The sequence below is a fragment of the Engystomops pustulosus genome, chromosome 3 (genome assembly GCF_040894005.1).
Source record: "Engystomops pustulosus chromosome 3, aEngPut4.maternal, whole genome shotgun sequence".
NCBI classification, from domain to species: Eukaryota; Metazoa; Chordata; class Amphibia; order Anura; family Leptodactylidae; genus Engystomops; species Engystomops pustulosus.
In genome coordinates, this window is record NC_092413.1 from 110,612,917 (window position 1) to 110,824,602 (window position 211,686).

Consider the following 211,686-nt stretch of genomic DNA (forward strand, 5'->3'; position numbering starts at 1 on the left):
CGTGTAACCCTTAAGGGGTTAGGCAGAATAATATAAATACACTCTGAATGCATGAAAGGGTGCCCTCATGTCTCTAGCACTATTTATCAGTAAGAATGCACCATTCTTCCGGATATAAACATGACAGGAGGGCCTCTTTCATTCTGCGCAGAGGATTGTGCAGTACTTCAGAGTCACAACTAGGAGGCGCGCTATCATGGCGCGGACGTAATCCCCGTCTCCGCCGCAGAACAATGTGACGTTCGCGGTTTGAATCTGCCGCCCACACTTCCGGCTTTTTCCATGGGGCGCGGTGACGCGCGCTGCTGATGCGATTAGAGTGCGCGGTCACATGGATATGATGTCACTATCTGCTATGTAGAAGCTTTTCGCGTGCATCCGGGTGAGTTAACGGGATTTAGGACTGTCCCGTGGCTGTCGGTACAGCGCAGCGCACTTGCATGGGTTTAAGCGGTGCTTGTTAAAATCCCAGCCAAATTTCACTGTGTTATTCCGTCCAGTTACTTAACTGCTTATAAGTGAACGGGCGGGTTATGTGGCCAGTAGGGCGGTGGGGGTTACATCCCATATAGTACAGTAGGCTCCATAGAATGTTATCATTACACTAGTGTGTAGTGTGCTGGTGAGTCACGTGATGGGGTCACCTCCGTTCACATATGAAGCTTAACGTGACCTACCTAATGACAGCTGTATCTAAGCTGCGATGTCACAAATCTCATAGTGGCCTGTTGTCATTAGCAACCTAATTTTGCCAGCAGTGATTCGTATGAATGGTGAAGAATAATAAAATATGTAATAGACTAAAATGCCTTACTATACAAATGCTTGTGTTGTGGACTATGTACCGACCCATATGGCAGTTCTGTATACCTGTTGCCTATAGAAAAATAAAAAACATCCTTTAAGACAGGTCCATCTTATTTATCTTTTACGTGATGTGTCAGCTACAGCTTTTTTTGAATCCCACTCTGTCCATTTGTATAAATATTTTAACTAAAGATTACTGTTAAAGGTGTATTCACATAAAAACGAGATTCTTTAATATACTCAGGATAACAAAATAACACATTCTCTAATTCACTTTTATTAACAAAAATACAGCATTTCACAGATATAATTCCAACCTGTCGCTATCAGTCCTGATGTACACCATTTAGATTTCCCCAGGATCCAACCGTAAATTATCTGACTTGGGGGCGGGCAGAACAGATTCATCTCATAAATAGTTTCTGCAAGCAGCTCCCTGCAGTGTCTCTGCATCGCCCCTTCCCTGCATTCCAAAAAGGGCTCTTCCTGCAGGCAAGCAGCATAGTGAGGAGACTAACACACAGATAAGCTCTTTATAGCAGTGGAAGGAGTTGTAGCAGAGCTTACTGTGTGTGTAGCTGAGATGTTATAGTGATGACAGTGTGTATATCCATACCATGGATCTCATCATCTCTAATCTGTGATCTCTCATCTCTCTTTTTATGTGTCAGATACTAATGAATGTTCAGAAGGTAAATAGAAGTGTATATAAACCTTGTACCCTGATTATCTAACCACATTGTCAGCACACAACATCTCATAGCACAGCGGGATCATGAAGTGTCTTCTCAGTGAGACCCCACCCACACTCTGGAATTTTACACTGACCATCACTTATAGTTATAGGAGCTAAAACAGCAATAAAACTGTAAAATTGTAAAGTAATGGGTTGAAAATGATCTTTATTGTTTAAGCATCACTAGGGGATTAAATAGTTAAACCTCTAACTGAAAATTATCATCAGTAAAGTCTCTACACCAAAAGAAATGTTCTTCAGATGTTTACAGTCAGATAATGAAGTGATCCAATTCTTTTCATTTTTGTAGGATTTTCCTGAAACCATGGAAGACACAGTTCCCCAGGTAGAGTTGGAGACAGAAGTGCAGATCAGCATTCATTCGACTGCTCATACAGGAATTGTCCTCTCCAGTTTAGAGGAGCAGAGGAAAAGGAATTTTTTGTGTGACATTACACTGGTTGTTGGGAATGTGCAGTATCAGGCACATAAAGCTCTGCTAGCTGCTACAAGTGAATACTTTTCCATGATGTTCGCAGATGAGGGAACAATCGGACAGTCAATATATGTCATAGAAGGGGTAGTGGCTGAGGTTTTTGAGAAACTGCTGCAGTTTATTTACACTGGGAATGTACATGTGAATGAAAAGTTCCTGAAGCAAATAGTAGCCACTGCACAGGTCTTGAAAGTAGATACTTTGGTGAAAGGTTATACAGAGTATCTCGAGCAACTGAAACGTGATGCTGAGGCTGCTGAAAAAGAAGCAGCAGACGAAGCGTCAAAGCGGAAACGAGGAAGACCAAGGAAACCATGTGATCAAGATACGGCACAGGCGGATGACAAACCAGTGGACAAAGAGCCAGACCCTGGAGAAGTGGCAGCAAGTATGGAGGATGTCTGCTATTCCAATGGAAACATGTTACATGAGCATGAAGTTGCTGATTTTGCTGCAGAGGTGACGTGTGACCTAAATCCCAAGCCTCAGGAAGAACAGCTTATATTACAAAGACATAGCAAACGAAGATCACAGAGATCTGTTAAACTGCAAGATTATAGACTTGGTGTAGGTGATGAGGAAGCAACAAAGCATTCTGGTGGTAAAAAAAAGCAGCCTAGTTCAGAAGTGTGCAAAGACTGCGGAAAGGTGTTCAAGTACAAGCATTTCTTGGCAATTCACCGTAGAATTCATACAGGTAAAATTTTGGGTTCTTCTCTATTACGGTTTCTTTCATCTGCTCTTTTACTCCATTGTTGAGAGTTTGATAAGGGCTTCCAAGAGTCTAGCACCTGTGACTGTATTTGACTGCTTAACCCCTTTCGTCATTGGACGTCGTACTACATCATGAGCGGAAGGGATTTGCCGCAACGTGATGTAGTACAACGTCCCGCCTCTGGCACCGGCTGCCGAACGGAGATGGTGCCAGAAGCTGTGAGTTTCAGCTGTATATTACAGTTAACACCCACGATCAGAGGTAACCCCTTAAATGCCGCGTCAGGCAGAACCGCTGCATGTAAGGGGCATGTGTAGCTATTTGAACCCCCAGCAGCACTTACTGGAGGGGGGAGGGTCTGCTGCTCCTATGACATCCCCCGGGGTCTGCCAGTGCCCCAGGGCTGTGCAACGCACTTTGGGAGCCTCCTAGCAGGATCTGGCTGTAACACACTGAGCATACATCTGTATTATAAACTTCAGAACAAATGAGGTCGGCACTTTTTGATTCACCGGAAACCTTGAATCCTTTATTCATACATGGTGACACAGCAAGTTACAGTTCGCTTGTTCAAGCCAACCTTTAAAAGTAGAAAAAAAAATTAATTTCCATATATACCCGTATATACAAGCCATTTTTTCAGCACAAAAAAAATGTGCTGAATAACCCATACTCTGCTTAAAAAAAGGAAAATTAAAAACTTTCTGGCACCCCCAGTAGGTCTTTTGTGCAATCCGTCTGGCATCGGCAGGTCCGTTCGACGTCGTAGGCTCTGATGCCCACTGCCGTCCCTGCAGTTGTATTGTGTGTGACGGCAGCCGTCTCTCTTATCTCAGTGGCAGAACACGCTGCACACTTTGTGGAAGTCTATGGGGTATAGTTTCAGTGATACAGTCAGTCCCCGAGGTTGTAGATAAAGACAAAAAAAATTTTGGCCACAGTGACAATTGGAGTTTAAACATTTTTTGCTGTAATGTGACCAAGGATTATCAATAAAGCCTCATTACAGACACCTTACAGCTGATCATTGCAATCGGGGACTATAGTAAAGCATTCAGAAAGCTTAACCACAAGTCAGAGTGGTCTGTAACTATGGGTTGTCTGTAAGTTGGGTGTCCTTAAGTAGGGGACCGCCTGTACTTATCAAAAATGACTGTGCAAAGTAAAAATATACATTCCACAAGCTCTCAAGTGTCTGTGACTTTTAACAACAGGTTTGGCACAGCATGTTAAGTACTAAGATGTGTTTATGGAAAAATTCCAATTTTCATTTATTGTTTTTGAGTTCTGCATTTCTGGATAATAAATGAATGCAAGACCTTTGGGGTGGTGGTGGTGGGGACATCAAAATGCTCACAATGTGAAGAGTGTGTTCACATGTACAGTTTTTCAGATCCACACCAGCTTTTGGCTTCAAAAACAGTGGCTTCAGGATGTAGTTTCCAAGCTGGGGACATGTCTAAGTGGATTCCACTATACAGGAATATTGGAAGCTCTGCATCCACGGACCACAGATAAAGGGCCATTGCACATTTTCAACATTTTGTGCTGTCATGGGAACAAGCATTACAAATAAAACTTTGTCACAGACACTTTACAGCTGATCATTACAGCCTGGGACTACAGTAAAGCATCTATAGAGCATCAATACAGGTCATCTGTAAGTCGGGTGTTCTTGTGCAGGGTACCGCCTGTGTATATGTGTCTGTATACATATGTGTGAGATATATTTATATTATATTTTTTTTTTATTTATTTCACTTGGTCTAAAAAGTAAGGCACCTCAAATGGACATCTCCAAAAAGAGAAAATAGTCTCTCAAAAAACAAGCCCTGAACCAGTGATTTACATGGGGAGGATGCTACAGCTTTTGGAATGGGAAAAATAAATAGTAGTTCCTGAAGGGTACAACTAGCGATGTTCCCTGTGGGGTATGGGGTTTCCACGGAAAAGCTTTTTAATATGAGTGGGCTGGTGGGGATTTGTATGCGTAGATTGTGTGGTGGCCACGTCATCTACTTTTTAGGCTCTATTCACCGTGTAATACCAGTAGCCTGAAGCCCTGCTAACATTGCACCCCCATCTTCATGTTGATGACCTATTCCATTAAGGAACATTACTATGTTATAGCCTGAAAAAGCACTTTTAGTCCTGCCAATGTTTCTTTTCACCAATAGGATTATTTGTGCTAAATCTTTCATTTTTCTGAAGATAGATGTAAAACAGGTTTCATCTGTATAATTTTTTTAACCTGTGAGCAGAAATTGACCTACACCTGCCAGATCATGTTTCTTTCATGGGCTGGTGTGGTCACAAAATATCAACTGTAAGTATGTTGTATACATTCATGCCAGCCCAGAATGTCCTCTCTGCTGTGATGTGTAAGACTCCAGGAGAGCCAGTTGGTGATGACCCTGGATGCAGAAAGGGTTGCACCAATACCAGAATTTTCAGTGCCACATGATATCTCAAAGTATACAATATTTTCAAGAAAAGAAAAAAGTATTATCTGAATGTAATTTAGAAATGCAATGCAACTGTTTGGGGGCAGGGCTCAATTGATTTTTGTGTTTCCATTGAAACGCATGAAATCAGTAACAATCAACCAGTATTTTGTGAGGACAGCTTTATTTATTTTTTTTATGACCTTTTATTATTCTGTATTGTGAAAGTTTTCCTTGTAATTCTAATATAAAATGTATAATTTAGGGCTATTTTGTTTGTATGCTATCCATTATTTATTTATTTATTTTTTTTTGCGGTTGTCATGCAGAGCTATTGATTCCGTGGGGTCTGTTCACATGTCAGATGCAGAGACAATATGGACTGAACACTGACATCACACGTCCACATTTTTTTGCGGGTGTGCAGCTGACATGCCCATCTGTGTCCTTATTTTGTGTCTTTTACATTTTTATTCAATGGAGAAGTTCCATTGAGCTTGTGTAACAGTGTAACTCTAGGGAAGGTCTTAGTCCCTGCTCTTCTTCTGGGCCCTGTTTTCTGAGGATTTCCCTGCAGACAGCTAATGGCATAAGTCGTTCAGTACCAAAAATGACAGAAACCTGATATTGAGGTTTCAATGCATCGTGCAACCCTAGATGCAGAGACATTGATTACAGCCAAGGTGCTTGGGAGATCTTCAGTACTTAGAGGGGTATTCCAGGAATAAGGATAATTCATATACAAATGGTTCCTTAAAATATAAGCTAATATGTAATTAGTTGTTAATTAAAATTTTGCTCCCCTTAGCAGAAATCATAAACTATAATGAAGAATTAAAATGCTACTGGCCCTTTAATCAGTCCGTTAATTTCCTTTGCACGGTCCGTTGCGGAGCAGACACAGGACAGAAGATGGTCGCTGGTCACATGTCCTGCACCTGCCTGGGCAGGTCATGTGATCACCACTATGTTTGGCTGTAGTTGGTAGGTTGCAGTGCATCCAGTATGGACAGTGTTGTGGTGATGACAGTTACACATCATTACTATGGTAACAGAGCAAGAAAACCTGTTACATCATCACTGGGAGCAGAGCATAAGAGGGAGGAGGAGTTACTGAGAACTAAAGGATCATGGGTCTTGTTGTTTCAAGTGGTAGCCATCTTGGTGATAACTCCACCTACTTTAGAGAGGCCATAAAGTTTTGTGAATTATAAAATCAAACTATTTAAGCTCCGTTTTGTGACTAATGACATTGAGATATGTTGTATTAATTTATTTATATCATCATGGGTTTTCGTATTAGACGTTCATATTCCTGGAATACCCCTTTAAGTCCTCCACCTCCATGACTTTATACAACTAATTTCCATCTCGCTTCATAGATTTTTTTTTTTTTTTTTTTTTTTTTTTTTTTTTTGGAACCATGATCTGATCTGGAATTGTTAGATCAATTTCTGCTGACAGATTCCCTTCAAGAAAATTGATCCTGCTAACATTGTGAGAGTTTGTTTGTGGGTATTTTCACTGGCAAAACGTTTGTTAATGTTTGTTATCTAATTTTGTTTATGTTCAGGGGAGCGTCCCTTCAAATGTTGCCAATGTGGACAAGATTTTGCTCAGAAACATTCTCTACGGGTTCATGAGCGCATACACACTGGAGAAAGACCTTTTAGTTGTACTGTATGCAGTAAATCTCTATCAACCAAAAATTCCCTAATGGAACATATGCGTATACATACAGGTATATATGTACCAGTAATGTTTCACTTATTGTATTGTTTATATTTTTAACAAATGCTTGTATTTCCAGAATGTTAAAATTCTGATCTATCTTTCATTAACCCCTTAAGGATGCAGCCAGAATATAGCTTAAGGCTCAGCCCCAGTTTTTGGATTCTGACTTGTGTCGCTTTATTTGGTTAGAACTATTGAACATTGTTGATTATTAAAACGATTCTGAGATTAGTTTTTTTTCCTCACATATTGTACTTTATTTCAGTGGTAAATGTTCGCTGATAAGTTTGGCTTTTTTTTTTTTGTTTGTTTTACAAAAAATGATGAATTTTTTGAAAAATTAGCCATTTTCAAAATCACCACGTTTTCAAGCAGATAGATTTACCACCTAAATAAGTTGCTGAATAACATTTCCCATTTGTCTACTTTACATTTTCATAACTTTTAAAATGTCTGGGTAATGTATTTTGCTGTAACGCGGCTTACAAATCGAATATAGGTTTTCCGTATTTTCAGAAACCGCTTTTAGGAGGATTGTTAACCCCTTGAGATCTTCATAGTAATTACATTAAAAAGGAGGTGAAATTTAAGTCAAATTTTGTCTGTTATACGTTCATTTAACCCTAAAATTTACACATACAAAATACAAGAAAAGGTAGTCGGCTCACCTGGATGTAGTGGAACATGCGGTAACAGCGTGAAGGTTCATGAGCACGGAATACTGCGGCTCTGAAGTTACATACAAACGAAGGAAGAGAAAAATCAAGCTTCAACGATTGGCATGATTAAGGAGATGTATCTCTGAAACGCGTAGGCGATTGTTGGTCTCCCCACTACCCTGGACATACATCTATTGAGCGTTTTTTTTGTATGCCGATTTTCACTTTTTTAACCCCATAGCGCAATAAGACGTACCCTTACGTCTTGCTGCGCATGGGGGAGTATGAAGAGGGCTCACGGGCTGAGCCCTCTTCATACTCACCGGGCATTTGCTTGATGATGAAGCAAATGCCCGTCGCTAACACCCGCGATCGGTGCGATCACGGGTGTTAACCCTTTGATTGCCGCCGGCAAAGCTGCCGGCGGCATTAAAGAGCCGGCGGCGCGTGGGCTCCGCCATCTTGGCTCCGATCGTCACTCCCCGTGACGTCACCGGGGAGTGACGATCCGTTGTCATGACAGCCTCGGATCACATAAAGATCCGAGGCTATCATGATCTCGGCTATCTATTACAATGTGCGATCTGCACATTGTAATAGATGGTATGCAAAATCCCCATATACTGCCATACTGCAGTATGGCAGTATGTGATAGGATCAATCAGACAACCTAGGGTTAAAGTACCCTAGGGAGTCTGAAAAATAGTAAAAAAAAAAAATTAAAAAAAGTTAAAAAAAAATTATATTAAAAAAACATAAAAATTCAAATCACCCCCCTTTCCCTAGAACTGATATAAATATGAATAAACAGTAAAAATCCTAAACACATTAGGTATCGCCGTGTCCGAAAATGCCCGATCTATCAAAATATAATAACCGTTTTTCACTGCGTTTTACCCCGTAGCGGAAAATAGCGCCCGAAGTCGCAAATTGCATTTTTTTGCCATTTTGAAAAATAGAAAAAATTCTATAAAAAGTGATCAAAAGGTCGCACAGTCCTAAAAATAAAAGCGTTGAAAATGTTATCAGAAGTCGCAAAAAATGACACCACCCACAGCTCTGTACACTAAAGTATGAAAAAGTTATTAGCGCAAGAACACTGTAAAATGAAGAATTTTTTTTCTGTACAGGAGGTTTTAATTTTTGTAAATGTATGAAAACATTATAAAACCAATACAAATTTGGTATCCCCGTGATCGTATTGACCCAATGAATGAAGTAGACATGTCATTTGGGGCGCTTAGTGAAAGCTGTACAAACCAAGCCTACAAGAAATGGCGCAAATGTGTTTTTTCATAATTTTCACTGCATTTAGAATTTTTTTTCCGCTTCCCAGTACATGGCATGGAATATTTAATACCATCACTACGAAGTGCAATTTGTTACGCAGAAAATAAGACATCACACAGCTCTGTACATGGAAAAATAAAAAAGTTATAGATTTTTGAAGGTGGGGAGTGAAAAATAAAAACGCAAAAACGAAAAAGTCTAAATCATAACACAAACCTCACATACATAGTATCACCATGTCCGTAACAACGCGCATGATGAACACCGGTAAAAAAAATCCACTACAGAGTTGATGCTTTTTCTACTCCTGCCCTCAAAAAAAGTTCCTACATTTTCAACAATAGGTGATAGCAACCCCAATATGGTAACACTGGAAAAAGCATCTCATCTCTCAAAAAAAAAAAAAATAAATAAATTAAAAAAAAAATGCCCCAATAACTGAAAAGCTAACATTTTATAGCCTGCAAAAAGGGCCAATGAGGAAACTAAAATCCTGACAGCTACAGGGCGCTCCTTCACCTCGCTGTGCAACCATAAAACAAGTAACAGCCACATGTGTGTGTGTGTGGGGGGGGGGGGTGCTGTACTCAGGAGAAACTCCATAACAAATTGTATGGTGGGTTTTATCTTTTGGAAGTGTGTAAATTTTAAACGAAGGAAGAGAAAAATACAGCTTCAAAAGGAACCCACGTGAGTATAAAATGTTCAAATTTATTCAGAAACCTCTTTAACCCCTTAAGGACCAGGCCCTTTTTTGTGTTATGTCTCTTTATATGTTATGGGGATTATGGGCATTTTTATTGATTTATTGCTTTATTTTTTATTGAATGATTTTTTTTTTTACTATTTCCACCATGGGACATGAACAAGCAATCATCTGTTTGCTTGTTCATGGTAATACTCTGCATTACTGATGTATTGCAGGTTGTTAGCTGTGTCAGCCTATGCACTTGCATTGCATAGGCTGACACTGTGCCTTTTAAGATGATGTCAGGAAGCCAACTTGCAGGCACTGCCAGCGGGCAGCCTTGAGGTCTTGATCGGACCATGGGGCTGCCGGGGAAACGATCGGTGTTTATTGTGGACATTGCTCAGTATGTTATCCTTGGAAATCACGGATGACATATGGAGAAAAATGTGTGAGTAGCCAAGATATTGCATGTGCAAATTTGTGTTGCTGATTATATTCTTTCTTTACTTTGGCAGAACAAAAAGCATTTGCCTGTGACAGATGTGATAAGGTCTTCACTCAGAAAAGACAACTGAGAAGTCATTATCGTATACATTTAGGTATGTAAAGTTTTTGGTTATTTCTCTACCTGTAAATAGAGTGTGCTACCATTTAGATTGTTGCTAATTATTCATTTAAAGCTTTCTACCACTTTGCGCCGCACTCATCGCTAGGGATTAGTAAACTGGTTAAATAGATTTCCCTTACTAATAAATATATGATGATGATAATGCTGTAATGCAAATACAGACATTGGTATGTAGCAGCTTATGTACCAACTTACTCTAAAGCCTATTCTCTTAGTAATTAAAATATTTATACACACATCTATCAATAACCAAACAGTGCGATAGCCTGCAGCATAATACAATTATTTGGTTACACCCATTAACAGACTCTAGTATTGTAATATTCCTTAGTCAAAATGTTGATGGTTAATGTTACTCTTTTGGCCCTTAGCCTAGCCTTTCTCCAAATTTTATTAAAATATTAATATATATATAATACCCTGGGAGCAAAATTTAAACCCTTGCAGGCATTTTATTACTTTTGTGTTTGTCTTTTTAAAAAGTTGAAATGTGGCTTATTGACACATTAAAGAATAACTAATACATACTTGTGTACTTGTGTTTTTTGTCCATCAATATAAGGTGGTGGGTTACCAGAGTGTATAATCTGCCAGCGAAAGTTCATGGACTCAGCTCAATTAAAAAAACATCTAAGATCCCATACAGGTACAGCTGTTTTCCTATATCAATCTATGTACAACATTTAGTAAAACATTATTTTAGAACAAAAAAACTTTTATCAAGCTTAGTGGCATATGTAAACAGGAATGCACACAGTAGCTTTTGCAGTGGCACTTCCACTCTAAGTTAACCTGTAGTAAAAATGTAATGGACCTATGAACATTTCCTTTTTGGGAACATGGGCTTGGGTTGACCATAGTGGGGAAACTACTTTCAAGTGTCTTGGAACACATTCTTCTATTGTTGACATCATTTCCAATTAGCATTATCCCGTTCCTGTACAATTGTACAGTTCAAGCCGAAAGTTTACACACACTATATCAAAAGACACCTATGCATGTTTTCTCACTGACGTGAGATCAAGATAAGCCTTTCCTGTGTTACTTTAAATTTCAAAATGGTCATTCTGACTTGAACATAACTTTACATAGGAGTAGGTGAGCTGATGCGGGTGGTGGTCTTGTTAAGGCACAGAAATCCGCAGTTTTGTAAAAAAAAAAAAAATATATATATAGATTTTTACAATAGGCAAATGACCCATTCAGCACTTCTGGGCCCCCGAAATCGAGCACACGGTGCTTGGTCACTAGCATAACAATGCACGCGTCTAGCGTACTTGAAACTTCTCAGTCCACCCTCCCTCCCGAGAGGCGGTCACGTCACTGAGGTCTCGGAAGCAATGGTGCATACACACTGTATCTTCATTAAGAAGATACAAACGAAATGAAGGTACAGTGCGCATGCGCCAGGAGAAAAGGAGACCGTGCGCATGCGCCAGTACTTCCGAGAGTTCAGTTCTTGGGAAAGAGGGTGGGCTGAGAAGTTTCAAGCACGCTAGGCGCGTGCATTGTTATGTTATTGAGGGAGCGCCCTGTGTCGGGGGCCCAAAATGGGTAATTTGACTAGTGTATAAAGCAATTTAAAAAAAAAAAAAATTTGGTACGAAACTGCGGATTTATGTGCCTTATCAAGCCCACCTCCAGCATCAGCTTACCTACCCCTGTGTAAAGGTATGTTCGGTTCAGAATCACCATTTTGAAATGGTAGATTTCCTTTAAGATAACCACAATTATTTAAATTTGCCAAATGCCAGAATAATAATGGAGAGATGCTCTTTAAGTCAAGGGAAGGAATTAGATGAGAAAGGTATGTAAGGCAGGCTATTCCACTGACTGACAGTTCTCACAGCCCTGTCGCCCTGTTTTCTCCAGATGCAAATAGCGCCCCCTTGTGTTTTGATTTGATTAAACCTGGAACAACTTTCCACCATATTTTTTTGTATGGAAAGATAGTTTAAAGTTCTCCTGAAACAAACTGCTTCTTTGTAACATCATGGGAAAGTCTAAAGAAATCAGTTAAGATCTGTTTCATCATTGGGTGCAAAATAATAACAATAATTTATGATTTATTACACCTTGATACAACATATTAATGCTTCCGATTGCCTGCGCAATAAATGTTTATTGCTGGATCTGCACTTTACTTGCGTATATATTATTCTAAAAGAACTCTTCAACCACATCAAAAGAGAGTGATTTTGGTTGCTAGCAATCTTTTTAAACCTACCAACATCTCTTCTACTTACAACCCAGTCCTAGGCTCTAATTGAGCTCGCCCTTTTTAGAAATCTATCCACCTTAAGCCTGTTCTAAACCCCTACGGGACTCGGCCTCTTTTGGCCTTTTAGGACTCGGCCCCATTCACTATGTGTCACTTATAGCTTTGGAACAATATAAAATATCCAGGGGATTTTGAGATTTGTTTTCTCTTGACACATTGCACTTCAAATTAGTTTAAAAATTTGGAAGATATCTTTTGTGTTTTAGTTATAAAAAAAAAAACTGGCAACAATTTTGAAAAATTGTTTATTTTTCAAAGTTCTAAATTCACCCAAATAAATTCATAACTTACATTTCCTAAATGTCTGCTTTATGTTGGATGGTTTTTTAAGATTCTACATATTTTACTAGAATGTTATGAAGCTCAGAATTTGGGTGCCATTTTTCAAATTTTTGGGAAAATGACCAAAACTCATAATTAGATGGACCTACTCAACTTCTAATTGACACTAATTGCCTAAATAATAGCTAGACTCGTAAATTACCCCATTATGGAAACTACACCCCTCAACGTACGCAAAAGCACTTTTAAGAAGTTTGTTAACTCTTTAGGTGCTTTATAGGGGTTAAAACAAAATGGAGGTGCGGTCTACAAATTGTTGTATTTTTTGGGTGGAAAATTAAACATTTGTAATGGATAAAATGAAAAAAAGACTCCACAAAGTTTGATACCCAATTTCTCCCAAGTGCACTGATACCCTATATGTGGTGGTAACCTGCTGTATGGGTGCACGGCCGGGCATAGAAGGGAAGGAGGCGCCATCCAGAGCAGATTTGCTATGTCATATTGTACAGGCTATAATTTTTTGTTTTTTGTTTTTTTTCTTATGGACCTATATAGGCTCATTTTTTTGCCACCTAAGATGCAATTTTCTGGTACATTATTTTGGGGCATCTATAGCTAAGATAGTGAGATTTTATTAAGGTAATTCTTTGTTGGTGGAGGAAATTAAAATCATCAATTTTTAGGAACATTTTTTCCTTTGGACGTTTACCATACCATAAAAATAGCATATTATTTTTATTCTATGGGTCTCCACGGTTTCGAAAAGACCTCATTTATATAGTTTATTTTTTTCCCCCCATTTTTACTGAATAAAAAGTTATTTGGGGAGAACGTTAATTTTAGCATCATCGACTTTTATATGTATAACTTTTTTATTTTTCGGCTGACAAATCTGGTTAAGAGCTTATTTTTTGCAAGAAGGATTGTGCTTTTTAGTGGTCTTATTTTAGTGCATAACATTTTGTTAATCACTTTTTAGAGCAGTTTTTAAAGGGTATTATTTGAAAATTATATTTTTTTGGAGTGTTTTTTGAGGTTGTTTTTTACAGGGTTTTTTTTGTGGGTCCAATAACGATTTGATTTTATTATGCAGATTGTTACGGATGCAGCAATACCAAATATGTTGGGGTTTTGTGTATTTTATTAAATTTTACTGAATAAAAACTAATTTGGAGAAAATCTTGTTCATTTTAGCATCACCATCATTTTTTTTTTTTTTTTTTTTAAGTATTAATTAAAAATAATTTTTTCGGAACGTTTTTGTGTTTTCCCCTGGCATTTACCGTGCAGGTCCAGTAACAATTCTGTTTTATTATACAGATTGTTACGGACGCGGCAGTACCAAATATGTGGCTTTTTTTGTGTGTTTGTTTTTTTTTGTACTTTATTAAGTGTTTTTTTCGGGAAAGTGACATTTTAGGGGCTTATATTTTTATGTGTTTATTTTTATTCTAATGTGTAAACTTTTGTGTTTTTTAACTTTTTTTTTTTTTTTTACTTGTACATATTTGAACTTGAACCAGCGATGCTCTGATCGCTGGTTGAAGTCCAATTCACTGATCTACAATACTAATTCTTTGTAGAGCAGTGTAAACAGTCTGAGCATTCCAGGTCTGACTGCTGCGAACTTCCGGGGGCACTTGGCAGACTTCGGGGCTGCCCAGAAGTGGATCGGATCTCACGGTAAACGGCATGGGGGGGATCCGATCGATAGGAGGAAGATCCTTACATGCTGCTGTCATTTTTGATCGTGGGTGTTGGAGCGCGGTGTCAGCTGTACTAGCTGCTTTTCTTTAAGGTTCTGTTTTGTATAAAGTTTGATTTCCCTGATCTAAACATTCAATTTATTCTGTACTACTTCCAATGCCACTATATCTCCATTTTAAAGTATTTAATGCTGGGGTTACAGCCTATTTTGAAGGAAAATTTGGATCTTCTTGCTGGGTACAATACTAGATGTACAAAAATTAACATCGGTTACTAACGCAATACCAGCGTCCCGGTTATCCTTTAAGCCACTACACAATGAATTCCAGTCTGTACATTCAACCTCTTTTGACCATTATTTTACAACCTTGGTTACAATTGGTGATTTCAAAATCACTGGACAGTATCTGGACTGCAATACAATCCAGCTATGATTAAGCTGAGAACACTGTCCAAACTGTGAAACACGGGGGTGGAAGTATCATGTTGTGCGGTTTTTATTTTGCAGGAGGGACTGGTGCACTTCAATAAATAAATGGCATCATAAGAATATACCATTATATAGCAATACTGAAGCAGCATCTTAACATACCGTATTTTTCGGACTATATGACGCACTATAAATCCTTTGATTTTTTTCAGAAATCAAAGGTGCACCTTATAGTCCAGTGCGCCTTATATATGAACCGTACTTACAGACAACAGCTGCCTTTAGCTGTGCACAGGTCTGCCACCTGCTGGTCATTCATCCGTATAATCAGGTGCGCCTTATACTCCGGTGCGCCTTATATATGAACCTAGACATTTTAGCAGGCATTTATTGATGGTGCGCCTTATACTCCGGTGCGCCTTATAGTCCAAAAAATACTGTAAGTTAAAGTTAAATTTTAAATGGGTCTTCCAAATGGACAATGATCCGAAGCTTACTGCCAAACTGGTTACAAAGTGACTTAAGAATAACAAAATTTACCATATATCTATCTGAAGAGCACTGATTCAATAAAACGTGGCCATTTATTGTATAAAATATAAAAATTTAACTTCAGTGTTTAACAAACACTAATGTGTAAAGTGTCTTGCTCCACCTAATAAATCTAAAGCAAGATTGAAATGGTCTAGGTCTAATTTGTACTATATCTGTGCCCTGAGAGTCTGGCTGTGCTCAGCTCCTCATACTGCTTATTGGACACTACTAGGGTGTCAACCAAGCATGGAAGATTCAATAGTCACTTACTACTGTCAATGCACTAACACCAGTGTTGATAAGAAAAACTGACCCTACATGTTTCTAAAAATTTCTTTTAATGATAATCGCACAAAGTATCATGGGTACATGCTACCACATTAAAGGACACCTGTCATCAGGTCTTTGTCACTAGTCCTGCCGTCACTACCTGTTGGAGCAGCTCACAAGGATTCCATCCCAGCCTTTATCTAGTCAATTCATGCACTAATCATTGTAAAATCATCTTTTATTTTATATGTAAATGAGGCTGGGCACATGGAGAGAGGAAGTGCTGTCACCCCTGTTACCCCCCCCAGTCTCCTCCCCCAGCTCATGTCTGTGTGTAATGTATAGTAAAGCATTGCTAGTGCTTTATCTGCTGACATGCTTTCTCCTCCCATACACATGTGTAAGACGGACATCAGCTACACAAGTACCTGACATGTTTTCCCATACACATGTGAGAGACACAGACATCAGGTACACAAGTAGCTGACATGTTCTGCTATACCCATGTGTAGCTGATGCCTGTGTCTTTCACAAGTACCTGGCATACTTTGTTCTCCTATACACATGTGTCATACAGACATCAGCTACACGGGTACCTGACATGCTTTTTTCTCCTATACACATGTGAGGGACACATACATCAGCTGCACAAGTACCTGACATGTTCGGCTATACACATGTGAGAGACACAGACATCGGCTACACAAGTGCCTGACATTTTCTGCTATGCACATGTGAAAGACAGACATCAGCTACACAAGTACCTGACATGTTCTGCTGTACACATGTGAGAGACACAGACATCGGCTACACAAGTACCTGACATGTTCTCCTATACACATGTGAGAGATGCAAACATCAGCTATACAAGTACCTGACATGTTCTCCTATACTCATGTGAGAGACACAGACATCAGCTGCACAAGTACCTGACATGCTGTGTTCTCCTATACACATGAGAGACACAAACCTCAGCTACACAAGTACCTGACATGTTCTGCTATACACATATGAGAGACACAGACATCGGCTACACAAGTACCTGACATGTTCTGCTATACACATGTGAGAAATACAAACATCAGCTACACAAGTACCTGACATGTTCTCCTACACACATGTGAGAGACACAGACATCGGCTACACAAGTTTCTGACGTGTTCTGCTATACACATGTGAGAGACACAGACATCGGCTACACAAGTTTCTGACGTGTTCTGATATACACATGTGAGAGACACAGACATCTGCTATACAAGTACCTGACGTGTTCTGCTATACACATGTGAGAGACACAGACATCAGCTACACAAGTACCTGACATGTTCTGCTATACACATATGAGAGACACAGACATCGGCTACAAAAGTACCTGACATGTTCTCCTACACACATGTGAGAGACACAGACATCGGCTACACAAGTTTCTGACGTGTTCTGCTATACACATGTGAGAGACACAGACATCCGCTATACAAGTACCTGAAGTGTTCTGCTATACACATGTGAGAGACACAGACATCCGCTATACAAGTACCTGACGTGTTCTGCTATACACATGTGAGAGACGCAGACATCAGCTACACAAGTACCTGACATGTTCTGCTATACACATGTGAGAGACACAGGCATCGGCTACACAAGTACCTGACATGTTCTGCTATACTTATGGCCACATTCTGGGGCAGTTGAATCTCTCATACACACACAGGCTGCAAAGGGCTTGGCCTCCAGCACCAGGAAGTATAGAGAGGAGCCAGCATCCTTTTACAACTCCTCAGTCAAGCACTGGGGTCATGGCTGTACCTCCCACTCATGAATAAGCTGGACTACTGAATATGATAATGATTCATTGGACATCTTGCATACAGCTTTAGTACCTGATTGCTTAAGTTTACAGGCATGTAAAAGGTCCATGAAGAGATGGGGTAATGCTTTCTAATGGCAGTTTATAAAAATATTTTTAGTTTTGGGGGCTAATCTGCTTGACGGGCTCTCTTTGATACTAGCAGTGGCATGCGCGTGTAGATGCCACGAACACCCCGCGTGTGATGCCTCCACCAATAATTCATTCACATCCAAAATGAGAAACGTCCCCTACTCTCGTTCACCCATAGAAGGAAGTTTGACCCCACTTACCCCGACTGCAGATGTTAAAATGCCTTAAAAATTTTCTCTTTATTCTGGTATTTGGCAAATATAAATAAATTTGGTAATCCTTATTGACCTAAAGCATGAGAGATTTAGTCTGTGAGAAAACCATGACCATGTGTCTTTTTATATAGTGTATGTAAACTTCTTGTTCTAATTGTGAACCTTTTAGACTGAGGATGTGCACCTCGATGCACAGGTGAATCATGAGAATGTCAACCATGGTAGTGCCACCAGCAGGAGTGTCACAGCTTACAACCTGTTGCAGATGGCAATGATTAGAGGCCACTTGAAGTCCTAGTCAAAACCTGCAAGTTGATGAAGATTTTTCATTCTGCATACCTGCAGTTTTACAGTGTGGAAAATTGACTTACTGCAGATTATCAATACACACCGGAAATCTATTTCCGCTGCTTGTGGATGGTATTTTCATGTGCTTTAACAGGAACATGGGTTTTCTTTGCCACCTCATCTGCAGCTCTATGATGCAATTAAAAACTCTCATGTTTTGATGGCTTATCACAGGCCCATGTGTTTTACCTTGGTTTTTTGGCTTATTAAGTGTTGTTTCAAGATGGCTAGCAGAAGCATTGCACTTTGCACCATAGGTGAATACATTCTTGAACTGTATGGAGTGCTGCTTTGCTCTATTGGACTGTGTAGGAGTATATAACATATATTATAGTATACAATATATAGGGGTCTATGAAGTGCACCTCTTTTCATCACAGTCTAACTAGTGTCTTGTACAACTAAAAGCTACTCCATTATATCTTCTGTAGACAAATAAATACCAGACAAATGACAATGAAAAGGTAAATGTGGTCAATATAAGCATAGTAGGCAAAATCAAGCAACAGCTACCGCCCCCATGTTTCAATCTTGCTATCATTAAATTGTGGGCCAGTGGCACCATAGACATCCCTAAAACTATATCAGAATTGCATTCTTCATTTTATAATAATATCTGGAGTCCTGGATTAAAGCATCAGTAATCTACTGGACAGTCTGTGGTGTAACGTGGCGTTGTTGGATGGAATATGACCTGATATCTTAGATGTGATTGGATTCAGGTCTGGGGAACAGGCAGACCAGTCCATAACAATGCTGCCTTTATGCTGAACTTTCATATGGTCTCACAATGGTTCTGAGGAATCTGGCACTTAGTGGCAGTCGTGGTACCTCTGTATAGCACATGGGGGCCTTTGCCGCCCCATAGGTTGCCCCAGCACGAGGTATTTTGGATTACAAAATTATATACATTGGGGGGACATGTATCATAGGTTTTTTTTTTTCCCTTTTGGGGAATTTTTGAGAGATTTTGGCAGCTGTTTTTTTTGCGCCTTATGTATGATCGTGTCTTTTTACATGTTCAGTTTTTCCTATCCAGGCAGGCGCAAATTTTGGCTTCTTTTTGAGACTTTTTGTTGCAAATGTCTCAAATCCACACGGACACATGTGGATTATATGTAGGAGTGGGCACTACTGTTAATTTTGGATTTGAGGCTGTGTCCTGCATTATTAAGCACTCTAGTCACACCACAGGGGGGTGACGACATATGAGGCTGCGGTCACATGTTGCACTTTGATTGCGTTTTGAAACACATTACAACAGCTGAGGAGAGGTGATTTGCCTAATTACATTACTGTTAACATTTGCATTTACAAAACGTATAGTAAACGTGATGTTAACCAATGGGTTAATGTCGTGTTTATGTTGCATTTTGTAAGCGCAAATGTTTAACACAATGTAATTAGCTCAGCTGTTGTAATGTTTCAAAATGCAATCTAAATGCAATTAAAATACAACGTGTGACCTCACCCTTAGAAGTAACTGATAAATTAAAAATGAAAAATGCAAATATTTCAGAATTTTCAAAAAAGAGGTTACTGTGCAAAATTTTAAACATTTAAAGCATGTAAAATAATTCCAATCTCTGTGGGATGACTCTAACCCTGAGGCAGCAGGACCACTGGGGGTTGTGCATGGCTCAGATGCCTCCTTTGCACCACATATTCAATCTCTTGCCATGTGCATCCGAGAAACATCTCTAAAATCTGCCCATTTCTTACAATGGAAACCTTTAAAATGCTTATGGTCGCCCTGATTTACTCACGGCTAAACTCTGTAACTCTCTACTAATCGGTCTTCCAATCACTAAACACTCTCCTCTACAATCTACCGCATATACTTGTGTATAAGCTGAGTTTTTCAGCACAAAAAATGTGCTGAAAAACCTCACCCTGGCTTTATGCTAGAGTCAATTAAAAAAGCGTGCATACTCTCCCCCCAGAAACCCGATGCTCGTCGCGGCTTCTCTTCTGTCTTCTCTATGCTGTATTAGCCGGTGCACACTATGACGTCATCAGCGGGGACACTGCTACATCATAGTGTGGGCATGGACATGTCTCTGGCGGCTGTTGCAGCAAAGAGACAAAAGAAGAGGAGCCACAGGGACCGGAGCATCGGGGAGCTCCGCTGGGCATCCTGACCGACCGAAGGGGAGTATGTAAGTTTTTGGCTTTTTATGTGCTTGACAAACTGCAAGCTGGCTGGCTGTACATTACATGGGGCTAACTAGCTGTATACTACTGGGGGCTGGCTGGCTAGCTGTATACTACTGGGGGCTGACTGGCTAGCTGTATACTACTGGGGGCTGGCTGAGTGGCTGTATACTACTGGGGGCTGGCTGAGTGGCTGTATACTACATGGGGGCCGGCTGTGTGGCTGTATACTGCATGGGGGCCGGCTGAGTGGCTGTATACTGCATGGGGGCCGGCTGAGTGGCTGTATACTGCATGGGGGCCGGCTGAGTGGCTGTATACTGCATGGGGGCCGGCTGAGTGGCTATATACTGCATGGGGGCCGGCTGAGTGGCTGTATACTGCATGGGGGCCGGCTGAGTGGCTGTATACTGCATGGGGGCCGGCTGAGTGGCTGTATACTGCATGGGGGCCGGCTGAGTGGCTGTATACTGCATGGGGGCCGGCTGAGTGGCTGTATACTGCATGGGGGCCGGCTGAGTGGCTGTATACTGCATGGGGGCCGGCTGAGTGGCTGTATACTGCATGGGGGCCGGCTGAGTGGCTGTATACTGCATGGGGGCCGGCTGAGTGGCTGTATACTGCATGGGGGCCGGCTGAGTGGCTGTATACTGCATGGGGGCCGGCTGAGTGGCTGTATACTGCATGGGGGCCGGCTGAGTGGCTGTATACTGCATGGGGGCCGGCTGAGTGGCTGTATACTGCATGGGGGCCGGCTGAGTGGCTGTATACTGCATGGGGGCTGGCTGAGTGGCTGTATACTGGGAGGCTGTGACCCACCCTCGAGTATATACGGTATCCTTAATGCAGCACCCAGGCTTGTCTTTCAGACCATAAGCTAATACATAAGCCTCCAGTCTGTGCCATTCACTGCACTGGCTTCCCATCTCCTTCCGAACTCCGTTTAAAATCATAACCCTCATCCACAAACCTCTGCATGATGCTGCACCTCCCTACCTCATCTCGGTCTACAGCCCAATGCGTGATCTTCGATCTGCAAGTGATCTTAGATTAATCTCTACCATAATTTAAAATTTCTTGCGAGCTGCACCAATTCTCTGGAATCAGACTTGTCCAAAGTTTCAAACGTGCTCTTAAAACCCTTTTCTTTAGGCAAACTTATAACACTTGCTAACTGGATGAAGTTCAAGTTTCTCTTTACTAACCCATCCACTGTACTCCTCCCCCCAAAACCAGATACCAAGATTCAGGCTACATTGCAGTCCCATTGACTGGCGGCTGATGGTTGTTTCAAGCTGCAGCATTTTTCTTTATTAAACTTTAATACCTTTAAAAAGAATGGCTGGAACATTATACAAGCCTCCTCTGTCACCCCCTTCATCCTCATAGACTTTGAGCTCTTGCAAGCAGGGCCCTCATTTCTATAATGTATTATTTTATTTGTAGATGTCCCCTATGATTTGTAAAGTGCCAGAGGTGGGGGGAACGCTGCAGGTGTCGCCTATATATTATAGCTGACACCTGCCTCTAACACGCCCTGCGGTCGGCATTTCACAAGAATTGCCTATATATTATAGCCGACACCTGCCTCTAACACGCTGCGGTTGGCATCTTACAAGAATTGGACACACCCCTGCGCGGCGCTTACCGGGGGTCCGTGGTACCCATCGAAGCCCCACGACTGCCAGTGCCCGGGGCTGCGCGATCCTCTTCCTGGAACCGGGTCCGTGCCTTCTGGCAGGACCTGGCTGTAACACACTGAGCATGTGCAGCATAATCATAATCATTATTGGGCCAGCTCGGTGAATGCCGTAAAAACAAAACACGAAAAACTCGCCAAAAATGTACATTTTTCTTAAAGTCTCTTCACAAAAATGTTGTTAAACGTGATCAAAAAAAGTTATGTGCACCAAAATGGTACCAATTGAAAGGACAACTCAACACACAAAAAATAAGCCCTAAAATAGCTCTGTCAACCAAAAACTATTAAAGTTACGTCTCCGAAAAGATGCTGATGCAAAAACAAATGAGATTTCCTCTATATTAGTTTTTTTAAAATTGTAAAAATAAATGAGAAACTGTATAAATGAGGTATCGCCGTAATCGTAGTGATCTGTAGAATAAAGATAATATAGTATTTTTAGTGTACGGTGTACGACCCCCAAAACATACAAAAAAAAGGAAACCAAAAATGACAAATTTCTAATGACTACAAATACTTCATTTAAGTGGGTCATTAGCTTAGATTTTTTAAGTGCATCTAATGTCGCAAAAAATAAGCCCTTATATGTCCAAATTGCCAAAAAATAAAGATTGTATAGCCAATAAAAAGTGACAATGCATAAACTGCTCTGAATGGCGCAATTTCCCGATGCCCTGGTGTGTGCCCATATAGCAGGTTACCACCACATATGGGGTATTGTTATACGCGGGAGGGATTGGGTATCAAATTTTGTGGAGCGTTTTGGTATTTTATCCACTGCGAATTTGTATATTTTTTTTTTAAAAACACATTACCGTATATATACTCGAGTATAAGCCGAGACCCCTAATTTTACCACTAAAAACTGGGAAAAACTATTGACTCGAGTATAAGCCAAGGGTGGGAAATGCATTGGTCACAGACCCCCCCCCCCCCAGTATATAGCCAACCAGCCCCCTATAGTATACAGCCAGCCCAGCCTGCCCCCAGTGGTATACAGCCTGCCCCCAGTGGTATACAGCCTGCCCCCAGTGGTATACAGCTTGCCCCCAGCATTAAAAAAAAAAAAAAACTTATATACGCACCCACCGGTGGCCCGGATGTGCAGCGCCGCTCCCCCGATGTCTGCTGCTTGTCTTCAGGCTTCCGCGCCCGTCTTCTTTCTTCTGCTGGGCGCCACCATTGCTCTCTCCCGGCCGTCGCCTAGTATGACGCACCGCTGCTGACGTCATACTAGGTGCCGCCCGGGGGAAAGACATGGCGGCACCCAGCAGAAGAAAGAAGACTGCCCGATGTGCAGCGCTGCTCCCCCGATGTCCGCGCCACTTGTCTTAAGGCGTCGGCGCCGCTTGTTTTCAGGCGCCGGCGCCGACGCCTTAAGACAAGTGGCGCGGACATCGGGGGAGCAGCGCTGCACATCGGGGCCACCGAAGGGTGAGTATATAAGTTTATTATTTTTGAAGTATTTTTAAGGGATATTGACTCGTGTATAAGCCGAAGGGACGTTTTTCAGCACATTTTTTGTGCTGAAAAACTCGGCTTATACACGAGTATATACGGTAATTTAGCCAAACAAAAATTTACTTTCAAAATTGTATCAGATTTTCTTTTAACCCCTGTAAAACAATTATAGGGTTAACAAACTTCATAAAAGTTGTTTTACATACGTTGAGCGGTGTAGTTTTCATAATGGGGTAATTTATGGGGTTTTACTTTTATTTAGGCCTCTCAAAGTGATTTGAAACCTGAAAATGTGAAAAATCGCACAAAACGTTCAAAGGCCCATAACCGCCTCCAAAAATAAGAGTATCCATAAAAAACCATGTCCACATAAAGTAGACATTCGGTGAATGTTAGTTATTAAGTTGTTTTGCTGTTATGACTATGTGTGGAAAAAGTTGAACATTTTGAAGTTCGAAAATTGAGAATTTTTCCAAATTTTCACCAAATATCTGATTTTCTCATAAAAAAAAATGCAAAACATACCACCAAAATTTTTCAAGTAACATGAAGTACAAAGTGTCACGAGAAAATAATTTAAAAATCACTTGGATATGTTAAAGCGTTCCGAAGTTATAACCATTTATAGTCGCACAGGGCAGATTTGAAAAAATGGGCCGTGTCCGGAAGGTGAAAAGTGGCTTCGGGGTTAAGGGGTTAAGTTACACTCTCTTAATAGAAGGCTCAGAATGGTTCAGATAAGACTGCTTACTCACCTGAACACGAACATGTTTTTGGTCTATGAAATATGGAGTGTGTAGTGCTGGATCCTCACTGGTTTTTACTTTTATGTGTCTCTTGACATACACAAAATACCACTTAGCCTGTTACTGCCTAATGCCCCCTGAAGACAAACATGAACTTGAATGCACAAAGTCCTGCATTCAAGTCTTTTTCAATAGTCTTTTGGATGCGAGCATCGCTCTCCCGTCAATGACGCCAAAACTGTTGTTTGTGTCCCCTGAAATTGCACACTACTTATGCAGGGAGCCTAAGGGAGGCCACTGCTACTACACATTGTACAACACTTTAACAATGACAATTACATTTTGAAGTAAAGAATATAAAAGTGTATTTGTTCCTCTGTCTGATTAATTGCTTTTTTAATTTGATGCTAAATATTCTTTTTTTTTTTTTTTTTATTCAGGTGAAAAGCCATTTACATGTGAAATTTGTGGAAAATCATTCACTGCTAAAAGCTCGTTGCTCACACATATGAGAATACATAGGTAATTTAGTTTTTTGGGTTTTTTTTTGTTTTTATGTTTTGTCTTTTCCAGCTATGATCTTCATTCATATGTTGTAAACTAAAGTGCTTCAATACAGTATTGCACATGTCAGCCTCTCACTTGCTGTTAAAAAAATATATATACACAGGGGTGTCGCTAGGTCAAAAGATCCGGGGGTTCGTGCCTATTTGTGGCTTTTGGCCAGTGCCCCGAATCTCCTCTGGTCAGCAGGACATCTTGGCTGCCCGGGAGATTCCTTCCCTTTATCATCAAGATCTGTGTCTGAGGATCTGCACAGATCGTGATGAGAACGAGTGCAGAAGCTGCTTTACCCTGCAAGGACCTAGCCTCCGGGAGTTTTACCCAGAGGCTGAAGGACCTGTGATGATGTCATGATCACATGACCTGCCGTGGGAAAGCAGTGTACACACAGCTGAATCGGTGAGGTAAGAGGTGGGAGACATGATAGGGACTAGGGAAGGGAGAGAACATGGGGGGCTATGTGGGGACATTACTGGGGGGCTGTGTGGCACATTACTTACTTGGGGGCTGTGTGGGGGACATTACTTACTGGGGAGGCTGTGTGGGCACATTACTTACTGGGGGGCTGTGTGGGGGACATTACTTACTGGGGGGCTGTGTGGGGGGCTGTGTGGGGGACATTACTTACTGGGGGGGCTGTGTGAGGACATTACTTACTGGGGGGGCTGTGTGAGGACATTACTTACTGGGGGGGCTGTGTGGGCCACATTACTTACTGTGGGGGGGCTGTGTGGGCCACATTACTTACTGGGGGGGGGGCTGTGTGGGCCACATTACTTACTGGGGGGGGGCTGTGTGGGCCACATTACTTACTGGGGGGGGCTGTGTGGGCCACATTACTTACTGGGGGGGGGCTGTGTGGGCCACATTACTTACTGGGGGGGGCTGTGTGGGCCACATTACTTACTGGGGGGGGCTGTGTGGGGCACATTACTTACTGGGGGGGGCTGTGTGGGGCACATTACTTACTGGGGGGGCTGTGTGGGGCACATTACTTACTGGGGGGGCTGTGTGGGCACATTACTTACTGGGGGGGCTGTGTGGGCACATTACTTACTGGGGGGGCTGTGTGGGCACATTACTTACTGGGGGGGGGGCTGTGTGGGGCACATTACTTACTGGGGGGGCTGTGTGAGGACATTACTTACTGGGGGGCTGTGTGGGGCACATTACTTACTGGGGGGGCTATGTGAGGACATTACTTACTGGGGGGGCTATGTGAGGACATTACTTACTGGGGGGGCTATGTGAGGACATTACTTACTGGGGGGGCTGTGTGAGGACATTACTTACTGGGGGGCTGTGTGAGGACATTACTTACTGGGGGGGCTGTGTGAGGACATTACTTACTGGGGGGGCTGTGTGAGGACATTACTTACTGGGGGGGGGGCTGTGTGGAGGACATTACTTACTGGGGGGGCTGTGTGAGGACATTACTTACTGGGGGGGGCTGTGTGAGGACATTACTTACTGGGGGGGGGGCTGTGTGGGGCACATTACTTACTGGAGGGCTGTGTGTGGGGCACATTACTTACTGGGGGGCTGTGCGGGCACATTTCTTGGAGCGTGTTCACACATGACACTAGGACAGGCCATCGGTTTGATCTCATATGCGTTTCCAGTAATAAACATGTGCTGGGTAACATGCACCTGGTTTTGTTTAAATGCAAGATTGGCCACTTTGTCAAATTTTGTGTGGGCGCAGCCTTTCAGTATTAGGGGGGATTGTTAAGGGTGGTAGCAGGATAACACTGCCAGGGAACCAAGATGTAGGGACAATGAGGAACATAAGATGTGGTGATGCCTAATGGAGCAGATGGAGGACGCGTCACCTACAGGCGCTGGATGTAACAAGTAGGGATTCCTTCTGTGTTGTCTGTAGCTGTATATACTAGAAGTAACATTGTTTTTGGCACAACCAAATGTGAGAGGGTTACGTACAGGAAGGGGCATTACTGAAAGTGCCATACACATGCATTGGGGCCCGTGCCCCGGATCTTTTACCACCCTAGCAACGCCCCTGTATATGTATGTATGTGTGTGTATGTATATATATATATATCTCCTATTGGGCTTACCGGCAATGTGAATATCTGGTGACATGCTTAATCTATGGGAGAGCTACCGTATATACTCGAGTATAAGCCGAGACCCCTAATTTTACCACCAAAAACTGGGAAAACCCATTGACTCGAGTATAAGCCGAGGGTGGGAAATGGATTGGTCACAGACCCGTAGTATACAGCACTGACCAGCTTGCCCCCAGTAGTATACAGCACTGCCCAGCTTGCCCCCAGTAGTATACAGCACTGCCCAGCTTGCCCCCAGTAGTATACAGCACTGCCCAGCTTGCCCCCAGTAGTATACAGCACTGCCCAGCTTGCCCCCAGTAGTATACAGCACTGCCCAGCTTGCCCCCAGTAGTATACAGCACTGCCCAGCTTGCCCCCAGTAGTATACAGCACTGCCCAGCTTGCCCCCAGTAGTATACAGCACTGCCCAGCTTGCCCCCAGTAGTATACAGCACTGCCCAGCTTGCCCCCAGTAGTATACAGCACTGCCCAGCCTGCCCCCAGTAGTATACAGCCAGTGTCGGACTGGGGTACCTTGGGCCCACCAGAGAAATAAATTCAAAGGGCCCACCATTCACTGTTTTTCATTTGATACTTAGCGAGCTATGATACTTCCTATGGTGCAGAAAAAGCATTTCATAACTCAGAATAGTGTATGTGCTTTGTGCATGTAAAAAAGATGTATGGGGGACGTATATACATCTCCAATACACTTCTATGGACTCACAGCCCTGTCTTGGAGTGGTACAGGGCAGCACACGTGCGGCACCATACCGCTCCGCAGCTTGTAGAAAGATAGGACATGTTTTATCCTTCTACGTAATACAGCACCGTGCATTCCTATGGAGAGGGGCTCCTCTCCGCAGCTACGATGTATGCCCGTAGTACTACGGTACGGCGGCCATAAATTATGTGAATGCCTCCTTAGACTGGTTTCAAGTAAAAGTTGGAAGTTTCACATATTCTATTCTATGATGGGAGCAGAACAATTGAAGTAAATATCCTAACATAAAAGACCAAATGCTAAGTACAGGCGGTCCAATACTGAAGGGCACACAACCCCTAGTTACAGACGGACCCCTCTGCCCACTGTGACCTCTGGTGAAGCCCTCTGAGGCCGTGGTCACACGTACCGCTAGATGTCCATTCATAACACGACGCTAGTGCACAGGGGGAGGTCCTCGGCCCGAACGCACATGCGTTTCCAGAGAAACGCATGCGATCAGCTTAACAATCGCATGCGTTTCCCTGGAAACGCATGTGCTTTCGGGCCGAGGACCTCCCCCTGTGCGCTAGCGTCGCGTTATGACGGACGCTTAGCGGTACGTGTGACCGTGGCCTGAATGCTTTACTATAGTCCCAGACTGCAATGATCAGCTGTAAGGTGTCTGTAATGAAGCTTCATTCATAATACTTGGTCCCATTACAGCAAAAAATGTGAAAATCCAATTCGCTTCGGCAAAAATGTATTTTGTCTGGATCTACAATGATAAAATATACAGTTCTGACTTGAGTAAAAATTCTACTTAAGAACAAACCTAAAGAACCTATTTTGTATGTAACCCTGAGACTGCCTGTATGTGTCAATGCTTCCAATGTACTAAAGAACCACTACTGCTGTATTAGCCAAATATGTTAGTGCCATTTGGACTGATACTAGTGTTATTCTCTCTCTGCCATTTTTAAATTCAGGGCCGCCTCCACGTCTATGTGGACCCTTAGGCAGCAGATTTTGTTACTGCCATAGAAAAAAAATATGTGTTACAACAAAGTATAAATCACAATCTAATTTATGTAATGGGACATTTTACAGAGGTGATACAATATTACTATCTAGCACCAATTCACAAGACACATCCCCGGCAGTACCCAAACTTAGTAAATACAAAATCAGACATATGCATAATGTACAGTATGTATGGCCACACACTCATTACACACAGCTACATCAATACACTTGTGCCACATGCAGTCACACATATTTTAGTACACATATGCTGTCAATCAACCTGGGACTCTAAACCACCCACATCCGTTATGGACTAGTGGTTTGGCAGCCCTAATGGCTGTGTTCTATTCGTTATAAAAACCAAACATTTATACGAACAGTCAGCCCCGAGGTCTCATCACCCGGCTTAGTGCACTCTGTCTTCAATGGACTCACATCTGAGGGGGGAGGGGAGCAGTGATTTAAGAAAACTGTACATATATAGTAGCATATGTACAGATATATACTTATGTATGTACCTATATATTCCCATTCCACATACATAAGCACACACAAATCTACTTACAAGCAATTTATTACACATATATACATCCAAACATTGAATGTCTATGAACACTCTCTGAGTTTATAGTAGACAAACTTTTCACTTTGCACACTACACACTTGTGTCTTACACAGATACTTGCACTCCAGCAGGATGGTTGGGTGTAGCTGAGGCAGAGCAGAGGCTGCAGAGCTTCTCACTATTCCTCCGGACTCTGAGTGCAGGGGGTGAGGAGTTGGGGGAGGGGAGCTTGCAGCAGCTTAGTGAGGTGGACACGATGTTTAGTCCATCTTGCAGCCTGCTGTCTATCATTTGCTGGGGGTGACACTTGCACGATACAAATATGTGATGAATGGGAACTACTGACTCTGCTCCTATTTGCTCACCTGGGCTCCTACTTTCCCTCCTCCTACTTCTGGAAGTTGAAGCTACTTCATATCAGCCTGAAATCCGGGAACTGCTTAAGTTATGCAGTGCTAAATAATAAGGCAAATCAGTGGAGCGTTGGGACGCCCCGACATTCACACATCCTGCAGTGAAGAGGCGGGGCCTCTAAATAGATCCTACAAAGCTTCCTGCTCCGAAGCTTTTACACCTTGAGCAGCGGGGCCTACCGGAGGATTCTCCGGTGCTCCGCTGGGCCAGTCCGACGCTGTATACAGCACTGCCCAGCCTGCCCCCAGTAGTATACAGCACTGCCCAGCCTGCCCCCAGTAGTATACAGCACTGCCCAGCCTGCCCCCAGTAGTATATAGCCCAGCATTAAAAAAAAAAAAAAAACTTATACTCACCCTCCGGTGGCCCCGATCTGCAGCGCTGCTCTCCCAATGCCCGTGCGGGTCCTCTTCTGGCGTCCGCGCCCATCTTCTGTACATCGCGCTGGGCAATGGCGGCGCCCAGCGCGATGTACAGGGGGCAGTAGAGGCACCGGGAAACCAGAAGAGGACATCCAGGGAGCAGCGCTGCAGAAGAGGACATCGGGGGAGCCAGAAAAGGACATCGGGGGAGCAGCGCTGCAGATCGGGGCCACCAGAGGGTGAGTATATAAGTTTATTAATTTTTAAGTATTTTTTAACTCGTTGTGACTCGTGTATAAGCCGATGGGACGTGTTTCAGCACATTTTTTGTGCTGAGAAACTCGGCTTATACACGAGTATATTCAGTACATTGGATTGCAAAAGTATTGAACTCAATTTTAAAAGTTGCGGTCACAAATGTATTTTTATCATTCTCTTTTGTAAAAGGCCTCAGAGCTTTGTTAGAGAGTGTTGGCGAATTAACAGCAGAATGAAAACCTAATAATACACAGACAGTATAGAGGGATTAGATATAAAAAAGCCCCAGCTTTAAACATCTTATACATCACTAAGTAGAGAGGAACCTGAGAGGCCCGGAGTCACTCTGGAGCAGCTACATAGCTCCAGTCTGAGAATCTGTCTATAGCATTAGGCCTCATGTATATGAGCCGTGCTGTATGCAAGGCTCAAATGCACTGTGTGCACATTACATGTACCAAAATTTCCTGTAGGCCACAATCAGAGCTCCATCTGTGCTAGGGCAGCGACAGTCTAAGCTTTTCCAGGAAAAGTGACAGGACTCAATACTGTCATAAGGTAGAGCATGTGCAGATTGTTCATGGACGGTTAGGATGACATGAGTGCATCTCAGGCCGTTTTCTGGAGCGCACTAGCAGTTGAGGTGTTTTATTTCTTATCCAGGGGCTCAAAGTCAGAACAGCAGAACTATTTATAGATGTATATTGGTAAATTGCCTAATATCCTGTCCCCCACATATTACACAAAATTTGACATAAAGTGGCCAATCCTTTTAACCAGTTCCCTCCAGGCTTGCATCTTGACCCACTGAACCTATGCCACTGGTGGAATTTTGTGGGAGTTAATCTGCAAGTTCTTCTAGAGTGTGAACTTGCTTAACCTAGCTACTTTGCATTATACAGATACCTGATTTCCTGAGTACACTATACCTTAAAATTAGTAGTGTTTCATCTATTCTATTTTTCATTTCAGGGGTGAAAAGCCATATTCTTGCAACTTTTGTGGGAAGGCCTTTGCAGACGCCAGTGCCAAGAGAAGACACCTCATTCTGCATACCGGAAATCAGCGGTTCACTTGCCCAGATTGCGATGCTCTGTTTACTCGTATGGATAATCTGAGGTCCCACAGAAAATTACATGCCAGAGACAAAAATCATAGGACCCCTATGAGAATTAACCATGCTAAACAAGAAGTATTACAAAGGATTAAAGATGAAGCAAAGAGGAGAGTGGAGATGCAGAAGTGTCAGGCAGCGACACGCAATGCCCAGGAAATGCCGTTAATGGCCACAGACAATGTACCTAACCTAAATCTCATGTCTGGTCATGGCCAAGGTATTGGTCTTGTTACTGCTGAAGCCCCTCCGGCCATTGCTGACAAAGCTGCAAATCTGACATTTCTCACTCAACAGCCTCCTGTCTTACCTGGGTTACAAGTGGCATCAAATCACCAAGTACAGCAGATTCACAATATTGACTTGATTGAGAGGCGACTACAAACTGTGCTGCCAGAACAAATGCATGTTGTCACTCTGTCCAAAGAAGCATTTGAGCAGCTAAAGGGACAGACCCATGCAATTCACTTGGCTCAAACAAGTCGCTATAGACCGCAAACTCAGGTGCAAGCTCACCCGGCTCCTAGTGTCATGAACCAGAGGGTCCGGGTCCCTGAAAATGCTCAGCAAGCATTACCTGTTAGACCAGTTACTCAGCCTATACCCAATCAGCCCATTCATGCTCAACCATTCCGGATGCAAGCTGAACCCGTCTCAATCCAGCGTTTCACAGCGGTGCAGCAGCATCCCGCAGCGGTGCAGCAGCATCCCGCAGCGGTGCAGCAGCATCCCGCAGCGGTGCAGCAGCATCCCGCAGCGGTGCAGCAGCATCCCGCAGCGGTGCAGCAGCATCCCGCAGCGGTGCAGCAGCATCCCGCAGCGGTGCAGCAGCATCCCGCAGCGGTGCAGCAGCATCCCGCAGCGGTGCAGCAGCATCCCGCAGCGGTGCAGCAGCATCCCGCAGCGGTGCAGCAGCATCCCGCAGCGGTGCAGCAGCATCCCGCAGCGGTGCAGCAGCATCCCGCAGCGGTGCAGCAGCATCCCGCAGCGGTGCAGCAGCATCCCCCAGCGGTGCAGCAGCATCCCCCAGCGGTGCAGCAGCATCCCCCAGCGGTGCAGCAGCATCCCCCAGCGGTGCAGCAGCATCCCCCAGCGGTGCAGCAGCATCCCCCAGCGGTGCAGCAGCATCCCCCAGCGGTGCAGCAGCATCCCCCAGCGGTGCAGCAGCATCCCCCAGCGGTGCAGCAGCATCCCCCAGCGGTGCAGCAGCATCCCGCAGCGGTGCAGCAGCATCCCGCAGCGGTGCAGCAGCATCCCGCAGCGGTGCAGCAGCATCCCCCAGCGGTGCAGCAGCATCCCCCAGCGGTGCAGCAGCATCCCCCAGCGGTGCAGCAGCATCCCCCAGCGGTGCAGCAGCATCCCCCAGCGGTGCAGCAATGCTATATTACCGTCCAATATAGCAGTGCAATATTGAACACGACAAACTCAACCTCTGTATAATTGTTCTCCTGAAAATACCTCTGTGTTTGTATATATAATATAGTTATTCTAATGAGGTTATTGAGGTTTTTTCTTCAGAGCCAAGAAAGTTCTAAACCCCATTTTCAAGTTACTTTTAATTTTTTCAGTAGCTTAGGTATTAGTGTATGATTTCAATTTTAATGTTTTATTTTATGTGCCTTTCTTTGAACGCATCTTTATCAATTTTGTTCTTGTTTTGTGTAGCGGGAGTTGGCATGAAAATATGCAGAATTATATTCAAAGCATTTACTTTTAACAAATGGTATGAAGTGAGCTCCAGAGGTGCTTGAAATGTGTACCCAAGATTCTCTATAATGAGAATATCTACCATATTATTATAAAATGCACTTTAATGTACATAAAAATTACACATTACTTTTTCTTCTTCTATCCAAGGTAATATTGTTTAAAGTTGCTGCCCAAAATGTTAGGGTGAATCTTGATGACTCTTTTTCATTTATATCTCAGAAACCCTCAGGCTTTTGGATTTTTTCTCACCATGAAAGCACCATAATAAAAATGTTTAGCTTTCTTCCCCAACATTTTTAATGTGCATTAAAGTGCCAGTTCTAGATTTTGTTCTGACAGGATTTCTTTAAAAGGAACCTGTCACCAGTCCCCACGCTTGTAAACCAAAAACTTTCCAATGCTGCATGCAGCCCGTAAAATGCACTCATATCCTTGTTCGGATTCCAATCAGGGGGTGAGGTTATCTTCCCAGCAGTCAAGGAGGTACTCTCCGTTGTGGCCACCTTGTCAGCCAATTATACCTCCATATCTGCATGGACCAGCAGTTAGACCTGCCTCCTCATCGATTCTCCTGTCTGGCCAGTGTTTTGTCAGAATTCATGCGCAATGTGATGGTCATCTCCGCTCTTTGCCCTGCATAAACTTTGATGGAGACAAGTGCACTGCGCATGCGTGGGAATTTTGAGGAGAAACTGGCTAGAAGGAGGAGTCGACAAGGAGGCTGGCTGCGGGTCCATGCAGATAAGAAAGTGTAGATTGCTGACGAGGTGACCATGACGGAGAGCACCTCCTTGACTGCTGGGATGATAACCCCACCCCCTAACTGGATGCCGAACAGGAATACAAGTGCATTTTTCAGGTTGCACACAGAATTGGGAAGTTATGAAGACATGACCAGCTACTTTGAAAAGTAACATATAAGGTTATTTTTTGTGGTTTGCAAGTGTGTGGGCTGGTGACAGGTTCCCTTGAAGTAACATTATGCAGAGCAAAAAAGGAAACATGCCTGCATTCTATTGTAGCAGTTTGTAATGTTCTATAGTGATACTTTTATCAACAAATAGTGCATTCAAGTAAATAAAATATTGTTTAAAAATCCTTACTATTAAAAAAGGAAGCTTAAGAAATGATGAATTGCAGCCATTGCTAGAGGTTTATTCACACTGTACACTCAAATTGAGCTTGGAATGATTTAGATTTTTGTTTTCAAAAGCTGTGGCATAATGCACAACTAGACCACAAAGTGTTAATAAACTCCTGTAAAAATAATGTATAAATCTATTATTCCTAATGCATGCGTGTTAATTTCTGTAGAAAAGGGAAGGTAACAGGTTTTGATGCGATCCATTTTTTTTTCCTCTTAAGCGGAGAAAATCTGCTGCATTTCTTCATATTGTCATAGTCTGACAGCCATAACTTTTTCATACATTCGTTTACAGAGGTGTGCAAGATGTATAGATTTCAAAATGGAATTGATGAAAATGTTATCTTGTCCTACAAAAATGACAACTTTTGAATCTCTTTTCATCCATACTTTTGTGGATGGCAAAGAAATCAAATGTGTCAATTTGCAGATTTTTTTTTTATGTTATGACATTTACCTCATTGGATCATTTGTTATTATATTTTGCTAGTTCTGGCATTTTGTGTTGCAGATATAGGTAACATGGTTGTGATCTTTATAAATGTATATCTATCATATTTTGTATTTATTAGTTGTTTTGGCACTCTGGGGTGTAATAGATTGCTGTATTATTCAGTCTCCACTGAATAATACAGCAAACACTTATAATGTATGACCGTGAGCCATCTCCATTTGTCCTTTAACTTCAGTGTGATGTACAGGAAGAGGAACACGGTAAACCAGTTGCGGCACTCTGGGCCCTCTCTGTGGGCATGCGGGCCATCATCCAAGCACAGGGTTCACTAGACAGATTGAGACTCAAAGCAGTGCTCTGCAGTTTCTGAATACATTGCTAATAATGTGATGGAAAGTTGGGATCATTACATTTTAGGTTTTGTCCTCCTTTCTAATCTAAAGATAAACTTCACAAGTGCTATTGTGTTCCTGCCAACATCAAATATTCCATTGATTTTAAAGTGAACCCGTCACCACTAACCTCCATTATAAACCTCACACAATACCTTAGAGACAGGGATAAAATACAAGCAAGAAGCTTAGGAATATAAAATAAAAACCTCTGCTGCAATGAGATTAAATTATCCAGAGGTTAGTGGTGCGGGGGGGGGGGGGGAGACAGTGTAACAACGTCTGAATTGTGATCGTCATTGGGCAGTTTCTTAGACCTCATGAGTCTCATGTGCTCTGATGTGCACTGAAAGGTCTTTCAGAGCAGGTCTGTAGAATCTAACCATCTCCTGTGCCTTAAATAGTAACTGTAATTTCACTTTTCAACATAGTTTGGGGGGCCTTTGTCATTCAGGTTACTTTTGGAATTCCTTTATCTTAAACACTTGGCTAACATGTCTGTGACTGTGTATAATGTGGCTTAGGACAGCTAGATTACATGTGCAGGAGGGAAGTTTTGTAGTCTCCCCATTCTTTCACTAATCTACTGTATATGGAGAGGCATCACAGACTGAGCCCAGACTTTAACCCCTTCACACTCCGTGATGGATATATCCACCACGGAGCTATGAAGGGTGTATGAAGAGTGCTCACGGGCTGAGCCCTCTTCATACAGAGATGGGCTTTGCTGCATATCGCAACAAAGACCCATCGCTAACACCCACAAAGTCGCTGACAGCACTGAAAGCGTGGCGGCGCATGGGCGCTGCCATGTTACCTTCGATCGTCGCACCCCCAAACATCATCGGGGGGCTGTGATCGGTTTCCATGACAGCCTCGGGTCTTTATTTGAGGCTGAATGGCTTCTGCCTATTCACTACAATAAGGCAGTGGCTCGTTGTAATGTATAGTGTGCAGAAATGCCATATACTGCAATACAGTTGTATTGCAATATATGGTAGGAACAATCTGACCATCTAGGGTTAATGTTCCCTAGATGGTCTAAGAAATAGTGGGAAAAAAACATTTAAAAAATGTAAAAAAATTTAATAAAATATTAAAAGTACAAATCACCCCCCCTTTGGCGCCCAAATGTCCAAAATTCCACTTTTTACACCATTTTACATGAACTAAAAATGTAATGAAAAGTGATCAAATTGTCGCACAGACCTCAAAATGGTAGCAATGAAAACGTCGGCTCATTTTGCAAAAAATTACACCTCCCCCAGGTTCGTACACCAAAGTATGAAAAAGTTATTCACGTCAGAAGATGGCGAAAACATTTTTCTCCTTTTTTGTACACATTCATTTAATTTTTTAAAACTCAATAAAACCTGTACAAATTTGGTATCACCATGATCGTACCGAACCAAAGAATACAAAAGAAGGTAGAGGTGTTATTTGGAGCACAGAGCGAAAGTCGTAAAAACTGAGCCCACAAGAGCGTGATGTACATGCGTTTTTGTTTTTTTTTTTTTCAATTTTTCCACATTTGGAATTTTTTTCCTGCTTCCCATTGCACGGCATGTTATAATACATAACATCACAGAAAAGTAAAATTTGTTACGCACAAAATAAGCCCTCGCACAGCTCTATACACGGAGAAATGAAAAAGTTATGGATTTTTGAAGGTGGTGAGCGAGAAAAAACCCTGCGTCCTTAAGGGGTTAACAGTGAACTACTGTGATTGTGTCTGTTACCTAATCACAAAGATGTTGCTATATTGGAGGGTACCGATCGGTTGCCATGCCATCTGGGAACATGTAAGAGTCTCCCAATGCTGTTATTCAATACTATCAATCACAGTTTAGACAGATGTACCAGATTCAGTACTGTCCCATTGAGCTTCTGCTCTGCTCTGGATACCCATTGCAACAGTGAATAAAATAAATATTAAAAATGGTATGCGAAACAATGAGTCATAGTAAACAATAGGAATGCTTCTTTCATTTTCAAAAATCCATGCCAATCTGTTGTGGACTGCAGCCCTTTCCCATTTGTGAGAATAGAACCTAGCTGCAGAATAATTTTTACACAGTGCTCAGCCTCAAGGCCGGCACAACACCTGGCATACCTGGGCAAGTGCAGAGGCACACACAGCTGAAGTGCTCAGCAGCTTGGCAGTGCCTGCATCTCTGTACTAAAGGCACTGTGTTGCTGCCAGCAGATGAGCCAGGTGAAGGCAAGAGAGTGTGAGCCCTGGCTGGGTCTGAGCTGAGAATTTAGGTATTACTTTTTTTTTTTTTTTTTTTACTGATCATATTCTGTCCATGGGGTTAGGGGGCTCTATACAATGAATTCATGGGTGAGAGATGGGCTGTATATAATAGAACCTATAAGGGAGCTCCATAGATTAGACCCGTGTGGGGCTGTATATAAAATAACCAAAATACAGAATATCTTAACCCCTTGGTGCTCTGTGCCAGCTCACCCAGTGTATCGTGTGTCACCATGTCACATGACATGGTGCTGTCAGGATGGGACTCGGGTGCGGGAGAGAGGAGAACCTCCTTGTGACATCTCCCGGCCAAGCGGCCGATTGCTGCAATTGGCCAGTCAAGTCTATCTGGCCAATTGGGGTGGTTTTGGCTCTTTTCTCCTCCCTCCAGCTGCACCATATTGGTTTGGTATCGCTGGAGAGAGGAGCTGAGGGTTACTGTTACACCAAAATCACTATTACACTGTCTGATCCCCATCTGTTCCCTCCTGCATCCTGTGTATTCCCTGTGTGATCACCTTGCATGATCACATATGTTTTCTCCATCTCCCCTCTGTCCCTTATGAACCCAAATGCACTTTTCAGCGCGCTGTGTTAGGGTTATTCTGCTTAGGATGCACTTTTCAGTGCGCCATGTGAATAGCACTGCACAGTATCATTAGCGGTAGTTAGGGCGTCTTAGGGCAAGCTACATTTGTAGCGCCTTTTTGCGCAGTGCACATAGGTTTGTTTTTTTTTATAGTGTCTGGTATTATTTTTTTCCAAAGCGCCCATAGGTGTACCCGTAGTTTGGTGCACCTATCTAATTTTTCTGTGTACCATCTTTGCTTGTCCGTGTAGTTGCAGATTATCTAATTTTTTTTCCGTGTGCCGGCTAGGCTGCTCATCCGTGTAGTTGGGTGCACGTTATCTAATTTTGGGTACATTGTGGTCATAAAGGGATGGACATGGTCAGCAACAATACTCAGGTAGGCTGTGGCATTGCAACGATGCTCAATTGGTACCAAGGGGCCCAAAGAGTGCCAAGAAAATATTCCCCACACCATGACACCACCAGCCTGAACCGTTGATACAAGGCAGGATGGATCCATGCTTTCATGTTGTTGACGCCAAATTCTGACCCTACCATCCGAATGTCGCAGCAGAAATCGAGACTCATCAGACCAGGCAACGTTTTTCCAATCTTCTACTGTCCAATTTCGATGAGCTTGTGCAAATTGTAGCCTCAGTTTTCTGTTCTTAGCTGAAAGGAGTGGCACCCGGTGTGGTCTGCTGCTGTAGCCCATCCGCCTCAAAGTTCAACGTACTGTACGTTCAGAGATGCTCTTCTGCCTACCTTGGTTGTAACAGGTGGCGTTTTGAGTCACTGTTGCCTTTCTATCAGCTCGAACCAGTCTGCCCATTCTCCTCTGACCTCTTTCATCAACAAGGCATTTCCGCCCACAGAACTGCCACTCACTGGATGTTTTTTCTTTTTCGGACCATTCTCTGTAAATCCTAGAGATGGTTGTGAGTGAAAATCCCAGTAGATCAGCAGTTTCTGAAATACTCAGACCAGCCCTTCTGGCACCAACAAACATGCCACGTTCAAAGGCACTCAAATCACCTTTCTTCCCCATACTGATGCTCGGTTTGAACTGCAGGAGATTGTCTTGACCATGTCTACATGCCCAAATGCACTGGGGGACATTTACATAAAGTGTCGGTGTCTGCATTGGCTTTGTTACCGACCTGCTCTCGGTAAGAAGACACACATATAATATTGTGGAGCTGTGCACATACATTTCTGGCGCAGAGACCATTTTCTGTCCCTGGGACCAAAATCTGTTCCGAGAACCAGAAATGTGTCCAACAGTCAGAGAACAGGCAACAGTGCAATAGCACTGTTTTGTGTCCCTGCTAGACCAAATCTCTTTTGGTCTACTTCACGCCAGTTTATAGCGTCCAAAAATGGCTGTGACACATATTAATTGTGTCTGAGTTTCCACTCCGCCAAAGCCACGCCCCTTTTCAGAGAAGAGTCGGGGCAGGCGGAAAAAGTCATTTTTTCTGTCCCCGACAGCTAATAAATAGGTAGGAGAGCAGAAGATGCGGTGAAAGCGCCACAAAACTGGCGGAAACACCATAGTAAATGTCCCCCACTGAGTTGCCGCCATGTGATTGGCTGATTAGAAATTAAGTGTTAACGAGCAGTTGGACAGGTGTACCTAATAAAGTGGCCGGTGAGTGTAGTTTTACTATTTTTGTGTGGGGCACAATAATCAGCGGAACTGCTGAAGGGGGCAGTGAGAGGGAGGTACAATAAGTAGGTGATCTGTTGGTGGACACAATATGAGGAGGTACTAGGGGGTGAGGACAATAAGATGGTGAGCTTCTTGGGGGCACAGTATGAAGGGGCTGTACAATAGGTGGGCGAGCTGCTGGGGGGTTACAATATGAGGAGGAGCTGGGAGCACAGTATCAGGGGGACAACAACGTGATAGGGAGCTGAGGGATAATGTGAGCGGGAGATGGAGGCACAAAGGGGGAAATTTATATTTTGTGGGGTCGGATTAAGTGGTAGAACAAAAGGAACTAAAATGTGGCTGTTAGAGGGTAGAACAATGGAAATGACAGCAAAGGTCACACTGTCAGGTGGTGGACAGCAACAAGCTGCAGTGACCCTCCTAGGCTCCCGTCTGGTGGTGGCGCTGTATACATTGTCTGTCCTTCTGAGGGAATCTTTGGCAGAACCTCCAGTGCAGGATACGTCTTCATCCACTGATGCATCTCCCAGGCTTCATCCTGGGAGTCCTTCCCAATAGCAGCCAATCAGATGGCTTGTTCCATTTTAGAAGCAGGTTATCAGAGTAAGAGCGGTGTCCTGATTAGTTGCTGCAGCCGCTATCTGTGCCGGTGTATACAGAGCTACAGCGCGCACGTTACACACTTCTCTCTCCACGTCACGGCTCCCCTTGTGTCTTGGCGTTGCCCGGGTGACAGGGGCGTGTGGGACGCGCAGAGGAGCGCTAGTCACATCATGGCCTCGGAGCGGCTGCAGCTAGAGGTGGTCGGGCTCCTCAGCGAACCCCCTTTCCACATGGCTAAATGTGCGGCAGAGGTAAAAACAAGGGGTTACCCGAGTAGGGAGGCCATTATCTATGGGGATGCCCACTATTAGCAGTGACCCTGTGATGTCCCCTCTATAGCAGCCCCTTACTCTGCACTGGCCACAAATGTCACATGAAGCTGAATCCAATATCAGAGGTTTTCAGAGTCTAAAAAAATCCAAATAATAATAATTTCTTATTACGGTTTTCACTGCGCTATCACAATGATACACCCCTTTTATTCTGTACGACCGCAGAAATAGAATATTTTTGATATGTTTTAATACCTTACAGTTCTGTAAATATTTGGAGAAAATCTTTAGGTTGCCATGACACCCTTTGACAGCTGTATGTGATGTCTTTCCTGAACCTGGCACCACTCATTGATAATGTTTTGGCACCTGCACAACCTTTTTTTTTTTCAAATTTTATAGGTGGCAAAAAGGAGGTGATTCAGATATTTGGGATAAAAATTTGTACTTTTTAATAGATTTAGTCATTTTAGGACACGGAATACCGAATGTGTTTATGATTTTTTGTATATGTGTTCTAGGGAAGGGGGGCGATTCAAATTTTTGTTAACTTTGTTTTCATTTTTTGTTACGTTTTTGAATCTGATCCCTAGGGATAAAAAAAAAAAATTCTGCGAGGCTTAGAAAATAGTAATGAAAATTTAAAAAACAAAGAACATTTTTCTCTGTGGAGAGGGCTTATTTGTCAGTGCAGCGCAGGGCTGTTAAGTCGGTAAGCCAAACTTCCAACTCCAACTGTGACTCCTCAATTTGCCTTAGTTTGACTCTGAGTGCAGTCACTCCGACTCCACAGTCCTGATTTTGTGGTCACTGTAGCAGTGCTGAGATAAATGTGGACATTCCTTCCCAGTTCCTTATTCCACTGATCTGTAGCAGAGGAGTTTTACAACTGTACATATACACAAAGTTCTGCACTCTGTGCCATGGCTCCTGACACTTGTAATTGTCAGGCTAAAATTACTGGCCCACATTTATTTAAGTGTTTGCACCAGTTTTCTTTCTGACTTTGCACTGAAAAGAATGTGCAAGCTGCTTGCACATGTATTGATATTGGGGCACATTTACTAAGGGTCCGAATCGCGTGCTTGCATGCGACGAAAAACGTGGGGCGTGGCCTTTGGGAAAAAACCAGACAGATTCGGAAAGATTGCGCTATTTTTTTTTTCTAAAGTGTCGCTTGACACGTACTTATATGCACCAGGAAGAGGATGGTAAACTCCGGCGGACGTCGGCGCAGCAGCAACACCTAGTGGCGCACGACCTTAGTGAATTCGGTCAAGCTCCGAATCCTCATAGGAGAACGCGCCCCTGTAACGCGACAGGACCAGGTAAGTAAATCTGCCCCAATGTGTATGCGCCAGTTTTCTGTCATGGCTGCACTGTCTCTGACAAGACAGAAAAATGTGTACCTAAAGGGGCGTGTTACTTCTTAGTCGAGTTTGCACTACATTTATCACTGACGTGCGCCACAATTCTGCAGCAGAAACAAAGTGCACCAAAAAAAAAACCAAAATGGTGCACACTTCCAGAGCAGTGCATGGCGCACTAGATAAATGAAGACCGAGCGCCAGTTTTGATTGATCTGGTGCACTCTGCACACTACACAGACAAACTACACATAGTTAAATTTATTTTTATTGATATTATTCTTTATAGATACAGGCGGTCCCCTACTTAAGAACACCCAACTTACAGACAACCCCTAGTTACAAACGGACCTCTGGTAATTGGTAATTTACTTTACTTTAGCCTTAGGCTAAAATAAACAGCTGTAACAGTTATCAAAGATGTCTGCAGTTAAGCTTTTTTTGTTGTCATGGAGGCCAAAAAAAATTTGTCTGGAGCTACAATTATAAAATATACAGTTCCGACTTACATACAAATTCAACTTAAGAACAAACCTATAGAACCTATCTTGTACGTAACCCGGGAACTGCCTGTATCTATATCCTATCTATCTTATATCTATCTATCTATCTGCAACATCCCCCACCAGGGCCTAGCCTTTTTCTTGTGTGCTTGGAGGCAGCCGGGCCCAGAATACTGGAGTGGCTGGCGGTTGCGGCCTAGGGCACACTGTTGTCACGGTTCTTGGTATGGGGACCGGAGGGCTGTCCTACAGCCTGGCAGGTCTCCAGCAGGAGGTGTGTGCAAGAAATAAGGAGGGAGAAGCTGATGTACTGGTTTCTCCTTGTGGCCACCTCTGAGTGTCTGTAGGATGAATCCCAACGTTGTGCAAATCAACTTACAGTTCTTTATTGAACAACAGAAAATGGCCAAACGTAACAGCAGTAGATTCCACAAGCTGGGGAGCAGGAAGGTTACTCTCAACCTGGTGGAAGATGCAGGCAGGGTTGATGTAGAGCGGACTGTGTCCAATAGTGGAAGCTGCAGTTCTGGTCTTGAGTCTCCTTACTTGCCCTTAGATATCAGACAGCTGCCTGAGATACCTCTACTTCCTGGTAGTGGGTCTGGATAGCCTGCTACTCTTTCTACTGACTTGATTACAAGACCATGTGCTTCCACCCAGCAGAGGTTTTTACACTCCCCTGGTCAGGTGGTAGCACCTTCCAGCTTGCTTTACAGCTACCTAATTGGACAATACAAATAACAGCATTAACCTTTCCAGGCAGAACCTACAGCTGCAATTACACAATGTCTAGATTCCAGAACCTTCCAAGAGAGGTGATCAGTCCCTAACAGCTCCTAACCTAGAGATGGCGCTATTCGCAACTTCCCACCTGCCTATGCATTGACAAGGGTGTTGCATTTCTATCTTTCTATTATCTTTCTGTTAACTAATCCAATTGCAAAAGGGCAATTGATGGTTACTCTTAAAGCTCTGCCCACTTATGCAAAATGGCATCTTCACGCTAAATCTACTCCCAAGCACTCAGCAGATTCAGTAGTTAACTAAATCTTGCTCCTTCCTCTTGTATTCTGCAGCCTTCGCCCTGTTGTTAGTGACTCCTCAGATGGCTGTTGCTAGGCACATTCCGTCTTCACTGACCTGACGAGGGAGATTTTACATGTGAGACACACACCCCTCTCCTCTCCCTGTTCTCAGCGGTTTATCTCATGGCTGAGTACTCAGGCACTCAAGTGCTGACAGAAGCCCTAACTAATGTAGTAACCAAACAACTACACTAATCTCTCCGTCAGCTTTCCCTGCACTTGTATATAAACAAATAATCTACATAGACACAAGCTGCAGCTCAGTCACAGTCCCGTTTCACCTCACACTTCACAGCAGGAAATGGCAGGAGAGAGAGACTCTCCAAGCACTCAGCACCCAGACAAAACACTGCCACCACCCACACCCACAAATTACGCGGACAATGCACACTGGTAATTCTTACAGAACATGCAATCCCTAAATATGATATGTTAAAGAACCTGGTAACATGAATATCTTAGGAAAGTTAGATTCTTTAAGGCTACAAGGAGGGGTTTATTAAAGGTTAACACTTTAATATACATGAAGGTTGAATACACTCATAAAAGCAAAAACTTGTCATATAATAAAAAAAGAAAAGGTTACAAACAATATACATACAGTACATACAGTTATGAAAATAAAATGGGCTTTGTATACAAATGACAAATACCAAAAACTGATACTGCGCATGAATGTAAAGTACATTAGTAGTCCTTCAAAAGTCCATTACACAGTACAGCAAAACACTCCAAACATTTAGCAGAGAGCTAGCCACATGGATGAGATCAGCATGTGCTCATGCCTGCTACGGTTCGGGGTTCCTCCCCTTTCTCAAGGTAAACTTTTTATCAATATATCGGCCACTAAAGATTTTGAAATAAAAAGTATAGGACTTGTTGCTAGTAAAGGAATCTGCCATCGGATCCACCTTATTAGGTAGATCCGTGATTGTAGGTTTCCTTTAAGTTTCATACACCACAAATTGTAGTCAGGTGATAAAAAGCAGCCAAACCAAATGCCAGACAGAACCTTTAAAGGGAGTGTGTTTTAGGCTGGTACCACACGCACTGCTTTGTCTGCCGCACCCACCAATGCGATTGGGAATGAGCCGCCGGTGTTTTGCATTAATTTAATGCAAAGAAAGGCCAATGCGATCGGGCCACCCCGGTAGGTGCGGCTTTGTCTGCGTTTTCAAACGCAGACAAAGTGGTGCGTGTGGCACCAGCCTTACGTTGGGACTGTAAGCTGGAGAGGACTGAATTATGAGGTACATGGAAGCAATCAGCACATGGCAGGCCATACTGATATTGGTGGGGGCTTACCATGTTCTGGCACATGGCACATACATTATACAAACTTGATATTTTTAAAGCCTATTTGTTGCATAGATCACCTTCTAACTGCAGTACAGGGCACCACCTATGAACATGTGTTACATATTTTATATGTGCCCCCTTCCTCAATGTATGTTTACAGTAAAGCTTAACAAACACAAATGGGGCCCTGCACAACCAAGTCAATATATTTAAGCCAACACAATACTACAGAATTTACCATAACAAGGAAAGCTGTGTTTCACAAAGGAAAAGTTCAAAAATGCAATTACAGGCAGTCCCCGGGTTACATACAAGATAGGGTCTGGAGGTTTGTTCTTAAGTTGAATTTGTATGTAAGTCGAAACTGTATATTTTATAATGGAAGTTCTAGACAATTTTTTTTCTTTTGCCCCAGTGACAATTGGAGTTTCAAAATTTTTGGTGTAATTGGACCAAGAATTATCAATAAAGCTTCATTACAGACATCTTACAGCTGATCAGTGCAGTCTGGGACTATAGTAAAGCATCCAGAGAGCTTCACCAGAGGTCACAGTGGGCAGAGGGGTCCGTCTGTAACTATGGGTTGTCTGTAAGTCGGGTGTCCTTAAGTAGGGGACCGCCTGTAATGTTATTCACAGGAAAAACACAAGTCAATATAGAAAAACACAGACATTTATAAACAATTAAACATTGTGCACAAGTTTATAGATATACAACAACTGGTTGTGTTAACCAGGTGAGGTTAAATAACCACACACCTCCGGAAATATTGGTGTGTGTCTTCACCTAGCGCTGCATGATGTGTGCCAAATATATACAACATGAAAAGATCCAGCAGCTGAATATGTTATAACATTTGTAACCTGAAGAGCCTTCCGAACTCACATACAGTAAAGATTATCTCCAAGACTAGTATAAAGTATCAGTGAGGAAAATTTCTGTAGTTAATACATTAATGGACGTCATCTTAATAGTATTGGGTAGATGACGGACAAACAGGAGGTGGAGAGGTGTTTCCAGTAAAACACTACTACTGTAAATAGAACGGTGATGGTGAATGTGCAGTGAAATAATCACAATTCATTCCTTTTTTTTTGGTTAGGTGCTGAAACATTCATTTGATGCTGATTTTGAAGACCCGGTGGTGAAGCCACTTCTTCAGTGTGCATGGCATGAATATTTATGCACTAAGAGAAAGGTGTATTTCCTTCTTCTATTTCTCTCAAGTTCTAGTTTACATAATCTAAAAGTATTTCCAAACATATTTCTCAACAGGGACTGCCCTCATTCACATGGTACAATGATATTTATTTAACTATCTGATGTATAGCGAAGTTATTTGTTATGATTTGTATACAGTTGTAATGTAGTTGTACCTTTAAATAAATATTACATGCACCTCTGCCCTCTATATTTCCAAATGTATAGTTAGTTCAACTTTCCAGAAAGAATTATGAAGTTTATGATTGAGGAGCTTTGGAAGTGAAGAGGTCAACATTGTCAGCATGGTTATTTATATTAACATACTGATCTACTTTTAGGAAATTAAAGGTGAAGTCTGGGAATTTTCAGCTCAGGTCATGTGCTTTGCTAATGGACAGTTATTAGGAGATGAAAAGGCCCTCAAGATGTGGGCTAATGAAATGTGGGGTTACAAAGACTACAGACCATTGCCACTGTACAAGGCTTTGGCAGAGGACTATTATACCAAATACATGAGAAATACTAAGGTAAGTGGCTATTATTATGTACATATAAGACTCATTTCAAACTACCGTTCCTTGCCTCCGTTTCGATCCGTAAAAATGTGAAGAATGGAGGTTTATCGGCGGTTTAACGTATTAATTGAAAATATCCCGTTTACATCAATGTAAATTTTATGACATCCATTATGTTCCCTTTTTTTGACAAAAAAATGACAGAGGCTGCAGTACTTTTCCCTCGTTTAAAATGTATGAAAAAACGGATCCATGACAAAACTGACCATATCGGATGACCTAAAATTTACATTGATGTCAATGGGATTTTGGTCTGATACGTTAAACCTCCGTTAAACCTCCATTCTTTTTTTTTTTTTTAATGGAGGGAAGGAACGGTAGTGGGAAATTAGCCTTACAGTAGTAACAAGACGAACATGTCCATGTTGCTGCAAAAAAATATCTGTGCGCAGTTCGTATTGTATCCTTAACACTTTTTTTTTAACATCCAAATGAATGCTTTTCCAATATATTTTCTGACCTGGCCAATTGGTTGAGAAAAATGGACTACATACGGATATCATCTGTGTTACGTCTGGGTTTTTTTGCACATTCATTGACTTCTATGGAGGTCCATGTTCTGCATGTAAAATAAAAAAATATAGCGCATGTTGCAATTTTTTTTCTCACAGTCTGCACATCAGTGAAAAAAATGGACACTTGAATGGACCAATAGAAATCAATTGGTCAGTATGCTATCTACAAAAAAAATGGATAGCATACTGATGTCAAAAACTCCTTTCTAAAAGAGCCCAATGATTGGCCACAAAAATACTTCGGGACCACTAAGGATTTAAAGTAGAAATGCACATACTGAGACTCTTCTGAACTGTGCCACCTAGAAACAAAGTTCTGGTATCTTTTTCAAAAGGAGAATATGCCCTTTAATATGTCCCAATGAGGCAAATCTACTTACTTGTTCCTTTTGCGATCCCCGATTCAGACGGTCCAACGAAGATGAAGTCCGGCGCGATTCACGTAGCTCTTGCGCCCGAGTTCCTGCATCCGTCGCCTCCCCACCGAGGTCCGCCGAAGTTCACCTTCTTCTTCCCGGCACTTGTAAGTGTGTGTCTTGCGACACAATTCGAAATGTTAAATCCCGCCCGTAGTCCAAATCCGTCAACCAACCCCCGATTTGTGTCGCATGCAAGTCAGCGCCGATGCGCCAAAATCCAATCACATGCGCCAAAATCCCCTGTTAAATGCGGCACAAAATGGAACTCGTTGCAAAACCCGACGAAAATGCCCTCCACGAACCCTTAGTGAATGAGCCCCAATATGTTTTAGGTGCCACAAAACCAGAGATATTTACTCTTAAATGTATAAAGTTAATATACAGCACTAACTCCTGACTGTGACCTTAACTGTGAATATTTCTATGTTTAACACCTGAAACACAATTCTTATTTAATATTAAAATGAAGATTCTACTCTTTAAAGTTATATCAGTATTCATACATAAAAAGTAGACCGCATACCCAAGGTCAAAAAAAGACTGATAGTTGTGGAGGGTGCCAGCAGTCAGTAAGCCACAGTCAGGGATTCCTCATGGATCCCATAATAGCAAAGTAAACCACAGCACAGGGACAGATGATCTCAGAAAGATCATCAAATGTTACCAAATGTAACATTTTGGTCACATTGCTAAATGTGGGTTTTGATTGAAATAAAGTACTCTTTTTGAGTTCATCCATCTCTGTGGTCAGGGCAGCCATCAGGAAATTCGGGGCCCCATACAGCAAAAGTGTCTGGGCCCCAACACACCCCAAAACCGAACAAGCCTCCTGCCCCCCGCAGTGACCTTTCACAAACAGGGTTTGAGGCCTGTTGCTACGACAAGGCACACTCTTCTGGTAGATTGCCAATAGGAGTCATACTTTTGGTCAAGTATATTTATTATAGTGCAAATATGGCATCAAAAACTAAAGCATGGTGAACAGTAAACATATAAAAGTGTTTAACAGACAACATATAACAAATATAACATTATAAAGTGCAATTGCTAGGGCCGCCACTATCTTTTAATGTTTTAATAAAGAATTGTGTTAATTACCAGTGGGGGTGCTCCAGTGCACCTAAGGGCTCTTTACGTCACCCTGCCACCAGTCCTGAGGTAATCTGAAGTCCTGGTACCTGTGCCTGCTCAGCAACCTCTGTGAATCACTGCATAAGGGTCAGGACTTCATATTTCCTCAGAACCAATGGGAAGGAAAAGAAGGAGCGTTCATTGCATGCCCCAAGGAAACCTAAAGTCCCAGCACCTGCACACTGATTCACGACCGACGCGACGCTGGCGGCAGGGTAAGCATGAAAGAACTGTACGCAGCGCACTGCGCACTCCCCCCCCCCCCCCCCCCCAGGGCCGATTCTAGCATATTTGCTGCCTGAGGCGAATATTAAAATGCTGCCCCCCCCCCCTCCGCTACCTGTTCAGAAAATGCTGAAAACTTTACTAACAATTAACATCCCTACAGACAGCTCCCTGACACTGTGTGACTGACTACAGGATCTGGGAGTCATTAGTGGCATCTAGTACCTTATAGATGACAATCTCTTCCATCAGGAGGACTTTATTCTGGGTTCTCCAATCCATGACGTATCACAGGTGAATTCACAGCTGGATATCTTCAGCTCCGTGCAGCATCTCCACCCGGCGTCCCTAAAAATACCACAGTCACTTACAGTATAAAGTCTCCTGGATAACAACACTGCGCTCCTAAATAACCCTCACAACACAAGTGACCGCACGCTACCCCACATAGAACACATCCCCTCATTATATATAAATATTCTACTGGAATTATAGCATGTACAGCACCAATCAATATACAACACCCCTAATTTATTAATACAGACCCCCCCCCCAATATTTGGTTTACATGATGCAAAGTAATCTATTGTATCTTATGAATAATATATCCCACCCAGTTATTATGTTACATGTGAATTTATATAGAGTACTACCCTGATTGAAGTAAATATATAGCACCTCCTAATGAATATATATATATAATTTATTTTTATAGGCCCCCCAGTATAAACAGTATCCAGCCCCATATAAATATATACAGCCCCCCCAGAATAAACAGAATCTGGCCCCATATAAATATATACCCCCCCCCCCCAAGAATAAACAGAATCTGGTCCCATATAAATATATACAGCCCCCCAGAATAAACAGAGTATGGCCCCCGATATAAATATATACAGCCCCCCAGAATAAACAGAGTATGGCCCCCCATATAAATATATACAGCCCCCCAGAATAAACAGAATCTGGCCCCCCATATAAATATATACAGCCAGGGGCGGACTGGGAATTTAAAATGGCCCTGGAAAAAACTATAAAAGTGGCCCCATTTAACGGGCGGAGTCAAAACAAGTGGGTGTGGTCAGATAAAGTGGGTGGGGTTATAACAGACAAATTGTTGGTAGATGGCCTTAATGCAAAACAATAACATTTTTTGCTATTAAGTGAATCTAATGTGCAAAGAATGTGACCTGTCGATTAGTAAATGATGCAAACACACGACCCGATAAGCCTTAAATACCTTTCCCCTGTGCCATACATGTACAATTCAGAGAAATCATATATTGATACTGCCTCCTATGTACAAGAATAATGCTACAATAACACATTTAGAACAACCCATTCAATCCTGCCTTCTATATACAAAATACACCTACTACAATACCTTCTCCCATATACAAGCCAACTACTATAATACTGCCCCCTATGTACAGGAATATAACTACTATTATACTGCCCCCTATGTACAAGAATATAACTACTATAATACTGCCCACTATGTACAGGAATATAACTACTATAATACTGCCCACTATGTACAGGAATATAAGTACTATAATACTGCACCCTATGTACAAGAAAATAATTACTATAATACTGCCTCCTATGTACAGGAATATAACTACTATAATACTGCCTCCTATATACAAGAATATAACTACTATAACACTGCCCCCTATGTACAGGAATATAACTACTATAATACTGCCCCTATGTACAAGAATATAACTACTATAATACTGTCCCCTATGTACAAGAATATAACTACTATAATACTGCCCCCTATATACAGGAATAAAACTACTATAATACTGCCCCCTATGTACAAGAAAATAACTACTATAATACTGCCCCCTATGTACAAGAATATAACTACTATAATACTGCCTCCTATGTACAGGAATATAACTACTATAATGCTGCCTCCTATATACAAGAATATAACTACTATAATACTGCCCCCTATGTGCAAGAATATAACTACTATAATACTGCCACCTATGTACCAAAATATAACTACTATAATACTGCCCCCTATGTACAGGAATATAACTACTATAATACTGCCCCCTATGTACAAGAATATAACTACTATAATACTGCCCCCTATGTACAGGAATATAACTACTATAATACTGCCCCCTATGTACAGGGATATAACTACTATAATACTGCCCCTATGTACAGGAATATAACTACTATAATATGTATGTATGTATCATATACAGCTACAGAAAACACACGAGATCCTCACCTATTGCATCCAGTGACATCAGGTGACGTCTCCTCGGATTAGACTCGTTCCTCTTCTCCATTAGTTCCTCCATCACCTTGTCTCCTCCTCCTGGTACACAGCTTTCCTGCAGAGTTTACCACACAGACGTCTTATGTTCTGCACTTTCCCATTGTCCCTTCTTCTGCTACCACCTATACTGTGCCCCAAATACTTTAATAGAGCCCCCTGAAATATTAGTACCACGCAACTAGTGCCCCATAATGTAACACCCCTACCCCAGACATAGAATTAATGGCCCCAACCTACCCCAGACATAGAAATTATACCCCCAGCCTACCCCAGACATAGAATTTATGCCCCCAACCTACCCCAGACATAGAAATTATACCCCTTGTCCGCCCTAGACGAATAATTAATGCCCCCCTGCCCGTCCCACACATATAATTAATGCCCCCCTGCTCCAGACATGTAATTAATGCCCCCTGCCAGCCCCAGATATAGAATATTCCCCCCACCCCTACCCCGGACGTATAATTAATGCCCCCTGCCAGCCCCAGATATACAATAATGCCCCCTGCCATTTAATAAATGCCCCCTGCCAGCCCCAGATAAACATTAATGCCCCCGCCATATAATTAATGCCCCCTGCCAGCCCTAGATATAGAATAATGCCCCCCGTCCCAGACATATAGTTAATGCCCCCTGTCAGCCCCAGATATACAATAATGCCCCCCGCCATATAATTAATGCCCCCTGCCCGCCCCAGACATATAATAATGCCCCCTGCCCGCCTCAGACATATAATTAATGCCCCCTGCCAGCCCTAGATATGGACTAATGCCCCCCCCCAGACATATAATTAATGCCCCCTGCCAGCTCCAGATATAGAATAATGCCCCACACCATATAATTAATGCCCCCTGCCAGTCCCAGATATACATTAATGGCCCGCCAGCCCTAGATATACAATAATGCCCCCTGGCCGCCTCAGACATATAATTAATGCCCCCTGCCAGCCCCAGATATAGAATAATGCCCCCCTGCCATATAATTAATGCCCCCTGCCAGTCCCAGATATACATTAATGCACCCGCCAGCCCTAGATATAGAATAATGCCCCCCTGCCATATAATTAATTCCCCCTGCCAGCCCTAGATATAGAATAATGCCCCCCTGCCATATAATTAATTCCCCCTGCCAGCCCTAGATATAGAATAATGCCCCCCTGCCATATAATTAATTCCCCCTGCCAGCCCCAGATATAGAATAATGCCCCCTGCCATATAATTAATCCCCCCCCCCCGATATACAATAATGCCCCCCATTCTATAATAAAAAAAAACAAAAACATAATACTCACCTCTTTGTAGGTTTCCTCCCGTCTTCCCTCGGTCTTCGGCAGCTTGGTGCAGAGGCGCGGGATAGTGACGTCACTGCTCCGCGCCTCTTACACCAAGCCGCGGAGCTACACGGAGACAGGCGACAGCTGACATGGTAAGTGTCAGCCTCCTCCACGCTACACAGGTCGCGCAATGACGTCAATTGCGCGACCTGTGTAGCTGCCCGTTATACACAGACGCAGAAGCAGCGGTGCTGCGCTGCGTCTGTGTACTAATTAATAGTACCTGCATCGCACGATCGTACGATGCAGGTACTATAAATTAAATCAAAAGTTGTAGGGAGTGCGGACCGGCCCCGCACCAGCTCCGGACCGGCCCAGGACCGACCGGCCCACCGGGAAAATTCCCGGTGGGTACAATGGCCAGTCCGCCCCTGGATGCGGCCCTGCCCCGGGCCCCCCCTAGTGTCTTAGAGTCCGGGCCCCATAGGGCAGTACCAGTTGTACTGCCCTATCGGCGGCCCTGTCTGTGGTAGCTAAATCACTTAAAAAAGTCTACATGAGACATATTTGCTCCAGATTCCTGTGCAAAATTCTATGAATTTGTAGTTATACCACAGTAGCAACTAAAGGGCTTAACTCAAACCAGATCTTATGTGTGCAGAACATAATTTGTGTGGATATTGTACTGCTGTGTGGCTATGAAGTCTGCATTATGTCAATTCATGCTGAATTTTTATGCAATCTGCAGTCCACAGGTTCAAATCCATGGCAATTCCAACAGCAAAGTCACAATAAATAACATTAAACTCATTGGGATTTGCTGCATATTTTTAGGTGATCCATTCACATTTCATGAGGATTAACTCGCAAACGTCAGATAAAAGATGACATGATGGCTGCATATCATTCCTCAAATCCAACTGAATATTTGTTATTCCTATGTGTCTTACAAAGTGTTATTTCTCCTTACAGCACATGTTGGTATACCTAGACATTACAATTCAGGATAAACCCATAGGGAGATTACTCTTTGAGGTAAGCTATCTGACCTTTGCTTTCTTTTTTAGTTATTTGACATCATTTAGAAAATATGATTGGAACAGGGAACATTACATTTTTGGTTGACAAAACCAATAAAGCATAGCAGTACCAGAGATTGAGCTATTGGATATTGAAGACCTCTCAGGGAACTAAACAAAGAATTTTACTAAAGATTTGTGATAGGACACACATAACATAATCACTGCAGGGTGAGCTGCAGTGGAACCACTGGTGGCTAATCCACAACAATTTAACGTTACAGCCTAGTGGTAGGGATTTATACAACTCCCATACCCATACTGCACAAGAAAACCACAAGGTGAAATGATTTTAACTATGGATTTGGAATCTGTAGTTTCCCAGGATTTATATATAACTATGAAAAAGAATGTAAATTTCTATACATTATATAATCTGCAAGGTGAATGCTATAACATGTGTCCTGTCAGTATTCAGTATAAGAAATTGCTGAGGACAGGAGTGGCTGGATATTCACAATATGCAGTCCATACTATGAAGTTAATAATATATTTGTTTTTCAGTTATTTTCAGATGTATGCCCAAAAACATGCAAAAATTTTCAATTCTTGTGCTCTGGAGAAGTTGGAGACTCTCAGAGTGGCTTAAAATTGCACTACAAAGGATCTCCTTTTCACCGCATAGTGAAGAATGGCTGGATACAAGGGGGAGGTAAAGAGATTTTAAGCATTAAACATAGGGGCTTATTTCCGGCCGCATTTTCGGCGGGTTTCCTGACTTTTCGGGGATCGCGCCGGGGATTGTGTCGCAATAGCGCCGGCATTCACGTTACACAAATCGAGGGGCGGGCCGTCGGACGATCCCACGGATTCATATTTAACATTTGTGTCGCAAGCCAAGCACTTACAAGCACCGGGAAGTAGACGGTGTTCTCCGGCGGACCTGAGCAGGGAGCGACACATGCAGGATATTGCGTGGATCGCGGCACAGTGCATCATCGTCGGGGAACGCACCCCGGGGATCACGACTCGGACAGGTAAGTGAATGTGCCCCTCATTGTTTCTTAAAAAAATATGGTCAAATTCACATGTCTGAATGAGAATTACATCTATTGCTTTTATTTTGGATGAAAAGAAAATCAATCACTGAGTGTCCACTCCATGACGCTTCATGCAATAATGAAAGCATGGCTGATAAGACCATTCCATAAATGCAAGTCAATTGTAACTATATGGAAGGGCTTCCCTTTACCGACATTATTTGATTTAGTTTTTTTCCTCCATAATAAAAGGAAAAAATAGAAATCTCTATTGAAGATGTGAATTTGGCCTTATTGTATAGAGGCTTTAGGTTTTATTTCATTTTTTTTTACATTAATTTTTATAGATTTTTCCAGTAAAAGAATACATACAAATGCGAATAACATTGATTTACAAAGAGATGTTGTTGTCAGTGTATCTCTACATAATGTTCACAGGAAATATCAATATAACAGTAAGAAGTATAGAACGGATAACTAGGCGACCTATGTGAGTGTACAGAAGTCAAGTCTATGCATTCTAGGAATTTGTACAGTTAGACATTAATAGTAGTGTATGAAGAACTAAGCCATATGTCCCAGTTGTTTAAGAAGTTGGGTATCTTATGTAAGCAGTGGGTGATGGTTTTAGGCTCTAGGTTTTAAATGATATAGTTGCAAATTACACTCACCGGCCACTTTATTAGGTACACCATGCTAGTAACGGGTTGGACCCCCTTTTGCCTTCAGAACTGTCTCAATTCTTCGTGGCATAGATTCAACAAGGTGCTGGAAGCATTCCTCAGAGATTTTGGTCCATATTGACATGATGGCATCACACAGTTGCCGCAGATTTGTCGGCTGCACATCCATGATGCGAATCTCCCTTTCCACCACATCCCAAAGATGCTCTATTGGATTGAGATCTGGTGACTGTGGAGGCCATTTGAGTACAGTGAACTCATTGTCATGTTCAAGAAACCAGTCTGAGATGATTCCAGCTTTATGACATGGCCAGGGCCGATTCTAGCATATTTGCTGCCTGAGGCGAATATTAAAATGCTGCCCCGCTCCCTGTTAAGTAAATCCTTAAACTTTACTAACAATTAACAACCCTACAGACAGCTCCCTGACACTGTGTGACTGACTACAGGATCTGAGAGGCATTAGTGGCACCTAGTACCTTATAGATGACAATCTCTTCCATCAGGAGGACGTTATTCCGGGTTCTCCAATCCATGACGTATCACGGCTGAATTCACGGCCGGATATCTTCAGCTCCGTGCAGCATCTCCACCCGGCGTCCCTAAAAATACCACAGTCACTTACAGTATAAAGTCTCCTGGATAACAACACTGCGCTCCTAAATAATATATACCCCCTCACAACACAACTGACCGCACTCTCCCCACATATAACACTTCCCTTCATTATCCCTGCTCTCATATATTTAAAGACCTCGTTATTCACCACCCAATTAAATTATATACAGCTCCCATATACAGATCCCCTACAGCTTAAATAAAATCTTGCCCCACATATACAGCCCCCCAGCTTAGTAATATAAGTAATATACTGTATCCCATATACATCCCCCAGCTTAGTAATATACTGTATCCCATATACATCCCCCAGCTCAGTAATATACTGTATCCCATATACAGCCCCCTCCCAGCTTAGTAATATACTGTATCCCATATACAGCCCCCCCAGCTTAGTAATATACTGTATCCCATATACATCCCCCAGCTTAGTAATATACTGTACCCCATATACATCCCCCAGCTTAGTAATATACTGTACCCCATATACATCCCCCCAGCTTAGTAATATACTGTACCCCATATACATCCCCCCAGCTTAGTAATATACTGTACCCCATATACATCCCCCAGCTTAGTAATATACTGTATCCCATATACATCCCCCAGCTTAGTAATATACTGTACCCCATATACATCCCCAGCTTAGTAATATACTGTACCCCATATACATTCCCCAGCTTAGTAATATACTGTATCCCATATACAGCCCTCCCAGCTTAGTAATATACTGTATCCCATATACAGCCCCCCAGCTTAGTAATATACTGTATCCCATATACACTCCCCAGCTTAGTAATATACTGTATCCCATATACATCCCCCAGCTTAGTAATATACTGTATCTCATATACATCCCCCCCAGCTTAGTAATATACTGTACCCCATATACATCCCCCAGCTTAGTAATATACTGTATCCCATATACATCCCCCAGCTTAGTAATATACTGTATCCCATATACACTCCCCAGCTTAGTAATATACTGTATCCCATATACATCCCCCAGCTTAGTAATATACTGTATCCCATATACAGCCCCCTGCTTAGTAATATACTGTACCCCATATACAGCCCCCAGCTTAGTAATATACTGTACCCCATATACAGCCCCCAGCTTAGTAATATACTGTATCCCATATACACACCCCAGCTTAGTAATATACTGTATCCCATATACATCCCCCCAGCTTAGTAATATACTGTACCCCATATACAGCCTCCCAGCTTAGTAATATACTGAATCCCATATACAGCCCCCCCAGCTTAGTAATATACTGTATCCCATATACATCCCCCCAGCTTACTGATATAGTGATATATAATATATAGCATCCCCCCCAGTATAAAATAATTATGGCCCCAAATAATATATATAGCATCCCCCCCCTAGTATAAAATAATTATGGCCCCAAATAATACATATAGCATCCCCCCCCCCTAGTATAAAATAATTATGCCCCCAAATAATATATACAGCATCCCCCCCCCTAGTATAAAATAATTATGACCCCAAATAATACATATAGCATCCCCCCCTAGTATAAAATAATTATGGCCCCAAATAATACATATAGCACCCCCCCCCCCTAGTATAAAATAATTATGTTCCCATATGATATCTATAGCGTCCCCCCCTCCCCCAGTATTAAACGTTTTCTAGCCCTATATAGTACCAACCCCTCCCAGTATAACATGAAACCTCCCCACATTTAATTAAAGTACATGAAAAATAATAAAATCATACTCACCTGCAGGCGGCTGCTCCTTCGGCGCGGCTCCGGTCTTCACGCGTGAGCCGCGTCTCTCCTGTGAGCCGCGGCTTCGCACAGTGACACAGGCGCATGACATCATGACTCCTGTGTCACAGCTTAGGACGGAGCGCGCAGCTGCCGGAAAGGCGCTGCGTCGCTCCGCATATAAATCGCGCCTGTGTCTTAAAGAGACAGGCGCGATTTATTTAGCTGGTGGGCGACTCGGGCATTAATGGACGTTAATGGACGACCGAATCACCCACTTTAGAGCGGCAAATTTCGCCGCCCTTTACAGGGACCCGCATTCTGCCGCCTGAGGCGAGATTTTCATCTGAAAGTAGCCATCAGATGTTGGGTACATTGTGGTCATAAAGGGATGGACATGGTCAGCAACAGTACTCAGGTAGGCTGTGGCGTTGCAACGATGCTCAATTGGTACCAAGGGGCCCAAAGAGTGCCAAGAAAATATACCCCACACCATGACACCACCACCACCAGCCTGAACCGTTGATACAAGGCAGAATGGATCCATGCTTTCATGTTGTTGACGCCAAATTCTGATCCTACCATCCGAATGTCGCAGCAGGAATTCCAATTTTCTACTGTCCAATTTCGATTGTGCAAATTGTAGCCTCAGTTTCCTGTTCTTAGCTGAAAGGAGTGGCACCCGGTGTGGTCTTCTGCTGCTGTAGCCCATCTGTCTCAAAGTTCGACGTACTGTGCGTTCAGAGATGCTCTTCTGCCTACCTTGGTTGTAACGGGTGGCGATTTGAGTCACGGTTGCCTTTCTATCAGCTTGAACCAGTCTGTCCATTTTCCTCTGACCTCTGGCATTTCCGCCCACAGAACTGCCGCTCACTGGATGTTTTTTCTTTTTCGGACCATTCTCTGTAAACCTTAGAGATGGTTGTGCATGAAAATCCCAGTAGATCAGCAGTTTTTGAAATACTCAGACCAGCCCTTCTGGCACCAACAACCATGCCACGTTCAAAGGCACTCAAATCACCTTTCTTCTCCATCCTGATGCTCGGTTTGAACTGCAGGAGATTGTCTTGACCATGTCTACATGTCTAAATGCACTGAGTTGCCGCCATGTGATTGGCTGATTAGAAATTAAGTGTTAACGAGCAGTTGGACAGGTGTACCTAATAAAGTGGCCGGTGAGTGTATATGTAATCATGACTGCAGGCACTCATAATAAGAGCTGCAAGTATAAATATTTGATGAAAAAATACCAAACTCAATTTGTTGAACCTGACTACACAACATAAGTATTTTATTATAGATATTATTATTAAAAAAAGTAATTCATTGCTGTTGTTAATTTTAAATAGATATAGCGTCTGGAAAAGGAAATGGTGGAGAATCTATTTTTGGGGATACATTTGAAGGTAACTATAAATGCTTGTATTGTGTCAGTTATTTTCATTATTTAGCATTACAAGTTTTATTAGAGTACAATTTTTCATAGAAAAAGATAAAATAAAATAAATCATCACAGTAGATTCAGAAATATATAAACCAATCAAGCTGTTACGATGCATAGTCCCCTAAAGTAAGGTATAAAAAAACTTAACTATATGATAAACCAGAAGTATTGCTCATGCAACCTTATTTTACAGGAGAAATATTGAGTGTTCCATAGTCATACTAATAACAGAACGTCCTGCAGCCCTAGTCTCACTAAATGGGAATATATACTGGGAATCAGGTGTCTTTTCATCTTCAAATGACTTCTTACTTTCTTTGTGCCAGTAAGCCTCAGATACCTTCAGCAACTGAGTAACAATAGAGAATGGAGATAGGGCATTCATTTAAATAGGAATTAAAGGAATCTACCATCAGAATCAACCATAGATAAACCAGGGACACATACTTAGATATCCAGGCACTGTGACTGAAGTATTCTTCTTATATTTTTCATTCATGGCCTCCTTTCTTCTAAATCGGCCCCTCTGTGGTTTAGCTTCACAGCACACATTCTATAGCTTCACAGGTTACAATGTCTCCCCCTGCTCTCTCAGCACTTCCCCCTCCTTCTGTCTGCTGTGATCCCAAGGAAAAGTTTTCCTGTACGCTACAAGACAGAGGGGTTCTGGTAACGCCCCCCCCCCCTCCCTAAGAGGCCTTCTGGCCTAGCATAATTTTAAAAGTTATGGTCTTGGGGCCATCTGCTACAAAGAAAACAGTGTTATAATTGAGGATCCTTCCTCTAATGGAGGCTGCCTGAATAATCCTTGGATAGGACATCAGCATCACAAACCTCTTTAAGTGGAAAAACCTTTGCATTCCTATACAGAAAGTAATTTTATTTACAGTGGCACCACAGGACAGGAAGTTGGTAAAACAGTAAGGCTACATTCACACTAACGTATGGGGGACGTATATACGGCCGATATACGTCCCCCATATACGTCCCCCATACGTGCGGCACCGTACCGTTCCGTACCCGGGAAAAAGATAGGACCTGTCCTATCTTTTCCCGTAATATGGCGCCGTGCGCCATAGGTTGCTATGGAGAGGGGCGGGGGTGAGCTGCGCTCACCTCCTCCTCCTCTCCCCGTACACTGCCGTTGCCCGCTACGGTACGGTACGGGCGGGCAACGGCAGTGTGAATATAGCCTAAGTGTGCTTTATTGTATATGTGTAAAAATTTCGTTCAGTTTTTGGCCCTTAGACAGCGTTGTCCTTGTTACCCTACATCATACTTTCATGAAATGTCTGCTGCTGAACACAAGTGGAATTTTGTAGCATAAACAGCCGACACAATAAATTACTAATCTGGTTTCTTTGTGGGTTCCTATGCTGTGACTTATAAACCTTGAATCGTACAAGCTAAAAACCACAAAGTTATACCCACAGCAATAATTGACCATGCATAACAGTTTATTCTTCAGGTTTTTTTTTACCCAACATCTGGGTAGGGTGTAGATCCCACCATCAATGTTACATCACATTTGTTTGTCTGGGATAGAAAAAATAGTACATACAATGATTTTTCTCTCATAATATCTAATCTAGAGAATAAGCAGAACAGTATTGGCTTCATTAACTACTCATAGTCGATTTGCTGTGACAACACTAGGACGGAAATATGTTACAAATGAAGTAGCTTTTATTGTTATGTGTAAGTGCTCCAGACAAGCAATGTATATTTCTTACCTGCTGAAAAATTATTTTGCAGATGAAAGTTATGCAGTTCCTCACAATAAGCGAGGAATTCTTGGCATGGCCAATAAAGGACGACATTCGAATGGTTCCCAGTTCTATATAACTTTGCAGGCTACTCCATACCTGGATACAAAGCATGTTGCATTTGGGTAAGTACCTTTCAAGAAAAGCTTTATTTAAAATAAAATAAACAACAGAAAAAAAACAGATTCTGCATGCAGCTTGTACCACAGCATACAGTGGAAGTTGTCTGCATCATCTGTGGATGCATCCTTTCCTTGTTGAAGCCAAGTGGCCCTGTCCACCCTGGACACTGTAAAGGCTCGTACAAACAAACATTGCTTTGTGACATGTGCTAGCTGTTGTTTCTAAAAAGCACACATGCTCATGTATTTCTACGGGCTCGTACTTCTAGCCATGTGTGAGTCAACTGCCTAAGCCACAGATTTTCTAACAGTTCCTACTCCTCCCCATTTTTGGGGCCCTGAGAAGTCTTTTCTATTGTCATCGAAGCATAAGCGGAACTCACAGGTCAATGATACATGGGTTTGTTGTTTGCAAACCATGAATGCGTAAGCTCATATGGGTAGAACATGCACATTTTACCATGAATCTCCTAAGCAGCCAAGGGCAATTATGTCATATATGGCCTTGTCTGTTGACCAGTAACTAACTGAACTAATTTCTCCTTCCCCTCTTTATCATCGTTTCTGCAACTGGATTCTTCAGTGAGCTGACAAATCAATCTTGGAGAATCTGTATTAATAATACATTGATTTAAGGCCTTGTGCACAAACTTGTTCTTTTGCCACTCAGGCAATTAAATGTAAGGGATATGAGAATCTAATCTAAGGTAGAAAGTTTCAGAATTAATGCTTTCGGTATGAAAGAATTAAAAATTCTTTATTTATATAGCACCATCAAATTCCGTGGCGCTTTACAGATTTTGAGAAACATACAAATAAAATAAGACATTACAGAGTAACAACAGTCATATGAAACAATAGGAATTATGGCTCTGCTCGCAAGAGCTTACAGTCTATGAGGATGTATGGGTGACAAAAGAGGTATACGCTTATATAATGGTCCAACCATTTTTATAAGGGGATGGAATAAAAATAACTTCATAAATAAAAAATGCTGCTGCTTGGACCATCCATCAGCCGCCATCTCATCTACAAAGTTCATAGTCACGGAGACTGCATTTTCTGGATAACAGACAGGGGGAGTACCCAGGATTGGTTAATAAAGAATTACCCTTGCATGCAGTTAGCGAGTGTGATAGGCCTGCCTAAATAAATGAGTTTTAAGAGAACATTTGAAGCATTGGGGGTTGGGTATTAGTCTGATAGACCGGGGTAGTGCGTTCCAGAGAATTGGTGTAGCTCTGGAAAAGTCCTGGCGACATGCGTGGGAAGTTGGAATTGAGGAAGAGAATAATCTAAGCCAGTGATGGCGAACCTTTTAGAGCCCAAACTATAACCAAAATCCACTTATTTACCGCAAAGTGCCAACATTGCATTTTTAACGGTAACTTCTTCACCATCTATCAATCGAGTCGGCCCTTGAGGCCACTAATACAGTTGAAAGAAGGAGGGCACATTCAGACTATCATTGTAGCTTCTCACCAGGGTCTCTGTACAGTAAGAATGTAGGGTCCAGTAGGATGACCTACAAAGACACTGCAGTTCTATCAACACTATCTCACTTTTACCGCAGTTCCAAACAGCCAATGAAGTGTTGTTTTAAAACAGAGCTGATTGCAGAATCTCTGAAATTGCCTGGGTCTGCAGGAAGATTTGGTGACTTTGGTCCTGTTTGGTGAGCACTGTCTCTGAGTAAGTGGCCCGAGTGCCCACAGAAAGGGCTCTGAGTGCCACCTCTGGCACCCGTGCCATAGGTTCGCCACCACTGATCTAAGCTCACTAGCAGATCGAAGAGCACGGGTTAAGTCCCCAAACTACGGCCCCTGGGCCACACGCGGGCCGCGGACCGTTTCTATCCGGCCTTAAGCAGTGGGCAGGGGCCTCCGTCCGGACAGGAAGCTCCTGCATGTCACTGTATAGTGCTTGATGCGGCGGAAAACGGCCGCTCGAGCACTATTACTGCAGGTGGAGCCATGTGGCCCGGAGGACAACCCCAGCACACATCGCTCCTTGAAAATGGATGCACGGTGAGTACAGGGTTTTTAATTTTTTTTTAAACAGCTGTAAAGAGATTGTGGAGGGGCAGCATATGAAATAATTAATGGTGGAGGGGCAGCATATGAAATAATTAATGGTGGAGGGGCAGCATAGGAAATAATTAATTACGAGGGACAGCATAGGAAATAATTACGAGTGTCGGCATAGGAAATAATTAATTACAAGGGACAGCATAGGAAATAATTAAGTAGGAGGGGCAGCATAGGAAATAATTACGAGGGGCAGCATAGGAAATAATTAATTACGAGAGGCAGCATATGAAATAATTAATGGTGGGGGCAGCATATGAAATAATTAATAGTGGGGGGCATATGAAATAATGAATTATGAGGGGCAGTCTAGTAATAAATGGGGGGGGGAGGGCAGCATATTCAATAATTAATGGGGAGGGGTATCAGTATATATAATAATTAATTGGCTCAATTAATTAATTCATTGGGCCAATATATAAAATACTTCGCAAGGAGGTGTAGTGTATTAAATAATTAAGTGAGGGACGGCCCAGTGTATTATGGATGCAGTCACATGTACCGCTATTTATTTTTAAACTTTAGTCCGGCCCTTCAACGGTCTGAGAGGGACAGTGAACAGCCTCCTATGTAAAAAGTTTGGGGACTCCTGGGGTAGAGGATAGACTGAGATGACAGGTATGGGGTTGCAGCATTATGAAGAGATTTGTGGATGAGGGTTATTAACTTAACTTAAACTGTATTTGGAAAGAGATGGGCAGCCAGCCAGTGACTGCCACAGGCTGGAAGCATCCGTGGAGCGTTTGATCTGAAAGACTGGCCTGGCTACTGCATTGAGAATAGATTGCAGTAGAGAGAGTTTAGTGAGTGGAAGACCGATTAGAAGGGAGTTACAGTAGTCTAGACTAGAGTGAATCAGAGCGACAATTAGTGTTTTAGAGGTTTCGATTGTAAGAAATGGTTGGATTCTAGAAATATTTTTAAGGTGCATCTGAGTCCAGCACAACCCCAAGACAGCGTGCCTCCTGCCTCGGGGTTAGAATGATATCACAGACAGAAAACCAAATCTGCTGATGGTTTGTCCAATTGGAAAAGAGGACCTAGGCCTGAGCCCTGAGTAACCCTGACAGTGAGAGGAAGAGGAAAAGAGAGAAAGATCAAGAAAAGGAGACACTGAAGGTGCAGTCAGAGAGATCGGAAGAAAATCAAGAGAGTGCTGGGTCCTTCAGGTCATTGGAGCGAAGCATCCTAAGGAGGAGCTGGTGGTCCACAGTATCAAACGCTGCCGAGAGATCTATTAGTTAGGAGGAAATAGTGCCCTTTGGATTTAGCAGTGAGAAGATCGTTGGAGACTTTAGAAAGAACAGTTTCAGTGGAGTGTATAGAGCGAAAACCAGATTGTAGGAGATCAAGGAGGGAGTAAGCTGAGAGATAGCAGGTTAGTCAAGAATAGACAATGCGCTACAGGAGTTTCGAGATGAAAGGGAGATTAGTGACTGGTCGCTAGTTAGCAGCACTGGATAGGTCCAGTGAAGCTTTCTTTAGTAATGGGGTGACAAAACATGCTTGAAGGAAGAGGGATAGACGACAGAAGAGAGATAAAGGTTTGAAGATTTTAGTTAGATGAGAAGTGACCACTGGGGAGAGAGACTGTACGAGATGTAGGGGGATGGGGTTACAAGTGCAGGTAGTGGGGCAAGCAGAGGAGAGGAGCCTGGACAATTCTTTCTCTGTGATTGGCCCAAAGGAAGAGAGCGCGAACAGGATGAAGTAGCAGAGGGAAGGGGATTAATGGAATTGGTGAATTGGAATATGATTTCATGTCGAATAAAGTAAATGTTATCTTTAAAGTTTGTGGCCTAACCTTTGGTGTTAGTAGGGAATGAAGAGTATCCCAGAGCCTTTTAGGATTGTTAGGTAGGATATTATATTAGTGAAATAGACCTGTTTAGCAAGATGGAGGGCGGTGATATAAGTTCTAAGCAAAAATTTGAAGTGCAGAAAGACTGCAGATGTGCCCGATTTTCTCCACAGACGTTCAGCACTTCTGGAGCACTGCCAAAGGAAACGGGTTTAGGGCGTGTGCCAACGACTGTGTTGAAATGTCCGGACTGAGGGAAGTGCCACCTCATCCAGGGCACTTCTAAGGTTGTGATTATAATGGTTAGTAGCCAGGTTAGGACAGAAGAGAGAGGAGATGGGTAGAAATTAAGGCTACGGTATGGAAACATTTACCCTTTCCTTAAATGGATACGATTACGATAATTCTGCTGGAATTTGGATTTTTTTTCAGCTTGTCAATACACCGCAGAGAATATTAAATAGTGGCAATAGCCACAAGCCAAAATTAAAAAATGGAAAAGCTCTGCAGCAGGAATGTGTTAAACTCATTGCATTTTGTAGTTTGTAGCAGAATATCAACTAAATCTCAGCAATCCGATTGTGCTATACCTCATTCGTCAATCAAGATCTCATAGTAGATAAATAGATAAATGTGCACATTTTTGTTTTAACCAAGTAAAAACACATTTTTTTCTAATTAGATTTTGTTTTTGTAATTCTAAGAAATCATTAGTAGCAGGGTCTCCACAGGCTGCCCAAGGCCAACCCTTGCAAAAATGTAATCTCTATCAGTATTATGTTTATTTATGTTTAAAGGGAACCAGTGACCTCCTCCCGAGCTCCAAAACCACAAAGAGTACTTTGTCCGTCAGTTGAAAGTCTTCAAAAGACTTGCTGCAGCTTGTTGTACTGCTTTTCTCACCATCTTCTCCATAAAATCTTGTGCATGCGCACTGTACCTGTGATTTACCTGACCAGTACAGGAGCGCACAGGAGGCGTGGAAGCGGAGTTAGTACAGACGGCCAGCCGACCATCTTGACTGAATAGTCGAGCTTCCCAATCTTCTTGACTTTATCTTGTGGTGGAGAGGGGAAGAATGAAAGAACTTTTTGGAGGTATGCTGCAGTATTGGCAGGCTATAAAAACACTTTTTGAAGACTTGCAAACTGACAAGCTACTCTGTGTGGTTTTGGAGCGTGGAAGGAGGTGACAATTTCCCTTTCAGAACAATGGAAACTAATGGAATTGTTTTCTTTGTTTCAGACAGCTGATTGAAGGTAGTGAAGTGCTACAGAAAATGGAGGACATTCCAACATACAATGAGAGACCAAAAGTGGAATGCAGGATTATGGATTGTGGCATTTTTACCCCTTAACAATTCCATATTTTTTAAAAATTATTATTTTACAAACATATTAAACAAACTAGCCTTTAAATCATGCTGAATGGTCTATCTGGGGCCAGGAAAAGCCATTTTGGTGCCCTAAATTTGCAACCCCCCCTCACAAGCCATAGAATCAGTTCACAATGATCTGATGTTTAGACATAACAGACTGATAGTGAATGAACAACGGTGCACAATTGAAATATTGATGTCCAAGTCAGAAACTCCACAAAAGCAGTGTTAGAACACTGGAGCACGTGAAGAAGAGTCTGGTGGGTGCATGGCCAGATCTGCAAAATTAAAATCATTATACACAAAAAGGAACAGACATGTCAATCATTCCTTAAATTCAAACTGCTGATTGGTTATCTGGTTGTCTGATAATCCCTCACATCATGAGCATCCAGCACCTTCTCTGCCCAAATCACAATTCGACAGGTAGCTTGTAGGAGTCAACAGAAGGGATACTCTGTATGAAGCTGAAGGCAAGTATCCTTTTATATGGACGGCAGGCAGACAAGAAATGTAAAGTGTTCCTGACCAATTTTAAAAAGCGGAGTCCGTAAAAATAGGAGGAGTAAGCAGGCGGTTGGTGTTGGCACAATTTTGTTAGCTAGTCAACTGTAAAACAGGCAAAGCTTTACAGTAGGTAGGTAGTAGTTGTCAGGCTAATGTGCAAGTAACAAAGTAATGGCAAAAGCAATAGAACAAGAGATTAAGCAAACACCCACATAGGTAAGTCAGCATACGATTACGGTAAGAATATAACCACTGCACAAGAACAATGATAGCACCATTGAAGCTAAACCAGAACTATGCCAAGTCCATAAAAACAGTATAAGGACTTTGCTCTGCTAATACTCACAGCTGCTGCAAGGTTTACAGCAGACAGTGGGAGGTTGAAGTACCAGGGGGCCAGGAAGGCAGATACAAATCCAGAGATGCTGCAGAGTAGTCAATGTTATGGTATCAAGTGAAGACATCCATGTAGCTTCTGGATAAATGAGTCTGGCTGCTGTATTTTGAATAGATTGTAGAGGTGAGCCATAAGTAAGTGGAAGACCAATAAATAGTGAGACTAGAGTAAATCAGAGCAACAATTAGTGTTTTAAAGGTTTCCATAATCAGAAAAATGCATATTCTGGAAATGTTTTAGAGGTGCATGTGGCAACAGCATGCGATTCATTGAAGTTACTAGCAGGTAAGGCAGGATCAACCTGTGCCTTACAAAGCAAGGTATCCTCTAAGTTTAGGGTATCTGCTAAAGAACTGCCCTCCATGCCCCCTGCCTTCTTATCAAACCTGTTGTCGCATGTCCTTTTCCCACTCAGTCTTTACCATTCATGTGCTTCTGATATGACACAGCGAGAACCTCGACATACCCTTCGACATACCCCTGCCTGTCCCAGCATGTACCCTACATTCTCTCATAGACTGCACCCCCAAATTCTGCATTAGCTCCCATGTTCTTGTCTCCCCACAAATGATGTCCCCCTCTCCTCACAGCGCGACTGCTGGCAACTGCGGGGAGCACTGTGACTATTGGCTACTGCGGGGAGCACTGTGACTATATTAGCATCAGAGGTGACACATGTGACTATATTGACTACTGTGAGTGCAAAGCTATGATATTGTTACAGCAGGGGTGTAGTTACTATATTCACTATTGTGGGTAGCACTGTGACTATATTTGCTCCTATAGGGCTGCTGTGACTATGTTGGCTACTTAGGACACCCTGTGACTATTTTGGGTGCACTATTACTAGATTAGTAATAGTGCACCCACAGTAACCATATTGGCTACTATGGGGCAGATTTATTTACCCGGTCATGTTGTGATCCCGTGGTGCGTTGTCAGACGAGGATTCGGGTCTGCCGCGATTCACTAAGATCATGCGCCCGTGTTCCTGCATCCTCCGCTTCCGCACCGAGGTCCGCCGGAGTTCACTTTCTTCTTCCCGGTGCTTGTAAGTGAGTGTCTTGCGACACAATTCTAAATATTAAATCTTGCGCATTGTCCGAACCCGTCTGGTTGTCCGACGGCCACTCCTCACCATTTCTGTCGCGTGCAAGCCGGCGCTGATGCGCCAAAATACGATCGCCAAAATCCTGGGACAATTCGGCTCAAAACGGAAATCGTTGTGAAACCCAACGAAAATGTGCTCCGCAGACCCTTAGTAAATGAGCCTCATTGTGTCCATTGTGTATATGGGTCCTCTGCATAATATTGACTATTATAAATAAGTATATAACTATACTACTGAGTGGGCCCTGTGGCTATATTGCCTACTGTGGGGGCATTATTAATATGTTGGATAATATGGGTGTCTAACTATATTGGCTACTGTGTGGGCAATATTATTATACTACAGCAAGTTGCCACTGATACTATAATGTCTATTTTAGGAGCACTGTGACTTTATTAGCTACTGTGGGGGAATAATAGTTCTCTCTATGGGAGCAGTAGAATAATATTAGTGGTTGGCCACTTATACAAATCTTTACCAGGGTAAGTTTACGACCCTTCTAGTGTCACCCATGTCATATTTACCCTGCTGAATTCCCTTTTGCAGTAGAACTTCCTTTGATGTGCCATGTCCTGATGGTTTCCAGCGGATAAAGGGGTTGTGCAGACATTACTGTATACACCATCGTGATCGCCTCTTCCATAGGATGGGATGTGTAAACAGTAATGATTGCACCCCCACTCCATACGTCAGAGGTCAGCAGGGCAGTGGAAGTCACAAGTTCTGATGCCGGAGGTCAAATTACTTGTGGCTCCTGGTGAGAGATGAGTAGTTTTACCAATATGGTTGACCCTATGAATGTCCTAACCTTGTTAAAGGTTTGTATATGTGGCCTGGTTAGAAGAAGCTGACATGACATGCCAGTTGGGAAAATAAAATGATAGAAAACTCCGGTGATCAAAGACATCATCTGTGAGTCATCAGGTTTACAGTAAATGTTTGTATTATCCATGTAGGGACAATTCTAGCCGCCTTCTCTCCCTACCCCTGATCCATTTCTCACTGATATTTTAGGGAAATTTTTTATAAAGCATCTACAACCTGATCAAAATATGCTGGCAACATAAACAACAATTGATAACATCCTCACACAGGATCACCGGCTCACTGACACTACACATGAGGAGAGCTGCCTCACACATCAGTAGGTCAGTCAGTGACATAGACATTAGTGGCATCTAGTACCTTTTAGCAGACTCAGAGTGGCCCACCGGTGAATCCCCCCGGCCCCTGGAGAAATGGCAGGTGCCTCCGTCCATACCCATAGGAGGCCCCTGCCAGATGTTTTAATAGTACTCGATGCGGCCAGAACCAGACAATTGAATACTATGATTGCTGCGGACACGTTCAGTACAGTCACAATGGCGTCTTAACAATTGACTCTGCGAGTGTGACGTGGCCGGGAGCCGTCCCTCACTCATGTCGCAATCTGACCCCGTATACATTCATTTCCGGTGCGCCTGCAGCAGCAAGAAGAGTATGTGGGAAATCAAATGGTGCGTACACATTTTTTTTTTCAAAGCCACATGGGGAGTAAAATTCACTGTGTTTAATGAGGGGTGCAGATTAAAAAAAAAAAGAGAGGTCCCATTGTATTTATTTAATGAAGGGGGCCTATTGTATTTATTTAATAGAGAGGGTCCATTCTATTTATTTAATGAAGGGGTTAATTGTATATAATAAATAAGGGGGCTCAGTGTGTATATATTATGGTTTTGTTAGGGGGTATATTGGCGGGAGGGTACAGTGTAACCAATTTTGCTATGTACAGTGGGCGACACTTCTGTTATCCAGGTGACATTTTACTGTAAGTACTGTATATACTCGAATATAAGCCAAGTTTTTCAGCACAATTTTTCCCCACCCTAGTATATAACCAGCCAGCACCTACCCCCCAGTATATAGCCAGTCCATGCCCCCCAGCCATCTCCCAGTATATAGCCAGCTCCCGTATATAGCTGACATCAAAATGTGTGAGCACCAGAATGCACGGACCTACCACTCCCAGAAGTAAGAAGACGAACTGGGGGAGCATTCGAAAAGGTTTTGACTTTATTCTTTCCTTACTCAAGTATAAGTAGATTGAAAAAATTCATGCTCCACCCCCAGCGCTCCCCACCTTCATGGTCTCCTCCTCTTCTACCACTATGTCTTCTGTAGTGACACAGATCACTCCAGCCTGTGTCATACAGAGCGGTGCACACAGGCAGGTCTGTCAATTAAATTTGCATCTTGAAGACACCGGTGTAATTGATTTTTGTGGTGGTATGGACTTGCCAAAATTTTTTCACGTCCGTACTGCTGGTGATCTACCATCTTCCCCCCACAGGAGTCTGCAATCTGCTGCCAGAGGCAGAATTTTCAGATGTGGCACTGTACCCATGTTCACAATGGGTATGCTGCTCATCCAAGTCCTCTGCTGTGACTCTGCTAGCTACATGGAGACAGTAATAAACTATGTCAGATTTATACAGCATCAGGCATTGCTAAAACTGGTGCAGTATAAGGCTTACTGTCTAGTGGCTCATTTATCAAAAGTGTCTGAGAGTCTAGATACTCATGGCAACCAAAGCTCACCTTTCATTTTATAAACTGCAGTGGGAAAACGAAAGCGGAGCTTTGATTGGTTGCCATGAGTAATTTGAACAGTCCTTTCTCAGACACTTCTGATAAATCTCCACCATTGTTTCTGGTCATGTACCTAGGTAGTAAGCTTGTTTCTGATGGTGTTCATGTGCAGCCAGCCTGGTTCCGCTGCTGTTATATGTAGCAAGCTAGGTTCCAATAGTGTTTATAGGTTGCAAGCTTGGTTCCAATGCTGTTTATTTGCAGCAACCTTGGTTCTGATTCTCTTTATATTTAGTGTCACGGGTGCTCCTGCGACCCATGTCCCGGGTCGAGGGTGCACCCGTGTACCTCCCTGTGCCCCAGTACAGCCGCGAAGGGCAGACGTACCTTCCCGTGCTTCCTAAGTTCCTGCACATGCGCCCCTGCCTCACGCTGCTAATTGCCAATAGCCATTTGCTGATCTAATAAATAAATGGCCTGCCTCTTCCGGTCACCCCTGCTGGATCTTTGTGCTTTTATGCCTCTGAGCAAGCATTCCAAACTTGTCTGTATACTCTCCGTTGTGACCTCCTGCTACGTTCCTGACCCCGATTCTCTGCCCCCTGCCCTGACCTTCCGCTACGTTCCCAGCTTCAATCCTGTGCCGCCTGTACTGACCTTCTGCATGAACATGGCTCTGATTTTGCCTGCTGACTGTACCTCGCCTTGGCGGCAGGTTGGGCCTCTGGAGCGACCTGGTGTTATCCCGCCGAAGCAAGTCCAACACGCTTTGCTTTGGGCTCTGGTGAAAGCCGGATGCCACTTAGACTCCACTCCCAGGTGTCAATGCTCTCGGTGGTACAGTGGGTCCAACAACAGCATCAGAGATAGGAGGTTAGCAAAGGAATATACAGGCGGTCCCCTACTTAAGAACACCCGACTTACAGACAACCCATAGTTACAAACGGACCACTGGATATTAGTAATTTACTGTACTTCAGCCCTAGGCTACAATAAACAGTTATAACAGTTATTAAATGTGTCTGTAATGGAGCTTTATTGTTAATCCTGGTTCTTATGACAACCCAACATTTTTAAAATCCAATTGTCACAGAGACAATTCTACAATTATAAAATATACAGTTCCGACTTGCATACAAATTCAACTTAAGAACAAACCTGCAGAACCTATCTTGTACGTAACCCGGGGACTGCCTGTACCTGCGTTGATCGACACAAGTATAACCCAATAGGGTTTAAAAGGAGCACTAATAGAACTGTTACTTTTAACAAATTACCAGCCCACTTTAGGTATAAGATACGAGTGTGGTCACTTCCTTTTTATGTGAACAGACTAGACATTTGTAGATCAGATTTTGAGGTGAAAGACAGAAAGCATGCTTGACTGTCGCCTATTCCTTTGCTGAGGACAGACAAGTCTGTAAACATGCAGTTCCCCAAACGACACACCAGATGGCGTTACAGTCCGAGAGATAGAACGTGGAAGGTGACGAACGGTGACGAGGTGAGTGCTTTCTACTGCCACGTTCGTAGTGACGTCACAGCAGGAGGTGCGAAAGTCTCCCCAGACCGGTTCTGATTACCAGCACACCGAGGAGGCGGCAGGCGAAGCATCGGCTCCATACACACCCTAGCACGTTACCGCTGCCTGAAAAGCCGCACCTGGCTGATCACGTGATCAAGAAGGGCCGCGGAACAACTACTAGAGAGTGGACGGGCTGCTGACAGCTGCGGGACTGAACCACACGAGAGCCAGGATGATGACTGTGCGGGGAGCCCCGCCACACCTGCTTCTACTCCTCCTGCCCGGATTGCTGGTGCTGCTATGCAGAGTGACCGGCGCCGCAGGTAAGAGCTCTCCTCTATGTATAATGCACTGTCTATCACGTCACAGAGCAGGCCGTGACGTCACGGCATCCATGGTGGATCGTGCTGGAAGGAAAGAGCAAAGTACTAACCTGCATGGAGCACACACCCAGTTCAGTGCATGACATTCCAGGGAAGCTCCTGACAGCAGGAAGCTAAATGTCTGCCCTACATGTTACATTGCACCCTGTCACACCTGCTGGAGCGCCGCCTTCATATCATTGCCAATGCAGCTGTGTAGGGCCTTTACTAGGATCACACAAGGGTGCTCCAGGGGCCACCCCACACGCCTGGCTGTCACCCTGGAGCAAGTTTGGTCTGATAAACCCGCTCAATGTACTCGTGGGATTTATTCACAGGACACATTGAGATCAATTCAGGGTGCGTTCACATGTGTCGTTTTTTTATGGGTCTTTAAACGAATCCTAGAAACACATGTGTCTGAAATACGTGCATTTTTATATGTTACCATGACTTTGGTTTAATCACATTTTCATCATTGCTGGCAGTTTAATCAGCTACTTTAACATTGGAACACAGCTTCTTACACTTCCAGCAATGAAGAAAAACACTTTTTAAAGTAACCAAATGCATGGTAAGGCCGGGTTCACATCACGTTTTTTGGTATACGCTCAACATATATGTCGGGAAAACTCCCTCAGCGTTTACATTGACATGTAGTGGCAAATGGAGGCATAGTTTTTGCCTCTGTCTGACCACTATACATCAATCAGGGGAAAAAAGCAGGGTGGAAAGACGAAGCAAGGTACTTCTTTTCATCCTGCTCCTTATGGCTGAGCGATGTATGGCAATAGAAGCCACTGCTGCCCATGTACACTCTTCAACCCCCCCCCCGTATTCAGGGTGGTAACACAAGAAAAAGAAAAAAAGAAGGTGCAGAGGACGGCGCCTCGAGTAATATCGTCTGGGTGTTCAGAGGCTAGTATACACATAAATTGTGCTCACCTTTTAAAATCCTTGAGGGTATGCATAGGTAACCCAACCTGGGGCGTAGTATAAGCTCCAAATTCAGATTCAAATCCAAAATAGATCTAAGAGTGACACTAGTATCCAGGAAGGAGTAGATAGTCGCTCCCAGTGCTCAAAAGAGACCAGTAGCCTAAAAGACCACCAGTAGTGTATACAGAAATTGCGTAAAAAGTTTTTTCAGCACTAATGGGGCGCCAATTAGATACTCCACTGAAACAAAATTAGTGTCTAGAATCTAACATTTATTGTTAAAACAAGCCAAAATACAAAAGGCTACGGTAAAAACAACAAGTCCTATGACGCGTTTCGGGTGCTTGGACCCTTTTTCAAATATGGACAAGTAATTAAGACAACAGTAGTTAGCATGCTTTATATACATAAATAAAACCATACCTGATAACTGTAGAGTAGTGTGATTGATGCACATGTCATAGCAGGGGATTGTGGCACAATGAAAGCGATACTTCCGGTATGCCAAACTGCGCATGCGCATGGAGATTACCGGGCGCTCGAGGTCACATGACGCATCACATGACAAGTCATGTGATGTGTCCCATGATGACGCTAGGTGGCGCGTGCGCACAAGAAAAAATCTCCTCCGCTCTCAAGGAGGAAGATAATGTGACGGAAGACAGGGAACGTCACTGGATATTGCTAAAAATTATATTATAGTAGGGCGGTGTAGGTCCATCCATAATATAAATAAGATGGATAAAATGTAAAGTTTTGTAATGTAAAAAGGAGAAATAAATAATCAAAGGTTATATTAGAGCATATTGGGTCGTAAGAGGTAGAATAAATAGTATTATATATGGACAGAGGGTTAATAAATGTACATAAACATAAACATAAATGTATATACATAGATGGATAAACACATAATTTAGAATATAAACATTAAAAGGACATATTTAAAAACTAGATACAATATGAGAATTAAATTAGTTTAAAAGACATTCTCTAAACATTCATTCAACCCTGTAGGTACAAGACTTTGCAATTTAAAAATCCAGAACATCTCTCTTTTTTTCAAATAAGCGAACCTTTGAGGAATGGATGATTCTACGAATTCTATTGGAACAATATTGAATTCTTTGCAGTTCTTGTTATGGTGCATCGCTGCATGGCGAGATACACTATGTAGTGCAAAGCCATTTTCAATATTTGCTCTGTGCTTATTTAGGCGTTCACGTAGTGGTTGTATAGTGCGCCCGACATATTGGAGTTTGCATGTGCATTCTAAGAGGTATATAACATATTGAGAACTACAGTTAACAAAATGCTTTATAGGGAAAGTTTTATAGGGCGAAACTTTCCCTATAAAGCATTTTGTTAACTGTAGTTCTCAATATGTTATATACCTCTTAGAATGCACATGCAAACTCCAATATGTCGGGCGCACTATACAACCACTACGTGAACGCCTAAATAAGCAAAGAGCAAATATTGAAAATGGCTTTGCACTACATAGTGTATCTCGCCATGCAGCGATGCACCATAACAAGAACTGCAAAGAATTCAATATTGTTCCAATAGAATTCGTAGAATCATCCATTCCTCAAAGGTTCGCTTATTTGAAAAAAAGAGAGATGTTCTGGATTTTTAAATTGCAAAGTCTTGTACCTACAGGGTTGAATGAATGTTTAGAGAATGTCTTTTAAACTAATTTAATTCTCATATTGTATCTAGTTTTTAAATATGTCCTTTTAATGTTTATATTCTAAATTATGTGTTTATCCATCTATGTATATACATTTATGTTTATGTTTATGTACATTTATTAACCCTCTGTCCATATATAATACTATTTATTCTACCTCTTACGACCCAATATGCTCTAATATAACCTTTGATTATTTATTTCTCCTTTTTACATTACAAAACTTTACATTTTATCCATCTTATTTATATTATGGATGGACCTACACCGCCCTACTATAATATAATTTTTAGCAATATCCAGTGACGTTCCCTGTCTTCCGTCACATTATCTTCCTCCTTGAGAGCGGAGGAGATTTTTTCTTGTGCGCACGCGCCACCTAGCGTCATCATGGGACACATCACATGACTTGTCATGTGATGCGTCATGTGACCTCGAGCGCCCGGTAATCTCCATGCGCATGCGCAGTTTGGCATACCGGAAGTATCGCTTTCATTGCGCCACAATCCCCTGCTATGACATGTGCATCAATCACACTACTCTACAGTTATCAGGTATGGTTTTATTTATGTATATAAAGCATGCTAACTACTGTTGTCTTAATTACTTGTCCATATTTGAAAAAGGGTCCAAGCACCCGAAACGCGTCATAGGACTTGTTGTTTTTACCGTAGCCTTTTGTATTTTGGCTTGTTTTAACAATAAATGTTAGATTCTAGACACTAATTTTGTTTCAGTGGAGTATCTAATTGGCGCCCCATTAGTGCTGAAAAAACTTTTTACGCAATTTCTGTATTCAGGGTGGAGGAGGGGTCCCCGGGTGACGTATCCGACTATTTAAAGAGGACCTGTTACCTATAAAAACGGCACTAGATGCTGCTTACTAAAGTGCTAGTGCTTAAACAGATGCAGCAGTGTTACACTGCTAGCGTTATCGGAGACCACTAGAAGCATATTCATCAGAGGGGCAGCGACTGCCGCATGACACGCGGTGTTCATCACTGGCCTATGGAGTGGACGGGGCGTCCGGGGAATAGGCAGCACCTCGGACCACCCCTCATGAATACGCCCGACCACTTCTGGTGCGGTCCGGCATTTCCGGTGTACAGCGCAGCAGTGTTTGTTAGCGTTATCGGAGGACTCTGATGACGCTAGCAGTGTATCACTGCTGCGTCTGTTTTAGCACTAGTTGCTACTTACTTTAGTATAGGTTTTTATAGGTGACAGGTCCTCTTTAAGCATACTATGGGATAAGTTTGTGCCATACGTTGTTAGAAGACACTGATGCAGACCTCATTGTCGCTTTTAGCCCGGCCTTCCACTTTCTCATCTAGAATTCAGAATAGAAATCCACTTAGTAGTTTGCCTTCCTCACCTCCCACTTCAACTTTTGATTGCTGCAGTGTCTAACATCTCATAACAAAAAATGACTGTGCTCTGTCAAAATGGGACCTGGAAGGATCAAGGACTGATGTATTCTGCAGCAGGTGGAAATAATCCTGATATTAGCGGATCTATGCATCATGGTTAAGATTTATCAGTTCTTCTACACCAGTTTTATGGCATAGAAGCACTGAGTAATCGATTCCTCGTGTCTACGTCACCTCCCCTCCTTGTGGGTGTGAAGGGACGTCCCTGCTCTGAGCCTGTGCACTCGCTACAGCCTACTGAATGTTCACAGGTACAATGGCACAGCTGTCTGACGGAGTGTTAGGAGTCACGTAGGTCACATGTGTGTATGACTGTGATTATCAGACACTGCAAAGAGTGAGCTCATCCCTCCTTGTCTCATGGAGACATAATGTCATAGCAAGTGGCTACATGATGCTACTTCCTACAGTATATCACTGAACCCTAGACTATATTGTAGAAACCCGAGATAGGGAAACTGAACGTATATTAGTAAGTTATTCGTATGGGGGCGATTATTTTAAGTGTCATTAATATTTCCATGGATGACCCCTTTAATATTTTGGTGTAGTGTGTGTGTGTAGCCTTTAGAACACAGCAAAACTTTTGAGAAAAATTGCAGTGATCGGTACGGCACACAGCATCAGAGTTGTTGAAGAGGAAGTCCCTCTCTCGCCCTTGCCAAAAGTTTGCTCCTGGCAGCCATGGATAAACAATGCTATTATTGTCACTTTTAAGTTACCTGGCCATCCTCCAAAAAATAAGTCATAGGTACCCGGAAATGGTGGCAAAAAAACTACATTTCACAGTTGAAAATAATCCTCACACAGCTCTGTCAATCAAAAACAAAAAATAACGTGTGACGTGTGACTGCACCTTTAGTGCAATTTTTGGAGTAGCCTAAATGTCCTGGTATGTCCCATACTTATACCATACACACCTTTTACATTTGTATTTTGACATGATATTACATAAGGGTAGATGGCAGGGTATTTCGGGCAGGAACCCATCTAGCTAATGCTCGGCTGCCAGTCTATTTATCTCTAACCTTGGTTTAAGTTTAAAAAAAATGCTTTGAACCGAAAACTATGAATATTTTGGATGCCATCTAACTTGTGCCACCCATGTAATATGTAGAAGTAGTGTGAAGTATGCTGCTGTGTGTTTTTTCTAGTTTTCTTGTTTACTTTTTTTCTAATGATTTTGTTAATTTATCATGCAGATACCTGTGAAGAAGCACATCGCTGTGATGCGTGCCTTGCTAACGCACTCAACTGTACATGGTTGAATTGTACTGATGGTAAGTTATGGTGTTTTTAAAGAGACATGGATATACAGGTGGTCCCCTACTTAAGAACACCCAACTTACAGACGACACCCCAGTTGCAAACGGACCCTTGGTAATTCACTGTACTTTGGCCCTAGGCTATAATAATCAGCTTTAGGAGTTGTATAAGGTGTCTACAATGAAGCTTTATTGTTAATTCTGGTTCTTATGACAACCAAACATTTTAAAAATTCAATTGTCACGGTTTGGGGTCACAATTATAAAGTATACAGTTCCAACTTGCATACAAATTCAACTTAAGAACAAACCTACAGAACCTATCTTCTATCTAACCTGGGGACTGCCTGTAATCTGGATCTAGGGTAGAGGTCTGCTGTACCAGCGTGGTTGTGGAATTAGCGGCAGCCTCGCTACAATCACAGCTAGAGGTATCGAGCTGGGAACTGAAAGCTTGTGTATTTCCCTCTGCTTGGTACACAAGCAAACTTGACTGCATATCCACCAATTGGCAGGAAAAAAACAAAACATATGTGCCTGTGCGCACAGAGCCTGGAATGTGGGTTGACAGTGAGTAAGGAGAAGAGGATACAGAGGGTACTTTGTTCATAACTTCCCAGCTGGTACCAGATAGAAGATGCTGTGATTACTGCTCTGCTACTCTGCATCTCGTGGTGCATGCTCTGCATAGTGGCCAGAATATGATAACACTAGCATTGGGTGGCTGAGCTGTCAGACAAGCAGGTAATGTACCCGTGCAAGCTGGCACATGTAGTGCCCTGTAAATCAGCAGTCATTTTCATCAGGCTGCCTGGGCTGGCAGGGTGGTTTGAGGAGCAAACTGAGTAGAGGCCCTCCCTCTCCCAACCAAGGTTATCCTCACTGATATGATCCACCACAAGTGTGGGATCATAAATGAGGACTTTTGTTACCCTCATTTCTTCAAAGGAAACCTGTCATCAGGAGCCCTTTTTCTTGGCTTCCCCATATCTCCATAGAGAATATTGTACACATTGCCTGAGAGTTTGTGTTTTTTTTTTTCAGAAAAAGACAGTTTTATTATAAAAAGATAAATTAGATCTAAGTTTAGCTTTATGTATGCACAGCTGTGTCCCTAGTCCCAAGGGAATCGCCAATGAAGGGTAAGGGAGACATGTATGACGTCCCAAGGGGGGAAGCAACAGTGGAGGAGATATGGGGGGCATGGGATTTATTTTTTGTTTGATGCATGATGGAGCGGTTTCCGCACTCCTCACTGGCCACTGCCGTAGGACTAGGGACAGAGCTCTGCATACAGAAAGGTAAACTTTGATCCAACTTATCTTTTCCTTGGGAAAAGCAAGTTTTGGCAATGGGGGCACGGGATCCACAAAAAGGGCTCCTGATGACATGTTCCCTTTAACCCCTTCACGCTCCGTGGCGGATATATCCGCCACGGAGCGCAGTGACTTAGCGCTCAGTGGCGGATATATCCGCCACGGCGCTTATGCCGGCTCGGCTCTGGATCAGAACCGAACCGGCATCGGGAAACACGGGGTGCCGGCTGTAACTAATAGCCGGCACCCCAGTGTAACACCCGCGATCGGAGTTGACTCCGATCGCGGGTGCTTAACCCGTTAAATGCCGCGGTCAGCGCGACCGCGGCATCTAACCTGCATCTGGGGGGGTCTTTCCTCCACGATCGCCCCCCCCCGAACCGTTTTCGGGGGGCGCCGATCGTTGCTATAGTAACTCTGGGGTCCGATCTGGACCCCAGAGTTACTTGCAAGAATTGCCAGTAAGATGGCGTCTGTGACGTCATCTTACTGGCACAGTGCCAGCCTATGCAAGTGCATAGGCTGACACTGATAATACTCTGCAATACATCAGTATTGCAGAATATTATCATGAAGAAGCAATCAGAAGATTGCTTCTTCATGTCCCATGGTATAAAAGTGAAAAAGTAAAAAAAAAAAATGTTATTCAATAAAAAAATAAAGTCATAAATCACTAAAAATGCCCCAAACTCCCAAAACATATAAAGAGACATATAACTCAAAAAAAGTCTAAATCATAACACAAACCCCACATATATATAGTATCACCGCGTCCGTAACAACCCGTAGAATAAAAGTAAATCATTATTGGATCCCCACGATAAACGCCGTAAAAAAAAACTGGTATAAACCCTCCAAAAATTATGATTTTTACCTTTTCAATCCCACAAAAAAATGCTATAAAATGCGATCAAAAAACCGTATGTACTCAGACATGATACTGGTGCAAAGTACAACATGTCCCGCAAAAAACAAGCCATCAACCAGCTCCGTAGCCAAAAAAGTAACAATGTTATGCCACTTGGAAGACGGCAATACATAAATGATAGATTTTTCCCCACATTAGGGTTTTGTTTGACAAATTTAGTAAAACGTAAGAAAATATATTCATGTCTGGTATCCCCGTTATCGTATCGACCCATAGAATAAAGATATCAGGATTATTAGGCTATACAGTGAACACCAAAAAAAAGTAAAAAATCCAGTACAGAATTGATGCTTTTCTACTCCTGCCCTCAAAAAAAGTTCCTAAATTTTCAACAATAGGTGATACCAACCCCAAAATGGTAACAATGGAAAAAGCATCTCATCCCGCAAAAAAAATGCCGTCACATGACCCAAATAACGAAAAAGCGAAAATTTTATAGCCTTCAAAAGGGGGCAATGAGGAAACTAAAATCCTGCCAGCTGCAGCGCCCTCCTTCCCTTCTGCACCTCGCTGTGCCCCCATAAAACAAGTCACAGCCACATGTGGGGGGTCTTTGTACTCAGGAGAAATTGCAGAACAAATTGTATGGTGGGTTTTCTCTTTTTATATTTTGGAAATGTGTAAATTTTAGTGCTAAATGAACGTATAAGGGAACAATATGACCATTCTAAATTTCACCCCCATTTTGATTCAATTACTATGAAGATCTCAAGGGGTTAACAATCTTCGTAAAAGCGGTTTCTGATAGCTTGAGGGGTGCAGATTTGAAAATGGGTTGGTTATATAGGGGATTTTGATGCTAAATATGTAAAATTTCATTCAAAACTGTATTTATCCCCAAAATAGTCAATTCTGAAAATCCGGAAAAGCGCTATTCTATTTGTAAGCCGCATGACATCAAAATAAATTATCCAAACATTTCAGAAATTATGAAAATGTAAAGTAGACAAATGGGAAATGTTATTCAGCAACTTATTTAGGTGGTAAATCTATCTGCCTGAAAACGCAATGATTTAGAATTTCGAAAATGGCAAATTTTTCAAAAAATTTATCATATTTTCTTTTTTTTGTAAATAAACGCAAAACTTATCTGCCAAAATTTACCACTAAAATGAAGTACAACATGTGGGGAAAAAACAATCTCAGAATCGCTTTGATAAGTAACAGTGTTCAAAAGTTATAACCATATAAAGCGACGCAAGTCCGAATCCAAAAAATCGGGCTGAGCCTTAAGCTACAAAATGGCTGCGTCCTTAAGGGGTTAAGGATTATGTTGGTGGTAGAAGCAAACTCTCACTCGCTTTTATATGTACCCTTCCAATAAGTGACATTAGTGGGAGCTCACTTTATACGTGGGATGATATTGTCACCCATAAGTGACTAAGTGTCCTGCTCACCCACCACTAGAACACATATTATCCAATCCTTTGAACACCCTAGAACAAAAATGTCTAAATAGCCACTTTTCGCCATTTTTCCACCCATTAATATTTTATTTTATTAAATCAGCCACTGAAAATAACAAAAAAGTCTACAAATAATCACCTGCACTCCTCTTCAGCTTGAACGCAGCGATGTCGTGGGCATCCCGGGATGCTAATTATATATGCATTTGCCACCTCTCTCTTCCATGCTGATGTCACAAAAAATGTTTGTAGTGATCAGAATATGGAGACACAATTGGCAAATATTTTTTACTTTGGTAGTGTGATGTCAATGGAAAGATGGTTCTTATTTTGTTATGTAAGATATGCTGTGGTTGGTTGCTTTATCTCTTAGTAACTTTCCTTAATGGCTATTTATACTATATACTGTATGAATACCGTATCTAGTGTGAATTTGATTAACTGGTGTAAGAGGCCTATTTTTCTTTAAGAGGTATAAATATCTTACTAAATTATTTGCATCTTGTCTTTATAAATCTGTTATATTTTCACGTGAATTGACACCTTTAATTCTCTATAGACTTTAGTATTCTGGATAATTTTGTAGCCTGTTTTTTAGTGTCTTCAATATATCCATTGCACATTTTCTTTGTGTAACATGCATAATGAATTTGATATAATTGCTTATGTTTTCCCCATACTTCATAGATTTTATACCTGGCTGGAGTCAGTAGAGGAGAAGAGCAACCAGAATAGACAAAATAGACAAAACAGAAAGGTAATAGTGAGTAAAGCAGGTTTTGTCATAGTGCGCCCATGTCTCTCCTACTCAACCTCCACAGTAGAATTAGAGGAGAAGGAGAGACCGCGACGCTACTGGTGCCGGATTATGCCAATGATAGAAAGAGACTCAATCAACTTGGCATCAGGGGAGGCAGCAGGCATCACTAGAACTAGTGCATTAATATTTTTATTTTTTTATCATTAATTGGCTTTTATTTAACAGATTTGCAAACAAAGCAAAACATTTACATATACATGTTGTCAACAGAAATTATAGAAATTATATGTCCATGAGTCAAAATACAGAAAAGTAGAAGAACATCATACAAGCAAGAGAGGTCATACAACAAGGAAACATAATTTCTATCAGGAAGTCAGCAGCGTCTGTATTGGCCAGGTTGTACGGTTGTACAGGTTGTACGCTGCTCGGTAGGAACAATACAGGAATCTAACTAGGAACTACATTTCTTAGTATGAGACATAAACAGTTAGGGTTTTATACAAACTTGGGAGGAAAGAGGAGGTGAGGATTGGGAGTTTGGAGGGGAGTGCAAGACAGTCAAGTATGATATGTCCAAGGACTGACCCTATGTGAGGCGAATCTCCCACTCGCTGGAAGGTGGAAAATTTGGGGGAGCAGTGGAAGTCGTGCCATGGCCCCCAGGTCTGAAGATATTTCTATACTGTGGAATGTGAGTCAGCCGTGAGCTCCTCCATCCTCTGGAGGGACAGCTATTCTTGTAGAAGGTCCGTAGCAGAAGGAGTCCTAATAGTCTTCCAGAGCCCGAGCCACTATGAAGAAAAAGCCCAGGAGGCTTAGGCAGTAGGCGACACAGTGGGTATTACGGAAAAAAAGAAAATGAGCCGGGTCATTTTGTAAAACAACACCCATGGATCAATATGATAACCATCTGCCAGAAGGGCTGGAGTATCGGGCATTCCCACCATATATGTGTCATAGTGCCAGGTGCCTGTCTACATCTCCAGCACTCTGCTGGGTAGGAGTGATCGATTGCTTGCAGTCAGACCGGGACCCAGTACCATCTTGAAATAATATTGTAATTAGTTTCTTGGGCCTTGTTTGGAGATGGAGAGTTTGTGGCATAGTTCGAAAGATTTATCCCACTCCTCTGTGCTATAGATTGTGTTCAGTTCTCAGTGCCAGGCTGCCACATATGGTGGCATGGGGTCTGCCCATTTGTCTAGATAGGTGTAAATTGCAGAAATCGGCCTTGGTGTTGAAGCAATGCACATCTGTTCGAAGGGGGTGACATCTCTATGGAGTTGCAAGTTTGATTTAATGGTCCGGTAGAAGTGTTGCAGTTGTGTATATACCCATCAGGAGCAAGTAGATATTTGTTGGTTTGGAAGCAGATCATCTATGGGAGAGATTCCTGCATCCTGCCATACAGTTTTGAAAATAAGTGTGTTGTTCAGTCTGAGAAGGTTAAGAAAAGCAGTAGCCTCTCCTGGGGGGAAATCTGGGTTATCGGTAATTGGTGTGAGGGGGCCATCGCTGACGGTAGTTTTGTAAGATGGTGTTCGTGGGTGATGTAAGTACTCTTCCAGATGAGGGATTGAAGTGAGGCTGGTGTTTGAGCTGCTTCCAGACCTATCCAAAGTTTGCCTGACTTGTTATGATACAAGTCGAGTATGCGAGCTAGGACTGTTGCATAGTAGTACTCATTAGAATCGGGGAGGCCTAGACCACCCTGCAACTTCCTACGGAACAGCAGGTTCTTTGCTATTCTAGGGGGTGAGGAGGACCAAAGAAAGCAACTCAAGATACTTGATAGGCTATTAAAGAATGACGCGTTGAGCGTCAGGGGGATAGTTTGAAAAAGATATAGCAACTTGAGAGAACAGTCCTTTTTGGACAATTTAATCTTCCTATCCAAGAGATCTTCTTGGATCTTCATTTTGATAGGTCTGTCTGTAGAGTTCACAGGGACTTAACATAGTTGAGTGAGAATGGTCTGTGGGAATGGCTGTGCCAAGGTAAGTAATGGCTTCATTTTGCCAGGTGAAGGGAAAATGGTCTCTGATCTAATTCAGGCTGGTTAGTCATTTGCTCCTTTTTATTATTACATTGATTTTATGATTGCTAAAATTTCCGAAAGTCGAAAGCGAGGACATAATGTGGGGAATAGAGGAGACCGGGTCAGTGACATATAGTAAGACGTCTTCTGCGAAAGCCGAGCATTTGTGATGTCTTTCACCTATCTGGATGCCCTCTATTGGTCCTGATCGCAATAAGGAGATGTTGGATAACCAATGCTTAGAGGAGCAGAGAGAGAGGGCACCCCTGTCTTGTTCCATTATTGATATTAAATTGGGGGGACAAAGTACCGTTAACTGTGACCTGGGCCTGCGGGTGATCATACAAGGCTTTAATTTGTGCAAGCATTAAGGGGCCTAGTCCCAATTGTGTTGGGGTAGCTTCGAGGAACCCTCAGTCCAGCCGGTCGAAAGCCGGGGCTCTTTTTAAGCATAACTTATGAGCAGAAGGTATTCAGTGTATTGTCCCTAGTGCCACTGGAGGGTATAAGGGTCCCATAAGTGGTGCAAGACGGTTCGGGATGAGTTTGGCATAAATCTTCTCATCCACATTAATAGGGGAAATCGGACGGTAGCTGGGGCAGAGTTTGGGATCCTTCCCTTCTTTGAACTGTGAAGAGCTGTGGGAAAGTATCGGTTTGTGACCGCTTTTCCGGGATATTCATCCCCTTCGCATTAAAGGATGCTATGTTGAAATACTGTGATATTAGTATGTCATAGAGGGGCACCTCGGTGGGTGCCTAGAAGTGGACTGTCTTGCAGTGCATTATTATTTTTATGTTAATGTAAAGTAAAAAAATCAATCTTTCTTAAGCAATACCGTATATACTTGAGTATAAGCTGACCCGAGTATAAGCCGAGGCCCCCTAAATTTACCTAAAAAAAAACTGGGAAAACCTATTGACTTGAGTATAAGCAGAGGGTGGGAAATGCATTGGTCACAGCCTCCCCAGTGTATATAGCCAGGCCCTGCCCCGGTGTATATAGCCTGACAGGCCCTGCCCCGGTGTATATAGCCTGACAGGCCCTGCCCCGGTGTATATAGCCTGACAGGCCCTGCCCCGGTGTATATAGCCTGACAGGCCCTGCCCCGGTGTATATAGCCTGACAGGCCCTGCCCCGGTGTATATAGCCTGACAGGCCCTGCCCCGGTGTATATAGCCTGACAGGCCCTGCCCCGGTGTATATAGCCTGACAGGCCCTGCCCCGGTGTATATAGCCTGACAGGCCCTGCCCCGGTGTATATAGCCTGACAGGCCCTGCCCCGGTGTATATAGCCTGACAGGCCCTGCCCCGGTGTATATAGCCTGACAGGCCCTGCCCCGGTGTATATAGCCTGACAGGCCCCGCTCGTCGTGCAGCACAACAATACCATTGCAGCGGCTCACATCGCACGGACCTGCCGCCGGATGGATCGCACAGAAGATTTACGTGGGCCTTCGGAAAGGTGAGTTTTGAGTTATTTATTTTTTTGACTCGAGTATAAGACGAGTTTGGGTTATAAAAAAAAAAAAAAAAAAAAAGCAGCACTGAAGATGTAATTGTTATTCTGTAACCTTACTATGGCAAAGGGGTCCATTTTGATAGGATAAGACTCTGGGTCCATGGGTATTAACAGCGTTATATGTGACTGATGCAGTGTAAGCAGCCCATGGCTGCACTGTAAATCTGGCAATATTGTTTTTAATACTTTACATAGTAAATTATATTTCTAGGATGTGATTTTTTTATAGTATGTCTACAGGGCAGATGTATTACAGGTAGAAAGTAATACCGTTTATCTACAGTAGTGCAGGTAAAGAGCAGTTAAAAAAAAAAAAGTTATTCAATACAAAATACACTAATAAATCAATAAAAATGCTCATAAGCCCCAAACATATAAAGAGACCTATAATGCACAAAAAAGTCTAAATCGGTATCACCGTGTCCGTAACAACCCGTAGAATAAAAGTCTATAATTATTGAACCCGTACGATGAACACCGTAAAAACACCACCAAAAATTATGAGTTTTACCTAATTAATCCCACAAAAAATGCAATAAAAAGTGACCAAAAAAACATATGTACTCCAGAATGATACTGTTGCAAATGACAACATGTCCTGCAAAAAACAAGCCATCAACCAGCTCCGTAGCCAAAAAAGTAAAAATGTTATGCCACGGCAATGCAAAAATGATAGATTTTTTTTCCCCACATTAGGGTTTTATTTGGCAAATTTAGTAAAACAAAAGAAAAAATATTCAAGTATGGTATCCCCATAATCGTATAGAATAAAGATAACATTTATTATTAGTCTATATGGTGAACACAAAACAAAAGTTAAAAATCCAGTACAGAATTGATGCTTTTCTACTCCTGACCACAAAAGAAAGTTCATAAGTTTTCAACAATTGGGGATACCAACCCCAAAATGGTAACACTGGAAAAAGCATCTCAAACCCTGCAAAAAAAATGCCATCACATGGCCCCAATAACGAACAAGCAAAAATTATATAGCCTACAAAAGGGGCCAATGAGAAAACTAAAATCCTGGCAGCTGCAGGGCTCTCCTTCCATTCTGTGCCCCCATAAAACGGCCACATGTGGGAGGTCTCTCTACTCAGGAGAAATTGTATAACAAGTTTTAAGATGGGTTTTCTATTTTTATCTTTTGGAAATTTGTAAATTTTAGGGCTAAATGAACGTGTAACCGACAAAATTTGACCATTCTAAATTTCACCTCCATTTTCATTCAATTTCTATGAAGAGGTTAACAATCTTCCTAAAAGCTGTTTCTGATAGCTTGAGGGGTGCGGATATGAATGGGTTGATTATATAGGGGGTTTTAATGCTAAATATTTAAAATTTCATTGAAAACAGTATTTATCCCCAAAATAGTACATTCTGAAAATACGGAAAAGCGATATTCGATTTGTAAGCCGTATGACATCAAAATAAATTATCCAGACATTTCAAAAATTATCAAAATGTAAATTAGACTTATGGGAAATGTTATTCAGCAACTTATTTAGGTGGTAAAACTATCTGCCTGAAAACACAATGATTTTGAATTTCGAAAATTGCAATTTTTTTTTTTTTTTAAATTCTGCATTTTTTTTTTTTTTATAAATAAATGCAAAACTTTTCACCCAATATTTACCACTAAAATGAAGTACAACATGTGGGGAAAAAACTGTCTCAGAATCTCTTTGATAAGTAACAGGGTTCAAAAGTTCTAAAACCATATAAAGCGACGCAGGTCAGAATCCAAAAAATGGGACTGAGCCTTAAGCTATAAAGTGGCAGCGTCCTTAAAGGGAACCTACCACCACGAATCTACCTATAAAGGTAGATCGGGTGGTAGGTGGATGTATGGGACGTGAGGATAGCCCTTTTTAGAGCTAATCCTCACGTCCCCGCTAGCCTAGCATAAACTTTATTGCCCTAATATGTTAATTTAATTAAGCGGCTACCGGGGCATGGAGTAGCCGGACACGAGGCTACACGGCGCGGCTACTCCACACCCCAGTAGCTGCTTTCCCCCGCCTACTCTGTGATCTTCGGCGCGCAGCTCCTGGCAGCTGCGCGCCCTCGTCCGAGAAGCCGGAGTTCTGCGCATGCGCAGTAACTCCGGCCAAGATGCGCGATCTCGGGAACGAGGCCGGAGTTACTGCGCATGCGCAGAACTCCGGCTTCTCGGACGAGGGCGCGCAGCTGCCAGGAGCTGCGCGCCGAAGATCACAGGGTAGGCGGGGGAAAGCAGCTACTGGGGCGTGGAGTAGCCGTGCCGTGTAGCCTCGTGTCCGGCTACTCCACGCCCCGGTAGCCGCTTAATTAAATTAACATATTAGGGCAATAAAGTTTATGCTAGGATAGCGGGGACGTGAGGATTAGCTCTAAAAAGGGCTATCCTCACGTCCCATACATCCACCTACCACCCGATCTACCTTTATAGGTAGATTCGTGGTGGTAGGTGCCCTTTAAGGGGTTAAACAATACAAGATAACGTGTTCTGGTTACCGATTACATCAGTTTTAATGGAAACGCATATACAATCTGTCCCGGGTGCTTGCGCTGCGGCACGTTGGACTTCACCCTGAGGCTGCCATTAAAACACAATTCAAAGGCAGTGCGGAGGAATCTGTCCCGATCTCGCATGCATCCACACCTAAATTCATATAAAGAATGCTTTTAGTTGTAAACTCATATACAAATGGAACAACCTTTCCTCTGCCTTTAAGTTGCGTTTATAAACAATTTAAATGCAGCGTGTGAACATGACCTGAGGGTGTATTCAGACATTGCAGTTAAAGAACAGTCAGAAGAATTGCATTCAATTTAAGGTTTAACATACAGTTTCATAGTTCAACTAGTGAACAAAGTTCACCTGAAAAATGAAACGCTTCCACAAAAACGGCTTCATAACTGAATGCAGATTTTTAAGGACGGGTTCACATGGTCCGACCATGGATCAACCAGGTTCCTAAGTAGTTTCTGCATCCCAGCTAAAAAAAAGCAGCACTGACTATGTAATTGTTATGCTGTAACCTTACTATGGCAAAGGGGTCCATTTTGATAGGATAAGACACTGGGTCCATGGGTATTAACAGCGTTATATGTGACTGATGCAGTGTAAGCAGCCCATGGCTGCACTGTAAATCTGGCAATGTTGTTTTTAATACTTTACATAGTAAATTATATTTCTAGGATGTGATTTTTTTTATAGTATGTCTACAGGGCAGATGTATTACAGGTAGAAAGTAATACCGTTTATCTACAGTTGTGCAGGTAAAGAGCAGTAAAGTGTATTTAGTACAAGTAGACTGGTACAGTTCAGGTAGTCGGCGTAGGGAAGTGCAATATTTGTAGTATATGTGCCAGGACATGTGATACAAGCAGATAGCACTGCAGTACAGGTAATAATGATGGATAGCATGTAGTAAATGTCATATAGCAGTGATGGCAAACCTTTTAGACACCAAGTGCCCAAACTACAACCAATACCCGCATATTTTTCGCAAAGTGCCAATGCAACAATTTAAGCAGTAACTTATTACTCCCTGCTCTGTCACAGGTTTAAATTGTATAGGCACCTGAGGACACAAAAACAGTAGAAAGAAGCAGAAGTAGTTTGGATTATTATTGTAGTTTCCTTCTAGGGTCCTGTGCTGCCTGGGACTGCAAGAGGCCTTGAGTCCTATCTGGCGAAATCCCCGGGCAATTTGGCGCGAAACGGAAATTGTCGGGAAACTCTGCCAAAATGCGTCCGACGGACCCTTAGTAAATGAGCCCCAATGTGTTTCTTTGTGCATGCACTACAGCAGAGTTGGTTGTAGCATGTCAACACACATGTTCCTAAGGTACAAAATGGTTACATTTATGGGGACAAACATCCCATTGAAGAAATGTATATTTATGGCAGATGAATTAAATTAAATGTGAATGCCCAGATGACAGTACCCAAGTACATATTATAAAATTAATAAAAGTGACAGAAATGTGTTGCCCAACCCAGGTTTCCCTTAATTTAGGCCTTTCATGTTAAAGATTTTCCTTTATTGACATTTGTTTGAATTTTAGTAGTTGTAGCTTTGACCATCTTTTATTCTAGCTTTAATAGAATAATATATCATGTGGTAGAAAGATTTCAAACATTTGAACACTGTACAAGGGATACCCTGTTTCCCCTAAAATAAGACATCCCCCGAAAGTAAGACCTAGTACAATTTTGCTTCGGCTTAGAAATATAAGGCCACCCCTGAAAATAAGACCTAGCGGCAGTCATTGCAGCAGCCTCCCCCACACCATACATTAATATTGGGAAATATTTTAAATGCTGCAGAAGGTTGTGACATGGGGAAGACTTCATGGGATAAATCACTGGCTGTTGTGCTGCAAATGTGATACCAGCAGCGACCAGGATAAGAAGGGTCATTTATGGAAAGTGCTTTTACTAAACACGAGAGATTGGGGCCAATGGTTCTAATAGAAACGGAGTCACAAGAAATTCTGCAAACTCTCAGAGTTTGGAGAGTCATAAAGAAGTTAGAGAAGTTGTTTTTTTTTTTTTTCAACGATAAATGTAAATTATTGTTCATGGAAAAATAAGCCATCCCCTGAAAATAAGGCCTAGTGTCTCTTGAGGAGCAAAATTTAATATAAAACACTGTCTTATTTTCGGGGAAACATGGTAGTAGTATAAGCAAACTCTTATTCAGATTAATGTGCTTGGTCAGTCTATCCTAGACCATCTGATGACAGGATTTCGTTGCCCCCTGTGGAAGAAAGAAGTATTTGCGCAATATACAACTACAGGCAGTCCCCGGGTTACATACAAGATAGGTACCTTGGGTTTGTACTTAAGTTGAATTTGTATGCAAGTCCGAACAGTATAATTGTAGCTCCAGACAATAAAAATTTTTGGCCCAGTGACAATTGGATTTTCCAAATTTTTTACTGTAATGGGACCAATGATTATCAATAAAACGTCATTACAGATCACCTGTAGAGGACCAACTGTATGACCTTCTACCGGTACTATTGTGTCCACTTAGGTTGTATGTCTGTTTACTTAAATTTACACCTGCCTGTGAAAGGTGTTGGGTATATAGTGCATTTAGGCCAGTTTCATATTCCAGCACAGAATCCTCTCTTTAGGATCCACTGCTTACAAATGTTGTAAAATATGAAACCGAGTACTGAGTAAAACTGTCTATAGTCTCTGTATTCTCACAGGATTGGGAAGCTCATACTTGATGAGTTGCAAGGCAGTAGTCATGGCATGTCATGCTGCAAAACTGTATATGCTTTATCCTTATTAACCTTTGGTTTATTGTCGCAAATCAACCAATATTTGGTTTATTGTCCATGGCGGCAATAAAGAAAACCCCATAAAAAACAAATATTTATGTCCACCTCAGTCTGGAGCTTGCATTTGCGCAGTCAATCCAATGAATCCAATGCATGTGTCGTAGGTTTGCGCATGAACATCAAAGCCAGGATATAGTTGGCTACCTTAATTGAAGCATCAGACAAGCACCAGCAGCACCACAGATGAGTTTTATCGATCGCCTCTCTAGATAATTATAAACATTTTTGGATTTTTTTATTTTGTTTTTTTTTTTTTTTTAAAACCACCATGGACAGTTAAGTACAGGTCCTCATGGAGCTGTGGTTTGGTGACCTAAATCTCCTTGATGAGTTCCCTTTTAAAAAATAAAGTGAAGCTCAAGCAGAAATTTCTATTTCTCAATAAAACTATCTGTTCGCATTATCTAGGACTGCTTGAACGTCACTTTATTTTATGCTGAGGTGGTTACCCTAGTTTTATGGCACTCGTACTACGAGTCAACGAGTGGCCGCTTGCTCCATTCTGCGAGATTAGGGCTGAACTAATGAGTGACAATGAATGATCTTATATTCACTTTTAGTGGTAGATTAAGGTGGCGTGTTATATACAAAGGATATATCTTTCATGGTTGACCAGTTTTAATTTTTTTTTTTTTTTCTACCTGTTCCAATGTTGTCCTCTTTGGTGTAATATAGTAAAGGATTTGTAACCTATAGTAACTCTGAACTTTCAGATGCATTGATTTTTTAATTTTTATTTATTTAATTTTTTTTTTGTAATGTCTCCTCAGGACTGAAATGTTCCAGTAATGTATCTGTAGCCAACTGCACTCCTATACCATCGTGTTTTGGTAATATCCATTCTCTCTGTTTACCAGATAATTAAATTAATGAATAAGTCTAAGCACTTAACTGTTTTATGCAGTGTTGTGTTATGCTGAGTATTTTAAAGGAAATCTACCATTTGATTTCATGCATTATGAACCAAACATACATTGATAATGCTAGTTACACTGATTTTATCCCTAAGCTGAGTGGTTTTGCTGAAAAAACTATCATAACATTCAGGATCTTGGGAAAGCTGGATTGCATTCAGCCTGCATGTTACACAGAGCTTCCTGAACTGTCCAGATAGGACTTATCAATATCATATTGCTTCCCCTAAATCCCTTCCTCATGCAATCCCTTACCTTCATTGGTTGAACTTGATGGACAAGTGTCTTTTTTTTTTTTTTTCAACCGTATGAACTATGAAATATATGAGTTGGAACACTCATAGACAGCACCTTGGGGATGGTGCAGCGATTGATTACTTCTGCCTGTCATGCACAATACAGTGATTTTAAATCCCTCTCTGGAGCAGTGCATACTTAATGTGAGAGGAGAAGACCCATTGTTTTTTGCAGCAAAACCACTTGGCACAGGGGTTAAACAAGATAGGCTTCTGCATCAGTGTAGCTACAGCATTCTCAAGGTATGTTTAGTTCATAATGCATGAAATCAAATGGTAGAATTCCTTTAAATTTTAGAAATATTGTTTAGATATATGTTCCTTCTTTCAGGATATTTCTTGTGTGAAATCCTAACACAGCATGTAATTTTAGTTTTCATGTTTTTTAATATTGCAGCTGCATCTACACCAGCACCAACCGTAGCTACTTCAGCAGGTAAACTGCAGTTGACATGTGAAAAAGATATTGCACTGACCATGTCCTTCTGCAGAGTAAAACTTAATTTTTTTGTTGTAAAGCTTTAATTGAACAAGCCTTGTCTCTAGCCAGGGGTCCCTTTTAGATGTTGTTATAAACAGTAGAGGGGGAACCATTAGAATGTTGTAGTGGCTAGGCATTGAACCTCTTTATAGGTCTTGTCCACTTTCAGCAAATAATTGATATTGTTTGTGTAAGGAAAAGTTAAACGATTTTCCAACATACTTTCTGTATCGTTTCCTCATTGTCTCATTGTATCTATTCCTCATTATCTATATCTCTGCTTGCTGTCCTGCTATACTAGACTTCTGTGTTGACTTCCAGTGGATAGAAATCTGTCCATGGCCTTGTGATGGACACGCAGGTTCCTGTGCTGTTATTATTACATGGCTAAGATTACTCTAAAATAATAACTGCTCGTGCACCTGCATATCCATCACAGGACCATGGACAAATTTGTATCCACTGGAAGTAAACACAGAAGTCTTCTATAGAATGACAGCAAGAAGAGATATTGAAAACTGTGAGGAATTGATACAGAAAGTATATTGGAAAAGTGTATAACTTTTCCTTGAACAAACCATATCAAATATTTACTGAAAGTGGACAACCCCTTTAACTCCTACGTATCATGAGGCAAAGTGTCTCTTAGACCTTAAAGGTTATGTCAATTTTTTTCTTTTTTGCTTAGTATTGTTATAAAAAAAATAAAAATAAAAACAGGATTGGGAAATACCGCTCAACTGAATATAACATATCTTTATTAATACATTTATAAAACTACATCATAAAATTCATATGTGGGAAAATGAGGCCTCTACGAGAACTAAGCCACAGAATAGGTACAACAGGATAAGGGCCCATATTCACATTTATAATAGATAATTAAAGTCAGATCATAGCAAATACCCACAATAAAGGTAACTGGTGTTTAATCCAGAAATACTATATGTATGTAAACTTCCTAAACCAGGATAGATACCGATATTTCAGAGCAAACTCCTTTATCAGGGTGATCCTATGAGACACTCGGGTGACATCGGCCTTAGCACCTTGGGCTCATTTAAATATTTTTATAAACTTCATTTCTCGGTAATACAGATATCCCTGAAGTAATTTTAAAAAACCAAAAAACTTCCACCCACCCCTACAGGTAACGAGTGTGCATGTGAGGACTGTCTACCATCACTAATCTAATCTGATGGTAGATATCCTTCTAATTTCTTTTATACATAGCCTCTAACTACACATGGCACCACTCAACTCAGTGCCTATTACTTTGTTTTTCCTTAGTAAAACAGGTTTGTAAGTGAAGCACCAAGTCAGTCAGAACACCACCTAACTTAGTATTCATTGACCATTGATGGAATGGGGAGGGGACAAAGGGAAGTGAGGTCTCCACACCTTCTGGTTCTAGCATACTAAAAAGACGGCTCATTTAGTAGCTGATCTGTATATTTTTTGCGTTGGGTGCTTTGCTAACTGCTATATTTTGTTTTTGTGCAGCTGTAACAACAAATACAACATCTGCTGCATCTACCTCAGTCACAGGTAAGTACCTAGTCATATAATTAAGTTAGGAAACCATATGTTTTGTTATATGTATTTCATAGAATTTAAAAAAAATAAATAAATCTTATGGCAATGGTATGTTGGTGAATCCTGTTTCCAACTCCTATAGAAAATTAAGCTGGAATATCCAGGCTGGCCCAGTTCAAACATCTGATTGGATTCAGAGATGCCAGATTAAAGCTCTCCACAAATGCCCATGGAGATGGGTGATATTTAGTTGGGCAGAGAAAAAGAGAAAGACTGCCATACTACTTATGAGTAAGAGACAGAATTATCGTGCAGGGGGTTGTCCATGTGTTTCAGGGTCTTTTAATTCTCAGATTTTGTTGAGATATAGAAGAGGCTATAATGTGCAAAATTGCCAAAATGGGCCAAATACAAGTAGCCTAATGCGTCAGGCATATTTCTCCTCATTTACACATAACAGCTTAAGAAAAGTGATCCAAAATGTTAGAGGAATTTAAAGTTTTCAATCACATTTTTATGTTCAATAAATGGCTAAAACTATGAATATTTACCTAAAAGAAACTTGTCAGGTTGTTTGGAACCATTAAACTGCATCTATGTAGTTTTAGGGTCCCAAAATCTTTTTCCCACCACTGCCACTTGTAGAAAACTGAACTGTTTTAGCATCCCAAACATCTTGATAGGACTTTATCACACACAGTTTATGCTGTTCTAGTCCTACCACCAGTCTTTGTTTACTTGGCTCCAGTGATGTAGTATATGTCTACCAAAGCCAAATTACTGGTACGGCCCATGATTGGCCGCAGTGTTCACCTATTGATATGTCATGCTTCTGCTGGAGTCCAGTAAATTAAAGACCAAAGGTGAATCGTTGTGTCAGGGACAACAGAGGATTGAGGTATAATATATCATAAAAACGAAAATGCCATCTTTCTATTTTATATGATTTGCTTTTCTACTTTGTTCCTGTTAGCTGCAATAACCAACAGCTCTACTGTTCCAGTTTCACCTACCCAAAGCTCTGCAACCAGTAAGTGCTTTAAAAAAAAAAAAAAGAAAAAAAAAACCTAATGTTTTACAAAAGATGAGTATTGGATTTATGGAAGTTAGAATTTGGCCTTCTCTTACCAAAAATGCCAGATCTCTTTAAATGGAAGCAGAGTCACAGTTCTATGTTTGTTTTTTGCAGCCTCCTCAAACACATCTCCCGCACCATCAACCTCGCCATCTCCTATCAAGAATAACACCTTTGATGCTGCCAGTTTCATTGGAGGAATTGTCCTCGTACTGGGTGTTCAAGCTGTGGTATTCTTCTTGTACAAATTCTGCAAGGCCAAAGACAGGAATTACCATACCCTGTAAACCAAGTTGCTCTGGACTGCCCACCTACATCGCTCAAACCAAATGTAAACTTGAAGATTATTCATTTGAAAGTTGCAGAATGAAACCCTTTCCTCCTCTGTATACAAGATATGTTTGTGCCATTGCTATGTAGTAGGAAGTACAGATTACCATTGCTGTAGGCTGCATGCGATCCATCGGCTTCCTAAAGTATTTAAAACTATCCAATCCAGTATACATAGCCTATACGGGGAAGAATCCTTCCATGAGTAAATTACATTGCTAAGAATGGTTTTATATTTATAGGTTGTTATGTGAGTGATGCCAGGAGCAGTCTGTAGGTGGTGAAAACAACCTCGTCCCTTTCTTTTCTATTGTTGAGGGTTTTTTTTTTAATCTAATTGTCTATCATTATACTTAATTCCTCGCCATCTTCTTAAGTGCACCTTATTACTGCAAGAAGGTGATAGTTTGTGAATTGTGCCTTAAAAGACATATTGAAAGTATAACATATATTTCAGATTTATGGTCTCTTGGTAGCTTTTCTTGTATGAGCTACTACCTTTGTCCTCCAGAAATGCACATTTCATATTCATTCAATTTGATGAGAAACTAAAAGTAATAAATCAAGTTTAGCCTTCTGCCTACTTCTAAACATTTCCTTTTCTGTGTATAATTGTTTGTGAATCTGAATCTTAGCGTTTTTTGCTTAACTTTTTTTTTTTATGATCTTTTCTGTGGATCAGTCCAGTAATGAAGGAATAACAGAAGACATCAGTGGCTCTTAATGCTGTTTGTTTCCTAGAATTGAACTTTATGGCCTTGTAATTACATGTTTTCATAATTTATTCCAGGAGTTTTATTTTTTCCTTGCCCATAGGTTTATGAAGAGAATTCAATCTATTCCCCATTGCATGCTTTACTGTTGGGATGCTAATTCTTTTACAGGTAGATGGGCAAATGAAGCCTGTTACTGCAGCAATAAATGTTTTCGGATGCCCTAGGGAGGAGTTTAATGTGCAGGTTATGTGCCAAAGGTTGTTCCCTCCTTGATTTGAATTGGCAGACTTACTAGGAAACTAATACTAAGAAATTACTTGAGTCGCCACAAGTCACGTTAGAATAAAGATTTTGGTACAACTCCTTTCTAGAACAAACTGAGCATGTGATAAACTTCGCTTACATTAGAAGTTAAGACGATCTGTCTCTGCTGGGCAAATTCCCTAAAGAACTAATTCAGTGTGAACTATTCTCATGGATACTGGTCCTGGTGGATAGATTTGGATCTCCTGCTGATCCCTGTCTCAGTACACATTTGTACAAGTGCGCTAAAGCAGCAACCAACCAGCTCTAGTGAGTTCCAGGGGTTTTAATCTGCGGGTCAGTGCAGGTGCCTGGTCAGCAGTGATCCCGTGAAGCTCGTCATGACTAGTAGTCTCTCACAATTTACTTTTTTATGATACTTTGTTGCTTTTATTCAGTTTAAATCTACCACCAGGATGAAAGAATCTATGCAAATGACCACGAGGGGCTCAATGCTCTGTTAACACTTATGCAGCCTGGAGCCCCTCAGGCTCCTTTGCATACAGTCCATCATCCTGGTGGTAGATGCCCTTTTAGGGCAGTGGTACAGAACAGAGATTTCTCTCCATATTTATGCCAGATTTACCTGCTTGAATAAAGAACTACTGAACTGATGGTTCAGAATGGTAAATCCAGTAGATAGAAAATGCACCCATAAGATAGATAAATTCTACTAAGTGCCTTAAAGGTTTTAATCTTCATTACAGTCTCCAACAAATACAGAAGGTGTTCAATGTGTAGGAAGAACAAATACAATAACAATATCTTACTTCATTATGATTTTACTCACATTAAATGTTAACAGCCCTAATTTTTCAAAGGAAATCTATCATTGAAATCAAGCATGATAAACTAGAACACTTACACATAGAACCAGAGCCCATGATTGTGGTAATCTTCTTATATGTATTATCATTGGCCTCCTTCCTCCTCAATATCTTCACGGCTGTTACTGTGCAGGAGTACTTCCTCGCCATCAGCCTGCCGTAATCTCACTCCTCCCTCCTGAGCCCTTCTGGTTAACGTAATCTTCTTATATATATTTTAAGATTATAACAGCCACTGTGTGTATTTGTGAGTAAGTGTGTCTGTTTTATCATGATTGATTTTGATGGTAGACAGCACGGTGGCTTAGTGGTTAGCACAACAGCCTTGCAGCACTGTGGAACTTGGTTCAAGTCCCAGATCAACATCTGCAAAGAGTTTGTATGTTCTCTCCGTGTTTGCGTGGCTTTCCTCTGGGTCCTCCGATTTCCTCCCACACTCCAAAAACATACTGGTAGGTTGATTAGATTGTAAGCCCTTATGTGTGCGCTATATAAATAAAGGAATTTCTTTTAAGGCAGCCATGTGTAGGCAGGCGTAAAACACAACCTGTGGACTGCCTTACCAATGTAAATGGAATGTCATTTGAATCTTTGGCCATTTGCTGATCATGGAATACTGGTTAAGGCGTATACAATGTTTGTAAAAATTGCTGAGCCAAAGCTGATCTTCTGATGCTAACAAATGCCACCATAGATACAATGTTAAAGCATTTGGAGTTGTACTTAAATACATTGTATAGTGGCGTTTTAGTTTTGCACTGTGGAAATGTTGTTATAATGTTTAATTTAAGTTGGTCAATGTAATCCCCCACCTTCCTGATTGATCTTTGTATTTAAAATTCCAAATTTCTGTGATCCTTTATGATAAGAAATTGCAATTATAGGCTTATATTGCATGAAGAATAACTTTCTGTAAAGGGTTTGGATATGAATGTTGATGTGTCTAATAAGACATTGTTACCAGGTTGTACACTCCCCCAGAAGGGTATGCAATATCCATTCTCAAATCCATTCCCTCTTTTATGTTAAATCATGTCTGTTTAGCTATGGAAATTTTCCCCTCCAAATTCATAAGCAAATAAGTTTGAGAGCCTGAGATGAGCCCTGTGACAAGTTGAAGGGAAGGCATTAATTTACTCTTTTCTTGGGCTCCACAGTGCACACGACTGTGCTTTTAGTATATATTAAAGATAAAATCGCACCTGGCTTCTGCAAAAGGTAGTAAAAGCAAAAGCTGGGAATTCAATTTTTACTCCTGTATCTCCAGTTCTGTAGATTATCGACAAGCCTGACTGGTTTGAAATTCTTTAAAATGGTAACAAAAGTATGATTCTAGGTACTACAAGACCCCTAGATGGAGGCATGTAAAGTGAAACTTCCTCTTCAGCCTCTAAAAGTGATTCATCTAGTGATTCATCAAGCTAAAAGTGACTTGTCTCACTCTTCAGCTATTATGTCAGTTGCATATGACGTTGTTTACGTGTGAAAAAAAAAACAGACAAGATTTAACATAACAGGGAAAAATAATTTAAATGCTGGTTTTGCATCGCAATGAGCTCTAAAAAGTTAACACAATTTTAATTGGTGTATCTTCATATAGAAGAATGTCTAATGTAATTAGAGAAATATAGCAATTTCTAGAATTTCCCTATTTATCCAGAGACCTACTGTTGCTTATTCTGGGGAAATGGCAACAATGCTCAGGTACAAAGTGAATTTTGAGCATGCTGTTATTGGATAAGGTTTTATTTTGTGCCACCCCAAAGGCTTTTTTGTGTAGTTTACATTGCTAGAGCTCCCACAGTCCATTATTACATCAAAACAAGCCCCATGATCATTAAATGATGCCTTGAAAAATTTAAGAATATGCTAATAATCTCAAACAATTTAACTGCAAATAAAGTTGATTTTGTTGAAAATAAATACATTTAAAAACTTATAGGATATGTGTATGCCTTTAATTTTATTTAGAAATTTTAAGGAGAACACTCAAAACCACAAGAGGTACTGTTTATGGGTGGCCTTATAAACCACTGTCAGTATATTGTCAAGCACCTTCTATATTTTTTTTTTTTTCAATGTCCAGTGTGATGGCATCATTCAAATCAACCTTGAAGTGAGATGTAAATTGGTTGTTTAAAGTCAAGGAGGCGGAAAGTTTAACACTGAAGTCAAGTTCGGAAACTTCATGCATTGGACTTCAGGAGATCTGGTTAGCGATGTCTTTGTCTTTGAAAGCACAACCATTAATTACAGTGAAGGGGGAATGAGTAAGAGAAAGCTTGACTTCAGTATTAAAATCTCAGCCTCCTTGACTTTATGAAAGCAATTTACATCATACTTAAAAGTAGATTTTATGGATGATGACACCACCCTGGGTCATGAAAGAAACTTGATCTTGAAGGTGTTCAGCTGCTTGGCAACATACTGGTAGTGGTTTTTAGCTCAATTTCTGATGACTGGTTCCCTTTAAAGGGGTTGTACCAAGTTCAGTTATTCACGATGCAAAGGATCTGCAGTAACAATCTGATCAATCAATCTTGGCAGTCGGACCTCCACCGATCATGACAGCAGTGGTGCTATTCTCACTAATTGCATGAAATGTCAGGCATATGCTCCATTCAATACTATCGGAGCATCGGAAATTCGCTGGCCGTGAGAGTTCAGGAGATGGCCAAATACTTAGCTCCACAATATCTGACGCTCCCATCGTATTGGATGCATCACCATCAACCTGTGTTTCTTTGAGTGAGAACGGGAATACCATTCTTGTGATCAGTGGGAGTCTGTGGTAATAATGCATATGCATTTGGCGATGAATTTAGCAAAATTAGTTTGCAATGCTCAAAATGCAAATTCAGCATCACAAGAGCTGTAAATTTGGTGATAAATTCATATACATCTAGGAGGCATTGGAGGAACCTCACAACAGCCATTTTATGGGAGTATACGATAAAAAGGAATAGATTTGTTTTGTTTTTTATTTAACTCTTTCTCTCCTAGAACTACATGTTGACGGAAAATTGCAAAGACAGTTCATTGGTTGATTACTGTCTAAAGAAAGATTAGCTTTCACTTCATATCGAGTCTTAGTTCATGAAGCTGGGTAAGAATGGCTTGTGATATGCTGTCTGTCCGTTCTGGTGCTCTGCATCTGCTGGGTACCTGCAATTTAGAAAATTATAAAGCAGAAGCGCATGCTGTACTATACAACTTAATAACAAATTAGACAATTCACATTCTATTACAGATACGGTTTATTCTGTAACCCATCACAAGAAAATAAACCATGCAAAGGTGTAGCCATTTTATAAAGAGACATTGGGTTCACAAAAAATAGAGAATTGGCAGAGGCCTCTTCAATCTTTTAACATCCAGCCTCACTGTATCAGACTGGGTTGCCTACACCAGGAAAAAAAAAATCTGTCAAATCTGCATAAGAGAGGACCCCTTACGTGCTAACAGTAGTTGTATGAGCTTCAACCCAAAGATCTGAGATTTTCCAAAACCAGTTTGGAGACTGCCTATTGTTGATTGTCGATTTATGAAATTACAAAACCGGTGACACCATGGGGCCCAACTGGCATAAAACATATAAAGGCTCTGCAACGGCCTTTTATATTATGCAGGAATTATTTCAACCACTAGGATATTAACATTTGGTGTACAAACCCCTGGAGGTTTTCAATTTGATGTTTACAGGGCTATACACCTCTTAGCAGAAGGGCTCTATAAGGGGCCATTGTTCTCGCCCATACATCTCATCCCACAGAAGTTTCACCATATAGTTCAGCCTTACAAAGTAGTTAAGCCACATAACCTGAAAGAGGTTTTCCCTACAGAGATCACTGTGGCTTACTTTTTATAAGTTAATTCTTTAACATGGAATTACATTTTTTGAGCTAGTAAAGTACCATAACTGATTGCTATGAAGGGCTCATTAGCATTTTTCTCACATCAGTAATTTTTAACTGAAGCCATTTGGGCTTCTGGATACAAACATTTCTCTTTCTGACTTCAGTGATGATTTTTCACCGATGTCTTACTAAATCATTATTTTCAATCTGCTTTTTTACAGTTTTTTCCACTGATCCAGTGTTGTCGGTGAACACAAAAAGATTCTAAAAAACTGAAGTGTAAAACAGAAAGAAAAAAAAAGCATAGCATAGGATATTGGAACCTGTCATCAGCTAAAAATTACATTCATGATGATAGGTTTGCTTTAAGCAACATCACTGTGCACTTCCCTTCACTTTTAAATGAACATAGCATAACTTAATCCCCCTAAACTGATGTGACGGTTATCACTACACTATTTCAAATAGAATTGAATATGCATATCCAAGATACTAATTCTTACCGTTTTTGGTCTCTGGAGTCTCATCTCTCTTTGGATGTGTGATTTTGCATCTGTTGATGAAAAGTACTGTAGAGGATCCCATATTTCTTGGTTGTAATGTAATGTTTCTGATGACATTAAGGCTGGTGCTATGTAAAAGGGGAACACTTTAAATGCCATTAAAAAGGTTACGTGACAAAGATATTAATTCGGAGCAGTCAATAATCTTGCCTGTTGGTGAGATGTACATGTGCTAGTAGAGATATGCACCGCAGATATAAAATATTCTGTCTTTCAGAACTTGCCTTAAAGAGTAAAAAATAAATTGGGTATGTTTTTACAGGGAGACTACCTGTTCCCAAATCACCCTACTAATAAAAGAGCATTGTTTTAGTCACGTTATAAACTTCACTGAAAATAAGAATAGCTGATAAACTTCTGTACACATTGCTGTTTTAATGTCTGGGAGGATTTGGGAGCTACTAGGCCTTCTTAAAGGACTTTTTGATCATAGTATCCAGTTAATTTTTTGTCTAAAAACGCAATACAAGCGGGCAAGGGCGGGCCTCAGCCTTATCGCATATGCGTTTCCATGGAAACACATGCTATTGGTAACCAACACCGGGTGCTGGTTACCGTTCACATGTGTGTGTAAACTAACCTGTGGCCTAGATTTTTGTACATTCCAAAATTCTTTGGAATTCCAGGGCTGGTCTGTGGCTGTCTTTTTCCCCAGATGTGAGTATCTCATAACCCCCTTCATACATGGCACAGAAGTGCTGTCAAGTCAAGAGCTATTCAGATTGAGAGTCCAATTTAGAAATGTAGCTGCTGACAGTGAGCGGTATACACAGCTCTAGGAAATGCAGCCACTTTGTTGCTGCTTTGCTTTATTCCAAATCCCATTATTTATTTACTTTCCCTTCAATGTAGCCAGGTGAGTCAGCTTAAAAGTGACAAATTAGACAAAAATCTGTGCATAGTATAGTGTTTAAAGGGGTTATCCGGGTTTTAAAAATTTCTTATGGCTGGGCTGGGGAGGGATATTTAAACATAATAAACATGTACTTACCTCCTCCGGCGCTGCCGATGTCCCGCGCCGCGGTCCCTTCGATCCGTGCCCCTGTTTGTTTACAGGGGCACGGAAGCCGCGCACAAGGAGCCTCCGGTCCGGGATGTGGCCGGCTCCTCCTATCCGTCCCTATCTCTCAGCGTTGTAAGCGCTGGGAGATGGTGCGCATGGGAGCATCCAGCCGGCCGGAAGCTCCCTGTGCGCCCCTGTAATGAAAACGGCGCACAGAGAAGACCGGCCGCGGAGCGGGACATCGGCGGCGCCAGACGAGGTAAGTAGATGTTTGTTATGTTTAACTAGCCCACCCCAGCCCGGGCCTCAGTTATTTTTAAAACCCAGATAACCCCTTTAATAGTAATGGCTATAACTTATATGGGACCTGTCAGGGCAAAGAAACTGTTGGATATAGGTAATGAAAATAGGAGGCAAAGTTTTTCTACATCCTAAGAGCAATTGATTTATGAAACATAAATATACATTGGAGTTGGGCTTTAAACAGATATTCCCACGAAGACGAGTTTCTTATATGTACACAGGATAACTAAATAACACTTTCTCTAGATATAAGTCCAACCTGTCTCTATCAGTCCTGGTGTACACAATTTTGGTTGCCCCTGAATCTTCTGACTTAAGGGTCGGGATTCCAGGACAAACTCGCACAGAGACTTTCTGACAGCGAACAGCAAATCTTGAGGAAAGTAAAGCTACAGGCAGATAAGGTCTTTATCCAGGGTAGGGGGAGAAAGGCATATAGTAGAGTTATGTGTATGTTATAGCTGTGATAGCAGAGCTGAGAATGTCATGTGTAATATGCATCACATGGATCTCATAATCTCTTATGTCTGACCGGTCTCATCTCCCTTTTTATGTGTCAGATCCTAGTGAATGTTCAGAGGCTGTGGACAGGGACTCTCTAAGCAGACACATTTTTATCAATCTAGTGCTGTGAGCTGACAATGTGGATAGATTATCAGGGTACAGGTTTATATACACTTTTTGTTTACCTTCTGAACACTGTACTAGTATCTGACACATGGAAAGAGAGATGAGACAGATCATAGATGAAGGATCCATGAAATTCATATTACATACAATGACACAGCTCTCCTAGATCTCTGCTATTCCACAACACACTGCTGGATCTGCTGTGCCTTCCTCCCTCTCCCCAGAAAAAGAAACATATCTGTCTGTAGCTTTACACTCCTCAAACTGCTGCCAGCAGGAAAACAGTGTCTGTATCAGTGTGAGAGCTCCATCCAGGAGGGGGAGTGGCTAGAATGTAGAGAGAGAGAGACAGAAATCCAAAATGGCTTCCCTGACCCATTTTCAGAAGTTACAGGGTCGTGTCTAGGGGCAACTGAAATGGTGTACACCAGGACTGATAGAGAAAGGTTGGACTTAGATCTGTGAAATGCTGTATTTTTTGTTAATAACAGGGAATTAGAGAAAGTGTTATTTTGTTATCCTCAGTACATATAAGAAACTTGTCTTCGTGGGAATATGCCTTTAAGGATTACATTTGTCACATGTTATTTCTCTAGCTTGACTAAGACAAATATGAATGAATATCGTTTTACAGATGTTATTACACTATTCTGTGTAAAATTGACACCCACAAAGACGTGGGTGTCTTTTACACTTTTTACTGTGTATATAAAAAACTGAAATACCTGCTGAATGGCTCCTAGAAGCGTGAGATGCAAGAGAGGTAGATGTCTTTCTTATTCCTAGGAAAAATAAATTACTTCTCATTAGATTGTCTTACTACATGATGACACTTTATTCACAAATACGTCTGTATAAGCTCCAACAGCCATTGGTATTACAAAAAATAGGTTGCTGTTACCGTTTGCCACATTTGAAATTTTTTTTTTTAAATGTAGTTGCAGAAACAGCAATGTTTGATTTAGCCACAGAATAAACTCCTTTTGTACTAATTTAATGTTCTAATGAGACTAATACGCTGATTATGGTGAAACATCATGACATGTCTTCAAATGGCAAATATATTCCAATGCAAGAATTTTCATGATGGGTGTGGCTGTCTGCTCTAGGGCTGAATCCACCAAATAAAGAATAACTCGGTGTATACAGTGGATTTGAAAATATGTTCCAATGTTACATTGGGTCCTGCATGTACAGTATATAGTCGTTTACCTCCAGAAGAGGTTCGTAGAGAAGTTGCTGTCTCCAAACCATACACATGGCTCTGCAGTTCATCTACACGCTGGAAAGCATCCCATTTTAAGCCACGCTCCTGTATGAGCTGAGATTTTATCTGCACAAACAAAATGCAGTGAAATACATAAACATTGTAATGCAAAGAAGATGCAATCCCACTCTACAGCACTATTCGCTTTATACATATATATATACACACACAGTAGTGATATTTAGTATACAATGCTGTGGAATATTTCTACACCTTATGAACCCCAAAATTAAGAGCTGTAGTCCAAACTCTGACCACAAAAACCAGATCCATATGTGGCTAATGTGTCTCCTCCCCTGGAGTTTTTTGTTCAGTTGCAATAGGGACCATCATGTTACATCAGCTCACAGTGACATCACCATAAAATTTTCCCATGAGAACAAAAACACTAGAAAGTTTCCAACATATATATTTAACATCTCTCCAATACTTAATGGAGAGAATATATTATAGGAAATATGTAGGGGGATATTTATCTACACCAAGAATCAGTGAATTTGCAAATAGAATTGGGAATACACATAGAGGGGTGCAGCGGGTGGTGGCTAACAAAAGTTAGCTGGTTTTCACTCAAAACTAGTTTGGCTCGGCAGCCATGCCACCAGCCAGATACATCAAGAGGCCTAAGCCTTTTGATGTAACTGGCCAGAGACAGGGGGCGTATGATAAATCTCCCCCATAGAGCCTATAGGTAGCAATAATAACAATTGAATATATTGATTGTGATATGTGTCTTAGCTCTTAGGCTTCATTCACACTGCCGTTGCCCGCAGGTGTGCTGCACCGTACCGCTCCCATAGGGCACCGTGCGCCCATTGCGATCTATGGGGGACATATATAGGCCCTATATGCGCCCCCCCCCGTATGGCAGTGTGAATGTAGCCTTAGTTTTAAACTATTAGATTGTGATCTTACTCATGAAATGCAGTCTAACTACAATATGTGTATTTTTTGTTGGCTCCAGGGCCATGTATAAACTCAATACATAGGGAGTATTTATAAAAATGTTTGGTGTTTTTTGCGACTTTTGTTGCTATTTCACAAAGTTCGTCATGTTGGTTTTTTTCAGTGGAGCGCCTGATTTGTTATAAGTTTCTGGATGTGGATGCTGAAAAAGTAGAAAATTTCGGCACAATTGTAGCAAGAAAAGTCAATTTAACCTCCAGTCCACTTTTCAGACCAAAGTCTCAAAAAACCAACGGACTCATATGCCTCATTTATTAACCACTAGGATAAATCAGGCAATGTCCCCCATAGCACGGTAGGGGAAGTGACCTGCATCTTAAGCTGGCCATTCTGGTCTGCATATGACTACAGCTGCCAAACACTGGTCTCAGAGAACAGTTGTGGTATATGACAACAATATAAAAAACAGAAACCATGGGATTTGACAGGTAAGTAGAGTTCTATTATTTGATACAATTTTACAGGCTTTTATTTATTTACAATTATACCCAAAGCCATTTTTTTTATTGGCTGGTCTGTGAGGAGTACTAATGCTTCAAGTGCATTACCTGCTTTACTTCTTTTCTTATCTTACTTTGCTGCAGCACACCCATTTTGTTTGACCTTTCCGTTTCCTCAGTCAATGATCGCAGTTTCTGCTCCTTTTCCTCAATATCTTCCAGCAGCCTGTCCATGCTGGCAGATTTAATACTATCTAGCTGCTGTCTCTGCTTTGTCTCCTGAGAGTGTCTGTGCTCAGACTCATTCAACAGTTGTTTCTGAAAAGCAATGATATAGCTGTCATACAAAACATTCTATGGTCTAGAACAGTGGTGTCAAACTCAGTCACAGGCCAATTTTGATACAGAAAACAATATGTACAATTACATATTTTGACAAGGCCCTAAATTTTGATCCTTGATCTACAATGTAAAGTTCTTATATTTTTTATATGGAATTTCCTATAAAATGAAGTGATGCGGAATGAGGGGTTCAAAATCTAGTCTTATTTATTAAGGCTCCACCATTGCAAGTATCTGACCAAAGGTTAAGAAAGAGCAAAACGATTTATTCTGTAGATCTTGCAGTCCTTTTTACTTTTATTTCTACCTCTGTCTTCTCCAACAAACCTGAAATGTAAAAGTAAGAAACCAGCCAAACATCAGACTGATTGATCTGGCTAACCTGTACGTGTCATTTCTTTCACCGCAGTTATAGTTTGCTTGGTATTGGTGGCAATGCGATAATGATGAGGTAGTTTGTTAAATGATTTATTCCTTGGGCTTTCAACCTGAAGGAAGGTTACCAACATTGGTGGTATTATGATGTAATTTATATGAGTAGCAGGAAGAAGAAATGTAAAATCAGTATCGGGCCCCTCCAATTATAATGTATTATTTATTGCACTGGCCCTTTGTGTGTAGAAAAGATACCTTATGGTCGCAGAAGGCTCCAGGGCTTAGGTGCAACAGCAACTCTTCTAGTCAGGGGATCAGAAACAACACTTGATGGTAGGTGCGTTGCTCAGTGTGGAACATTGGAAAATTACCTGTCTACTTAGCTGTTGCTTCACTTTACTGGCATCAACTTGGGTTCTTGTCAAATCTGCCTTTGAACTTTTGAGCTGTTGACGTAACAAGGCCACCTCTTGCTCCACAAGCAACTTCATCTTTAAGCCTTCTTTTTTGTCCTGAACAGCTTCCTAATTAACAAATGTAAAACAATAGGATACTATACATTATAAAGTCTATATCAATTTTTCCATTTGGGTACATAATTATATATAAAATAGAGATATGCTCAGTCATTATTTAAGTGTTTTCCAATGCTATATTAAACAATTGTAAAAATAGGATCCAATTAAAGGTGTGACTACTCCATCATCAGAGGGCTCTTGTGTCTTAGAGATTTTTTGTCACAGGGCTGGACTCTTGGATGTGTGGTGTGGTCTTATATAAAGATAAAAGAGGGTTCTCTTGTTTTTGCTGCACTCATGAAAGTCTGTCAAGCCTTTCTTAGTTAAGGTAAAGGCACAATTGTAATGGGTACATAATTATATATAAAATAGAGATATGCTCAGTCATTATTTAAGTGTTTTCCAATGCTATATTAAACAATTGTAAAAATAGGATCCAATTAAAGGTGTGACTACTCCATCATCAGAGGGCTCTTGTGTCTTAGAGATTTTTTGTCACAGGGCTGGACTCTTGGATGTGTGGTGTGGTCTTATATAAAGATAAAAGAGGGTTCTCTTGTTTTTGCTGCACTCATGAAAGTCTGTCAAGCCTTTCTTAGTTAAGGTAAAGGCACTACTTTATGTTTCTAAAATCTATGTCTATCTCCGATCACTCCCCAATGGTAATTATTATGGCTAGAACGGAAGAGAAAGAATTTCAATTGAGCCCACATTGGAGGAGCACACTAGCCCCCTAAGCCCATAAACAGTACCTTCTCATTTAATATGCACATTGCAGCATGGCTGAGAAATCCACTTTTATTCTTTTCTACAATACAGTGAAGCAGGTGGGGCTGCTTTACCAGGCAGCCTGTGGCAACCCACTCCTCCTGCTGTTTGCTATGTTCAGTCTATATATGCTGCGTTACAGACCTGCCTCCTAATGTCAACGTCATTCTCCTGCAATTCCCCAGGACTAGGTTTGGTAGTATTAGAAGACCCTCATGGAAAATCGCCACAGAGCAGGTGACATCTTTGAACAGTTTAGATGTTTTTATACCAATCTTTACCAGTTGGAAACTGGATAGTTATCTAGACAAAATTACATTTTCCAGGTTGACAACTGATAAGATTAATAGCTTGGAACTTGCTTTTATCATAGAGGAAATAGGTAGTTGTAAATTCAGCTAAGGAGTAGGACACTTTCACGGGGTCCTGACACATTCTCTTCCGGACTGTACAGAGAGTAGGGCGAGGTGCTGTTGCCCCTTCTGTTCAAAGTACTGGGCAAGATAATAAAGGTTTGTTATAAAATCTATGGAGAAAGCAGTTATTATTTTAAACACCAAAAATGATAAAAATTTGATGTGATGAATGTCGGGTCTTATTAGACCAATATCCTTATTAAAAAATTTTGCAGAAATCTTGGCAAATCAGTGTACCAGTGTGGAAAGTATTTTCTACACTGGTGCACCCCAAATCAGAAACAATCTCACACGCTTGGATAGCTGGAAGAGGGTGCTGACAGCTCCATCCTGTTATTAGATGCGGTAAGCCTAGGACTGCATCTGCCATGAAGTGGGATGAAGTTCCTACCTAAGGCCGCAGATCAAGAACCCCTGAAGAGGGCGACAGATTGCCGATAGTACGGACTCCCCTAAGATACCAGCAGTCATGGGTGAGGGTAAAATACACACTGTACTTTTTGTTAAAAAGTGTAGAGTACTTAAATAAAAAGAGTACCGTATATACTCGTGTATAAGCCAAGTTTTTCAGCACAAAAAATATGCTGAAAAACGTCCCCTCGGCTTATACACGAGTCATACAGTCATAAAAAATCTTTAAAAAATAATAAACTTATATACTCACCCACCGGTGGCCCCGACCTGCAGCGCTGCTCCCCCGATGTCCGTGCGGGTCCTCTTCTGGCTCTCGCGGCCGTCTTCTGTCTTCACTAACTTCGGTTCGTCATACTAGGCGCCGTCCAGGGGAGAACAATGGCGGCGCCCGGCACGAAGTTAGTGAAGAAAGAAGACGGGCGCCGAAGCCAGAAGAGGACCCGCGCGGACATCGGGGGAGCAGCGCTGCAGGTCGGGGCCACCGGAGGGTGAGTATATAAGTTTATTATTTTCTTTTAATGCTGGGTTGGCTGTATACTACTGGGGGCAGTGCTGTATACTACTGGGGGCAGTGCTGTATACTACTGGGGGCAGTGCTGTATACTACTGGGGGCTGTGCTGTATACTACTGGGGGCTGTGCTATATACTACTGGGGGCTGTGCTGTATACTACTGGGGGCTGTGCTGTATACTACTGGGGGCAGTGCTGTATACATACTGGGGGCAGTGCTGTATACTACTGGGGGCAGGCTGTATACTACTGGGGGCAGGCTATATACATACTGGGGGGGGGGCTGTGATTAATGCATTTAATCGGCTTATACTCGAGTCAATAGGTTTTCCCAGTTTTTGATGGTAAAATTAGGGGTCTCGGCTTATACTCGGGTCGGCTTATACTCGAGTATATACGGTATATTAATTTCAGAAATCAAAGGTCATGATGATAATAAATATTGTAGTATACTTTATTAAAGAAAAATTCCTTTTTTTCTCTACTCAGCGTTTTTCAGGATACCTACACAGTAGTTAGATAAGGAAATGAGGCTAAAATACAGACCTAGACAATATTCACTTGATGATTAAATTCTGTGATAAATCATTAGAAATTATTTCTCTCTGCTGTCTGTGTGCAAGGAAATTCTACAAAGACACACTGATAGAAATGAGAAGGGAGGAAAAATGTCAGGAGGAGGTTGGGGGTAGGGCCTAAGAGAAAGTAAGACCAGATAAAAAGGGTTAAATACACTACTGCTTGTGCGCCAGCATACAATGAAATCCCTGCCCCAGAATCGCTTAGTCCTTGTAAAGTAAAAAGTGTGGAAAATTTTGGGTGACTGTTTGTTCTGTGCCCAAAACTTACTGGAAGCAGGAGATCCCCTTTCTGTAGTTGAGCTCTGCACATAAGGGTGAGGCCACACGTGCCGTTTTCAGTCCGTTGTAACGCATGCGTTTTCAGTCCGTTAAAAACCGCATGCGTTTTGAAAATGCATGAGTTATAAAAACGCATCCGTTTTTGACTGTTTACCATGCATTTGGCTGTTTAGAAACTGTTTATCTAAACAGACAAAAACTGATGCATTTTTAAAACTCATGCATTTTCCAAACGCATGCGTTTTTTAATGGACTGAAAACTGGACATGTGGCATCACCCTTAGAATAACCAAAATCACAACATATACCTTTTCAGTGTTTCGCAGCTTCTCGCGCAGCTTGCCTTCCTTGGCTGTGATTTTCCACTTATTAAGTGCTTTCAGTTTACATATTAATGCTTGGAGCTGACTGTTTTCCTCTCTTAGATCCTGCAGTTTTTGTTGCTGTAAAAAATTTGTGCAAACATTAAAACAGAAGTGAAATTGTCATATTACATGGCACTGTAGCAACACTGTTCACCATGAGTTTGCCAACACTCAGACACAGAAAGCATGGCAAAAGCAATCTGGGTATGAAGCAGGTAAGTGATTGCCTGAAACCTTACATAAAATTTTAATTAGATTGCATTACGTCTTGTACCTGAATAATTCAAAAAGTATAAACAAACTGACTTATTTGGAGTGGCAAGTTTTATTTGACTAATGCGTATGGCTTAAAATGCTACTTGGCTACTTTAAAAGGACTTTTCATCACTTACACATGTGGTGTTGAACATACCATGTAGTAGGGGCTGCTACACAGATTCAGGGATGCTTTGAATTTAATTTGTAGCCCACATGGTTGCCAAGATATCAGTCCCTGTATCTTACCATTGTGAATACTGCTATAGAACATGCAGGTTGCCCTGGTGGCTACTGCTATAAAACACAGTTTGCCCACTTATTAACTGCTATAAAACAAGCAGGTTTCAGGAGTTGCTACTGCTATAGGATATAAAGGTTTTGTGGGTGGCTACTGCAATAGAACATACAGGTTTCACTGGTGGCTGCTGCTATAGGACATACAGGTTTCCTAGGTGGCTGCTGCTATAGGACATGCAGGTTGCCCAGGTGGCTACTACTATAAAACACAGTTTGCCCACTTGTTTATTGCTATAGAACATGCAGATTGCCCTGGTGGCTGCTGCTATAGAACATGCAGGTTTCACGAGTTGCTACTGCTATAGGACATGCAGGTTTCGTGTGTGGCTGCTAATATAAGACAATGCAGATTTCGTGGGTGGCTGCTACTGTAGGACAATGCAGGTTTCGTGGGTGGCTGCTGCTATAAAACATGCAGGTTGCCCAGGTGGGATCTGCCATGCAGGTTTCACGGGTGGCTACTGCTGTAAAACACACACTGTGCCCAGTTGGCTACTACTATAGAACATACAGGTTCACTATTGTAATCCTCTCCACTGTCAGAGAGATGGTGCTGGAGCAGAGGAGGGGTGTGTGTTATTCTACTCTTCACTGGCTCTGTCCAGTCAGTTGCTTGTAGTGTCAAAGAAGCTGCTGTTTACATGCACAGTGTGATCTCCTTGTCCTAATTCATCACACTTTCCAGTGGTGCACGCTGAAGAAGAGCAAGAGACAGACACTTTTCATTGATTTGATGGGTACTGCTATAAAACATGCAGGTTGCCCAGATGGCTACTGCTATAGAACATGCAGATTTTTACTAGTGACTACTGCTATAGAACGTGCAGATTTTTACTAGTGACTACTGCTATAGAACATGCAGATTTTTACTAGTGACTACTGCTATAGAACATGCAGGTTGCGCAGGTGACGACTGCTATAGGACATGCAGGTTGCCCAGGTGACTAGTGCTATAGAACATGCAGGTTGCCCAGGTGACTACTGCTATAGAACATGCAAGTTGCGCAGGTGACGACTGCTATAGAACATGCAGGTTGCCCAGGTGACAACTGCTATAGAACATGCAGGTTTTCCTGGTGACTTCTGCTATTGAACATGCAGGTTTTCCTGGTGACTTCTGCTATTGAACATGCAGGTTTCACAAGTTGCTACTGCTATAGGACATGCAGGTTTCACGGGTGGCTGCTGCTATAGGACATGCAGGTTTCCTAGGGGGCTACTGATATAGGACAGGTTGCCCAGGTGATTACTCTTATAAAACACAGTTTGCCCAGTTGTTTACTGCTGTAGAACATGCATATTGCTCAGTGGGCTACCACTGTAGAACATGCAGGTTGCCCAGGTGGCTTCTGCTATAGAGCATGCAGCCTGCCCGGGTGGCTACTGCTATATAATATTCAGGTTTCCTAGGGGGCTACTGCTTTAGAATATGCAGGGTTACTAGGTGGCTACTGCTACAGAATATGCAGGTTTACTAGGTGGCTATTGCTATAGAACATGCAGGTTTCAAGAGAAGCTACTGTTATAGAACATGAAAGTTTCACGGGTGGCTACAGCAATAGAACATGCAGGTTTCATGGGTGACTACTGCTATAAAACACATACTCTGCCCAGTTGGCTACTACTATAGAACATTCAGGTTTCCCAGGTGGCTACTGGTATAAAACATGCAGGCTGCCGGGTGGCTACTGCTATTGAATATGTAGATTACCTAGGTGGCCACTGATCTCAAACATGAGGTGGTTACTGCTACAGAACATGCAGGTTGCAATAGTGGCCACTGCAACAGAACATGCTCATTGTGAAGGTGGCTAAGCTATATGACATGTTCATGTCATAGGTGACTACTGCTATATAACATACCGTTGTCTGTGGTTAATAAATGTGTGCCATAATGAAAGCTGTGAATAATCTGCTTCTTGCAGAGGGATTTCTATACTTCTAGCTCCTTAGTCCCTCATGGCCGTTGTCTATCTCCTCCTGTTCGTTAGCTCCTGCGTTCTGTGTGCTGAGTTATACTGACAGTGGATGGGAGTGCACAGCAGTATACAATAAGCTACGATAGATGAACATAGAGAGATCACACTGAGCGTACACAGCTACTTCTCTTAAACTGCCTGCTGCGGATAGGACAGAGTCAGAGAAGATTAACCCCTTAACAGCCATTTTGCAGGTTAAGGCTCAGCCCGATTTTTTGGATTCTGACCTGCGTCGCTTTATATGGTTATAACTTTTGAACACTGTTACTTATCAAAACGATTCTGAGATTGTTTTTTCCCCACATGTTGTACTTCATTTTCGTGGTAAATTTTGGCTGATAAGTTTTGCGTTTATTTACAAAAAAAAAGAAAATATGATAAATTTTTTGAAAAATTTGCCATTTTCGAAATTCAAAATCATTGCGTTTCCAGGCAGATAGATTTACCACCTAAATAAGTTGCTGAATAACATTTCCCATTTGTCTACTTTACATTTTCATAATTTTTGATATGTCTGGATAATTTATTTTGATGTCACGCGGCTTACAAAAAGAATATCGCTTTTCCGGATTTTCAGAATTGACTATTTTGGGGATAAATACAGTTTGGAATGAAATTTTACATATTTAGCATCAAAACCCCCTATATAACCAACCCATTTTCAAATCTGCACCCCTCAAGCTATCAGAAACCGCTTTTACGAAGATTGTTAACCCCTTGAGATCTTCATAGTAATTGAATCAAAATGGAGGTGAAATTTAGAATGGTCAAATTGTTCCCTTATACGTTCATTTAGCACTAAAATTTACACATTTCCAAAATATAAAAAGAGAAAACCCACCATACAATTTGTTCTGCAATTTCTCCTGAGTACAAAGACCCCCCACATGTGGCCGTTACTTGTTTTATGGGCGCACAGCGAGACGCAGAAGGGAAGGAGCGCCCTGCAGCTGCCAGGATTTTAGTTTCCTCATTGGCCCCTTTTGAAGGCTATAAAATTTTCGCTTTTGCGTTATTGGGGCCATGTGATGCCATTTTTTTTGCGGGATGAGATGCTTTTTCCATTGTTACCATTTTGGGGTTGGTATCACCTATTGTTGAAAATTTAGGAACTTTTTTTGAGGGCAGGAGTAGAAAAGCATCAATTCTGTACTGGATTTTTTACTCTTTTTTTTTTGGTGTTCACCGTATAGACTAATAATCATGTTATCTTTATTCTATGGGTTGATACGATTACGGGGATACCAGACTTGAATATATTTTCTTACGTTTTACTAAATTTGTCAAACAAAACCCTAATGTGGGGAAAAATCTATCATTTATGTATTGCCGTCTTCCAAGTGGCATAACATTGTTACTTTTTTGGCTACGGAGCTGGTTGATGGCTTGTTTTTTGCGGGACATGTTGTACTTTGCACCAGTATCATGTCGGAGTACACATGGTTTTTTGATCGCATTTTATAGCATTTTTTGTGGGATTGAATAGCTAAAAATCATAATTTTTGGAAGGTTTATAGCAGTTTTTTTTTACGGCGTTTATCGTGGGGGTTCAATAATGATTTACTTTTATTCTACGGGTTGTTACGGACGCGGTGATACTATATATGTGGGGTTTGTGTTATGATTTAGACTTTTTTTTGAGTTCTATGTCTCTTTATATGTTTTGGGGGTTTTGGGCATTTTTAGTGATTTATTACTTTATTTTTTTATTGAATAACATTTTTTTTTTTACTTTTTCACTTTTATACCATGGGACATGAAGAAGCAATCTTCTGATTGCTTCTTCATGATAATATTCTGCAATACTCATGTATTGCAGAGTATTATCAGTGTCAGCCTATGCACTTGCATAGGCTGGCACTGTGCCAGTAAGATGACGTCACAGACGCCATCTTACTGGCAATTCTTGCAGGTAACTCTGGGGTCCAGATCGGACCCCAGAGTTACTATAGCAACGATCGGCGCCCCCCGAAAACGGTTCGGGGGGGCCGATCGTGGGGGAAAGACCCCCCAGAGGCATGTTAGATGCCGCGGTCGCGCTGACCGCGGCATTTAACGAGTTAAGCACCCGCGATCGGAGTCAACTCCGATCGCGGGTGTTACACTGGGGTGCCGGCTATTAGTTACAGCCGGCACCCCGTGTTTCCCGATGCCGGTTCGGCTCAGATCTTGAGCCAAACCGGCATCAGCTCAGCGTCCGATATATCGGACGCTGAGCGCTAACTCACTGAGCTCAGCGTCCGATATATCGGACGCTGAGCGTTAAGAGGTTAATATAATACACACACCCTCCTCTACTCTAGCACCTCCTCTCTGACAGTGCTAAGGATTATAAAAGTCTGATATATCTGCAGCTGTGGGGCTAGAAAGAAAATTCAAAGTTCCCCTGAATCTATGCTGCAGCCCCTACGAAGCAGTATGATCATCACCACAAGTGTGAAGTGGTGAAAAGTCCTCTTTAAGCATAAACATCTGGAACGAAGGAGTGATTTATGCAAACTTTTGCACCACTGATCTGCTAGCATGGGAGTAAAGTGAGACATTCAATCAGCTGATTATGGTGGATGCAAGGAGTTTAAAAAAATTACATTAACAGGTTACAATATCTTAAGGCAGAGTTTACATGATCCATTTGCATTGTATTATGAAAAAGATTTGTTATCATATAAGAATTTGCTTATATTAACACATAATTAATACTTCTGCTATGTATCTGTAACAGATTTAATACATTACATGTATTATTAAAAAATATGTTCCAGATTTCCTTTCTTCCTTAGTCAAGTTGTTTGTGTTAATCAACTTTATGTCCCATATTAGACTGACAGCTGAGAGATAAAGAAACCTGATAAAAAGCCTAACTTAACTTTTTACATCAATCCCTGGATAGTTTAATTTCCTCAGACAGAATCATTAGGGACAGTGTACACTAGGTATGGAAAGAGTTCATCTTCAGCCTGCTTATCTCTTTGAAGTGGATGGACCTCAGAATATACACTTCCCACTGAAGGAGGAAGAGCAGAAGAAAGCCACAGAGAAGATATTTAGATTTATGGAATAATAACAAACTTATATTATCTGATCTGTTCATTTCTGAAATTGATTCAAAGGTTTAGTTGATCTTCAACTCTTTCATTCGGATAAGTGAAAAGCTGTGAATGCTGTGGATTTACAGTACACAGGTGAACTTGCAAGAATATTCGCAACCTGTAGATAACATTTATAGCAGTATTACACTACATGTGCAATCACCTTTACATAAGTTCAAGACCTACTGTTGCAGTGGCTGCAGTAGAGGAGGGGGTAGCCAACATTCATTTAATAATTACATTAACTAATTGATTCAGCATATCAGGAGCAACAGTAAAGCAGCCTCTTGAACTATTTACAGACCTGACATGGTTGCTTAGGCAGCAATTGATTTATGTTACAGGTCTGGGTAGAACAAACAAAGCAGCCCCTGGATACCTATCCGGCTAGTCATATTGTCAGTCTGGGCCCATCCTGTTCTGTTCGTACAACAAACATTTATAACTATAGAAAACAAATTAGTTTAACCAGTGTCAAAAAGAATATAAAAAAAAGCTATTTCTTTTTAGGAGCCGCTTGTGACAGCCACCAAGATGGTTGAAATGATAGGGGCAGCATATTTATCAGTGAAGGAAGTCATATGTGGAGATAAGACTATCAGAGTATTTGTTTTATCTAAGAACACAGGCCTTCTACATAACATTTCTAAAGAGTGGGAGAGGACTGTTCCACCAGTTATAGAATACTGGTATACTGATCATTTTTAAAGTCATAATAGCAGTTATATGTAATGTTCTACAAGGTCATTTTTGCGACTAATTACTGTGCTGTTTTAATACCTTAAAGGGAACCTGTCACCACATTTGCACATAGACAGCCAGTGACACGTTCCTATAGAACTCTAATAACTGAGTGATGCCTTTTTAGCTAAAAATTGTTTCTCTTACATCAACAAATCACCTTTTATCTTATATTCCCTGGCATCAGAGGGGGGCGTGTCCTGCTTGGCCGGCCCCTCCCATCTAATTCTCACTAGGCCTTATGCCTCCTTACTGGTCACAGTTCAAGTCATGTGACCAGAGTGACATCATCTCAGGTCCTTTAGACTCTTAATAAAAGCAAACTGTACCTAATGTATGTATCTGACCACATGAAATCACAGCAGCCTCCATGTACTTCTTCTCACAGGCTGCTGTGATCTCATGTAATCACATTCTAGTGATGTGTCGTTCGTGAACAAGCTGGCTTTTGTTTGTGAACGACGCAAGCAAGCTCAACTCAGTGAGCCAATGGCTCACTTAACCATGCCACTAACCGGCTCACCATGCCCCCTTTAACCCAATACAATTGGAATAAAAGTGGAGTGCAGGGGCTGACTGACTGGTCTGTGGCTCCCTTATATGTATTTAATAGAGAGCCGTTCAGGAACCAGAAAAGCTGGCTCTTCTTAGTAGTTGAGCCTAATGAGCCAGCTCCCTAAGAAAGGTCGGAATTTCCATCACGATCACACACATGGTGTAGAGTTTGCTATTCTTAGAAGTCTGAAGGACCTACGATGATGCACAATATTTCCCATAGTGCTTTATATGCCTGTAGTTGAATATTAGCAAACAGTCCCAAAGTACAAGGAGACAGAGCAGGGATTTGAAGAGACACAGAGCGGTCAATCAGAATAATTAAAGAGTAACTGTAAAGTTTATTTTTTTTCCACAAATTAATAGTTCTTGGGAGGTAAAACAACTTTGCCTATTTTCTTTACCTATATTCAGTAGTGTCTTAGCTATAACTCAGATTACCTCATTGCTGCAATAGCTTCTTCCTCTCCATGTGCTGATAAGCTTTATGAGACCGTAACTTGTTTACACTTTGTTTCTGGTTGGTTTCATGGGAGGGGAGGAGCTGCTGCTCCCTGCTCACAGGGGAGGAGGTCATGTAACAGTGAATGTAGCAGAGTCTCCTGCACATAATGGTGAGGTACAAGATCTTCACTATTACTCCCTCCATCCCAGTCTGTGGTTCTATAGAACTCTATCTGTCTGTCTCTGCTCTTCATGCTGCTCACTTCCCCCACCTTGTCATCAGCAGTATCAGCTCTGTGTAGATAAGCCATTAACTCTTAGTGCTCACACAGCACAGGCTACAGACTGTAACCACCCCCCCACCCTTTTCAGAAATGTCCACATTTAGCCCCTTTGGGAAAAAGAGGTGGTGTAATGTGGTTAACAGGTGCTTCCATGGTGAGTCAGAGAGCATCAGGCTTGTTGTCCATACACATTACAGGGTGGGTGTTAATTACAACCAAAATAGCAGCAATTCTCATCATGATTTTTTTAAAAATGCTAGAATTTAAGAGGACACATAAAAATCTGAAGTAGACAACTTTTCCTTGTCTAGCCACTGCCTTTGTCAGTACATAGGTGAAGCAAATTAAGACTCATGTCTAGGTGCAGGAAGAAAGGGAGAAAATACGTCCAATAGTAAAATATATTACAAAGTTTACTTTTATCACCAAAAATGAGAAATGTTATGAAATTCTGAAATGTATATAACAGTGAATTACTGTTGCTTACAAATAGTCAAAAGTCTGAGCATCATGAAAGGACATGGAATTTATACTCCATAACTTACCATAGACAATGTATTTTTTAGTGCACTTCCATTTTGGTCAGGGCAGTATTTTTTCTTTAGCAGAATCATGTCATCCACACCTTCTTTCCGAACATCACTGATGATTTCAGTTACTTGTTTGTTCATGTTAATGTGATATCCATCTATTCTAGACTGAAACAGCAACATACGTGGGAAACGTATGTAAAGAAATGAAAATTGCCCAAAGTGTACAAAAATAAAATGTATACAAATTAACATTTAACCCCTTAACGACTTGGCCTTTTTTAGTTTTTTCACTTCCATTTTTCACTCACCAACTTCAAAAATCTATAACTTTTTTATTTTTCCACATAAAGAGCTGTGTTATGGCTTATTTTCTGCGTAACAAATTGCACTTCATAGTGACGGTATTTAATATTCTATGGCGTGTACTGGGAAGCGGGAAAAAAATTCCAAATGCAGTGAAAATGGTGAAAAACCACATTTGTGACGTCTTCTTGTGGGCTTGGATTTTACAGCTTTCACTCTGCGTCCCAAATGACATGTCTACTTTATTCTTTGGGTCGGTGCGATTACGGGGATACCAAATTTGTATAGGTTTTATAATGTTTTCATACATTTAAAAAAATTAAAACCTCTTGTACAAAATATTTTTTTTTTATTTTGCCATCTTCTGGGGCCAATAACTTTTTCATACTTTGGTGTACGGAGCTGTGGATAGTGTCATTTTTTGCGAATTTTGATGGTGTTTTCATTACTATAATTTTTGGGACTGTGCGACCTTTTGATCACTTTTTATTAATTTTTTTATATTTTTCAAAATGGCAAAAAAATGCCATTTTCGACTTTGGACGCTATTTTCCGTTACGGGGTTAAACGTAGTGAAAAAACATTATCATATTTTCATAGATCGGACATTTTTGGACACGGCGATACCTAATGTGTTTATGATTTTTACTGTTTATTTATTTTTATATCAGTTCTAGGGAAAGGGGGGTGATTATAATTTTTAGGTTTTTTTATTATAATTTTTTTTTTTAAACTTTTTTTTATTTTTACTTTTACTATTTTTCAGACTCCCTAGGGTACTCTAACCCTAGGTAGTCTGATCGATCCTATCATATACTGCCATACTTCAGTATGGCAGTATATGTGGATTTTACTCCCCATGCATTACAATGTGCAATTAGCACATTGTAATGCATGGGTTAAAACGAAGTAGCCTCGGGTATTCGGAACACCCGAGGTTACCATGGCGACGGATCGCCGCTCCCCGTGACGTCATCGGGGAGCAGCGATCCACGACAAGATGGCGGCGCCCATGCGGCGCCACCTCTTTGAAGCCGCCGGCAGCATTGCCGGCGACGATTGAGGTGAAAACACCCGCGATCGGTGCTAGCACCGATCGCGGGTGTTACCGGTAAGCCTTTGCTGCAATATGCAGCAAAGACTTACCGGCTATGGAGAGGGCTCGGCCCGCGAGCCCTCTCCATGCACCGGGACCCGGAGCGCGCCGTACTAGTACAGCGCGCATCGGGAAGGGGTTAATGGTTTTTGGAACCATTCCTACAGAATAAAAATTCACTGGAGGCAAAGGCTTTGCACTGTGAATGATAATATAGACTGTACTAGTAGTATAAAATCATAACTTACATCACAAAAAGATTTGTGCACCACAAAGTCAAAGGTTCTGTCTCCTTACATGCTTTCTTCCATGTATAAATGCATACTGTAACTAGTGGAGGAGGCAGAGTATACACTCACCGGCCACTTTATTTGGTACACCATGCTAGTAACGGGTTGAACCCCCTTTTACCTTCAGAACTGCCTCAATTCTTCGTGGCATAGATTCAACAAGGTGCTGGAAGAATTCCTCATAGATTTTGGTCCATATTGACATGATGGCATCACACAGTTGCCGCAGATTTGTCGGCTGCACATCCATGATGCGAATCTCCCGTTCCACCACATCCCGAAGATGCTCTATTGGATTGAGATCTGGTGACTGTGGAGGCCATTTGAGTACAGTGAACTCATTGTCATGTTCAAGAAACCAGTCTGAGATGATTCCAGCTTTATGACATGGCGCATTATCCTGCTGAAAGTAGCCATCAGATGTTGGGTACATTGTGGTCATAAAGGGATGGACATGGTCAGCAACAATACTCAGGTAGGCTGTGGCATTGCAACGATGCTCAATTGGTACCAAGGGGCCCAAAGAGTGCCAAGAAAATATTCCCCACACCATGACACCACCACCACCAGCCTGAACCGTTGATACAAGGCAGGATGGATCCATGCTTTCATGTTGTTGATGCCAAATTCTGACACTAGCATCCGAATGTCGCAGGAGAAATCGAGACTCATCAGACCAGGCAACGTTTTTCCAATCTTCTACTGTCCAATTTCGATGAGCTTGTGCAAATTGTAGCCTCAGTTTCCTGTTCTTAGATGAAAGGAGTGGCACCCGGTGTGGTCTTCTGCTGCTGTAGCCCATCTGCCTCAAAGTTCGACGTACTGTGCGCTCAGAGATGCTCTTCTGCCTACCTTGGTTGTAACGGGTGGCGATTTGAGTCACTGTTGCCTTTCTATCAGCTCGAACCAGTCTGCCCATTCTCCTCTGACCTCTGGCATCAACAAGGCATTTCCGCCCACAGAACTGCCGCTAACTGGATGTTTTTTCTTTTTCGGACCATTCTCTGTAAACCCTAGAGATGGTTGTGCGTGAAAATCCCAGTAGATCAGCAGTTTCTGAAATACTCAGACCAGCCCTTCTGGCACCAACAACCATGCCACGTTCAAAGGCACTCAAATCACCTTTCTTCCCCATACTGATGCTCGGTTTGAACTGCAGGAGATTGTCTTGACCATGTCTACATGCCTAAATGCACTGAGTTGCCGCCATGTGATTGGCTGATTAGAAATTAAGTGTTAACGAGCAGTTGGACAGGTGTACCTAATAAAGTGGCCGGTGAGTGTATATCGGTATAAGCCTCCTTACACACAAACGTATTCTACGCCCAAGCTGGGACCCAGGTGTACCATACTTTTGGATGGAGGGGTGAGTGCTGCTTTAATACTGGAATCTCACAAGTAGCTAATTTTCTACTGTAGTAGCAAACAAATCTCCTCCAAATTCAACTAGTTAATTCCTCAGCACAAAGTTAACTACGCTGTATGTTTAAAACCGTCAGCATGTAAAAAAATTAATTTCAATGAAATTTAGAATGGAGATTTTATTGAAACACAATCCTGAATTCTCCTGATGGAACTTGCCTATTATTTTGTAATTTCGTAAATGTTATTGTACAATTTCACAATTGCTTTATTAGAGTGAGCTTATCTATGATGTCTGTCTGAACATATGACAAAGCTTTACAGTTGTTTACGAATTTAAAGTAATTTAAAGGGAACCTGTCACCAGGGACCTCATTTTCACTAAAGACAGGTTGCAGAAGCCCATGACACCTGCAGTGCAAAAATGCCTGTCTGCCTTTTATAAGCATTTGCATTACAATTTAATTGTGTGTTATACCTTACCTAGTACCTTGACAAAATCCTGGGGTAGTCCCACAGGTTGAGCTTTGGTTTGGATGCATTTCAAAAACCACATGTGACTTGTCTGTGTTACTCGCTCCTCAGATCTTAGACCCCACCTTTGTACTCCTGTACAGCTCCTCCCTCTCTCACTGATGTCAGCTCACCAGGCTGTGACCTCTGTGAAGGAGCAGGGGGAGCAGCTGTGCAGGAGCACAAAGGTGGGGACTCATGTTGCTTTTTGAAATGCATCCAAACCAAAGCCTAGTCCCTGTGACTACCCCAGGTTTTTATCAGGATGCAAGGTAACTTATAACACACAATTATATTTTAATGCAAATGCTTATAAAAGGCAGAGAGGCATTTTTGCTCTGCAGGTGTGATGGGCTTTTGCAACCTGTCTTTAGTGAAAATGAGGTCCCTGGTGACAGGTTCCCTTTAAATTGGTTGTTATACTTTTAATAATGCCATGGTTACTTTATTTACCATGAAAATATGTTATTCTTACTGTAGGCAATTTAATGGCTTGGTTACAGAATAGTATGTTATCCCAAACATGCTATGGTATGAGCTACAGCAGAGTCTACAATGTAGATGTGGTTTTAGTCTGTGCTGTTATACTGACCTTTGTACTAACATTCAGTACAGAAAGGCACTGTATCATCTATTATCCACACAAACTCAGTAATAATACCAAATACATAACAACAAACAGATATAGATAAGGCTTTGCTCACCTTTAGTGACACACATGCAGCAAACAAAGTCCTGATCAAGGCCTCATATTCATCTTGTACTTGTTTTTTTTTGGTTTCCCTACAAGTCATCATTTCTTCTTCAGCATTCTGAAGTTTGGCTCTGAGAGCGGTTATTTCAATCATGAGTTCATGGCTCATATCTGCATTCTATTAAGGAAAAGAAAATGCTGGAGTTTGAAAAATGGGGACAAAATAAGACTAAGGTGGTCCAGTTAATGGAGACCTCTAAGAGAATGCTAGGAATGCTTTTACGCCTCACATATGGGATTGTTAATAACAAGTCTTTAATTCAGTACAAAGCATTTTCTGTATAGATCTACAATAACTTGTTACAAAATCTCCACAACATTTGTTCTTGTAAAAGGACATCTCCAAACTTTATCCCCGTTTTGCCAATAGAGTAGAACGTGAAATATCAGATTACAAAAGAAGCCCTTTTAGGACTGCCTAGGCAATGAGCTAATCTATTTACAAATCTGTCCTAAGACAGGGTAGAGCCTTAAGGGTCAGGCCTAAAACATAACTTTTATTAGGTCTATAGAGGTAAGAAAATGGTAAATTAATCACACTATATATATTAAAATTCGCAGGTATGAGGCCACTATTGTCCTAATGTCATTATGCTGAGTATTCACTTAGCCTATATCTATGTGAACGGGTCTCTGCAGTGACCCTTCACTATGGTGGCCTCAAACAAGTCAAATTAAAAAGCCAAACAGAAGCCCCCCCGACATGTTTCGCTGGAACCCAGCGTCATCAGGGGATCGGGGCTAATGGTTTGTAGGAGGAGCCAAGGTGAGGATATATAACTTTGGGGTGGGACTATCTGTCAAAATAGACCAATGGGTTACAAGGCGATCTCAGGTTCCTTACTGCTATGTTATTGATCACTATGATGGCCAATAGATGTTCGAAAAGGGAGGTCATCCTATTCAATACACACCCAATGGAGTATCTTACCTCGTCATGATTGGGTACCTCCAACCACTGAGGGCATCAATAAGTGACGTCCATCCCTGATGACCTCAGCGTCATTGGGATACCGCGAGTTACCGCGATACCGCAGAAGATACGCGCATGCGCTAAAACTTAGAATCAGTCTCCCTACGAGCGTCCCGCCCGAGGATATGCGCATGCGCAAGATCTTAGTGTGAATCTCACTGTTGGTACTGCGCGTGCGCGCAGAGATAGAAAATTCGATCCACTAATAGCCAACAGGCTATGCGCATGCGCCCGGACTTAGCCCGCTTAATAGTGCTCAATTGTAAATTACTGCGCATGCGTTGGGAGATAGAATGAAGAGGCAATCATCTACGGAAAGCTTCACTTAAGGAATTATCTGCTTACGTCGGAAGCATGTAAGTACCAGTTATTGTAATAGATATCGGACAGATTACATTGGGTGTGCTATATTAAAGAATTTATCTTGGCTGTGATGACTCTCATTACTTCCTTTACATCTGGGAAAAAGCCAAAGACGACAAGGTATTGGGCATCCCACTCACTACACTCAAAGAGCTAATACCTTATAGTCAGTCATAGCAAGGAATAATAAGTCCACCAGTGGCTCCTAGTTATGTGTGATATATTTATTATTGGCTGTGAAGCTGTGCTAGAAAAAGGTCCAACATAATGAAAAAATTAATTAAATGTTAAAGAAACGCAGAAAAAGAAAAGCCCTCATTCACTCCGAAGAGAAATTCCACATTAAAACCAACATGACCTGTCAATCCAGATATGTCATCTACCTAATTGAATGCCAATGTGGATTGCAATACGTAGGCAGGACCACACAACCCCTTCACTGCCGCCTCAACCAGCACAGATTTAACATCCAACATCACAATAATAAACACAGTGTATCCAGACACATGGAAATAAAACATAAGAATGATGTCAGATACAATATCACTCCAATTGATCATGTACACAAAGAAACCTCCAATAGATTCGAAGTCCTCAAACGCAAAGAAATTTACTGGATGTTTAAACTTAAAACATTGAAACCACTGGGCTTCAATGAAATAACGGAAACGATCCTAATATAATAATACCTCTAGAACAATCACTTGTTTTTAAATATCTATAATTATATAATAATATACCTTCATTCAACCCTTGTACTTCAGATACATTCAGCCAATCTCCAGTTTCGTATTCTTACCCTCATATTACGCTACACTTCTATGTATACATTCCTGGGCACGAACTTCCACCTTTCTATCACGGGGAATTATGGCCCATCTAGGCTTCCGTAGCTGTAGTCCTGCATCTACACATCGGCCATTTTAGTAGTTCCCAGCATCAAGATAGATATAGATCGATGCCCAAGTCTCATCCAGCACATCGACCAATAATAGGTATAGCCACGAATACCTACATTCATTTTTATTAATATGTTTATTCATTTTATTTCATTTTAATTGTATTTATTGTATTTATTGGAACCATACAAACTATCCTTTTTCTATATATTTCATCCATGAGTGCCATCGATCATATTTGTTATTGATTTATATGCCTGCAGTAACGCAACCTGTCTCGTTGCTGTGTACGCGCCAAAACAATATGTATATATAGAACTCTATAGACGAACACCTATTATACAACTGAGGAAGGATCCGGTCCGGATCCGAAACGCGTCTTGCTTTTCCATTTATTTTAAAATGTTATTTTAATCGGAACAAATAAAATTGTCTTTCCATCGGAACGAAGTGCGCCCAGGTTGTTGTTTTTAAAACCAACACAGGAGTCTTGAAGAACTCTAGGAATAGAGATCTACCTTTACCATTGTTGCACCGGCATCCGAACCGAGACGACTCCCACTAAGGCGGCATCAAGTTCCACATACTACCTGATATGCGATCTACATGAGTTGCGCCATCAGCGCAACACAATAAGGTGAGGGCATAATCATTTTATTCACCCACCCATCATCTGGAAGATCCTACACATCGAGCGCCCCTGCGCTCTTTTTTCTCCTTTTTTCTTTCCCTGAGTGTAGTGAGTGGGATGCCCAATACCTTGTCGTCTTTGGCTTTTTCCCAGATGTAAAGGAAGTAATGAGAGTCATCACAGCCAAGATAAATTCTTTAATATAGCACACCCAATGTAATCTGTCCGATATCTATTACAATAACTGGTACTTACATGCTTCCGACGTAAGCAGATAATTCCTTAAGTGAAGCTTTCCGTAGATGATTGCCTCTTCATTCTATCTCCCAACGCATGCGCAGTAATTTACAATTGAGCACTATTAAGCGGGCTAAGTCCGGGCGCATGCGCATAGCCTGTTGGCTATTAGTGGATCGAATATTCTATCTCTGCGCGCACGCGCAGTACCAACAGTGAGATTCACACTAAGATCTTGCGCATGCGCATATCCTCGGGCGGGACGCTCGTAGGGAGACTGATTCTAAGTTTTAGCGCATGCGCGTATCTTCTGCGGTATCGCGGTAACTCGCGGTATCCCAATGACGCTGAGGTCATCAGGGATGGACGTCACTTATTGATGCCCTCAGTGGTTGGAGGTACCCAATCATGACGAGGTAAGATACTCCATTGGGTGTGTATTGAATAGGATGACCTCCCTTTTCGAACATCTATTGGCCATCATAGTGATCAATAACATAGCAGTAAGGAACCTGAGATCGCCTTGTAACCCATTGGTCTATTTTGACAGATAGTCCCACCCCAAAGTTATATATCCTCACCTTGGCTCCTCCTACAAACCATTAGCCCCGATCCCCTGATGACGCTGGGTTCCAGCGAAACATGTCGGGGGGGCTTCTGTTTGGCTTTTTAATTTGACTTGTTTGAGGCCACCATAGTGAAGGGTCACTGCAGAGACCCGTTCACATAGATATAGGCTAAGTGAATACTCAGCATAATGACATTAGGACAATAGTGGCCTCATACCTGCGAATTTTAATATATATAGTGTGATTAATTTACCATTTTCTTACCTCTATAGACCTAATAAAAGTTATGTTTTAGGCCTGACCCTTAAGGCTCTACCCTGTCTTAGGACAGATTTGTAAATAGAACGTGAAATATTATTCGACAGAGATGAATACAAATTTGTAAGATTAGCTCAGCAATTGACAAGTCTTGAATAGGGGGAAGAAAGTGTACTTAAAAGGAACCTGTCATCAGGAGCCCCGATGGCTCCCCCATGTCCCCATATAGAATATTGTACACATTGCAAAACAGTTTTTTTATAGTAAAACTGGCTTTTCCCATGAAAAAAAATAAGATAAAATGTACTGTATGCAATTCTGTATGCAGAGATGTGTCCCTAGTCCGATGGGAGTAGCCAGTGAGGAGTGGGGCAGACATGTATGACATCCACAGGGGGAAGGGGGGAGGGGGGCAAGAGATATGGGGGACATGGGAGTTTTTTTAAAATTTGACATTGATGCATGACGGAGCAATATCCCAAGGGGGGGGGCGCTGCTGCTCACTGGCCACTCCCATGCGACTAGAGACACAGCTCTACATACAGGAAGGTAAACTTTAGTCTAACCTATCTTTTTTTTTCAGAAAACTCTTTGGCAATGTGCACACTTTTCTCTATGGTGACAGAGCCAGAAAAAGGGCTCCTGATGACAGGTTCCCTTCAACGTGTACTGCAAACTGCTAATATGTAGGAAATATGTTTGTAGTGTATGGAATAAAAAAAACGCTATGTAAATACATCTCTATAACATTGATCTTATGGTACTCTACATTAATAAGGTTGCCTAGTTTATTGTTCTTCTTTATGTAACTGTTCTATTGCTTTAATCCACAAATGTTGGATGTAACATGAACACAAATGAGCTACACAATGCTGGTTTAAAGTATGTATTTATTAATTGCTGTATACAACTTTGGAAAAACCTATAAAAATTGTTATGTTCAAAAGATTTGATTATTTAAGTATATTTGGCTGGTTTTTCTTTAGCGAGTTAATGACAGAAGGCTTTCTGCTTGGTTACAGTTTTCCTTTTGCATGTGGACTTTACCCTCTTTGTGTACTCATTACACTATGCTACCGAGGATAATATAAAGCATAGTAATTAAAAAGCTGTTTTATGTGGCTATAGATGCAACTATTTATGAAGCCACTTTGGCCAGACTTATGGCATAAATTGTAGCTAAAAACACCTTTCAATACACATTTATAAAAGTTTTCAGACCATTTTTGCCCCTTTTCTGACTTGTTTGACAGAGGGTGGCCTCTAAAATACTACCCACCTCTGGCAAAATTCCAGCCCATAATTTCTAGGAATGTGTCACAATTTTTTTTGTTCTGCATTGTATATTTCTGGGCCTAACTTGAGGATAAATTAATACATATTTGCCTCTCTTCATCCGCCTCTGACCTACAGGAACAAGTGCAAGTACTCCACTTTGTAAGTGACCTGGCATGTTTCACATCTGTCTCCTCTGTGTCCTATAAGCTAAATTTTAAAGACACAGCCTGATCTGAATAGAGAAGGGAAACATTAATAATTGTAACCGAAGCATAAAATAAAATTTTTATAGGGGTATTAGTCTGTGTCTCGGTGGAGTGAAGTGATAAGTGTGGGGAGATAAGGTATAGTGAGGTCAATCTTTGTCACCAGAGAACCCCTTTAATGAGATGTATCTTGAATAAGATTACACTAACTGAATATGAAACTGTATTAGTAAATCTGTTATTTTCTTATCCTGTATGTGATGTTATTAGGTAGGATACTGTTATTTTAAATCTTTTTTTATATTAGGAACATATAAGGGGAATATATACTGTATATACTGGCGTATAAGACTACTTTTTAACCCCTTAAAATAATGGCTACAGTGGGGGGTCGTCTTATACGCCGGATATACGGGGGCCGCACTGTGTGAGGTGTTTTTTTTCCCCGTCAGCGCGTAGAGAGCCGCTTCCTGGGACCGCCGCGCATGCGCGGCAGTCCGCCTCTCACAGTCATTAGAAGAGGCTTAGTACGCGCTGACTGGGCGGCGCGCTGTATGCTAATGCAGCCGCCCTGTCACAGCGGTCGGCGTCACAGAGCTGGGGGTCACAGGCGGCACTTACAGAAGCATGTCGGATCTTCATTAATATCGCAGCTTACAGTTATGATCACCAGGCACTTGCTCTCTTGTTTGTTTTGCAAAGTTTTAAGCAGACTTTTTTTCATTTGGGAGAGGGGTAGTCTTATACAGTGAGTATATACCAAATTCTATATTTTTAGGGCAGAAGTTGGGGGTCGTCTTATACGCCCAGTCGTCTTATACGCCGGCATATACGGTATATATATATATATATATATATGATATGTTTACTCACTTGAATAAAATGTCCATTTATAAGAGGGCATATGGAAAAATATAAATCTTAAGTGCAAAGGTTGTAACCAATAACATTTCTAAAGTACTTAGTGGGAGTCTGGGATAGAGTGGTTACTCATGACTGTACTGTCCCTATATCCTTTCTGCGGTTCTGCAGTGAAAGATGTATTACTGTATAATGTAGGTCACGGATCTCATGGTAGTGTTACCATGCATATATAAAATATGCAAATATAAAATATTAAAGGTCAGGCTTCCAAAACATGCTGAATCATACATCACTGTACTGGCTACAAACCAGGAAACAGGCAACATTAGAAGCGATATAGGTCAGGATTTGCTAGAGAAAGAATGTAAACTCTAAATACATGAAAAGCCAGTTTAAAATAGTATGTCAGGTGATGTTGGCACAGCTCCTACCTCTGGAATATGTATTTCAGTACGTTATTTGAAGGCCAGCAATAATGTGTACTAAAATACAGCAATAAAGTGATACATTACTATAACTTTGAATAGTGTTTTACAGATTGCAGAATGTAAAGTAGGAAACTACAGATTTTTTTTTAGGAAACAAAACAGTCAAGAAGGGTGATATGTGGTAGGAAACCTACCACTTGCAAATTGTACTTCTAAGCATTACATACCGTGCAGTAGCTCAGGGTGAGCTGGTGCCGGAGCATATTTTCATAAATCGCTGTAATGCTTTTAAACACTTTTGTAATCTTTATATTCGAAGCAGCTTCAGCGCTTCAGTGGTAAGCTTTTGCTTGTATGGTGGTTACCACAATTAGCAATTTATGTATATAAATATTTATTGGACCTACCTCACTCAAGCCAATTTCATTGGGCCTCCTTTCGTTTTTAAATACAAGCATCTCCTATAGGAAAAGACATTTTCATATTACATGTAACAATATTTATTTACAAAGTCCACATTAAGTGCTAGTATGCTATATAAATTGTCAAAGCATCTGGCACCAAAACTGACGAGAAAAATCTGTTCCATACCTGCTCTTTCTGGTACAACATCTGGTGCTCTTGTTGAAGTAGAGTTTCATAAAACATGGAGTAAGATTCAAAGTTACTCTGTTCTCTTGCCATTATGTCACAAGCCAGTGATGTAAGGCAGTGTTCTAAATGCTCCTGGTTGAATGTAACCTAGAGTTACAGTAGCAAATGTTTAGTAATAATGGAGTAGCACTAGTTTATAATACACAAATAATGTCCAGCAAACTGTTCACAACATGTGTATGTTAATATATATTTAATTATATAAAAACTACAAAGGGATGTATAAGCATAAACAAGCAGGACTGGGAGTGCTGCTGCTTCACCAACTATATGACCAACATCTTTGTGCTGCAGATGCTACATGAGGCATACCTCAGTAGAGTTACCTCGACGTTCACTCATAAGAAGCTGTACAAATTTTTCAACAATTTGCGGTCTACCAGGTGAGAAGTTCTCCTTCATAACTGGCTTTTTCCAGAGCTCTACAAATAAATAAATGTATTAAGTGAACTGGCATTGTAAATTCAATATATTATCAAATTATCAAGTTATTCATCAATTGATACCATCTAGAAAGTTTCTTTCCCTTAGATATAAATTAACCAATAGGTATTCATTTAATCATTAAAGGGGTTGGCCTCTTTCCTTCATGTTTTTGTAATGTGTGTGTAAGTGTCTGTGTGCGGCAGGATATTAGGTAATTTACCAATACACATCTATTAATAGTTTTGCACCTCTTTCTTGATGTCCCCCAGCATCCGCTTCTCCCCGCAGCGGGTCTTCAGCTTCCCGGCCAGGCCGGCAGATGCACGTCTATGCGATCTGCCGACCCAGCAGGGAAGCCCAAGACCTGCTGCGGGATGCCGGGGGACAGTGCTGAGGGGTGAGTATTATGTTAATTTTTTTAAGGGGGCACTCTGCTGGAGGTTTAATCTATGGGGGCAGTCTGTTGGACATTTTATTAATTGGAGGGGCTGCTGAGAACATTTTATTGATGAGGGGAGACTACTGGATATCTTATCGATGAGTAGCAGCTGCATTTTCCACCCTAGGCTTATACTCAAGTCGATACGTTTTCCCAGTCTTTTGTGGTGAAATTAGGTATCGTACCTCGGTTTATACTCGGGTCGGCTTATACTCGAGTATACACAGTATCTTCCGACATGTATATTCTTTATATTAATTTTATTCAGCAATTAAGATAAAAAGAGCGGAATTAAGACATCAGTCACTGTAACAGATTTTTCTGTACCTGTTGGAACTCCTCTTCCATCTTTTGCCCTTTCCGATATTACCAATGTCATCTCCTTGGCAATTTTTCTTTGCACATCATGAATCATGTCAGTTTCCAAGCTTTCCATTATTTTCTGAAGCTATCATGAATAAAACAGAATATGATGTTAGTGTTTTATGGATATAACCTTACAACTAAAAGTCTATATGTCATAGTCATACCTGGCGAACTCTAATTTCTATCTCAGAAGCACCTTTAGGGGGGAGCACAACTTGAGATCTCAGTGTGAGCCCCTCAAACTCCTCTTCTTTTCCCATTTGCCAAGCAAGGGCTTTCATGGTGGGATAAAAAATTTCATCTCTATAGTAAACAGGGCATAACTATAATATATTATGCATAATTAATGTGTAATATACAGTAGTTCTTTCTTATGTCAAGCAGAATTATGTAAATGATTACTAGAATTCCAGAAACATTTTCTCCAACTAAGACTCCACTTCTAAATGAAAAATACTGTATAAACACCACCCATCCAAGTTACTTTTTCTCTGAGGGGAATTATGAGGTTCATTATCAAGAAATATGGCATCATTAATGATAATAGTCAAAGAGACAATACATAGAATGGGTTCATTTAAAATCTCACACTCAAACTTTGGCTAGTTTTTTTGACAACTGTTGTTTTGTGTATTTGACTGATGTCTGTCAAGAAAAGATGTAATCAGTGGTATGTCGGGAACAGTTCCTTGGAGGTGATGCATGCCAAAGAATAAAACTTAATGACATTTAATGACAAAAGATAAAACTATCCTTTTATGTAAACTCACCTATAGAGTTCAGAAAACTGTCTGTGCAGGCATACAGTGTTAATTTCTTCTACATGAAGTTTCTGTTTTCCCCACTGCTCTTTAAAAAATTCCAGCTGCTTCCATAGGATTAAAAATGATTTCAGCAATGCAGATTCTGAAATTGGATCTTGAGATGCAGATTCTAGATTTGAATCTTTTCTCAATGACTGCTTTTCTCCCATAGGAAATAACTCGGCTTGTAGCTATAGATACAGTAGATCAAATTATAATTTCATTTATAATTATGTCTATACAGGAACATAAGAAGACCACATACCTCTGCTCAATCTCAAAATTTATATAAATAAAGTTGAAATAAGAAATCTTCTGCTGATGTCTTATAGACCTACCGGTATATAATACTTCATATCCTAATCAGTTTTAGGCCTCTTTCCCAATCGCTTGAAAATCGCTTTTTGCTCTGAAGGGATCTTCTGACCCCAACCTCTGATCCTACTGCTACATGGAAATTGTACCTGTATATTCTAAGGCCACATTTATAAAATGCATTTGTATTGTGTTTTGAAAGGGACAGCAATGTCTGCATTCAGACATCAGGTAGGAGATTCCCCAGATGCGCCTAAAATGTAATTCAATTTTTGTGAACATGGATGCAAGGTCCAGTTATAGGTAGGACCTATTGAAAGCAATCAGTGCATCTGCCAGCTTCTATTGTAGCCCTTCACCTTCCCCTTATATCGTGGTCCCTCATCTCTCCCTCATATTGTGGCCTCCTCTCATCTCCCCGTGATATTGTGGTCCCTCTCATTTCCCCCTCATATTGTGGCCCATCTAATTTCCCCCTCATTGTGGCCCATCTCATTTCCCTCTCATATTGTTACCTTTAATCTCCCACTCATATTGTGACCTCTCCCCTCCCCCTCATATTGTGGCCCCTCATCTCTCCCTGATATTGTGGCTTCTCTCATCTCCCCTTTATATTCTAGCTTATTTCATCTCCCGGGTCATATTGTGTGCTCTCATTTCCTTGTCATATTATGGCCCCTTATCTCCCCCTTATATTGTAGCTCCCTCTCATTGCCCCCTCATATTGTAGACCCTCTCATCTTCTTCTCATATTGTGGGCCCTTTTATCTCCTTCTCATGTCATGGCCTCTCATCTCCTCCTCCTTATATTGTGGCCTCTCTCATCTCTCCCTTATATTGTAGCCCACTCTCATAACCCCCAGATTGTGGACCCCCCTCTCATATGCCCCATATTTTGGCCCCCTTTCATACCCCCCTACCATATTTTGGTCCCTCTCATACCTCCATAATGTGGGCCCCCTCTCATACTGTGACTCATATTGTGGCTTCCACTCATCTCCCCCTCATATTGTGACATCTCATATTGTGCCCCCTTATCTTCCTATCATATTGTGACCTCTCATCTCCTGCTCAAGTGTGGCCCTTCATCTCCCCCTCATATTGTGTACCCTCTCATCTCCTCTTCATATTGTGGCCATTCATTTTGTCCTCCTCATATTGTGGCCTCTCTCATCTCTCCCTTATATTGTAGGTCCCCTGTTGATATTAGAAGGAAGGAGGTCATGGGTAACAAATATAAGAAGATTACCATAGTCATGGTGACTAGATCTATGAGTAAGTGTCTCAGGTTTATCATGCTAGAATTCCTACTAACTTTATAACTTCACAATGCTGTGTTGAGACAAATGAGGAGCTGAGAACTGTATGTGATAGAACCATGGAATTAAACTCATACCCTACAATATTACCTGCATATGCTAGAGAACTTGAAGAAAATGTGTAAATAAATATATTAAATAATACAATCTACAATTGTTTAATCGTTCAATTCAATGTTACCTGTTTGGTCTCTAAGTTCGCCTCCACAGTGAACAAACCAAATTTATATTTGCCTTGAAGAATGTCCTCCATTAAAAGGTGAACTCCAACAAGCTCTCCATGAGCTACACTGCGTTCTTGATCAGTCATGTCACACAGGCAGAGCTGGGTCAGTAAAAAGTATATGAGGTATTAACACAAATATGATTTTTACTATCATAAAACTGAAATACAAAATTTAAAATAAAAGTACAGAGTCAAGCTTTGAGGTGCATCCATGTACTCGATTGTAAATGCACAGTGTATCACCATACCTCACTTTCATTTGGATATGTGAATTAAATGTCTCTTTCATGCATATTGTTGCATTCATTGAGCTTTGTAAAATTCACTGCTGTATACATTGAACACAACTGTAAGATACATGTATGTGAACAATTTCACAACTCTTTTTCAGTATTTCATTATTGTTTACTTCTTCACGGCCTTGTGACGTGTCAGTCACAACTGAGAAAATAGTTACCCACAGGGGAGTGTAAGCTATGTCAATATACACTCTTAGCTCTGCGGATTATTCCTGTTACATTATTTCTGGATCATTTGTCAGAAACATGCAGCACAGTAAACTTTGTACAGTATGGAATTATTTTTCTTGTTCATAGAGCTCTTATACACAATAGATCTCAATTTCTCCTTCTTTAAATCAACCCCCCTTTATGTCATCCTCAGCACCTTTGGCCATTATATAGGTTACCCTGCATACCCATTCACCTGTAATTCTGTGAGTTCTGTACATATGGATGGCAGCACTCTCATGGAGATTTATTTATTCTGAAACCTGACTGGACCTTTGTACAAGCACTGTCATCTAGATTGTAAGCTCTTGTAAGTAGGGCCTTTATTCCTATTGTTGATGACAGATGACTATTTTTGTACTCCATGATCTGTAAAGCACTACAGAATATGATGGTTTTAATTGAAGATTTAATTTTATTTTATTTTACTATAGATGTCAAAGATATGTGTAGACTATATATTCATAAATACGTGCTTAAAACAAATGCTGCAATTAGTGTATTATTATACATTATTTTCTTATGTATGAATTGTGTTTTGTTCATTTAATAAACTAAAAGCAAGTACTTGTTGGCCGCAAATAAAAATTGCTGCATAAATCTGTGTTCCATGCTGTGTTTCTCTCAGGACCCTGTTTTGCTTTGCACTAAAGTTGGGGAAAACCAATAAATAAAAACTTAAAGAAACCCCAAGTACCTCTAAATTGGGGAAACCCAAGTGGATCTGGAAAAATATCTCAGAAGGAGGCTTGCAGACATGGTGCTATAGCAAACTGCAGAGGAGGACTCAGAGGTCGACAGCCTATTTAACAAATTGGAAGCTGGAGGTGAGGACAGAGCCACCCCTGTCTTGAGCGGATTCATGAAGCCCTAATAACTTTAGCTAATAAGTGTCTCCTCAAACCGCTTCTAGATGCTCTAAGAACCTTCAGGGCTTTAGGAATCCCATAAAATAATAGTAGCTGAAGAGTTGATCTTTCTGGTTATCTATCTTAAATATTGCTGCTCAGCAAATAGGAGTGAGAGTCCTGCTCGCAAGAGCTCGGCAATTTTATGAGGATGAAGGGGGTTAGACAGGAGGTATAAGAGCTTGTATAGGGGCCCGCCATACTTTATAAAAATTCTGCTGCTTGATCCAGCTGCCATCTTATATACAAGCTCCAAGGTGAAAGTGACTGCGGAGAAGCCTGGAGCTTGGTATTTATCTAGTATTTGCCGGATAACAGATGGGAGGAGGACATAGGATGGATTAGTAAAGAGAGAGTTCTACTCCATTCACCTCCTCCCCCTTCCCTCCACCTTTTATTTACCACGCCTCCTCATTCCATTTCCCCCTCCAAATCTTGATATGTGTTGAGCTGCAATGCACTTTCAATGTAGTAAAAAAAAAACAGTTTTAAAACAAATAAAAGTAACTACGTACATGCAGCCACCTTAATTCTAAATGCTTAACACTTTTATACAGTATCTATTCTTTTTCCTATATAAAAAAAGAACATGTGCAAATGATGGGCAAACTTCTACAAGACAAGACATAAATGAGCCAGCCAGCATTAACCTTTATTGGGTTTCTTGTGCGTGGTGCATGTTTGAATTTCTTTCTTAACCAGATTCTTAACCATTTTATAGCACTTTGCACTGTACAACTTTGCAAACTGATGAAGGAGGAGCCAAGTCTATGGCCCAGACGACAACATCAGGACTTTCTTAAAGGGAACCCATCATCAGTTTTGACCATAATAAACTGCAAACAGTGCTAGGTATAGCTGTGTAATCATACATTTGTGTGTATAGTAAGTGGCAACAGGGCTGTGAAAAGTTAAATTTTAATCATCCTTGCAAGAGATGTAGACCTGTATTATAACTTCACTTTTCACAGTTATGTCGCTGTTAACAACATGCGCAAAGTTATTGTTAGACAAATCTTCAGAACTGTTACCCAACATAGTCTGCAGCTTTGTATGGCCATAACTGCTGACAGATTCCCTTTAAGGACTTGATAGCATCACCTACTCCTGAATCACAAATATTTGTTACACACTTCTATGCTGTAGGACCACAACAACTGCCAGATTCCCACAGCAAAGAGGTGTAGAATGATCATAGTTTTCAACATTGGTAACTGAAACAATTAAATCTTAATATTAGCACCTGTTTATAAGTATTTTATGGAAGTTAAGGGTGCTGCCACACGTGGAATTTATATTGCGTTTAAAAAGCAATGCAACAGCCTGAGGAGGGGCTCACCCAATTGCATAGGTGTTTCCATAAAAACCCAAATGATCGGTAACCAGCACCAGGTGTATTTCATTGTTCAAATGCAGGACACCAGGGGCTGGTTACTGATTGTTTACATTTCCATGGAAACATATATGCGATTGGACTGAGCCTCGCCCCTCGGTGATTGCATTGCATTGGTATGCTGCATAGCCAGTGTCTGTGCCACAAGTACTGATTCTCACAGTTGTAAAGGGAACCTGTCATCAGTAATTGGCTTAATAAACCAAACACATGCGATTGGCAACCAGCAACCAGTATCTTGTATTTAACACTGATGATATCCAAGAATCAAGAATGTATGTCACCTGCATGTGATATCCAATTGAATGAAGCCCATGGACTGGCAAAGGGAATAGGCCACCATCAGCTAAAAATGTCCTCCAGGGATATAGCAAAAATGCCTAGAAGAATACAGAGTCGGGGTGAAAGTTCTTTGGATGAGTTCTTGTAAATAATTGCAGTTTAATGCCTGGTGCTGGCAGCATATAAAAGAGGTCTTGTCTACTTCAAGGTATTATAACAAGTATGTGGAAAAGAAACATTCATGCTGATTACTGATTTCAAACAAGAGAGATAAAAGGAATAGATATTCCAGACTGTTGCATTCAGATATCACCAAGAGGGCCACACTTCTTTAGACCATGGAAAGGAAGTCCAACAGATATATTCTGATAATAGATATACCGTATATTAAATGTCTTCATTCGATAAATTCAAATAAATTCAATAAAATTCAAATTGGATTAAATGGCAAAAATCTCCACAAAGTACCCAATTTCTCCTGCATAAGCCGATACCCCATAGGTGTTGGTAAACTGCTGTGTGGGCGCACAGCCGCGCATGGAAGGGAATGAGGCGCCATTCAGAGCAGAGTTGCATTGTCACATTTTATAGGCTATAAAATATTTATTTTTTTTGTAACTTGGACATATAGGGGCTTATTATTTTCGGGATGAGATCCACTTTTCAGAAACATCATTTAGTGGGTCTCTTTAGCTAATTTAATGAGATTTTATTAACTCTTTCTTGTTGGGGATAAGGAAATCATTAATTCTGATTTATGGTTTTTAGTTTTTTCCTTTGTTGGCAGTTGGAGTATGCTGACCAGCTGGAGGAGTATCCGGAACTGCCCCGTAGATGCCGCGGTCACCATGACCGCAATGCCTATATAGTTAAACAACCGGTATCGCAAGTATTGCGATTCCAGCTGTTAGTGCAGGAGCCCGGCTGTCACATACAGCCAAGCTCCTGCAGCGATTGCACCGGTTCTGCTACTGATATATGCATGTACGTCAGGATGCGGACCAGATTTCCTGATGTACATGTATGTCTTATTGCACCTAGGGGTTAATTAATAGTTGCAACAATAATACTTTATCTATGATAATTGAACATTGCTTAGCCCCCCCCCCCACCTTTCTATACAAACAAAATCATGTTCACTCACATGTTCACATTCATATAAAAAGTGCACACATCCCAAGTGACATAATACATTGATGTATGTGAAGCTCAATACTAAATGACATGTTTTGTAATAATTTGTACTCACCCTGTGGCTCCGTGGATCATGAGGTTGAGGCACAGGCAACTGAGAAGAAAATGCACTTTTGATGACTGAGTTACTAAGTGCTGTGAGTCCATGGTACATATTGTCAGTTGTGCTTCTGAAAGCCGTAACATTACCAGAAGACAGTAATGCTTCTCTAAAAAAGAAAGTGGCAACATATCAACTCACAAATCAGTGTGCAAAAGCAACTTTACTACTGTTAAAGGGAACATTTCATTATATCTAATAATGGATGAACACAGTAGCTTCCTGTAGCTTTTAATGAGTTTCTGGATGAAGGTATTTTTGACAATTTCTCTTTACAAAACAATTCAAGTTCAGTTAAGTTTGATGGTCGCCGAGCATGGACAGCCTGCTTCAAATCATCCAACAGATGTTCAATGATATTCAGGTCTGGGGACTGGGATGGCCATTCTATTTGTTCCTCTGCATGAATGCCTGGGTTGATTTGGAGCAGTGATTTGGATCATTGTCTTGCTGAAATATCCATCCCCAAAGTAACTTCAACTTCGTCACTGATTCTTGAACATTATTCTCAAGAATCTGCTGATATTGAGAGGAATCCATGCAACCCTCAACTTTAACAAGATTCCCAGTGCCGGCATTGGCCACACAGCCCCAAAGCATGATGGGACCTCCACCAAATTTTACAGTGGGTAGCAAGTGTTTTTCTTGGAATGCTGTGTTTTTTGGCCGCCATGCATAACGCCTTTTTGTATGACCAAACAACTCAATCTTTGCTTCATCAGTCCACAGGACCTTCTTCCAAAATGAAACTGGCTTGTCCAAATGGGCTTTTGCATACCTCAGGCGACTTTGTTTGTGGTGTGCTTACAGAAACGGCTTCTTTCGCATCACTTTCCCATACAGCTTCTCCTTGTGCAAAGTGCTCTGCATTGTTGACCGATGCAAGATGATGCTGCAGGTCTTTGGAGGTGGTCTGTGGATTGTCCTTGACTGTTCTCACCATTCTTCTTCTATGCCTTTCTGATATTTTTCTTAGCCTGCCACTTCTGGACTTAACAAGAACTGTCCCTGTGGTCTTCCATTTCTTTACTATGTTCCTCACAGTGGAAACTGACAGGTTAAATCTCTGAGACAACTTTTTGTATCCTTCCCCTGAACAACTATGTTGAACAATCTTTGTTTTCAGATAATTTGAGAGTAGTTTTGAGGAGCCCATGATGCCACTCCTAAGAGGAGATTTAAATAGGAGAACAACTTGCAAGTGGCCACCTTAAATACCTTTTATCATGATTGGATACACCTGGCTATGAAGTTCAAAGCTCAATGAGGTTACCAAACCAATTTAGTGCTTCAGTAACTCAGTAAAAAGTAGTTAGGAGTATTCAAATCAGGCAAATGATAAGGGTATCCATACTTTTGCACTTGTCAAATTTTGTTTTAATGCATATTGCACATTTTCTGTTAGTACAATAAACCTCATTTCAGTCCTGAAAGATTACTGTGTACAAATAGCTGTTGCAAAAACCCACATTTTGATAACTAAAAATTATTAAGATTAATAGGGGTGCCCAAACGTTTTCATATGACTGTATATGCAGATGTCTCCTGCACATAATAGTGAGGTACAAGATCTCCCTGTTCCTCAGTTCCTCGATCCCAGTCTGTGATTCTACAGAAGTTTCTCTTTTTGCACCTGGTGCTGCTCCCTTCCCTTGTCATCAGCAGTATCAGCTCTGTGCAGATAGGCTATTAACCCTTAGTGCTAACACAGCATGTAACTGGGTTACTTATTATTTCTACCACTTATTACATGTCCCCTGCTCCTCCATGTGATGGAAGCTGCCAGGCTATTACCCTATACATCCTAAGAATACACTGGGCAGTGTACAGTGAATTTACATGTGGGAAACTAAATGGATTTAATGCTACATTACTTTGAGAGAGAACACAAGGCATCATGGGATCTGTGGGCAACCTAGCTGGCCACAGCCAGAGGTCAGACTGAAAGATATTAGTCTCCGCCAACTTCAACTCGCGTGAGAGAGATTTTTGTCAAAAACTTTCATAACAGAAAATGTCATAACTTTGAAAATAAAAGGACGAGCAGCACAGAGTAGGCATCATTCTGTTGGTTTTCAAAGGGGGAATCACATATAATAATTTGGTAAAATCACTACAGCTTTATAGTTACACTTTAATATCAAAAGCAGGAGATGTGTTTCCATTTTGACACCTGATAATCATGCTACATTACCGAATCAAATAGCGCACAGCTGCATCAAACTGCAGGATCATAACTTCACGTCGTAGCAGTAACAAAGCAGCTACATCTTTTGGCTCCAAAGGGTTCTGGAGACTATCTATTAACTTTTGGATGTCTTGCAGCTCAGCTCCTGTAAGGAGTACAAAGATGTTATATTAACTGAAATCTACCATTGAATTCCAACATCCAGAATGGCTCTGGGGGGCTAACCATGCTGCAGCTTCACAGGCTGTTACACTGTGCAGGAGCACTTCTCCCCTCCAACCATTGTGTGCTTAAATTTCCTCTGATGCTCTGAGATTACAGCAGGAAGAGGGGAGTTCCAAGGGTGCAGGATAAGGAGAAGACAGCAGCCAGAGCATGGAGGGGCTGTGGTACACCCCCACCCCAAAGACCATTCTGGTGTAACAACCTGTAAAGATAGATCACAGAGGGGCTTGGGTAGCCCCTCATGCTCATGGCATAATTTTGAAAGTTGATTTAGAAGGAAGGACGAAATGGATAACAAATATAAGAAATTTACCACAGTCACAGAGCAATGATCTACAAGTAAGTGTTCCTGGCTTATTATGCCTGATTTTGATGATATATTTCTTTGACAATATTTTTATTGTAACCAATTAAAGATACTTTTCCACAGAAAAATATTTGTTTAACCTAGGACAGATACCAGGTGTTTGATAAAAACAATGTTAATTCCAGTGAGTATTGCAATTTTTTGTATAAATGGTCTGGGAAACAATTAATTTATACCTCACGGGATTTCAACATATTTTACCTATTCCTTCAGTGCCTCCCCAGTCAGCTGCTAATTCCTTGTTTATTACACTGCCAAATCCACTGCATGAATTTCCCAGCTGAGCGAAACTTAATATATATGAAACAATGTCATGTAAAGCAGCTATGATTTGTAGAGTCTGATACAATGCCTGGTAGGCGGCCTGCAAAATTAAAGGGAACAAGTTGTTTGTACAGTAACAGTAACATATAACTGACAACAAATAACTGACAATAAGAAGCAAATATAACAATGTATTACCATAACACTTGAAAAATATTATGGAGTAGAATGTATAAAAAAAAGTTATGAAAGGCAAAAAAAAAAAACCATACCTAAGTATTTACGACAGAACATATAATGCCATGACAAATTTATATCTTTGGAAATCAGAAATCATGGCATACTTGTAACACCTGTACTGGCGTCATCCTCTTTCCGTAAGGTATCACCTTTTTAGACAGGCTCTTTATATTTTCTTATAAGGTCTTTAGAAATCAGTACTCTTTGCCAACTACAGTACTTAGTAAAATAGTGGTGTATTCTGTGATTCTGTATCATGGTATCTTTGACTACTTACTTATATTCTGACTATCCATTTGCTTACTTATTTTGTACCGTGTTTGTTCTCTTGGCTTTGACCAGTATTTGACACCTCTATGTTTGTATTACCTGATCTTTGTCACGGTGTTTGCCTTTGGTGGAGGAAGGGACCGTCAGCAAGTTGTTTACTCGCTGCCTAGGTTGGGCCAGGCAAATAGGCAGCTTGGAACATATTTAGTTTCAGAGTCCACTGACTATGTTTGTATCTCTTGTCCATTCCCTAACCCTGCATAATGGGACTATTTATCTTGTACAACATGAAAAATGTTGCTGCTATATAAGTCAGTATTACTGACCCTTTTAGTTACAAAGTAATTTTTTTTCTACCGGTATTGGGTAGAAGTGTACCATATATTGGATATGAAATTTACAGCATTAGAATTTGATAACCTACAAGTTGATTAAAGAGGTTTATTGTAAAAAGATGTAAGTCATTGAACAGTTGATTGGACCATGCCACCAGTTCAAAGTTACATTAAGCAACAAGTTTATATATCATAGATGAGGTTCAACGTTTTACAAAACTGGATATGCAAGCTTTTGAAGACATAGCTGTGGATTTATCAAGTCTTGTAGTGGAGTACATTCTTTGTGCTCAAAAGCCCCAATCAGCTCATATAAGTACTTAGGACTTATCTCCAGTGATCCATTAGTGAAGGGAGGCTGCTAGGCATTTCTTTAGTGAGGGGAGGCTGCTGGGTATTTTTTTTTGTGAGAGGAGGCTGCTCGGCATTACATAAGTGAGGGCTTGGTGCTGGGAATGTCATTAGCGAGGAAAGACTGCAGGGAATTTCATTAGTGGAAAGAAGCTGCGGGACATTTCATTAGTGAGGGAATGCTGCAGGGCATTTCATTTGTGAGGGGAGGCTGCTGGGCATTTCATGTCTCACTAATGTGCAAAATTCATCAGATTATTGAAGACCAACACACCGATGGTCTTTAATAATCCAGCGCACCCTGCATGCATCGACAGCGCTTAAACTGAGCGCAGCAGTTTTTAAGGGGCGTGCTCCACAAAACTGACATAAATGTGGAGCCGGTGTGAATCTGCACCAGAATGCCCCTTTAGCGCGAACACTATACTAACACTGCGATTTGCACGTGTATTTATGTAGTGTCCCAAAGTACACCTTTGTGTCTGTCCACATGAGTGAGTCAGGGCTTCAAATAAATTGGAAAAAGATCTACCATTTGTCAAATTGATGAGCTTACAGAGATTACTAACATGGAATTCAGTTGACTCGAATGGAGTCTTTGAATACTTAAGTATACAAGATAGTACTGTTGTTGGAGACTATCCCAAATTGAATCTAGCCCCCTTGGTGGAAACATTAGGACACGAAATACTAATTTGTAATAAGATACCCCTTAGTAAAGGAGAAAGAATTGGAATTATTGAGATGGTTTTGTTACCTCAGGTGCTATACGGTGCTGTGTTAACCCCCCAGCTGCCACCTCACATAAGAGCGGTTCCTGCATCCGGCCTGCTGACTGTCGCAACGGGCAAAACATTTATGTGCAAAGTTCCCCAATAAACTGGCATGGCCAGTGTGATAAATCTGGGACAATGTTTATAATTCTATGCATGGAAAAGCTTCTGTGGAAAGATGTGTATTTGCATATACAGTGAAAAATCAGCAATACTGATATTTTGTTGTCAATACTCTTTTATTTTTCTGCTTGGTGTAGTGTATACACGCACATGTATATATTTCATGAACCCCAAAAAACAGACATACTTTATACATTTCTACACAGCTATCATTAAAATAATACTAGGGTGTATTGTCATCAGAATATTTAAGTAGTGAAGCCTCAAGCAAAGAGCTGTAACTTGAAGTGATTCATTTTTAGCATGTTCAACTGCTAATATATGAAAGCTTTGAACATGAGAGCCACGCATCTTATGGATACGGTCTACTTCTTCGATAACAGAGAAAAAAATTTTATGACAAAGGCATGGTAACATCAGGCGTTATTTCAACATACCTTTTCTGGGAGCATCTTAAACATAGAAAGTACTTCAGATGAGTGAGGGATATACCAAAGATTAACAAAGATTTGTCCATCTTGTGACAGTAAGGTGTGTGGGCGTTCCTGAAATGTTCTGCAGAACCAAAGTCATAACATGTATGTTTTTTTATTGTTTTTAATTGTAGATGACATTAATACATAAAACAACGCACAAATATTTTCATTGTCTTAGATATAACCTTTTCCATCATTGTATGATTTCTCTCCTTCCCATCTCCCCCTCCCACCCTCTCTGGTCTTTTGTGCTGTCTTGAGCTTAGGGCTCATCCCCATTTTTTGTAATGTTACATGCACCGCTTTATATATATAACTTTTGAACACTTTAACTTACCAAAGTGATTTTGAGAATGTTTTGTTGTAATATGTTGTACTTTGTGCTAGTTGTACATTTTGGGTGCTAAGTTTTGCGTTTATTTATTTTAAAAAAATGTTAAAAAGGTAAAACATTTTTTTAAACATTTGCCATTTCCAAAATGTGAAATTATACCGTTTTAAGATAGATAGTTTTATCAACCAATTTAGTTACTAACCAACATTTCGCATATGTCTGCTTTATGTTTTCATAATTTTTAAAATGTCTGGATATTTTATTTACAAATTGAACATAGGTTTCCCTTTTATCAAGGAGATAAGAGAATTGTCTTTTTCATGGATCATTTTTGTTTTAATGAGCCTTGAAATATATATTATTAGAAATCCCCTATACATCATTCCGTTTTCAAATCTGCACTCCTCCACATATCATCATCAGCTTTTAGGAAGATTGTTATCCCTCTGAGATCTTCATAGTAATTAAAACAAAATGGAGGTAAAATTTAGAATGGTCCAATTTTGTCAGTAGTATGTTCATTTAGCTCTAAAATTTACACATTCACAAAGGATAAAAAATAATTTTTTAATGAATTCATTAGTTTATTTTTTATTTGAAAACATTCTATTTTGAGTTTTTTTGAACTTTTGAACTTTTTCAATTATGGGACACGAATATGAGTGCATCCTTTACTATTTCTTCCAATGAGTCCTTTATTGCTGTTATTGGAGTATTTCCTTTAATTACTTTTGCTAAGTTAGACAGTATTTTGCCCAATTTATTACCATGTTTTAAATATTTTACCTCTTTGAGGTCACTGTAATAACTATGAATCTTTTTATATGTATGTTTTAATTGGATGAAACTAACAGAGACATAACAAAGATTATGAACTGTAGATGATATATAAAAAAAATAAAAACCTACACTAAATCATGATCAGCAGAGGTAAGGGGCTGTCAGAATTTCCTCAGTACACTAGTGTTTAGACTACACAGAATATTAGAGGGCCAACATCATCGATTACAGAATTACATCAGGGACATGTAAGTGAAGTTTAGGCAATAAAATCTCTCACAGCATAGGCATCCACATACCGGGGATCTGCTTGAGGGGCCTCTTTAATGATTGTTTTTTTCTCCTGAGGTTGCCCTATGATGAAATATGTTTTACAAATGAGTGGAAACTCTTCCAGAAGCTGTTTTAAGCTGTGACAGTAAGCGATGATCTGTCCACGAAGTGAGTAAGTAGTTAAACCTCTGCTTAACCTAAATATTAAAGAATGTGATCATGAATATAAAGAATGCAGATACAAATGCACAATGTTAAATATTTCAAAACAGTTACCTTTAAGAGGATATTAGCAGTGTAATAATAATAATAATTCTTTATTTTTATAGCGCACACAGATTATGCAGCACTACACGGAGCTTTCCAAATCGGTCACTATCCCCAGTGGGGCCCACAATCTAATCAACCTATGTTTTGGATTGTGGGAGGAAAGCGGAGGACCCGGATGAAACCCACGAAAACACGGAGAGAACATACAAACTCTTTGCACATGTTGACCCTGGGATGTATTTGTGTCCGTTTTAGAAGTACAAAAAATGGCTTTTAAAGTGAAACTGTGAAATGAAGTGATATATACAGTCTGCTTGTGGTTGATACTGAGGAGCTAAGCAGATTGTTATATAGTTTACTGGGAAAATACTAAGTAAACCATCTCATTTACTCATTTATACTCTGGTCTTTCTAAATATAAAGGACATCTACTATTAGATTAGCTGATGGTAGATAAGTACAACTCAACTTCCCATCTCGCCCCAGGGTGAAACATAACTTTATAAAATATGCAAATGAGCAAACTGTGCTCCCCCACTATATAATATATTCACACTCCCAGCCCTATTTGGTCCATCTACATAGTGTACAGAAAGCCAGTTCTCTTTCTCTGAAAATCTTCCCTCCAGGCAGTACTGGCAATGTTGTTCTCGCACTTTTTTGACAGTTCTGTCACCGGCTCTCTGTATACTATGTAGGGCCGGGCGCATGAATAAATTATATAGCGATGGAGCACTGTGGTGCTCTGCAGAGCATGATTGCTCATTTGCATATTTTATAATGTATTTGCATATTTTAGGTGTGGCCACTGCAAGTAATACTAAAAGAAGATCAGTGCACCCTGGGACGAGACGGGGGGGTGGGGGGGTTGTAATTATCTACCATTGTGTAATCTTATGGTAGATGTCCTTTAAGTCAGGGCCACATCTGGCATTTTCATGCGGCATATGAGAGATCAAATAGGGGCAGATTTCCTGAAGTACCATCTTGCCAAACGCTGACAAGTCTGTATTATCAGAAAAATCTTTTGCATCTGCATCTATACCAGCCAGATGCAACTGATGTGCCGAGCAAAGCAATGCAGACACGTCCAACTGCACTGGTCTGTTGCTCTGTATGACACAGCCCGGTGTGCTGTCATCACTACAGGCTGAGTCTCTGCACTGAAGACGCTGTGTCACTGGCCATATGTTATATAGGGGCATATATAATAAAACAATGGGGATACTATATCTGATAAAACTATGGGGTGCTGTATATAACTAATCTTTGGGGGTCTATATATTTTAAATATGGGAGTTGGTTTATACTTAAGCTATAAGGGGACCCCATACAAATTAAACTGTGGGGTATGTAAGGGCGACTGCATGTCGGGGAATGTATTTTAAGGCTTTTAATTAGTCGGGTATAAAATCAGGGGTGTGGATACAAAGTAGGAATGTGCTGTATGTAAATGAATAATAATGGGTGGTGTTAAATAATTAGAGAACACAATTGGGCACATTTACTTACCCGTCTGGAGGAGTTCACAGAAAGTGCATTGTCCGATGATAATGAACTGTGCCACGATGCACAATATAGTGCACCCGATATCCTGTATGTGTCGCTTCCCCGATCAGGTCTGCCAGAGTTTACCTTCTTCCTGATGCATGTAAGTGCTTGTTCTTGCAATTTGCAAGTTAAATCCCGCTCTCAGTCGGAATCAGTCGGATTGTCAGACGGCATGCCCCCTGATTTCTGTCACATGAAAGCCAGTGTGGTACCTGTCACAGCCGTGCAAAGCGCGAAAACGTCGGATAATCTGCCGAAAGTGTGGGCACGGACCCTTAGTAAATAAGCCCCATTATATTATTGACGCTATGTTCACATGTTGTATTTGCATCTTCTTTTAAAATGTATTGCAAATGCATCACCAAACGCATATGTATTTTGTAAGTAATAGCATGTGTTGTATTTTTTTTTTTATAAATGATTACTAATGTTAAAGGACAAAAAGGCAAAACACATGGTTTTACTCATATAAATAGCATATATATATATATACACACACATATATATGTGTTTGGTTCATGTGAACCCTGCCTTAGGTGGTGCTATATTAATTAGGGATTGCTGTATGTAATCAGTTTAGCAACTGTAGTTGTGTATGTGTCATTTATTTAGGGTATTTTATATAAGATGTTTCATATGTGGGTCACATTGTGGTCAGTTGTTTTGTGAGGGGTATATATTAGTTAGGAACACAGTGGGGTCCGTGCACGCACATTCATCGCACTTTCTGACGTTTTGAGTTTTGCATGGCTGTGACATGTATTTAACGTGGGTCTGTGGTGGCATCATGTTGCACATGATCGGATTTTGGCGCAGCTGCGCGGTCTTTCATACGACAGAAATTGTGGGGCGTGTCGGCGGACGATCTGACTGATTCGGACTGAGCGCGGGATTTAACTTTCAAATTGTGTCACAAGACAATGCACTTACATACACCATGAAGAAGAAGGTGAACTCTGTGGGACCTGAGTGGAGAAGAGATACATGGACAATATCGGGTGTACGGTCTTAGTGAATCGCGGCACAGTGCATTATCGTCAGACAATGCACTTTCGGGAAACTTCATCGAACAGGTAAGTAAATGTGCCCCAGTGTTGTTATTCCAGTGACATTATACTGCAAGTGACTGTGGTATTTTTCATCTGCAGTTTGAAAAAATGTGCTGCATGCAGATAAAGACATCTGGTGATGAATTCAACAGTGATAAACCATGTCAAGTCATCACTTATAAGGTACTACTGTAGATGGCACTAATGCCTTTGTCACTGACTGACCTACTAGGTTTAAAAATGCGTAGTTTAGGTCACGGAAGGCTGTGAGCATTTGGGGCTATGTTATCAGCATGTTCTGATCAGGGATCAGGTTGTAGAAGCTAATTTTGTCTGTAAACTAATTGGGCCAAATACAGCAGGGGATCAGGGTATAGAGGGCTGGCGGGGTGGGGGGGTTTGCATCTAAATTTTTGCCTTAGGCAGCAAAATTGCTAGAATTGGTCCTGATCTAAGTCAAGTACTTTGTCCTATCAGTGACTTAGAGCTATCTTTCTATATGCAGCCTTAGAGAGGAATTGCAAAATCTTATTGCAAAATCTTATTGTATGCATGTTAAGCCTACCTGAAAATTTTTTAAACAAAATGTATTAAAAAAGTAAAAAAAAAAATTCTAACCATCCCCCTTTCCTTAGTACATACATACATACATATAAATAAAATTATATTTCTTTCCTTCCCAAAATAATTTTAGAAAATCTTATTAAGTTAACACCATATTCACTACCCATAAAAATGATCAAGAGATTGTAAAGTTCCCAAAATGTTATCAATGAAAACATTAGCTTGTTCTGCAAAAAATTACACCATACACAGCTAGTTACAGTATATAAAGCAACATTTTCAGAATATTGTAACACAAAGACTCTTATTTGCAAAGTTGAAAAAAAATGTAAAGGTATTTAGACATATTACTATATCAATTTATTATCTCCATGATTGTACTGACTCTTTGGAAAGCACAATAAAGACCATCAAAACATAAAAAATCAACACATTTGCCATTTTTTTTTTTACAGATTTCTAGTACTGCACATTGCACAGAATATTAAATGGTGCCACCAGAAAGTACAATTTGTTTTCCACAGATAACAAGTTCTCACATTTAAAAAAAAACTCACTTCTGGCTGTAGTCCATTAAAAGCTCTCTTTTTAGTTTTTCCACACCCTCCTATAATACAAGAGCATTTTACCATTGTCATATTGTTGTGTAAAAATTTAAAGCAATGTACATAGTAAAAATTATCTACTTAGGAAAGACTGTGGTAAGAAGTATTGTCACCACGCACAATGTGTAAATTCTCTACAATATAGGTCAAAGATATCCAGTGATCTAAAACTTGTTCATTATACATAAAGTTCAGGAACTACTTGTTAACAGCTAACACACATTTTAAAAATTCTCCCATGAACATCGCTTGCTGTACGTAGTGCTAGCGAGTACATTTCTGATTTTTAAAGGTCACTTCCCTAAAATCTAAAAGTGCCATGGAAACTGTCTAGGGAGGATATGAATATAAAGCAGATTAGAATTAAAAGAAAGCACACATTTATTTTTCCTGTCTATAGCTATAAACTGCATTTGTTTGATTCAGCGGCATTGAGATGGATATTTGTTTGGAGACCATTGATCCTGATTCTGTAACGGGCCTGTGACACTTAGACAGATGGATGACAGCACGGACAGAAAAATATGTCATTAGAAAGAGGGAGAAGAAAAATGGGCATTGTCAAATCCGCAAATGTATCCTGTAGGAAAAGAGAAATATATTGCATAGACAAAGTAGTGGGATAAAAAAAATACAGCAATGGGATGTACAAGATGTAATACTCTGCTCTGCACTCTTCTATCCTTTTCATTTGTGGGAAAAGTTCCTGGAAGGTGAAAGCTGCATTGGCACAGCTGAGAAGTATTGTGTTTGATAATGGTATACAGGAATCTTCTTGTATTAAAAAGTATGCATTTCAAACCCATTAATGCTGGGTCTTAGAACTCTTTCACACAAAAGTATTTTTCATCCTGACTAGGCGTGTTTTTTTGCAGCTAGCTCACATCCATATTAAAAAACGAAATCCCAACAGCAAATCCCAACAGCACACAGAGGTAGTTTTCAGCAGGGGCAAGCTCAACAGCACCAGACCTCAGATCCTCCAATTAGTATGTTTAAAGAAAAAGATCAGCACTCCAATATGTTCAAAGTTCAAAGTGATTGGTGGTCCTCTATTCCATAGCAAAATACATGACAGCCATCCATATTAGAGATTTCCAGTTTTCCAGTGTATTCCGCGCGACCCAGTCATATTTGGGTGCAGATAATCCAGCAAATTGTCTGGGTCGAGTGGGAAACACCCAAAACCCATATACTAACTCAACTCAATCCTGCTCACCTCTAACCCTTATCTATTTCTATTGGCTTGTATAAACAGTTGTGGTTTTCACAGGCCTGTGTATGAGCCTAGTGCCCCTCACAAGTGTCATCAGAAACTAGACTAAGGCCTCCTTCACAAACACACATATATGCCGACCGTAGCAATATGAACAGCAACTAGCATATGGCCACCATAGTAGTGCTTTGTGAATAAACATGTGTGCCCCCATACTGTGCCTTCGTTGGAAAAAAGATAGAGCATGCTCTATCTTTTGCTGTATGTACGGCCTGGCTTCAAGGGTCCCAGCCCTGGCATAGCTTTCCTGTGTTTGATAGCAGCCTTAGGCCTTATTCTGTTACTTTCCATAATGTATAATATTTCACTAACTACTCATATTAATTTCAGCTCCTATAAAACATACTCAACTTGTACTATATTATGCTGTATTGTGTCTCCCATGTGCCTGCCCCCAGAAGGTTTTAACAAGATAAATAATGACACCACATTAAAAAAATGCCCACGTTATTTTAACAAAAATGGTAGATTCTTACAGGATTTCTCATAGCTGTCCCCATGGCTTGTTTCTTTTGAAGAAATGTATTAAGCATTGTATCCCGAGGACCTACTTTTTCTAACTGAATTGATACAAATGCGTCAGGGAATCTAGAATAAAGAAGACACAAATAAATTGAATTAGTTCTATTTATTATACAGCAAACACAATCAGTCTGGATAACCCTTTAAATGACGCGATTGGATTATCTTGTTCTCGATCGTCACCTTCCCTCCAGATCCGCCCCACCTGTGCTGTCATGGTTTTCATGCGATGACTAACAGCCTGCTGTTGTAGTATCAAAGTTATAATATTATGATAATATACAATTGTATTTTTGAATATTGTATGAAAAAATGAGCTAAAAAAGGTTTAAAAAGTTTAAATTAAAAAATTAATAACTAAATAAAAATATAAATCACTTCCCTCTTACTAGAATGCACAAAACTATTACATTTTTTTTCAAAAAAGGGAACATATTACATATCCCTGCATCCCAAAATATATGAAATAATCTAAAAATAATTATTTCATGCAATAAATGCTTTGACACTTTTTCACCATTTGCCACCTATCAAAAAACGAATTAAAAAGCCAAACAGTTCCCAAAAGGGCATCAAACAAAGCTTCATACAAAAAAGTGAAGAAATAAAATGTAAAAAAAAAAAAAAAAAAGTTACGGGGGTCAGAAATGTCTTTTTTTTATTTATTAAAATGCAACAGACTTATAAACATTTGGTATCTCCATTATGGTACTGACCAAAAAAAATTACAAGAATGTGTAAAAGAATCGCTGGGCTGCTTTTTTCAGCAACTACACCACAGTTTAATTTTTTTCCCAGTTTCGCAGTAGATTGCGTAAGTATTTGTGTAAGCCATAATACAGCTCTGTAAACATAAAAATAAAATAGTTTTGGTTTTTGAAAGGTGTGGCGGAAATAATAGAAACTAGTGGTGAGCGGACCCATGAAAATTAGAAAAATCTGTTCAGGTACTATTCCAGTTCAGGTCCACTATACAGTAAAGGAAACTAAAAAAATGTAAAAGAGTTGTGTCCTTAAACATTACTATATTTTAGTGGTGAGGTTAGCATTTATCTGGTTAGATGGTAGGGGTAATTTTCTATACGTTTTATAATCTTAGAAGAAGCATAGGTACCTTTTTTTTGACCACTGATTCTGTGGTCCACCAGGAATCTCTTTAGAATGAGGAACTGATGTAATAGACATCTGACATTCAACTAAAGACCAAGATGAAGAATTACTTTCACTTGCAGAAGAGCTAAACTGTCGTTGCGTTACAGAGGTTCCCTCCTAAAACACAAGGAGATGTTTGAATAATGAAACATAATTGTCCTTAAATGGGTATTCTCATCTGGGCATTGACTTTTACCTTAATTCATCTTTATATATATATATATATATATATATATATATATATAACACAAAGAGGCAGCACTCCAGTTACAAAATTACTGTGCTTTATTTACCACAAGTCGCAACATTTTGGCCCATAGTGGCTGGAGCCTTCCTCAAGCTTTATTTCACTTTAAATCCTGGGGTGCTGACTTTTTTTTGTGCTCTTTCAATTCATGGATAGTGTTAGGTCCTGCTCTGGCACCTGAGTAATGCGTTTATTGTGTGCCACTTGTTTTATTTTTATTTGTACATATATATAGATAGATACATTAAATGTAGCCATGTTTTCCCTTATAAATAAGATCACTGTCCTTTAATATGACCACCTCTGTTGCAGACAGTGATTAGAAAAAGAAACAAACTTTTCTAGCACATGGCTTTGAGTTACTGCATGTCCATAGCCATCCTGTGGAGATGAACTCTAAATGAGGGTGGTCAGACAGGCCTTCATAGTGCTTACCTGCCCACCACTGTGAGATTGTGGGGGTGGGCTAAGGACAACTTATCTGGTTTCTAAAGGACTACATGGCTACAGTGATGGTAAATTACACTAGTACATTTTTTAATAACAGGGAATTGAATAACTGTATATTTCGGGCAGATGAATTAAATTATATATGAATGCCGAAATGGGAATATTCATTTTGTTATGTATTATGTTGTAAACAACCTATTATACATGAAAATGCAAAAAAAAACAAAACAAATCTGTTCAATGGCAAGGGCTCTAAGTACCACCTTTGGCACCTGTGCCATGTTTGCCACCACTGTACACTGCACATATTTTATTAAATTTCATTAACAAATCATCCATAACATATCTTTGAATGCAATTTTTATCCTGTGGTATTGTAGCTTGAAATAGCACTTTATAATTTCAAATGTGAATGCTATATTAGCCTGTATGAAGATATGTTGTAAGAAACAAAATGGGAAAGACACTGGGCATGTTTTAATACGAAAATGGTTTGACTTGCTGGAAATTGGGTATGGCTAAAGATATTGCAGTATGTACCAAAACTTAGTTACAGTGAGACGACTAATGGCGGTGTAAAGCAGGTCAGACTAGGCTCAACTTTATGTGGGCCTATTAAAGGAATTGATTCTGTGGGTCGTTTCTTTGTAATTAAACAGACATGACATATCAACATTGACGTATAATGGGGTAACTGAAAACATTGTAAGACATGGCAGGAGATTAACCCCAAAAGCAGATCAAAATGGGGTACCCTCTATCATTTTTATATTATAACATGAGCCCACTGAAGGATCCTCTGGTACTCTATTAAGCCCAATGGCAGATCTTTAGTGGGCCGTTTTGGCTAGCCACCTGCTCTACACCTTTTTCTCCTTCAGAAGCATTTCTAAGTGATCCCTACTGTAGCAAACAATTTTTAAGTTCTGGGATTTAAGGGGATCCCAAATTTTATGCAGCCCAGCGCCACTGATTCCCTTAATTCGTCCCTGATTGGTCCTCCCCAATAGTGTCAGATCTATATTCCGTATCTGTCGGTAAGATAAATTCTTATATTTTTATATTTTATATTGCCTAGTCTGAGCTCTGATGGATTATCTTAATGTTGAATGACCATCTTACCTGTGAATATGCAGATATCCTTTCTCCTCTTTGTATCCTTTCTCCTTCATTTGTACTGTCTTAGTTCTAACTTCTACACTTGATTAGAAATGTGCCCCAAATATGTGTATATATGTGTGTCTGTGTTACAAAGTAGTAGTAAATTTGTATGATTAATAACCTTCATATCCAGGGAGCTCCAGGATGATAGGTAACAAAATGAAGAAAGCTGGTTGGCAGCTAGGAGGGCATTCTTTTGGGTTACTTGACAAGCAAGCACGACTTGCATATTTTCTGCACCATATTTGTTGAGTAACTTGAAAGAAAATACAGAGTTAAACTGGAGAAAAGAAGAGAAATCCCACCAATTCTAGTATAATACATTTGTGGAAACACCATTCACAGTACTAAGTAGGACTTTTCATATGTAATTAGAGAGGTTCACATTATAACTGTACAACTGAGATCTCATATACAGTACATAAACATGAGAATGAATCTCCACTTGTTAGCAGAAGCTGGATAATAAAGCGCACAATGTGTATGATAGTATTTTATCTGTTTCGCCAGGTATGCTCATGCTCCATTGTAGTATCCCAGGTAAGTGGATTTCTGCCACCAGGCGAGTGGCTTCTAACTTCTAATACACACACATATACCACATGTATGCATACCCTTGGTTAAAAAGAGCAACTTCATACATGAACTGAACCACATTCTGTGGATGAGGGAAATGGTGGCGAAACATTCCTTAAACATTGACAAATATTGGCAACTTGAATGTAGCCATGTTTTCCCTTATAAATAAGATCACTGTCCTTTAATATGACCACCTCTGTTGCAGTGATTAGAAAAAGAAACAAACTTTTCTAGCACATGGCTTTGAGTTACTGCATGCCCATAGCCAGGACACCAGGACTCCACTAAGATTCATAACTTCCTGATTTGAGAGTTGAGATCTGCCACTCTGTATCATTAGATCTCCCTTCATCTCTTTTTTGTCACTCTCCTTTCCCTTTCCCTCCCCCCCCCCGCCCTTCCTTATTCCTAGTTATCATCCATAATGCTTGTTCAATTTCTTTCTATTGTGTGTATGTTTTGAAAATGTTGAAAATGGTTTTACCTAAAATACACCTTTCCCCATAAGAGTGTTAAAGGTCTTTGTGCCCTGTAGAGGTTTGGAATTTTGTTAGTGTGTGAAGTCTGCATTGTGTCCCTTATCCTGTTCTACTTCTATGATTTAGATTCGGCATCCTGCTATGTTGGCAACCCCAACTTAAGCTTGACATTTAGCTCTTATTTTGTATGCTGTCTGTTTGCTGCCTGCCCTGACCAAAGCTTGTGCGACACCCCTGCCAATGCAGTGTTGCCAAACCCAAACCTCCCTCCATTCAATAGGGTTTTCTCTAAGGTCTGATAGACCTAGGGAGGAAATGGGAATGCAGCTGTTAATTGTCTGCCTTAGAAGGAATGTGTAATTCTTGCAACCAATGTGATGCATTTTTATTATGATATAAATGCTTGTTGGATAATTGGTTGCCACCTCACAAGGTCTTTTAGCTGTCTTAGCTCTTACTGCTCAGGATGGAATAAGAAGCACATGTGTCTGTGGCACGCAGTCCTGACACACCGAGCCTGTGTGGAGTCCAGGCCCAAGCAAACATCCACCTTCAGGAGTCTGCATCATCCTGCTACTATTCATCTTCTGGGGAGATTCCTGTCCGTGGTATACTCGGGGTATACTAGACACCAGGGGTAAGCAATGTCCTCTCCGTTATTTTGATTGAACTTTGACCTAAGTGTGGAGATATATGTCCAAATTGTTTTGATATGCACTAGCACTTTGACACACAGGTTGAGGCATTGTGGCAATAAACCATTTGCACTAGCAATTTAAATATACATAGTGACTGGGCTATATACTGTACCAAGAACAAAAAGTGCAATATATTGTGTATTTATGAATTTGATAGCCCTGCCCCCTTACTAATGTTCCCACTGTGATTTTATATGATCTAATGTGATGATTTTCCATCTTTGCTCCCATGGATACCTGCATGCCCCCCCCCCCCTTAGTTTGAATTTTAATGTATTTGTATTACACTCTGGTACCTTGGTATTCGGGAGCTCCCAAGCCAAAAAAAGGCTAGGCCCTGGGGGGGGGGGGGATGTTGCACTTGTTTCTTAGATTCTGATTAGATGCAACAGAGCTTCCCACTGTTGTATTGTGACAGGCACAGCCAGCTGTCACTTATACCGGGAGTATTACAAGGTTTCGATTGGGAAGATGAAGGTTTCGATTTGTCATATTATATTTCTCAGGTACAGTTCTGTGGTTATCTGTATTGGTGATCATCTAGGAAGTGTAATGAAACTGTTAAAAAAAAAAAAAATATATATATATATATATATATATATATATATATATATAAAATATATTAAATACAACTGTCAAAATATATATCTGATACATAAATTGTGTATTAATGTTTTAAAGGAGAGAATTTTTTGACAATAGTGGGGTCCATAACCACTCCAATTTTATGTTGCAGAAACTTCTGATGCCATATCTTAACCAGGTGGTCATATCACTGTAATCTTAATTGTGTGGCCAGCTTACCTTTATTATCCCTTCTCTTGTCAAGAAACTGAACTTCCCGATCTGATTGTCATCCACCTCATGAATGGCAAGAAGTTGTGATGAAGGTAAATATCTTAGTTAAGAAAAGAAAGCACAAACATCATTATATGATGACGTCAGTTCTGAACTGTAATTATAATGATGTTTTTCAGTTTTAACTATGATGCACAAGGTCCTCTGCACTATGGTCAGTCTGTTAAATCCGTCCAGGGCACTGCAGGACTTTCCATCTGGTTATCTGTATAGAAACTTTGTGCATAATACATGTGCGTGTGTAAGCTCACAAGGTGGAATTTGAAATGCATTTCATGGTGAAAATTCTGTGGCTTTGGCCTTTCTGACACTTATTTTGATTTACATTTCCTAAATATTTTGTGAAAAATGGGCAGATGTGAACATATTTTTCAGGTAAATACTACTAACACTGAGAAAATTAGGAAAAATCTAGATCAGGACTGAACAATACTTGGGTTGTGACCAGCAAGCTGGTGCCCACTGAGAACAATGGGGGTCATTTACTAAAGGCCCGATTCGCGTTTTCCCGACGTGTTACGCGAATATTTCCGATTTGCGCCGATTGTACCTGAATTGCCCCGGGATTGTGGCGCACGCGATCGGATTGTGGCGCATCGGCGCCGGCATGCGCGCGACGGAAATCGGGGGGCGTGGCCGAACGAAAACCCGACGTATTCGGAAAAACCGCCGCATTTAAAAACCGGAAAAGTGTCGCTGGGGGAGCGCTTACCTTCACTTGGTCCGAGGTGGTGAATTCCGGCGCGATGAGATGACTTTCAGCGCAGCAGCGCCACCTGGTGGACGGCGGAAGAACTACATTCATAAATCCCGGCCGGACCCGAATGCAGAGCAGAGAACGCGCCGCTGGATCGCGACTGGACCGGGTAAGTAAATGTGCCCCAATGAGCGCTGTCATCGATAATCATTGGTGCAGGAGGCCGGGCAGCAGTCAGCACATTAGACAAGTGGTCACCACTCCCAAATTTCAATTGCTCTGCCTTGGATTCTGACGCTGGCTATATGTGCCAGCAGTTGTACTTGGGGCAGTGCAGCAGCTGGAGCGGGAGTGGATCTGAATGGTTAGTACATGTCATCTGTGCTGCAGGCACTACAGCTAGCGCCAGAAACCAGGGCAGAGCAGCAGGAGGAAGCCTGGACAGGTGAGATTTATAAAGCTGTCTGAAAGTCAGAATATTTCTAGTTGCCCATGGCAACCAATCACAGCTCAGATTTCATTTTACCAGTCATCATGAATATTTTAAAGGGGAGCTATGATTGGTTGCCATGGGCAACTAGAAATATTCTGACTTTCAGACAGCTTAATAAATCTGCCCCATAGTGTCCATACCTGGTTCCCCTTGTGCTGGCCAACTTTACCCCATTGCACACATACGATCCTTGTTTGACAAAGGCCTGTGATTGGCCAGAACATCACTGACTTTGATCATCTTTCATGTAAATAAAAGCATCACTTGGCATTATATTCAAAGGAGTGCTTGGATTATTCTTGTTTTTGGTCAAACTTGGGGTGGGAACCCTAATCCTATTTAGCACCCAACTGGACAGTTTGGAGTGTTTGTTTTTTAAAATTTTTGTCTCTGGGGGTTTCCACTATTATACGTCTGATCTGATACATAATTCTTATATGTCTGCTCCAGGGGTCTGCAGGACAGCTCTAGGGTAATCCACTATTATTATACGTCTGTTCAGGGATACTGGAGTGTTAAAAGTCTGCTCCAGGGTCTCCAGTATTATAGTTCTGTGCTGGGAGCTCTTCAGTATTAAAGGTCTGTTTTAGGGGGTTCTTCAATATCCTTCAATTTCTTGCATGTGGAATACAAGCTTAAGATCTTTAGTTACCTGTCCACACAGCTGTCATCTTCAATGAGAGATGTGATGAACATTGGTGGCTTTTGTTCCCCTTGACCCTTGTTTGATGCAAATTCAAACTGAACTGGCCTTAAGTACAGGTGAAACTGATTAAATCCCATCTCTTCTGCAAACTTTGTATATGTTCTAAGACAAAATCAAGGAACTTTATCAATCAAAATGTCTATAAATTGCACAACTTCAATATACATTATCACATTGCAGGCAGTCCCTGGGTTACACACACAAATTTGTATGCAAGTCAGAACTTTTATATTTTGTAATTGTAACTTCATAGAGTCTCTATTTGGATTTTCCAAATTTTGGGGTGTCATGAGAACAAGGATTAACAATAAATCTTTATGGCAAATGCATTTGCTAGCTCTTACAGTTGATCAGTGTATCTTAAGCATCTAGAGAACTTCTTCAGATGTCACAGTGGTCAGAGAAGTCCATTTGTAGCTAGGTGTCGTCTGTAAGTTGGTTGTTCTTAAGTTGGAGACTGCCTGTACTTGGTTGCACTTTTTGTAAATGTTTAATCTGGCATATTTTTGTTCGGTGTGCTGTATGTGTTTACAATGGGCTTCAAAATGACAGCAGTTGGATTTACTTCTATTACAAATCAATAAGAATACTTTAAAAGAGCAAGTCTGGAAGAATATGTGTTATTATGACCTTGTACATAATTGCATAAATAAATCTTTCTCATGATGTCTGCATTAACTTTAGGTCTCCTTGAGATGTCTTGTTACATTTGTCTGACCTGGAGAGAAGTGCCGTTTCTAATGATGTCTCAATTATTCTGTAACGCAGAGTGATGAGCTCTAGCATCTTGCTGAATGTGTCCAGGATATGGATTTGCTTTCCTCTCCCTTGCTTTTTATCTTCATCAGCTGAGTTCAGTGCTGACATGCATATCTCTCTAACGATTATTGGATCTTCTATCAAAATCTCTTCAAAAAGCTATAGAAGCAAAATAGAATTTAGGAATGTATGACAACACTAATCTATTAAAGGAAATCTACTTTCAAAGTAAATCATTATAAGCCAATGAGACTTACTGATAGATCCAGACTTTGTGACTGTTGTGCTCTTCTTATATTTGCTATCAATGGCCTCCTTCCTTCTAAATCAATTTTGAAACTTTAATGAGTCTGAAGCGATCCTGGAAGCACCATACTGCAGATTTACAGGTTTTTACACTTTGCAGGAGTACTTCCTGTGAAGCCAAAGCACTGAGGAGCTTTGGTACAACTCCAAGGAGCATTACAGACTCATTAGCATAATGTTAAAAGTTGATTTTAGAAGGAAGTAGGTAATGGATGGCAAATATAAGGAGATTTACCACAGTCACGGTGCCTGCATCGTTGAGTAAGTTTCCCTGGTTTATCATGATGGATTTTGATGGTAGATTCCCTTGAAGATTATGCATGCCAATACTGCATAACATCTTACATCTCTGTGCACATTTGCTGTAAATGAATTCAGAAGATCTCTTGGTGCTGACCACTCTTTAAATGCCAGCTGAAGGACTCTTTTTTCCACAATGTATGATTGTCTTGGTGTCTTTGTGTTGCAGATATGCTGAAACTCTGTACAAATATGGTCCAGTGTATGGGATATTAGATATACAAGTCCTAGGGATGGGTGGAATTCAAGGAGATAAATATTCTTTAATACAGGACTGTGGACGAAGAGAAAATAAATTGTGAATTTTAGAGCTACCGTTATACTATTATAGAGCTAATTGTAGAATTGTTGGAGAATATTCTCCAGATAAATATAATAAGTTCTAAAAAGCCATGACAAACACTTACCAGCTGGTGTTAAGTGAGACAAGGGGCCTATTAACAATATTAAGTGGAAGCCCAAAGTCACAAATGCTCCCTTTGCGGCCGTCACTCCAAACCTTCTGCAGATACTCCCTGTTATATTCTAGCTGCAGAGATGAAAATTATGGAATAATAATCAATTTATAAATTAATGATTTAAATGAAGAATGCTTACTGCCATCTTTTAATTTGCTGTCACAAGAGGACCACAATTGCATACAAATCTTCATGAGGAATATAAAAATTGTTACAAACTGATGGCAAATATAACATCTGAGGCAGCTGCTCATCTAATGCTGAATATTGATAACATATTTTTATTGGTAGGGGCCAAACGCCCAGGATATCTAAAGATCAGCACTTCTCCGCAGCTAATAAAGAATGAAACAGGAAGCAGCTTTGTTCCCAATGTTGTGGTCTGTGTTGGTTACTGCAGATCAGTTGCAATTCTATTGAATATGAGCTCCGCTGCAGGGACTTGTTTCAGCCACTATACAAAGAACTGTGATGTCTGTCTTAGAACAGCTGATCTGTTACACTGATATTCAAAGAACTGAAAAATGGACTGATCTGGTGGTGTGCTTAGCAAATCTCTGTATGTTAACCCTTTATCCCCTCCCATTCCCCCTTGTTCCTACCCATTCCAAACAAACCCTGTTTTACATATAGAGTGTAAACCTCTCTTATCTCCTAACTGTACAATATACTCTCTAGCTCTAGAATGAAACCCCACCATCACTTTCCATGGATCCCCATCCCTACTGGCGGTCAAATGTAAACTGTGGTTGGATTTTACAGAAACTTCATATCTCACTAGTGAATTCTGTTTCTATAATTCCCTTTTATTTGAATTTCAGAAATTGTAGCTAATTTCTATGCCCTTTTAATAAGAGCCCTTTAAAAAAAACTTATCTAAATAATCATGTATTTAGTAATCCAATGACCAATATAACTAAATCTTAAAATAGCTGTCTTTAAAGCAATTCTTTAAAGCACACTCTCTACTGGTTTAAGGGGTAAATGTCATTTCAGATCATTTTAATATGGAGTGTAATGAGAATGTCTTTATAATACTTTAGACTTAATTACGCAATTTTGCTTAATTCGTAAAGAAACGGGCTGCAAAGTGCCCCTTAGCAACAGCTTTACTTCTCCATTGAGAATGCTGGTCCCCACCACCAGCCTGAGAAGGGACTCTCCTATCCTCTTTGGTTATACACTTTCTGCTCTTGCCCAGGCTGTAGTATGCTGTCAAAATAAATCTGAAAGTGAAGGGGTTAATCCTTACTGCCTAGATCTATGTAAACAAGCACAGAGAGATTTGATGTAAGTTCATAGTCACCCTTCAAAGACCCACTATACACAATGGAATAAGGATCTTTACAAGAAGGAGCACTCTAGACTGTATTTTCTTTTTAAAATAAGCTGAATTTCTTAGAAAAATGTGTATTAAAAAAATGTATACAACATTTCTCCCCATACAATATTAAAAATCATCTGAAATGGTGATTAAGCTTTAAGCATAAAAAACTAGCCTCAAAAACTCCTATTACAATGCTGACCACTCTCTGTTCAGGTCTAGATGGGCCTGAGATGCTTTCGGCTTCATAGCTATTAATGGAGCCTAGAGTCCCTCAGGCTTATTTGCATAATCTTAAAGCCTTTTTTTCTTAAAAGCAAAGGCATAAAAAGCTAAAAGAAGAGTGGATCCTGCCAGAGGAGGCACACACCAGCATGTAACTGTGCTTGATTTAAAATCCTTCATTCTGGTGGTAGATTTTATTTAATGTTATTGTTCCGTGTAATTCTGAGTCTCCAAGAATCTAAAAGGACATCATTGTGATCCTTCCACTCTCCTGCAGAAAAGGTTGGGGATGGCTTTTGGGCCTTAATTCCCGTGACACATTCCCTTGAAATGATAAGTTAAACTATATCTTCTTCCACAAAACTATACATAAATCTGCTCAGTTTCGACCACTGTAAAACATGCTGGCTGCAGATTTCTTTGAAGGTACATGGTGAGGTTTGCTTTAAAAAGGGAAAATTTGCTTACCTGCATTTTTAAAACATCTCTAACAAGCTGCAGGTGAAGCCTAAGGCATTGGCATTCATCCCTATAAGCTTCCAGGAAGTATTTGCAGCCAATGTCAAATCGTGGACGCCTAAACATGATGTCAGTGATGACTTGTGCCAAGGCAAATCGCTCTTCTGGATCAAGAGTATGCTGGTAAGCTTCATAGTAACTGTCAACAAGCTCAACGCAAATACACAAATATAATGATATGCCAGTAGTTATGTTATACATATCTCTGTTACTTTCTTCTGTCTACTTACAGTCAGCATTCTAGCTGCAGATATTCGAATCCATCTACTCAAGGAGCACCAATGGAAAAAGTTCCATAATACTAATACATGCTAACCTTTCCAGTAGCATATTATTTTGTAAAAAGCTGCCATTATGGATTCTGAGAGTAACATATCTGGGTAACTGTGGTTATGTCAAGACAACCCATTTGTTATAGGAGCCCCATTTGTTCTGATACCCCAGCTGAGTACTATAAGAGCCACTTCATATAGCTGTTATTTATTGCTATTATGCACTATTGTTAAAAAAAAGATATTTAAGGAAATAAAAATTGATCATTTAAAATGTTTATGTCTTACATTTTCTATTCTCTATTATTTAATTCATCAAATATAAAGAAATATAAAGTGTTCATCTATTTTAACTACAGAAAACTGTTGTACAAGCTTTGATGAAAATGCCCCTTAGAGTGCAGCACTTCAGGATTACTTACAAATAGAGGCGCTAGATAGCAGCAGTCCAGTTTATATTACTACAATTAATTTCGGGAGGGGCATTGCATATATTTTGAAGGCCATCTACAACCCAGATCAAGAATTGTAAACCAAGCACACTTACATACTGGTGTGTGCTTCTTTAAGCTTCTTATGCTTTTGTTGTTAAGAAAAAAAGGTATTTAACCCCTTAACGACTTGGCCTTTTTTAGTTTTTTCACTTCCATTTTTCACACCCCACCTTCAAAAATCTATAACTTTTTTATTTTTCCACATAAAGAGCTCTGTTATGGCTTATTTTCTGCGTAACAAATTGCACTTCGTAGTGACGGTATTTAATATTCCATGGCGCGTACTGGGAAGCGGGAAAAAAATTCCAAATGCAGTGAAAATGGTGAAAAAACACATTTGCAACGTTTTCTTGTGGGCTTGGATTTCACAGCTTTCACTCTGCGTCCCAAATGACATGTCTACTTTATTCTTTGGGTTGCTACGATCACAGGGATACCACATTTGTACAGGTTTTATAATGTTTTCATACATTTAAAAAAATTAAAACCTCCTGTACAAAATTTTTTTTTTTGATTTTGCCATCTTCTGGCGCTAATAACTTTTTCATACTTTAGTGTACGAAGCTGTGGGTGGTGTCATTTTTTGCGACTTTTGATGGCGTTTTCATTGCTATCATTGTTAGGACTGTGCTACCTTTTGATCACTTTTTATTAATTTTTTTATATTTTCCAAAATGGCAAAAAAATGTCATTTTTGACTTTGGACGCTATTTTCCGTTACGGGGTTAAACGCAGTGAAAAACCGTTATAATATTTTGATAGATCGGACATTTTCGGACGCGGTGATACCTAATGTGTTTATGATTTTTACTGTTTATTAATATTAATATCAGTTCTTGGGAAAGGGGGGTGATTTGAATTTTTAGGTTTTTTTAATATAATTTTTTTTTTTTAACTTTTTTTTACTTTTACTTTAACTATTTTTCAGACTCCCTAGGGTACTTTAACCCTAGGTTGTCTGATCGATCCTACCATATACTGCCATACTGCAATATGGCAGTATATGGGGATTTTACTCCTCATTCATTACAATGTGCTGATAGCACATTGTAATGAATAGGTTAAAACGAGACAGCTTCGGGCCTTCGTGAGGCCCGATGCTGTCATGGCAACGGATCACCGCTCCCCGTGACGTCATCGGGGAGCGGAGATCCGCGCCAAGATGGCGGCGCCCATGCGGCGCCATCTTTTTGAAGCCTCCGGCAGCATTGCCGGAGGTGATCGTGGTGAAAGCACCCGCGATCGGTGCTAGCACCGATCGCGGGTGTTACCGGTAAGCCTTTGCTGCAATATGCAGCAAAGACTTACCGGCTATGGAGAGGGCTCGGCCCGCGAGCCCTCTCCATGCACCGGGACCCGGCGCGCGCCGTACTAGTACGGCGTGCGTCGGGAAGGGGTTAAAAACCATGCAAATAATAATAATTTTAAAAGCCTTTTTTGTAAAAACCAGGGCATAAGAAGCTAAATGGAGATCAGATCCTACCACACCAGTATGTCCGTATGCTCGGTGTACAATCCTTGATCCTGGTGATAGATGTCTTTAATGACTTCCAGGGGGAGCACTATTTTTTTTTATAATCTCCCTGTTTGGTAAATCACTTTGCAATATTTGTTGCATGCATTATAAAATCTGTCATTTTCACACATTTTGTATCAAACGGTCTTCTAGAATGTTCTTAATAGAAGTATTGTAATATAAATATGTTTATATCGTATTACTGTGTATTATTATCTTATAGCTCAATATTTATTGATCCAAGACTATAAGATCCCGATTATCTAGTTAAAACGGACCTGTCACCCATAAAAAAAGGCACTAGGAGCTGCTTACTAAAGTAACCCCAAAAGCGCTACCCCATTTTTAGCAGTGATAAGCTTTATCGGAACCCTACCGTGAAGTACAGTAGGAACGCCGGGCCCTGCTCAAAGTGCTCCGGTGTATTCATGAGGGGGAAGTCCAAGGCGCTGCTTCTTCCCCAGACTGGCCCTCCCACTCCATAGGCAGACTGTGACTGCCGGGCTTCATGAGGTAGTCACCGCTTCTTAGTCACGCCCCCTCATGAATGTTCCCATTGTACTGCGCGGGAGTGTCTGCTAGCTTTGTTGGAGGCTAAAAACGGGGTAGCGCTAGGAGCTTCTTACTTTAGTAAGCAGCTCCTTGTGCATTTTTTATGGGTGACAGGTCCTCTTTAAAGACAGACAAAAACAAAAGAGAAAGAATCTTGTCTAAAAAGAAGATTTTATGTAAAATACCTGTTGTTTGTTTTCTAACAGTGAATATTCCCATGTCCATATGTCAAGCAGCAATGCAAAGCGGTCCACATTAACATGAGCCCAGTCTGAGTTCACTTCATTTTTGCAACCTTGAAAGAATAAGCACTAAAGAATGAATGGCTACTAATAATAATGTCAGCCTTCACATTGCTTTATCCAAGGATTTGGATCAAGTTACAAACTATTAAACTAATAGCGTGTGGAAGCAAAAAGCAGGTTATGGTTCACTGGTTCCTTTTCTGCTCAGTCATAAATACTTTACATAACCTTATATCTGGCAGGCACTGATGTATGGCAGCTAGTATTTTTATATATATTTTTTTTTAATTTATATTTTATTTTTATAGTTTTTCATGCATCAATTGTCATAGAAAAGATAGAGCTCAGTCCTGAGGCAGATAATGCGCGTGAAAAAAATGCATTGAAATTGCATTGAAAATGCATTGAAAACATGCATGAAAAACAGAGACATTGAACAAACTCTGACTGAAAACTGATTGAACTCTGATGCAAAATGTCAGTTTTTCACTGACCAAACCCTGATCGCACCCTGATCAGACTGACGTGATCTGCAACGCAAGTGTGAGGGCGCCTATATTTGTGCATGCAGTAGACTACGATGAGGAATGGTGGATTTATATTTTTTTAACCAACCAGTGTTGGGGGGGGGGGGAATTTCAATAAAATATTTATTTGAACTTGAATTTCCCCTTAGTAATGACACTGTCTAATAGACGGAACAAATTAGTTCTAGTGTTTGTTGTTGGAAAGGCTATCACCAACCCCATTACCAAAACCCACCACCACCAGGGGTGTTGTAAAGAGCCAGGTAGTAGGACTGTCACAGGATGGTATTATTGAGCTTGAAAAGAACAAAAAGAGTGCTCTCTTCTACCAAAGTAATTCTAGGCCGCAGCTGCTGTATTGTATCTGGCTGTATGTAAAAAAAATTATTTTATTGAATTAAAAACTCAAATCTGACACACCCTGGTTAACCATTTTATTTTAAAATATAAATCTACTGTTCATCATCGTAGTCCACTGCATGTACTAATCTGAAAAAGTGTTATTTAAAAAAATATCTGTCTATCTATCTACTGTGAAAACTCTTTGAGCAGACCTCTTTGCACAGGAAAATGGTAGTCTGCACATAGGGGACAGCTTCCATAAAGTATAATGGCAAAAAAAAACCAACAAAAAAAAGATCATTGAAAAAATATATATACATACTGTGATGTAAAGTAAATCATTAAATCCTCTTTTTAGTCCTATCTAAGTATTTTATAGTTTAAGTGGACATTTATTATATATTTTTATTTGTGGTTTAGTACTGTATGACTACTATATGATCTGCCCTGCCATGTTCTGCATTCTGTTTCCTTATTGGCTGGGCTACTTGTGCATGTGAAAGCCCTCAGAATAATGGGTAGTGAGGGAAAGCTACACTGGCCTGAGTGCCCTTAGCTTTTGTCACAACCAGGAAGTGCCTGCCCACTTCAGGAGAAGCACAACAGAATTTTACAGATGCTGATGATAGACATATAAGGCTGGATCTCAGGCTAGGAAGAAGCCAGCAGCATAATATATAGTATATAGCAGTGATGGCAAACCTTTAAGAGACCGAGTGCCCAAACTATAACCAAAATGCACTTATTTACCGCAAAGTGCCAACATAGCATCTTAAGTAGCTACCTACTCTTTAACATCTATCAATTGTATCGGCCCCTTGAGGCCGCCAATACAATTGAAAGAAGAAGGGCACATTCAGACTATCATTATAGCTTCTCACCAGGGTCTCTCTTTACAGTAAGAATGTAGGGTCCAGTAGGATGACCTACAAAGATACTGCAGTTCTATCAACACTTATCACTTTTACCACAGTTCCAAACAGCCAATGAAGTGTCGTTTTAAAACAGCACTGATTGAAGCATCTCTTAAATTGCCTGGGTCTGCAGGAAGATTTGGTGAATTTGGTCCTGTTTAGTGAGCTCTATCTTGGGATCAACGGCCTGAGTGCCCACAGAAAGGGCTCTAAGTGCCACCTCTGGCACCCGTGCCATAGGTTCGCCACCACTGGTATATAGTATATAATAACTTGAGTATAAGCCAAGTTTTTCAGCACAAAAAATGTCATTAATGTGACATCCTCTTATCAAAAGCTACTTAAGGTCTTCTGATTATCTGCAGAGATTTTCTGCGAGACTCATCCCATTGGTCTTCTCATTCTACTACTTAGGGCTGCGGTGCTAGTCACTGCCTTAGGTGTATTTCAACATCATTTAGACTTACCAGGTTCCTTAAGATCCCGGAATGTATAATATAATGCCAGAGGGCTTGATAAACCAGAAAAATTAAGCCAGATTTTCTATAGACCTTTTGAGCCCTCTATGGATACTTCCACAGGTAGGTCAGGGAGTACAGCTGTAACTCCAATGCACACAGAGGGTAATGATCATCGTGGTAATGCCCTATAGACACTGCATGCTGTCGGGATCCTGTGGTGATCTCTGGGATTGGGGTGGTTTGCCGACAGCTGTAAAATTGTCACCATTCCTGGTACATTATACCTTGCACAGGATTATTCTTGACTTCCACAGGTGCCAAAGACTTGTCCTCTCCTGTCTACTGGCGACGGTCGGCAGCGGAGGATTGGAGACCTTATCATGGAATCTGGATTTGACCCCTCGCTTATTTGCTGGAGGAGGGGAGAAAGCTACCCAGGTGCATGATTATACTACCTACAATTGAGGAGTTTTCTGTCCTCCCTGACCCTTATGGTGCGTTTTCACGCTGACTCTACCTCATTGGAGAGCATTTGTCTCCAGCAATTTGTTCCCCCGCAAGGTGTGTCCTTACTATGTAGGATGCTTCGAGGGGGAAATGCTGAGGGCCTACCTTGGTCTTATTTGTCTGCGTAGGAAGAGGAGTTGGGGGAGAAGTTCTGAAAGGAATCTTGGGAGAAATCTAGAGACCTTCTTGAGCGTATCTTTTGATCCATGTTTCATTATGGGGCTGCATCCCTAACATGTTTCTCGCTCTGCGGGTCTTCTGATCAATGTAAAGCTGTTTTATGTGTTTCCTCTAATAAAGCTTTATTGAACCATGGAAATTATGAAAATGAACCTGTTGGGCTCCGGTCTCCATGTATGTTAATAGAGCCTGGAGCCCCTGTGGCTCTTTTGCATAATTTAAAAAACCTTTTCTTGTAAAAACATAGTCATAAGTAGCTAAAAGAAGAGCAGATCCTGACAGATCCACTATAATTTACCTTAAAGGAAACCTACCACTTGTAGTGGCAGGTTTCCGATGGCAATACCGGGTACCAGCTCAGGGTGAGCTGGTGCCGCAGCTTATTTTAGTTAGTGTTTTAAACCGCGGTATCGCGGTTTAAAACACTTTTTAAACGTTATAGCCGGCGCAGGCAGGTACGCGCTCGGCGCTTACCGTGCACGCGACTCTCATTCACTTCCTATGTAGCCGCGTGCACGGTAAGCGCCGAGCGCGTACCTGCCTGCACCGGCTATAACGTTTAAAAAGTGTTTTAAACCGTGATACCGCGGTTTAAAACACTAACTAAAATAAGCTCCGGCACCAGCTCACCCTGAGCTGGTGCCCGGTATTGCCATCGGAAACCTGCCACTACAAGTGGTAGGTTTTCTTTAAGTCACTGCTTCCTTCTACCTTTGTGTTGGAGATGGATTGGCAATATATGTTGTCAAAACTCAAATAATTTTGTAGAAGGGAAAAAGCTCCTGATCTTGATTAACAACATGTATGATCCTACTGACTTTGCATTTTAGAGTGTAATTAGCAGTTACTAAAAATCTGAAACATGTTTTAATAATACTCACAAAAATACTCATTACTAGTGCTAACAAAGTTAATAAAATAAATATTTAGTATCTTACTTCTATCTTTTTCAATATAGAGTGTGGTTAACAGTAACAATTGATCTTGTAATTGCTGCAGATCTTCAAGTGCAGTATCATACATCACAAAAGCTCCTCTCTGATCCTGAGTGTGAACCATGTAATCATCAACTGTGTAAAAGTCATTGTGATTGTCAACTTCAGAAAATTCCATGAACTGTGCACTGTGAACCTGGCGAAGGAATACAAGGATAAAGAACGTAGTGCCACTTTTATTTTATTTTTTTTGCTGTTTTTTTAAACTTGCTATTTTTAGAGCTGGTTTTAAAAATAATTTCAGTGTAGCAAACACAGTACTAAACAGTAAACATGCTAAGAAAACATAATTTACTATAGAATAACCTGTAACATTTGGCCATTGCATTTTTAATTACTTATTTCACTGTAGAATTTTGCCATTAAAAACATTTGGGAAACAAAATATGGCCCAAATGCTCCAAACCTCACAGGATTTCAGGAAACTTACCAGATACTCAGAAGAACTTAATGATAATATCTGCAACCAGCCAATATAACCTTATGATTACAATCTCTTGATGCCCAACATTTTTGGTGGCATGAGCTCTATGACCCATGTTCTTCTTGTCAGCTTATCAATTTTGGAGAATGGTTTTGCTTAATGAACGTATTCATATCTAAATTGTGTTTCACAACGTTCATACTAATAATAATTGGTTGTAATCAATTGCTTACAATTACTTTAAAATTTAAGAGGTGTTAGACACAAAATACATACTTACCTGAAGATCTGCTGGTGTTTGGTACATATATTGGTGAGATCCAAGTCCTCCCTTCATAACAGACCCACCTTGCATAGCATTTATCCAGCACGCCTGTTCCCCTGCACCGTGTACCAGATTACCAGAAGTACTGGAAAGGCAGCAGCTGTCGATTGTTAGAGTCCTCTCAACAGATCGAAAATAGTTTAGGATTCCAAGACTCATGCGCTGTAACAGTGAAACAAGGAGCTGCATTGTGAAAAGTAAGGATGCATTCACATGGTTCAGTTAATGCTGCTTTCCAGCAATTTTGGAAACCCTCTAGAGGCTATGGCAGCGATGACAACGAGTTCTAATAACCTGCTCCAACTCCCGAATCCCAATCAGTTTACTCCTCAGACCACAAGACATTAGTTGTGATGTAAGATGAACTAAGATGGTCCTGTGTACCATTCATTGGCTTAAAAATCGCCCTATGACCAATAGCAGTGCTAAAGATAGGAACACTGCTGCAACCCTGGAAGTGGGAGCCACACCAGGTAAGTACGTTATTTTTATTTGTCATCCCTGCTGTAGCTACTAGAGGGTTTTCCTGAATTCCTGGAAAACCTCTTTAAGACTGCATCGCAACTGCATTGTAAATAATTGAAATAAGTTTTGAAGTGGTTTTAGGTGCGGTATTTAATTGAACAGTTGAAAGACATTGAACAAAGGAAACAACATTGCATAACAGGTTTCCAAAGTTTTCAAAAAGCAGTATTAAAGCTACACTTGTAAAAAAAGCAACTTGTAAAAAAACCATAAACAGCTACATCAATGCAAAAAAAGTCGAGACTTTTAGAATAACTTAAATGTTCCCGGGGCAATTCAGGGGAACTCGGCGCAAATCGGAAATATTCGGGTAACTCGTCGGGAAAACGCAAATCGGCCCCTTAGTAAATGACCCCAAATAAGTTTAACTCATCCAATTAGGATGAGGTATGCACATGTAATAAATGTTTATTCATTTATATAAAGTGAATGGTGCCCTCCCTCTTTAAGCATTCTTTTTAAGGTGTTTTGAATGTGCAAATGTCCGAGAATAAACCTTACTCTTCCTAAAGACTATCGCTCTGACATATTCCACAACATTATATACAAGTATACACCACTTGTATCTAAAGAGCACCCCCTGCTGTTTTCTCATTATTTCAATTCACATAAAAAATATTCTCCAGATAACTACAATGCAATAAGTGATCCATGTGAAACATTAATTTTTTGATCCTTTACATAATTGTATTCTTAAACACTTGTAATATATATACACATCGGGGGGCGGGTCGTCAGACGATCCGACTGATTCGGACTAAGCGCGTGATTTAACATTTAAATTGTGTCGCAAGCCAAAGAACGTACATGCACCGGGAAGAAGAAGGTGAACTCAGGCGGACCTCAGCGGGGAAGCAACACATTCAGGAAAATGGACGACCATCTAAGTGAATTGTGGCAGAGTTCATCCTTGTCGGACATTCCAGATAGGGAATCGCGCAGGGACCGGGTAAGTAAATGTGCCGCAGTACCTTTTGCCTTGCACTATGCACTTTGACAGAAGAATGCAATATATTTAATCTTTTGTGTCCAGCACTTGTTTTTTGCTGTGTATTCACCTATGTTTTTTATTATTTAATTTTTAAATTTATCCAATAAATAATTTATTTTAACCAGTGCTGGCATTGCTCCACATTGTTTTGATCGGTAGTGTTATCTATATATAACAGTCTAAACATAATTGCAGCTAAGAAACCTATTAAGTATTGCAATCTTTTTAGTTTTAAGGGGTTAAAACTGGAAGGGAGATCTTAAGAAATAAAGGTAATAAAGGCAAAGGATAAATGGGTCATGAAGTCCTGGAACATTCAAACCTGGCTTTACCAAGAATTAAATAATATTTTACCTGAAGATCCCTTAGTCTCAGATGACGCAAGTAGAGAAGAGATATATAAGCTCCTTTCATCAGTACTGGATCTTTGCTCTTATCATCCGCCTCATCTAATCCCAGTAATTGCATGGTGTACTGGTAGTTGTACCTTAATAAAATTGCATAATAAATGAATACAGTCACTACCATGTGCAAGCCTAGTTTTGATGTCACAAGACGCTGGCATCTACTGATCAATTTATAAGCCTTTGTAAGTCAAGTTTTTTAGGTGGCTTTAGTGGTTTTTAGGTGGTACAAAAATAAAAGTACAAAAAAACATCAGATGGCCAGTAGTTACACTATCCAAAATCTATGGGCAACTTTACGGTGAAATTTACTTACAAGTACAGTACATACCCTGTATCCCTTTTTGTCCTTGATGACAGCAGGCTTTTATTTGTTTGTTGTAGTGAAAATCCACTATTTGTATTTTGATCCTGTATTGAATATTGTGTTAAAAACCAAAAAAAAAAACATTAATATGCTATTCAAATACATAAATGTTTATATCACTTACTTATTAATTACTTTTGGCACTTATTTACCACTGACAGGTCTGAGGGACTGTTTCTATTCACCATTCTCTCCGAATTATTTTTGGGTGGCTGTAATATCCGTGCAGCGTGCTCCTGCAGCATCTCCATTGCTTTCTCAGGATTTGTCACCTACACAGTATTTTAGTAGCATTAGTAGCATTAGACCAGATTACATAACTAATCTAGAGGTGTACTCTCATCTGGACATTGACATTTAATTTAATTCATCTGTAATAAATATACAATTTTCCTGTTACTAAACAAAAACTTACCTGTGTAAAGATAATTTCCCATAAGTGTAGTTATCTGGTCCCTCAGAAACGAGATTGTTGACCTTAAATACGACCACCACTTATGAAGTGATTGCACACCGAAAGAAATTGTTTTTGCATATGAACTGGCCAGGAATTACTGTATGTCACACATCTGCCCTGTGGTCATGGGAGTTGAATAAAGGTGGTCAGGTCCCTCGATAGCGCCACTGCTGCCAGAGTGTGGTGGTTGTATCCAAGGACAGCTATCTTGTTTCTAAGGGACAACATGACTACATCTATGGGAAATTATCTTCACTCAGGTAAATTTGTTTAAATAACATGCAGTTGAAGAAATGTATTTATATGGTAGATTGATTAAATTATAATTCCCCTTTAATATTCATTCATGAAACCAAGGTACCTCTGTAAATTGTGATTGGTGCAGCTGCTCATCCACTTTCTTGTGCTGCTTTAATTTTGTCAAAAAATTTTGCTGCCATGGATCTCGCTTAGGTTTGATCTAGAGGGAAATGCATGAATATAATGGTTAAGCTCTCCATCAATCCACATGTTATCAACGTATTGATTACTTCATTACTTTTGCTTTACAGTAAAAATATTATTACAAAAATGGAGAACAGCTCTAGGAAAAATGAGGGCAGATTTACTACTACTGTATTTTAACTATAAAATGCCCAAGATTTATCATAGTGGCTGATGCTGGATGTTGAACAGACTGCTCGCATAATGGCATTGATTAATTCAGCAAACTTGAAGGATTTAACAATGTCTAATTCAGTTTACCTTTATGAATGGAAGCCAATTAGAATGTTTTTTTAAAGCCATATGTGGACCTTTAAATCCCCACCCATCACTTGTTTCCATTCCAGAATCATATATTGGAAAGGTTTTCATAGTTTCTTGCTTAAGAAAAGTACTTCGGTACTTAGCAGATACCTGCAGAAATCAGCAAAGTAGCTTTAATATAAAATTTCTATTGTTTTCTGTTATACATCAGTAAGACTCCAACATTTAAAATGTGTCACAAAATATATAATCTATACTTTACATTCAGTCTAAGAGCCAGTTCACACCTTCCATTATGATCGTTTTAGTGATGGAAGATTATAAAGGAAGTCTGAAGCAGGTGTGAACTACATGGTGGGCCATTTATATGGATAATACTAAATAAAATGGGAATGGTTGATGCAATTAACTTCCTGTTTGTGGCACATTAGTAGATGAGAGGGGGAAACTTTTCACCATCGTGGCCATTTTGAAGTTGGCCATTTTAGGTGCAATGGGAAGAGGGTCACACATCAAACTTATTGAAAATTTCAGAAGAAAAACAATAGTTCGCTTGGTTTGCATGTAATTATTCTTTCCTGAGTTTATGACCACTTATAAAATGTGTTCAAAGTGCTGCCCATTGTGTTGGTTTGTCAATGCAACCCTCTTCTCCCATTCTTGACACTTTCATTGCACCACCGCAAAAGAAATACTAGCACAGGCTTCCAGTATCTGTTGTTTCAGATGCTGCAAATCCCATATCTCCACAGCATAGACAATTGCCTTCAGATGACCCCAAAGGTCCGAGCATTGTAAATAATATATGAAAAAATGAAGTTACATGATAGCCAAGCACACCATTGTTTTCTTTGATCGTTTGATATGCTACATGATCCAAAATGGCCGGCTTCAAAATGGCCACCATGGTCAACACCCACCTTGAAAAGTTTTCCCCTCCCAGGGCTGGCTGGCTTGTAGTAAGCCCTCAGGCAGCATAGTCTCAGTGGGCCCCTTTGCTGCTGCAGAACCTCATAATGCACATCTCAGCTACTGCAGAACCTCATAATACACATCTCAGCTGCTGCGGAACCTCATACTACATATCTCAGCGCCTGCTGAACATCATAATACACATCTCAGCTGCTGTAAAAACTCATAATACGCACTTCAGCTGCAGCAGAACCTCATAATACAAGACTTTGCTGCTGCAGAACCTCATAATATGCTAGAGCCAGCACTGCCCATACCATATACTAAAGTGCCACAAACAGGAAGTTGATATCACCAACCCATTTATTTAGGTGTAGCCATATAAACTGCCCACCCTGTATGTTCAATTGGTTAATCTATAGATATATGTACTACTGCTGTGAATATCACACTGATATCATGTAAAAAAACAACAAATTTGGTAACAAATAATCATTATTATATATGAGATCATACACATGAAGTTGCATTACACAACTATATGATGAATATCTTGTAGATTAAATTCACAATAACATTGATCCACAGTACAACCCACCAGAGTTAGCAGCTCCATCTCATTGGCTGTATTCTTAAGTTTCTCTGTATCATAGTCTATTTTATATAAAGATAATAACTGAGAAAGAATTGGTTTTATGTGCTCTGTTTCTGTCTGATGTTCAGGTAATTTGTGACCTTCTTGGTGTTGTAAACCTAAGAACAAAAAACACAGTGATGGTTTTGGCAAATAGCGCCGTCCCAAATGGTAGGGCCATTTTAATCGTACGACAAAGGGTGCAGTTGCACAAGGCCCTATGGCAGTGGTGGCAAACCTACTGCACAAGTATCAGAGGTGGCACTCAGAGCCCTCTCTGTGGGCACCCAAATCATCGACACAGCACAGAGTTCACCAAACAGAACTCAAAGACTCTTCCTGTAGTCTCAGGAAACAAGTTATTCTGCTCTCAGTGTTATTTTAAAGCACACATACCTGGCTGTTTGAGACAGCAAGAAGAGTGAGATCGTGTGGGAAGGGCTTGATTATTTTGATGATATTCATGCAGGTCTGAAGTTTCTTCCTGTACAGGGGAACCCTTGAGAGAAGCTATAATGATAATCCAAGTATGACCTTCTTTCAACTGTATTGGTGTCTTTGGGACACTTTTACAATTGAATGTTGTGGCAGTACAGTTAGGAATAAATTACTGCTCACATTGCTGTGTTGGCGCTTTGTGATAAACAAGTGGGATTTGGTTGTAGTTTTGGCACTTGGTCTATAAAAAGTTTGCCACCACTGCCCTATGGCATTAGGGGCCCTGTGACATCAGTTAAAGCTTAATTCTATCTGCTCCCTACGGATGTAGTTTCAGTTGAATGCAGCAGCAATTTAAAAGGCTGTTCTGTGTCTATAGGTCTGTCTGCTCCTATCCTGCATATATAGCAAGGGCACATCACGGTAATACTACTTTAAAACTGTAGAAAATTACATAAAAAGGAGAATAGAATACTGTGGAACAGCAGCAAATCAAAGTATATTTGAGGTGGCGCACGTGAAATACTATAGTAATACAGGCGGTCCCCTACTTAAGAACACTCGACTTACATACGACCCCTAGTTACAAACAGACCTCTGGATGTTGGTAATTTACTGTACTTTAGCCTTAAGCTACAATAATCAGCTGTAGCAGTTATCAGAGGTGTCTGTAATGAAGCTTTATTATTAATCCGGGTTCTTATGACAACCCAACATTTTTAAAATCCAATTGTCACAGAGACCAAAAAAGTTCTGGCTGGGATAAAATATACAGTTCCGACTTACATACAAATTCAATTTAAGAACAAACCTACAGACCCTATCTTGTATGTAACCCGGGGACTGCCTGTACATTACGAAATGCATCAATTGAATATACCACTACATACGTACAGTGATACATATAATCCCAGCCAATTGCTTGTTTTGCTGTACCTCACAGCATATAGAATAGAATAGTTTATACAAAGCAAACTTTATATAAAACAAACAGAGTAAACATATTGGCGTGGACAATAGTACATGTTGCGGGCTGGGGCATTCACTTCCCTGTGGAAAACCATAACACACATTTCACTCACATTGCCATTATACTTTCTGTATATAATGGCACAGCTAAATGTTGCTAAATATTTATATTTTAGCACCATTCCCATGCTACATATACAGTTTTGGAATAGTACTACTATAAACTAATATATTTAATTAATATATATATATTATAAGCCGAGAGTGGGAAATGCATTGGACACAGCCTCCCAGTATATAGCCTGCAAGCCACCTGTAGTACATGCAGGATCGGTCTGCCTGCCATAGTGCCAGATGTCGGGCCCATCAGGGGATTCACCGGGCCCCAGTGGGCCCCAACATCTGGCACTATGGCAGGGTCATCCGTTCATATCCATCAGAGGCCCCTGCCAGTGGCTGCAGTAGTACTCAATGCGTCCGCAATAGCGCTCGAATACTATCACGGTAGCCACAGCTGTCAGTACATTTTTTTTTTACTATTGGCAAAAGAGTGTGTAGAGGGGGGGAGGGAAATGTGTATGGGGGGTTGTTTAGGGGGGGAGAAATGTGTATGGTGGGGGGAGTAATGTAAATGGGGGGGGGGTAGGTAGGGGGATGTGTAATTTGGAGAAATGTGTATGGGTGGGGGATAGAAATGTGTATGGGTGGGGGGGAGAGAGAAATGTGTATGGGGGGGGTGAGAAATGGGTAGGGGGGGAGAAATGTGTATCGGGTGTGGGGAGGAATGTGAAGGAGGAGTGGGGGGTGATTGGGGGAGAAATGTGTATGGGGGGCCTTAATTGAATCTGGAGGGGGGTGGCAATGTGTATGGAGATCTGCCAGCACACTGTAGTATATAGCCAGCCCCTTGTAGTATATAGCCAGCCAGCTCTCAGTAGTATATAGCCTGCCAGCCACCAGTAGTATATAGCCTGCCAGGCAGCCCCCAGTGTAGGGAGAGTGGGGGGGGGTGATTGGGGGAGAAATGTGTATGGGGGGCCTTAATAGAATCTTGAGGGGGTGGAAATGTGTATGGGGGGGCCTGTCAGCACCACTTAGTATATAGCCTGCCAGCCCCCTGTAGTATATAGCCAGCCCCCTGTAGTATATAGCCAACCCCTGTAGTATACAGCCAGCCCCCACTAGTATACAGCCAGCCCCCAGGAATATATAGCCAGCCAGCGCCCAGTGGGGGCTGGCTATATACTACAGGGGGCTGTCAGGCTATATACTGCACATACTTTTTAATGGCACAGTATTATTTATTTACGGACTGTAGTGTAGTACAGGCAGTCCCCGGGTTACATACAAGATAGGGTCCGGAGGTTTGTTCTTAAGTTGAATTTGTATGTAAGTCAAAACTGTATATTTTATAATTGAAGTTCTAGACATTTTTTTTTCTTTTGTCCCAGTGACAATTGGAGTTTCAAATTTTTGCTGTAATGGGAACAAGGATTATCAATAAAGCTTCAATACAGACACCTTACAGCTGATCATTGCAGTCTGGGACTATAATAAAGCATCCAGAGAGCTTCACAAGTGGTCACAGTGGGCAGAGGGGTCTGTCTGTAACTATGGGTTGTCTGTAAGTCGGGTGTCCTTAAGTAGGGGACCGTCTGTAATATATTTGGGGTAACAATGTAATTTTTGATATGCTGGGGACACAGAGGGGTTTCTTATGTAGATTCTTTAGAAGTATAGTGTGGGACATTGTTTTATCCAGGTGACATTATACTGTAAGTAACTGTGGTATTTTAGGGGTGCAGTGAGGGGATCTGCTTCCCAGAGCTGAACACATCTGCCAGAAAATTCTGCAACCAGAATTTACGATGATTCTGGACGTGAAGGAGAAGACATGTCACCTGTGAGGTACAAGACACTTCTTCCTGTGTCAGATCAGTGTTGTAGTCACTGAGTAACCTTCTAGTGTGAGACATCTCTCAGCTTATGTACTGTTATATAGGGTCAGAGAGCCAGGTGTGACTTGTCTATGTGGTGTGGGGACACCATAGTAGGGTTATTGTCATCAGTTTTATTGGAAGATTGGTGTGCAGTGCGAACATTTACATCCCTAACAACAGCCCAGTCACCAGCAGAAAGCCCTGGAAACCAGGGGTAACTCTTACACTATCCCTTACATCAATGCCCTGAGGTAACATCACCACTGCACCCCCTGTACACAAACCAAGAGCCGAGCTCTAGCAGAGAGGGAGGGAGAAAGGGATTAGCTTATCCTTTATTTCACTAACCCTGCTAATGCTTAGAAATTCCCTTATTCCAGTAGTAGTAGTAGTAGGTGGGCCCACAAAATCAATTACACTGGAGGGCCCCAGGTACCCCAGTCAGACCCTGAGAACATGGCCATCCCCCTGTAGTGTATAGCCAGCCATCCCCCTTTAGTATATAGCTAGTCCCTTTTACTATATAGCCAACGAGCCCCTTTTAGTATATAGCCAGCCCCCTTTAGTATATAGCCAGCCCCCTTTAGTATATAGCCAGCCCCTTTAGTATATAGCCAGGCTCATGTAGTATATAGCCAGCCCTCTGTAGTATTTAGCCATCCCCCTTTAGTATATAGCCAGCCCCCTGTAGTATAAAGCCAGCCCCCTTTAGTATATAGCCAGCCAGACCTCTTTAGTATATAGCCAGCCATTTCCCTTTTGTATACAGCCATCCCACTTTTGTATATGGCCAGCCACCTTTAGTATATAGCCATCCCCGTGCAGTATATAGTTAGCCAGCCTCCAGTTTGCCAAGCACAAAAAAAAATAAACTAAGTACTCACCTTTCCGACACCCAAGGCAGGTCCTCTCTTTGCTTCAGCTCCAGGTCAGCGCTTGGTCCGTGCACACATCCCGGCAGATGCACACTATGCACACGAACCTTCCACTAGCAATGGAAGAAGAAGACCTGCGGGGTGCTGGAAAGGTGATCTTTTTGAAGCAGAGTTTGAGTTTCTCAGCACATTTTTTGCACTGAAAAACTCTGCTTATACTCAAGAATATACAGTATATGGCATATGTATGGAACATGCCACCAGTTATCTATAATTTTATTGACGCATTGAAAAAGAACTGAACAAAAGAACCATGCAAAAAGCCATGAAATGTCATGACAACATGTAAAATTTCTTAGTAATTTGAAAGCAATCCTGCCACTAAGTGAAATATAATGATCAATAAAAATAATCAATAAAAAGTTTTTTTTTATTATCAAGGGGCAAAAGAAAAAAATCTAATGATAAGAAAAACTAGTGAGTTGTCTCAAGATATTCACACCCTAAACACGCCATACCATCAGTAAAGGTTTGAGGTGGGCATGTCATGGAGTGGGGCTACTAGTTACCAAAGGGCACCAAATGTTTGTTATGACATTTACTTGTTACAACATGTAATTTTATGGAAATGTGTTTTAAATAAGGCAATATACAACAACATATTCCTTACCAATATCTTCTAAGGGGTTTTGAGAACTTAAAGCTGAATCACCAACATCTGTGGATTGTTGATTTATACCATTTTTCATTTGTGTTTCAGTAACTTCCACAGCATGATCAGATATGGGCAAGTACTGTAAGATCTGCAAAAATTAAAAATTAAAAATCCATTATATATATATTGTGAGACACTGAAGGGGTTAACTGTGGATTGGCGGTATGTTTCCCCTAGGTTTTGCTATTATGCAAGGCCTTAGTGCTGAGGTTGTGTTATCCAGCACCTTGGACACAGGTGGTGGGAACAGCCCAATCAGCCTGCATAAAGCCGCTGAGCAGAGCTGAGAGTGTTGTCTCTCTGAGTGGAGGCTGGAGAGCACACAGCCCTGACCTCTGTGCCTGGAGCAGCAAAAGTATTTTTGTTAGTGGTGAGTCAGAGAACCATTGTTTAGTTAACACCCTGACGGGTAGGATATTATTTTGTTTTTGATGCCTGAATGTGAAGGCTGTTTTATTTTGTTCCTGCTGACCTGTTTTGGACTGTACTTTGGTGTCACTGTCGTGAACTGCATCACAGCACCCCGCTACCACGGTCTCTACTGGGCCAAATCTCCCACAATATATAATATATATAACTTATTACAAAATATCAAAATGTATAATTGTGAGCTCTATGATTGGAAATGTATAGATAAAATATACAATGTGGATTTGATGAAAATTATTTTGTAAAAACCAGAAATATCTTCTGGATGGGAAATATAACTGAAGCTAGCTAACTTGTTTTTTTCTTATTCGGTGCCAGTAAAAAGTAAATATTCTTATTCAGTGCCAGCAAAAATAAAAAAAACAGTCACAGAAGGGATCCAATTATTTTAAATGGAAGTCAAAATGCAGTACTTGCTCTTTCCCAGTATCAGTAACAGTACATTACTTTGTCTTTCCCAGTAATAGTACAAGTGCATTACCTTGTCTTTACAAGTTTATGTACCAGTACATTACCCCTTAAATGGGTTTTCCCACAAACTAAAGTTACAGTAAGCCCTATCCATTGGATAGGGCCTAACTTGCTGATCAGTGGGTGTCTCAGTGCTGAGACCCCCACAGATTGCAAGAAAAGGGGTCCGTCGGGCCCCTCGTTGCTTCGTCAGACTAAAGGAGCAGACGACCGCGCATGACCATTCTGCTTCATTAATCTCTATGGAGCTGACAGAGAACAGTGAGCGCGGCTGTGTGGGTCTCAGCACTGAGACCCCCACTGATCAGCAAGTTAAGCCCTATGCCATGGATAGGGCCTAAATTTAGTTCTTGGGAAAACCCCTTTAACAAAACAATATATACATTTATACACTCATATATTCATCAATTTCTATACACGTACTATAAAAGTGTATACACTTATACACACACATTTATGTACTCATATAAATTTAAACACTAATACATACAGTAAATATAAACTCATACAGTATGTACAGATACAGCATGTACACATCCATATACACATCAAATTTGCTTGGGGCCCACCAGTGAAATTGATTTTGGGGGCCTACCTACTACTACATAAAAATATTCTGGGATAAGAGAATTTGTAATCACTAGCGGGGGCAGTGAAGTAAGGAATAAACTAAGCCCATTCTCCTTCCCTCTCTGCAAGTGCTCGGCTCTTGGTGTGTGTATAGGGGCTGCAGGGGTGACGTTACCTCAGGGCATTAATGTAAGGGATAGTATAAGAGTTACCCCTGGTTTCCCGGGGTTCTGCTGGTGGCTGGGCTGTGGTTAGGGGTAGTATAAGAGTTACGCCTGGTTTCCCAGGCTTCTGCTGGTGGCTGGGCTGTGGTTAGGGATGTAAGTGTTCGCACTGTTCACCAACCTTCCAATAAGGAAAGGCTGAAAACCTTTATAAGAACTGATGATATTAACCCTACTCTGGCATCCCGCGCCACATAGACAAGTCACACCCGGCTCTCTGACCCTGTAGATATAACACTGCATAGGCTGAGAGCTGTCTCACACTAGAAGTTTAGTCAGTGACTACAATACTGATCTGACACAGGAAGAAGTAGCATCTAGTACCTCACAGATGTCATGTCTTCTCCTTCACGTCCAGAATCTTCGTAAAATCTGGTTGCAGAATTTTCTGGCAGATGTGTTCTAGGATGCAAATCCCCCTAACTGCGTCTCTAAAAATACCTAACAGTATACTAACAGTATAATGTCACCTGGAAAATACACACTGCCCCCCCTCCAAATTTTATTAAGGCCCCCCCATACACACTGCCACCCCCCTCCATATTTTATCAAGGCCACCCATGCACACTGCCATCCCCCGCTCCTAATTTTATTAAGGTCTCCCATATACACTGCCATCCCCCCTCCATATTTTATTAAGGCCTCCCATGAACACTGCCACCTCCCCTCTATATTTTATTAAGGTCCCCCCTCCATATTTTATTAAGGCCCCCCGCCCCATACACATTGTCATCTCCCCCCTCCATATTTTATTAAGGCCCCCCATGCACACTTCCATCCCCCCTCCTTATGTTATTAAGGCCCCCCTCATACACATTGCCATTCCCCCCTCCTTATTTTATTAAGGCCCCCCATGCACACTGCCCCCCCCCTCCATATTTTATAAAGGTCTATCTCCATATTTTATTAAGGCCCCCCATGAACACTGCCACCCCCCTCCATATTTTATTAAGGTCCCCACCACATACCCATTGCCATTCACCCCCCTCCATATTTTATTAAGGCCCCCCCTCTATATTTTATTAAGGCCTCCCATGCACACTGCCACCCCCCTCCACATTTTATTAAGGCCCCTACCCCATACACATTGCCATCTCCCACCCCTCTATATTTTATTAAGGCCCCCCCCTCTATATTTTATTAAGGCCTCCCATGCACACTGCCACCCCCCTCCACATTTTATTAAGGCCCCTGCCCCATACACATTGCCATCTCCCACCCCTCTATATTTTATTAAGGCCCCCCATGCAGAGCGCCATTTCCCCCCCCCCCCCACCATATTCCAGTAATGTCCCCCCATAATCCCAACCACCGCCCACCATATTTTATTAAGGCCCCCTCATACACACTGCCATTCCCCCCTCGATATTTTATTAAGGCCCTCCATGCACGTTGCCATTTCCCCCTCCATATTTTATTAAGGCCCCCCCCTCCATATTTTATTAAGGCCACCCCATACACACTGCCATCCCCCTCCATATTGTATTAAGGCCCCCCATGCACACTGCCACCCCCCCCCCTCCATATTTTATTAAGGCCTCCCATGAACACTGCCACATCCCCTCTATATTTTATTAAGGTCCCCCTCCATATTTTATTAAGGCCCCCACCCCATACACATTGCCATCTTCCCCATCCATATTTTATTAAGGCCCCCCCTGCACACTGCCATCCCCCCTCCATATTTTATAAAGGTCCATCTCCATATTTTATTAAGGCCCCCCATGAACACTGCCACCCCCCCCTCCATATTTTTTTAAGGTCCCCACCACATACCCATTGCCATTCACCACCCTCCATATTTTATTAAGGCCCCCCATGCACACTGCCACCCCTCCATATTTTATTAAGGTCCCCCCTCCATATTTTATAAAGGCCCCAGCCCCATACACATTGCCATCTCCCAGCCCTCCATATTTTATTAAGACCCCCCTCCCCTGCATATTTTATTAAGGCCCCCACCCCAAGCACACTGCCACCCCCTCTCCATATTTTATTTAGGTCCCTGCCCCATACACAGTGCCATCTCCCCCCTCCATATTTTATTAAGGCCCCCACCACATACACATTGCCATCTCCCCCCCTCTATATTTTATTAAGGCCCACCTCCATATTTTAAAAAGGCCCCCGTTCCATACACATTACCATCTCCCCCCTCCATATTTTATTAAGCCCCCCCTCCCCTCCGTATTTTATTAAGGCCCCCTACCTCCCTCCATATTTTATCAAGCCCCTCTCCTCTCAATACTTTATAAAGGCCCCCGCCGCATACACATTACCATCCCCCCCTCCATATTTTATTAAGCCCCCCCTTCCCTCCATATTTTTATTAAGGCCCCCTCTCTCCCTCCATATTTTATCAAGCCCCCCCCCCTCTCCTCTCCATATATTATTAAGGCCAACAGCAAAAAAAAAACTTTACTCACCTCATCCTGTGTCTGACTCGTGTCGCTGGTGCCGCTGGGAGAGATGACGTCACGATGTGCCGCGCATCTAGTTTTTGAGTGCGGCCTGCGCTGGAAAGCACCCGGCGGCGCCGCACTCACTATTTCGACTGCAGTCAGTTATACTACTCGAGCGGCCGTTTCTGGCAGCATTGAGTACTATTGCAGCCACTGGCAGGGGCCTCCCATTGATCCGATCGGAGGCCCCTGCCAAAATGACGGGAGTCGGGGGCCCACCAGGGGATTCACTGGCGGTATACAGTACATACGGCATATAATAACAATCTTTATTTATAGTGCGCTATCAAATTCTGCAGCCCTTTACATATCCACACACATACTGCATATGACACAAGCATACATTATATGCACACATATACAGCATATACATGCAAATACACACCATATATACTCATGCAACATATACAAAAACACACATGCAGAAGATACACACATACAACATATGTATAATATATATATATATATATATATATATATATATATATATATATATATATACAGAAAATATAAATACACAAAGTTACTTGGTGTCCAGGTAGCTGTGTCTGCAGGTGGGCTGAGTGGTCAGGTGGCAGCGTCAGCGTGCGGCTCCCTGGGCGAACAGGCGGGAGTTTTGTCATCTGTGTCAACGGGCTGGGAGGAGGTCTGCCAACTCTGTCAACGGGCTGGGGGAGGGGCAGGCGGTTGCGACACCGGGGGGGGGGATTTGTGGCTCGGGGGGCGGGGCAGTGAACTGTGCCGTCAGGCAGAGGAGGTGGAGGGCCGAGGGTGGGTGTCTGTTTTGTCAATTGAGGGGCAGGGCAGGCTTTTGGCAGTACAGGCAGTGTGCGCTTCAATTGGCAGGTGCAGTTGAGGTGTGCAGGTGGGACCAGGAGGATGGCATTGATTTGTTTTCGCCGTCCAACCTGGGCCCCTGTGTACCACGGGCCCTGTAGCAGCTGCTTTGGCTGCTACGGTGGTTGTTACGCCCCTGATCAGTGCATTAATGTGTTCAAGTGCATCACTTGTCTTTAACAGCCTTAGGTCAACTGTGTTACTTTTACTTTAACAGTAGCAGTACCAGTGCATAACTGTCTTGGTATGTTACCAGTGAATTACTTTTCTTTACCAGCATCAGAACCACTGTGTTACTTTGACTTGTCTGTGTTACTTTGACTGTGTTACCAGTGTCAGTACCAGTTTATTGGTTTCTCTTTACCAGTATCGGAGCTAATGCATTAATGTCTTCAATAGTATCAGTACTAGTGCAGTACTTTGTCTTTAACAGTGTCATAATTTGTAGAGGCTGCTCTAAAATTAGGATCATATCTTTCTAACAATCTTTTTTGATATTTGCATGTATTTTTTGTGCCTGGTACATAACCCCCTCAAAATGTTTTTGCATGGTTTTCAAGAGACTGATATTACATACCCTGATATAGTTGTAAATAGGCTTCACTGAATGCAGGTGACATATCAACCACTGCATATAGATGATAAGGTCCTCTTGAGTAATTAAATTAACCGAATTTTTCTGTCCAGTCAGCAAACATTCTCTCGCTATTGAAAGTCTCTGGGCTCTCTGTACAGAATCAGCATATTCTTGCATGATGTATCCAACTTGTTCCTGTGGTATCAAAGACAATTTTAGTTTTGTCTGCAAAGTCAGCATATTACTGAATTGCCAAATATATGTGAAATATGTATTTTTATATAGAGTTACTTTAGAGAAAGAATACAGCATTGATACTAGGATCCAAAAGTAGAGAAACAGCAGGACCGGCACCACCCTATCCGAACGGCAAGGGCTTCGACCCAGTGACGGGTGCATGTGTGAACTGGCGTCAAGGCAGCTATTCCACGGAGGTGCACATGTAGTAACGATGTAGGGCAATCAATCCCGCGAAGAGCAAAGACACGGCACTCACCGGTACAGGTAATGTAGACAGCTTTATTCGGACGAACATAGGACAGGGGCGATGCACGCCACGACGAGGCGACGGGCCGTTTCGTGCACAAGTCTCAGGAAGCCTTGAGGAAGCGCTTGTGCGCGAAATGGCCTGTCGCCTAGTCGTGGCGTGCATCGCCCCTGTCCTGTGTTTGTCCAAATAAAGCTGTCTACGTTAACTGTACCGGTGAGTGCCGTGTCTTTGCTCTTCGTGGGATTGAAAGCAGTGATACTGCTTAAAGTACTTGTTGCAAGTTTACAACTTATAACCAACATCTACAGGGTGAGATATAAATAGCAGGCCACAAGTATAGTACAGGCTGTCCCCGGGTTACATACAAGATAGGGTCCGTAGGTTTGTTCTTAAGTTGAATTTGTATGTAAGTCGAAACTGTATATTTTATAATGGTAGATCCAGACAAAAAAAAAAAATTGCCCCAGTGACAATTGGAGTTTCAAAATTTTTGCTGTAATTGGACCAAGGATTATCAATAAAGCTTCATTACTGACACCTTACAGCTGATCATTGCAGTCTGGGACTATTGTTAAGCATCCAGAGAGGTCACCAGAAGTCACAGTGGGCAGAGGGGTCCGTCTGTAACTATGGGTCGTCTGTAAGTCGAGTGTCCTTAAGTAGGGGACCGCCTATATCTTTGTAACCTTGCAAAATTTTCTCAAAAGAATGATCAGCACCTTCACCTTCGATGGATGTAAACTTCTTTATTTGTCTTTCTTTTAAAATGACACGACCATCAACAGGATAAGATAAACACGAGAGATCTTACGCGTTTCAGGTCTTTCCGACCCTTGATTCATAGACCCTATGTTTTACAAGTTTCAGGTCTTTCTGATCCTTAATCATAGACCCTATGTCTTACACTTTTAAGGTCTTTCCAACCCTTAAAGGGGTATTCCCATTTCAACAAGTAATTGCTATTGCTTTGTAACCTTATGTGCATGAGGTAGTGGTTTTGCAATTGTGCTGCTACTCCATTCATCTTTATATATCTTTAATGGGGTATTCTCATCAGGGCATTGGCATTTAAATCATCACCCATTTACATACATTTCTTCAGTTGGATGTTATAAAAAATGGAAAGATAATTTCCCATTAATGTAGTCATATGGTCCCTTTGAAATGAGATTGTTGTCCTTAAATGCAACCAACGCTGCTGGAGTGATAGCACAAGGACAAATAGTTTTTGCATATGAAATGTGTGGGAGTTACTGTAATGTTACTGTCTCACATTCGTCCTTTGGTAATAAACACTGAATCCAAGTGGTCAGGGCAGGACTCAATAGTGCATGTCCGGCTACTAATGCTAGAGTGCGGGTGCAAGAAAGCTATCTTGTTTCTAAGGGAGAGCATGGTGACATTTATGGGGAATTATCTTTACACAGGTAAATTTTTTGTAAATGCAATAGAAGAAATGTATATAACTATGGCAGATAAATTAAATTAAATGTGAATTCCCAGATGTGAACACCCCTGTTAATAGAAGCACAATGTGCCTTAACTGTTGCAGATAGTCTATGTTCATAATGTCCATAATTTGTGGCTGGAGCTCCTAAATAGCTTAATGTGTTTCCATTTACAGCATTATATACTATTTCTATTTCTCCTACTTCTCACCTGCTTACTGTATTCTATCAAGAAGAAATAAAACACTAAAATTGACATTATATAGTTCAGAATTTCCCAATATTATGCAATTATTGGATTCAGTTGGGGTTGGTTGAGGCTGCAGGAATTTCAGTAAGTGCCTTTGGCAAGATAGAACTATGTACTGCCAAATTAATGCATAGAGATTAAAAAAGCCAGTTAATTAAAAAAAGCTCAGAATCAAAAGTAGGAAATGAAAAATGTGTATTTGTCACCTACCTTGTAGTCAAGATAGCTCTGTTCCATGACGCTAATGTGACGACAGAATCTCTTCCACCTCAGCATGTGCAGGTATTTACTTCTGGCCAACTGGTGAACTCTGTCAGTGAAAAACTTTAACAGATATATATATGGATATTGTTAACTTCATCATTCACTTATATGAGAAATATGAAAAATATTGCCTCAAATACATTCGCACTGTTTTGTATCTTACACATGAATGTGTTGTACTGATTTGCTATAGAGAGGGGTGAGCTGTACTTACTCCAGACATGTGTGGAAAATGCTTATTTATCCTATGTTTTCTACCTTTATTAAAGTCTCTTATAACTTAAAGTGTAAGTGTCATTTGAAATAATATTTATCATTGTGTGGGGTGTTATAACCATTTTTTTAATACAGGGCTGCTCACCATTTTTGACACCCTGATTGTATTAGTGGCCCAAAGTAATGTAACAACGAAACACTGTTTGCAATTTCAAAGTAGAAAGAGAATAAACAGCATGTGTAGCAATACTTGGTTGCACACCCTTTGCAGTGACAGCCTTCAAACATGTCTTGTCGCTATCTATAAGTCTTTGGCACTTCTCAGCAGGTCTCCAACGGTTCCTTTGCAGTTTGTGCAAGCAGTTCAATGTTTGCAACATTTTTTCCCAATAGCAGGTTTCATCTCATTAAAACAGTACATTTGTTTCAACTATTCCTGTGTATACTTTGGGTCATTGCCTTGCTGGATGACCCATGATCTTTGACTTCAAACCAAGTTTTCTATCACTGGGTAGGACATTTGTTACTTCTCTGATTTCATGATTCCTGTGATATGGTCAAGCCCTTCAGTACCAGACACAGCAAAGCAACCCTACAACAATATGGATCCTCCAATATGCTTATCTGCTGCCTGTAAACAAACTGTAGCTTTGCATTGCTAAAAAGTTTTATTTTTGTTTCATCTGTCCATAGAGCATTTTTCCAGAAGGATTGAGGTTTGTCAAGGTACTCTTGGGCAAAGATCAGGCATTCTTTTTTATGTATTTTCTTCAGAAATGGCTTCCTCCTTGTCCTTTGACAAGGTAAAGCTCTGCATGGTTTAATGTGTGACATGGCCGGGTTATAGGGAGGGCTCCAAGGGCACTGGCTCACCTGCAATGTCTAACAGTCAGCTCACAGTCTATAAAATAAATAGTATCCAGAAAAGATGAAACTAAATATAAAACATGGAGGAGCCACTAACACGGCATACTCCCGTATAAGCCAGAAAGTCACAGAGTCAAGATTGTAAAATTAGTGCCCCGGAAGAAGCCTGAAGAGGCGAAACCTGGGTCGGGCAAGGTTTTTTGGCTTCTTATGCTTTTACTATATGCACGCTTTTAAATATGGAATGTGTGAGTATATACAATAAATACTATTTCACTTTGAACCTGGCAATCTGCACTATCCTTTCGCAACCTCCTGATGCAGGATTAAGAGTACACCGCGGACATGGCAACGAGACAAGGATTGTGCTTGAACCCACTAAAGGAGGACGATTGGTGGTGCAAGGAGTCGGAAATATCTTTTATTTCCAGTCTACGAGGAGGTGGTGAGAGGCTCTCGCCGTTGATAACAGCATAAGGAGTAGAGAACTAATTTTACAATCTTAGCTCACAGTCTATGGCTGCATGCACACGACGGTGCATGGGAGAGGAGGAGTGGGTGTGCGCTGCTCGCCCTTGCTCCTCTTCACAGATATACATGGTGCACGGCGCCGTTATACGGGGAGCGATAGGACATGTCCATTGCCGGCCTATGGGGGAGGTATATAAGACCACAAGCTTGCAGACGGATATACGTCCCCGACGGTCGTGTGAATGACGCCTATGGGAGCTATTCCCTGTGCTGCACGAGTGCCAGCCTCTCTGCCTCCAAGCTGTGATAGTGACTCACTAGCCTGCGCAGCTCACCTGTACTCAATCACATTCTGCATGCAGCTTCTCAGGAGATGCTCTGCATGAAGTGTGACAGTTGTCCCCCACTTCCTTAGTACCTAACACTGGTTGGCTGAATTTGTTGCCAGACAAGTCATAGCCAATCAGTGTTTGGTTTACTTCCTCACAGATCATTCAGTCTGACCTGCTAGAGGAGAATAGAGAAGTCTCAGGATAGCAGTGGTGCGTGGGATTGGCGTGGCGACTGGGATTAGTGGTCAATACTACTGCCACTGTGGCAGCTTGTCTAGCAGCTAGGCGAACACCACCGCAACAGCAGTTAGGTTAAGATGTCAGTAGGAGAAATAGTAATGTGTACCACTGTCTGGGGCCCAGGGGCCTCCACACATGTTAGTCCGGCCCTGGCGTGTGGTGTATGGTACTTGTTGAAACTATGACCCCAGACAGTTCCAGGTTGGCCTTCAGGTCTTTAGATGCCTGACATTGTGTTTTTTCCACTGTTCGCACCAACCTTCAAAGACGTCTCTTGACGATTTTCCTTTTTCCCCCATGTCTAGGAAGGTTCTTAACAGTTCAATAACTTCTTAATATTATTGCACACTGGGATAAAACTGGGATACCAAGGTGTATGGAGATGGTCTAATGCCTCTGGAAGTCTTGTGTCTGCTAATAATAACAGTTTTGATGTCCTCATGTATCTACTTTGTCCTCACCATTGTGACAAAGGAACAGGGCCTGCTGCCTGTCATGTGTTTTTTTTAAAGCAAATCAAATTGTGTCACTGCCATAGTTTTATTTTAGATTATTTCTCAGCATTGCTTTACTTGATTCATTTTCTTCAGGCAATATTCCACATTATGTACCTTAACTTCATGGATGCCAATAACTATGAGCAGGAATGTGTACCTTTCAAGAAATTCTGCTTAGTTTGCAAAAAAAATCATGCTGCAGAGGCCTCCCTTGATAACAGCTCTTATTTCTCTGTAGAGATCCATATTACAGAATGTATAGTGTATCAATGGAGGCCGACTACAAGGTCAGATCTAATTTCCCTGCATTTGTTTATATAACTCTGAATAGCAAGGGTAAGCCCTTTCTGCTCTCTGCCCAGCTATAGTATTTTATGAGCACTGCTCAGCACATCTTTCCTTATGCAGCTGAAAGTGAAAGCAATAGGGAAAGAAACAATTATGTTAGAAAATGGTATTCACAGAATACTTAGATCAGGAAGAGTTCAGAAATAGTTCCAACTCGCTGGTTAGAGCTGTTTAAACACATGAAAAAGGAGGCATTGTTTTTCATTTGCCACCTTGGAAAATGTATTTGCATATTTCCCAGAATCCACTAGTGGAGTATCAATGGCTATAAGTTTCCACACGCCTATAAGGTGGCCTTAATTGGCAAACTCTCCATAAGAAGAACTTTTACTCCCTGACCCTAAACACATGAACAGAAGCAATAAATCTGTCCTCTGCCAGGAATAGAGATCTTACATACTTCACTTATCCCCGTTGTCTGGGGTGCTGGTCTCCCCCTCAATCTTTGGACCCCATAGCAGCCGATATGGATGCTTTAGTGGTAGTTACATCCATGACTAAAAAATATTCAGTATATAGCTGGTATTAATGCATGTTGAGGGTGAATTCCATTTTAAAGTAAAAAATTCTTAGATCAGAAGACAATTTCACCTGATGTAATATCAGAGGCATATTTTCTGCAGTGTATTCTCTTTTTAGACAGGTCTCTAGTTCTTGTTGCATGACATCAGCCTGAATAGTAATTGGTATAGCTCCTGCCACCTTCAATGCAAATAAACAACACAATAGGTAAATAAATGTGGACGTAAAAGGTTATATATATATATATATATATATATATATATATATATATATATATATATTTATTAATTAAAACACACATTGTAATATTAAAATGGATAAGATAATACACTGCTATAATAAAAAAGGCTCTCATGAGGATGCCACATGAATGACATGCTGAATTTCTTGTGCTGTACTGCATAAGTGTCTCATTGTCGCCAGCCTGACTATCATAGTGATAACTTTCTGGGGTAAGAATTACACACATTCCAACCCTAAGAATTAGGGTTTTTGTGTGCAGATAGAGAAAAATGGAGTGAGGAAGTTTCGTTTTAATTATAAAGCTTTGGAGATAGTTGCTCAATGGTGTTCAGATAAAGGGGCACATCTACTAAGAATGTCGGAAACTGCAGTAGAACGCCCCCCTAATTTGTGTTGCATGATGCCTAGTGCAGCGTGCGCCACAATTGTGTCTCAGACACTTCTTAAATACCTGTGCAAGCAGTTTGCACGGAAAAGAACAGGGGCAAAGCCCTTAGTAAATGTGGGCCAATATGCTTGTACCAAGCAGGCAAGAAGTCAAGGGAGACCTTCCAAGTACATATGAGTACACAAAACTGTTAGAGACATCCCACTTTTATGGATGGCATAAAAGTTCTTATAATCATATCAATATAAACACAAATCATTATATCATGGTATTTCCTAACCTTAATCCAAGTAATTAATTTATTCATCCTATTAACTGAATAACCTGGCCATCTGTGACAGATCTAGCCATGAGGCTATTACAATCACCACAGATATATTAAATGTATTTTTTTACAGTAGATATAGGGCCATGACACTGTATCTGAATCTTTTTTTAGTTGGATTGGGAATTTAAAGTTTATGTTGGTCAATCATTACATTTTGTTTTGATTTCAAATAAAGTACAATATTCTAAAAAAAAAAACCTAATAATAAACCATATCCTGTGGGAGTTCACCTACATTCAATAGGCTGCACTAGAAAATCCTATAAGATTTCAAATATTCTTTGTGAAAAGTTTATCAAAATTTGCAAGCAGGAAAGATTCCATAATATATGAGCATTAGTTTAGAATCAGTACAGAATCTATGTTCTATTGTGGGTGCTTGTTTTACCTGTAGGCCTCTTTTCAAAATCATTTCTCTCTCATTCCTGTAATAAACAATGTCCTTTGGGATTGGTACGGAGCTAAAATATAAAACAATAGTCATTAATTAAGCTAAAAGATGATACAGTATTATTTAGTTACAAAATGAGATGTAAAACATAAAATAAATGAAGGCTATTATATAATTTATAAAAGTTTTATTATATTTTAATACATTTAAAAAAATAATTTAACAAAAAAATGTATTTGTTTCACTGTATCCTGAAACCAATATTTTTTTCATACTTTGGTGTATGAACCTGTGTAAGTTGTCATTTTTTTATGGGTCAAGAAGAATATTTTTTTTATTTTTGATATTTAGCATTTTAGGATACCTAATATATTGTAGAAACTCAAAGCTGCAATGGATCAATGCCCAACCACGTACTCTGCTCCAATGACAGTCAGGGGCAATACAGGCAGTCCCCGGGTAACGTACAAGATAGGTTCCATAGGTTTGTTCATAAGTTGAATTTGTATGTAAGTCGAAACTGTATATTTTATAATTGTAGATCCAGACAAAAAAATGTTTTGCCCCAGTGATAATTTGAGTTAAAAATTTTTTTGCTGTAATTGGACCAAGCATAATCAATAAAACTACATTACAGACACCTTACAGCTGTACATTGCAGTCTAGGACTATAGTAAAGCATCCAGAGAGCTTCACCAGAAGTCACAGGGGGCAGAAGGGTATGTCTTTAACTAGGGGTCATCAGTAAATTGTGTGTCCCGAAGTAGGGGACCGCCTGTAATCTGATCAAAGATGGATGGTTGTTAGCTCAATAATGTTGCAGACACCCAGTTTGTATGAAGAGGGCGTAACACTTTTTATACATCTGTCTACCTGTATTGTATGTGGTTTTAGGATTGAAGTGGCTAGTATTTCTTTTGGGGCTTAAACAATGTTTTAATGCAAAAAATTGTATTTTTAATTTTCTGTTACCATGTTTCTGGTATCAGATTAAAGATGATAATCTCATCAGGCCTGTGTTTCTGTGAGCTGCAGAAATAAATATATAGAGAGTTGTAGAAATGCTGGGAATTATATCTTTCCCAGCTGCCTGCATTCCAAAATATGATTTTACCTGTCCAAATTTCTGGTTCTCTACATCACAGAATCATAATCCTGGTTTAGTAAAGAAAAATATCTTCTTAAAATTGATACCATGGATCTAGCTGCTATATAACCCAATATATAGACATCTACAGTGACACCCTTCATCCAAACTCTGAGAATGACTTATCTCTGGCAAAAGATTATAGGTTTTAGCTCATTTTCATTTGACTTAGGAGGTACATGGACAAGATTTCACATAAAAGGGGTAATTTTTACTTCCAATTCGGCGCTGATGGAGGCGGCAGCGTAGTTGAGAGCTCTTGAGTATCTCCGCCGCGTACCCGCTCTGGCCAGTAACATAGAGCCTGCCGGCCACCTCAGACGGAGGAACTAGAACGGCGACAATAAGCCGTGCAGTGCATGGAGCATTACCCGCTCCATAATGGCCAGAAGCCTCCACAATCTCCCTGTAGGACAGAAGTTACAGCCAGCCCTGCACCCAAAAGGACTTGGGGGCATTGGTGGATGGTAAACTTAATTTTAGTGACCAGAGCCAGGCGGATGCTGCTTAAGCAAATAAAATCATGGGATGTATCAAGAGAGGAATTGATTCTCATGATAGGACATAGTTTTGCCCTTATCCAAATCCCTGGTCAGACCACACATGGAATATTGTGTACAGTTTTGGGCAGCAGTGTATAAAAGGGATATAGTAGAACCAGAACAGGTGCAGAGGAGAGCAACCAAGATTATTAGGGGAATGGGGGGACTAGAATACAATGACAGATTACAAAATGTTGGATTATTCAGTTTAGAAAAAAGACGACTGAGGGGAGACCTCATTACAATGTACAAATACCTGACTGGGCATGACAAGGATCTCTGCAAAGATCTTTTTATTCCTAGGCCTGAGACTAGGACAAGGGGGCATCCTCTACGCCGAGAGGAGAGGAGGTTCTACCATCAACATAGACACAGGTTCTTTATTGTAAGAGCAGTGAGACTATGGAACTCTCTGCTGCAGGAGGTTGTTACGGCAGACTCTATGTACATGTTCAAGAGAGGCCTGGAAGCCACCTCAACAGCAGTAGAAGTGGGAAAGCAGGAGGCACATCTAATGGCTGTGGAAGAACAGCTCCCGGGTCTCCAGCAGATGACGTAATAGGCAGCAGGTGGCCAGCGGAAAATGGATCAGTTCATGCAGATACTTTATGACGAGGAAGACTTGCAGCGAGCCCTTAAGGGGCAGGTGAATGGTGGGGCGGGCCCACCACATTGGACCATCATTAAAGGGGTATTCTCGTCTGGGCATTCACATTCAATTTCATTAATTTGCCATATATATACATTTCTTCAATTAGATGTTATTAAAAAATATTTACCTGTGTGAAGATAATTTATCATAAATTTAGTGACATGGTCCCTTAGAAACAAGACTGACTCCTTAGATATGGCCACCTAAGCTGGAGTGATTTCACATAGAAACAAAAGGTTTTTGTATATGTAATGTCCGGGAGCTACTGCAGGTCCCACAGCGGTCCTGTGGTAATGAACGCTGAATCCAGGAGGTCAGGCAGGACTTAATAGCACATCTCTAGCCATTGCTGCCAAAATGTGAGGTGCTAGTATCCGAGGAAGCTATCTCGTTTCTAAGGAACAACATGCTACGTTTATTAGAAATTATCTTCACAAAGGAACATTTTTTTAATAACATCCAATTGAAGAAATGTTTACATATGGCAAATTAATTAAATGAGATGTGAATGCCCAGATGGGAATAATAATTAAGGCGCCAAAGTGAAGACCAGGCGGATGGAAGCTCAAAGCAGGCGATAGCCAAGCACCTTAATCACGTGGACAAGCAGGACATACAGAGGGCCTATAGAAACCTGCGATCCCCACTCTACATCAAGGGCCCTAAGGTACTGCTCTTTCCGGACTTTTCTGTCAAGGTCACCAGGAGACGCAAGCAATTTAACCCTATCTGCTCAACACTGGTGACCCACAACACCCGCTTCCAACTGGCCTATCCGGCGACACTTTCCTTTAGAACAAAATATGGGACCCAGCTCAAATTTACTGATCCACTGGAGGCAGCTGCCTTTGTGGAACAACTACCTGATGATGCTTTCTCCAGCTATGTCAGACCAACACGGGTGTGTCAGCCCAGCAGATGGTGAAAGCGAAGAAGTTTGGGGATCCCCCCCCCCCCCCGGAATCGTGGAAGAGGGCAAGAGAAGGGCAAGGGCGGCCTAAGAGGGGAGGCACCAGAATGGACTATTGAAACCAAGCAGCACTTATGTCCTTTTCATAAAGTGAAGTTAGCTGCCATCGCAAGTTAGATGGCTTACACATTTGCAATTTCTAATGGGGGGAGTTAACGTGGCTGGCAGCCAGGAAAGGAGTTAGGGAGGGATCTGGCAATGCAAATCTAGAATGATGGGTCAAAGGCAGAGGCGTGAGAACCACTGATGAAGGCATAGTGAAAGAGGTAAATCTAGTGAAGAGGACTAGATTGGTTACAAGTTAGTTTTGGTTAAGGTTAGACATATTCCGGAATTGCTACACAGGTAGGAAAACCCCATTTTTCTTTACAGAAGGTACCTTCTACACCACAACTAGGAGATATAACAACTCCCTAGGTTACAGGCGATCCATAACAACAGGGTCCTCTACAAATAAGGGTGGTGTCATAGAACGTGAAGGGGCTGTAGGCCCCACAGAAGAGGTTGAAAACCAACATAGCACTGCTGCAAGAGACCCACTTGGGAGCAGATTATTTTGCTAGAATGTGTAAACGTGTGGTTTATGGGTCTCCAGCAGTGGACAGGAAAGCAGGAGTCCTGATACTGATCAACAAATTCCTATCATATAAAATACAGACGGTGACATGCGACACAGAGGGGAGATTAGTAACGGTAACACTGCAACTAGCCACTGAAGTCCTCAGCATATCTAGTGTGTATGCTACAAACACAGGCCAGAACACTTTCTTCCACTCTCTTAGGGATAGACTGAATGGCGACTCCACCCCCTGGAAACTAGTAGGAGGGGTGTTTAATGAAGTGCTGAATAAACTGGAAGACCGCGACAGGATAGGTAGGCCTCAGTGGGAGAACACAGAAAAGGGTGACTCCACTGTTCAAACAGGCAGTGGCCCTGGAGGACATCTGGCGACTGGACTATATCTTTCTTTCTTATCTCTTATTGTGGAAGGTTCAGTTGACACGACTTGAGGATTTGGTGATCTCCAATCATTCCCCTGCCCTTAGTGGATTTAGCAGATGTCTGCCCCAAGGGAGTGGACTATCTGTGGCAATTCTCCTAATTTCTCACACACGATGAGAGTTTTGTCAACTTAATGAAGGGATGGTGGTTGGAGTTCATAGAGGGCAATGGGCTCCATTGCCCTCTTTACTATACTCAGAGGCATATAATGGACCATGTCAAAGCATCAAAAAAGAAACCGAAGTGCAGTGTAAAAGATGAGTGAAACGGTGCGCAAAACATATGTTTTCGGGAGGCCATGCACAAGCAAGTGAGCCCGGCACTAGCTAGCCTATTCTTCAAATTAGTGCAGGGTACACCCCTTTCGACGCACTGAAACACGGCATATATTAAGTTAATTCCGAAAGAGGGGAAGAACCGATCTTGTTAATAAACGTGGATTTAAAGCTCATATCCAAAATATTTGCGAACACATGAGAAAGGGTCAATGCAGGGTTGCCCCTTTTTGCCACTCCTTTTTAACATAGTTCTGGAACCGATGGCCAGGCTATTGACGGAAACCCAACTATTTGAGGGGAAAAAGGTGGGCCACTCCTCATTGCGAGCAGCCCTATTTGCAGATGACATTGTCCTGTTTATGGCGGACTTGCAAGCGTAACTACCAAAACTTCTACAGCTATTCTCTGACTACAGAGAATTTTCGGGCTACCGCATAAACTGGGAGAAGTATGAAATCCTCTTTTTAGGGGGATCAAATCAGCAGGGCTCGCAAATATCCAGCTTTAGTGGTATCCCAGTAGCCTCCTCCTGGATCACCTATCTGGATATAAAAATAGGTTAAAACCCCAGATTCATTATATCACCTCTATTACACTCCCCTTTTTAACCGGATAGTGCAAGAACTGCAACAATGGCAGATGTTGCCCCTTTCACTATTGGGAAGAAACCAACTTGTAAAGATGATAAGTGTCTCTAAATTGCTGTAGCCCATGCAAACCATGCCGCTCCTATTAAAGCACAAGGACATCATGAATCTCAATAAGGAAGTGTCACACTTTCTGTGGTGGGGCAAAAGACCAGGTATAGGGCTTCCTAAGCTGACAATGATGAAGGAACAGGGTGGGAGGAACTTGCCTGATGTGAGGTGCTACAACTTGGCCTGTCTTACACACCATATACTGGACAGCAGTTGCTACTCAGACACGAAACTTGAATGAGACTCTTGCTCCCCTTGGGACCCTCACACTCTATTGCATGTCCAAATAGGTTCACTCCCACCTGAGATCAAAGCCTTAGTGATTTTTAGAGACACCATTTCAACCTGGAGAGCAGTTAGAAAGCTTATCATCTCCCATGGATGATGTCAAAGTATCTACCTTTATGGAATCAGCCAGGTTTCCCTCAGTAACGGAAGAGTAGATTGTTTGTGGAATGGAGAGAGAAAGGGATTCAGACAGTCAAAGATCTATTACACATGCGAGGACATAGATGGATGACAAATCTGGAACTGATAGAGATATATGAGTTGAGGGGAGACCAAACGGTGCAGTTTGCACAACTGACTAAATTTTATTTAGATACATTCCAAGATATGTCACTGGAAGTGGCAGACAACAACTGACATTGGAGAGAAAATCATCAAAGGCTGGCAGGCTGTTAGAAATATTGGGGCAGATTTATCAAGTGTCTGAAAGTCAGAATATTTCTAGTTGCATATGGCAACCAATCACAGCTCCCCTTTAAAATATTCATGAGCACTGGTAAAATGAAAGCTGAGCTGTGACTTTCAGACACTTGATAAATCTGCCCCAATGAGATCAATGAGAGATGGAGGGACACTCAATTTTGCATCATGCACAAGGCAGAATTTGCTTTCAACCTACCCCCATCCTCAGCACTCCCGGAGAGGATGGTGGCATGTCCTAAATGCCAGGAGCCAGGCACTGATCTATATCACGGACTCTGGGACTGCCCTCACTCCAAAGTGTTTTGGTCAGATATACAGGATATGGGCACTTTGTTGCAGGGAAGGGAGATCCCCAGAGATCCTATTAAATGCTTGTTCCACTATGATATTAGACAAGAGGATGAATCTTAATGTTTCATGTAGTCAGTTTGGTGGCAAAGCAATGCCTGTTACAGCACTGGTTGGATCCAAGGTTCCCTCCGGTGTCTAAAGTATTAGACCAGATGACACAACGCTTCCATCTGGATTGGAAGCAGAACACGCCAAGTCCAGGGGAAACTTTTGGGAAACTTTTTAAAAGATGGAAGGGCTTTTTGGTGCACCACATTTCTCCCCAACAATGGTACCTGGTGGAACCACACAGACACACACTGAGGAACTGGGGCCTACCCGGCTAGGGAATACTTGATGGAGCATTAAGACATTACTGATAGAGCAAGGTGGGAAGGACAGAATTAGGGGCTCAGGCCCAGGAGATAGCACTATTTGTATCTGACTAGTAGATTTTCAATAGTTATGATGTTGTGATTTTCTACCTGTGTACAATCCTCTGATTATGGGTCAAGACCCATGTACACTAACTTTATGTCATGAAACTGGAATATGTGAGCAATGTGATTTATGTAAAAACCGGCCTGCAAGCTGTATCTATGTTTTGTTTGTGTAAAATGTTATAAAATCCATTACTTTAATGTCAATCAACAAGACTGAACTAAGAAAAAACAATAAGCTTAGATGGTACATTTCTGGTGTTCACCTTTTAAGTGTTTTTATTCTTTTAATAAAGTGTATATTTATGGATATACGGCTTGTCTGTGCATTCTTTCTTATAATCAACAAGTGTTGATTGTTTCAAGTATCAGCCAACAGAATTTTATAAATTGCTCTGGATTAGAGAATGAGATGTAATGCAAGACCAATGGAAAATGAAAAGATATGTACTATAAAGTGATATATATATATATATATATATATATATATATATATATATATATATATATACATTTGTTTTAAACTATTTCCAATGCTTCAATAAAGATATTTGTCCCACCTACCTGTAGGCACGAGAAGGTGTGCCATGGAGTACTCCGTTCTCTTCTATCTCTGTTTTCAGTTCTGATAGCTGAGAACATAACTGCTTCTCTAGAAACTGGAGTTTATCACTTGATGAAATTCTGTACACCTCACTCATTATCAAAAGATACTGAAAGAGATACTCAACATTCAAACATACTAAATTAGGATCATAAAACCAGTGGTGGGGTTACATTTTGAACAACAGGTTCGCTAGGTTGTTGGAGAAGTCCTTTGTGTAGCACAACATGAGAAAAAAGTTATACCTTCTTTATTGTATTGTATAGTTAATAATGCACTTTATATTAACAAAACATATTTAAATGAATCTCTATGTATTCATGATGCTTTCATCTACATTATTTTAACTGTAACCTCCCAGCCTAGGCTTTAAATCATTTGGTATACTATGAATAAAATTGTTTATATATGCATCTTCACCGACTATTTAGTTATAGACTGATATGTATTCATTTAATGACATATACAGACCCAATAACATTACAGAAAAACTAAAATTGTTTGTTATTTGCATAGATCCAGAAACAGATACAGCACCAAAGCCAAGCTCACACTATAGATATAGTTCCATAACCATGCACAGCGCATTCTGTAATTACAGCTCCAAAATCAAGTACTGTATACACCAGAACTAATATAAAGGTTTGATTAAATACTTATTAGCTGTCATAATGTTTCCTGTAACAGGGCGAAGCTCTCTGCATTTGTGCAGCAGGTCCTGACCACAATGTGAAAACTGATATAATGTTGCCTTTACTATGCAAAAGTATCAGGTCTTGCTGCTGTGTTTCTAGAAACAAGTTGTACAATACTGCTTTTCTTTCTGTTGCTTAGGACCAGGTTCAAATTTAGTGGCAGAGCCCATGCATCCATAATGAATAGGATTTAAATATTATAGTGCAAAAGCTGCATAATACAATGCAAGAACTTGACTGTGGACTGACAAAATGAAGCCAACCAGAGAAACAGAATAACTAAAATAGCATGTGAGGTCTCCATACCAGGGGTGGGAAGAGGGGCAGGTGGTCGCCAATGGCGTCACCCTTGCCTCCCACCCTTTAAGACGCGCATACAGCTGATTGGACAGAGGCATCATAATGTTACCATTGCCTGCACCCGCTCTGTGACTTCGCCAACTGAGCAGTGGCTAGTAGCAGTGTCCCCATGCTGCCAGCTTTCTTTGTAAGAAGAAGTTGGGGAGCATAGGTAGGTGAGTATAGATTGTATCCTATTTTCTGATTTTGTGGGCTTTGGCAGACGATCCAATGTGTAAAGGGCCACCTGACTACCACCAAACTTTCTTTTGTGGAGACTACTTTCCTTTTCGTCCTGGGTGACGAGTGACTACTAGAAGATTCTTGCAGCTGTTCTCTATGCATTACACTTGAATGCTGATGAGAAGTCATGAGAGCCAATATCTATCTAATATTGCATTGTTTTGATTGGTAAAATATTGCAGTGTGTGCTATCTTATACTGGAAACCACAATGCAAAGGTGACTCCTATACAAATTATTACTAAAGCAGCCATTGCACAGTATGTATTCTGACTAGCTAACTAGACATGTTTAAGCTGTATCAACCTCAATCAGGGCTTTTATCTATGTTAAATGGAGATTACTGTAATTTGAGGGATATTTAATACAAATCAATAAATCCTTATAAATGAGATACTTATACTTTCCCTAGTACAAAGTGATACATACCGTTACACCAGTTATATTAGCTAAACAGGGTTTACAGAAAGCTACGTGAAAACGCTATGCCGCCTGTAGTTTCGGCCATCTAAGCCTATATATAAGGTCACATTGTGCATGTACATACATATAATAAGTTTCTGAATATGACGTTTTCAACTAACACTTTTTAAAAGGTGTTTTATTACAACATAACAGGTGTAAAATGTATCATTATGGCACATACTGATACACTTACTTTACTCAATTACAATAGGAAGCATCTTGTGATGATACTAGATTGGGGTCACAATTTAAGTCAATGCTACATGACATGTATCTTGCCTACCTATCATTGCTGTGCAGAAAAGTGAAAATCACAAGTGGTTAAGCAAACATATAAAAGTTAAATGCTGAAAGACTTTGATCATCTAACACAATCAGTTTAATGATACTTACCAGAGAGAATTCTTAGATTCCCCTTTACGCCGACTTCTAAGAGCTGTCTAAGAGATCCAAAGCAGTACACAGAGGAGTTAGCCTGAAGCTTGCAGTCTCCATGGCAGCCTATGTACACAGAGTACACAGCCCAGGAAGCAGCCAACACTCAATAGTACATTTTCCTCCATGTAATATTGCATGCCAGAAGAGGGTGCAGTTGATCATACCACCTCTGCTTTGAAAGAGTTTTAATGAATATGCTTGTGCTTTCCAGCATGAGAAAAGGAAAGTTGTGCATTAAGTGCTTTTCAAAAGGGTTATTCCTGTCTGGGCATTGCCATTTTATTTAATTCATCTACCATACACATACATTTCTTCAAATGGATGTTACAAAAAATGTTCCTGTGTGAAGACAATTTTCCATAAATAAAGCCATGTTGTCCCTTCAAAACAATACTGTTGTCCTTTGATACAACCACCTCTGCTGGAGTGATTGCACAAAGAAACAAATAGTTTTTGCATATTAAATGGCCGGGAGTTTCTGCATGTCTCATAGTTGCCTTGGCAACAAACGCTGAATTCAAGTGGTCAAACAGGGCTCAATAGTGCATGGATGGCCACTGTTGGTAGAGTGTGGTGGCGGTCGGATCCAAGGACAGATATTTAATTTCTATGGGACAACATGGCTACATTCATGGGAAATTACCTTCACACATTTCTCCCTATAAATCAATCCCTGACTTTCCAGAAGCCCTGAGACATGACTTAGAAAAACAGCAAAACCAGTAAGACTGTTCCAGAAGATTATTTAATGGTACCCTTTTGTGTCTGCTTACAAAACATTTGCCAGAGCTGCATGATGTAGAACAGGCTAGGATAGTCTATACTTTAGGTGGTTCAGGGGTTTTCACTCAGCTTTCTGTGACCTCTGAAAAGCAAATATACCTGGTGTAATGGTATGTATGACTTTGTATCAAGTAAAGATTTTCTACTTGAATGTTTGGCATTTCAAGCTGGAAAGGGGAGTCAGTGGGCCGTTCCTGTGAGATTACAATTGTAGCACTCCTAAGGTGCCCTTTAGGAATGTATTATTGTACCATTGAGTCAGACGGAAAGGTTGTCCCAGTTCTACCCCATTTGCGAAAGAAGTTCTAAGCCTGTTTTTCTTTGTGACATAGCGTTTCCAGTCTGTCCATTTTGACCACAAAACGCATTTGTGTGTTTACCTCTGCTAAAGTTGTAATATCTGGGGTCATCCAGTTTTTCATGATATAACGTTTGCCACCAGAAGGAATGCATGCTGATCGAGTCGCACTCGGGGTAAGTCATCTAGTGTCTCAACCCTATCTTCTGCATGAAAAATTTGAAGTACAGGGTCTAGTGGCAAGTCTACTCTCCAGAACCTGGAAATGTGTTGATTTATTGATTCCCAAAAGGCTTGTTCGCTCACATTGCCAGAGACGTGCCAAAAGGCCATGTGTGGTCACATCTCTCGGGATGTGCAGGTCTTCTTGGCAGGTTAAAGCTATAGTATCTGTGGTGTATAATTTTGAATAAGGTCTCTCTCCACTGGTCTCTCTCCACTAACCTTCTCCCACCCTTTAAGAATGCTGTCAGTGATTTCTCTATCAGGGAATTTGCGGGCCAAGCAACTGCCCACTTGCTGTGATGTTTTATTTAATATGGGTTTTTTAATATTCCAATATAGGGAAGACAAGGCTCACGTACTTTGGCTACTCCCTAGCAATGATGCGAATGAGGTTACAGAGGGTTCTCTTGTGATATCTCTGACTCTTGTGGATAGAAAATTATGTAGTTGGTGGTCCGCGAAAGTCACACATCCTGTTAATGAGCACTTGGTTGGAGTTCCTGTTCTGTGAGCCATCTGGGCTCTGAGTCATGTAGTAGGTTGCCTACTGTTTGTATCCCCCTTGCTTTCCAGGGGGTTGTGATACTTAGAGTATTACTAGAGTGTAAGAATGAACATCCATTGTGCAATGGGTAACAAGTGGAGAGACTAGCAAAGACACAGTTGGATTAGCCTGACAGCAACATAGAGTGGAGATTGAGGAGCCATTAATTGTGATGGTTAGGTCTGGTGGGAGGGATGCGTTAGGTGGAGGAAAGATTTTGAGTTGGGAGGAGGTGAAGGAGGATATGGCTGATATGGCTAAGCAAGAGTAGTGTAATTTTGCTTTGAAAGACGGTAGGTCTTTAGAGGCTTTGACTAGGGAAGTCCCAGTAGAGTGATTGGGTGAGAAAAAAGATTGAAGTTTGTGAAAAAGGGAGGTGATGAAAAGGTAGGAGGATAGTTCTAGGTGGACATGTCCCTACAGGTGGATGATACCTGTTTTATGGGCAAATAGCAGGCACAGAAGGGAATGAGGGCTATTGAGCTTTTGGAGGGCTTATTCTGCTGTATTAGTTATCAGGTGCTATGTTACATTTGCAGAGTAACTGAGATACCAGAACAGACAAAAAACACAAAAATTGACCCAGTTTTGGAAACAAAAAATACATACAAAGAAGTGATCTAAAACGTAACTTTTACTGAAGTCTCAACATACATATAAAATACAATACAAAAAACTGCTTCAAAGCAGAATCCTTTGTGCATGAACCCCCTCTAGGAGAGAAATAGACATTTGCAGAACATGAGCTGGGTGGCCTTAATGTTCAAAGTATACAGATAGCAAAACTGAGGAACTAGTACGTTGCTCACCCTGTGGGCTCAGCAGCATATGTCACCAAACACACTATTCATATTCAACTAACGCGATGCGTTAGTGCGCCAAAAGAGTCCCTAGTGAGAACAATCATAAAACATTGTTTCAATCAGTAGACCAAGACACCCAAAGGCAAATGGGTGGTATAATAGATTTCCAGTGTCAATATTAAGCAGTCGTACCTTGCTTTAGGCGGGAGACACAGGGGTGGATGGTCTCTATTATAAAAGGAGTTTGCAATTAGTGAGTTTCATATGCCAACAAATATCAAGGGGCCCAAAATGAAGGGGAAGCGAAAAGCGCTAAGATATTGTCCTCTTACCTTGGTCTGAATCGTGGGTAAGAACCAGTGGTTAGGTTGGGGCTGTGGGGGCCCAAAATGCAGCGTCCCCGTACACGGCCTTGCAGGACCAGTGGGTCTATGTGTGAGGTCCGACAGCACAAATTAAATAAGCGCGCCCTGCACCATACCACCATGCCCCCGATGCTCCATGCGCGTATGTGCACAGGCCAAAAACGCCCGCGCATGGTCACTCGCACCCCCGGAGCGACCCGCGCATGCGCAGAGACAGGTCAGTTTTGGAAACAATACACATTCAAGTGATTGAGTCGGAAAAAAAGATTGTAGTTCATGAAAAAGTGAAGTATAGGAAAGTTAATAGAATAGTTCTGGGTGGACATGTCCGTATGTGTGAATGATTCTTGTTGTATGGGCAAATGGAGGGAGCAGAAGAGACAGAGGGCTATTGAGCAATAAGGACTTATTCTGCTGTATTAGTTTTCAGGTGCTGTTACGCTTGCAGAGTCACTAAGATACCAGAACAGAAGTAACTCCTGCAAACTTATTTTGGAAACAATTCCCCTTAAGAGACTTATCAAGGAGTATTCACTTACAAAAAACAGTTGCATCACCCCTTCCAATACATAGGCAGGCTGGTAGATGCGATTAGCGCCTTCTCCAGGTTAGGAACTGTCAGAGGGAGTCATGAACCCCCTAGTAAGTCTCTAGCACTGGGTCATTAGCTAATTGCAGCTGTAGATTCTCCCTGAACAGGCCATAGTTAAGTGGGTTTATGATGTTATCCAATGAGTTGGCTGTATTGTAAACTGGAGTGTGATTGGAGAGGTGCTGCCACCTGACCACAGGGAGTGTAAACCCCTGGGCAGTGGAAGCACAGGTCTTTTTGAGAGCACATGTTCTTACCATCAGGACTCTTTACCACAAGCCTCTTTAGAGTCTGCCAGCAGTCCAGACCACATGGGCTGAGTGAAGAGAGAGATAGTGTTCAGTACACAGTACTAGCACAAAACACAATCCCAGTACCAGAGTCAGGAGACTCTAATCCGGAGCTGCAGTTTCCACAGTTTGGACACAGCTCCATCCAAATTCTCCAAGCCTGCATCTACTGCCAGGCTGGTGCATTATTCCTGAGGACAACTCTCCACGACCACTCCAGTACCAGAATCTGCTATTGACCGTTTAGGCCCGTTGCCTGCTACCTGTTGTTCAATAAAGAACAGTGAGTTGATTTGCACAACGTTTCCCCTGTCTGATCCCTGGATACAGCTGTCTGCCACCACGGGCTCCCCCATCCATTACCCAGGGACTTATGTTACAGACACTCAGGGGTTGCCCCAGGGAGAACCAGTACATCAGTCTCTCCCTCCATATTTCTTGCACACACCACCTGCTGTAGGACAGTTGTAGCACAGTGCCACCACAAAAATACTATTAAACCACACAATAAAGTATGCCAAAGTAGAGGGCCTTAGGCAAAACAGCTAGAGATAAATAATAATAAACGGTTGTGACTTACCAAGCTCCAGTGGTGAGCATTAGGAATATGGACTCTGAGCCAGTACTCAATTATAAGGGCAGTACCCAGTCTATCCCTAAGATTCTGGGTGCCCTGTGCTATCCCTTTAAGAAGATCCTGGGATGACCCAGGATTACCGTATATACCAGTGTATAAGCCGAGTTTTTCAGCACAAAAAATGTGCAAAAAAACCTCACCTCGGCTTATACACGAGTCAATTAAAAAAAACTTGCAAACTAACCTTCCGTACACCCGATGCCCAGTGCGGCTTCCTGATGCTCGGCACGGCTCATCTTCTGTCTTCTCCGCAATGCTCCAGTCCCTGCGGCTCCTCTCCCGTCTTCTGTAAAAACGCGGCCATGCGCTCTGCCGGTGTCTCTGCCGACTGTTAAAGCAGACAGAAGAGGAACCATGGGGATCGACGAACATCGGGACCCAAAGGTGAGTATGTAAATATTTTTTTTTTTAAGTGCTGGGCAAATTGGGGGCTGGCTGGCTGTATACTACAGGGGGATGGGTGTATACTAAAGGGGTCTGGCTGTATACTACTGGGGGCTTGCTTACTACATACTGGGAGGCTGTGACCAATGCATTTCCCACCCTCAGCTTATACTCTAGTAAATAGGTTTTCCCTGTTTTTGGTGGTAAAATTAAGGGCCTCGGCTTATACTCGACTATATATGGTACATAGGGTTGCCCAGAATCTTTAGGCCCACCTTATTGGTGGGTTGAGAGCAGCTGAATTACAATGATTCTCCAGGTGGCCCTTTTGTCACTGCTTCTGGACTTGATTACGAGGATAAATAAGGGTCTTCTCAAACACTTTTTGGATGCCACACTTCTCCCATTAGGGCAGGCCCACTCAATGGATAGGAAACCGTAGAGGCAGAATGACCGGCACCACCTGATCACAGGCAAACAGCAATGTCCAAGTCCGACAGCAACAGCTGCACATACAAACCGGCACAAAACAAGTTCCACTGGGGGGTGCACGTCCAAACTTGTGAGCTAGGATGCATAATTCACACTCAAGTCATTTCTATCATTCAGACCCATTGGCCCTAAAGCATTATATTTCAAAATAAGTGGCCTTCACTTAAACTATGTATCATGTTTTCTTATTGTTAATTGTGACTTACCATTGACGTGCCCGTTGTCGGCAACCATGATACATTGTACTTTTATGGTTGTTGTGTCTCGTTGCTAGGACTACGCGCGCTCGTGGTGGGTATAATACCTGCCTCCTGAGATCTTGCGATATCCGAGGCTTGAGAAAGCGCTTACAGCGCGAAATGGCCCGTCGCCTATCTATGATGTGCATCACCCCTGTCCTGATACCTTCCCTTCAATAAAGCGTTCCTGCATTTGATTTCGGTGAGTGACGTTTTTCTTTTCGATATTGGACTGTCCACTCCATGGAGAGAATTGTTGATTGTTTAAGAGTTAATAATAATGAGGATGGAAGAGTTAATGTCTGTTGACAAAAATAGCTTTTACTCATTCATTGTCTTGTGGAGTAACTGGACCGCTCTATGGCTAGGAAGCGCTGTTCCAATGGTCAGATATTGTAGATTGTAGCAGGGAGGACTTGTAGGCCTATGTTGTAGATTCTCACATTCCCATCTGTGTCCTTTCTGCTCGCTTTTCTTTCCTCTACTTTTTATGTCTTTATTAATGGAGAACAAAGTGACTGATTCTCACCACTATATGACAATCAATGCTCAAGTGTTGGTAGTTGGTCTTTCCTGTGCTGGAGCCTGTGGTGCTCTGTGACTGTTCTACTATTGAGATATTGATGTACCATTCATTTTGTCCTGTTACCCTTTCCCTGCCAGGTACTTCTGGAAATTTTGTCACTTTATTGGTCAGAGCAATTTTTATCATATTGACGTGTACAAATATAACCAAAAGAATTATAAAGAATTACACTAAACCCGAACATAATGTAATTTCCTAAAAACAATAAGATGTGAGGAGTCCATACATACCCCACATGTGTATTTTCACCAAAAAATGCTGCAAAGGGAATGTTAAAACCACAGGGGGTGCCAAACATTTTTTGCATAAAATTGCACTGAGCTTCACACAGATATATTGGGGCACATTTACTTACCCGGCCGACGGAGTTCACCCGAAGTTCATTGTCCGACGACAATGCACTGTGCCGCGATTCACAAAGATTGTGTGCCTGCATCCTGCATCTGTCGCTTCCCCGCTCAGGTCCACCTTAACCTTCTTCTTCCTGGTGCATGTAAGGGCATTGGTTGCGACACAATTTGAATATTAAATCGTGCGCTCAGTCCGAATCAGTTGAATCGTCCGACGCCCCCCCCCCCATTTCTGAAGCATGAAAGGCGCTGCGCCAAAATCTGATCGCATGCGACACAATCCCCTTCTAAATAGTTGTCTCAGCGGTGCAAATCCCGAAAATTTCCAAAATCCCACGAAAGTGCGCTCCGCAGACCCTTAGTAAATAAGCCCCATTATCTTACCCTCCCTTACACAATGTAACTAAAATAAAAACTATATATCCATAAACCAAGATAATGAGATAACAAAAGCCCCTTTCAGATGTGCACCATTTTATTAACCATGCAAAAAGGGAACCTGTTGCGTTTCATAAGAATTTGAGTAAGAACGCCATAACATAGGTGTAAATAATGGAGGATGGTGTGAAATAAAAACTTTATTCAGGATTGTAGGCATGTCTTTCGTGTTACATATAACCCAGACATGTTCTGGGTCATGGTGTTAATATTTATCCACATTAATATCAAAGAGGAGTGAATGTTCATTTCACTAAATTTACATTAAAAAAACATTGCTCAATATATGAGAATCAGAGAGCAAGTGAGTTCTCAGATTGTTCTGGGTAGAAAAAGGCTAATAACATGAATAATAATAAAATTCCGTAGCGCTTTACAAATCACTAGTTCAGTGGCCCAAGACCGGTAACTTCAACTTAAAAAAAAAAATGTTAAAAAAATACTGGTACTTACCTCTAGCGCTCCTCTTCACCCGACGGGTCCAACTTCATCTCTCCTCAGGTTCCGGGCAAAGACAAATCTCTGCCGTCTGCCCACACGCTCCCGCTATGAAGTCATGAGCCGACGACATGGCTTAAGTATAGCAGGTGCGCATGGGCAGAAAGAATAGACGTGCCTCTGCCCACAGTGCCCGGAACCAGAGATAATTAGAAGCCGGGACCACACGGTGAAGAGGAGCGCCAGAGGTAAGTGTTGTCTACATTATTTTTATGGGGCCACTGCTGAGGACATTTCATGGGAGGGGGGAGCAGTGCTGGAGGCATTTCATGAATGGGGGGGAGCACTGCTGGGGGCATTTCATTAATAGGGGAGAACTGCTTAAGATATTTTATGAGGGGAAGCATTTTATGCCTCTGCCTGGAACCGGAGATGATTAAAAGCTGAGGCACGTTAGAAGCGGAGGCATTGCCCAG

At 41.1% G+C, this 211,686-nt stretch overlaps 4 protein-coding genes across 9 annotated transcripts; 3 read left to right on the top strand and 1 right to left on the bottom strand.

Annotated features, from left to right (window-relative positions):
- The first annotated feature begins 220 nt into the window (after positions 1 to 220).
- ZBTB24 (zinc finger and BTB domain containing 24) lies at positions 221 to 34,341 on the top strand. 2 transcript variants are annotated; one of them, XM_072141808.1, is made up of 7 exons: positions 221 to 382; positions 1,854 to 2,736; positions 6,772 to 6,939; positions 10,088 to 10,171; positions 10,763 to 10,846; positions 24,713 to 24,794; positions 31,209 to 34,341. In XM_072141808.1, exons 2-7 carry the CDS (start codon positions 1,869 to 1,871, stop codon positions 32,788 to 32,790), a joined length of 2,868 nt encoding a protein of 955 aa, XP_071997909.1. In that variant the 5' UTR covers positions 221 to 382; positions 1,854 to 1,868; the 3' UTR covers positions 32,791 to 34,341. The 2 variants fall into 2 exon arrangements, with proteins under 2 accessions (XP_071997909.1, XP_071997910.1); XM_072141809.1 differs by lacking the exon at positions 10,763 to 10,846 and having other exon boundaries at positions 222 to 382.
- A 5,864-nt stretch (positions 34,342 to 40,205) lies between these two features.
- Positions 40,206 to 66,065, top strand: PPIL6 (peptidylprolyl isomerase like 6). Of its 2 annotated transcripts, none has more exons than XM_072141812.1 (8): positions 40,206 to 40,407; positions 45,785 to 45,880; positions 46,224 to 46,412; positions 53,301 to 53,363; positions 53,912 to 54,059; positions 58,777 to 58,833; positions 60,627 to 60,762; positions 65,897 to 66,065. In XM_072141812.1, the coding sequence occupies exons 1-8, from the start codon at positions 40,327 to 40,329 to the stop codon at positions 65,898 to 65,900; spliced, it is 774 nt and encodes a 257-aa protein (XP_071997913.1). In that variant the 5' UTR covers positions 40,206 to 40,326; the 3' UTR covers positions 65,901 to 66,065. The 2 variants fall into 2 exon arrangements, with proteins under 2 accessions (XP_071997913.1, XP_071997911.1); XM_072141810.1 differs by having other exon boundaries at positions 40,208 to 40,407; positions 65,893 to 66,065.
- Positions 66,066 to 71,962: 5,897 nt separating this feature from the next.
- On the top strand, positions 71,963 to 99,198 carry CD164 (CD164 molecule). Its single transcript, XM_072141817.1, has 7 exons — positions 71,963 to 72,456; positions 77,757 to 77,834; positions 91,910 to 91,969; positions 92,747 to 92,785; positions 94,334 to 94,378; positions 95,340 to 95,396; positions 95,556 to 99,198. The coding sequence occupies exons 1-7, from the start codon at positions 72,366 to 72,368 to the stop codon at positions 95,726 to 95,728; spliced, it is 543 nt and encodes a 180-aa protein (XP_071997918.1). The 5' UTR covers positions 71,963 to 72,365; the 3' UTR covers positions 95,729 to 99,198.
- Positions 97,616 to 203,804, bottom strand: LOC140121781 (uncharacterized). Of its 4 annotated transcripts, none has more exons than XM_072141814.1 (48): positions 203,702 to 203,804; positions 201,528 to 201,676; positions 194,190 to 194,262; positions 192,913 to 193,023; positions 189,297 to 189,410; positions 186,899 to 187,093; positions 181,284 to 181,416; positions 176,356 to 176,510; positions 174,843 to 174,995; positions 174,460 to 174,558; positions 173,794 to 173,913; positions 173,606 to 173,685; positions 173,225 to 173,357; positions 171,310 to 171,516; positions 170,549 to 170,741; positions 166,620 to 166,729; positions 163,550 to 163,750; positions 161,482 to 161,603; positions 161,120 to 161,348; positions 160,428 to 160,627; positions 159,656 to 159,811; positions 157,760 to 157,853; positions 155,321 to 155,455; positions 153,304 to 153,458; positions 152,144 to 152,255; positions 150,344 to 150,393; positions 146,379 to 146,549; positions 144,927 to 145,044; positions 142,335 to 142,497; positions 141,548 to 141,686; positions 139,309 to 139,462; positions 138,062 to 138,157; positions 134,923 to 135,066; positions 133,075 to 133,298; positions 132,469 to 132,607; positions 132,266 to 132,386; positions 131,386 to 131,495; positions 131,011 to 131,160; positions 130,827 to 130,880; positions 123,664 to 123,831; positions 119,408 to 119,560; positions 111,159 to 111,293; positions 107,735 to 107,887; positions 106,755 to 106,964; positions 105,186 to 105,306; positions 104,699 to 104,755; positions 101,978 to 102,105; positions 97,616 to 100,782 (listed from the first exon to the last, which is right to left on the bottom strand). In XM_072141814.1, exons 2-48 carry the CDS (start codon positions 201,662 to 201,664, stop codon positions 100,690 to 100,692), a joined length of 6,468 nt encoding a protein of 2,155 aa, XP_071997915.1. In that variant the 5' UTR covers positions 201,665 to 201,676; positions 203,702 to 203,804; the 3' UTR covers positions 97,616 to 100,689. The 4 variants fall into 4 exon arrangements, with proteins under 4 accessions (XP_071997915.1, XP_071997914.1, XP_071997916.1 ...); XM_072141813.1 differs by having other exon boundaries at positions 101,978 to 102,123; XM_072141815.1 differs by lacking the exons at positions 181,284 to 181,416; positions 186,899 to 187,093; positions 189,297 to 189,410; ... (2 more) ...; positions 201,528 to 201,676; positions 203,702 to 203,804 and adding an exon at positions 186,012 to 186,079 and having other exon boundaries at positions 101,978 to 102,123.
- Positions 203,805 to 211,686: the final 7,882 nt, after the last annotated feature.

Excerpts from the sequence above, each read along its gene's own strand:
- ZBTB24 (XM_072141808.1), top strand. The coding sequence starts at position 1,869 with ATGGAAGACACAGTTCCCCAGGTAGAGTTGGAGACAGAAGTGCAGATC. Across the intron at positions 10,172-10,762 it reads TCATTATCGTATACATTTAG|GTGGTGGGTTACCAGAGTGT; the intron begins GTATGTAAAGTT and ends CATCAATATAAG. Across the intron at positions 24,795-31,208 it reads ACACATATGAGAATACATAG|GGGTGAAAAGCCATATTCTT; the intron begins GTAATTTAGTTT and ends TTTTCATTTCAG.
- PPIL6 (XM_072141810.1), top strand. The coding sequence starts at position 40,327 with ATGGCCTCGGAGCGGCTGCAGCTAGAGGTGGTCGGGCTCCTCAGCGAA. Across the intron at positions 45,881-46,223 it reads ATTTATGCACTAAGAGAAAG|GAAATTAAAGGTGAAGTCTG; the intron begins GTGTATTTCCTT and ends ATCTACTTTTAG. Across the intron at positions 46,413-53,300 it reads AATACATGAGAAATACTAAG|CACATGTTGGTATACCTAGA; the intron begins GTAAGTGGCTAT and ends TTCTCCTTACAG.
- CD164 (XM_072141817.1), top strand. The coding sequence starts at position 72,366 with ATGATGACTGTGCGGGGAGCCCCGCCACACCTGCTTCTACTCCTCCTG. Across the intron at positions 92,786-94,333 it reads AACCGTAGCTACTTCAGCAG|CTGTAACAACAAATACAACA; the intron begins GTAAACTGCAGT and ends GTTTTTGTGCAG. Across the intron at positions 95,397-95,555 it reads TACCCAAAGCTCTGCAACCA|CCTCCTCAAACACATCTCCC; the intron begins GTAAGTGCTTTA and ends TGTTTTTTGCAG.
- LOC140121781 (XM_072141813.1), bottom strand. The coding sequence starts at position 201,664 with ATGAGTGAGGTGTACAGAATTTCATCAAGTGATAAACTCCAGTTTCTA. Across the intron at positions 153,459-155,320 it reads GGAGCTCCCTGGATATGAAG|GAGGGAACCTCTGTAACGCA; the intron begins GTTATTAATCAT and ends CTTGTGTTTTAG. Across the intron at positions 142,498-144,926 it reads TTAAGATGCTCCCAGAAAAG|GCCGCCTACCAGGCATTGTA; the intron begins GTATGTTGAAAT and ends TTAATTTTGCAG.